The sequence below is a fragment of the Halichoerus grypus genome, chromosome 12, assembly GCF_964656455.1.
Source record: "Halichoerus grypus chromosome 12, mHalGry1.hap1.1, whole genome shotgun sequence".
Lineage (NCBI taxonomy): Eukaryota > Metazoa > Chordata > Mammalia > Carnivora > Phocidae > Halichoerus > Halichoerus grypus.
Genome location: NC_135723.1, coordinates 56,765,562 through 56,972,104, shown reverse-complemented (window position 1 = coordinate 56,972,104; position 206,543 = coordinate 56,765,562). Strand labels below are relative to the sequence as shown.

The 206,543-nt window shown below is 42.1% G+C and overlaps 1 protein-coding gene across 8 annotated transcripts; it reads left to right on the top strand.

Moving 5' to 3' along the window:
- Positions 1-32,709: 32,709 nt before the first annotated feature.
- OSBPL3 (oxysterol binding protein like 3) lies at positions 32,710-206,324 on the top strand. 8 transcript variants are annotated; one of them, XM_036097218.2, is made up of 23 exons: positions 32,710-33,038; positions 119,304-119,542; positions 138,852-138,968; positions 139,122-139,175; positions 139,982-140,095; positions 143,784-143,951; positions 144,522-144,645; positions 146,389-146,492; positions 146,702-146,794; positions 147,830-147,986; positions 158,201-158,289; positions 161,264-161,371; positions 167,854-167,988; positions 168,910-169,003; positions 173,595-173,845; positions 176,548-176,685; positions 185,920-185,983; positions 189,417-189,495; positions 190,918-191,062; positions 193,967-194,111; positions 197,889-198,015; positions 199,256-199,378; positions 202,509-206,324. In XM_036097218.2, exons 2-23 carry the CDS (start codon positions 119,447-119,449, stop codon positions 202,603-202,605), a joined length of 2,622 nt encoding a protein of 873 aa, XP_035953111.1. In that variant the 5' UTR covers positions 32,710-33,038; positions 119,304-119,446; the 3' UTR covers positions 202,606-206,324. The 8 variants fall into 8 exon arrangements, with proteins under 8 accessions (XP_035953111.1, XP_035953109.1, XP_077915506.1 ...); XM_036097216.2 differs by having other exon boundaries at positions 158,159-158,289; XM_078059378.1 differs by lacking the exon at positions 32,710-33,038 and adding an exon at positions 33,145-33,241 and having other exon boundaries at positions 158,159-158,289.
- The last annotated feature ends 219 nt before the right edge of the window (positions 206,325-206,543 follow it).

Here is a 206,543-nt window from a genome sequence, read left to right as displayed (position 1 = left end):
CCCACTTGCCTCCTGCTCACCCTCTGGGTTGTAGCTTAAATCTTAGATCCTTCAGGGAACATTTCCTGGCCCCTCAGGTCCCCGGGGCCCCCTGCCTGCCCTTCTCCTGCGCGGCATTGAACACATCTGTGAGTATTTGTTCAACATCTGGCATCCCCTGGAGACAGTGTGCTTCACGAGGGTGAGCTGTGTCTGGCTTGTTCACTGCTACCTGCCCACCGCCTAGCCCAGTGCCTGGCGTGGGAAGAGATGAACTAATATGTGTTGAATATTTGTTTGTTAAAACCCATCTTAGGGTTTAAAGTAGGTTTAAGAGAGATGATCTTTTTTTTTTAAGATTTTATTTATTCATTTGAGACAGAGAGATACAGAGAGGTAATGAGAGCGAGCATGAGCAAGGGGAGAGGCAGAGGCAGAGGGAGAAGCAGACTCCCCGCTGAGCCAGAAGCCCAACGCAGGACTCGATCCCAGGACCCTGAGATCATGACCTGACCAAAGGCAGACGCTTAACCATCTGAGCCACCCAGGTAGGCGCCCCTAAGAGAGATGATCTTATGTAGGGTTTTTAACAGAGATTCTCAATTCTGATGTTTGAACATGTCTGGGGGGCATTTCTTTTCTCACAATGACTCAGGGGTGCCTCGTTAACTTAGTGGTCTGAGACCAGACCTACCAGACATCCCTCAGTGCACAGGACAGCTCCCTGGAGAAACATTGTTTGCAAAGATCACTCTACCTGTGCTGGGAAAATGTGTGAAATATGGAGGAAGAGGAAGTGGAGGTTGAAATCAGAGTGACTCGCAGGAACACTATTGCAATCATCCCAAATCAGGAGCTGGCCAGGTGGCTGGGGAGGAAGCCTGAACTTAGAAGGAGACAGGTTGAGAGGTAACTAAGAAATAGAAGCAACGAACTCTGTGATCAGTGGGATGAGTCACCCTTCAAGGAAAGAGAAGGGATGTAAACACGAAGGTAGACAGATAGATATAAGTGGTGTGACCTTGGGCAAGTTACTTAACTTCTCTGTGTCTAATTTCCTCATCTGTAAAATGGAGATAAAAATAATACATCACAGGGACATGAATATTACGGGAACTAAGTTAATTCATATAAAGTGCGCTGCCTGACATAGGGGAAGCACTAGGGAAGTATTTGACATTGTAGCTGTAGATATATAAATAAATAGATATGTAGAAATATTAACAAATAAGTGGTGGGAAGGATAGATGAGTGGATAAATGAAGGGATGGAAGGATGGACAGATAGATGGGTGGTTGGATGGATGGTAAAGAAACTGATAAATGAATTTTGAATGTGGAGGATGAAAGAGAGAGTGTGATCCCTGCAATGTTTTTCCAGAAGTAGTTTTGAGCACAGATTTGACCCATTCTACCAACAGCCTCTCCCTTCTTCTTCCTTTATGTCTGGTGACCAGGGTACCAAGGGGGCTTTGGTTTATGGGACAGAGCCATGACGACTGACCCACATGGGACCACTGGAAGCATGCAGTAGGCAAGGGGCTGATTGACAGGAAGGGCCACAGGTGTCCCCTGCCTTGGGCTGTGTGCTACATGGAGGAGCAAAGTCAGACAATTCTTGCCACTTTGGTTGAGGGTATCACAGCCTCACTGTTCTGAGCTCTCTAGACATTTTGTCACTCACCCATTTCTTTATTCTGCTGTTTACAACATTCACCATTGAACAACACATTCAGGACTTCTCGTATATTACCTGGAAGGACACTGACCTGGGAGTCAGAACACCTGTGCTCTAGCATGGACAATGAAGTTAGTTTTTGGTCTTGAGCTGGTCGTGTCACCTTTCTAGCTTCAGTTTGGGGATATGTAAAATAAATGGAGTGCACTAGAACATGCCTAAGGTTTCCTGTAGCTCTAACACGTATGCACCTGCAACCTGACCAGTCCCTTCTTTCATTGTCCTTATCCCTCAACTCAACTCTCTAACTCAACTCTCTCATCGGTATCTTCACCACTTCTTTGTTGTGCAATGCCCTTCTCTTCTTGTGCTTCCACTAATCTCCTAGACATGTTTCATATGTCAGTGCTACCTTCCCTGTGAATCATTCCTTTGTACCCTCAAGTTTAGATATTTGCTCCTCTGTGTACCCAGAGTACTCTGTAAGCACCCGAAGTATAGCAATATCCTCTGGGACTTGTCCACATGCCTCCGCCCCAAAAGGCTGCATGCCTTTAATGCAGAAATTACATTTGTATCAGTCAGGGCTCAATTTCAGAGAACAGAATCCACTCCAACCAGTTCGAGCTGGAAAGGATTTACTGCAGATATTACAGGGCTTATCGAGTCATTGGGAGGGGAAAAGTAAGCTCAAGATTAGGCTTTCAGGAACCACTCACAAAGCCACACTGCAGATACGGAGCCCCTGCTACCTCCTCTGGTAGCAGGACATCTCCAGCTTCACAACAGTACCATCATTAGAACGGATTGGGAACTCAGTTTGCTCCACATATATCTCATAGGCAAATTCTCAGAAAGAGCCAAGAGTCTGTTAAGCCATCACCATCCCTGTTTGGACAATGTTTCTTGTACCAGGGCCACCCCCTAAACTTCTGACTGATTTGGAGATTGATTGCACTGGAGTCAGGAGCTGAGTGTGGTCCAAAGAACTGTAGTCAAAGGAAGTTATGCTCATTTGGCACAAATATGGCAAAGGGGGCTGCTGGGGAGGAGGGCGTGGCCACTACGTTTCCTCTTGCCTTTGGCTGAGAGCAATTTTCCCTCTGCCAGTAGGGTTCTTTAGTGATCCATGGCAAGTCAGTCACCTGGCAAGATATCAGTTACATTTAAATCTGCTCTTTTTTAAAAAAAATTTTTATTGTTATGTTAATCACCATACATTATATCATTAGTTTTTGATGTAGTGTTCCATGATTCATTGTCTGTGTATAACACCCAGTGCTCCATGCAGAACGTGCCCTCTTTAATACCCATCACCAGGCTAACCCATCCTCCCACTCCCCTCCCATCTAGAACCCACAGTTTGTTTTTCAAAGTCCATCATCTCTCATGGTTTGTCTCCCCCTCCGATTTCCCCCCTTCATTCTTCCCCTCCTGCTATCTTCTTCTTCTTTTTTTTTTTTTTAACATATGTTGTATTATTTGTTTCAGAGGTACAGATCTGTGATTCAACAGTCTTACACAGTTCACAGCGCTCACCTAGCACATACCCTCCCCAGTGTCCATCACCCAGCCACCCCATCCGTCCCACCCCCCACCACTCCAGCAACCCTCAGTCTGTTTCCTGAGATTAAGAATTCCTCATATCAGTGAGGTCATATGCTACATGTGCTCTTACCTCTAGCAATCTCTTCAGCTTGTGCCTCCTACAGAACACCAACTGCTGTCACAAAATAGGGCAGGATCATAGCATCTTGGGAATAGGAAGAGGTTCAGGGGCTCATAAAAATCCAGGAGTTACCAAATACCGCTTTGTAGCAGGAGAAAAATCAGACACTGTAATTAGCTTTATTTTATCTAAATGTATTCAATTTAAAGACCTGGCCTCATTCTAAGATTTTCTTTGTCTTCCTATTTCTTTAGTGATAGATGGTATTTGTAGTTCATAGCTTTTTTTTCTTTGCGCTTTTCTTGGCAAAATAACAATTAGGATGTCATTGTTAGTCATCCCTTTGAGTTGCCTGTTGATTTTTAATCTATTCTGCTCATGTCCCTAGAGGTCTATACCCCAGCTTCGCCATGACCCCTTGTGTTACTGTCTCTTTGTCCATTTCATCCTTTATTCCCGATCATCTATCAGGATACAGACTCTGGGGTCTCAAGACACTGAACATGCGTCTGGACAGGTAGTAGGACTTCAAGATAGAGAATCATACCTTGGGACAAGCGTCTATGACCTCATCTACCCATTTGCAAGCAATTTACTTATTGAAATACATGTTTTTTCACACAAGGCTGCTCTCCTGGGCCTGTGAGCCCTCTGAGCCACTTCTTGCCCTCCCTGAGTTCTGCTCTGTGTCCCTGGGGGTGGGTGCACCCTGCAGGCTGAGTGAGCTCTCAGACTCCTGTGTTGGCCCATTTCTAGGTGGACTTGTCCAGTGGGAGGTGGGAATGGGGGAGGGCCGGGGGGCCTCAGGCTCCAGCAGTAAGTGTCTCTCTTCTCAGCAGTCCCACCACTGCCAGACAGGTGCATCAGGGTCCCTACTTCCATCAGGTGACCCTAGACCCTGGTCCTCTCACCTCCCTCCCCTCAGCCTAGGGAGAGGCTTCTTGATGGTGCTCAGCTCTGGGGCACCCTCGCTGTAACCACTCAGAGAGATCTCTCTTTTCCAGGTTGTAATTTATCCTTATATATTCTTATATAAGGATAAATTCTCAGAAGCAGGGGCACCTGGGTGGCTAAGTCAGTTAAGCCTCTGCCTTTGGCTCAGGTCATGATCCCAGGCTCCTGGGATAGAGTCCCGCATCTGGCTCCCTGCTCAGCGGGAAGCCTGCTTCTCCCTCTCCCTCTGCCCCTTCCCCTGCTCCAGCTTGCCCTCTCTCACTCTCTTGCTTTCGCTCTATTTCAAATAAATAATATCTTTAAAAATAAAATTCCCAGAAGCAGAAAATTTCAGTGCAAGAAACTAGGATTTTTAAAAACAAAGTTTAAAGACATTTCTTCCTGCTGTCTTTCAGCCCTTTCCTCCACCTGTAGATCTCTGTATACAGCCAGGCCCTTCTCCTGTCACCCCATCTCTTTACATGTCTCAGCCTCTGGGCACTGGACTATTCCCTCTGGTCACATGGCACTTTTAAAAATTGATAAATCAAAGAGGTAAGGGGAGAAACCACCACTTCCTGGTGGTAATTGATATCTCTGCTTTCAGAACACACTCAGGCAATGGAAAGAATAAGCAATTATCTGGATCGTTCAAGCAAACATTAACTCCCCTTTATCTGGCATGAGCGAGTGGTGGAAGGGAGGGAAAAATTAGAATTAATTATTAATGTCTTTAAAATTGCCAGAGTTAGGTAGAGAGTAACTGAATTCACCACTTCATTTTGTACGAGAGTCTGGTGAGGGAATGATATCCGCTCGGCCATTGCAACACCAGGTTTTTCATTTGGGTAGGAATCAGTCAAGGAGCGAAGTGCCCTTTGCCATTTGTGAACTGAGCCAGTTGGTGACTTTGACTCCACACTGCTGGTTAAGAAGGCTTCAGCACTCCCTCCCAGGCAGTAGAGATGGGTGCTGGGAAGCTGAGCCTGCATCTTTTTATTGCATCAGCCTCGGCTCTCAGGAGAAACGAAGCTATCACCCAAACTTGGGGAAATGTCTGACTTCGGGTTGTAATTTACCAAATAAAAGCTATCAACTGTCTTTTATAGGCTGCTGATTTATCTTCAGCTTTCTCTGAATTTGTGGTCCTTAAAGACTCTGCTTACTTAGCAATACAATCTAGTTATGAAAAATAATTTTTCTAGCAAACCATTCTTTGAACATAAAGGTAGAGAGGCCATTGCAGGAGGGGAGAGCCCTGATCTTGGAGTCTAGAGGTCTGAGTTTGAATTCTGGCCTTGACACTAACTAGCTGAAGAACCAAAACCCACCATTTAATCATGGTGAGTTTCTGACCTATTAAGTGCTGTGAACATGAAGACATTAAGGTCATTAAGAGTAATATACAGGTGCAAACTAATCAATAGATTAAACAACATGTGTGTTTAATAAGTTAGGAGCCACCATTGACATTGGTATAGCTATGAGGGGTGGGGGACAGGATCTGGAAGCCATCGCCAGAGTGACTCCCCGTTTGATGGTGTGGTTTCATTATCAAACTATGGAAGAGCCTGGAGATGCTTAGATGAGAGCAGGACCCATGTCCTCTGCCTCCGCCCTCAGCTTCCAAGTGAGTCCCCATATAGCTGTAGGGACAGGGCACCCTCAGCAAGCCAGAGCCTCTCTCAGGCTGACAAGTGAGCTCAGGGGCAGTGAGCATGATAAACGCAAACAACCTTATGGAATGGCCCCAGAAAATAACATTATCCCAAGAGCAAAGTAGATGTCATTTGTAATTGAACATGTGGTACCACGGGAACAAGAGCCTTTTTACTATCATTGAAGCTTTGTTTTCCCAACCAGAAAACTAATTAGGAGAGAACAGCTAGAAATGAATTTACCAGGTTGCGGTTCGGTTCTTATAAATACTGGACCAGAGATGCTGCCTCAGCCTCCTGCATCCCTTCCATCCCTGCGAATAGCCAGCAGACCTCCCGCTTCCCTCCATGACAGTGAGCCGAATTTCACAGATGTCCTTCAGACAGCAGTTTCCTCCTTAATCCAGGAGGGTTTTTATGAGTGGTTCTAGAATTATATCATCCACTGAGACCATGAAAAGAGCATGGAAGTCAAAAACAGATTGGAGTTCAATGAACTGGTTAATTAAACGAATATTTGTTGGGTGCCTTCTATACGTCAATTACTCTTCTAGTTGGCGTCCTTAAAATACGGCAATGAACAAGAGAGTTGATCCTAGCCCTCGAGGAGCTTATAGTCTGGTGGGGGCAGATAAATAACCATGTCACATAAATTCAGGTAGTGATCAGTGTTACTAAAAAATCATAATTAGGCAGAGAAAGAGGTTGGAGAGTGACTATTTTAGGTGAGGTTGTTAGGGTAGGTATCTCTGAAAGACATTTGAATTGAGACAGGACTGAGATGAGGGAGTGGCTTTCCCGCCTGTTCCGGCAGGGGGGCCAGACCCCACTGGGCAGGGCGTGAGATTGTTGTGTTTGTCACCCGGCAGAGAGTGTGAGGGGGAGCACGCATTGGGGTCTGAACCCCACCTCCTACCACGAAGTAGCCTTAGAACTTTTCTCAACTAATTTAATCCCTAGGAACCCTGGATTCCTTGTAATTATTAAGAATTCTGGATACAGGGGCACGTGGGTGGCTCAGTTGGTTGGGCATCTGGATTCGGCTCAGGTCATGATCCTGAGTCCCAGGAGTGAGCCCCGCATCGGGCTCCCTGCTCAGCAGGGAGTCTGCTTCTCCCTCTGCCTGCAGCTCCCCCTGCTTGTGCTCTCTCTTTCTCTCTCTCTCTGTCAAATAAATAAATAAAATAAAAATAAATAAAATAAAATAAAATAAAAAATTCTGGTCACAACAGTACCCAACTTCGAGCTAGGCTGAACTAAAAAAGAGAATTTATAATAAGTACTCAGTATGTCACCCAGAAAGTAGGGGCAGGAAAGAACCAGAAGCAAGGCCTGGGAATAATAAAACACCACCACCAACAACCACAAAACAAGACTTGTACTCTGTCACTCACCTTGATTTCTCTGTCCGTGCCCAGATTTCCTCTCTCTGCAGCCCAGCTTTCCCTGCTCGCTCTCCACATGGACCTCCCCGAGCCCCGGAGCTTACCCACCCAGCCCAAATGCTGGCTGTCCCCCTGTCCACTCTCTGGTCCTGTCTCACCCCTGACACTGGACTCAGCACCCCTGGGAAACAGCCTGCTCTCTGGAAATCATGAGCGACTCAACCACGTTTACTGGGGAGTTCAAGGGAAGGACGGAGCAGGGGATGCCCTGCACACTGCCCAGCATGTTTTTCAAATCCCCCCTATGTTCCCAGAGCTTCCTGGCAGCACACTAATCCAGGGTTCTTCTCTTTTGTCCCTACACATCATCCAGTTTGCTCCCGGGTTTCCCATTCTCCACTCCACCTCACCTCCACCAGGCTTCTCCATCTCTCACCCTGTGTAAGCAGGAGCGCGGAACTTTCTCCCAGCTTCTAGAGCTGACTGTGAATTCTCAGCACCACCCATCCTACCATGGCAGTCCTCCAACAGAGATTTTCCAGACACCAGGACCTGCTCTCTGAGAGGGTTAATTGTCTTACTAGTTCCAGTTCTGTCTCTGAATTACAATTCCAAATTTCTGCGAAAGAATATCTGATCAGCCCGCCTTGTGTCATATGCTCACACCTCAGGTCCAATCAGCGCTGGCCAGAGATAATGTTCCTTTTGTGGACAGGGAATTTGACTTGACAGTTCCTAGAGAACACAGGGCACCTTCGGAGATAGATGGTCAGATACACCAAAGATGTCCGTTACCTACCTCACATATAAAACGGAGACAGTAATATATCGTTCTCAGGATGGTTGTGCCAGCTAAACAAAATAACACGCGATCGGGGCATTCCACGGTATCTTGCCCTCAGTAAACGTGACTTTCCTCCTCTTTGGTTTCTTTGTTTCTTGAAACAAACCAATAAACCACAAAAAAACCTCTCCCTTGATTTTCCAAAATAATCTCAGCTTCAATATGCTGCCCAGTTCTAGATTGTGCATATAAATTGTTCACCTGAAAAATATAGTCATGGTAGGTATATTTAACACATACAAATATATATATATATACACACACACACACACAACACATACAAATATATATATATTTGTATGTATATATATATTTATATGTATATATATATTATATATATTATATATATATATATATATATTAGGCAGAAGTATCTAGGTTTTGTCCCCTCTCTCATGTCTTCTCCCCTCCTGCTAGGTTTATTTTGGTGTTGTCTGATAGGATTGTGCCCTTTCTCATCTGCCCCTACTTCAGGGTTCTAAACTATATATTGGAGGCAATACATTGGGAAGAACAAAGAAGCAAGGATGAGGACTGGCTCTGAAAGGGAGAAATTAGAGAGCTACAGGAAGAAAGGCGTTTGGCCAGATTTTTGAGAAGGGTAGGGAATGTAGAAGACTAGGGAAAGAGCATTTGGAGAACTGTCACCATAGGCTATGATTTGGATCCACGTTAATGATATTTGAGAGATGCCAGTAAGATTGGAATTACTCCTAATTACTCTTGACTGCTGGAATCAGTCTGCAACTCCCTGTTGAGACAGAGCCAGGTGGGTGCCTGGGATTTATTTTGTCTGCATATAGATAAAAGAATCCTTTTCTCCAGGAATTTACCACATTTGGGGGACTCATGGCTTAAATATTTAAATGAAGGTATGATATGATTGAAACATAGAATAAGACAGTCTACCAAAACGTATGGAACTGAGTATAATCAAAGATTTAAGGTCTATCTAGGGTAGCAGAGGCAATAGTGAGTCACAAAATCTCCAACCAACTGCTGCTTTCTGGGCATGAAGAATATTTACAAAAATTATAGAGTCCTTTGACATTTAGACAAATAACCCATTCTGTGCAAAAAGCAAGTTTCCTCAAGGGAGTTTCTAAATAATAATTTTGCTTTTCCACTGTGCAAACAGGAGTCTTTGTTGATGTGGCATGCAGTATGAGAACACCTTCCAGATCACTGATGCACTCTTTCACAAACCGTCTTTGATGAAAAATTAAACAGAGACTAAAAGACTTCCTGCCTCATAGCTAATGAACTATGTGAGACAGGAACACATTCCAGAAACTTGAATCACATTGAAAATTTGCATCTAAACTCCTTTAAAATAAAATACGTGCTTTCCAAAATCTTGATTATAAAAATGATGTGTACTATGAAATACTACGTGGAAAACAATGAGGTAGATAATGTTGACATGCAGACATATTTATTATTTGGTGTTTTGTGTTTTTTTAAAAGACATTTTACAGAGCAATATGTTAAAGAGATCAGGGTGACATAGACAAAAACCTAGGAGGGCCAGGCAGGTATCAGAAGTGTGAAGGGCCAGGTCTGTGACAACAGGTGCCAAGCTGTTTGTGTTGTAGAAAAGTAGTATTTGTGTAGCTATGCAACCTTTTAAATCATTGTGTGGGTCAAACAAAACACTATACTGGGCATATCCAGCTCCCCTAAGACTGTTTGTAAGCAATAATTTGAAAAGCAAACTGATATGTGTATTCCCTTGTAGATGGGTGCATGTTTATAAATACAAAATAAAATACCTGGAAAGATACATATATAAATTTTTCTTAGTGCATATCTTTGAGAAACCAAACTTGGGGAAGGGGGATTGGTGAGAGAATATGTTAAAGGACACTTTTGACCTTTTATTTTGTCTCTCTATTGTTTGACTTGTGCAATGGGGATGTAGTCGCTCATATATTAATGAGTAATTATGCCTCACAGAAATAAAAGAGTCGGGGTGTTTGGCTGGCTCCATTGGAAGGGCATGTGACCCTTGATCTTGGGGTCATGAGTTTGAGCCCCACCCTACATATTAGAGATTACTTAAATAAAGAAATATTTAGGGGCACCTGGGTGGCTTAGTCAGTTAAGTGTCCAGCTCTTGGTTTTGGCTCAGGTCATGATCTCAGGATCGTGGGATCGAGCCATGTGCCAGGCTTCACCATCAGCAGAGTGTCTGCTTGAGATTCTCTGCCTCTCCCTCTCCCCCTCCCCCAGCTCTCTCTCTCTCTCTAAAAAATAATAAATAAATAAACAAAATCTTAAAAAAGAAGAAATATTACAAAAAAATGAAATAGAGTAATTCATAAAGGTTGTAGAAATTTTGGGAAAAAATGAATAGATAAGAAAAAATACTCATAGTCTCATAAAGTCAGATCTGACTACTGATCATTGTCCTTGCTTGTTTGGGCCCTGTCATAACAAAATACCAAAGACTGGGGTAGCTCAAACAGCAAACATTTATTTCTCACAGTTCTGGAGGTCGAGAGGTTTCATGATCAGGGTGCTAACATGGTCTGTTCTGGTGAGGTCTCTCTTCTTGGCTTGTCGATAGCTGCTTTCTTACTGTATCCTCACATGACGTAGAGAGAGAGCTCTCACATCTCTTCCTCTTCTTAAAAGGGTACTACTCGCTTTGTGAGAGCCCCACCCTCATGACCTCATAGAAACCTAAGCACCTCCCAAAGGCCCCACCTCCAAACACCATCACATTAGGGATTGGGCTGTGACACATGAACGTGTGTGTGTTGGGTGGGGGGACACAAACGTTCAGCATACAACAATCATATTTTGGTATCATTCCTTCCAGTCTTTTCTTTCTGTTCCAAATGTATTTAAAATAGTTGGGGTTGTATTGTATGGACATAGTTTTAGGCGTAGTTTTACATCCTGTTATAAATCTTCTTCCTTGTCAGCTTTTAGCATGGATTATCACCTTAAGATAGATTCATGTAGATGGAAATAATGGGTCAAAGAGCATAGACGTTAAAAAAATTTATGCACATTGTTAGAGTGTTTTCCAGAAAGGTAGAATCAATTTACAGTTCTGCCAACAGTATATGAAAGTACTCATTTTCTGTTCCCTTGCCAACACTGAGAATTATCAATTTAGAAATAATAAAAACTGCTATTTGATTATTATTTTTAAACCTTTTACTGAAGCATAAAGATATGTACAGAAAAGTGTCTGATTATCACAAGGCCAGCACACCTGAGCAATCAGCATCCACAACAAGAAAGAGACTGTATTTACCATCTTCAGAATCCCCCTCATCCCCCAACCCTGTTATTACGGTCACAAGAATAACTACTATTCTGACTTCTAACGACAATAGATTAGTCCCACTTGGTTTCTCATTTTGGTGTGGGATTCTGTTTTATAAATACAGTATATCACAATATACTTAACTATTCTGCTGTTAATGAACATCTGGTACTTTCTGGTTTGGGATTAAGAACACATTCTGTACATTTTTTTTGGTGACTACATATATGCATTTTTGAGAGGCATGCCCCTGGAAGCAGAATTCCTAGACCATAGGGTATGCCTATTCGGCTTCATTACATACTGGCAGAGAGCAATCTCCAGAATGGTTGTGTCTGTTTAGACTTCTACCATGTGTATATAAGAGTTCTAGCTTCTCCCAATTTTGGTTAATACTTGATATTACCAGTCTTTTTTCACTTTAGCTGCTTGGCTGGGCTGTGTAGTGATGCATCATTGTGGCTTTAATTTGCATTTCTTGGTGATTCAGCAGGTGGAACAACTTTTCGGTGTTTAGTGACCATTTGGAAATGCCCTCTTTTGTAAATAGTCTATTTGAGTATTTTGCCAATTTTTAAATTGTTAAATTGTATAAACTATTTTTATATTCTAGGTTATAATCCTTTGTCAGGTATTAAATATCTTCTACTCTTTGGGTTGTCTTCTTCCTCTTTAATGGTATTTTGTTGAACAAAGGATATACACTTTTTTCTTTCTTCTTTTTTTAAGTTAAAAAAAATTTTCCCCTTTCTGTGATTTGGGCTGCACTGCATGTATTCAGTTTTGATTTTTTTAAATTCCAGGATAGTTAACATACAGTATAATGTTAGTTTCAGATGTACAATACAGTGACTGAACAATTTTGTACATTACCGTGCTCATCATGACAAGTGTGCTCATAATCCCCATCTCCTATTTCACCCATCCCCCCACCTGCCTCCCCTCTGTGACCATCAGTTTGTTCTCTATAGTTAAGAGTCTGTTTCTTGGTTATTCTCTTTCTTTTGTTTGTCATTTTTTTCTTTTTTTTAATTGAAATATATTTGACATATAACATTGTAAATGTAAGGTGTAAAATATGTTAATTTGATACACATATATTGTAATATGATTGCCATTGTAGTAATAATTAACACCTCTAACATGTCACATAATTATCACTTTTTAATGGTTGGAATAATTATGATCTAGTGTCAGCATATTTAATGATTATAGTGCAATATTGTTGTCTATATTCACTTTGCATTAGCAAAAGATATACATTTAATAGACTCCATTTATAGTTAATGCTTGTTGTGTTCCTGTATAAGTGTTGAATCATTATATTAGTTTCAGGTGTACTGAAATAATATAATAATAATATATTCAGTACACCCGAAACTAATATTATATTGTATGTTAACTAACTGGAATTTAAATAAAAACTTTAAAAAAATGCTAGTTGTGTTTATTTAAAGAAAATTTGTACACTTCGAGGGCCTGAACATACTTTCCTCTTATTAAATTTGCATCCTTTGATGCTCAGTGAGATTGAATTTTCTTCTTTTAATAAAATTTCCTTTAGGGGCACCTGGCTGACTCAGTGGGTGGAGCATGAGACTCTTGGTCTCGGGGTTTTAAGTTCAAGCCCCAATTTGGGTGTGGAGATTACTTAAAAATAAAATCTTAAAAAAAATTTTTTTCTTTGGTCTTTTGTAATTAAATTGTCAGCCCTTATCTTTTGTTTATTGTTTTATAACTATATTACTGTTTCTTATTGATTTCTAGAAAACACTTACATATTAGAAAAAATTTGCATTTTTGATCCTAGATATTTTTCATAACTTGTTAGCCTTGTAATTATTTTTAATAGATTTTAATATAATCAAATCGTTTTTTCTTTTGTGATTATTTTCCATTTACTTTAGTTTTAAAAAGTCTTATCTGGGGGCACCTGGGTGGCTCAGATGGTTAAGTGTCTGCCTTCGGCTCAGGTCATGATCCCAGGGTCCTGGGATCGAGCCCCGCATCGGGCTCCCTGCTCAGTGGGGAGCCTGCTTCTCCCTCTCCTTCTCCTGCTCCCCCTGCTTGCGCTCTCTCGCTCTCTGTCAAATAAATAAATAAAATCTTTTTTTTAAAAAAAAGTCTTATCTGTTAGGAAAAATATTTTTCCTCTAATTTTGTGGTGTTTTGTTTTTATTTTGTTTTGTTTTTCTTTTATATCTAGTTCTTTGATTCATGTAGGACTTATTTGGATGATATTGTGAGGTGAGAATCTAAATTGATTTATTTCCCCCTAATAAGTCAATTTCCCTTTTATTAATGGGATGATTCTTCTTTATCTAATTGATTTGTAAGACTTCCTTTATAATAAATTGAGTTAGTTTATATACAGTAGTTTGCTTTTTAGCTATCTATTCTGATCCATTGATTTGTATGCCAGTTCTAATGCTGTGATAAAATATTTAAGTTTTAAAATATTTTGTGGGCTTTTGGCGGGGGCTAGGGATGTTTTCCCATCATTTTTCATCTTTTTCACACACGATTTTGGCTATACTAGTCTGTTTACTCTCCTGGATAAACTTTAGAATCTTTTTGTTTTGTTTTTTTGTTCCAAAACAGTCCTTTGAGATTCTAGATTATAATACTTTAAACCTATAAGTTCGATTGTAAAGAGCTGTTTCTTTTTCCCTTCAATATTTCGTCTTCTAAGTACATAATTTGAGAAGAAGTGCATAAAATTATTAAAGGGACTATTTTTACAAAATTTAATAAAGGGACTGTGGGTAAGGTGTGAGGAAGCCAGTGGGATAGTGCAGTACCTCAAGGCTAGAAATAATGAGGGCCATTTCACCCCTACACATAAGGAGAAGGGAGACAGGGTCAGTTACCTGGACACAGACGAAGCACATCTTGTTGAGGTCAACCCAACAACAGCTGCACCTTTTGTGGGGATTGATGTCACTGTGCAGGTGAGAAGCTGGGAGATCAAGTAACCTGTGCTCAGACACCTCCTCCCTCTCACCCGCTGCACGTGCTTCCCAGGTGATGAACCTAACCTGAGTCCAGAGGGCGAGAGGGCCTGTTGATGAAGTCCAGTGGTTTGGGGACTTGGGCCTGCATCAGAATCACCTGCAGGACCTGTTGAAAAGCAAACTTTGGATTCAATGGTGGTGGATGGGGGATGGATTTTAGGGTTCTAACAGGTTCCCAGGTGTTGCTGATCCAGCTCATCAGAGGCCCACACCTGGAGAACTGCCAATGACGTCTGGCACAAAGGAAGGTGGAGAATGGTGAGGAGTGGATCTGAAGAAGTCAACAGAATATACCAGGTACACTCTCTCTAGTGTTGTTAGGAGATTAAATAGGATGTATGTTTAGTGCTTGTCATGCTGTAGGTGATCAGTAAATGTCCCCTTCCCTTGACTTTGAACCCACAAATTGGGTCCAGAATGCTCTTAGATTCCTGATCCTTTTGGCTTCTACCAACTGCTTTGCTCAGACCTGAAATAGAGTATTCACCAGGAGCTTGACTCTTTTTTTTTTTTTTTTTAAGATTTATTCATTTGACAGAGAGAGACACAGTGAGAGAGGGAACACAAGCAGGGGGAGTGGGAGAGGGAGAAGCAGGCTTCCCGCCGAGCAGGGAGCCCGATGCGGGGCTTGATCCCAGGATCCCAGGATCATGACCCGAGCCGAAGGCAGACGCCCAACGACTGAGCCACCCAGGCGCCCCTAGGAGCTTGACTCTTAACATGGCCTCGGCATCTCGTTTTTACAGCTTCTCTCATGCTCGGACCATTCGTGTACTTGCCTCACGCTTGCCCAAATTCTGACCCTGGGGTGTGTTCTCTGTGGGTCACTCTGAGCCCAATGTGCCAACACTCCAGTGTTGCTGACTGATGCTGACTCTCTTTGGTTCTGTGAAAATTAGTAGAAGGGAACCTTGTTTAAAATGGAATTGGGAGGTCAGAAGGGGGAGCTCTCAGGCCCTACCACTCCTTGCCAATTGCAGACCCAACAGGAAGAGACATACCTTGTTAAGTCCCTAGTACTTTAACTATTACTTTACTATCCCCAGCAGGAGGAAGAAAGGTTCTTCTCCTCCCCTGGCAACAACCCAGCCAATGAAAGACTGTTACAATTCAGCCAGTGAAAAGCCACAATGCTTTTTTTTTTTTTTTAAACTGGGCTCCACACCCAGCATGGAGCCCAAGGCAGGGCTTGAATGCAGGACCCTTAGATTAAGAGTCCACCACTTTACCAACTGAGTCACCCAGGCACACCAAAAAAAAAAGCCACCATACTTTGAACTTCCAGTTTACTCCAATGGGCTTTTTGTTTATAACCACCCTCCCAACTTCTCCGTTTCCTCTCTAGAAGAGTGTTCCTCTCTTTTATCCTCTGAACTTGCCTATGGTTTTGCTGTTGCTTGCTTGTTCTGGATTGTAAGTGTTTGCTATTTCTGAATAAACCCATTTTTGCTGGTAAAATAATTGGTAGTTTTATTTTTAAGGTGAGTTCTCAAGCTTTTTTTTTTTTTAAGCATGTATGACCCAGCAGTTGCAAGACTTTTGGGAAAAAAAAAAAGCTTTCTATATGGATGTTTTCTTTTTTGTCTCCAAGTGGCTAAACAAATACTATGACTTCTTTGAAGACGTAGAAAATATTTTTGTATTTCAATGGAAAATACGCATTGTCTATAGCATACTATTTCAAGTTACCAGATTCTTGCCTTGTTCATTGTCTTTGAGCTATTTTGCAACTCTTTGTAAATTTGTAGGTAACTGATAGATATGTAAATTCCATCCTGTCAGGTAGTAATTTTAATTGACTTCCTCCCCTGAGTAGAAAAACCAGTTTGTATTTGCGATTATTATGTGAGATAATAAATGTTTCTCATTATTGTAAACTGGGTTTTCTATTACTTGCTGCTGAAATCCTCCTGGCAGACAGATCCCTCCTAAATTGAGGTCAGTAAGACTTCCTGCCTGTCCCACAGGGCTGTTCTTTGAAAGCACTTTGAAAGGCGTTTGACGATATTCTAGAGGATGACATACAGTATGCGGGAGGTATGACGCATAGGCCCTAAGGTGGCTGGATACTCAAATATCCACTTCTCTGAGTCCAAAAATTAGAAAAGAAATTAGTTTATATACATTCCCTCTAGGCTTTAACATTGTTGCGGTGTTTGCTTTTGATAATAAACTACAAAACCAGGTCTCGCGTATTTGCAGTAAATTGGAAAGCAGCTGTTGGAATTCAAGGACAAATGGTCAAGTAGAAAGGCCACCATGAAAAGCACAGTGATCAATATTCAAGGTTTAATTAACTCCCGCTGCATTTCATTACCAGTGTGTCATCTGTGTTTGATTATTTGCCTCAGTCCTGCAGGTGGTTGAGTTTCTAGCTCATTGCAGAATTGAGTGCTGGTTTCCAGCAAAATATCTAAGACACTTTTGTCATCTCTAAGGGGTATCACTTAGTTTGGGCAAGCTTTTAGCACACAAACAAGTGACTGTTTATTAAATCCCATTTGATGGTTAGAGTTACTATAGAACCAACCTCTCTTCCACGGCTCTTTCCCTCCAAAATAGTTGCAAGCACTTGGAAATTAGAGTCTAATTTTTTTTTTTCCTGTTTGTCTAAGCGTGTTCTGAAAATTGGGTCAGAGTTAGGCTTTATTAGCCCTTGGTCTTTCATCCCTAATGCCCTCAGTTTCATAGCAGTATCCATCCAATGGACAGAGAGGAGGAGACACCATTACGAAAAAAAATTTTCTTTAGGGTTTAAAATCTTGTGATCCAAGTCATAGAGCCAGTAGGTGCCAGGCTTAGTCTAGCTAATATTTGTTATGGTTTGGAATTGAATACTAAATCATTTTAAAAAGCCATTGCAGACTCCTCATCCCTTCTATTCCTGAGCACAAAGCTCTAACCAACCAACATATCTATGAATCTATCGTGCTGTGTTTTTTTAAGGTCTATTTTATTTATTTATTTTTTAAAGATTTTATTTTTCTGTTTGACAGAGAGAGACACAGCGAGAGAGGGAACACAAGCAGTGGTGTGGGAGAGGGAGAAGCCGGCTCCCCACTGAGCAGGGAGCCCGATGCGGGGCTCTATCCCAGGACCCTGGGATCATGACCTGAGCCAAAGGCAGACGCTTAATGACTGAGCCATCCAGGCGCCCCTTTAAGGTCTATTTTAAAAAAGTGAACGTGTGTTCACTGGTTTGTTCTGGTTTTCAGATAATGTAGGTATGTTTGCTATTGATAAGAACTTCTCATTTCCTCTTCCTCTTCTACTGTGTATTTTAAAGCCAGTAGTGGTTCTCAACCCTGACTGCACACCAGAATCAGAAATACAATCAAAATATAATCAGTATAAAAATTACTAACAATGTATCTCACTTTTTTCCATACTGAATCTTGAAATCCAGCGTGCATTTTAAACTCAAAGTGCATCTCAGTTCAGACCAGCCACATTTTAAGTGCTCAATAGCTCCAAGTGTCTAGTATGACCATATGGGACAGGCCAGATCTAGACCAAGAGAGTAAATGATTTTAAGAAAATAAAGACATCGGTGGGGAGTAAAAGCGTTCTGAGAGTCTTATCTTACTCTCAAGGTTGGGTAGGTAGTAAGATACAGATCCCGACAAAAGTATCAACCAGTCAACACAAATACAATGGGTAAGTTCCAAAAGACTGGAGAAAAAAGTAGAACCAATCAAATAAAAAGCAGGAAGTAAAAAGAAAATTCAAGAAAATAAACGAGAAATCATGATTGATCGTTTAAAAAAATCATAGTCTGTCCAAACTTTGGAATACTGTACTATAACTTAAAGCAATAAGGAAGGCAGCCTCTGAGGGCCCCTGATGATCCCTGCCTACTGGCATTCATGTCCTGTGTCATCCCTTGTCCCTGAGTGTGGCTAGACTTATTGATTCTCTCCTAATGAACAGAATAGGACAGAAGTGATGAGATGTCACTTCCAAGATTAGGTTATAAAAAGGATTTGGTTTCTGTCTTGGACACACTGTCTCTCACTCTCTTAGATCACTCACCCTGGGGCAAGCCAGCTGCCATGTCCTGAGGCAACCTTGCAGGGAGGCCAGGTGGCAAAGGGCTGAGGCCTGCCAACAACCACAGGAGTGAGGCTGGGGCTGGAGAAAGTTTTGTGATGTAGCATATTGGAGATCCCAGAATAGCCTGAAAAGTGTAATACATGCTGTGAATTAGGGCAACTTGAAGGGTTTTCAAGAAATGGGTACAAGGATTGGAAATGCTTCTTTTTTTTTTTTTTTGAGATTTTACTTATTTATTTGAGAGAAAGAGAAAGAGCATATGCACAGGGGAAAGGGCAGTGGGAGAGAGAGAGGGAGAATCTCAACCAGACTCCCCACTGAGCACAGAGCCCCACATGGGGCTCAGTCTCAGACAATGACCTGAGCTGAAATCAAGTTGGATGCTTAACCGACTGAGCCACCCAGGAGCCCCTTCCCTACTTTGCTTACTAACCACCCTTTGCCTCCTGCAAAGTAACCAAAATCCCATCCTAAAGATCATATGACTAACCCTAGTTCTGGAATTTTCTTTTCTTCTTTGAAGCTGTCATGGTAGGTCACTGTGTTTGCATCACACTTGTCATTGTGGGGGTGGAGGGGTAGGAGCATGATGTCAGGCTTCAGATTCAGAGAGCCCCAGTTTTAAATGCTCACTTTGTCATTTCCTATCTCTGTGACTAGGCAAGCCATTGTCAGGAAACTGAGTCTCAGTTTCCTCAACTGGAAAATGGGAATGATAGTACATGTCAAGCACACGGGATATCATACACATGTAATAATTGGCTGTGATTATCACTTCCAACTGAGAGTGTTATTTTCTATAAATCTGGATTAACTAAACCCAGGAAAATTGGGTAATATGTCCTGAGTTAGAGCCATATCTGATATCTAAATTAGAATTTTGAGGGGTGCCTCAGTTAAGAGGCTGCCTTCGACTCAGGTCATGATCTTGGGGTCCTGGGATGGAGCCCCGCGTTGGGCTCCCTGCTCAGCGGGCAGCCTGCTTCTGCCTGCTGTTCTCTCTCTCTCTCTCTCTCTCAAATAAGTAAAGTCTTTAAATAAATTAGAATTTAGTAACTTATGTTCACAACATCCTTCTCAGGATAAAAAATAAGTGTTGCAGTTTCGAAGACAGAAAAGCAATGGAAATATATATCCACCAAAGAAAAAGACAAGATCTTTGGTACTTACGTTTATAGAGCCATCATTTTCTGTCAAAGAAACTCATTTGGGTAAGAAGCTTCCAACTAAAGCACTTTAGCTATGGTTTGGCAGCAGTAAAGAGCATGGTGTTGGAAATCTTAAACACCCTAAGATTCTGAAAAGCTAGAGTCAGGGTTTTTGTTCCTGGAAAAGTGACGTTAGATTGTTTGTCTATTTACCTCCAGTAAGACTATTATCCACTGATGGCAACGCATCAGAACCCTCTGGAGATATTTGGGCATTCTTGGCTTCTGGCTACAACTTTTTTTTTTTTTTTTTGACACCTCAGCTTTATCCAGATGAACAAATTTTTGCCAATGGATGTATAGTATTCTGATCAGTTCTCAGGGAGGAAATGATGAGGTACAGCCGAATAGTCCAGGGAGCCCTATGCCCAAGGTGGAGGCTTGGAGGCACCTTGATGTAAGGGATGGTGTTTGATCCTGCTCATGCACTCACTAGCTATGCAACTTGACCTGGTCCCCAACCTCTCTGAAGGCCAACTTCTTTATCTTGGTTTCCTGGGCCTGGCCCAGAGTAGGCTCTTCTTAAGTGTTTTAGCTATTACTACTGTGCCATAGGTTTTATTCTCCCCATTTTTCATAGGGGAAGATTGAGTGAGGTTCAGAGGAGTTAATCTCAAGGCCATGATAGAACTAGTGTTTAAACCAGGGTTTCTCAACCTCAGCACTATTGACCACATAATTTTGGACCAGATAATTCTCTGCTGTAGCGGCTGTCTGGTGCATTTTGGATATTGAACAGCATTTCCAGAAGTCATTTTAAGGCTAATTGTGAAGTCAGAACATCTTGTCCTGAGTTTCCCTCTTTCGCTCTTAGGCCTTTTAATATATTAGTAGTTCCCTCTTTGACTTCTACCCCGCCCCCCTACCCCCACCCCGTGCCCACTGATTTCACGGTCCTTGTTCCTCCATCAGAAACCTCCTTCTACCTTCAGATGGCTTAAAGTTGTAGCTATTAAAAGATTGTTTGGCTGTTGTTTAGATTTGCCTTTTATTTTTTAAGACCGAGTTCAACATTTTGAATTAAGAGCATGGACACCCCAACAGCAGTTCTCAACTGCGGGGGGGGGGGGTCGTCCATTCAAATCACCTGTAGCATATTTAGAAAGGATTCCCTAGATCTGCTCCTGGGAACTCCGATTCAGGTGGGGAGGGGAGGTTGGGAGTTTTAGAAGCTACTCCATTGATTCTAACAGGCTAAGTGCAGAGAGGCTCTTCAAAGGCAGCAGAGTTCAGGGGCTGCATTAATAACGCTTATCAATCAGCATCACCAGGAGAATTTGTGTTAACAGACAAACAAGATTTTTCAGGAGCAAGCTTAATTAAGTCAGTAATTCTGGGACTGGGCCCCCAACTCTTCATCTTACAAAGTGACCGACGTGATTCTGATGTGGGGGGGGGCCACAGACCACCCGTGTTGAAACACGGGCAGGAGTTAAGTTTGTTGGAGGCGTGCTGGGTACTGCCACATGCAAAACGCAGGACCTGGGGTAAGAGGTGACACGTCTGAACCCTAGTTTCCTAGTTTGAGAAATGAGGATACATCGGGATCTATCTTGCAGAGTGTCCGTGAGATGAAATGAGACGTGACTCAGGTGGGAAGCCTCGCAAAATGTTTGTGGTCATTCATATTATGCATGGATTAGAACCTCAAGCAATTTTGATGATTAGTCTTACTAAGTGTTTTTTTTTAGTTAAACCTAACAGTATAAGCTATTTATAGATTACCATTTCTGGGGAGAGAGGGCTCCTTCTGAAAACCAGATATAACCAAGTTGGGAGTTGCCAGCCAGTGGGCGCCCTGTGTCTGCTGCCTCTCCTACCAGATGTGAGCTCCTCCACCACAGCACCTAATCCTCTTCTCGGCCTTTTCAGGGCTCTGCACACCTTTGCTGAATTGGATGACTGGTCCTATTAGTTTGCTAGAGCTACCGTAACAAAGTACCACCAACACAGTGGCTTAACCAACAGATATTTATTGTCTCACGGTTCTGCAGGCCAGAAGTCTGAGATCGATTTGTCAGCAGGGTTGGTCCCTGCTGAGAGCTGTGAAGGAGAAGTTGTGCCAAGTCTGTCTCCTAGCTTCTGGCAGCTTACTGGCAGTCTGCCATTCCTCCGAGGCACATCACCCCAATCTCTGCCTGGATTTGCTCCCTGTGTGTGTATCTGTGTTCAAATTCCCCTTTTTTTTATAAGGACACTGGTCATATTGGATTAGGACTCATCATAATGACTTCATTTTAACTTGATAAAGATCCTATCTCCAAATACGGCCACAGTCTGAGGTACTGGAGGTTAGGACTTCAACACATGAATTTTCTGGGATATGATTCAATCCGTAGCAATGGTCCACTCGGTTGGGAATTGAAGGCACCATGCAAAGCCAAGATACTGATTTTTCATTGCAGAGTGAAGAACGTTCTGTTCTTGTCACTCCCAACCTACAGCTTGAACAACACAAATCCATCATCATACTTGAGAAAATAAATCAAACCCACTACCACGTTGAAGGAAAGGCTCCATACGATCGCTACTAATCATCCTCTTCCTAAACCAGGGGCAACACCTTCTACATCGACTTAGCCAAAGTCCCTGCCATGACACTGTTGGATGTCCCTACATGTTTGCTGACATTATGAGGTCTTCATTTCTCTATTGTGAACATTGTTTGAAAATGTGATTTCTCCTTCTATAAGCAAAGGCAACAGTGGACTTATTTACTTGCTTGTTATTAAAATAAGGGTAAGTGCTTAAAAACGCATGACCACTTGGATTTATATTTCATGATGGCTAATGACACTGCTGGCAGACAAGAGGACAGAGAAGTTGGATGTGAAGATTATATATGCCATTGAAGGGTAAGGTTCTTAAAAAAATAAGATAGTGAAGACATGGACTCATAATTATCTGATTTGACCACAGCCTCACTAACATGCCTTGGGTATTCTGTGAACAGACCTAGAAGGGCTTTCACACCAGCTCCCTCAGTCTAACAACACACATTTCCCAGCAAAATGTTGCTTCATTTCCCTGAAAGCAGATGTGTGGGTCCTACCACGAATACGTAGCCAAGACAGGAAAGAGATCCTTGGAAATGCACCTGCTCAGTCAACTCTTGAGAAGCAAAGAATATAGCTCATTATTTTAAGGAAGTTTGTAGATAGGCAAGCCACGCTTCAAGTGTAGAGAAGATGTGAGGAAGAGTGAATGACAGGCCTCAGACTACTATTCTGTGAGAGTCCTGCTCACAAGACTGAGTGTTGGCTGGCATCTGGGGACTTCGATGTAAGCAAGGTTCCCATAATTCCTTAACTGCTGAGTGGCTCACTGTGCCTGAAGTGTTTGTGCAAACAATGTGGCTAATGGTGAACACCTGCTTGCCTCCTGGGAGTCTGGAAGGGTAGCATATGCTAGGCAGAGGGTGCCTATGGAACCGGCCCCCAGGAAAAACCCTGGACACTTAGCCTCCCTAGTTGGCAGCACTTCACTGGGTTGTCGCAACACTCATTGTTGGAAAACTTAAGCATGTCTTATCCTGTGTGACTCCATGGGGCAAGGGCTCTTAGAAGGTTGTGCCTGGTTTCCTCCAGACTTCACCCCACGTGTCTTTTCTTTTTGCCGGTTTTGCGTTGTATCCTTTTGCTGGAATAAACCATAGGCATGAGTATCACTGTGTGTGCTGAGTCCTGTGCGTCCTCCTAACGAATCTTCCAACGTGGAGGTGGTCTCGGGGGTCCTTGGTGCGGAAGGAGCAGCTGTTAGCCGAAGGAAAAGACTCTAAGCCAAATGCTTACAAAACTTGATGCTTGACATGGTTGGAACTTTTACATTATTAGTAATAGCACTCCAGCTGAGATAACTATAGAATGTAGTTTGCTATACAAAAAATAATTTTCTGGATTATGGGCAGGAAAAGGCAATCAAACAAGTGGGAGACTCTTTTTACCTTTTATGGAAAACAAGTCTAAGAAAACCATGAGGGAGCTGGAAGTAGGGACCAACCGACTGACATTAATTACAAACCATTTTTTCCCCCTCTCCTTAACCATTAATTGGCACCTAACCTCAGGTCATAACTTACTTGGAAAATTCAAGTTCGTTTTGAAGACTTAGACCAAGCTTTTTTATGCTGGAGAGATAGATACTGTAGAAATATATACAATCATTATCTGAAGCTTGAAGGCCATCCCTGGACAAAACTTCAGAAGAATGTCATTTTAGACAACCACAAAAAAAAAACACTCTAAGAAAGGGAAATAAAAATGAATAACGAACAATGAGCAGGCAGGAAGCTGAGGATGACTGTCCTCAGGGACTTATTTGCTGAAGCTTTGATTTCTACTATGTGGTTCTCAGAGATGCCTTTGAAGTGAGTCTCTCATCCAGCCTAGGTGTTTCAGAAGTTGGAACTTGGGGCCACACCCTGGAATCTCTCAGAGCACTTCTTTACCAACTGGATCGCTCTCAGGGGGCTCGGGACAGATCCAGGAGCCAAATGATCTGGGGTCAGATATGCTCCTGAGAGGTCCATGCTTCCCCTATTTCCTCTCATCTGTGGCAGAGCCCACCAGGCACAGAACCTGGCTGCTTCAGGCATCGAGAGGCAGCTCGCTGCCATCCAACTTTGGGAATGACAACTTCAGAAGGCTCCTGGCTTTTGTGTGACTTGTTTGTTCTCACTAAGGAACGGCCAGAGAGCTGGCTGCAGCTGTATTCACGGGGAGGGCAGATCCAGCTGCAGCTGCGGTGAATGGAAATGCGCGGCTGATGGCCTTTGATGTACACAGCATGGCCCCAGGCAGCAGGGGACCAGTGGAGACAGGGAGTCCATTCGGGGCCTTTAAAGGGTGTAACGTTGAAATATACGTACAAGAAATTTACCCAGAAGAAGGAACTGTGTATCCAAGGATTGGTTATCTAATAATCCCAACTTTCTGGAACCCAGGAAAAAAAAAAAAAACAAATGTAAAAATTAAGCACAGAGGTCCCTGTACAGTCAAAAGGGATGTCACGAAGTCCATATGCTTTCCTCATTGCTTAGAGTACATTTATTCTTGCTTTATATTTAAAAAAAAATCTATCTTTAGCCTCCACTAAACCTGCTCTCAATGGACATCAAAGCCTTCCTTGGGAAAATTACATTCTTTATTTTAGGATTTGTTTCTCTAGGCAGCATTTTTTTTTTAATTTTATTTATTTATTTGAGAGAGAGAGAAAGCGAGAGGGGGGCAAGCATGAGCTGGGGGAGGGGCAGAGGGAGAAGCCGACTCCCTGCTGCGCAGGAGCTAATGACCCAAGCGGACCTGACGGCATTTAACCACAGAGGTTAAACTGACTGAGCCACCCAGGAGCCCCTCTGGGCAGCATTTTTTAAATGTTGCCTCCTCTTTCCCTCTCCCTTGACTTTTTAAAAATTAAATAATTGATTGAGGTGAAATTCACATAACAAAAATCTAACCATTTTAAAGTGAGCAATTCAGTGGCATTTAGAATACTCACAGTGTTGTCCAACTACCACCTCTATCTACTTCCAAAACATTCCCATCACTCCAAAGTCAAAGCTCATACTCATTAGGCAGCTCCTCCCCAATCTGCCTTCCCCCTAGCCCCTCACAACCACAGATCTGCACCCTATGGATTTCTATGGATTGAGCTGTTCTGGACATTCCATAAAAATGAAATCTTAAAATTCTTTTGGTGGCCTTTTGTAAAAGGCTCCTTTCACTTAGCATAAGATTTCTTCAAGTTTCAACCACATTAGGCGTATTATCAGTACTTCACTCCGTTTTATGGTTAGGTAATATTCCATTGGATAGGTAGTCTAAATTTTGTATATCTATTCATCAACTGAAAGACATCTGGGTTGTTTCCACTTTTTGGCTATTATAAATAATGCTGCCAGGAACATTCATGTTTTCCCTGACTTTTGACACTCTCCACAATGACGATGAGAATAGTACCTATCTCATAGGACTCTTAGGATTAAATGAGAATTAAACATTTAGAATAGTGCTTGGAACATGGTCCAAGTTCAAGAAATCCTTGTTATTATTGTTTTATTATTTTTTGATACATGAGAACTCAAAAAGTATCAGGAGTCAGTTTGCATCAGGGTGGATAATCTTATAGACCTCAGTAATTCTTAAGGTCATCATTGTATCACTTCAATAATCAATGTAAGAAATAGTGACCCTGAATCATAAGCGAAAGTTTAACAGTGAAACTGTGGTATTTTCTGGGTAAGAGGGCAGGAATAATTATGATCCCACATTGATGCATTTCCATCAAAACTTAGCATTAGGTATTGGAAATAAGTATGGCCTTACAAGGACCTGCCACAGAGTATCTTTTTAAAAGTAATGAGCTATGAGTTTGCAGAGGATAAGTCAGCTAGTAAGGGCCTCTGAGGGCTATTTCTCACGCAGTAGAATCATGTGGGGATAGTGGTGGTGGGCGGGGGGCGGGGGGTGTGTGAACAAAGAAGAGCATGGCAGCATGTCTGAGCCCAGTAGATTTGCATGGAAGCAGGAAGACCAGAATGGATACTTGTGCTGGAATTGAGTTACCCTTGCGAGGTGGCTGGGCTGATGAAGAAGCAACAATGTACCTGCAAGTCCCCTGTATGAAAAATTGATAGCAAATTGGAAGAGATTGAAGATTCAGAACAAATGGTGTGAGCTCCGGTGAAGGGAAGGGTGGTGATGCCATGGCGGGTGATTGGAGAGCTGGGAAGGCAGCTGCCTGAGTGAGGGCGCAAGGGACTGCTTTGACACACCGAAGTCAGGTGTGTCGTGTCACTTCTATGTTCAGATGGGTTTTCTCTTCTATTAGGAAGGAAAGGAAATATGGCAACGCTCTAGGCTGCTTTCTCAATGTCTATTTCTCATTTTTTTCTGCTGTAAGAGTAGGAATGGGTTAAGATATGCTACAGTAACAATTCCAAAATCTCAGTGATATAACCACAAAAGTTTATATCTCATTTGTGCTAAGAGTGCACTTCTGCTCAGTTGGGTCCATACTCCTGCATCTTTATCTTTTCTCACCCCAGGAGGCAGGCAGATGGAGCCGTTTCTGACTGCAATGGTGCTGGTGCCTATGCTAGAGAGGATATTAGCAAAGCAAAGCAAGGACTGGCTCTTAAAGCCTCTACTATCATTTTATTGGCCCAAGTAAGTAGGTCATATGGCCAAGACTGACTTCAGTGGGTGGTGGGGATGGGGTTATGGGTGGGAGGAAGGGGAGTATAATTCTCTCTTGGTGAAGGAAAGCAGATACCGGGGAAAGATAACACAGTCTATAATATTTGCTAATTGAACTCCAGCTTTTTGTTTCGTTTCGTTTTTCTGGTATGAACCTGTAGTCTAAATCAATCATGGCCAACAGTTGGCTGGTAACAGCTTTAAGTGTGAATGGGCATCATGGGCATGTGTCCCAATTCTGGCCAACGAAACATGAAGATCCCCTGGCTGGGGGACTTGTAGGAGAAGTTTCTTCACTTACAGAATGTGACTCAAGGGAGGGATATTTTTTTCTGCCTCTGAACATGATATTGGTAGCTGCTGTATGTGCATCACATCCAGCCTGAGGAGGAAACCTCATGGTGAACTTGGCAGAGCAGACAGACAGAACCTAGGTCTATTGAGGACATGCTTGAACTACTGAATGAACCAACACCAAGGTCACGCTATCTGCAGACTTCCTGTTATATGAGATAATACATCTCCTTCTTGTTTAAGTGATTTTTAATTGGTTTTCTCTTACTTGAAGCCAAAGTTTTCTAGCAGACAAAAAGAACTTTTACTACCTTGCTAAACCAATTTAGATTGTAGTTTTGGGAAAAATATGTTTATGCATTTGTTCAATAAACAAGTGATAAAACAGCTTTTGTGTGAGGAACACTGTGCTATGTGAAAGGAAGACATGCAAGAAGAATAAGAAAAAGCGTTTATAATCCAGGAGGGAATATAAAATGAGCACCCAACTAAATATAGGCAAGAAACGATGGTGGTTTAGACTACAGTGCTGTCGCTGGTGGAGACTGAGATGGGGATTTAGGGGGATTGGTGAAGGACTAGGTCTTCTGGGTTACTCTGTAACTACTGAAACACATCAGAGAGGATGTAACATAAAAAGCTTTTTATCTGCCAACACACTTGTTGGAGCTTTGCAGGAAAAGGCATGGTGGATGCTGTGGCTCGGCTCACTCAAATTCTAACCCAACCTCCTTCTAACGTCCCTTACTGCCAAGACTAAAAGCCGAAAATCGCATTTCCCAGCCCTCCTTGCAGTTAGATTAGTGAAGGCGATTTGGAACGTACCGGTCGAATCCATTCACGCAAGGCATGAACTGGGAAATGAGGTAATAGAGGAGAAGCAGGATCCGAGGCATACGTTTTGCCGCTGTGGCCTGTGGCAGGAGGGGTGTGGTTCAGCCAGTCCTGCGGAGCCCTTCTTTTTTTTTTTTTTTTTTAAAGATTTTATTTATTTATTTGAGAGAGAGAGAGAGAGCACAAGAGGGGGGAGCGGGAGAGGGAGAAGCAGACTCCCTGCTGAGCAGGGAGCCCGATGCGGGACTCGATTCCGGGACTCCAGGATCATGACCTGAGCCGAAGGCAGTTGCTTAACCAACTGAGCCACCCAGGCGCCCCCTGTGGAGCCCTTCTGGTTTGACAGGCGGCCTCCTGATGGTGGCAGGAGTGACAGTAATCTTAGCAGCCCAGTTGGGCAATGGCTGCTACCTAAATGCTTCATACGTGTGGGCTGTAAATATTATACTTAATATTTACCAAAAAGAAGGCTACACGATGTCTGTGTGCTATGAAGAGAGTCCCTAAAGGATAATAGAACGATCAGCCTGACTTTCGAGCTAGTTTAGTCCAGAAGGAAATATGTTTCATGGTTCATCGTATGTGACATTAGTGTCCCTATACTCTTTTTATGTTCCTTTCTTACAAGTAGCCTGTGCTCCCACAGTATGATGTGCTAAAAAACTGGCTCTGTCAAATGCCTAAAGAAAGCTAGACTGTTGTCATTAAAGATGAGCATCTTCCTCTAGAACAACCCAGAAATTTTAAACATCTGATGAAAGATGCTATGTGAGAGTGAGAATGAACTGTGACCTTTCGTTGCACTGATAGTATCTGCTTACACTAAGCAGGAACTCTGTCTAAACCCGGAAGCCTAACAGCGGTGCAACTCCTGCGACAAGGATAACTTGACTGCGATAAGAACTTTTGATCAACAAGTTAAAACTGTCAACAAAGACATGCAGGAAGTGACTCTTTGCTCCCAATTCCCCAAATAATTTCACCCTTCTCTAAATACATTTTTGGTACCCCTCTCAGCACAATTTCTATTTTTTAGCTTGTATAGGAGTTATTTATATCCATTTCTGATCTGCCCAATATATGAAACTGTAAAAGTACTGAGGGCAGGGACACGCGCTGATTCATCTTTGGATCTCTTAAAGTGTCTGCTAAGAATGGATCCTTTTAAAAAGGAGCCCGTCAATCTATATTTAGTAGAGGAACTGGTGAATTCCTGTGCAGCCCTTAGTCATGAGGACTAATACTTTTGTGAAAGAATGCTGACAAGGTGTTCCTATGCGACTAAGCACTTTGATTCATATTCCAGATGAAGGGGAAAGAAAAATGGGTACAGGATGGGGAGGGTTTTATCATCGGTTCAGACAAGTGTTTCCTCCACCCCCCCATTCATAGTGGCAGTGGCAAAAAGAGGACACATTAAGAGGGTAGGAGGCCTGCGTCTAACCACTCAGGGGCTATATGATTACAGAGAAGATGCTGGAACGAACTCTCTCCACCTCCCTCATAAAAGGGATCGATGAGGTGATGAACTATAGTTCCTTCTCATTACATTTGTCTTGTAGCCACCGTTCTAGAAGATTGAAGCTCTAATCGTATGATTTAAGATCTTAATCTTAAAGTGGCTTTAAGTTCATATAGCCCCAGCATGGTAATTCTGTATCACCTACATGTGGATACCGATCTATCAGTAATAGCTTCCTTTTTTTTTTTTTTTAAGATTTTATTTATTTATTTGACGGAGAGAGAGAGAGAGCACAAGCAGGGGGAGCAGCAGAGGGAGAAGGAGAAGTAGGCTCCCCGCTGAGCAGGGGGTGCGATGTGGGGCTCGATCCCAGGATCCTGGGATCATGACCTGAGCTGAAGGCGGACGCTTAACCCACTGAGCCACCCAGGTGCCCCCAGTAATAGCTTCTTAAAACACTGTGTTGAGAAGGATTTTGAGGCCCTGTTTGGACTCAGTAGGAAAGACAGCCTTGACTTAATAGTGATGGCTGGCATGAGGCAGGGAGGGGAGCGGCAGCAAATAAGCCAAGCTATGTCACCCCTGATCTCGTCCAATGCCTTCACTTCACACGAAGAAAATGAGAAAATAGAGAAAGGTGCTCTCAGAATCAGGAAGTGGTCATGACGGGACAGGAACCCAGGTAGTCTGCTTCTAGAGGCCTCTGGAGTTCCCCACCGTGACATTCTATTACCATCAGCTTCCTTTACCATCAAAAACATGTACACTTGAGAAACATCTGCTTACCTATTATGAATTTCGGAAGCTTAGAACATTCAGCCAACTCTGAACAATTCCCACCGTGATGGGTATGTCTCCAAAGATAAAAAGTATTTGTTCAACAGTTCAAAGAGGGTTTTCAGAAACTCGTACTATAGAACCACTGATCTCCACCAGAGTAGACATTCAGGTCCTTGCTTTAAAATAAAACTCTGAGGAGAAAGCTAATTTAGGACATTAATGAGATTTTTCAAGAATAATGAGCTCTGCATGGGATTCAACTTTAATTTTTTTTTCCTTTTGTTTTTAGGAGCTGGTGAGCCTGGAAGCTTATTTAGGAGAAGAGGAAATGAAACTATGAAAAGGCACAGTACAATTCCTTTTTTTCTTGGAGGCAAGGCACAACATGCATATGAATTAACTCTCTCATCCTGTCAAATTAACTGCCTCAAGTACAGATAGAAAAAACAAATAGACACACTTGGTTATTTGGAAGAAACAGAAGAAAAAGCCAAGAACGGTTTGCTAGTTTCAACAATACAGTCCTATGCAAATAACTTCCTTTAGGATTTAAGGCTTGTCTCCTGCAGAAAAAAACAAAACAAAAACACAACAAACCAAACAACGCTAATGAAAGAGGGTGGAGAGTGGGAGGTGGAGAGTGGAAATGAAAAAAAGAAAGAAAAAAGGGCTTGTAGGAAGGCGAGGAAAGAGCGAGCTTCTCTCCCAGAGAGGAATTACCGAAACATGGAGGAAGGGTTGGGAAAACAAAGTCTGAGCTGCTCAGGCATTCCGGGCTGGGCGTGGGCAAGGTGCTTCCTTGAATTCATTATGAGCGGTCCGGGCGCCGGCCAGACATGTTCGTCCACCTGGCGTTCCTCGGGTGCGGGGCGATGACTGAGGCATTTCCGAGTCTTTAGATTTTAGATCTTCTCCACTAAGGTTCTCCGTGTGTACGACGCGGGCAGCATCCGGCGAGTTCATTCTGCAGCGTGTCCGCATCCCCCGGCCCTCGCTCGCCGCCGGCCGGATCCCAAACTGACAGTCCCAGACATTCCGCGACAGGGATGGTTCTAGAAAGCGGAAAACGGAGCGCAATGAATGAAATGTGAATAGTGGGGCTCCGGCAAGAGACTTAGAAACCTCAGTGTGGGGTCAGTTGGGAGACTGGAAATGCGTCCAGTGCCACAAGTGATATGTGGCGCTGAATTTAACATTTTGGAGCCTCTCTTCTGCGTGGGGCACCAAGTCCGGCGAGCCACACTTCGTTGTTCAGCTCGGTCAGGTAGGTTAGCTGGGTCTTCGGGGAGGTTAAATACCTTGCATTTTCCATTTCCTTTGCCTGGAACGCTCTTCCCGAGACTGAGGTGTGGCAGCTCCCTTCCCTGGTTCAGGAACCTGCATAAAAGCCACCTCCGCCAAGAGGCCGTCAGGGCAACTTCGCAGCTTCCGATGCCTACTTAAGAAACCTCCGCATAGCAATTACCCCGGTGTTCATAGATCATCCGTATTTACTCGTTTGTTTATATATTTGTATATGTTCTTGTTTATGGTGTGCTTCCCATTAAAACCTCAGCTCCTGGAGAGCAGGAACCTGGTGTGCCATTATCACTGAAGCGAGTCCACATCTGCTCCAGGCGCACACAGTAGGCGCTCAGTAAATGTTAATTCCCTTTCCACCCAGCCATCTGCGGCACTCGACACATCTGCAGTCTCCAAACTGGCCCAGGTGCTCAGTTGCTACGTTCTTGGTAGGATCAAAGGAGGCGGAGGAGCGAGTGGTCAGTTAAGTCGGGGACACTTCCTTGTCTATCAGGGAGCTCCGGCATGTTGTTAACTATGATGCTCTTTCTCCCTTCCCTCTTGCACATGAACAGCATAGAACAAAACGACCACACTCCCCTCAGTCTTCTCCTGGGACCCCGGCACGAATCTGAACCCACTCTCTCTGGATGTTAGGGTCACAGTCTTGGGCGGGTGTCCCACGCCGAATCTGTCCTTCGTCATCCGATGCCTGCAACCCTGCCTTCACTACGTTTTTTTCTCCTCCGTTCTCAATCCCTTTGCCTCTGACTTCCTCAAGAGGTCGAGTCCTCTGCCTGTTCGCACGTGTGTCTCCTGGAACCGTCTCCTTAAACCAGCCCCTCCCGCGCCGCCCTCACTTCTCCCTGTTCTCCCTCTCTTCCCTCCTTCCCCGGCCTGGAAACGCCACTCGAGGAACACTTATTGAGCCCCTTCGCGACGCTGCTGCAGCTCTCCTCTCCCTCCTCCCTTCCCACCTGCCGGGAACCCGGGTCCCAACAGCCCAGACTGCGTCATGGAATCCGCTCGCTCCTTGCAAGTACATCGCTCCACCTTCTTCCTCGGGGTCGACTCCTGATTGGTGGGAGTGTGGTCACTCAGCCGCCCTCCCCGCCCCGCTGGTGTGGCTCCGCCCCCAGGGCGGCCACAGGCTCCTCCTCCCCGTTCCGCCCCTTGCGCTGCTCCTCCCGCTAATCTACTGGCGGCGCGCGGAGAAGTTCTGGGCAAAGTACCGGGAACTGGCCGCGCGACTGCAGCGCCGGCGAGCCAGGCAGGGCAGTGCAGGGGACCCCAGCGCAAGGCGGCCAGTGCGCGGCGCGGGCTCGGGCCTCGCTGTCCTTCCTCGAGTGGCCGTGCCCACCTCGGGCTCCTGCGGCTGGCACGGGAACTGTCGGCTGCGCGTTGCGGGAGGACCGGAGAAGCGGGCTTTGCCGCCTCCCGGGTGTGTGGACGAAGCCCGGAGTCGCACACCGGAGAAGTAGGAGCGTGCAGGTAAGCGCTGGGACGCCCGCCAGAATGGTTCTGGGGTGGTGGGGGCCAGAGGCGGTGCGGGCTCGCAAGGGCTGCGGTTTGGGGCGCGCCACCAGTCACCGTAGGACCAGAGTCTGTCTCCTGCCGCCCAGGGAAGAACCGGCTGGTGGGGCAGCCCCGAGCAGGGGAGATTGCGGTCGCGGCCCGCGCCAGGCTCCGGGGAGGTAGGGCCGCGGTGCTGCTCTGAAGGGGACGGTTTGGCCGGGATTGACGGCGAGGAGGCGCCGAGCGCGGGGGCCTGGGTCCGGGCCCCGGAGGATTCGGCGCGGAGAGGCTGTCCTGGGCAGCCGAGAGGCGCGGCCCCGGGGCGGGAGGCACAGGAAACCTGTCTAAGTGGGCCGAGCGCGAGGCTTTACCACATCCGCGGGATGGGGCGTGCTGGGGGGACCTGGGCGACGCTGGCCGTGCAGGCGCCCGGCTCGCCTGCGTCCCCTGGCTCGGTTTGCCCCACTCCCGGTTTTCCCCGCCAGGGGCATACGCCCCTTGGGCGTCCCAGCGCCCTGGGAAACGTTTGCAGCTTCTAGAGTCCCTGAAGGGCATTATGGTAGATCGTCCAGATACTTATTTCTTACCGGAGCAAGCCGCCCTCCTTCGTTAATGCAACTTTCCGGCCACCTTCGGCACACTTGTACTCGTCTTCCTCCGTCTCACAAAGTACCAGTCTCAGTCGGGACCCTGAGCCGAGGGGGCTCTGAAGTCGTCGGTTTTGACGTGTCTGGGAACTGTGCTGAGGTGCATCAGGAGCCCCCTCCCCCCTCCCCCCTAGATGTTGCACTGACCCTCACAGTTTGAGAACTGGGTTGGGCGTTTATAAATATTTTAAGCTGCAGCTGCAGAAGAGATCCTAACACAGGTAAAAATGTAGGTCTGACTTCTGATCATCCACACTCTACGTCTGAGCATCTTACAGATGAGGTTTCCCCTTCTGGCCAAAGGACACCAGTCAGGCAGGCTTGGGCTGAAATACACCCTAGCTAAATGACCATTTCCGCCCCCCCCCCAACTTGCTGGCCCTCCACCCTGTTTGGTGTTCCTCATAGCACTCTCTCTCTGAAATTATCTCCTTGGGCTGTTTATTATCTGTCTTCCCCCACTAGAATGGAAGTTCCAGGAAAGCAGAGACCTTATCTGTCTTGTTCATCACTCCATCCCCAAAGTCAACAACAGTGCCTGACACACAGTAGGTCTGTAAGAAAAAATTATGGAATAAATGAATAAAAACTCTGTAAAATATGAAGAATGGTGGTTTCATACCTGGTTTTGATTTTCATGCTTATTTATCCGTTTTTTTTTTCTATTGGGAAAATTAACAAATACCAATAACTACTATAGATTGAGTACCTACTAAGAACAGGATATGTGCTAGAACTTTATATAGATTACCTCATTAAACATTATCATAGTCTTGTTATTAGCTAGGTATTTCTAAGCAGATGGGAAGTTGAGGCTCTAGCAGCTTAACCAATTTCCCCAAGATTATCCTGGCAGAACTAAAATTCTAGTTCATTTTCTGTTGTGCTGGACCACTTCCAAGAAACTAAAATGTGGTTTTCACTATTACAATCAATAGATGTTTAGCTTTATTTGTAATAAAAACTATTGCTTAGTCAAAAGAATATTTGGTGCTTTATCATTATTGAGATACAGTTTCAGTACTAGCTAATAGTTACATTGTAGGACAGATACTACCAGGCTGCCAAAGTTTGCATTATCTCATTTAATCTTCACCATCTTATAGGCAGTGTCTTGAGGTTCATTTTTCATATCAAGAAACTGCAGCCTAGGTTCAAGAACTTGCCCCCAGTCAATAATAAATTGCTGAGCTTGATTTTTGTTAATAGTTCTTTCTGACTCTGAATCTTTAGCTCCTTCCACGACATGGAAATCTCTCCTGCTCTCACTATTTAATTAGTTGTTAACTTATGATAGAGTCCAGTGATACAATACATTAAAAGCACATGAGGTTGGGCTGTAAACTTATCGCAGCTAATATCAAGCGTCTAGTTGTACTATTTTCTGAATTGTTGAGACTCTTTTTTTTTTAAAGGTTTTATTTATTTATTTGACAGAGAGAGACACAGCGAGAGAGGGAACACAAGCAGGGGGAGTGGGAGAGGGAGAAGCAGGCTTCCCGCAGAGCAGGGAGCCTGATGCGGGGCTCGATCCCTGGACCCCAGGATCCTGACGCGGGGCTCGATCCCTGGACCCCGGGATCAAGACCCGAGCTGAAGGCAGACGCTTAATGACTGAGCCACCCAGGCTCCCCTGTATTGTTGAGACTCTTACTGCCATTGATTTTTGTGGTTGAGTTTATGGTTTGTGGGCTTGGTAGATGGGGGACTTTTATTTATTTATTTTTATTTTTATTTTTTAAGATTTTTATTTATTCATTTGACAGAGAGAGAGACAGGAAAGAGGGAACACAAGCAGGTGGAATGGGAGAGGGAGAAGCAGGCTCCCCGCTGAGCAGGGAGCCTGATATGGGGCTCCATCCCAGGACCCTGGGATCATGACCTGAGCTGAAGACAGACGCTTAATGATTGAGCCACCCAGGCGCCCCGATGGGGGACTTTTAATAAGGAGCAAAGGAAATTCTTTCACTTAAATTGAAACTTTCACCTAAATCTAGAGAGAAATCGGATGGGTTTTACCCACTGTGGTAAATGAATTCTGAACACCGTAATGCTGTATGCCTCTTAAGGAAAGTGCTGGAAAGCCAGCTAGTTTCTGTTTCCATAAAAAAAAGAAAAGAAAAGAAAAGAAACCACGGCTAATTCTAAACACTTCTGCAGCAACCCTTTAGTAAAATAACTACATTTCAGCTCTTTGTATTCTTGTAGTGAAACTGAGGGCAAGGAGAAGTTAAATAAGCGTTTCATGGTTACCACCTAAAGGGCTAATAGCAAAATAGGAGTGGAAAGGAATTTGAGATCCTTTTTTTCTACTTCCATTCCAGTTTTAGGAGGTAGTATAAGGTTTTTCCCTTACTTGAGGGTCTGAATAATCCAGTTTTATTTATAACGTGCTTCTGGGAAGTACGATGTTTTCTTAATTGTTAATTCCATTTCAGGAGTACTCCAGGGAGGGTTGGGGAGCCCTCCAACCTAGAATACCCACAGAAGTAATGGGGGTGTGCACACAAAGGAAGATGGAAGCTGTTCAGTTGAAAGAGGCTTCCATGCATAATTGAGACTTGTTTGTAGTTCCCTGTGAATTTCTTTTCTGTCTACATCTTATTCATCAGCTTCTTAGCCCTCTCTTCTGGAAAATTCCCTCTTGAGTTCCAAATCACTAGTGTTCAGGCCATGTTCATGCTTACCCCAGCTCTTGGCTTTCTCCTCCTCAGCACCTTTCACATCAATTCTTTCCTGTTGCCCCTGCACCATGTTCGCTCAGGGGTCTTAGGGACTTCTGCACCCTGTCCTAACATTACTTATAGGTGGACATTCCTCCCTCAGGCTCTCCTGCATAGCACAGTCAGGTGAATTCTTTAAGTGCTGTCATGGTGTTGCTCAAAATTCCTGAGTGGCTTATATAGTTAATAATAATGAAATTAATAACAGCAGCAGCTGCTGAACTTCTTGTGCTGTACTGTCCTATGTGCTGTAGATGAGTTATTGCCTTTAATCCTCAGAGTGACTCCAGAGTAGGCACTGTTATTATTGTTTTTTAAAAGATTTTATTTATTTATGAGAGAGAGAGAGAGAGAGAGAAAGGAAGAAAGCATGTCCAACACATGGGAGGGCCAGAGGGAGAGGGACAAGCAGACTCCCCCGGCGAGCCTGATGTGAGACTCAATCCCAGGACCCCGGTATCATGACCTGAGCGGAAGGCAGGTGCTTAACCAACTGAGCCACCCAGGCGCCCTGAGTAGGCACTGTTTTTATACCTCCAGGTGAGGGTAGGAAAAGTTGTACTCCAGATGAGGCTGCTTTACAGCTAATACTAGATGGATCTGAGACTGAAACCCCGGGTCCTTTCTGTCCCCATTTAAGCCTAGAGTCCTTAGCCTAGAGTCAGGATCTGGCAGCCTGGGCTCAGAGCCCACCTTCACCCTTCATTCCCCAACCCTGTGCACAGGCAGCCTGAACTTTCTTCAGCAATGAAGCATTTTGCCTTTGCCCCTACACTCCTGTTGCCTAGAAAGCTCTTTCATTGTCTCTCACTGTGAAAAACCCAAGTTTTTCAAGGCTAAACTCATGAGCCACTTCTCACAGAATAATCTCTTTGAACTCAATCTCTTATAGCATTTAAAAAAAAAATGTGAGAGTCCCCAGTTCAGTTTCTGACCACTGAGTATGTGGGTTTCTTTCTTTCCTTTAGCACTTTGTTTCTTTCATTCCTCCCTCCATTCTCAACCAATTCCCCCACCCCAGTGCCTCCTGGCTTGTTATCTATTCAGATGTATTGTCTCCCTTACTAGATTGTAAATGCCTTGAAAGCAGGGCTAATATCCATTCCTCATGTTTCTATCCCTCAGACCACTAAGCGTGGTATATCCATAGTAGGATTCTCTTTTTAATCTCTCAATTAAAAAGAGAATTTGAAACAATTATATTTGGTTATATTCTGTTAAAATATTCTGTGAAAAAAGTCACTGGAATGTAGCATTTTGTTTCCCACTTTTTGATCCACAATACTGAAATGCCTTCATCAGTTTGGGATGAAGTAAAAGAAATCCCAGTTATTGAAATCCATGGAAAGTACCCATTCTGGTTGTTTTCACCGTGGATATATTGCAAGGAGATCTCAGACCCAGTCACAAAACAAACATTGTCTGTAGAATAAATGTCTTTTATATGCACTATTTTGTCATATATATGGTAATGCTGTTATTAAAAACGAATTAAAACTGTTAGGAATTTAAACTAAATTTTGTTCCCTATTTTATTGATAAATGAACATTTCATGTTTTGAACCTGATTTACTCGATCCTCTATGAATCAGCTCCGCTTCACAGTTCATCAGTCATCACTTTGTTCTGTGTTTTCCAGTCCCATTGAACTAAGTTCAGCCCCTGCCGGTATCCTCAGGGCTGTGCGTAATGTGCTTGCGCCTCCCAGCTTTGCATAAACTTCTGTCCTCTTTATAATCTCTTCCTCACCCACATTCACCTGGCTAATTCCCACTCATGCATCATGTTTCAGCATGGATGCCCCGTGCAGGAAGTCTTCCTCTGTTGCCTCCAAGTTGAAGTTGGAGAAAGAACCTCCTGGCACCCTGCGCCTATCCATTTTATAGGGAGCAGTTAACATACAGTTTTGTAACTGTCGACCACTGGACTGAATCTTTCCTGAAACCACTGATTCTTATTTGGTTTACATTCGAATCACTTAGGGATCTTTTAAAAAATTTCCCTACTTAGGCCCCACTCCCAAAGCTTCTGGATCCAGTGACTTGGGGTAAGGAGGGTTGGTCACTGGAGTTGTTTTGTTTTCTTTTAGAGGAGTTTTCTCATTCTGTATTATAGTTGGATAGTATTCCATTGTGTGAATGTAACATACTTCATCTACTTATTTAAATTTTTAAATTTTTATTTTATTTTTTTACTATTAACATATAATGTATTATTTGTTTCAGGCGTACAGGTCTGTGATTCATCAGTCTTACACAATTCACAGCGCTCACCATAGCACATACCCTCCCCAGTGTCCATCACCCAGCCACCCCATCCCTCCCACTCCCCACCACTCCAGCAGCCCTCAGTTTGTTTCCTGAGATTAAGAGTCTCTTATGGTTTGTCTCCTCTGGTTTCGTCTTGTTTCATTTTTTCCTCTCTTCCCCTATGATCCTCTGCCTTGTTTCTCAAATTCCACATATCAGTGAGATCATATGATAATTGTCTTTCTCTGATTGACTTACTTCGCTTAGTTACTTATTTTTCAATAACAGCTTTATGGAGATATAATTCATATTTTATACAGTTCACCCACTTAAAGTATACAATTCAATGATTTCTGGCATATTCATAGTTGTGTAACCATCATCATAATTAATTTTAGAACATTTCATCACCCCAGAAGAAATCACACCCATTAGCAGTCTTCTCTTTTACCCTGAAACCACTAACCTACTTTATGTCTGTGTGGATTTGCCTATCCGGGACATTTCATGTAATTGGAATCATACAGTATGTTGTCTTTCTCTGTTTAGCTTCTATCACGGAATTGTTGTATTCAGAGTTCATCTCTGTTATAGCTTGAATCAGCACTTCACTGTTTTTATTGCCTAATACCACCCCATTGTATGTAATACCATGTTTTATTTATCCATTTGCCCATTGATGGAACTGGTATTGCTTAGTAAAGCCTCTTTGAGTGGTCCTAACGGGCAGTCAGGAACTGAACCAGAAGTTCCTTTGAGTCTTGTTTATTGTTGTGTCTCGGGGCTAGAGCGGTGTTTCGCCTAAGATAGATGTGTGAGAAACATCTGAACGAAAGAAGCATTTTCCAAAAAGTACAACTCCTGTTACGTCGGTGTCATCAAAAAATGTCATTAAAAAGAGATCCTCATAGTTGATTGTTTAGATCCCAATTTGAGCAACTATACAACTGTTAAAAAAGAAGATAAGGAAATTTGGACATGGATGAAATGTTACAATTTTTTTAGCATTTGCTTCAGAATAATTTGAGGTTGGGCAGGGAGTTTAGAAGGAACAAGTTAATGATGACTGAAGCTGGGTGATGAATTCATGGAGTTTTTAATACTGTTCTCTGTATTTGCTGTTTACCAGGGCAGCCATTGGCCACGTGTGGCTACTGAGCCCTTGGAATGTGGCTAATCCATATTGGCATGTACTACAAGTGTAGCATATACCCTGAGTTTCCAAGAGTTAGTACGGAAAAGAATGTAAAATTATCTCAATAATTTTTGTTTATATGTTCAAATGATATTTTGGACATAGTACGGTAATATATAATTAAAATCAATTTCACCTGTTCCCTTTTACTTTTTTTAATTGGCTACTTGAAAATTAAAATTACATATATGGGTCATATTACATTTCTGTTGGGACAGTGCTGCTGTATACTTTTACATATATCTGAGATTTTTCATAAGTTAAAATCAAAGACATTTGATTTTTTTAAAAAGTCTGAAGTAAAATATTTTTCATAAATGATCCCTCTTATGTGAAAAGATTGAGAAATATTGATTTGCTCGAAGAAGATTTTTTTTTTAATTTTTTTTATTGTTATGTTAATCCCCATACATTACATCATTAGTTTTAGATATAGTGTTCCATGATTCATTGTGCATAACACCCAGTGCTCCATGCAGAACGTGCCCTCCTCAATACCCATCACCAGGCTACCCATCCTCCCACCCCCCTCCCCTCTAGAACCCTCAGTTTGTTTTTCAGAGTCCATCGTCTCTCGTGGTTCTTCTCCCCCTCCGATTTCCCCCCCTTCATTCTTCCCCTCCTGCTACATTCTTCTTCTCGAAGAAGATTCTTTGTAGAAGCTTATAGCAGGCAGGGTGTAGTCTTACAGTGTCATTCCTGGGCTTGCTTCACCTACGTGAAAATTCAAAACCTCTTTGATAATAAATAGAGTAGCAGCATGAGGGAGTTGTTCCTTTAGTTATTTCTCTGATGCTTTTGTTTTAAAAAGTTGATGACATATTTCCTTCATCTTGGAGAAATACAGAAAATGCAATGGTAATGTCATTGTTCTTAGTTACAGGGTTTATACCCTGAAATCGAATTTTTCTGGACTTGATTTATCATCACCCTGCCTCAATCTGTTTGTTTGTGAGTCAGAATTTGATTGTTTCTAGGCTCCCCAAGACCCCTGGAATATGAGTGGAATATGATTCTTAAATAATAATAAGTGGATTTATGGCTGAGAAGCACGTTGCTTTCATATAAAATTTCTTTAGATAAGCATTATGTCACTCTCTGGATGTCTGTGTTTACTCATAGAGAATGGACCCGAATTGAAAAATAGCTTTAATGTAAGCAGAACAGAATCAAATTGCTGTGAACGGCGCAAGAGATCATCAAAGGATCTGTGACTGTCAGTTTAAAATTGAATTTATTGTTTTGTTTACTCTCTACAGTTAACATATTAAAATCTGATTTTTAAAAAAAATGTGTGGGTAGGGGCGCCTGGGTGGCTCAGATGGTTAAGTATCTGCCTTCGGCTCAGGTCACAATCTCCAGGTCCTGGGATCGAGCCCCATGTCGGGTCCCCAGCTCAGAGGGGACTCTGCTTCTCCCTCTCCCTCTGCCTCTCCCCTTGCTGTGCTCTCTCTGTCTCTCTCCCTCTCAAATGAATAAATAAAATCTTAAAAAAAAAATGTGTGGGTCAAACACTTTTCTCAATATGACATTTCTCCACTTACGTATTAAAATGTAGTACCATTAAAGATTCCCATACTTGTTTTCTTTCTTGATATCAAACGCTGTAATACAAGAACTTTATAGTTTAACTTTTATAAAACAAATTTTTCTTCCCCAAATTGTTTGTGGTGGACAGTGATCTGAAATGTTACAAAGCAAAAGCTAATTAATATTATTTTTTAAATCTCACGAACATTATTAAACTTGAAGTAAATGCCTCCCTGGAATGAAAACACGGGAGTAGGCTTTCTGCTTATACACATAATAAGTACTTACTGAGGACACACACTGTGTGGGGTGCCAGCCTGTACAGGAGGTACGGTGAGGAATTAGGCAGATGTGGAAGTTCCCTTCAAGGAGCTTACAGTTTATTTATTTTTATTTTTATTTTATTTTATTTTTTTAAAGAAATGATTATTATTATTTTTTTAAGATTTTATTTATTTATTTGACAGAGAGAGACACAGTGGGAGAGGGAACACAAGCAGGGGGAGTGGGAGAGGGAGAAGCAGGCTTCCCGCGGAGCAGGGAGCCTGATGCAGGGCTCGATCCCAGGACCCTGGGATCATGATCTGAGCCACCCAGGCGCCCAAGGAGCTTACAGTTTAGATAGGGGATGGAGATATTAAACAGTCACAGAGAATTCGTCAGTTACGATGGGGATATGTGGCTCAAAGGGAATGAGTCTGGATTTTAATTGGGACTCTGGGGAAAAAAGTTCCATTTTTCTGTAGGTCATGATTCAGGCTGCTGATTTTCTAAAGAAGGAGGAGAAAGAGAATGGGGCTGGGAATCCTCAGAGGACGACCCAAGCAGAATCCTGCCCTGTTTGTGTCTTTTTGCTGCTTGCGGGAGGGGAGGTCAGGTGGAACTGAGTGGGAGGAGGGATTTAATGTCTCTTTTGAGCTTTTGAATTGCTTTCTATGATGCTACACAGTTTTGTTTATTTGCTACTGGGAATTGAATCCAAAGTTGAGTTTTTAGCGCCTTTGTAACTGAAATTGAATGAGATACAACCACCTATTCTCTAGCATGGCCATGAAAGTAGCTTAATCACTTGCTGGCTCTAATTCTAAAGTAGCTCATTGTCTAGCGTGTGAGATGCAGTGAGTTTGGGGTATTTGAAGGCCTCCGAGAATATAGGGAAGACCCAATTGGGTTTTTCTCACAGGTTCAGAGCTGCTTGAAGCCGATTTCTAGTGTATATAGAATTAACTGAGGTGTCCTTTGGAGCTTGTTGGTGTCATTAGGGAATGGGGAGCCATGCTGCCTTGAAAGGTGGTGATGATAATTACAGAGAGGAATGAAAACGGCAGTGGCAGCTAGTAACTGAAGCACTTAGTACGGTGTGCTAGCCCAAGTGCTTGGCTTCACGACCTCCTTCGATCTTCCGATAACCTGTGAGGTGGCTGTCATGGTCTCAGTTTACCAGTGACCAAACAGAGGCAGGGGAGCAATTACTGGTTCTTTGGTTGTCCAGAAGCCACTCACCCTTCCTGATTTCCATTTGAGGAATCACTTCTTTGCATCTAGTTTGCTGCGACCAGAACAAGGGCTCCATTCTCCCCGGCCCCGGGTGGCCCTGCGAGCCAGGCTGGACTCTGGGTCCAATGCCAAGGACCGTGGAGATTCTGCTGCTGAGGGTGTGTCCTGTCTGTACCACATTGTTGTGGTCTGGCTTCAGTTCTCATGAAGCTGTGCCAGGGCTTGCCTCTCAGCTCCTCTCAAGTCCTTAAACTGGTCGTGGAGAGCAAAATGGAGTCTTTCATGTCAAGGAGAAGCCTGGATCGAGCAACGATGCTAGCAGTTAAAGGTGCTGCAGCTAGGAGAGGCCGCCGGGACTGATGTCAGCTGACTCCCCAGAACTGGTCACGAGCAGACCCAGAGGAGGTCTGCGGGGGCCGAGACCCATAAATCCCGCTAAAAAGAGGAGGATTGGGGCGCCTGGGTGGCTCAGTCGATGGGGCGTCTGCCTTCGGCTCAGGGCCCTGGGTTCGAGCCCCACATCTGGCTCCCTGCTTAGCTGGGAGCCTGCTTCTCCCTCTCCCTCTGCTGCTCCTCCTGCTTGTGCGCCCTCCCTCGCTCTCTCTCTGTCAAATAAATGAAGTCTTAAAAAAACAAAGGGGAGGATTTGGGCAGCAAACTGTCACTTCAGACCTGAGTCCTCTATGTCTGACCACTTAAAAAAGGCAGCTGCCGCGGAAGGCTCTGCTGGATGGATCTCGCAACAGAATGGATCATTCCCTGCTTGAACATCGGAAGCAGTGAGTGCCTAGAGCTGACCCGCACCAGACCGGACGCAGGCCTTATCTCAACTGCACGCCCACACACTGACTTCATGTTTGGTTGCTTAACTTCCTACACCCCTCCGTTATCTGTTTGTTGTGTGGCCTGTTGTGTGTTCTGCTCTGGGTGCTGTGTAAGAAGCCAAGTTTAATCACGTGGTGAAATGTCACTGAGTTTGGAGTCCTGAACCTGCTTTATAATTATGATTAACTTGCTTTATGAGTGAATAAAGCCGGCATTAGAAAGACAACTTGTGTGTGCGACTTCATAGCATGCTCTCGATGCTGTTATTTTTCCAAGATAGTTTTTTTGCGTTTCATTTGCCAAGTTGGTTTCTTTGACTTCCACTCAAAGAAACCTTGGTTGTCAGAGGCCTGGAGAGGCTTAAGTAGTTTACTCCCAGTCACAAGGGGAACAAGTGGCCGAAGCAGGGTGCAATCTGGTCATTCTGCTTCTATTGCCAGGCCCTTGGCCAGAGGGGCCCTCGGTGCGGGGAGAGCACTGGACTGGGAGCCAGAGAATCAGAGGATGGACTCAATCCCTGCAGTGCCTCTGTCTCTGTGGCCCTGGGCCATTCACTGCCGTTTTAGGCCGAACTGGAAGGACAGGATGAAATCTACCCATATCTAAATGACACCCGGCTTGAGAAGATTTCCTCCTCCGTGAGATATTTGGGCCTACAGTGTCCCAGTTTCTAAAGGCTTTCAGTTTGAGGTTTGAGGTGTGGTCTGAGGCAGTGGTTTTCAAAGTGGGTTCCAGGAGTTGCTGTATCAGCATTCCCTCAGAGCTTGTTAGAAAAGCAGATTCTTGGGCCTTCGCCCAGACTGACTGAATCAGAAGCTCTGCAGGTGGGCCCGGCAATCTGCGTTTTTGCAAGCCCTTCGGGTGATTCTCATGCACACTGAAGGCATTTTCATTTCATTAAAAACAATTTATTGTGTATAACGTGCTACCTAGAAGCAGGGAGCTTGAAAAAATCGGTCCCAGCGCTGCTCTCAGGGAACATTCATTCCAGGAGGCAGATATAAAGGCACAGTTGTGAGAGACAAGGAGGGGTGGGTACTGGCTGGGAACAAGGTATTGCCCTATTGGAGGAGCACAGAGGCGCTTTTGCAGAGAAGTGGGCATTTGAGCCAACCCTCAAAGGATTCATAGGATGAAGGAAGGGAACAGAGGGCACGGTAGAAAGCACATCCTGCAGAAAATGCAGGATGAGTCAGGGCGTAGCATTTTAAGGAATGAGGAACCTTCCAGTTTGATGATAAGAACAGCTTTAAATGGAAAAAGTGACAGGATAGGAGAACAGAGAGGTAGGTTGGGGCCGAGCTGGAGTGGATCCTGAATCCCCTAGGAAGCGTTTGGACTTTATTCTGTAGACAGTGAAAAAGGAGGGGACATGGTGGGAGCCATCTTAGAGGAAGTATTCTAGTGCTGGTAGAGAAGGTAAGAGGCAGGGAATACAAGCACGGTGAGCCTGACCTGGGGTCGTAACAATGGGGAAGAAAGGAAAAAGACAACTCAGAAATACTGGAAGGTTAGAATGATAGTCCCTAGGTACTTTAGGGGTCTGGGGGACGGGGTTGAGGGAGAAGGCAAAGATGATTCTATGGGAGATAATAAGCAGTGTTGGTAAAATCAGGTAAAAAAAGTTTCAGCCTTACATCATACCTTCCAGAAAAATAAATTCCACATGGATCAAAACTTTAAAACAATTAGGCAACAAATCAGGGCTTTTGTTTTTGTTTTTCCAGAGAACTGGTTGATAAACATTTACTGGTACCCACTGTGTATCATAAATATAAAGTATCTTTTGAAGGATACACAAGAGGTTGGAAACATCAGATTCCCCAAGAAAGGGAGAACGGTGGCAAAAGGACAGGTGTGATCATGATAGAAATTGCACCTTTTGAATTTTGTTCCACATGAATGTATTATTGTGCAGTAAATATTAAAGCAAACAAAAAAAGCAACTTTAAAGTTTCAGGCCTATGTGACTGTGTTATTTAAGGTGCCATGAATACTATAAGGGAAAATAGGAAGATGGAATAGATTTTAGGGAACAAGAAAGCTTTTGGTTTTGAACATGCTAGGCTCGAAGCGTATGGGTGGCATCATTGGAGATGTCCAGCAGGTAACTCAGAAGAGAGGGCAAAGCTGGTAATCACCTCTGGGAGTCAGCGGTTTAGTTGAAATTATGACAGTTGAAGTTTCCAAGAGAGGCCCAACTTGTACAACCTTTCGGGCAGGTCCCCGGAGAGAAAGGGGGGAGAGATGCATGTGCTACCTTGGGGAATGCCAGCTACGAGGTAGGTTGGGGAAGGGTAACTTGTCATAAGATAGGAGGACCATTTAATGCTCATAATAGTAGCTTCCTTTAATGGATTGTCTACAAAAAGTGAGGCCCTCTTCTCAGTACTTTTTGAAAGAATATCACTTGATTTAATTCTTGCAGCCACTCAATGGTGGGGGCGGGGCGGTGTGTGTGTGAAGGGAAATGTTACTTCTGTGATTGCTGATGAATGCAGGAGAGTAATTCCGAAGAGTAAACCAGCAGAGAGCTCCTGGGGGGGGAGGGGGGCTGTGAACAAGAGCAAGACCTTGAAATGTGGTAAGATTTAAAGATCAAGACATTTTAGGCCAAGAGAGTGTTGAACAACGGCTGCAAGAGGTGCTATCTGATGTCGCTGGAGGGTAGCAATTCAGGGGAGCTTGAGGGCAGTGCACAGTTACTCTGTCCTCTGCAGCTGGGGAGCCACAGAGTGTTTCTAAATAAAGGAATATACTTTCATCCGTTTAAATGCTCTATTACTGGAGCAGTTACTTTGTGTGCATTGGTGGGGAGGAGGGATGGTAGGAGACAGGAGAAGTTACCGTAAAACTTTGAGCTAGATCGTGTAGATGGCCTCTGAAGACAGGTATTCAGGGTACCTGCAGACAGGAACTGTATGGCTAGGGCCAGTTCACTCTTAGTTGGTTTTCTGATTCACGGTAAATTTGCCTACGTGATGGCATATTGTTTATCTTTTTTCTCTTCGTCTGTCAGTAAATTATGGGCCACAGCCTATATTTTCCAGAAGGCTGTCAATGGGGAGTAAGGAAAGTGGAAGTGAATGAAAAAATGATTATTGGTTGACGTATATTTTTATGCCGATTATTTATGAGTTGTGCTGAGACGTCATATTCCTGTCTCAAGACCCAAGCAAGTTCTGCCTCTGTTCTTCACAGAGACTCTGTGTCAGCAGTTTTTTTTACCTTGTCAATATACATGTACACAAACAACGTCCAGTTTGCCCTAAGTAGGTGTTTAACTCTGTCTTTTTCTAGCCCAGGATTGTCTTACGTTTACTGTGTGTGTATCCCTTAGGAATAATGCTGATACTGAGTCGAAAAGGGGTAATAGCTGTGGCCTAAACGTGGTTCAGAGAAAGGATGGCATGGGCTTCGTGCAAACCTGCTAAGGAGCTGTACTCCTGACTTGTCATTCCTGTTTTTCTAGTAGCATTCCAGTTGGTTCGTTACTTTGAGTTCTGCATCATTTGTTCCTTGTTTAAGGGCCTGGAAGTGCCTTGGGCTCCCTGGCATCCCAAGGTTTTATTTTCATAGGTGTTTGCAGATAAGCGTGGATGGATGTTTATGCAAGGTATCTGCCTTTTCTGATCCACGGATTAAGACACCTTGTCTGACAAAGGCCTGGGACCAGAAGGACAGAATGTTGGAATTTGGGTGTTGGTGAACTGTTGGGTGTAATGGTCCGGAGAGGTGCCCTGATTTTCCTTCATTGCTAATAACTTGACACATTAGTTGGGCAAAATAAAGCCATGTTCTTGGGTCTTGCTCTAGCTGCTTAGCTCGTTCTGAAGCTTAGCCTATCACAGACTTGCCCACATCCCCGTGGATACTACTGTGTCTCCCTCCACTCTCTCAGAGGAGTTGTGTGCGAATTGGCTAAGTGTTAGTAGATGTGAAGGGGGCTCCGGAGGAGATGAGAGCCACGTGGTTGCTAATTGGGAAGGAAGCCAGCTGGAGGAATGTGGCCCGTGTGAATGGGCCTCACAGTTAGCCCCGTGACCTGGCATTTTCTCTGGGGCGGCGGTTCCGAGCTTCAGCAGCTCCAGAATGGCCCGCGGGGCCTGTTAAAACACAGAGTGCTGGCCCTGCCCCTAGAGTTTCAGAGTTAGTGGATCTGTGGTGGGGCCCGAGATTCTGCATTTCTAACAAGTTCTCAAGTGATGTTGATGCTGCTGGTCTGGGGACCACTTTGAAAATCCAAACATTGGTTCAGTAGGCAGAAGGCTGAGTCTCGACAGCCCTGAGTCTGCTCTGACTTGGGAAAGGACCAGAGGATTCTGGTTATCATCATGGTCAGGTTATCATAACCTCCATAATTTGTATGTATGTTCATGTTTCTAAATCACATTAATATACTTTGCTTCTCACAACAAAATAACGCTGTGAGGTAGGCAGGACAGGTATTAACGTTGTTGCACAGTTGGGGAAAATCTGACTGGGGACCTTGGGTAAAGTGAGTGACTTCCCTGAGGGGCAAATTGCAGAGCTGAGATTATGTCTAGATTTTCTCACCACAGCTGTAGTGTTCCTTCTAGTTTCACTAGCCTTTACAGCTAGCGAAAAGCTTAGAGATGAGCTGCTCTGTTAATGCTCAGACTTTGTTTTAATCACCTTCCCGACTCCAAAATAGCTTTTCATTTTAGAACAGTTTTAGATTTCCAGAAGAGTTGTGAAGATCCTAGAGTTCCTGTGTGCCTCACACTCAGTTTCCCCTGTGGTTACTGTCTTACGTGAGGAAGGTCCATTTGTCTCAGTTAATGAACCAACACTAATACATTATTATTAACCAAAGTCTATACTTCATCCCAATTTCCTTGGTTTTTACCTAATACACTTTTTCTCTTCCACGATTCCTCATTTTTGATGACCTTGACAATTTTGAGGCAGGCTGGTCAGGCATTTTGTAGAATGGCCCTCAATTGGGATTTGTCTGGTGTTTTTCTCATGATTTAGACTCGGGTTATGTGTTTTTGGGAGAAAGATAAGAGAGATGAAGTGCCATTCTCCTCACATCATATTGAGGGTATTGCCAACATGATTTGTCACTCTCCAAATGACCTTGATCAGCTGCTTGAGGTACTGTTTGTCAGGTTTCTCCACTGTAAAGTTACTCTTTCCCCAACCCACTATGTGCAGTCCACACCTAAGGAGTGGGGAGTTATGTTCACCTCCTTGACAGTGGAGTATCTACATACATTATTTGGTGTTTTTTGCATGTTAGGTTTGTCTAACCCTCATTTATTGATTTATTTAATCAGTATTTATATCCATGTGGATTCATGGATGTTTATTTTATATTTTGGGTTATAATCCAATAGTGCTTTATTTATTTTGTCGCTATAATTGTACTGGTTTTGGCTAGTAGGTGCACTTTCAGTTGGTTCCTCTGTTCTTTTGACATAAGCACATCACTGTCAATTTTTTTTTTAGCATGTTCTTACTTTCTGGAGCTACAAGTTGTTCTAGATTCATTGTGTATAATTCCTGTGTCAGCCCTAGAATAGTGTTTTTAATGTTGGTCTTGATCCACTAAATTGATTTCATCATCCAATACCTAAGCACCACCCAGAGTGAAAGCACTGATCCATTTCTACCCATCACATGTTAAAAATAAGGAAATCGGCATCTTAAAAGGTGAGATGGCTTAGCCAAGGTCAAGTGTAGTTGGTAGCAAAGCTGGTGCCAGGACCAGCTCCAGGTCCTCTAGACTTCTAGTCCTGGGTTTTTTCTACCATTTTATGTTGGCAACTTTTGCCAATCTGAACCTGGTTCAGCATTCTCCCACCTCACCCACACCCTTGTGCGTAGGCAATCAAATGTGAACTCACCTTGAGGTACTGCTGTCTACCCAGGACAGATACGAGAGAGTACTGGCCAGATGCCCTGTGGAGACTGCCATGGCATGTGTGTGCTTTCCTGTCAGAATGGGGTTTTGTAATGTGAACGACTAACAAACCCACAGAATGTGACCACTGATATCAGCGCTTGGCAACTGAGGTTCTCCATGACTGGTCTGTTTTGTGGAGAAGCGGGGACAGAAGAGAGGCTCGTTGAACTCATGCAGTCTTCGTTTGAGTTCTCCCCTTTCAGTGGGGAAGGCAAAAAGAAGTGAATTCAAGCAGCAGAACCTCCAAATTTTACTTCATCCTGTGAACTCCTGGGATGCACAAAGACAGAGCTGAACAAAAAGGGTTTTGGTGTTCTGAAGGCCCAAGCAACCTGTTATTAGGGTCTGGTGTGAATAATCAATTACACCACGAAGCTTATTTTCCTTTGTGGGAGGAAATAATCCAGTCACCAAAAGGTTCCTAAGATGCAGGGAATAATAAAAGACAAACTTATTTCATATCCATTTCTCAGAATGTTTCATTTCAAAAGACATTTTTTGAAAATTTTAATGATTGGGGGTGAGTGCTCTGGCTGAAAAATTATTCCTATAAAGGGGTTTAAAGGACTAGGGCAGTAGTGATGCATTAGGACATTTTGTTTGTAAGGAACAGAAACCTGTCGAGCTTAAAGACAATTTAAGAGAAAATTTGTAGGGTGCCTGTGTGGCTCAGTCGGTTAAGGGTCTGACTCTTGATTTCAGCTCAGGTCATGATTTCAGGGTTGTGAGATCGGGCCCTGTGTGGGGCTCTGCACTCATCAAAGAGTCTGCTTGAGATCCTCACTTTCCATCTCCCCCTGCCTCTGCCCCGACTTGTGCCCTCTAAACAAATAAATAAAATCTTAAAAAAAAAATAAAAGAAAATTTCGTGGTGTATATTGCTGAAAAGTCCATGAGTAGGGCTAGCTTCAGGCATGGCTGGATCTAGGGGCTCAAATCATGTCATCAGGGTCCTGTTTCTTGCCATCTCCTACCCTGTTTTTATCTGGCCTCATTCTCAGGCAGGCTTTCTCCGCTGTACCTCTTAGCAGGTATTGACTTATTTCCTGCAAGCCAAGCAACTGTATTCTGGAGATGCTTATTGCCTCTGGTTGTCCCTGCCTCTACTCATGCTCCTAACTCTGAACCAGTAATGGGGGCCAGAGTCATCAGGGCTGTCATTGGCCAGGTGTGGGTCTGGTGAGGTGCTGCTACCAGATAGATGAATTGGCTGGACAAACAAGAATAATGGATGTTCATTCTTTACAGTGTTGTGAACACTCAGGGTAAATGCTTGATGAATGACTAAATGCTCAGCTCTTATGCTCTTTATTCATTTGTTTATTTAGTCCCTTCCCAAGCTACTCATTTATTTTGTGGACTTTTGAGTTCTTTTAGTGAGACCTCCTAGTCATTCCTTGATTAATCTACTGACTTGACTGCTAGCCCTTGTTAGGCCTTCAGCAAATGCTCTTCTTGCTGTTAATGCTAATTGCAAGGCCAATTTCAGCTAGTCTTGGCTAGATGATGGTGATCCTCTCTTTGAACCTGTTTAACCATGTCAGTGTTCAACAATTTATGATTGTTTTTGGCTGAATGGTCAGCATAGATGCCTTTAATAAATCTTCTTTGCTACTGGAGGAAGGGAGGTAACTTTTGATCTTCTTTTTTCCCTTGATGCTATTTCTAGCTCAGATCATTAGTAGTTAGTTCTGATCCTTCCTTCTGTAAGGGGAAACCAATTTTTATTTTTTATCATTACATGAGCCAAGAATTAGGAGTTCTAAGTTTAAGAAAAAATTCACCTGCAAGTTTGATTATTCAGATCTCTTTCTTGTTTTCCTTGTTGCTACCTGCCTTCGGCAAATTTCACTGCTTATTAACACCTTTGCCTGAAGGTAGATAAGATAAGATCAAGGAGTCCATGTAATTAAAACTTTGACAGCATCCTGTCTTTTTTCTTGTTTCTTCCTGAGGGACTACCTCCTTGGCAATGTTTCTGTGCAAAACCAGTTTGTACATTGACCAACATGAACTGTGATGGATTATCTGTGAATTTCAGTTAATCATCTTTCTCCTGTTCCTTTTACAACAGGAATTTGAATGTTGGCTGCAAAGTCACCTCCCTCTGGTAGGTGCCTGGACTTCAGATCTTTTCCTTGGTCTTCTTCTTGAGTCCTGTTGAGATCAAGTTAAACATGAAAGTAATGTCAAGTTCAGAAGAGGATAAGTGTTTGGGTCTATTCATCAGTCTTGGAAGGCGTGTTAGTTTTATATTTCACAGCCAACTAGAAAAGATATTTTAAAAACATGTCTTTAGGGGCGCCTGGGTGGCTCAGTTGGTTAAGCATCCGACTCTTGGTTTCAGCTCAGGTCATGATCTCAGGGTCATGAGACCCAGCCCCACGTTGGGCTCCACACTCAGTGCAGAGTCTGCTTGAGATTCTCTCTCCCTGTCCCTCTGCCCCTACCCGCCCCTCAAATAAATAAATAAACCTTTACCAAAAAAATCTGTTTTCATTGCATAGATAATTGAGTTTACTATACATTTATTTTGTCTGTTTCTGTGTTTATTTGAAGCACTGCTTGACTAAAGCTCAGTGCCATCAGCTTTTTAGCTTCCATTTTGAATCTCTAAAGTATTTGTATCTGGGTTATGGTCAAGATTCACAAAAACCATTTTGATGAGGTTTCTCATTCATATATATATATATACACACACACACACACACACACACACGCTATATAAGCAGGGCGGCCTTTGTATTATGAGAATATTTTTAGAACACTAATGAAGTGGAAGAGTTTGTGTTTCATTTCCCTTGGCTTTCCTCTATTCAGACACCTGCATTTGCCATTAATTACTACTCCCATGGCACTCTCTCTTTCTTTGTCTGTTGTGCAGTGTTTTAAAATAATAGTGGGAGGGAAGCAAGGTTCTGAGGCACATATCTGCATTGGAATAAATAGTTGTTTTTTTCTTAGTAGCTCCACAGGAGGCTCATTTAAGAGTAATTGCTATTTTTGTACATTTTAAGGAGGTTCTGTTTCTTTTCATCTTTTCTGCAATCTTTGTTTGTTCCATATAGCTGATCTCCTTTGGTCACCTCATTTTTTTTTTTCCCCTCGATCAAACAAGTCTGAATACCATTTGTGGTTTCTGCATTGTTTCAGAAAAAGAAAATTGCTTTTGCTGGGATCTCTTTTTAGTAGTAGGCTCTTGGGTCAAACCAATGCATATTAGTTGGGCTTGCAAGTAGCAGATAATCACCATGACATTTAAAAAAACATTTATACATGAAGGGTATTTAAAAAGAAATATATTCCCTTTTGGCGGTTTAGCCTATTGCTTTTATTTTAGGTAAAGGTTTTTTATTGAAGTATAATATATGTGCAGAAAATTATACAAAGCACAAATGTATAGTTTAATGAGTTTTCATAAGATGAACACATCTGTGTAACCAGCATCCAGATTAAAAAAAAAACAGAATATTATTGGCTTCTTAAAAGTCCCCTCGTATATCCCCTCTCCCTAACCCTACCCCAAAGGGCTCTCTTAATTTGTAACAACATCAGATTAGCTTTGCCTGTTTTTGTAATTTACATAAATAGGATGTTATAGACTCTTTGGGTGTGTGAGATTCATTCATGTTTTGGTGCGAAGTTGTAGTTCATTCATTCCCATTGCTGTTAGAATTTCACTGTATGAATGTACCAAAACTTTGTTTATCTATCCTATTGATAAAATTTGGGTTTTTCCCATTTTAGACTGTTATGATTAATGCTGCTGTAAACATTCGTGTATCATAGCTTTTGGTGAATAGCATGTGTGCTTTTGCTGAGTATGTACCTAGAGCAGAATTTCTGGGTTACACGGTTGGCATATGTGTAGCTTTAGTTGATTTCTCCAAACAGTTTTCTAAAATAGTTGTACCAATTTACATTTCCTCCAGCAGTATATGAGAGTTCTAGTTGATCTACATCCACATTTGACACTTTCTGTCTTTTTCATTTTGGCCATTCTGATGGTTGTTTAATGGTATCTTGTGATTTTTAGATTACATTTCCTTGATTAGTAAAGAAGTCAATCCCCTTTCTGGGGGTTTATTGGGAATTAATATATTGCTTTAAAAAATACTTTGAGGGGCGCCTGGGTGGCTCAGTCGTTAAGTGTCTGCCTTCGGCTCAGGTCATGATCCCAGGGTCCTGGGATCGAGCCCCACATCGGGCCCCCTGCTCAGCCAGGAGCCTGCTTCTCCCTCTCCCGCTCCCCCTGCTTGTGTTCCCTCTCTCGCTGTGTCTCTCTCTGTGTCAAATAAATGAATAAAATCTTACAAAAAAAAATACTTTGATCTGACTTATTACATTCTTTGGTCATTTAAGTCACAGGATTTGGGTGTTAAAACAAACAAACATTAAACAAAAAATTTAGAAGGATTTTTTAGCATTTATTGTGATATGACCTTCTAGGCCAAAGAACAAGTTCCCAGATCTTTATTTTATTGTCCCCATCACTAGATTTTACAGTGTTGTTTTGGAAGGTTAAGGACACATATACAATTAGAAATCTAGTTTCTGAGGTGCCTGGGTGGCTCAGTCAGTTAAGCATCTGACTGTTTTGGCTCAGGTCATGATCTCAGGGTGGTGAGATCGAGCCCCTAGTTGGGCTCTGTGCTCAGTGGGAAGTTTGCTTCTCTCCCTCTACACCCCCCCCCCCCACCACTACTTACAAGCACTCTCTTTCTCTAAAATAAATCTTAAAAAAAAAAAAGAAATTCACAATTTCTATTTCTATTTTAGTCTTTTGTCCCATATTAATTGAGTGAACGTGTTGGATATCATAGGGGATGCTAAGATGGAGAATTTGGTTTTGAACTTTAAGAAGCTCCTATATGTACATTGCAGAGTGAAATGATGCTATTATGAAGCTCTAAAAATGTGCCCTGGGCTTCCTGAGGAAGGAGGGATTAGTCCCATGAGAAGAATATAGGAACATTTCATAAACATTGAAATGCCTTTGAATTTGACTGTCAAAAATTTTTTTTGTGAGTGGAGCTAGAAGGAATGAGTATTTCCCCAAATGTGGCCCATTTGGGGATAGCAAGCAGCTCAGAGTGGCTGGGTCTTAGCATGTGCAGAGGGATACAGAGAAAGAAAGTTAAAGGGAGCGAAATAAATTTCCTTAATATTCAAAGAGCAACTATTGATCAATAAAGGACCAAAACCAATTCATTAGAAAAAGCAAATTAAAACACGTGGAAATACCATTTTTCACTGCCCTGTTGGCTGAGATTTAACAATGTTTGACAAGAGATTTTTTTGACAAATATGTGGAGAAATAGTCTCCATTTATGGCTGGAAGGAGAATAAATTGTTATAAACTTTTATGGAAGGCAATATGGCAGTCTTTTTCAAAGGTGAAAATGTGTATACTTTTTGACTCAGCAATTCCCTTTTGGAAATGTATCTTATAAATATGTTTATACATGAGCAAAAGGCTATAACAGTAAAAGATGGGAAATAACCTATATGTGGGAGATGGGTAAATAAATCATGGTTCCTTCACTCGATGACTTCCCGTGCAGCTAGTGAAAAGAATGGGGGAACTCTCTCTATTGATACATGGAAATGAAACAGTCCCCAAGATGTATTGTTCAGTTGGAAAAAAAGGTGTGAAATGGTGAATAGTACGATAGCTTTTATATAAAAATTGGGGGGAAATGTACATGCACCTGAAAAAATAAATTGATTATATTAGTTGCTCCCTGACAGGCGAATTAGGTGGTTGGTGGGAAGGAATGGGAGACTTTTCACTGTATGCCCTTTGCCAACTTTAGGATTTTGAGCCATGTGAATATATTACCTGCTAAAAACAAGTAAAATTATTGCCCCGACCCCCTCCCCCAAATAGGGAGTGAGACCACACAGGACTTTAAATTTCAGTCTAACAACTGAAATTTTGTGCAGTTTGTTAGCATTTATAAATTTCTTTCAGATGTATTCCCTCTTTTAATCTTTATAATAATCAAGTGAAGAAACAGAATTTATTTTTGTCCTGCAAATGAGAAACATGAGGCTCAGGTATTTAAGCAATTTTCACAAAATCTTTTAGTGACTAATACTAGATTTGGGACCATCAGGTGTATTGTTTAAGAAATACATTTACTAGAATTTTAATAAACGGACAAAAGGCAAAATGTGAGAGTAGTTTTAGGCTGAATGAACATGTTCTGAATGATAGTAGTTGAAGCTGTGATTCGAGAAGTGTTTATTAGCAATTTTTATCTGTATCCACTGTTACCACTGTGATCCGATCTCAGCTGTTCAATCCAGATTAGAGCTGGGTTTCAAATTATCTCTGGGCGAAAAAGTTGAAATTCATTAAGAAAGAGGTGATTGAAGGCTTATAACACTTTGCTTAATGCAAGTGGATTTGTTTGTTTTGGGGGTCTGGAAGTGTAATCTTGTTTTATCTATGGGAAGGATTTGTTTCTCACAAACCTTAGCTGATGATGGTGAATTTTGTGTGCGTGTGTCTGTTCTGCCATGATCTTGGCAAAGACCACATGAGTGAATTATGTTGCTTCAGCTGGATTGGACCCCTTACTTTCAGAGTATTTTTTTTTTTTTTAAGATTTTATTTATTTATTAGAGAGAGAATGAGTGCACACAGCATGAGTAGGGGTAGGGGCGGAGGGAGAAGCAGACTCCCTGTGGAGCAAGGAGCCCGATGTGGGGACTCAATCGATGTGGGGACCCAATCCCAGGACGCTGGGATCATGACCTGAGCCAAAGGCAGACCCTTAACCCACTGAGCCACCCAGGTGCCCATTCAGAGTATTAAATTCCTCTTTTATCAGAAGCAAAGTGCCTATTCAAGGATAAAGACTGAAACTTTCTAGAATGGCTTGAGAAACAGTTCCTGCCCCATTAGTCTTACTTGACCTTCACAGCACCAGGTGAGGCAGATGGGACGTGACTCATTCCAGTCACACCGATAAGCAGTTAGAACATGCTGTTGAGTGGTTAATATTGGAGGCTTGGGTGGGGGGAGACATCGATGAGGAGAGAAAAATATGTGAAAGGACATGGCCAAGATCTCACTATTTCAATTAGTGGAGCCAACCATGAACCCAGGAACTAGAAATTCAGCAGAACAAAGAGAATCTATCTTAAAAAGCAATTTCGACACCAAAGAGGTGAAAGAATTTTTTTAAAGTAGAGGAACAAAACAATATATACTCATTGAAAAATAAAGTTTGATTATTAAAATGAAATAATGCAAGTAGATTAAAAACAATTGGGAAAACCAAAAAATGTAGAAAAAGGGCCAGATTCACAAGGAAGAATACAAAAAAGCCAGAAGTTTTAAGTCTAACAATAAGATCAACTTTATAAACAGAAACACCTTCTATGAGAAACATGCATTCTGTGCACAAAATAAAGATGCAAGAAGATGCTTATTTGATAGTTAAGGAAGACATGAAAAAGGCAACACATATCCTAGTGCTTTACTCTTTAGTTCTTCATAACAGCAAGTACATGGAATGGGCAGGTAGGAAAAAAAGCCAGAGTAAACTGATGAAGGATTTTTTTTAATTAGTTATAATCTAAATTCACAGATGAAATGCAACAGAGGTTTATACTAGCTATTACTGGATGGTAGAATTACAGGTGGTATCTGTGTGCTTTTCAGTATTTTTCCATATTTTCTAAAATTTCTAAATATGAGTAACATGTATTAGTTTTCTTAGTCATAGAAAAGAATGAGTTTAACCTGAAGCCTTACAGGTTTTGTTGAGATAAGACTTTCCTTTGTTGCAGACTTTGGGACTGGGGAAGATTATGGTCCCCACACCCTCTGCCCTCCCTCCTATTGCAGTGAATCCATTGTGTCTGCCCTGGTCTGCGGCCATCTACCTGTGCATGGGATCCCAAGCTCTCTTGCTTATTCAAAGGCTTTGCTTTGTGGATGGATCCCCTCTCTCCCGCATTATCAGTTTCTCTACCTCCTAGATTATTCCCATGAACCTCTAAATGTACAAAATATATCCTGAATCTAATTCCTTCTCACCAACTCCTCCCTGGCCTGAGCCATCATCACCTCACCTTTGGTCTACACTAGTGTCCTAACTGGCCTCTGTTTTTCCTTTCTACCCCGATAGCTCATCCTCCACACAGCAGCCCGTGAGAGTCACTAGGATGGAAGCCCCATGAGGCAGGAACTCCATGTCTTGTCCACCACTGTGTCCCCAGCACCAGAAAAGTTAACAGCATGTTGCAGGTGCTCAGTATATTTTTGTTGTTGGAATCAATGAATCCCTGAATGACATGGCAGCTCCCAGTCTTATGGTTTTTTGTTTTTTTGTTTTTTTTTTTCCCTTATTAGTCGGGAACTAACTGGTAAATTAATGTGCTACTGTCTTTAAGCAAATTCATGAGTAACTGCACTGGAACAATGTGTTAATTAAAAAATAATTTTTGGGGAGCCTCTTATGGGCCAGATACTGTTCAAGTGCTGGTGTTATGTATAGCAGTGAACAAAATAAAGTCCCTGTTCTCATGAAACTTCTGGTTATCAAAGGACACCATGGGTCTTTGAGGTCATGATTATGGAGGGCATAATTACATTGCCCTTATTTGCCCAATTGCTTTATCCTTGACTCCATCCCCTTTAGTACCACTGGCAAGAACCCTTGGCCAGAGGGACTACGTATCAGACCCAGTATGATATTTCTTTCTTTCTTTTTTTTTTAAAAGATTTTATTTATTTATTTGACAGAGAGAGACACAGCGAGAGAGGGAACACAAGCAGGGGGAGTGGGAGAGGGAGAAGCAGGCTTCCCGCTGAGCAGGGAGCCCAATGCGGGGCTCGATCCCAGGACCCTGGGATCATGACCTGAGCTGAAGGCAGACGCTTAACGACTGAGCCACTCAGGCGCCCCCAGTATGATATTTCTCATGCTTAAAAAAAAAAATCCTTTCAGAGTGTCTTCTACCCTTATACTTTTTAGGTAATATGGTTTGGTTACTATAGTCCTGCTAAAAATTTCTGGGTTTGAATTTAAAGAGAATGTGTCAGTGCAGAATGATTTTTGTTTGTTTATGGTCAAAGTTTTCAATTCTTTTTACTGTGCTATTTGGACAGAACCTAGGTTTATCTGTAGGAGGTGGGGTGAGAAGGATTGCAGGACTCTTCTTTTTGTGCCCCACTCCCCCCTACACATTTTTCCTGATTTGTGTGAGAAAACTGGCCAGGCAGCATTGAATGATAGGGTTGGAACAGTGAGAGTGCTGTTTGTCTAAATGCTTTCTTTGGAGTGGAAATGCCCATGTTAAATGGGTCTCTAGGGGATGTGTTTATATGAATTCAAGTGGTGTAACATGATTCTTGGCATAAGAGTAGCTGTAAAGATATTCATAATTGTATAGAACTTTTAAAGCTGTTTTGGTTTGATGCCTTACCTTGAGGTTGAAAGATTTTGACATCCTTATGGAGAAAGGATTAAAAAATAACAGTCTGTGTTGGAACAGAGAATAAAAACTTGATGAAAAAATCCAAAAATGTTTAACTAGAAAGACTTTTCGTCACTTAATAAAGCAACTAGTTTATTCCTGGGATTCAGGATGATGTTTTGGCTTGAGTGACTGTCTATTTGGACGTCATATCTCCTTTGTTTGCCTACATGAAAACTGTAGTTTTGGGGGAAGGTAGTAGAGTGGAATACAGTGAAAGAGAAAGAAAGGTCTTGAGTAGAAGAAGCTTCATGTGAAGCTTCAGCTACTATTCCCGGTGTTATTCAGATCCTTTCTCTGAGTGTTTTAAGGCCTGCCCCAATGATGGAGGATGTGTTTCAGGTTGTCTATCACTGTTGTTATATGGGTTAGCATGAAGATGATTTGCTTCATGAAGTGTTTTGCTTAACATTTTTAGCAAGAGTTGTCCTGGGCTACATGTGGTCTCCTTCTAGTTCATGCCGTTGAGCGTGTAATGCAGAGCCAGATGGCATTGACCATTTATGAAACGGAACCTCAGCTGTGCCTTTGGTCTAAAGTGATGTGGAGTTTTGTTTCCTTTCATTCATTCAGAATTTACCAAGTATCCGTTATGCCAGGTCCTAGAATAGGGAGTGGAGATAAGCCTGCAGCTTCTGTCCATGGCTCTGAAGTACTTAGTCAGGGACACAGTCTGACTGAACTTTATCATGCTTCATCCTTTCTCTGTTAGTCTACTTGGCTTTCATACGGAGACTAATAAGCCCTCAATTAATAAACTCCTATTTAAGATGATGATTGAAAATCTGGCCATAATTCAGCAGGCAGCCTATACTTTAATAAGAGACATTAAAACTCAAGCTCTGCGCAACCTTTCCTACCGGGATAGGAAATTAGAACTTGCGCGTGTAATTCTCCCTGAAAGAAACCCCAGGCAAGAGTTGCCCGGTTTGGAGAGATATGGGCTGACTCCCTGGCAGAGCTGACAAATGGTTGGGTATTGGGAATCGAGCTGTAGATGGGTCACTAGGACAATTAGAATGATGACGCAAAACTACTCCAGTGAGTGAAGGTTTTCACCTTTTAAGGTGGTATTATGTTTGAAATAGCCCAGAGTTATTTTGGGTGAGATGGAGGAGGGGAAAGGGAATTGGTTGGGGGGTGTGTGTGTGTGTTTTAGGTCTGGGAACCCTGACGTTACTCTTATTTATAGATTTAGTTAATGGTTTGCAGATTTTAAGGGCAGGGAATCCTGGAAATTACCTAACCATAACCTCTTTAGGGTTGATGTAATACATAGAATGAAGAATGTTGTAGAATTTTGTCTATGAATATATATCTGCTTGGCATGAATTATATTGAACTAGATGAAAAATTTTAATACCTAGTCTCTTGAGATGGCTCATGTGAGGCTTTCCTTATCAGTAGAGCAATACCAAAAATTTCACCCAATTTCACATATTAAGGATGTTAAAAATAATTTTTCAAACATGGAAGGTTAGAACTTAACCTTTTAAGTTTCATTCTGCTATAGTGCATTGTATTGAGTGTCAAAGCAGACACAGGATAGACCTAGATAAGCAGCTATATGGTTAGTGGTTACATGACATTGAGCAGATCATGAGTCTGTGTCTGTGGGCCTCAGTTTCCCTGGCCCTAAAATAAAAGGCTGACCTACTTATGTTTTACTTAGCTTCTTAAATTCTTTTCCTTAATTTTGTGATTATTGATCCTAACCCAATCAAATATTAGTCTTGTTCATAGAATTTTGTGCATCATTCTGGTACCTGGGTAGATCAAGTGCCTCTTGACTACTGCATTCTAGAACTATCCATGTCTGAGCTCTCTTTTCAAAGTATGAAAGAATGGCTGGGAGGAGACCCCTCCACATTCACTAATGTTCTTCCTTTTAGTTATTCGGTGATAGCCAGTTATTAGTATCCCCAAGAAGTGTTGCTATCAACAATACAAAAGCTCTCTACAGTCTCATTCGTGCTTGAGTAACACGATTCCCTTTTATGTTTTAAGAAAATAAAAACATTTGAGGTCTTGCTGGAAGTGTTTATTCGTTTAAGCCAGAAGACGTACTGTGGGTGTTATGTCTGATTTCTGAGAGCTTTTGCAGCAGGCTGATGTCTGGAGTGTTTTGTCTCTGTTTATTTGTATTTGTTTAGACACAGATTAATAAAGAGCTTTTCTCGAAAACCATGAGGATGATTAATACAGGTTTCTCCCCTGTGGTGCTTTTTGTCAGCCCTTACATGGAAGAAAGAAGTGAAAGAATATTGTTTCTTTCAGCTCAACTCTTACATCTTTACCAGTAAACTAGGGAATTTGGGGGAAAACAAAAACAGAACACATGCAATAATAAGGTTTAGGTCATAAACACTAATAGTCTTCTGGCTTTTGTAAACCAATTTTATTTCCCTGCCTCTAAAAGTGTTTTTTGTTTTTGTATCTGCATTTATAGTCATGGACTGTAGGTATTTATTTAATATTACTTGTGACCTTTTTGGTTTGCATTTACTTTTCATTTTTCCCTTCTTTTGACCAGAAGGCCTATGAAATTAAATGCAGATCCTCTGTGCACAATTGAAAAAATAATTATGATTTACTTTTTTACTTGGGCAAGGAGTTTCTTTTTCTTTCTTTCTTTCTTTCTTTCTTTCTTTCTTTCTTTCTTTCTTTCTTTCTCTCTCTCTCTCTTTCTTTTTTTTTTTTTAAAGGAGTTGCTTTTCTTTGAAAGCATTTTTATTTTTAAGAAGCCTGAAAAAAAAATCACCTAAGGGTCCACTTATGTCAGGCCATGGAAGATTTTTACATAAGATTTTGATTGATTTCTTTGACAGTCAATTTCCATAGTCCCAGATTTCTTCATTTCTCTCCTCTCCATTCTCTATTCCCTGATGCCGCAGTTATCAGTATTCAGTGTTAGGAAAGTCAGTCTCTCTCCCTCTCTCCCTCCCTCCCTTCCTTCCTAGAACTTTTAAGGTTTATTGTCTTAATAACTTCTTCTTTTTTAATTTTTTTAGAGAGAGCGAGCGAACACACGAGGGGGAAGGGGCAGAGGGAGAGGGAGAATCTTAAGCAGGCTCCAAATCCAGCGTGGAGCTGATGCGGGGCTCAATCTCAGGATCTTGCGATCATGACCTGAGCCAAAATCAAGAATAGGATGTTTAACCAACCAAGCCACCCAGGAGCACCCCGCTACCTAGCAACTTTTAAATATGCAATACAGTATTATTAATTATAGTCACCGCACTGTATATTTACATCCCCAGGACTTACTTATTTTATAACTGGAAGTTTGTATCTTTTGACTCCCTTCACTTATTTTGCCCACCTCCCACCCCACACCTTGGGCAACCACCAATCTGTTCGCTATGAGTTAAGTTTTTCTTTCTTTCTTTCTTTCCTTTCTTTCTTTTCTTTCCATTCTTTTTCTCTTTTCTTTTCTTCCTTCCTTCCTTCCTTCTTTCCTTCCTTCCTTTTTTTCTTGATTCCACATATAAGTGAGATCACATAGTATTTGTCTTTCTCTATCTGGCTTATTTCACTTGGCATAATACCCTCCAGGTCCATCTATGTTGTCACAAATGGCAAGATTTCCTTCTTTTTTTTTTTTTTTATGGCTGAATGATATTCCATTGTATATAAATACCACAACTTTTTAATCCATTCATCCAACAATGGACACTTAGGTTGTTTCCATATCTTTGCTATTGTAAATAATGCAGCAATCAACATGGGGATGAAGACAGCTTTTTGAGGTCATGTTTTCATTTTCTTTGGATAAATTCTGCAAGTAGAATTGCTGGATCATGTAGTAGTTCTATTTTTAATTTTTTGAGGAGCCTCCATATATTATCCACCGTGGCTGCACCAACTGACATTCCCACCAGTAGTGCACAGGCTTCCCTTTTCTTCATAGCCTTGCCAGTACATGTGTCTTGTCATTTTGGTGATAGCCATTCTAACAGGTGTGAGGTGCTATCTCATTGCGGTTATGATTTGCATTTCCCTGATGATGAGTGACATTGAGCATCTTTTCATGTACCTGGTGGCCATCGGTATGTTTTCTTTGGAAAAATGTCTGTCCAGATCCTGTGCCCATTTTTAATCAGATTGGTGTTTTTGCTATTGGGTTGCATGAGTTCTTTATATATTTTGGGTATTGACTCCTTATGAGATACATGATTTACAAGTATCAGGAGAGTCTTTTTATGATGATGGTGGTGGTGGTTGGTGGTTGATTAGATGTTAAATGAACGAATATTAATTGTAGGGCTTTGATATGATTTCATATAAATGCAATTTTGATCTATTAAGATTTAAGGCTTAACTTTAAAAAATATGAAACTAATTTTTTTAGCTTAGGTTTAGTCTCTTGTGATTTTTATAGCTTGGCTTTTAGCTGTTGGGCATTAACTTTAAACAGTCCTTTGTGGTGATCTGAGTTCCAAATTATATAACCACTTTACTTCTGAACATATTTGTTCTGAATGGCCCTCTTTGTTCCCTTTTACTCTTATCTTTGGCCAAGAAGTTTTACATGTTTTGTGTTGAACTTAATTGTCTCTGTTTTCACCTTTGAGAGCTATGGTGAGTTTAAGTTTTGTTCCTTACCTGGATTTCAAGACCAGTTATTATAAGGACTTAAGTAAACATGGTGTAGGCATTTTGATTCTTGAGAAATCCCCCTTCACCAGTATGTGTGTTTGTAGGTCTGTACGTTGGGTGGGGTGAATATTTGTTCTCGGAGTCTTGGTTGCATAACTAAGTATTTACGGTGGTTAGGAAATGCAGCGTGGTTAAGTTATGTGTTTCCTTAGGAACGTTTTTGCTGGTGCTTTTGCAGAATAAATACCTTTAATGGCCTGGCTTGGGAATCTAATCATTTATAGCATTTCTTTTTTTTTCTTTTTTTTTTATTATGTTAATCACCATACATTACATCATTAGTTTTTGGGATAGTGTTCCATGATTCATTGTTTACATCATTTATAGCATTTCTGTAGGGAAAGTAAATTGCAAATGCCACGTAGTTCATTTACAAACGTACTTTTGAAGCATAACGCTCTGGAAAACTGGAGGCTGCTTACTCTTATTTATTTATTTATCTATCTATTTATTTATTTATTTTAAAGATTTTATTTATTTGTCAGAGAGAGAGAGAGCACAAGCAGGGGGAGTGGCAGGCAGAGGGAGAAGCAGACTCCCTGCTGAGCAAGGAGCCTGATACAGGACTCGATCCCAGGACCCTGGGATCATGACCTGAGCTGAAGGCAGACGCTTAACCAACTGAGCCACCCAGGCGTCCCTGGAGGCAGTTTAAGTAGTGCAGTCAGGTCAGGCTCTCCAGTTGGGGCCGGATCTCTGTGTAAATGACTTGTCAGGTTAAGTTCATTAATGTGAATATCACCATTTTGAAGTAGATCACCCACCAACTGTGGCATCTCTGGGTGGTTCTTGCTTTCTCTTTATCTCACTTCAAAGGCCTGGTCCTATATTTACCAAAAAGTTTAATGACTTAGTTTTAGAATATCAGAGCTTATTGGTGTGATGGATCACTTGCTTCAGGAGGAAGAAAGAGGCAGTTGGCTCCTCTGGGTTCAAGAGGTCACCCTTATTATGATATATAGGAGAAGGAGATCCCTTGGAGTCTAAGAATTTGAGAGTTGGAAGGAATCTTAGTTCCATTTTCCCATTTTATAGATAAACTGAGACCTAGAAATAACTGAAATGACTAGTGCCTTAGTTTTGATTCCCCCCAAAGTATAGCCTAAGCAAGAAGTTGAGTGCACGTAGCTTATTTGGGGGGCAATTCCAAGAAGCAGGAATGAGGGAGCAGGGAAAGAGGCAAGGAGGAAGGAAAATAAGAATGTGTGATGAGGCTGATACTGTAGGCAACTAGGGCTTGGTTCTACCCCCAGATTCCTCCTTTGGAAAGGAAGGAGGCTAGAGAAGTTACACAGCCGGCCCTGTAGCCTCCTGGTTGAGGTTGTAACCTAGGCCATTAATGCTCCCACACGTTTGCCTTCAGACTTGAGACTGTCCAGTTTCAGAGAAGGCCCTGGAAAACCAAGGAGATCCCTGTGTTGCCTGTGGTGGGAGTCATCAGCCTATATCTACCCACTTGGAACCCCCTACCATGGCTATGGCTGAAATCAGAGCTGGGCTGGGGGAACATGATGAGGGGCATCAAGAGTGTCTGCTGCCAACACCAACACCAAAAGTGGATTCGTTATATAAAGTACAGCCAATCATATCATTGAATCAATGATATAGCTGTTAATGGTAAGATCCACCATTAAGTTATGTGCCACTAAAGAAGAAAAATATTCTGCCAAGTGAACTAGGATGGCCATTAACTATGAGGCACACCTAATATCAGGGATGTTAAAATGCAGGAAAAAGCATTTCCTAAAATGGATGAAGCACAGCATGTATGATGAACACTATGAAGCTGTGCAGTAGGTCTGTATGTCTTATCATGGAAAGATGTGGTGTTAAATGAAATCTGCAGAATACACATACAACAACATGTGAATATGATTCCATTAATGTAAATAAAGATCAATAAATTCTAGGTGGATTCACACCAAACTGCTAACATTAATTCTTCCCAGGGTCGTGAGATTACTTAATGATATTTTCCTGGGGAGAATATACATGGTACCAAGAAACTGACAAGGAAGAAATAGAGGCTCAGAGAAATCATGACTTGGTGGAATCTTTTGGTGAGTCATTGACAGATCATGACAGTCATGCCTAAAACTTTCTCCTGAATATTGTTCAGTTAATTACTGCTCTGTTGACTAGGGAGTACCAGCCACCACTAAGAACAACTGGTTTCCTTTGCTGAATCATATGCAACCATACGCTTTGTATATACAACTCAGAGAAGCTTTTTTCCAGAGAGCTCCCCCATATGCTCTCCCAATTAAGATGTGTTAATCAGAGTTTCCTAAGGTCTTTTTCTCTATTTTAATACATTTTTGGAAGGAGGATAGTGAATGTTAATATTTCACACATTTATGGGAATTCAATCTTGCTTTTATTTCATAAGTCCTAGATTATACAATTATGGAGGTCTTACTCAGAAAGACCTTTAGAATCTTTGAGTCCAACCTCCACGTGACATTTTGACCCTCTTTTAAACACCTCGAAGACTTGATCGTCGTCAGAAATGGGGAACTCCCATCTTTGTTTTAGACCGCTCTGAACCTCTCTGCAACTCAGCAGTCCAGCCTCTGTTATCCAGATTGTCCTGTTTCAGCGATTTAAAAGTATGAGTGGGGCAAGAATAATGAGCACTAAGACTCTGAGCACAAGTCAAGAACAAACCTTTTTTGGGTGCCTGCTGGCTGCTGTGGGAAAGAAAGAATTTAGGCAGTTCTTAGCGTCACAAAGCTAATGATAGAGACAGTGTCTCTGTCTCTCTGTCACTGCCTCCGCTCCCACCTGCTTCTACAACTCATCAGTCTGAAGTACATGATGAAGAGTGAAGGGAGCAGAGTAGAGAAGGGAGAAATCACTGCCATCTGGAGTGGGTGAGGTGGACCCAGAGCCTGTCCTTAAGTTCTTAAGACAAGGACTTTGTGCTCATGTGGCCTTTTGTTGCTTAAGGGCTCCAAAGTTTGAAAGACGTTCATGATCTTCTTGTTAGCTAATCAATTAGTTAAGTTTAACTTACTTAACAAAAGAAGATATTTGGACTGAGCAAAGTGGCAGATAATAATGACTCATATCTAGAATGCAGTATTTTACCTCCCCACATTTTAAAAGTAATTGAAACTTATCCTTTAAGAACTGTGGCGATTTTTAAAAAATGGCCAGAATTCTCCTGACATTGAAAGATGGGGTCTGTGTACCTTCCTTTTGAATATGAGTTGGCTTTTGACTGTTTCAACCAATAGAATATGGCAGAAATGACACTGTTTGACTTATAATACTAGGTCATAAAAGGCCATCCAACTTCCACCTGCTTCTCTTGGGATACTAGTTCTGGGGAAGCCAAGTGCGGTTTGGAAATAGGATGACTCTGAGGTTAACATGCTGGAGAGGCCATGTGGAGGAGCTCCCAGCCAGCAGCCAGCAACAGCTCCCAGCCTTGTGAGGGAGCCATCTTGAAATCCACCCAACTGGCCTTCAGAAGACTCCAGCCCCTCCTGGCATCTGAGACCCTGAACCAGAACTGCCCAGCCAAGACTTTCCTAAGTTCTTGACCCTTCCAAATTATGAGCCATGTAAAATAGTTGTTCAGAGTTGCCAGAGTAATTTGTTACATAGCAATAGTAATTGGAACAAGAACAAAGAAATAAAATATTTTAAATCAACTATGTCTTACATCTCTCTAAAAGTATTATCTATACTTTTTTTTTTTAAGATTTTATTTATCTGACAGAGACACAGCGAGAGAGGGAACACAAGCAGGGGGAGTGGGAGAGGGAGAAGCAGGCTCCTCACTGAGCAGGGAGTCCGATGTGGGACTCGATCCCAGGACCGTGGGATCATGACCCAAGTTGAAGGCAGATGCCTAACGACTGAGCCACCCAGGCGCCCCTGTATTAGCTATACCTTTGAACAGAGTGCAGACATAATTTGAACCTCATATGAACCATGAACATCTTCTGTCTTACACTGTGATTAATGTAGTTATGTCCTTGAGCTATAATAATGAGCTAGACTGCTCAGCTTTTCAAAGTCTTGCACGTACTTTTAGTTTTCTCTTTTCCCTAGCGGTCAGTAATCATTTCAACATATCCAAGTGTGCCATTTTCAAGACATTAAACCTCATGTTTGGAATATTGTGTTCAAATGCAGGCTACACATTTCAGGACAGATGTTTTAAAAAAAAAAAAAAATTAAGTGAGTGCTTGCTTTGTGTCGGGCATTGTTCTAGGTGCTAGGAGATGCTAAGCTTCCAGAGAGCAGTGAGTCTGCCAGAGGTGTATCCCTCATTGCTAGAATAACACTTGCTGCTCAGTAAGTCTCTGTTGAGTGAATAGATACAGGACACTAGGTCAGATGCTCAGAACACATACTCACAACAGACTTTGTCCTCAGGCGAGTGACCAGGATGGAGAAGGGGCAGGAGACTGTGTTGTGGGAGGATGAGTGAATGAAATGGAGTTGCTCAGCCTGGAAAAAGAAGACTTGCTTGAAGGAAGGAAAGCTTGCCATGGGGAAGAGAAATGGTGCTTGATTTGAAATAAAGTAGATTGTCTTTTGTCTCTTTATTATCAAATAGTGCCTTAGGTGGAGTTGATCAGATAACTTGGTAGTGGCTGTTCTGGCTGACGAATGTCGCTCGCTCAAATACAAGAAAAAAGCGAACCATGGAATTCATCAGGAAAAAAACAGAGGTCAGATGTTGACACTCATTGGGCCAGAATTATTGCTTCTGTTTTGTTTTATGGTTTCTAAAATATTTTTGACGATGACGTAGATGTAGGTTGTTCATTAATTTATATGTCACCCTTAAAGAAAATAAGAAAGGCCTCATGAAGGAGTTATGTACCTTGCCAGATGAGAAAAATACAAACATAAACACCATTTTGTGGTACAAACCTTTGGATAAAATAGGGGCTTACAGAGGAGCCCTTAGCATTTCTTGTCTTTTAGGAGGGAGAGACGGGTTGAGCTTTTTAATTCTTTTTTTTTTTTTTTAAAGATTTTATTTATTTATTTGACAGAGACATAGAGAGCGAGCACAGATAGGCAGAGCGGCAGGCAGAGGGAGAGGGAGAAGCAGGCTTCCCGCGGAGCAGGGAGCCCGACGCGGGGCTCGGTCCCAGGACCCTGGGATCATGACCTGAGCTGAAGGCAGACGCGTAATGACTGAGCCACCCAGGCGCCCCTGAGCTTTTTAATTCTTAAAGGCATTTTTTTTAACACCTGAAATTTCTTCTTGTTAGTGTTGCCACTGTGATCTCGGTAACCGAGTCAGATAAGCTTAATGCAAATAGGAAAATAGTAGCTCTTGCTCGAAGTTTCATCATAAGTTTAGGAGGTGTTAACAGCCACATTTGTAGCCCAGAAAGTTGTATTTTAGAATACAAAGAATGTGATCACCCCATCCCTCAAAGTCAGATCGCTCTTTAATCTTTGGTTTCTCCCCAATAAAATTATTTTCTTTAATTATTCTTGACTTCAGATTGACAGACTTTAATTTCTTCCTTGCTTTTCTTTTGCATTTGAAAGGAGATTATTGACTTCTTACGGTTTCCTATTCACGCGGGGAAGACTGGTTGAGTAAAGGAGTCTTAATTTGACTATTATCGCCTCTTCTAATTTGTGTTTAACCTGAAACAAAAGATAAGCGTCATAAACGGACTACCCTGGAGTACAATGATGTGTGTCAATGAAGATTCAGAATGGACCAGCCGAAGTCCCATCTGTTTATAATACTGACTGTGGGTGGTGACATTTTCAGTAGTCCATCCCAATTTAGCTGTGTCACTGTGGAGATACAGTCAGCATGAGGGAGCATGAAAGCTCTTCTTAGAGTCACATTTCCATTTGATTAAATTCTACTTGCCTGGTTTCTTTCAAAATTGAATCTGTTTCTTAGCATGGCTCTAATATTAGATGGGTTTCCTTGGAGATATGCATAGATATAGATTTATAGCGTTAACCCTGATCTTATCTAGTTTAATGGCCTTCTTAGAAAAATATGTTCTTATTTAGGTCGTTAAAATTTCCACAAAAGCAAATATAGAAGCTGCAGAGATGAGATTTGAGGTGATGCATTTCCCGTTGTGAATTTGGTGTTCTGTTGTAGGGGTGATTTTGAAGGTGGAGATGAGGATGGGAGGAATAATGGCATTTTTAGGTATCACAACAGACAGGTCTTCCAAAAGGGACAAATCATGTGGATCCATGTACCTGGCAAATCCCTTGCCCCATCCCAGCAATTTAAGGAATTCATATGACCATTGAAAGAGAGTGAGAATATAACTGATATTTTCTATTTATTGATAAGAGAAAAAGGATTCTTGCTTTCTCAGTTGTAAACTTTGAAGACTTTAGAGAAATGTAGAAGGAGCCTGGGAGGGAATTTGTGACATCTTGCTCAGAGAATTGAGGTTGGTTTTTGTTTTTGTTTTAATGTTAGGCAATGTTTCGTCCAAACTAAGCCAAATACAGGTGTACCTCTATGCGGAAGCCTAATCTATAGAGATGCAAATTGACATCGTACATAAATAATGAGACAAATCTGACCTTGATAACTATTTTTATAGCCCTCAGGCTGTTTTCTTTGGTCATGCATTTCAACAGATGTGTCCTCAAACTATTTACATCTCTGGGTATGCATATGCCCCATTTTTTTCTGGCTCATTTCTGTTCCTTTCCTGTTGTTTTTTAAACTTTCTGCTGATGAGCTTGCTGATTAATAAATACCGGTTGCCAAAGGGCCGGGAAGCGGAGTCGTGGGAAGTTGTACAGGGGCCTGTCCTGCTCAATAATCTTTGGCGGAGAGGGGCCGGTTTAGAAGCTAGGGACCTTTTTTGTGATTTTTGTTTTGGAATGAAATGGCCGAATGAGCAAACAGACCGAAATGTTTCCTCTCTTTTCCTTAAACTTGTAGGATGAATAAGCAGATACATAAAGCTGCCTCTGCGGCGGAAGCATTCCGGTGCTGCCCGCTGTGCGGTGATGTGCTGTGAGGTCTGACCCAGAGCACTGTGGAGGAGAGTCCGATTCTTCAGCATGAGGACTGCCACATAGCACTCACTGTGTGTGGTGCAGTTATGGAGGTGGCATAAGTTGGTTAAATGCTAAAACCCGGATAGATTAGATTAAAGTCTGGATAGATTAGAATAAGGAATTCGTGATATATAGCACTTGAAATAACCAATAAATTGGGGAAATTTGTAAGTTATGGGGGGAGAACCTCCTGAGCTTGCATCTGACCGGGACGATTCTTGTAGCCCTTGAGTCGGTGTTCTGTTGCAGCTGCAGAGAATATAGCCGCTTATCTTTGCAGAAGGGACGGCAGCAATGGTCACCTTCTTAAGCTCAGCATTGCACAGTGATTGGTTTTTGTTTTTTAAGATTTTATTTATTTATTTAATTGACAGAGAGAGAGACAGCGAGAGAGGGAACACAAGCAGGGGGAGTGGGAGAGGGAGAAGCAGGCTCCACACTGAGCAGGGAGCCCGATGTGGGGCTCGATCCCAGGACCCCGGGATCATGACCTGAGCCGAGGGCAGATGCTTAACGACTGAGCCACCCGGGCGCCCCTGCACAGTTATTTGTAACTCAGTCTCTTTTCACAGTTGTGAAATCTGAGTAGCAACAGGTTTTGATTCGGTTTGGTTTGGGGTTTTTTTGTAGCTCATTTGAAGGCCAAGTCTGACCTGAACTGACAGGAAGCTATTTATGGTTTTTGTTCCAGTTAAGAGGAAATGTTCATACATTTTGCTACAACGTGTTTGTCTATGAGATGCTTCTCCAGGTCCTGCTGGGCCTGTTATTACATGATATACATACGGTATTCTCTTTCTAAAACTAAAAACAGAAAGAAAAACAATTGTAAATGTTTCTGGCCTCAGAGATTTCAGCAAAGGGACTGAAGACTTGCACCTAACAGGGCGCAAAATGGCCATCGTCATAGAAACATGGAAACTTTTGTACTTTGCATTTGTCGTAATTTCACATTTCAGGGACTTTGAATTTTCTCTTGCTAACTAAATGAGACCTGATACCAGGACGTTCCTATTCTGCTGACCAGCAGCATGGAATGTGTGGATCGTCATGCGACTGAGAAGGGGCCTGTGAAGGAATCTAAATCCAGGAGACAAAAGAAGCAAAGTGTCTACATAGGAGCTGGACAGTCATGAATTTAGTCACCCACGGCTTCAAGTGGACTTAATGCTGTGTTGGGGGTGGGACGGGGGGACTCAGCTTTATTTTGAACTCTATTCATTATTGCTGTATATGAGACTATCAGTACCTCGACCAACTATCTCATAAATTTGGCATAGATTGTTCCATACTCTGCATGCTCTGTTTTTTTCAAGTAATCCATTTTTTTTTCTTTATAAAATTTTTCTTTTCAAGGTAAGTTTACTTGAGTCAGGTGGACTCAACATAGATTTCTGGTGGTGCCCAAAGTATGTGAAGCAGATAAGCAGTGGGCCTGCAGAACAGAGCTGCTTCCTACATGTTGTGTTATATGTGACATCGAGAAATGTGAGCAAGATGCAGCCTTGTGTCCTTAGAAAGATCAGTGTGGGTACAAATAACTGTGAAGCCAGTCCAGCTTGCTTTGCCTTTAGGGTAAGTGGACTAAAGTGTGAGAGGTAAGGTTGGAAAGGAAGGTTGGGTCAGAACTGGGGAGGGCCTCGAATACCACCTCTGTATCGGTGGACTTTATTTTGTATGTCATTTGTTCACAAGATTTGCACATAGAAAAATTCCACTAAATGATGTGTTATGCTTCAAGTAACTAAATATATTATGTTAGATCAGATACCTCTTCTATTAGATGGTAATGTGGACAAGACGGGGTCGGTGCCAAAAATTAAGAAAATATAAAAAGAGAGAAACTTAAAATGGAGGAAAAGTATCTGTTACATCTATTTTTTTTTCTTTCTGCAATTTGAGAACCAATTGCATCATTTGATTTTCATGGGGGGAGCACTTGCACCCCTCTGTGGGATGTAGGCGCTGTAAGAGCTCAACCTGAAAGCCAGTGCCCTGGACGATTATGAGTCACTGCAGACATTTGCACAGAGGAGCGATGGAACCAGGGAGATGCTCTAGGAGGATGGGTTTGGTAAGCGTGTATGGGATGGTTTGAGTGGGGAGCGCCCAGCGGTTGGCAAGCGAGGTAGGAGCTATTGTCGTCATCTAGGCAAGAAGTAATTTCTATCTGAGCCTGGCAGGTGGCAGTGGGAAGAGAAAAAAGAGAAATGCTGGAAGCAGAAACTTTAAGAAATCTTTTAAATGCAATTTTCTTATTTCATTCCTCAGGGGCATTTTAAATTGGTAGGAAGGAAGACCCAATTAGGAGGAGTTGTCTGATAACAGACTGAGTTTTCGAGGATTTTCCCAGGGCTCAGGGCCACATTCTTTATATATATGTAAAAGGTTGTCTGCCTGAAACTATTGCGTAGGCTAGTGGAGTTCTCTTTCTTAAGGAATCTTTGGATTCCACAAGTGTCCAGAAATGTGAAGAAGAGTGGTTTGGGTGGTGTCCGCTCCCAGTTTGTAGCTGTCTCCTGATTTCCTTTGATTTGAGCTCTTGGCTTGTACTGTGCCCTTTTGGGGGACTAATCTGACATCCCCATTTGCTGTGCCCCATCTCCTTGGTGTCAGGGACCTTCCTTTCTACGCCACCTCAGCAACCCACTCCGTGACCACACCCTAGGACTCTGGCTTCTGAGATACCCTTCCCTCTGTCCGAGCCCCCACCTTTCTCAACTGCTTTCTCGCACTAAACCTGTTCTTCAGACTCTGTGAATTTACTCCCTTGATATCCACCCTGTTTTCTGTCTGTCTGGCCTTTACTTCCCACACTCTTTCGCTTTCTCCCTGGTGTACCTGGACAACGCGGTCAACGATCTCGATTATCTGTCACTGGGACAGCGATTTCCTCATCATGGATCTTCCACAGAAGTACTCACCTCTTTTCCACCTCTGAATCAACACCACAGCCTCTTCTATCTCTGTACTCTCTCTGTAACTGATCGCGGGCTCCCTTACAAATGTATGGTTTTAAGGTTAACACAACCCTTGATGTTACTTGGAGATCTTTTTGCTGATCCAAAGTTTGTACTCTTTCCCTTTTTCTGGAGCAGCTATTCCAAACCTTTATGATTCTCTTCAAAGATGCAACTTTCTTCCACCACCTCATTCCCAGCATTTGAACTTGTCCTCGTTTTATCTAGAAACAGAGGTCACTAAGAAACAATTCTCCCAGCTTTATATACAGCCCCCAGAGTTATTGATGTTTTCCCCTCTCAGTGATGGAATGGTGTCATTCCATTCTAAATCCCATGTCCCAAGGCCTCCAGGTGCCATCATGCCTGTCTATAACTTTTGATACTGCTGACTATTCTATCAGTTGGGATGATTTTGGCCGAAGGGATAGAAAACCCAAACACAAGAGGTTTAAATAAGAGGCTACATAGGGGCGCCTTGGTGGCGCAGTTGGTTAAGCGAGGGCGGACTCTTGATTTCTGCTCAGATCATGACCTCAGGGTCGTGAGAGCCAGCCCTGCCTTGGGCTCTACCCGGGGTGTGGAACCTACTTAAGATTCTCTCTCTCCCTCTGCCCCTCCCTGCTTTTTTTCTCTCTCTCTCTTTCTCACGGCTACATAAAAGAAGTCTAGAAGTAGGACAGTTCCAGATTAACTTAATTTAATGACTTGACCGAGTCATTAGGACCCAGTTTCTTTCATCTTTCCTCCCTACCAATCACAGCGTGTTAGCTGTATTTCCTCTTCAAGCTGACCCTGGACTCCCATTGGCCAGGAGTGCACCACATTTCCTTGCCTAAGCCAATCAATGTCAAGGAAATGGGATTTCCCGATAGATTTAGAATTCTCTAGGTTTCTAGCCTGGGGTTGGAGAGGAGCTCAGGCTTCTCTCAAGTACATAACTTTTCAGTGTCTGAACAAAACTGGAATTCTATTAGCAAGGGAGAAGCCAGGGAGAATGGCTACTGGGGACACAGTTAGTAGTAGCTTCTACAGCTGCCTCCTCAGCGCTCAAATACTTTGCTCCTTTTGAATTATGAGCACTGATTTTCTTCCTTCTCTAAATATTCTCTTTATATATGTTGGTTTCCTTCATTAACTTTTCCTTTCTTCCTGTTAAATCTTGGCTTTCCTGGTGCCATCACCTCATCATGTCTTTTTCTTGATCAGCGGTGTTTTCCGGAGCCTAGTCATTCCTATGATTATATCTTATAGCTCCAAGCTGACAATTCTTAAATATGTATCTCTACATTGACCTCTGTCTTTTGAGCTCTATTTCCTTTCTTCTTGTCTGTTCTTGTGTTCTGTATCTTGATTAATCATATTACTTACTACTCATGGCAAAGAATTTTGCCTCCCATTGTACACTTTTTCATTAGTAACAGAATCTTGTTTTCTTCCTGGGCACCTTACCTAAAAAAAAAAAACCAAACAAACACAAACAATACAACAAAACTTCATTATCTAATCTTCCTGGCAGCTAAGTATGGCCATAGGCCTAAGATCTGGCTAGTGAATCTTACTAGAAGTCTCGTGTGGGACTTCTAGGAAGGCTAAAAAAAGAAGCTCTTTAGCTGGGAGATAATGGCCTTTTTGCCCAAATCTTTTTCCTTCTAATGGCCTTCCAATCTGAATTATGACTAGAGTTTCAGAAGCCATCTTTGACCCTCAGGTGATCTTGAAGATGGAATTCAGGATAAAAGGATGCTGGGCTCTTTGTGACCACAGAGCTGCCTGCCATATTAGCTTTGGAATGCCTTCTGGATTTTTTCATGGCACGTAAACCCTTATTTATTTAGGCCACCATTTGTGTGTGTGTGTGTGTGTGTGTGTGTGTGTGTGAGAATTGCAGCTAAATGTAATTCTACAGATATTTCTATGCTGTTACCCAAGCAGCACACCCAATAGTTTTTCTCCCTCTCCCTCACTACCCACAGTCTAATTCATGGATTATACTTTGGAAATAGCTCTAGGCCCTGGAAACAATAATATAAAACCAGGACAAGAATATCCATTCTACACTCACAGATTTGTTAAAATTAAATAGTTTAACTATACCAAGGGTGGACAAGGACAGGTAGAATGGAAACTCCACTTTTGTCTATGGGAATATCATTTGGAACAACCACTGTAGAGAATAATTTGACAAGAAATAGTTTGGTTTTAGATGTTCAAGCCTTATAACTCCATAAACCAGCAGTTCTATTTCCGAATATGGGAAAGTCTCATATACATGTACAAGGAAGTAGGTATGCTCTGTTCCCTACTCTGTTGTTTGTTAGAACAAAAAATTGGAACCGACTTCAATGTTCATGAACAACATATGGATGAACGATCGTGTATTCAATCAACTAAATTCTATAGAGCTTAAAATGAAAGAACTAGGACTACGTGGGTCATGATAGGTAAATTTCAAGAATAATGTTAAACAAAAAGAGTCAGGTTGTGGGGTATATACAGCATGATGCCATTTTGTAGTTGGAAAAAGTACAAATCAGATTTATTAATTCGTATCCTTCTCTGTTACAATTGCTGTTGCTGTCCCTATTCGGGTCTCATCATCTTTCACCTAGTACACTGGTAAGAGCTCAGTAATTTATCTTGTTTTTTTTTTACAATTCTCTCCATCCCAACTCACTTTAAACACTGCTACCAGTCCAGGCCCTTGCTTAAAAATCCTTGGGTTTTCTACCACATATAAGATAATGCAGTCCAGGGGCGTCTGGGTGGCTCAGTTTGTTAAGTGTCCAACTCTTGATCTTAGCTCAGGTCTTGATCTCAGAGTTGTGAGTTCAAGCCCCGTGTTGGGCTCCACGCTGGGCACAGAGCCTACTTAAAAAAAAAAAAGAAAAAAAAAAGATAATGCAGTCCAAAATTTTAACATGGTATTTAAGATTGTTTCTAGAATCATCTCTCTTCACATCCTCCCTATCCTCTAGGTACCTGTCCTTCAGCAGGTCCTCAAAGTTCCTGTGCCTAAAGCAGTCTCTCTGATTGGAATGACTCTCTCCTCTTTCCTCATTCCTTTTCACTTGGTCCAAATATAAGCTTTCAAGGCCCAGATCTGGAGTAATCCTTTGTCTAGCATACTTCCACCTTCCTGCTGCTAGACAAAATTGGTGGTTTACTCTGCTGTCTACTCCCAGGACTTTATTCTTGCTGGTGGTATAAGAACTTGGCATATTGTATTGCAATTTTGATCTTGTTAAGAGCAGGATATTTGTCTTCTGCATTTTGAGGTCCCTCGAACCCTTTTGCATATTTAGCCCACGGTCTGTGATCATTGAAGGCTGTATCAAAAGAATGTAATGGTATTTTTTTTTTTTTAATTGTGAGAGGAAAAGTTAGCCCTAAATACAATCTGTATTCAGTGTCTCCGCTTCCTTTGGAAAATTCACACATGGCCTTTTCAAGTTCATCTTTTACTAGAACTGAAAGCCTGAGGCCCGTTCATTATAAAGTTGATTGACATTGCATTTTAGGGGAGTGATAAAAAGGATTGCATTGGATATATAAAAGTTAATTTTTCAACCAGGAGAAACCTAAGAATGAATTAAATGGTGATAAAAAAAAAAAAGATTCCGTCCTTGAGAATATATGTATTTTTTTTGTTTTGGGATTTCTTTTTCTCAGTACATAGAGACATATAATTATACAAAAATGGGATCCTCTTATAAAGACTGTTTTGTAACATTTTTTAACATAATCTATCTGGAGTATTTGCCATGTTAATGACAATAGAGCTTTATCATCATTTTTAAAAAAATTCAGACATAAATTACATTCTAAATTGCATAAATGTTAAGTATACAGCATAACCATCACCCCGATTGAGATCTAGAACATGTACTAGTACTGCAAAAGGCTCTCTTAGTTCCTTTATGGTGATGGAACAGTTCTGTGTCTTAGTTGTGGTGGGTACACGAATATACTTGTGATAACATTTTATAGAACTATACACAATGCACAGACATGCACACAAAACGAGTGCATGTAAAAACTGGTGAAATCAGAGCAGACTCTAGTCTAGCTAATTGTATTGTGCCAACGGTAATTTCCTGATTTTGGCTACTTATATGTAAGGTATTACCATTGGTGGGAGTTAGGTGAAGGGTACATTGAACACTCTGCACTGTTCTGGCAACTTCTTGTGATGCTCTATATTGTTTTTAAGTTAAAAAATCTTCCTCGTGCTTGTTTTATTATTTTAATGGATGTCTTACAGGTTACTGTATAGATTTAAAATAGCTTGTATAACCAATTCTCTATTCATTTTCTGGAGTAAAAATGAATGTATTTTTCAAAGGGGTTTTATCTTAACAAGAAAAAGCTACTACGAGGTTCTTGAAATCATTTTTCAATGACTACATACAATTTTCAAGATCATGCATTACATAAAATGAGACAAACCTGTGCAGTGGGGAAAATCAACTCTCCCAGGAAGAAGGCACTTCAGCAAAATTGTAATTTCTGGCTTTTCCATCTGCCCAAAGCCCCAGGATATTGAACTCTGTACCAAGGAATAGAAGGTATGAATGGAAGTGCAGCCTAGCTGAAACATAGGTCATTACAATATTTCTCAAGGGTGAAATATTTCTAGAAGATTCACTCAAAGGTAAGCTGCATGGCAAACTCAATTTTACAGACTTTATTTAAAAGATAAAGCCATCTGAGTAGTTAACACTAAGTTTTCCTGGTGTTGTTCATCCTGATTTTTTTTAAAGTAAGCTCTATGCCCGCCGTGGGGCTTGAACTCATGACCCCAAGATCAAGAGTCGCATGCTTTACTGAGTGAGCCAGCCAGATGCCCCTGTTCATCCTGATTTTTAATCTGATTTTAAGAAGACCAGCCTGGACCCAGGCTTCTGGAAACCATAATGTACTTTATGCTCCTCCTCAATGGTTAGGGGGGAAAAATCGATATATTTTTGGCAAAGCGCCTGTTAAGTGAGGGTTGTTTTCCATTTTGGCTCAGCAGGTACCTTATATTCTAATAATTGATGAAGGTATTTTTTGTTGTTGCTGTTTTTTTGGCAATTGTTTTCATTTCACCTCTATTACTGGTAATTTGTCTTTGATCCCAGGAGCTCAGTTATTTGTCATTAACTCAGATACGTGAGAGGAATATAATGACAAGATTTCCGCTTCTCAGATGGCCAGCAAAGACTCACACTTGTCAGTGAGATTGGTGTTGAGCATGCTGTGATTACTGTTAATATTTGAATAAAAACAAGTTGAGGTCATTGATACCAATGTTTTTCACAAGGCCTTTGTTGAAGTGGTGAGAGATTTACCTTTTCACATGTGAAAAACTGCTCTCACGTGACCTTATTTCCCATCACTTCCAAACTCTTACTTTCGACTCCAGCTGAGAAAATTGACTTTCTCTCTGAGTTCCATTTTCGGGCAGTGACACACATGGCCTGCCTTTTCTCATCAGCTTCATCACATTCTGCCTCTTCCTTCTTTTAAACTTTGCTTTTCTTGTTTTATCCACGGAGCTATTTCTAGACAAAACCACCGACCGTAATGCCAACGAATCTTAGTGTTTATTGTCTTACCCTTTCTATTTATGCTGTATGTAACTCTTGTATGTATCTTTGCATAGGTATGTTTGATTCTTTGGCTGGAATACCAATTTTTTTTTTTAAAGATTTTATTTATTCATTTGAGACACAGAGATACAGAAAGAGAGAGAGAGAGAGAGAGAGCATGAGCAGGGAGAGAGGCAGAGGGAGAGGGAGAAGCAGGCTCCCCGCTGAGCCAGGAGCCCGTTGTGGGGCTCGATCCCAGGACCCTGGGATCATGACCTGAGCCAAAGGCAGACGCTTAACCATCTGAGCCACCCAGGCGCCCTGGAATACCAAATTTTGATAGCAAAAGCAGATAGTGATTAATTTTGTAAATTGCCCTTCTGTTTACTTGTCTAATAACTAATTATGTAAACGCTGACTTCAGAAGCGAACTGGGAGCATATCTGAATACTTGCCTCAGCTAGAATTTAAGATAGATTAATTATGAAAAAGCAAATTTTCTCTTCCTTTGCATAACATGCTTAAACTTTTGCTCAACTGTTAGTTTTCCTTGGGAACAGGAGTATAATCAGAAATATCATTAATGACCTAAGTGTTCTGTATTGTGGGGTTATTCAAATTTGGGTTTTTAGACTGGCCTATGATTGTTGGTCTCTTTGCAGTTGTCTGGGTATTTTTGTTCTGCTTCTTTTAAACCATTCGTAAACATAAGATACGGTTATGCACGTGAAATTTATTTGACAAACTTTGGGACTAAATCAGAGCCTTTGAGAGAGAAGACGTTCCAAAGGGCTTTTGTTTGCATGGTTGCTTTTTACCTTTATGGGTCTGTTGCTTTTGAACTCTAGGACAGTGTTAATAAATTGTCGAGCTGAATTACCTTATGTTTGACTTCCTTTTCGGGAGTTTGCAGGTGGTACTAATGCTCTTTCCCTCCTTGAAAACGTAATGAATGTCCTCTTTATTCTCCATTGTAACCTTGGGCCGTGCAACCCCCTCTCAGCTGGGCCCCCGTTCTGCAGGCATCTGCCTGCTTGGCCTGTTATTACTCCATGAATCATTGCTGGCCTTATTAAACTATTCTGGGCAGCAGCTTTTCCCTTCTCCTCCCGTGAACCGTGAAGACTGGAGTTGCCGCAGCAGTATAGGCCCCGGGTAGAACTGGAATGTGAAGGAAAGAGGTTTTGCCGGTTTGGAACACAGCATTCTCCCTCATAGAACAGTAGGGTGTCTGCCTTCTGAGGCCACTCTGTGTCTTGAAATGTTTCTTTTGTTTTAAAAAAGTGATCCTGGAAAGTTCATCCTTGAATGTCTAGCATTTAAAATGCTTGGATATAAGGCAATTTAGTCCCCCCTCCCCTGCCCCCCCCCCCCGATTTTCTTTCGTTTTCTCAAGCATATCTGTGATGCTGGTGATTAATTTCGGTGGTCTTGTCTAGCTCTTGTGTTCTAACCTGTCTCAGATCCGTAGACGCAGTGTCAGCCTTGGCTCGGAAAGGCAGCCTAGTACCGTGGAGAAGGTAGCCTCCCCTCAGACCTACATTCAGATCCCAAAGGTGGTGGGCAAATGATACAACTTTTTTAAGGTTAAAATAGGAAACGTGTGAGTTTCAGATAGGCTCTGTATCCAAAAAGAGGAAAGCAAACCTCTCCTAATCCAAATCCCCAATATAATACATGGTAGAATCTGGAGAATTTTTTTAAAGATTTTATTTATTTCTTTGAGAGAGTGAGAGAGGGAACACAAGCAGGGGCAGAGGGAGAGGGAGAAGCAGGCTCCCCACTGAGCAGGGAGCTCGATGTGGGGCTCAATCCCAGGACCCCGAGATCATGACCTGAGCCGAAGGCAGATGCTTAACTGACTGAGCCACCCAGGCGCCCCTGAAGATGTTTTTTTTTTTTAATTCTAAAAATTACTGAATATTCTCTTAAGAAGTATATGTTCAGAGGTAGAAAGTGAGCTGGAGGGATGCTCCCAGACATCCATTCCCCAGTCACGCCCCTCCAACTCAGAGTGAGCCAACAAGCATGAATAGTCATCGAGTGCGTGATGTCAGTACGTTCCATTTCTAGAACAGGTTTATTCTAAAAGGAGGAATTCATTATGGGGCACAGAGGAAGGAGAGGAAGTGGCTAGAAAAAGGTATGGGAGCAAACTGATGTGATTTAATTTTGAGACATTCAGAAATATAAGTGAAAAAGAAGGATGATTTGAGAATTCTGGCTTGTAAGGCAGATGTCTGTCTGTGGCAAGTAGAATAACAACCCCCAAATATATCCACAGCCTAATCCCTGGAACCAGTGAGTGTTACCTTATATGGCAAAATGGACTTTAGAGATACGATTAAAGAAAGGCCCTGGAGATGGGGAGGTTATCCAGGATTATCCATGTAGGGCCAACGCAAGCACAGGGCCCTTCTAAGAGAGAGGCAGGCGATCCGTTAGTAGACTGCAATGTGACGAGATGCGATGATGGAAAATGGGATGTGATGTGGGACCCTGGGCCAAAGGATGCAGGTAGTCTGGGAAAGTTGGAGAAAGCAAAGAAGCAGATTTTCCACAAGAGCCTCCAGAAGGAACACAGCCCTGCTGACAAGCTGATTTTAGACTTCTGACCTCCAGAACTGTAAGGGAATAAATTTGTATTGTTTGAGGCCACAAGACTCAACAAATTTGGTTTTGTTACAGCAGCAATAGGAAGCTAACACAGTCTCCATCTCTGTTTTTTTTAAGACGCTAAGGAAACAAAGGAACAGCGTATGAAACAAGTATTTTCTGATGAACAACAAATACCTCCATGAACAAGGCTAAGAATAGTTCACATGTGGCCCTGAGCCAGCAACACATGGGGAAGTTATGTGATATCATGGAAAACCATCGGACTAGGAGTTAGAAAATCTGGGTTCTCATCCTCGCTCTTCCACGTACAGCTATGTGTCATCAGGCAAGCACAGCCTCTTTGGGTCTCAGTGACTGGTCTTTAAAATGAAACATGTAGACTACACGAATTATAACATCTCCTTAACAAAGGCCAGAGAACTTTCTCTACTGACTGGTTCTAACCAGTGGCCAGTTTTCCCATTATCTAGTGCTTCCATGTCTCCTCTTAATCCTTATACCACTCTGTGAGGTTGGATTAGGAGAGGTTTGCTTTCCTCTTTTTGGATACAGAGCCTATTTGAATTATTGTCAGCAGAAATCACACTGATGAATTTATTTAATCATGGGCCCTTCATCTAAGCCTAGGGGTCCCTAAACCCTTAAAGGCTCCATGGAAGGCCTTCATGGAGCTGAACCTCTGGGGGCTGGGCAAAGCCATAGGATTGTTTTCCTGGAAAGACTGCATTCTAACTTTCATTAGACTTTTAAAGAGGTTAGTGACCCAGAGAGGTTAATGATCTACTGCCCTGATGGCAGGTGGATTATTTTCCTTTTCCCCTCATGGGTAAAAGGCCTTTGGAATTACACTGCATATATTTTTTTTTTAAATAAATGATGTGATCTTTTTTTAGCTGCAACTCAACTTCCCTCATTCATATTGAAATAGACCTCCCACTGAAGCCCATGTCTTTTTTGCTGTCAGCAATAAAAGGTTTATTCTGTGTCTGCTGGCATATTCTGAGATATCTTTAGAACAAACAAGATATGGGAAACCTTTGTTAAGTGTAATCTGAATCTTGGGTAGGCAATATTAATTTGCTTAGGCAGGAATTGAAGGTAAGAAGTGTTGTGTTCTTCCCCCCATATCTCTCTGAACACGGTGTTTTATTTGCAGGTTTTTTCTTTTAGTACATCTTTTTTTGGAACTGAAAACTCACTTCCTTTAGTGTTTTGCCAGGTATTCCCCCCTCGCCTTTGATCACTATTTACCCTTTCTTCCAACTCCTTAAGTTTCCTCATAAAGAATGTATGATATTTTCCTGCTTTTATCATTAACATTGTCTTCACCTTTACTTTACCTTGCCTTATGGGAACAAAAAGGATAAGGACTAACTTTTGAAATTTGCTTAATTCCCCAAGTTGCTAGATATATGAAGCTTAACAGTAGTAAAGAAATATCGTGTGTGCATAAGGCAGAATGGCCAGTGCAATCCAGCAATTTGCTAATTGAGTCATTACATGCAATTTAAAGCTTAGTGAGCAAAACTTAAATGACCAAAGGTGATTATTTGTGTTTTACGAGTCAGAAAGGTTTTTAAAAGCAATTTGGAAATTAAGCTCAGAGGACTATGAAAGGGAATTCAGGAAGGTTAACTAATTTAGCAAACCAGCTTTGTAGCACCAGGCAAAAGAGGGAGTCTTAAATTGAATGGAATCTCCTTTCTTGCTGGGTTCTTATTCCTTTTTTTTTTTTTTTTTAATGTGTGGTATTTTGGAGATAATTATTCCTTTGGCATTAAATAGGATAGATACAAATTCTCTTTGAAAACTGTGGGACATTATGCAAAAATAATGCTTAACTATTATGAAAGGAATATGTTGCTTTTGATAAAACTCATTTATGCTCATTTTTATTTAGAACAAGAATTTAAGTTTCATTTGGGCTGACTTAACCGTTTTATAGATAGGGGCAAAAATGAGGTCAGGGTAGATGGTTTTTACAGCATTATGCAACTATGTAGTGACAAAGTTGGTGATAAAATTCAAGATTCCAGAAACTAACCCAGTGATCTTTTATTACACCATATGGCCTGTGTTCTATAGAAGGAGGAGAAGGTTGAATGATGAAGGAAACACATTTCATACTTTGTAGATCAAACCACAGTGAGGTTCACCCAAACCCACCAGCATGGCTAAAATTTAAAAGACTGACAATACCAAGTGTTGACTAGGGTATGGAGCAACTGGAGAGGTCAGGAGGCATGGCTGGTGGGAGTAGAGAAAGATACAGCCACTCTGGAGAGCAGTTTGGCAGTTTCTCATGTTAAACACATTTACCCTAAGGTCTAAGAGTTCTGCTCCTGTGCTTCTACCCAAGAGAAAGCCCTATATATGAAAGTTCATTGCGGCTTTATTATCACAACTAAAAGCTAGAAATAGTTCATATGTTCCTCAACTGGTGAACAGATAACTTGCGGTATATTTATACAGTGGAACACTACTCAGCAACTGAGGGGAAGGGATTACTGATACACTGTGGCTGGAAGTAAAGAACATGTTGAAAGAAAGAAACAGGTACGAAAAGAGCATATTCTGCACGATTCCATTTATATGAAGCTCTAGAACAGACAAAACTAATTGGTAGGGTTGGAAATCAGAGGGGTGAGTGAGTGTGGGAGTTGACTGCAGAAGGGCACTTTTTGGTGAGGGCAGTGTTCTGTATGTTGCTTGAGGTGGCGTAGGTATACACATTTATCCAAACTCATCCAACTGTACACTTAACAGGGGTACATTTTCTCAGGATAGTTGAATTTTTTTTTTTTTTAAGATTTTATTTATTTGACAGAGAGAGACACAGCGAGAGAGGGAACACAAGCAGGGGGAGTGGGAGAGGGAGAAGCAGGCTTCCCGCGGAGCAGGGAGCCCGATGCGGGGCTCGATCCCAGGACCCTGGGACCATGACCTGAGCCGAAGGCAGATGCTTAATGACTGAGCCACCCAGGCGCCCTGTATAGTTGAATTTTTAAAAAATAAGAAATAGGATCATGAGAAGCTAAGGTGTCAAAGAGCAAAGCACACTTGGTATAAGGCAAAAATATTTTTACCAGGCCTTTGAATTTTCTGTGGTTCCATTTTGTCTTCTCAAACTTGTGGTCCTTCTGTTATTGTCCCCTTGGCACTTGTCTGAGAACACAGATATAACTACAAGCGAGCATACCATTGTGAAAAAAACTGAACAGTCCGCCCATGCACACTTCCATGAGCAAGTTTCTTCTTTGCTTGAGGATATTTTGCCAACTTAAGCAGTAATCATGGGAATCATTTAGAACTTCAGTTATTAATTCTTCTTTAGTTACCAAATTTTACCAGCATCACTATATATGCAAATAAAATAATACCCGGAGAAATGCCAAGTGCTTTTCTGTTCTCGAGGAGGAAGTTTAGAGGATTTGTAGACTGAGTAGGTTGAATTTATAGCCATCTCCTCTGCTAAAAAATCTAAAAATAAAAATGTTGGCATCATAGTTAGTGTTCTGAGTCATATTTTAAATCCTATAATATAGCCTGTAGCTTAGCAAAATGCTATTCAGAAAACCCTAAACTGCATATGTAATGTAATCTTTGTCTTACCAATTCTCCTGCAAGCTTCTTTCAGAGATTTCTTTCAGCAGTGTCTAAGACTAGAATTGAAGTCATATGAGTCCCCTTGAAATGAGTTCTAGACATAAGATGAAAGCAGCGTTGCTTCTAACTGAGTCAGAGATTCTCAAGAGCTTTCCCTTTAGGGTGCTTGAGGATTATTAAGTAACTTTTAGAACCCAAGGCACATTATGAAGAATCTAATTGAATAAAAATTCGATTTTTGTTTATTCAGGTTTTCTTTTGCTCAACAAAATAATGCCAATAGTATTATTTATCACACTTTTGACTATATTGCTTTCACATGTGCATTTATTAATTCATTCACCAAAAATTGATTGAGTACCTATCAGATGATAGGTATTTTGCTTGACAGCAGGATATAAAGAAGAAAAAGAATGATGTCTATCCTCCAGGAGCTTACAGTTCAGTAAGGAGACATGCAAACAAATACTTTATTGTGATAAATGTGATTGTCAGAATAAGGTGTGTGCAGGGCAGTCTGGTGCGCGCCCGCCTGGGAATGTTAAGTCCATCTAGTCTAACTTGTCATTTAAGGCCAGTGTTTCCTTATTGATTTTCTGTCTGGATGATCTAGCCATTGAGGAGAGGGGGCATTAAAATCCCCTGTTAGTATTGTATTGCTGCCTCAGAGAAGAAATAGGCAGCAATACAATAATAATTGTTAATATTTGCTCTCTGTATTTCGGTGCTCCTATGCTGGGTATGTAACTATTTACACGTATTATATCTCTTGTTAGGTTGACCTCTTTATCATTATATAATGACCTTCCTTGTCTCTTATTATAGTCTTTGTCTAGTCTGTTTTGTCTGATGTAAGTATAGCTGCTAAGTTTTCATTTCCATTTGCATGGAATATCTTTTTCCATTCCTTCACTTTCTGCCTGTGTGTGTCTTTACTTCTGAAGTGAGTCTTTTTTTTTTTTTTTTAATCCATTCAGACACTCTGTGTCTTTGGAGAATTTAGTTCATTTACCTTTAAAGTGATTATTGATAGGTATGCACTTATTGCCATTTTGCTAATTATTTTCTGGCTGTTTTGTATTTCCTTTGTTCCTCTATTCTTCTCTTGTTCTCTTCCTTTGCGGATTTGATGATTTTCTGTAGCAGTCTGTTTAGACTCCTTTCTCTGTATCTATTGTGTATCTGGAAATGTCAGGGAAGAATGGACAGAAAGCCTCATTGGAGCCACACCCTGGATGGTGGCTAATCTGCCAAACTCTCAATGAGGGCAAGGGTGGCTGGCTCAAAGGCTCAGAGATGGTTTGTGGGGAGCCGCAAGTGGATGGGTGTTGTTGGAAGATGAAATGTGAGGCTTGTGTGTAGTACTGAAGGCTCGAGACCTCCTCTCGTAAATTGGTGGTCCTCAATCTTGCGCATTTTAATCATCTGGAAAGTTTGTTTTAAAAACGTTCATACTCAGATCCCAGAACCATTGAATGAGAATCTTTGGGAAGAGGCCTGGAGCATGTTTGGTTTTTCAAATGTCCACAGATGATTCTCATTTGCAGATTATCTATTATTTATAGGTAATGAGTATCTACCGGAGAAATGTGAACAGGGGCATGACATGTTCAAACCAAGGACTGGAGAGCTTTTTATGAACTGGTGTCCATCTTGTAAACACTGTTTCTGTAGCTGCAAATAGATTACTATCATTTCCCTCAACTCAGAACACCCAGAGGGTCATTGTTCTAGACATACAGAAATAATAGGGCTAGTTACCACTGCACACCAAGCCCTCTGATAGGAGTCCACCTAGTCATTGGGTCTGCGTCTTCACCGCACCAGGGCAAAACGGAAGGCTGATGAGGTTTTACTCTACAGCTATTTAAGGATCGTTTCAATGTAACAGAATAAGTGTTATGTCTCTTTAACTCCAGGTGTTCCAGCCTGTCTTAAAAGTGATCCATGGAAGCCAAGACAGTTATTCTACCCAACCTTTTCCGTGTCACAAATATGGGTCAGATAATGGCTGTGGGGTTGCACATGTCAAACCGACCAGCTCTCTGAACTCTAACCACACTGAAGTGTAAAAGAGAAAGCCTGATTTAAACAGTAGACCCCACCTCTCTGCCTGCTTTTCTCCTCTTCTGTGTAACCCAGTGATGCCCTTTGCTACAACAGTGACAGAGAAAGACAGTGAAATGTTCCCATGTGAATAGGAGCTGCTGAATGCAGTTTTAGCCCTAAGAAGCTAGAGATTGCTCCTGAGGGGAAGTTTTCCTTCCTCAGGAATTGAACCTGAAAGAAAAGCCATCCTTGTAGAAATCATCTGAGACCTTTCAGTACTTCTCACTTCAAGCAGGCCTGCCTACTGACTTCCTGGGAAAAAGACAGTTTTTGTTATTAATTGAGAGGCCCAGCAAGGAGAAGTGTGGAAAATGTCTTGGGTTTTGGAATATTTGGGCTGGGATTGGGATATTACTTCTACTCTTGAAAGGGCATCTGGCCACATATTATAATTGGTGGGCATCCTTTCCTTTCTTGTGTCCCAAGACCTAGACAGCAAATAAGAAAGTCAGGTAAGTATATTGACCTCAGCACCCTCCATCTACACATGCTTCTGGGATGCATGTTGAAAGAGGTGACGGAGGGGGGTTTGTTATTGTAGCTATAGGTCAGTGAAGAGCCTACCAGGAGAATTTTTCTTTCATCTCTTGGCTCCTTTTAATAAGACCTCATGCTCATATATATGGTATTTAAAACATTCAACTCTGTGGTCATACCATTTATTTAGCAATCTTTAATAACGTTTTTTGAATGTTATATGTATAGGTCTATAGTGCTCTTATGTTGTAAGGACCCGAAGACGTATATAAAAATGATAAATTGCTATGCCTCCTCCCTTGTCCCCTTTGCATATATGTATGCATGCACATAAAGAAAGGAAAAAAAGAGGACATTAATGACAGCCAAATAGAGCTGATTTGTGTTATCCCTAAAGAAGGGAAAACAAGCAACCAACCTGAGACAGGACAAATCTGATTCCTGGGCAGAACCTTGAGTAGCACTGCTATAGGTCTAAATATTCGGGGGGTTGGGGTGGGGACCTTGTTGGACATGGAACGGTCTCCTGACCACTGGTGCATTGGCGAGCCTCTCACATAGGCCTCGGGGCTGCAGATTAAGCTGGAGATCATTGACATCGTCAAAACGTTTAAAAATGGAATAGCTGGGGTGCCTGGGTGGCACCGTTGGTTGAGTGCCCAACTCTTGATTTTGGCTGGGGTCGTGATCTTGGGTCGTGGGATTCAGCCCCGCCTTGGGCTCCACTATCCCCGTGGGGTCTACTTGGGATTCTCTCTCTCCCTCTGCCCCTCCTCCCGCTTGCATGCTCTCTCTCTCTCAATAAATAAATAAAATCTTTAAAAAATAACAATAAAAAAAATGGAATGGCTGCCTCAGAAAGTGAGAAGCTGCCCATCAGTGTGTCTGTACCAGTTAAGCCCAGCCTCATCCAAGGTGGGCAGGCACTGTGGAAGTGTGTAGTAAGTAAGTGTCCATGTGACAGCACTGGCAAGAAGCTTCACCTGGTTATTGGAGTCGGTAGTTCTATGCACGAATCCAGAGTGCGACCATAGCAATAGGATAAGTCAAAGCTTGAGAAAAACACGTGTCAAAGTGTGAGGGGATAGACTCTCACTATTCCCCCCCCCCCCGTATTTTAAGTGATTAAACATATCATCTTGAATATAGTCTCATAAAAGTATTGAAAATATATTAATAAAGAGAGGGGGGAAAACCCCTTTGATCTGATATCCAAATGTAACCCCCATTGTCTCTTTGAGTGTTAACTATGATCTTTATTTTCAGTATACATTTTTACATAGTTTTCTGCACTTTTATATTTAGCATGTTTCTTTTAACATGAACGGGTTACAGATTACGTTCTTTGCAAATGATTTTAAAGGCAATATTATTCCTGATATGAAGTAATATATTCTAGTCTTAACTTGCTTAACTTTTCCCCTACCGTTGGGCATGAAGGTTGTATTGACTTTTTCCCTATTATAAATATTGAGTAAAAGGGTAAGTATTTTATAACATTTGAATAACAATTGCTCAGTAGGTTTCCCAAATATTTTTACTTATTTATACTGTAATCAACAATATGTGTCAAAATTTGCCAGTCCTTCCTCTTCTTGGGTATTGATATTTAAAATTACTTTTCTAACTGCATACGTGAAAAATAGAAGGTGCAACTGGATCAGCTAAAGGAGGGTTTCTTTTTAAGATTTTTTTAAATTTATTTATTTCACAGAAAGAGAGAGCGCACAAGCAGGGGGAGTGGCAGGCAGAGGGAGAAGCAGGCTCCCCGCCAAGCAGGGAGCCCGACGTGGGGCTTGATCCCAGGACCCTGGGATCATGACCTGAGCCGAAGGCAGACGCTTAACCAACTGAGCCCCCCAAGCACCCTAAAGGAGGGTTTTGTTGGATCGCCGCAGGGGTTGTCGTGCCCAGGGCAGGTGCCTCAGACATGGCAGCAATCCCCCAAAATCTGTGTACCCCCACCAGTTCACCCACTCCACGTGGCCTCTCTGTCTGATTTGTCCCTTTATGTGCCTCTTACGTTGCCTTTGGCTGTGCCTTATGGCACGTATGTGTTGTCTGTCTTTCTGTGTCTCATTCTGCATTTCTGTGGTCGGCCTGTCTCTCTTTGTCTTCCAGCCCCTCTCTGTCTGCCTACCCTGCTGTCCCATCCTCTCTGCTTTCCCTGCACCTGGTTCAAAATAGCACCCCCAGCAGTCCCACGTTCTCCCAAGTTCAGTGTCATTAGATCAGCCTCGCTCCCTGTGTCTACCTTCCAAATTCTGGACAAAGAGAATCATGTTGGCTCAGGTTAGTCAGTATGGTGGTTGCCCTTGGTTTGGGTCACTCCAATGGCCAGGGAGGGGCTGATTCCCAGAGAGAAGGGCGCTGAGGAGAGGAGCCACTCTTATAGGTGCCGATAATAAGACTGTGGATAGTCCTGACACCACCTGCCCCCATCAACCCCATCACGATGAGCTCCTCTCTGCAGAGAGAATTCAATAAGCATGCCTTGTATTCTTTGTGGGCTTATTAAAGAAAGAGGTTTAGTGCAGACCCTTTCTTGATAGTTTCCACCAATTGTGATAGATTACCTGTCTTTTAGGATGAGATTTGCTGTCCCTGAAGTAAAGAAGAATTTGCTGGGTTGGCCCCATCTCCGACATTGTATGTGTGCAGGGTGGGCGGGTGACGTATACCGCGGGGTATCCCTGATGGCCATACTTACAGGTTTGCCTTTTCTTTTTCTTTTTTTCTGCTCCTAAAACTAACTCATCCTGCCTTTTCATTCATTTTTCTTTCCTTTTTTTTTTTTTTTCCTTACTGTATTGACCCTAAGGTAAGCTCACTTCGTATTCAGAACTAACGCTGGGGTTTTCCACAAGGAGGACGGTTCATCACTCTCACCCTGGAAGCTCCAGGTCATCGCCAGCACTGGCAGGTCATGGCGGGTGTGGAGGAGACAGATCCCTGACCTGAAAACCTGATGCAGGGCTGAGGGGATTAGCACTGATAGCAGGGTTAACGGCAAGGCTGTGAGTCAGAACCAGGTGGTCAGGCTAGAATGAGGTCAGACTGAAGAATGGGGGCTGAGCCGGCCGGGCAGCGTAAGTCAGAGGAGAGCCAGGAGGTGGTGGGAGAAGAGCCAGCAGGGTGGCCTGAGGCATCACACGCTTCCCAGTTCTCCTTTGGGGTTGCTGGAATGATCATCCCGTAAGACATCCTGTTTCTTCAGTTGTTCAATGAGTGATACCTATTTGTGAAACGACATTCTAAAGGCATCAAGGGCATTCACTGAAAACTTAATTTCCCTCCCATCCTGGCCACTCAACCACCCAATTCCCTGAGTGAGAACAGCTCTGTGGTTGAGGAAATTGAGGCACCAAGAGGCAGATTTCTCAAGGTCACACTGTGGCAAGGGCAAGCCTGTCTTTCTACCACCCACGTTTGTGCTGTCCCCGCTGCATCCCACTGCTTCCCATCGGGATTCTTTATAACACATTTCAGACACTGCAGCATTTGAGGATAGTGATTACTATTTTTATAATTATCTATTTTCCATTTTTCACCTATATGATATCTTTTCTGGGGCCAGGCCATTCCTGTTAGTCCCTACTGCAGTGTATATAAGTTATTCTAGGGTAGTTTCAAAATAAATTACATGCACAATACTAATGACGTCAAAGGTGCGGAGATCCCGTAGATGTCTTTGAGGTGCTTGCTATGCGCAGCCTCTCTGCTAGGTGTAGGACATAGTAGTAATGGAGAATGGAATCTGCATTGACTGTAGAGACATTTGAGAAGTTGCTGAAATTCACTACTTTCCATGCATCTTCTCTACAAAACTACATTTTTAAAAAATTCAGCAATATAGGGGTGCCCGGGTACCTCAGTCATTTAAACCTCTGACTCTTGATTTCAGCTCAAGTCATGATCTCAGGGTCGTGAGATGGAGCCCCACATTCGTCTCCACACTCAGGGCAGAGTCTGCTTGTCCCTCTCCCTCCCCTTACTTGCGGGCCCTCTCTCTCTCTCAAATAAATAAATAAATAAATAAATAAATAAATAAATAAATAAAATCTTTTAAAAAAATTCAGCAATATGACTTTTATATGAATGTTATAATTCAACAAAGGTTTAAAAAATCTTGTAATGTGAATTCTTTGGTTTGCTTTCATTTCCAGATAAGCAGACATTTACTGAAAATAGAACTTTGGGGGGGACACCTGGGTGGCTCAGTTGGTTAAGTGTCCAACTCTTGATGTCTGCTCAAGTCATAATCTCAGGGTCATGAGATCGAACTCTGTGTTGGGTTCCTCGATGCATGTGGAGTCGGCTTAAGATTCTCTCCCTCTCCGTCTGCCCTCCCGCCCTCCCCCCACTTACATGCGTGCTTTCTCTCTCTCTCTCAAAAAAAAATCCAAAAAACAAAACAACAAAAAACAAACCAACTTCAGGAGAGTAGCAAAAAAACACAGACTCTCCCATCCTTAGAGGTCCTTGTGAAGAAGTATTCTTATGTCTGAATGGGAGTAGGGAGGGATTCCCACTGTCGACCATGGCCTGTATTTGTGCACCGGTTTAGAATACCTGGGGAATGATGGGATTAGAGTGTTCCCATCCTATTTCCTGATGCTGCAGTTGGGCTGCTGCCGCTCTGAACTACATTCCGGAGTTGACTTGGAAGGCATCTTCCTCCTATAAGAAGTGCCATTGTCTCTCTACTTTAAGGGCATTGAGTAGGTCTCTCTGGGCTAGCTTGAGTACGTGATCACAAGCTAACAGATTTCTATGGAAAAATGTTTTGAGTTTGAAACAGCTGATTTATAATACCTTCTAGAACATAACCTCTCAAAAGTTGGAATTACCTGTGCTTGCCCAGTTTTATCCTGTTCTTTTATTGCAGACAATGAAATTCAGGCTTTTCATTAGCTTGGAGTGTTCTTTTGACTAGTGATGGGTTGGCTTGTGTGAATATGCATGTACACACAGCTATTTTAACCTACATGGTGGTTAAAGTCTTAGTAAACTTTTTTTTTTTTTAATGTGGGTCTGAGTCTTTGCTAAATGTAAAGCAGGAGTACAGATCAAGGATCAACCAACTGTTTCAGAGCTTAAGAGTAATTTTAACATCACATCCAGATTTGGCTTTCAATCGTTGTGTAAGGGTTTTAATTAGACCTGATTGCTTGTAACTAGGCCCTCGGTGATGGAAGCTGTTACTGCTACCCACATAGAAGAATGCCTCTGAGATCTTGGAGGGAGGACCCAGTGTTTCATTTCTGGGTATGATTGTCAGCAACCTCTCAAATGAGGAGGAGTGTCCACCATCTATTCATGATTTCTAGGATGACTAATGTGGCAGGCAGGTTGACAAGTCTTGTGATTTGTATTGTTATTTCCATGTGTTGAGGTTGCCCTTGACCTTTGACTTGGCTATTTCATTCTTTCCTTTCCATGAGTTCACTAGAGCATATAGATTCAGAGGCTTTATGTAGACTGATTTGAAATGATAGGCTTCCATGTTGATACTATATTGCTCATTTGTTTTTTTTTTAAGACTTATTTATTTATTTGTGACCGAGAGAAAGAGAGAATGAGTGGGAGGGGCAGAGGGAGAGAGAATTTCAAGCAGACTCCACGCTGAGCATGGATCCCCACTCTGGGCTCAATCCCATGATTGAGATCATGACCTGAGCCAAAGTCAAGAATCAGTCACTCAACCAACTGTGCCACCCAGGTGCCCCTGCTCATTTATTTTTAATTGAATATGCTGTTTTAAAACACTTTGAGAACACAGAATAGGTCTTTTTTGAATCTTAGGGCTAAATTCCAGTGTCACATCCGGTGTCACATTTGACTCAGCAAAAGTGGATTTACCTCATGCCAGTGGTTTTTGTGGGAGAAGATGGATAACTATATATCTGATTCTATTTGATTCAAAGGTTATTTTTAGGAAGGGAAGATTTTTTTAATTGATATGTAATTTCACAAACCATAAAATTTACCCTTTTAAAATGTATGTCAGTGATTTTTTTTTTAAGTACATTTACAAAATTGTGTGACCATCATCGTCATCGAATTATGGTACATTTCTATCACCCCAAAAGGAATCCCATTCTTCCCCATTTTGCCTATCTTCAGGCCCTGGCAAACATAATCTACTTTCTGTCTCTATAGATTTGCTTATTCTGGACATTTCATATAAATGGAATGATATAATGTGTGGCCTTTTTTATCTCTCTTCCTTCACTTAGCATGTTTTCAAGGTTCATCGATATTGTAGCATGACTCAATGTTTTATTCCTTTTTATAGGTGAATAATATTCCACTGTATGGTCTCTAAGTCAGTTTGGGCTGCTATAACAAATTACCATAGACTGGTTGGCTTAAATAGTAAGCAAACATTTATTTCTTTTAGTTCTGGAGTCTGGGAAATCCAAGATCATGGTGCTGGCAGATCTAGTGTCTGATGAGAGCCCACTTCCTGGCTGTCATCTTGCTGTATCTTCACATGGCTGAAACAGAGGAAGCAAGGTTTTGTTTCTTGTTTTTTTTATAAGGGCACTAATCTCACTCCTGAAGGCTCCACCCTCATACCATCACATTGGGGATTAGGCGTCAATTTATGAATTTTGGGATGACAACATAAACATTCAATCCATAATGTATAGATACTCCACTTTTTGTTTATCCATTCAGCAGTTGATAGACATTTGAGTTTTTCCACTTTTTAACTTTTATGAATTATGCTGCTATGAACATTCTTGTGCAAGTTTTTCTGTGAACATGTTTTCAAGTCTCTTGGGTATATACCTAGGAGTGGAATTGCTGCCTCATATGGTAACTATGTTTAACATTTTGAGGAATCATTGGACTGTTTTCCAATGTATACATTCCCACCAAAATGTATGAGGGCTCCAGTTTCTCTACATCCTTGCTTATCTGCCTGTTTGTTTGCTTGTTGGTTTCTTTATTTATTATCATAGCTATCCTAGGGGGTGTGAAGTGGTATTTTTTTGTATTTTTATTTTCATTTCTCTCGTGATTAATGATGTTGAGTATTTTTTCATGTGCTTATTGACCATTTGTGTGTCTTCTTTGGAGAAGTATCTCTTCAGGTCCTTTGCCTATTTAAAAAATTGGGTTGTTTTTCATTGCTGAGTTGTAAGAATTCTTTATATATTCTGGATACTAGACCCATATCAGGTATATGATTTTCAAATATTTTCTCCCATTCTTGGGAGACATGGGGCTCAATCACATGACCCTGAGATCATGACCTGAGCCAAAATCAGGAGTCGGACGCTCAACAGACTAAACCACCCAGGTGCACCCAAAAGTTTTTCAATTTTGATGAAGTCCAGCTTACTATATTTTTTTCTTTTATTGATTTTGCTTTAGGTGTCATATCTAATAGACTATGATGTAATTCAAGGTCAGGAAATTTTATCCCTGTGGTTTCCTTTAAGGATTTTATAGTTTCAGCTTTTACATTACAACAAAGACATAGGTCTTTGGTTTATTTGGAGTAAATTTTTGTGTGTGGTACGAAGTTAGGGTCCAACTTTATCCTTTTGCATGTGAATATCCACCTTTTTCAACACCATTTATAGAAAAGACTTTTCTTTCCCCATTGAATTGTCCCGGAACCTTTGTTCAAAATGAATTGACCATATATGTGAGTTTAATTTCTGCATTCTCAATTCTATTCCCTTCATCTATATGTCTCTGTTTATGCTAGTATGCACTATTTTGATTCCTATAGCTTTGTAGTATGTTTTAAAATTGAGAATGTGATTCTTACAAATCTGTGAGGATTATTTTTTGTTGTGATGTTGATGTCCACTCTTTTACCTCATATGTTTTGACCTATCTTTCCTCCGCCATCATAAAGTCATATTAGAAATGTTGCTTTGAAGCGACCATGAATTCCATTTCAGGTTGAACCTCACTATTCTTGTATAAAAGGTGTAGATTTTGAATCAGGCATATTACAAAAGTTGGACCACTAGCTCTGTCTGGGTTTCTTAATGTCGAATGAAGCTTAAAACCTAAGTCAAAGGATAATTCTGGAAATTAAATAACATAACGTATGTAGAATCATCTAGCATGGTGTCTGGGAAATGACAGGTACAAAATAAATGTCTCTTGCCTTTCCCTTACCTTCTCACAGATGCAAGAAAACTTTCTTTGTGCCATATATGATCGTTTTATTTTTTTTTAAAGATTTTATTTATTTATTTGAGAGAGAGAGAGAGAGAGAACGAGCCAGGGGAGGGGCAGAGAAGCGGGCTCCCCACTGAGCAGGGAGCCCAATGAGTTTTCTAGTCTATTGTATAGTTTTGTTTGTAGTGCAGTGTTTCAGATTTTGCTCACTACATTATCCCCACTGTCTAGAGTTGTCCCTGACCAATAGTAAGTGATCAATAAACATTTAAGTAAATACTAAATGCCGATCCCATTTTCTTGTTTACTTGAGTGAATATGTGCAAATTGCTTGAGCTATGTTTTTAAGTAAGCTTGCCTAACGGTTGTGTGAGTACTTAAATCCTGAGATAATTTCCACAAGATTTCTTTTAGCATTTTGTCCAGTTAATTAAGAGTGCCTCTCTCTGGAGTGCTACTTCTTTTTTCCAAATGATACTTTACTTCCCATTCTGATGTTTCCTCTTCGGGGCAATTTCAGACTGAGGTAGAAAGGATTGAGTCCGAGTATAAATTTTAGAAAGCAAGAGGGGAACGGGAGTGGGGAAGTTGGGTTTGGGGGAAGATATGTGATAATGAGAGACCAGGGAGGGACTTTTAGGGGAAGGTTGGGTCAAACAGGGAAGCATGTTCCCAGTTTCTGAAACTTGCTTTTGGTTTTTATGTGATTATCATGGTTTCTCGTGGTTTCTCTAGACCAAGTCTAGACATAAAAGTGTAAGCAAAGAATATCTAAGTGTTATTTACCGGCTGTTGTGAGCCTAATTTATAACCAAGAAGTGGTGCCTGTGCATGTTAAGCTACTATCTACATGATGGAAAAACCAACCTTTAAAGATAAGAGTTCAAATACTTTCATGGACTCAGGATAATTGAGCTTTAAAGCTAGATAGGATTGTCAGACTGAAGGACAATTGTTAAGTGTCACCTCCAAGAAGACATTCCATGGTTACATAGGTTTGGAATGGGTTCAACAAAATTAACAGATTTGGCATTTGTTTTAACTGCAGGACTTCTCAGAGTGTATAATGTGCCAACGTGCATTACACTGTGTCTTCAATAGGGAAGGTAGGATCAGCAATCCCCAAGGTGACTGGTATGTGGGGACTTATATTTCACTGCCACAGAGAACGCTGTGTGACTGGTATTTAGCAGAGCACTTTTTTTTTTTTTTTAAGATTTTATTTATTTATTTGTCAGAGAGAGAGAACGAGAGAGCACAACAGGGGGGAGCGGCAGGCAGAGGGAGAAGCAGACTCCCTGCTGAGCAAGGAGCCCATGCAGGACTCGATCCTAGGACCCCGGGATCATGACCTGAGCTGAAGGCAGACACTTAGCCGACTGAGCCAGCCAGGTGTCCCTAGCAGAGCACATTTTGAGTAATTATGATCTGGTAGCACCGTAATTTTTCAGACATGAGCTCTGATTTTTAGATCTCTCTGAGTTGCTGTTTCTGGGATGTCATGCCTGCCGGTACACAGAAGCTGATTGCGTCTCTCTGTTGTGCTACTAAGAGACCTGTCCAAAAAGTAAGCGCTTAAACTAGGAGCTATAATCAAACTCCTGAAACGCCCCGTATATGTATATATAGCTTACAAGATACTTTATCTTGCAAGAGCTACATATTTATTTATTTTTAATCTGTTAGGTGTATAGCTTGGTTTATGTAGCGCCTAATAATCCCTGATCTAATGAGTTTGTAAAATTTGATTCCTGCAGCTTTTGCTCTGATGCGTACTCCTTAAGATAAAGGACGGAAAGAGGCAGGAGAAGGCCACTGACTTCCATGGAGTAAACAAAGCCGCACGGCTACCGTGTTCTGAGTTGTCAGATAAGCGTGTTACGGCCGGAATGCATTCCTGGAGCCCTGGGCTGGAGCACACTGTACCCAGCTACCAGTGTGGATACAGGCTAATCTGTTCCCTCATAGTTCTTCCAGCTTCCCTGCCTCCACCCAAACACTCCTTGCTTCCGAGTCTGATAGGGTTTATTTCTTTACCTTTCTTTAAAAGAGAGGGGGCGAAGGGTGGGGGGGTGGGGGGGTAGAGAGAGTCAGAAGGGGACTTAGTGGTAGGGCTGCCTTCACTTCTGGGAAGCCCAGTGGGTCGGTGTGTCACCACTGTGCTGGGGCAGATGGGATGCTCAGTGTCCGTAGGTCCCACTCATACCTCTAGTTTCCGGGCCCAAGCACCACTGCTGGCCTGATCCCCGGTCTTGGGGGTGGCTGCCTCACCCTGCTTGACGCCTGTGGGGAGGCGGATGCAGGCAGGTTCTCTCTCTGGGAGCCTAGCGTGTTTCCAACGACGGAGACAAAAGCCAGAGAGGAAGAAGGATCAGAGAATGCAGAGGGGACCTGCTGAGGGTATTTTGAGTCACAATCTGAGGTTGGTGAGGTTGGGGAAATAAGCGAAGCATGGATCAGGTGACCATATGAGGAAAATGGACCGTTCAAGTCAGCAAAGTAATTGCTTTTTCATTTTTTTGTATCAGTGATACGTGTTCCTTATGTTTAAAAATCAAGCAAAACAAAAAAAGTTCAAAAGAGAAATTAAAATATTACCCCAAAATCTCACCCAGAAAATAATCAGTGTTGACATTTCAGGTTTGCCTCTGTACCTCTAGTGAGAGAGACGGACAGACAGATGGACAGATAAATAACAGGCAGAAGTAATTGTGTAAGATTGAGCTCAAACTAAACGGAGTTTTTTCTAAAGATTTTATTTATTTATTTGACAGAGAGAGACACAGCGAGAGAGGGAACACAAGCAGGGGGAGTGGGAGAGGGAGAAACAGGCTTCCCGCCGAGCACGGAGCCTGATGCGGGGCTCGATCCCAGGACCCTGGGTCATGACCTGAGCCGAAGGCAGACGCTTAACAACTGAGCCACCCAGGCACCCCATACTAAACGGAGTTTTATTTTTTTAAAAAGATTTTATTTATTTATTTGACAGAGAGAGAGCACAAGCGGGGGAGGAGTAGAGGGAGAGGGAGAAGCAGGCTCCCCGCTGACCAGGGAGCCTGATGCAGGGCTCCATCCTCGGACTCTGGGATCATGACCTGAGCTGAAGGCAGGCGCTTAACCGACTGAGGCACCCAGGCGCCCCTAAATGGAGTTTTAAAAGTAAAATATTCTAGTTGATCTTACTTGAATTTAACAAAAGGAAAATAAATTGCCAGTCTTCTGAAAAGTCATCTTTTATCTGAAGAGGGGTAGTTCTCTTAGTTGAGAAGAGAGATGAACACGTCCAACAGTTTGGGATTCAGAATGAGTTGCGCATGCTGTAACAATATGATAATCTGATGCTTTTGCCCAGCATCCCTCCCCTGGTTTTAGATGGTTGTCACTTGTTTTATTTTTATTTTGTTAGGACTTATACTTTTAACCCTCACTAGCTATAATTCCCCTGGTTATTCCCCGACTGCTTCAGTCATAATCAATGCACTGTTAACCATTGGTCTTTCTTCATGGCTTGGCCATTCTTGGTCATTTAATGTTTGGGGGGCTTCATTGTCATTCAGATTTTTTGGAAAAGGGCTTTTGGAAGCCATGTTTTCTGAGTGGTTTTATCTTTGGAAGCTGTTGCCTATTGCTTTTATTTTTGAAAGACAGCCTTGCTATTGCCACATTGTCTTCTAAAGAGGTGCCGATTTATAGTCTACTAGCAATTTATGAGGACGCCTGTCATGAATTGGGAACTTTTAGGAATTTTTGGCAAGCAGACATTGGTTCAGGCAAGCAGAAGAGGTTATTAAACTGGGCAGTGGCTGAAATATAAGTTGGTAACACTTGCTCAGTATGGAAACACTTGAATATTGGGAGACTGGGAGACTGGCTGTTTTCTCAGTAAACTTCTAATTTCCTTGCCACATTTACAGCTTTCCTGCAGGCCAAATGATAGTTACTGGGCAGCTTTGTGGAGCTGTTTCTAGGACTTTGTAAATTGTGCAGGAACCCTCTTAAAAGGCTTCTCGCCTTCCCTCCCCACTCTGTGAAAAGGCACCTGGCTGGCCGAGAGTGGATTTTGTTGCCTTCTGAAGGGAGTGGAAAGTGGTAAATATTTTCATCTACCAAAAAAATTGACATCTGATAATTATGTGAGCTAACATCTTTTTGTTCCAAAATATGATCTTTCCTATCACCGATTATTGCCTTAAAACTAAGCAGCCATTATAAGCCTTTCCTAAATGACACATGACGTGTACACATCTTTTTGTAACGTTCTTAATGGATTATGAGTTGGAGGATCTGATCCTTTTAAAGAAGCTCATCTCCGTACTGACATAGTTTGAGGTACCTATTAGTTTAGGTTGGGCTTATTACTAGAATTCCCCACTGACCTAATGTAGAAAACTAATAACCTGTCTCACCCTTTAATTCATTCTCAAACAATGGAGGGGATGGGAAAGAAAATTGCCCAGATGAGTTACTACATTTAAATTTTGGCCATCATCCTTTATGGCGACGCAGCTGTACGCCAGCCGCTGACTCTTACTAGTTGGGAGGGGTGAGCACACAGCTGGAAGATTTCAGAAGGCAGGTATGTCCTGAAGGTGTTCTCACTTTGTGCCAAAGGAAAGCTGGGAGGAAATCAGGAGTTTAGAATGGTGTGGTAAAGCTGTGTCGTCTAATATGGCAGCCACCAGCCACATGGGACTATGTACATTTAAATTATTCAAAGTTAGTTAAAAAAAATAAAGTTAAATAAAATTTAAAATTCAGTTTCTTAGTTGCACCAGCCATCTTTCAAGTGCTCACCGGCCACCACATGTGATGAAGAGGCCTTGGAATCAGGCAGCACTGAAGATTCTATTGGACAGCTCCGGTCTCCATGCTGGTCATGAAGTCATGATTATCCAGGGCTCATTACAGCCCAAATGAGTTGGTCTCCTGGCTTTTTTCCCTCCCTCCCTCTGCTTTCAGTCATTCTTCGGCTCCAACTTAGATGATGAGGCACTGTTCTCCTTATTGCCTTGTTGGCACCTTCTGGTCTCTGAGCACAAATAGCCTCCTGGGGGCCCTGTGTGTGGCCCAGATTAGATCTTTGCATGGCAAGGTCAACTAGACAATGGTCTGGCCAAGGCCCAAGAGCTAGTCAGTGTTCTTACCAAAGGATTCAATGGGGTTTGGGATTTTGACTCTTTTTTTTTTTTTTTTTAAGATTTATTTACCCATTAGAGAGAGAGAGAGGAGGGGCCGAGAGAGAGGGAGAGAGAATCTCAAGTAGACTCCCTGCTGAGCATGGAGCCTAATGCAGGACTCAGTCCCACGACTCAGAGACCACGACCTGAGCCAAAACCATGAGTCAGACACTAAACCAACTGAGCCACCCAGGTGCCACTTTAATTTAACAACAAAACTGCTCTTTAGAAATATTTAAATATATGTGCTTAGGACTTTTACTTCAATTCCCTCTTTGTCTCTGGATGTATATTCTTGATGGAGAGTACAGTCCTGGGTTCTGTCCTAGTTGTACTTGGGTGACTGACCCTGTGACCTCAGTAGGAATTTCTCTGGCTCCTTTGCAAGCTGAGAACTCACTCCCAGCCACAGCTTAAGCAATTGATAAATGCTAAGTGATGAGTGAGAAATTCTGTGGTCTGTGCTAAAAGGTATGTTGAAAGGGTTCTTAGGGGTTTGTCTGTCTTCTCATCTTTCCCGTTTTAGATTCCATTGTCCCATTTGTAGTCTGTGACTATCAGATACATACCCACCTTGATCAGCTAATTGACCCATATGCTCTCCCCTGTGCTTCATATACGTGACTTTCTGGAAAGGTCTGGGTCTGTTGACCGAGGAGCCCGCTTCCAAGTCTGACTTATGTGACAGGAGCGGGATGCTCTGGTAGGAGGAGCCTGCTGGCCTGAGGGTCAGGAGAAGGGGGCATTACTGCTGATTGAACTGTCTTTATGACCCCATGTTCTCATGCTTCCCACCTGGAGGGGGGTCTGCCAAGTGTTCCTGCCTAGTGTTGCAGTTACGTGATGCTGTGTAACAAACAACCCCAAAACTCGGTGTGCTAAGACATTAACACTTTATTTAACCCTCAAGTCTGTGATGCAAACAGGATTTGGGGGGAAAGCTGGAGTCTGCTCTACTCAGTGTTGGCTGGGATGGTAAGAAGGCAGGGGCCGGCAACCTCTGAAGACTCACATGCCTGAGAGTTAGTGGTGGCGGTCGGCTGGTGTGCGGGTGTGTCCTCAGTTCTTTTTGAAATGAGCCCCTCCAAGTGTTCCCTCCGCATTGCCGAGTTCGGGCTTCCTCACATCATGATGGCTAAGTTGAAGACGGAGCATCCTGAGAGAGACACAGCATCAGGTGGAAGCTGTGTTACCATTTCTAACGTAGCCTTGGAAGTCACACAGTGGGGTGGCTTTGGCCATAATGACAAGCCCACTCAGGTTTGAGGGAAGGAAACAGAGACCCCACCAATCCGTGGAGAGTGTTTGGGCGATGAGATGTATATTGGTGTCGTCATCTTTGAAAAATATGTCTTCTACACCCAGTAATGATGAATCAGAATTGGCATCAGCTCTCTCTAAGCCATAAATAAGCCTTGAGATCTGACCTGTGTCTAGAAACTGGGGCACGTCTCCTTTTCAGGAAAGGATTGTCTTGCTCTGTACTGGAGCGCCTCTGCCTTGGGTATGGGGGGGGGTGGCCATTTGCACAGCACTGGGACTTCTTTGATGAGAGATGCTGTCTGAATACAAAATAGGGTATTGAAACCCCCTCCGTGTGCTCACCTCCCTGACTCAGCCTAGGTCTGCAGTGAATACACACCACCGGGGAATTCAGAGTGAAGAACAGGGTTCTGGCTGCTGACCATCATTTCTAAAATTCCTCTGATGGAATCCAGCTAGAGTTTTGATACATGATTTACATCTCACGTTCTGACTTTGGTTTTCTTGTAATTTCTATTACTTATTACTTTTATAGTGCTCTCAGAAGATGCAAGCTTCTAAACAGGATCCGTCCAGACTTACATTTTTACATTTGATAAATGGGGATAGTTGAGAATATTTCTTTTTCTATTTCTAGATTAAAATAAGTTCTAGTAAAAATCTAGTAACTAGTGTAAGGGGGAGGGGACACACAGGTCATCCATTTGATAAATAACCTGCCACATGCCAGGTTCTGTGCCCGTTGTAGGCAACTTAAAAAACAGAACCAAAAAAGAATAAGATGCAGCCTTCAAATTGCTTCTGATGTATACCCTACTGGAGAGAAAAAATAACCACAGCATTGACATCAGTTACAGAGGTACTTTCACGTTTTTCTTCCCTTTTTAGCTCTAGTCTCCTGATATCCACCCCAGTTTTTAAAATCTCTTCTTGCTACCTTTTCCATCCAATTCTCCTTATAATTTTGTTCTGCTTGCACAGTTTAAAAGTGTTGTGTGTTCATTTTCTTGCAACAGTCCTTCCCGTAGGAGTGAGTAAAACTTCCTGTATCGCTTTCTCTCCCCACCTACATTCACTAAATTAGTGAATTCTTGCTTTCTTTCGAGCCTCTTAAAACGCCTTGTTTATTACTGCCCCTGCAATTCTGGAAGGACACCCCCAAACTGTATCTCGAGAAATTCATTTGATAGAATTTTTTTTTCAGCTTCGATTCTCCGTCCTTGGGTTTTTTTTAGTTAGATGCCCAAGGGAACTTCAAGTGTGCACATCTGATACATTAGCCACTGGGTATTTAGTTTCTTGTTATTTGAGAAGGTTCAGGTAGCTCTTCTCGAGCATCGTTCATGTTTACATTTAGCTTCCTGTTTACATTTCTGAAAAGACAATTAGTAGATTTTTACAGAAGATAGAGAAGTTTTTAAAATTTGCATTCACATTTCACAGTGTCTCGGTTGATAGCCTTTTTATATAAGTACTGAAACACAGCCTGTGGTTGCCACTTGTTAAAACTCTACCCTGCTTCCGCCAGCAGTTGTCAGTTAAGGATGGATAACAACACCCACTGATAAAATTCAAACCACAAGATGTTATTTTAAGTTCTTGGGTGGCGCGCTCTCTTCTTACCCTTTAAACCGCTAAGTCACATCCTGCTTTGCATTTTAATTTGCTATAAATTAGATGCAGTAGACGTAGGTCTGGTGTTAGATACTAAAAGGAAATTTAGTGCCAAAATAAAAGAAGGCCGTTTTCTGTGGGGTAAATCTTGCTATAATTTCTGGAGGCCAGATTTAGGGCAGTGGTTCTCAACCCTTATGGTGCATCAGAATAACCTGGGGAGCTTGTCCAGTGCCTTGCCCCGGGGGCCTGGGCCTCATCCCAGAGCGCCTGGATGAATGGGTTTTGGAGTGGGGCCAGACTGGTATTTTATAGAAGCTCCCCAGGGTGACCCTGTCCTGCAGCCAGGTGCCCTCATGCAATATTTCTCAAGCCTGGCTGGATGATGGGATCACCCTGGGAAGCTTCTCCCCACAGGCCACCTCTTTCAAGCTTTTGCTCACAACTCCAGCCCCATTGAGCTCTTCCCTGTGACTGCCCACAACCCCAACTAGCTATCCCACCATGACCTGGGTTCTGGCTTGTTTCATCTACACACTGTTTATCTTCTTGATCAGAGTGGTTTCCTCCTTGCATTAAGCTTTGGTCACTTAGTTTCCATCCTTTGGGGGTTAGCACTGGATGCTTAGTAGGTACTTTATAGATGTGTATTGACTTGAATTTTCATCAGTGTAGCCATTCTCCTTTGGCTACTTGCGTTTTCATTATCACTTTCTTTCTTAGCCCACATTTATCCGTAAGTGTTTCTCCCTCTTGAGAAACTGCAGGGCAAGTCAGAGTGGCTAAACGGCAGGAAGAGGAAATCCACCAGCCCGTTGCTGGTTTTGCGGTTCAGGCCTGGAGGGATTGACCTGTGGACTCCTCCTTCTCCAATCAGAACACTCAGTCATCCTGTTCCCCAGTGGCTCTCGGGACCACGTGTGTGGCAAAGGCAACGTGAAGGGGGCTGTCCTGCTGGAGAGAGTGAACATGCTCAGAGGAACGGATCTCTACAGAAAGCCTACTGAAGAATATGGGATTGTTCCAGGAGAATATGCCCCGAGAACTGGAAAACAGTAGCTTTCTGCACTTTGTCGAACCACGAGGATTCTCGCTGCCAGTGTTTCAGGGGCTCCGGTTTCTGGCCCAGGAAGCTGACCAGGGGAGGGGTGATTGACACCGTCCTGTTGAGGGGTACGGTGGTTACCAGGATTCCTAATTGTAAGGGACGCTGCCTTCTTAGGGCATACATTATTGGCACTACAGCTCCATAACTGACAGACCCCCAAATTAAGTGGTTTTTTAACAAGATTGAAGTTTATTTCTCTCTCACGTAACTGTCCAGACACGGTTATTCCTGAGCTAGCACAGTAACACTACTCTCTTCAACCAATGGCTTTCATTTCTGGACCCACTTGTCAGCGTCTCTCAGCCCTCAGGAAAGGACAGAGTTACACGTGTGCATCTCTTGTTAGTACAGCATCCACGGCACCTCACTGGCAGAACTTAGTCATCCCCCACCCCCACACCCCCACAAAGCTGTAAGGATGGCTGGAAATGTAGCTTCTGATTAGATGACCTTGTGCCCAACTATAACTTGAGAGTTCTCTTATGAAAGAAAAGAAGACTGGATATTGGTGAACCATAAGCCAAGGGATACGTAATAATCTGCCAAAATATGAGATCTACCGACTATCACCCCTGTTCATTGGTTTGGTTAAAAATACATTAATCTGTCAAAAGGAACCCCAAATGTATTTCTAGTGCTATAAAATCGTGGTAGGACACCAAAGGTCTCCAGCGGACCATGTCGTGTTTCTACCTTTCAGGGGAAGGGAGCCATGAGTTGGAAGAGGATGTGGAAAGTGGACATATAACCATAGCACAGGTGGTGTTGACAGATGGGTTTGGTTTGCGGGGCAGCCTCTTGGCATCTTTGCGAACAAGCATGTTGGCAAGAAATTCACCAACCTGGTCAAGAGAGTTCAACTGAAATTTAATGGCAAGGAAGAAACCTTAGGACCTGATTGGATGGAGAAGAGTAGGCATCATGGAGGGAAGAGCGCTAACAGAGGAGAACTTTAGTAATTCACATGGACACCTGGGAAGCAGTGTGGTTATGTGTGATCTGCCATAGTGCAGCCTATGAGGGTGAAGCAAAGTAGACACGAAACGTGAAAACTTGGGCATAGATAGGATCGTCTGATCATCTCATCTAGAAGGTGAGGGTGGTTCTCATGGCTGAAATATGACTCTAGAAGGGCATATTTTGCCTTAAAGAAGCAAACCTACAAAAATCCAGACCTTAAGGGTGAATTGCTGGGTAAGGGGGAAGTAGCCACGGAAAGGTTGTTGTTAGTAGGTTCAATATTATAGATTGTTGGACAGAGGTTATGGATGATGCTTTCTCCCCAGAGACTATAGATCTAGGGTGGCTGCCAAACGTGCTGATAAAAGCACCACAAGTCTCGTTCTGCTAATATCTGATAAACTCTTGGCTTGTTTTGCTGATCATTTAATTTTTAAGACTGAGAAAATAATGCAGGGATTGACATCTCTGGATTTCTTTCTGATCCAACAAAGAAGCATTGGCCAGTGATATAAAGTGACAGGAACCAGGTGGTGAAATCCCTAAAGAAGCATGCTTTGGGCCTAGCCATGTACTCTAGAAACATTTCAACAGTTGGGACAAAAGAGAGAAATGATCTCTTTTGGGGCCAAAGACAGAATGGTAAGGAGACCTCAAAAAGAAGGGATAGCTAGAATGTTCTGAAACTCATATCAGTCTGGCTCAACAATCACAATTATTATTGCTGCCAGTCTTCATAAGTTTGCTTTCCCACAGAATATAAAGATGAGACAAGTGCCGTCCCCCAGTTAGATGTAGACCTAACATCAGTGGTCAGTGTATGAAGAGTGAGTCAATTACAGGAAACAGAAGACAGACTTTCAGAGAGCACAGAAGTAAAGCAGGGGTTCAAAGGAGACATAAAACCGGGGGTGGGGGTGGTTTCCGAAAAGGTTTAATGGAGAAGATGACATTTGAAGTGCTTTTTGAAGGGTGGAGGACATTTCCACAGATGGAGGAGAGAACGTGGGTTCCTGGGTGCTTCACAGAGAGAAACCAGCAAAGATCAATGCAGAGTGGGGTAATTGCAGGTATATTCTATCCCCTAGAATATAGGGTGTGCTATGTGAGCTTTTGGAGATGAGGTGTGAGTGATAACAGCTAAAGTATAATGGAGTGATGTCTGCCGGGTACAGTGTCGAGTGCTTTCCATGCCTTATTTCAGTCTGTCTTCACAAAAGCTTAATACTATCATTCATTCTCTTTTCGGATGAGGCACGACTCAGAAATTTAGTAACACACAGTGAGTGGTAGGTAGAGCTGGAGTCCAAAGCCAGCTAAATTTAACTGAAATGGGAAGGGCTTAGGACTTTTAACCTAGTTCCATGACCAGTGGGAATTTTGAGCTGAGGAGAGACACTGGAATCTTTCGGGGAAGGTGAGTTGGGCAAGGGGAAAGTAAGGTAGATTGAAGTGATGGGAGAAACCCTCAGTGGGGGTCTGGGGTGGACTGGTGCTTGTGAGAACAGAAGAATGGAAAACTAGTTGGGGGTGCTGAGGTGAGGGTCAGGTCAGAGCTGGAATCTACAGTATTGAGAGATCTGGGAGAGGGGGTTGGGGTGGGCTAGGAAATGGTGGGTGTCCTGGAGTCAGGGAACTCAGCCCAGGTGTCAGCATGAGAGAGTGATGAGTTTACACTTGAAGTAAGCAGTAGGCTTCATGTTCCAGTGATAAATCCAGGCTGTGGTCTGGAGGAGGGTAAAGATTGTAGAATGGGTAGACACCTGCCTTACTAAAGTCAGGGGCATGGGTGAGATGATCAACAGCTAAAGCTCATAGAAAAAAGTGGATGAAGGACAAGACTTTAGTAAATGCCTGTGTGCCTGGGAGAGAAAAAGAGGAGCCAGCAAGCCACACATGGAAGAGGAATGAATTAAGAATGTTATACATGCTAGAATAAAGTCTGCAGACCTCATGTCAGGAATGAGCTGACGCTTTCAAAAAATGTTGCAAAGCTACAGAACAGCTTTTCAAACATATATCCAGAGCCAGATGAACAAATGAAAGTAAACTTCTGGGTGTGGAAACTTTCTCTTCACAAAACATCAGGAGTGAAAAGAATTATTCCAATTCCACTTTTTTCCCCCGTCTAAATCTATTTTCTAAAGGAGAAGTACTAACTGAAAAGAATTGAATACACACAAGAGAAGGGGAAATTGGAACCCAGGACAGGGGAAGGGATAGGAAACCTGTACCTAGCTCTGTGAAATGGGTTCTGGGTGTCCGTTCAGACCAAAACACACCAGGAGACTGAGTTACTTCGGTCTTCACAGAGCCTTTGAGAGTGGACTGTGCTGGATAAAAGAGAAGGCGATGGGTTCTCAGTGGTAGATGCTGTCAAGATTAGTATCTCAATCCTGGCTGCACACTGGAATCTACTGGGGAGCTTTTACCAAGCTATTGCTGCCCACGTCCTGTCCCCAAATTTCTGATAAATGGCTGTAAGGACATTATGCCACCCCTTAGGACATTCCGACAAGCACCCAGGGGTAAGAGTCACAACTGCATACCAGTGAGTTTCGTCCATCCACTGCAGAATTCTTTAATGCAGTATTACAAATCAGGTGAACAGTATACATTTAGAGAAGACGAGACAGGCTGGATTATTCTAGTTTGCCCTTGTGATTAGGTTAGTGGATCGTAAAAATGAATCAAGAATTAAGAATGAATCAAGAATTAAGAACATCACTGATAGAGTAGATCTTATTTCTACCAGCTGGCACTGGAGGATTGGGTCGTCCTCGGCTCAGGAACTTGTCCTGGGAGAGGTAGAATGGAAAGATAGGTGACATCTACAACCTTGGGAGCCACGGGGAGGGAGAATGGTGAGAATATGGTACTGCTGAGGAGGACACAGCCTGATGAAGTCGCACCGGCAGCAAAAGCCTTTATCCTGAGGGAAGTCGGCAGTTAGGAGCAGGGGGGTAAGTGCCAAGAGTGGAGCCCATGTGACCAGGAGTAGGGGCTCTGCACGGGTGCAAAGCCCTGGGCATCAGGGCGGCCAGCTGGTATTGCCAGACAAGAGAGTTTTTGGATAGCAAGCTCCTTTCCCATTTTTTTAAGGAGGATGTCAGACTTCTCAAAGTGTATTTGAAGTACTCACTAAAGTATCTATCGTATGATATCCTTGTGAACAAGGTGGAAAACTAAGGTCTGAGTCAAGAACTTCTTTTCTGGTAAAGGATAGGACTCATCTAGGTGTGTGACGTGGAATTTTCGTAATAATCATTTGGACAAAAAATCATAATCATTAGGAAATTACCTCTACCTCCTTCCCCATATCCGTGTGCAAGTGCTCTGTCCTAGAAAGCCTGCCATCTGGAGCCGTCCATCTGTACCCTCAGAAAGACTAGTGTGAGCAGCAATGGCCACTGGGACCTCCCCCAATTGTCCCGTCCTTTTCCTTTCTTCACCGACAGGTACCTTGATAGGCTACTTTCCTATTCTGTGAGCTGTTTGTGTGGCTGGCCCTCCCTCCCCCTCTCACTTTTCCAAGCATCTCTGAGGCATGTAGATAGTCAGGCTGAGGCTGGGGCTCCCCCACAGGATAACATGGGGGTGTCCTGGGGGGCTGAGGAGAAAACTGCCCACTATCAGGACAGCTTGCCAACAGCAGTTCATATAACTTTCTAGCTAAAAAACAAACATTTTTTTTAAATTTAAATGTCTTATTTCATAAAGTATTTGAAGTGGTTCCTAAGAATACACACACTCTCCAGGCAAATAGGTGGGTAGTTGAGAGAATTAGAACACAGTGACAATAAGGTAAGCCAGGCACACGGAAAGGCTCATCTTCACCCCGGTGGTTCTCTGTCCCTCCTGGCACCCCAGACAAAGAGGGACACATTCTCATATATAAATTCCTGGGTCCAAAACTGAGAACACGCCAGTCATTTAGGAGTGGCACTCCAATCCTGAGACCTGGCTATTTTCCTATCAAGGTCCTTTAAAGAAACCCTTGTGCACATTGTTATGGCCATTTTGAGGAGCAATTTGGAATACCCAGCAAAACTAGAACTAGTTCTACCTTAAGCTACAGTCGTTCCATGTGTTTTAGAAAACCACACCGCAGCCTCACAAGGAGCAGACCTTGCAGCTCTGTTTTTAAGAGCAAAGAATCAGAGATGACCTAAAGGAAGAATAAGTTAAACAAGGCATAGTCATACCACGGAACTGTGTGACACGAATGAACTAGAGTGTATGTGTAATGATTGCGAGTGAAAATCAGCCAGCTGCAGAAAGAAATGTATGGTATGGTCCTATTTATTGGGCACAAGTTTTTAAAAGCCAGAAGAGTAGATACAGAATATTGTATAAATAAGGATGGAGACCTATTAATGCTGGGTGGTAGGAATGTGGATATTTGCAAATATCCTTTTGATTTTTCTGATTCCAAGAGAAAAGCAGCCTCTGTGATGTTGTGTGCGAGAGTGACCTCAGCACCATACACTGGCTAGCTCACCGAGAGGTGACTGCCCTGTCACCTTTCGTAGCTTTTGTATGCATTAACTCACCTAATCACCTCAACAACCCCTTTGGGGAGATCCTTTCATTATTTCCATTTGTCACACGGAACACTGAGGATCTAGAGAGGCTAAAAATTTGCTGAAAGCCACTTAGTAAGGCTGGCTTTGGACCCAGGCAGTTTGAATCCAGAGCTCATGGCTTTAATTACTACACCACTCTGTAAAACCTCCCAATATCACCGGGTGGGTTGGTTGTTTATTTTTGTGTATATGATCTCTCTCATTGTAGGTGAAGGGCATGGCCTAGAGGGCAGTGCAGGCAAAGTCATTCTTCAGAGGTGAGAACAGTCCAGTTTGACCGACTTCTCCATCTGATGGTCTGGCTTGAGCTACGTTGCACGCATTATGTTACCTTTCTAGATCATTACTGATGCCCCTCTACCCTGGATCCGCATCAGAATCACCTGTGGAGGTTTTAGGAATTTCAAAGCCTGGCCCCACCACGAATTCCACCATACTAGATCATGGGTAGGGCCTGGTCATCAGCATTTTTAAAAGCTCCCCACATAAATCTAATGTGTAGTCAGAGTTGAGATCCACTGCTCTCCAGAGTCTGGACAGTACAACATTCAGGATTATGATATTTGGCAAGAGCCTGCAGGGTAGATATTTTGTGTTGAGGATCAAGGACAGATCCGTATATGGTGACTCTTGTGATCAGGCTGCAGTTAATGTCTCAAGAAATTCAGGAAAAGGGAATGCATGGACCTCCACAGACCCCACCACATCCACTTGGGCCTTTGCAAGATAGGATCTGTCTGTCCCACTAATGTCTTCTAGTTTTCTGGAGGGTGGAGAAAATTTGCCATGGTGATTAAGCATGGGAGTGGGGACTGGAAGCACATGGATCTGGTATTTGCCATCCCTGGCTTAAAGGAATCGTTAGGCAACAGGACAGAATCTTCCTCAGAGGAGAGCTCAGGGTCTATTCTAGTCCTGGACAAATATGTACCAGAAGCCTCAAGATTCCATGGGGAGAAGAATATTAACCTAGGGCAGTGGTTCTTGTGTATCAAAATCACCTAGAGAACTTACTAAAAACAGGTTGTTGGGTCCCACCCACCTGCTCTGCAGGTCTTTGGTAAGATCTGGGAACTTGCATTTCTAGCAAGCATTTCTCACAAAGTGATGTTGATGCTGCTGGTCTGAGGGCCACTTTTTGAAAAGCACAGGCCTAGGATAATAAGAGAGAGTTTTGGCTTCCTGTCTACTCTGCTACATCACAGATACACAAATAGCAGGACTGGCTCCAGGTAAGATAAGAGGGGTTAAGAATGACTGGCCCAGGGACACCTGTGTGGCTCAGTCGGTTAAGCGTCTGCCTTTGGCTCAGGTCATGATCCCAGGGTACTGGGATCGAGTCCCGCATCAGACTCCTTGCTCAGCGGGGAGCCTGCTTCTCCCTCTACCTGCTGCTCCCCCTGTTTGTGCTCTCTCTTTCTCTCTCTGTCTCCCTCTCTCTGACAAATAAATAAAATCTTAAAAAAAAAAAAAAAGAATGACTGGCTCCATCATGCACAAAATCCCGTGGGGAATGTGTCACATGTACAGGATTATCAGGCCCATTCCCAGATATTCTGATTCAATCCATCTAAAGTGCAGCTTCCAAAATCTGCATTTTAAACAAGAATCTGGGAGACTTTGAAGAAGGTGGATCTGGACACTTTGAGAAATTGGCCATGACTGTACAGTTAGGGGGATTACTGTGCGTGGGTTGGCAAATGTGAACCCAGAAATGCCAATGAAGGGATAAGTTAGCATCAAGCTGTGGAGAGGATTTCTGTGCCCTTGTGCTCTTCTTAGTAAATCTTCCGGTATAATTTGTTAGATGAGGACAGAATTCACAGGCCTAGGCAATCTGAATGCATCCACAAAGGAAAAGCCGGCCAAGGCCACTGAATGGCAATTGGTCCCCAGAAATGTATCGACAGACTGGAATCAGGGGTGAAAACTGATGTGAGGAAATACAATAATAGAAAAAAAAACAGGCAAGTCATGAATTTCAGCTAAAGGAAGGAAAGGAGTCCTGTTGCGAGAGAAAAGCCCAGCTTCTCCACAGTTCCTACCGCATCAGAGTCCTGGAGAATGGCAAGGACAGCAAGTGCTAGAGAGAGGTGTGGGTGTCCCCAAAGCTCAGACACATCAGCCGGGGTTACAGTTGTGGTGTGTACGTGGCCAGGGAGGCCAGAGCTCCCCTCCCTCCTGCTCTAACCAGACCACACCTGGAGCTTTCTCGAGATCTGGGCACCCTTTTCGGGGAAGCACAGACAAATTGAAGTGTAATCAGAGCTGGATGGCTATGATCATAAGGATCACATAAGACACGGGTGATGAAAAAGTGACTGTTTGGTCTGGAGAAGAAAAGATTTGCTGGGTGGGATGGGGGAGTGGTGGTGGTTCCAGGACAGGGGTTGAGGAAAAAGAAATTGTCATGTCAGAGGGCAGGTCTGGGAGCAGTGTCTCCTAGTGAGACAGATTTCAACTCTAAATGAAAACCCGTCTAGAACAGACTTCTGTGGAGACAGTTTGGCTGTGAGCCTTGGTACTCATCCCTCCAGGAACAGTCAGCAGTGTCTCTGGATCAAGCCAGCCGTCCAGGAAGTTAAGGCAGATGGGCTGGCATGACACACAGAGGTCCAGGATCAGCTATCTGAGGGCGTCATGGTTAGAACTTGCTTCCAGAAACCTCTGATCAATTTATGGATCTTAGAGGCAAATGACCAAAGCCCTACTGTTGATCATGTAATATCTTGGAGATCAGGGTGTTTCAGCAGGCATCATTTCTAAAAAGATGCACATCTGGGATTTGAATAATTTTCTTTTACCAAAGACGACTGGAAGACCAGAAATGGATATTCCATTATGAATTTTTGTGTGTGTATGTGTGTTGATTGGGGGACATAATTCTTCTATATATTTTACTGGGAAAATTTAAATTAACTGGAACTATATGCCATCTGGCCTTAATGCAAGTTGTTTTCAAGGATGGAAGGAAAACCTGTTTCTCAGCCGAACATGACCAAGTGTGTGAGTGCAGGCCGCCAGGCCTAATAGAATAATAAATAGCTATGTTATATGCCACTGTTTCAAACCCACTAGTTAATATTAAGTTGCTTTCTTGGACAGCCAATGGTGACGAATAATGTGGCTTTTATCTTTTTGCATTTATGTCTTATTCAAAGTAAGCATGCTGCTTTGATGGTTTAAAAATCTGTTCACGCTTGTGCTACAGATTTGGGGAAATGTTAATATGTTTTAAAATTCTGTAGAGTCCGTATTTGGTTTTGGTTGCAAGAGGAGTATAGGATCTTATCTGGTGCTGTACGTGCCACTTCCAGGAAGCCAGGAGAGGAAGAAATGGAACTAACATCTGTTGAGTGTCTATTCTATCCACACCACACATCTTGTCCTCATTTTTCATTTAATCCTCATGATGCCCCATTTCCTACATAAAAACCCTAAAGACCAGAGACGTCACTCCATCTGTCAAGGTGCACAGAGTTTGTAATGAGGGAGCACCAAAATCAAACAGGTCTGGCTCCTTCCGAGTCACATACATCTTGGTCTGTGCATCTCCTTTACATCTTTTCCCAAACTCTGTATTCTTTTTTTAAGTGAAAATGGCCAAAATAAGTCTTAAGATCAGTCTTTGTGGCCAAAATGCTCGGCAGTGCCTTGATCATTTGTTCTTCCCCATTCTTGGTAGAAATCAGAGTTCTCTTTTCCCTAATGGAAGCCCCATGCACGCATGTCTCATGCGTTGGACTTTTAGTTAGAACACCATCTTCACCTGGGCCATCAGCTTCCAAGGTGAGTAGCAATGGTGAGAAAGGACCTAGCTCATTTCAGAAGCACAAGAAGGGCATTTTTTATTATTTATTCCTTTATTTTTAAAGATTTTATTTATTTGACAGAGAGAGTCACAGTGAGAGAGGGAACACAAGCAGGGGGAGCGGGAGAGGGAGAAGCAGGCTTCCCGCAGAGCAGGGAGCCCGATGCGGGGCTCGATCCCAGAACCCTGGGATCATGACCTGAGCCGAAGGCAGACGCTTAACGACTGAGCCACCCAGGCGCCCCAAGAAGGGCATTTTTTAATTGACCTAACTACATTAAGCTTCTCATACCTGTTGGATTTGGCTACCAGGTGGTTCGTTGAAATGAAAGCGGGTCCCGCACTGACTTCTGTCATGCATCAAACACTTGTCTTAGGTAGAAGGCACAAGAGCAGTCATTCAGCCTGTTCCTGTGAGTTTGGGAAGTCCCAGCCGTCTGTCTATAGGGCACGACAGGTACCGCCAGACAGGTTTACTTGGGGCAGGTACCCCAGCATTCAGCAGGATTGACCCCCTTACCTGTCAGATCAATGGCCAAGGGATGGAAGAACCTTCTGAGGAGGCGGCAAATGTTCTATTTCTTGATCTGGGTGGTGATTATTTCAGTATTTGCAAATGTAAAATTTCATAGAGCTGTCTGGGTGCTTAAGACTTGTTCACTTTACTATACGGAAGTTATGCCTCAATAAAAAAGATAAGGGGGGAAATGAATTATTGGCCTTAGGTTGTTCACAGCGTCTGAGCAGGGAAACTGTTATATTTTATAGAAGCCCCCTGAGTTAGAGGTTTTCCATGGAAGGGTCACTGGGAGAGGAGAAAGCACCACAGCTCTTTCAGAGGTACCCTCATCATCATCATCCATATACCCCTGAATCAGCGGCCCTGGCCCCTGGCCAGTATCTGTCATCCCTAAGGGCTTTGTCTTCCCCATTTTACTAGGTCAGCACTGTGAAGTCAGCTAGTTGGAGTAGGAGACACCAGTCTTCTGTATGACTCCTCCTTGTTAAGGTCCTCTGTCTTGGGACTCCTGTCAGGGTCTTCCCTCTGAGGACCCGCAGGCCAGCCCTTAGGGCCCCCTAGGTTGACACAATAAGTACCTCATTCCACACGACCACCTCATTCCTGGGCCACCTTAGTCTCAGGCCTCTGTTGCCTTCGTGCTCTATTCTGCCCTGTTTTAAGTATTTCCTTTTCCCAGAATTTGATCTCTTTTGCCCTTTAAGCAGTAAGTGGACTGAATTTTAACTGATGATTTTAACTGAATTTCTGATGAGGCTAGGCTGGAAGGTTCTGGGGGATGGAACAAGATCTGTTTCCCTAGGTGATAATCCCAGACTCACTCGGGGATGGATGTGGGAGCGGCTGGAGTCGCACCCTTTCTTTTCCCTGGAGGAGAAAAAGAGGCACTGTGGTACTTCCGGAGGCCTTACCTCAAAGTACCAACTTAAATTATGGGGTTTTGGCCTGCGCCCAGCCCTGGCTCTGGTAGCTCACTCCTCCAAGGTGAACTTTGGCAGAGCTAAGTGATAAAGATGACCCTTTGTACCAGTTGCCTCTGGGACAGGGTTATTGTGTTTCTAATTTGGCAGTTTCAGAATTGCTGTGACTCTGTGTTGCCCGAGTATTCCTTTCTGCCCCTTCTGCACACGTTACAGACCGCCCGGGGTCCCGCACTCTCCCTGTCAGAGCCTCCGCTTCTAAAGACATGACAAAAACACTGGCGCGCACACACACAGAAACCCTTTGTTGGTGTTCCCGATCCACTGTGGAATCGTTGTCATGGCAACGGCTGCCCCCGCACACAGTTCATCCTTTGGGGTTCCCGTCATGTTTTCTTTTCCCTCTCTTTCTTCAAGGGCAACAGCCAACGTGCTATTAAACCGACTATTAATATATCCGTACAGCCTTTCTTGGCAGTTTTGAACTCGACTACATTGACTTCTAACTTCGGGTCCAATTAGTCACGCCCCATAAGGGAAGCTAACTTTGCGAAGAGGCTGGTGTTGGTTTGGTTTTAGTCTTAGTTATTGTTGGATCCAATATGTATGCATACAGAGATTTGGGGGGTTTCTATGAAAGCAGCACGTGAATTGAGTTCTCCAGCTACATGTACCTTAATTTTATTTTCTGACATGATATTTCTCGTTGTCCTGGTTTTAGCTGATGGCTTTAGCATACTCATTTTTTTTGTTTTTATTTAAATTCCAGTTAGCATACTGTGTAATATTAGTTTCAGGTGTACAATGTAGTGATTCAACACTTCCAATACAGCACCTGGTGCTCATTAGCATACTCGTTTTTAAAGAACTAAGTGTTAATGAAAGGCATAGGAGATTGAGTACTTATAATTAACCAAAGGTTTAAAATAATATCTAACTACCTGGGTCCTGGACAATTATATAACATGCTTCTTTTAAAATTAAGACTATGTGAGCACTAAGAACCAAATAGAATGAATATATATATATTTTTATTGTTGTTAACATGTTTGAGAAAGTTACAGAGTTTATTTGAACTTAGTGTGTCAAATAAAAGGCTGGCCTTGGGAAGCCAAAACCAAACATGTTAGTCACCCTTAACTCAGGGCTGTGGATGAAGGCAGTGGTTGAAGGAATGGGGCAGGGCCTCTGCAAAGCTGGCTTACGAGGTGCTCCCTCCTAGTCTTTCTAGGCAGCTCCTCAGTTCTGCTGGGTCCCAGAGTCGGGCAGTAACTGTTATCACCAGGCCTGGCTATTAAAGCGTGCTCATTTCCAACACCAAGGTTAAAGGCCTGGCATCTGGCCTGAAATCAGTCTCTTGCCAGCTGCGTGATTGGGCAAGTTACCTAACTTCTCAGAGACTCCATTGTTTCCTCTGTAAAAGAGAGATAATCTCCTCCCATCAGACTGTCGATTAAATGAGATCATACACTATGTATGGGAAACTCTTACTATAGGACCTGGCGGTAGGTAGCGTGGACTCAAAGATGATTATTGTTTCAATTACTAGGATACTCTAGATGATGTGGGAACTTCTGTTTTCCTTCATAATTTTGTCACACTTTGTAATAGTGTTTTTAGAAGATGTCTCCAAAACCTTTGGTAGAACAAATCTTCCACCCCATCCCTCTAAAAAAGTTTTTTTAAATTACACTATAATACATATAAAATAAAATCAATTTTCACACATACAATTTAGTGACATTTAGTCACAGTGTTGTACAACTATCACCAGTATCTAGTTCTAGAACATTAATCACCCTAAAAGGAAACCTCATAGCCATACCCTATTTCCCAATTCCCCCAGCCCTTGGCAATCACTGCTTGGCCTTGTGCCTCTATGGATTTGCCCACTGTGGTTATTTCATATAAATAGTAACATACATATGTGGTCTTTTCTGTATGGCTGCTTTCACTTAGCATAATGTTTTCAAGGTTTATCCTTGTTGTATCATGTATCACTATTTCATTACTTTTAATTCCTGAACAATATTCCATTGCATGGATATGCAGTCTTAGTCCATTTGGGCTGCTCTAACAAAGTGCCACAGACTGGGTGGCTTAGAGGTGACAGGAATTTATTCCTCACAGTTCTGGAGCCCGGGAGCCCAAAATGAGGATGCCAGCACGGGCAGAGGGCCCTCTTCAGCTTGTAGACTTATTGTATCCTCACGGGGCAGAAGAGGCTAGGGAGCTCTGGGTCATCTTCTTTATAATTAATTCCATTCATAAGGGCTGTGCCCGCAGGACCTAAGTACCTGTCAGAGGCTGCACCTCCTATTGCTATCACATTGGGTTTAGGATTTTTAACACATGAATTTTAGGGGGACACAAACATTCAGATGGTGTATGCTATCTGTTCATCAGTTGATGGATGCTGGGTTGTTCCTACCTTTGGCTACTGCCAGTAGCTTTACTATGAACCTTCTTGTACAAGTTTTTGTTTGAACACCTGTTTTCAGTTCTTTGGGGTATGTACCTAGGAGTGGAATTGCTGGATCAGATGATAATTCTGCTTAGCTTTTTAAAAAACTACCAAACTCTTTCTAACTATGCTGTACCATTTAATATTCCTACCAGCAATGCCTGAGGGTTCCAGTTTCTTCCAATACTTGTTATTTTCCATTTTTTAAAAAAATTATACTTATCATTTAGCAGGTATGAAGTGGTATCTCATTGTGGTTCGGGATGGTTTTTTATAGTACTGATTTTGTATGTGTCTGGACTCAAATTTTCTTACTACTGTTCTTAATTCTGGCAAAACTACATGAAAAACCACCTATACATAATTTCCAAGAAAAGATGGGTGTAAAGCATCTTTTCCTTCACAGCTCCTGATATAACTATGCATCATGGCTCTGTAATCTGTACTGTAGACAAACCACTTGCAGACAGTCAGGGGCTAATTACAGATGGTGTCTGAGGCCTCTGACCTTCTCTGTAATCCTTTTCTTTTGCTTTTAGAGATTTCCTCTGGGTCATCCAAAATGCCTTTAAACGTATTGGATAAGAACTGAGCCACCTGCCCGTGTGCGACTTCCGTACTCTCAGCTCCACTGTCTTCTGATGGCATTTTGACTGCATCGAGACCAAGTGACCCACTGCTCATGATGAGTGACGAGAAGAACCTTGGGGTGTCCCAAAAACTGGTCTCACCTTCAAGGAGCATAAGTAGCTGCTCCTCCAAGCAAGGAAGTCGACAGGTAAACTTTAACCAATGCAAATTTTAAGATGCAAATTTATACTAGGAAATTGGCAGATTAAGATGTGTGCATTTACTTGGGACCTCCTGCTTCTCAGTGGAAGAGCGATGGCTTTCAGCCATATCTTAATTGTATGAGAAGAGTAAACTTTAGGTGCTTTTCATAATGCAGCTTGAGTGCTTACCCGATGGGAAGGAACTGTATTTGGCTCTTTGCATTATTTTATCTGATCCTTGCCACTGTCTTCCAACACAGATAGGAATATCCCTATTTTCTCCATGAGGAAGCTGAGTCAGACCAACTGAGTTCTTTGCCCAAGGATACACTGCTAGTAAGTGGCAGAACAAGAAGTCAAAACTCAGTCCAACTCCAGAGCCCACACTTTCCTTTGTACCCTACTAACCAAAACAAAGGAACAGTCACTGTTCCAATAAGTTTAGTATCCTCCTGCCCTCTTCTTCCTTCCCCTTCCCAAGCCTTTTATGACCGCTTCCCCCACAGATTGCCATGTGGGTGACTTTGAGTCTCCCCTGCTTGCTTTCTCCACTGGATAAGGGAGTCAAAGCCACAGAGAAGCGGGCAAAAGGAATTCAGTAGGAAGAAGAGAGAAGTGAAGCAAAGACCTGGATAATTAACTCCTATCTAAGCACCAGCCGTAATGATATGTTGTTTTTTGTTTCTCTTTCTGATACATCTCCGTTGGCAGAATTTGCTGGCTTTAGGTCAGTGGTGGTAAATGCATGTTAATCATTCTAATTCTCTCACCTTCAGTGACATAGAGAGTGGGCTGTCAGGAAGCTGTGGGTTCCCGACCACAGTGGTCTCTGAGCCTTTTCAGCATCTGCCGGCTTTGCTGGCATTGCCTTTCCCCCACCAGAAGCGCTCGCCCAAGAATTGGCCCCGAGTCCTTGGTTCCATATTTGGAAGCAACAGTCCGGCAACCTCCCACCTCAGGCACGCCTGCATATTTCTGACGCATTGTCATGCGTCTCTCCATGTGAACATCGCCTGGGACAGGGAGCTTGTTCCTTCACAAGGCCGCTTCGTGTCATTAGAATCTACGATTCTAGACAGATCAGATTTTGCCCCAGCCTGGACATTTGGGGCGCCCTCCAAGATCTCCTGTGAGGGGTTAGGAAGAAAAAAATTTTTAGCACTGTAATCACTTCTGTCTGGGATTTTTAAAAATGACTAAAACTAGTCCTTGGCTAATGCATCATGGTCCCTTTGGAGTCCTGGCTTCAGAAGGGTGACTATACACTCACCCTCCTTGTCAGCTTTCCACGGGGGTGTTTCTCTCCCTAAGCCGAGATTCTGGTTGGGATTAGAGCCTGAATGTGTGAGCTTTCCCTCACCCTTTGTACCTAGTAGCATCTCTTGCTATGTACTTCTTGGATAAAGAGAAGGAACATGATTCATTTAAACTGCCAGTGCTTATAACACCATAGGAATTGGAGCAGTGCTGTGGCATTCTACAACTGAATACTACAGAAACTCTTTTGGTATGTTATTTGAATTGATTAATTTGGTTTTCACAGAGCTTCTTTTGAGCTTGTCATGAAGAGTGAAAGGAATGTGTGTGATGCCTCCATTTTTTTCTCACTTAGAATGGTTGGCCATTCAGCTATTCATTCATCAAATGGTCATCTTTTATATTTAGGATCTCCCACTTTAAGGGACATGTAATGTAGCTTTGTAAACATAAACACTTCTGTGGCAGAGCAGGTGGAGAATTTAATAACTTTATTCCAATCCTAGACTGAATCTAGTTATAAAGGCCATGTTTAATTTCAGGGACCATTTTCTTACTCTGCCCACTTTCCCATCCTTCTGTCAAAGAGAGGTGTTCTGTTGCAGGAGTGGCTTAGGTTTTCCATCCATATGGTCCACCTTGGCAAGCTGTGTCCGTTCTGCCATCACAAGCTGTCCCAGGATTGTCTTTCATTCTCTAAAGGTGCTGGGGAGGTACAGGAACCTTGGAAGTTCAACCTTCATGGCTCCGAGGGAACAGAGCCGTACCCCGTGGTCTTGTAGATGCTAAAGATAGTGACGCTGTGTTTCCAGTCACTTCGCTGGAAAGTACAAGTTCAACACTTAAAACTTCAAGATTTATGGAATAATAAATTTAATGTGAGGAATGTTGAACTCTAACTGATAAAGATAATCTGTTCAACAACCTACTCGTTTTTAAAGCTCCAGTTTAAAGTCACTATTAGGCTGTTTTCTTCATTTCATGGTGGGGGTGGGGGGTGGATAGGCCTGATGTTGACTGTATTGGACCCTCTTTAATGCTGGTTTTTCTTCTGTGCTTTGGAATTTTGCTTTAGAGTATCATCTTGAGTTTGTTTCCCCATGTTCTTTCCTTGCACTCACCCTGCCCCATTTAGGGATTTGCTATTACCTGCTTCTTACCTCCGAGGACCCCAACCCAGAGTCAGGGGTTATATTTGCTCTTGGGGGCTTCTGTTCCATGTCAGTGATAGAACATCCAAGATCCACCACCAGGTCAGCACACATGGCCCAAGTCTGGTTGTGAGGCTGTGTCTGCCTTCTGCCACCTCCCTGGATAAGGCAAGTTTTAAAGCCCCCTTTCATTGTGTGGAGCTCCTCCTCAGCATTTGCTTATTTCCAGCAGTGAGGCTAGCTCAGGTCTCATCCTTTTCCTGTGGACATTTTTAGCCCCAATAGCCCACAGAAGTAGGACTCCTGGACACTTCTGTCTATAGTTTCTTTTGCATTTCTATTTTGTGTTTGATCCATGGAGATATTTAATTTTTTTTTTTTTTTTTAAATCACACAGACACACACGCAAAAGCCCCTACATCTTTGTAACTTTGTGTATTTTTGCTGTTTTGGAGCTGGGGCGGTTATAAGAGAGGGACACTGAGTGCACAAACTTTTAATATAGTTTTGGCTGAAAGACCCGGTCATCTTAAGTCATTTTACTTAAATTCTCCTCCAGCATCACTAAGTGACATTGAGAGTCTGTGTACTCCAGCCACACTAGCTTTTTTTCAGTTCTTTGCAATGAACTTGCCCTTGTCCTTGTTTCTTGAACTGAATTTGAACTTGTCCTTCCTATCCCAGAGCCTCCCCTCATGAAATCACAAGGAGCTATGCATTTATGTAGAGGTATTCCCTATCTATAGTCTTGTTAGAAGAGCTTGCTTCCTTGAAGGACAGAATGATCAAGAATTGTGATCTGTATCTTTGTTTTTACTTCTGACCTAAGGCAGAGTTTACAATTTAGGACCACGAATACCCAAGAAGGGTTCTGTCATCTTTTAGCTTAAATACTAGGGCTTTTGAAATTTAAATATAGCATGCCTCATTTTGTCAGTATGGAAACAACCTGCAAATATAATCTTATCAAGGTAATTTTGAGAGGAATGTATGCATTAGTGATTAGAACTTGAACTCTCCAGCCTTGGTTCCACCCATTCATTGGTTCTCTGACCTTAAACTCTTAACCTTAAGCCTCTGTTTTCTCATCAGTAAAATTGAAATAATAATAGTTCTTTTCACATAGGATTATTGTGAGGATGAAAACTGAAGCATCTAATCCAGGGTCAGACTCATAGTAGGTCCTGAGTTAATATTAACATTCATTTTTGTTATTATAGTTAACATTAATTTGAACTTCATTCTTATTTATGGAAAATATAAATGCTCATAGAGAATAGTTCTGCTTTTTGCCCCTAGAAAATTCTACAGGCATTATACATGTATCTACTCCTGTATCTACCCAGTACTCGTTAGTATTGTACAAAGGCCCACAAAGTATACAATGCATATATGAATATATACTTTTTTTTTTTTAAGATTTTATTTATTTATTTGACAGAGAGATAGAGAGCACAAGTAGAAGGAGTGGCAGGCAGAGGGAGTGGGAGAAGCAGGCTCCCCGCCGAGCAGGGAGCCCGATGCGGGGCTTAATCCCAGGACCCTGAGATCATGACCTGAGCCAAAGGCAGATGCTTAACTGACTGAGCCACCCAGGCGCCCCTGAATATATACTTTTAAAATAAAAAGTGCCTTCCTTTATACACATTAACAAAATGCTTTTATTTATTTATTTATTTATTTATTTATTTTGAGAGAGAGAGAGAGAGCATGCATGGGTCGTGACAGAGGAGAGAGAGAGAGGATCTTAAGCAGGCTTCATGCCCAGTGCAGAGCCGAGCACATGGGCTTGATCTCACGACCTTGAGACCCTGATGTGAGCCAAAATCAGGAGTAGGACGCTTAACTGACTGAGCCACCCAGGCGCCCCCAAAATGCTTTTAGAGAAGAATGGAGTAGAATATTTAATGTTTGGGCTGTATTTGGTACCTTCACTACCTGGCGTGATCCATACCTAAAACAGGTGAAACGAGTTGATGAATCCTTACCCTTTTCTGTTCTGCCAGGCCTTGTCCTCTCAAGGGTATACATTTTTTTTTCTCTTCCCATGCCAGCACCTATCTGTTGGTAGTAGCTGCTTAGAGCCTTGTGCTGAGAAGGATTCTGCAGCTGAGTGTGACTGTTGTGAGAAAGAGTGCCCTGTTTGCCGCTGTGGCTCATGGGCACAGGCGGGATGCATGGCAGCAAGGGTCGTCCCGTAGTGATACTGGAGGGTTGAAATCAAGCCATCTCTGCTATAGTCTTTATATTATGTTACTGAGGAACTTTAGGCAAGTGAAGTTTGCCTCAGTTCTTGATCCATGAAATGGAGACAAAACTCACCTCCTGCTTCCTTTCCAGGGTTGTTTTGAGAGAAAGTTGAATGTTTTTACTGGCTAAAAGATGTTGAATCTATTTGGAGAAAGATTCTCTGTAAATTTAAGAAACTCTTAACAATTACAGATGAGCTTCCTTTGAACTCAGGCCAGTTCCAGAGCCAGAACTGAAAATGGTCTTGTTTCAAGAACCCTGAGAGTCGGCGGATGAAATGGATCTCTTTGAAGAAGAGCAGAGTATCCTTCAGATATAGTGCCTTTATCTGTAGGATAGGAACCTGTTCTCCCTGAGGAAATGCCCAGTTAAAGGAACCAGCCAGGAGCAGGCTGTCGGTCCCTTCTGACTGTCTTACTCATACCCTAATTTTTGTAGTGCGCTAGGTCCATCTTTGCTTTAGTGTTCTTCCCCGTCTCAGGCATTGGTTCAGCTACCCCTTCAGCTGGAATGATCCATATGAAACTGTTCTGTCCTTTTGAATTTTGTGATTTTTCTGGAAAAGAATCTTCATTTATCACTGTAGTATTTTAAAAGTAACTTTTATAAAAATAATATATGCTCACTGCAAATCATTTCCAAGGTACATGCAAATCTATGTTGAATTGCAACACTTTAATTCATTTACTTTTAATGAACGAAGCTGATAAGTCAAATAGATTGAAGCCTGGGAATGACCATTGGTTGTGGAGGTCATTGCTGGCATTGTCTAGTGGGAGAGGTAGATGTGAAAGGCTGGTTAGAGCTCATTCTCATAGAGAGAAGAGGAGCAGAGAAAGAGGGCACCCCAATTCTACCAGGCCCCAGACAGGTTTTGAGATAGGCCTTCACATGTTCCATTTGGGAACCTTGAGCTTGACTGATGCCGTGCTGAACACTGCCCTTTTCTCTGCTCATGTGGATAACCTCTTTTGATTAATACAGTTCTCAGAGTCCTGGGTTTCTATTTACACATTTTTTTAGTCCTCACAGCACCTAGCACAGGGCTTTGCACATGGCAGATGCAAATTAGTGGACTAAATTTACTGAATGCCATCAGGGTCGCTTAGAATGTATGGCCAGGTGGACATGGGGAATGGCAGCAACATGCCCACAAATTCCTGAGCTCCCTCATTCCAGTGATGTATTGTGAGGATCTTCAAAAATCAACAAAGGCCTCTCCACTGAGTTTCATCTGGCAAATGATGAAATTCCTAACTGCTTTCTATACCTGTGGTCTCTGAACAAACCCTCTGTCGAAAAGTATGGAACAGACGTAAAGGCGTCTTGTTGCAACTGACCTGTATTCACACAGGCTCTGCTTTTTGCTAGCTGGGTGACCTTGCCACGTTACATAAAACCTCTGAGTCTCAGTTCTTCAGCTGTGAAATTGGGATTATTGTGCTTACTTTGGAGAACTAAGTGAAATAATAAATATGAAGTACCTAGGCTAGCACATGGTAGACATTAGGTAAGTGTATTAATGAATGAATAAGCATGCAGTTGCTAGGTTGAAAGATGACTATTCACAAAGCTCTGTGGATATATTAAGTAGGTTAAGGGATAACTAAGTGGGAGAGAGAATTGCTATTTCCGAACTTGTAAAATATGAGTAATTTCCTCTCGCCTTCTTCCCACTGCCCCCTTACATTTCTTTCCTAGAACTTTCAAAGTAACACATTTTGGAAGCCAGACTGAGCCAGATAAAGATGAGTAAGTTTTGTCTTTAGTGAAACAGTCCTGTATGCTCAAGTTTTAATTCTTTAGCCAATATCTATTAAGAAGCTATCATTAAAAGACCGTGGACAGGGATATGTGAAGCTACCAAGGACAGGACAGCTGAACAGACCACTACAATTAGGAAATTGACTCTGTTGGGGAGACTGCTTTGTAAAGAGAGCACGCTTCCTTTCTTTCCTAATATGTTGTTAGTATTTGCTATATAATAAGTTAGAAATCAGAAAGTGAATCCTTTTAAAATAATTGGCAAGTGTTTCACTCTTGAGTGTAGGGGATTTGAAATGGAGAGAGCCATTGCTGGGTAAGTCTCCATACAATTATGCAATTTGCTCTTGTCACTCTCCTGCCCCTGGGCTAATCTGAGATGGTGTTTGAGCTCTCCCAGGGTCGCCTGATGAGGGTTTATTTATGCAGTCTATTAGATTATGCTGTTCTTTAGGGAGCCCAGGCTGTCTGGGTTTGGTGCCAGAACCCGTAAGACATGAGGCTGAATGGGAGAGACTGTGCCAAGGAGTGAAACGTGAATTAAAGCTATAATGCTCAGGTGTTTATTGAACATGCTTAGTCTTCAGGTATTGAACATACTTAGTCCTACTTATTTCTTTTAAATAATCATATTTTTAGAGACTCTGAGATTTAACATCTGCCTTTTTTAAGTATAAGCTGTATAAATACCACAAGGAAGACCAACCAGTCAAGGAGGAGATACTTGAGAATGTAGTGATTCTATCAGTTATTCTGTGATGGTCACAAAAGATGACAGGTGAGAAGCATGAACTCCCTTGGTAGTTGGATGGCCTGAGTTTAAACCTTGGACTGTTTATAAACAGATTGACCTTGCACAAGTTACTGAACTCTTCTTTGCCTTGGTTTCTTATAAGGCTGTGCAAATTAGAAGAAAGGCTGCATGCAGTAGGTGCTGCATAAGTGTTGGATACATAAACCATTCACCTTCCATAAGCAGGAGTCCCAAGAGCCCTCACGCAGTACCACCTGGTGACCGCTTCCCCACTACCTCCTTTCGGCTACCAGCTGGGTGGCACAGTGCAGTCACATGGCTGGGCTTCTTCTGTCTGGGCTGGTCTGAAAGGAAGCGTTAGCGAGGGACATTAGAAATTAACAAGTATCCGTTAGCATTTTTACAGCTCATAGTATCCTTTCATACTATCCCTTGGAGTCTCAAAACAACCCAGCGAGGTCTGTATTATTTTCTACACTTTAGAAAGAAAATATGGCTCAGAGACATTAACTGACTTGTTCTGAGTCACACAGCTTGTAAGTGGTAGGAGACCAGGCAACCATCTATTTGGAGAACACTGGATTTCGTTAGGTACTAGAAAGCTGCTTTAGAAGTTCATTCAAGTCCTATGTGCCTTATGTACAAATGATTGTTATTGAAACAAACCTCCTTCAGCTGACACCTCTGTGAATGCAGGGACAAGAATAATGCAGAAGCGGTCTTAGGATCCCTTAGGTCTCTCTGGAGCTGCTGTTTTGTTTTGTTTTTGTTTTTTGTTTTCTGGTGGGCCCAACAGAGAAAAATAATTAATTATATGTTTCTGTGTTAGTTTTCCAGATTCTCACTTTCTGGGACTTTTATTTATTCTTATTGCCTACCTTTTATTTATTCTTATTGCATACCTAAGCAAGTCACGCTGGACCTGATATACTGAAAGTAGGAAGGGCAAAGATACAAGGCTCAATTCTCAATGTATTCCCGCTGTAAGTCTTGGAAAGAAAAAATGAACAAACATTTGATAGAAGAGGTGAAGACTTCAGCTAAAATGACCTATTTGAGTTGTTGGGGCTTTTTTGTTACTCTCCATGTCCACAAATGATAAACTGTCAGCTATATTCCACACTGTAAGGAGCAGGAGAAATCGGATAACACTTCTGGAAATTGCTGAATTGTTCATGCTGTTGTGCATGCAATTGCAGGATGACAAGCACAACAACTATATTCTGGTGGGTTTTAGAAATACTACCTTGGGGGGCGCCTGGGTGGCTCAGTCAGTTAAGCGTCTGCCTTCGGCTCAGGTCATGATCCCAGGTCCTGGGATCGAGTCCTGCATCGGGCTCCCTGCTCAGCGGGGAGCCTGCTTCTTCCTCTCTCTCTGCCACTCCCCCCTGCTTGTGCTCTCTCTGCCTCTCTAATAAATAAATAATACCTTAAAAAAAAAATACTACTTTGATAGAGACTACACAGGGTGCCTTAAGAAATTCAATTTATTTATCTACGGTTGGTTTCGGCCATAGCGCAGGATACACAAAAGCAGAACAGTGACCCCAAAGCTTTTGTTGAGAGCACAGCTTACTGGCTATGCAGTTACTGGAATTTTCTCTAGAAGCTATCCATGCAAATACGAACTGAACTGACTCAACAGTTCTTTCCTAAGGAGGGGAGAGTCTGAATCTACCTCAGTGATATGATGATACTAAAATGCTGAAGGCCTAGGGAAATGACAGTATAAGAAGTAGGACAGTGGCAAAACAGAAGCCTTCTCTAGAATAATCTGACATCCTTCCTAAGTCCTCTACGTGCCGGCCCTACCGTCAAGAGCAGTTGTGTCTCCCTTCGCATCTGTACACAAGCCCGCATCACAACTCAATTCCCCTTCTCTCTGTCCCACGCCAGAGCGGGCACATCCCTGGCACGTCTCTGGCTTGGTGGTTCCTTTTGCCGAGTTAGCGGGCTGAAGGTGTCCCCACGTCCCAAATGGTACGTCCACAGCCTAATCCTTGACCTTGTGAATGTTACCTTATTTGGAAAGAGGACCTTTGCAGATGTAATTAATTTAAGGATCTTGAGATGAGGAGATCATCCTGGGTTATCCAGGTTGGCCCTAAATTCAGGGATCAATGTCCTTGTAAGAAGCACACAGAGGAGACTATCGACATGGATGTGAAGACAGAGGCAGAGATTGGAGTGATGTGGCTACAAGCTAACGATGCTGGTAGCCACCGGAAACTGGAAGAGGCAAGTAATGCTCTCGTGGACTGAATGTTTATGTCCCCCCACCCCCACCCCATTCATATGCTGAAGCCCTAACCCTCCTGATGGTATTCAGAGGCAGGCCTTCAGGAGGTAATTAGGTTTAGATGAGGTCGTGAGAGGTGGTGCCTTCATGGTGGGATTAGTACCCTTCTATGAAGAGGAAAGACACCAGCACTCACTCTTACACACGGGAGAAGGGCCATGGGAGTGCATGGCAAGTAGGCAGCCGTCTACAGGCCAGGAAGCAGGTTCTTACCAGGAACCAAATCTAGCAGCGCCTTGATCTCAGACTTCCCAGCCTCTACCAAGTCTGTGGTATTTTGTTATAGCAACCTTAGCTGATACAAACACTTTCTCCCTTAGAGCCTCCAGAGCGAATGTGGTTCTGCTGACACCTTGATTTTGGACTTGGGGCTCCAGAACTGTGAAAGAATAAAGTGCTTTTGTGTTAAGCCACCTAGCTGTCAAGGCAGCTTCAGAAACCCTCCTTCTCACCCTGTGTCTATATTCCTTTGAGTCCCAGCTCAAGCCCTCTTCCTGAGGTGGGTCTAGCTCGTGTGGTTGTGCTCAAGAACTCCGGTAGCATGTTTCTTTCAGCATTTCCAAGTCTTCAGCCTCGTGGTATGTCTTGATTTTTAATATATGCTAACTTCTTGGAAGCCAGACCTTGGTTTTCCATCTTTCCATCTCTAGCACCTAGTGCTAAGCTTCAGACCTTTGAGTAGAGACTGCCTTATTAAATAGAAGGTCAGCTATGAACCAGAGTCTAACTTACTTAGCACCTAAATCATTCCTTCTTTGATTCAGAAGGCTCTCCAGGATCTTATCCTGTCACTAGGTTCTCATTATGAGAACCAGTTATTCTTACACAGACTGAGGAAGAAATCACAGATGATTTGGATCAGAGGCCGGAAGAGTCTATTCGGGTACCTACTCCTGTGATTCTAAATTATATGCACATTAGTTAGCCGGAATGTGTCTCTGCTTTGATTGCAAATTTCAATTAGCTCTGAAAAAAAAAAAAAAAAACAGTTTTGAGCACACTTGTCAGAGAGAACACTGTTATCAGCTTGCGCCATCCAGCAACGAAGTGGGTTTTCTGCAGGAGTTGTGTGCCCCGTAATTGGAGTGCAAAAGTGTGATGTCTGAATGCAGAGAGTCTGCGATTCTCTCCAGGCTAGACACCAAAGGGCAGAGCTCTATGATGCCAAAGACAGTATGATTTTTTTTTTTAAGATTTTATTTATTTATTTGTCAGAGAGAGAGAGCACAGGCAGGGGGAGTGGCACGCAGAGGGAGAAGCAGGCTCCTGGCTGAGCAGGGAGCCCGACTCGGGACTTGATCCCAGAACCCTGGGATTATGACCTGAGCCGAAGGCAGATGCTTAACCAACTGAGCCACCCAGGCATCCCTACAGTATGATTTTTTTTTTTTTAATGAAAGGTAGTAAAGATAAAATATTAAAATTGTGCTGGAAGGTATACAACAAAGAGCACAAGAGAGTCTCCCCCAATTTGTGCCTCTGGCTGAGTTCTGTTCACGTAGGAGTCTGTATGGGAGAATTTCCCTGGCATCACATGCACCTGCCCCTGTGTGAGGAGTGAGCCCAGGGGCTCTTCGGTGAGGCTGTCTGCCACTGTGACAGTGAGGGAATTCTTAGAAAGGGGTAGTGGGAAGGGCACTAGGTTGGAGTCGAAAGATTGGTCCTGGCCCTCAGAAGCCCTTCACTCCTTTTTGTGGTCCTACACAAATCATTTATCTTAGATTCCTCATCTCTAAAATGAAAGAGCTGGGTAGATGACTTCACATTCTCTTTCAAACTCTGAGGTTTAAAAGAACTACTCCACGAGGGCAAACAAACCATTACTTCTGTACCCTGAAAAAATAAATAAACCCGGAAGAGACTCTTGAGTCCCTTGCGTGCACAGAGTTATCCCGTCATCACTGGCTAACACACATGCCTGTTACGTGCAGGAACGTGCTGCCAGGCAGACTGACTGCCTGGGGAGAGAGCGGGGCTGGGGGTGAGGAGCCGGACTGGCAGGGCAGCAGGCAGCCTTCGGGGGACTCCAGTATACTCGTAGGTGATCTTGAGCAGAGAGGTGTGTGTGTGGTCTGCAGCCCACAGATGGGGCCCACCGCTTCATAGCGGGTGATGTTGGGCGGACTACGTACACCTTCATTACAGAGTCACTGGGGGCACGTAGAAGATCGTCAGGAGGTACTACTTGTCACTTGTATTGCTGTTGTCGCCTCCACGGTAGCAGCTATAACCACCCTGCCCCCACCCCTCTAATGGGCTGCATGGCCCGGGCATGGTGGCATTTATAGGTTTGGTGTAACAATTACACCTCTCAGTGACTAAATATAAGTACAGAATTGGTATGGCATCAGTTAAAGCTGTCATTATATTAACTGGAAATCTACTGACAAGTATTTCCATATGTTCATAGTATAATCATAAAAGATGATATTGATGATTCTGAGGCTTTAGAAAATCAGAAGTGCTGGGGTGCCTGGGTGGCTCAGTCAGTTAAGCATCTGCCTTCTGCCCAGGTCATGATCCCAGGGGTCTGGGATTGAGCCCTACATTGGGCCCTATGCTCAGCAGGGAGGTCTGCTTGTCCCTCTGCCCACCCCCCCCATCATGCTCTCTCGCTCTCAAATAAATAAAATCTTTAAAAAAAATCAGAAATGCCTTTAAAGTCATTAAAGGCATGTTAAATTATGCTCCATGTGATTTAATGCTAGGTATTATTGTCTTGTGAATTTTAAAAACCTGAGAAGCAGATTAAATAAATAATCAGAGCAACCCACTCCACATTCATGCCAGATAGAGGCAATCACAACACTCTTCAGCTGCAGGAAGAATGGAAGTCCTTTTCTATTTCTGACATCACTGCAGGGGACAGCGCTGAGAATCCAGCATTTGAAAGTTGCAGAGGAGACGTTCACTGTGGAAACAGCTGTGCTGGGGGGTGGGATGCTTTCAACTTGTGCACTCAGCAATATGGAAATGAACTGTGCCAGCTCATGAGCACAGATAAATGCTTAGTTGCCTTTCCAACCACAAAGCAGCTTTCTATATTTGGCCCTCTTTTGACATTCAGTAGAACAGACTGAATTTAATGCCGGACGACAGTGCCAGACTGTGTTCAGTTAAAACTGAAGCGAAGACCTTAAGAAGCCACTTTCCCCAGATGCTGTCACATTTCTCTCTCCATCTTATATTCGCGGTGAGCTTTCAGCCTGACAGCCTCGGGGCAGCATATCAGCCCGGCCAGCCGTGTTGGGCTAAGTCAGCAGGGCCTTGATCTTCCCCGGGGGCCCAAGTCCACCCTGTACTGTATCTTAGAACATTCAGCTCAAGGTGCATGTCCTGCTCCCTGGTCACCAGGTGTATGGAACACAAACAGCTATTTCAGGACCCCTGGTCCCTTGAGCCAAGAGAAGGCGGCATCTTTGGTTTTTTCTGTCCTGAGTACCAGTTCACCCCATTCCAGCACACATGATTAAAATCCCTCACCCTGAGGACTCTTGGGCCCTTTTCATACCCCCTTGCTCCTCAGAGTAGTTCATTCAGTGCGTATTTTATTCAGGGCCCCTAAGTCCGAAGTAGTGAGATTACTACATAGAGGACCCTGTCTCTGGCCTCACAGAACCACGTTCTGACTCAGAGAGAGACTCATTTGAGTGAGGCTTGTGGAAGCGCTGATGAGGGAGAGAATTTGTGCCCCAAGGAGAAGGTTTGGGGCAAATGAGAATTCACAGGTTGAGAAGTAGATGGGGCAGACATTCCAAATATAAAAAAGCGAATGAGCAAAGAATTGGGCAGTGTTAAAATGCACAGGCTGATTTCCTGCCCTAGTTCAGTGGGACTACAGGATAGGAAACATGGTAGCTCTGAGCAGGACCCTAGACCTTGCGTGTCTCTACCCATAGGGCAATGTTCCCTAACTCCTTCAAACTGCTTCAGGATCTTGGCCACTGCTTGGCATTTACTCTGGTTTATCATCAGAATTTATATATTTAAATTATAGCAGAATATGCATTATATTATAATATGTAGCAGAATGAATAAAAATGCAGGTTCCGAAGTCAGGTGGCTTTACTTCTTGGTAGCTTTATGGCATTGGGGAAGTTATCTAATGCTCTCGTCCTCATTCCAAAAATTCCCAGAAGTTTCCACATTCCAAAAATAAGGATACTAATCCAACCTCACAGGATGGTGCAAGGATTAAGTGCCATATTGTAAGTAGTGTTTAATCAGCACACTATCTGGCAGATAGTGCATGCTTAATAAATTTAGTTATTGTGTTTCATTTATTTGTTCAACATATTTATTCATACCTACTGTGCCCTATTAAGTAATGAGCAAGGCAGAAAAGATTCGTGCTTTCATGGAGCTAGAAACTGTTCTCCAATTATTTTATGTTATTATTGTTTATATTGTTCTATTTGTAGGCTCTTTCAGCAGGCCCCCTTGGATAGTATTTCCTGAGGCACTACCCTTTTGTGTTTTAAATTGCAGACTCTATAGAAGTATGGATATGACTTAATACTTCCTTGTTAACCATCTACCTAGCACCATTTATTGGGTTTGAGAACTTAATCCATTCTCTTGGGTTGAAACCCCAACAGTTAATAAACCTGGGAAAATTCTTTTATTTGATATTTATATCTGTATCTATATCTAGTGTATAGCATATATATCATATGTATAACAAATATAAAAATAATATATATATATAGTTCATTGCTGGGGTTCTAAGCAAGTTGAAAAGATGATCCCTACAACTGTTTTGGGGAGAAAAGACCAAAGTCCTGGGGATAAAAGTGGGAAAAATTCATGAATTAATTAAATACTAAGTTATTTGATAATAGACAGTAATACTACTATAAATTTTTTAATGATTTTATTTATTTAAGAGAGAGAAAGAGCGAGTGCACGAGCAGAGGGAGAGGGAGAAGCAGACTCCCCGCTAAGCAGGAAGCCCGATGCGGGGCTTGATCCCAGGACCCTGGGATCATGACCCAAGCCGAAGGCAGATGCTTCACCGAGTGAGCCACCCAGCTGCCCCGACAGTAATACTGCTATATTTATAGGAATACACAATTGATGTGGTTTAGATAATTTAGGAAAATTTCAGAAACTGAACTAAAATTTTGAAGGGTTTGCATGGGTGGAAAAGATTAAGAGAAGATTCTGGGAGGCTCGAACAATATAAATAAACTACAGAAGTGGAAATGCAGACAAGTATTACATTATATTCATTTGTATACTGCATGGAGGGTAAGGCATAATGGGGCCCCATAAATGATTATGGAAGTGGAGAGTCTTGGGAAACCAGGTTGGATGAGAGCTTGGGTCAAGATAGTGGCTGGGGAACAGAGAGGAAGAGACATAGATGATAAACATTTTGAGGATGAAACCAACAGTACTTACTTATGAGAAATTAATTAATTAATTAAGCCCTCACAGTTCCAAAGTGATCTCACTACACCATGAAGACATAACATTCCTTCTCATAGAATTTGTGTCAGGTACAGCAGTGGTTCTTAATCCCACCAAAACAATATCCCTTTATTGTGACCAATATTTTAATGACCCCTTTACTCTCCTCAAATGAAATTCATTAATAATTTATAATGAATAATAATTTTGAAAATATCACCATAATGCTTTCCTGTAATGTAAAGGAAAACTCAAAGAAAGTGGTTAATATTAAAATATTTATTTTAATGTGTAGAAGCCCACATATGATTATACCAGAAGATATAATGATGTGGTCAGATACACCTATATGTAAAATGTGACAGCTACTAATGCAGACCCGCATGGGTTGTTGTGCTAATAACTCAAATACCACAAGTGACACGGCCTTCAGCGACACGATTCTCCAGAATGGCGGGTGATGCTTGTTAAGGTCCCAAACAGAAGGAAATATAGCCTTCCCTCAGTTATCCAAGAGCTGCAATACCAAGAATTCGACGTGTGTAAAAACCATGCAGAAAAACTTTGGTATGGATGTGAAAGAGTCAAATTCTGTGCTCAAGAAATTATAAACAGGTTTCACCTACAAAAAAGTCCACTGGAACTTTGGAAAGTCTCATGGGAAGTGGGACAACTTTTCATTGTCTAAGACGGAGGCATTGGGGGACATTTACCATCCCTGGATCCCAGCCATTAGATCGCAGGAACCGTGACAACTAAAAGTACCCCCACCATTTCGCAGCCCCGGAGGGAGAGTACTGCCCCCGCAGAGAACGCTGGCTCTCAGGTTTCAGCCGAGTGACTCAAGGACAGTGACAGACAGGGAAGTTGGAAGGGGAGGATTTGGATGGCAAGCCCAGAAAAGGAGTTGGCTGCGGAGATTTCTTCCTCAGTGAAGCAGAGTCTTCACTTTCTTAAATACTTCAAATCTGGCTTTTCCAACCTGGTAAGAGTTTTAAGTTCTGAGCCCAGGTAGAAAATAAAGTGAGGAAAAAAGACGATATTTTGTTTGGCATAAATGCAAACCCTTTCTGGCTTATTTCCTTTAAATGCCAACAAATGAGCCCTCCACGTTGGCTCATTGGCAGGAATGTATTGTGTCTCAAAAATTCAGGAGAGATCTAGTTCCAACATGAATCCTTGAAACATTTTTGAAATTTAATTCTTGTTTTTCTTTAAACTACAGATATGATCTCATTCCGTTTTTTTTTTTTTCAGTTTTGTGAAGTATGCAATTAACATCTAATCCCTCTTGGCATTTGCATTCTGCACAATTGAATGTATTGAGCAGACACACGTGATTGTCTAGTATTATCACTGCATGTTGCCTTCTGCTTGGGTATCTTAAATTGAAAGGACTTGATCCCCTTAGGTACTTTCCAAAAGACTTTGAGCCATAGATTTCCATTTAACAATGATAATACACACATATACCCTCTTTCACAAATACGAATGTGCCGTATTTAACTTGTAAATAGTCATTTGGCCCAAAGACACGGGGCACATTTCAAATGCATGCTGATTTATAATATTCCGAGAACATAAATCTGTTTGCAGTCTTATTCTAAGACCAAGTTTATTTGTTAGCCAATCAGATGTATAGTATTCACAGGACAGCAGGTTAAGCATTGTGAAGAAATCAGAAGTGAACTAGACACTTTACACCCTCAAGGAGTCTGTTGTCTAGTAGGGATGATAAAATCTCACATATAATATCATAAGTAAGTGGTAAACCATTGGAAATGTAAGATGGAGTGCTGATGGAGTTTCTAGGATGAAATAGTACTTTCCTTTGAAGAAGGCTTCCTGGAGGAGGTGGAATTTTTAACTTGACCTTAAGAATTCATAAAAATTGTGACAGGTAGGACACGTTAAATTTTGCGGAATGGCTCTCTAAGCTGAAGTACATGTGGACAGAGGTCATGAGTGTGTGTGCCTGTGCGTGTGGCTTCCCATCACTTAATAATATGCATTCTCCAGGTATTGTCTGGGTGTAATTAAGTGCTTCTGAATAATTGATAGTGCTATAAAGAAATCTCATTTGACATTGTTGCCTTTCTGAAAAAGTCCTCCAGTTTAAGAGCTAAATATAATCTTTGCTTTTTTCCATTGAAGAATTCCCTTTTACAACTCCAGATCTTGGGATACTACTATAGCATTTCAAAAGTCTGGAATGTACTTTTAACTATATTCATAGTAAAGTGCAATCGGACATAAGACAGGTCTGTCAGGATTGTCACATAAAGAGTTCAGTGGCTAAAGTAGAGAGTTCTTGTTACCACGTGTTTCCCATGTATTGGACTTGACAACACAGAAACTGAGCCAGAGCACCCATGACCCCTGTGGTTCCATGCCCTTCCTTGAGACTGTTCCCTGGGGCTTGAATCAAACTGCTTCTGCTCCCTGGTGCTGGCCCAGACTTACTGTCCATCTCCCAATTCCTCTGGCCTCTACCTGTAATCCTCGCCTGCAGTCTGGAGATTTAACTAAGAGCAAGTTAGTCAACATAAAATCTTGGCCAAAAGGACACATTTGTCTCTTGGAGAGATATTTGCACCCCACGTTCATTGCAACTTTATTCACAGTAGCCAAGACAAGGAAACAACCTAAGTGTCCATCAGTGGATGAATGGGTAAAGAGAACGTGATACACACAGAGGGGACTATCATTCAGCCACAAAAAAGAAGGAAATCCTGCCTTTTGCAACAACATGGATAGACATTGAGGGCATTAGGCTAAGTGAAATAAATCAGAGAAAGACAAATACCATATGTTGTGACTTATATGCAGAATCTAAAAAAGCTGAACTCAAGGAAAGAGAGAGTAGAATGGTGTCTCCTGGGGGTGGGAATGGGTGGGAATGGTGAAATGCTAGTCAAATTATACAAACTCCCAGCTATAAGAAAAGTAAGTTCTGGGGGAGCTAATGTACAGCATGGTGACTATATGCCATATTATATTCTTGGAAAGTTGTTAAGAAAGTAGATCTTAAGTGTTATCACCACACACAAAAAAAAGCGGTAGTGATGGCAGGGAGGCATGCAGAATGGAGGGGTATCAAATCATCACATTGTATACCTTAAACTTATATATGTTATATGCCAGTAATATCTCAAAAAAGCCAGAGGGGGTGGGGAAGGACATGTTTGTCAAAACTTAATTATCCTATGTTGGAAATGTTTCTCTCTAATCTGGATGGTAGTTACTGATGGGATAGATGTATAAATTCATCAGGTTGTACTTTTAAGGTTTGTGCATTTCATGTATATTAATCCATTAGTAAAATAAAAATCCATTATCTCAGCCTCTAAAATGGGTATTGCCAATTTTGGTCTATCTTGGGGTAATTTTGCAATGCTTTGTGCATTTTCAAGCACTTAAAAATAAATTTTCAGAATTTTTAGTGTTTTTCTTTTGTATTCCCTTTTAAATCCTTTTTCAATCAATGAGTTAACACTACTAGATAGCCAACAACAGAGGATTAATCGTAATAACAGTTTGTACCTCCTCAAAATTACAAACAGCTCAGTACAGCAATAATTGTCTTCCCCCCAAAAGTTTTTGAAACAAAAGAAGGGTGTGGCGGACAACATTTCTGGAAAAAGAGGAAGAAAATACTTGTTTCAAAAGCACCTTTTTAATGCTTCAGGATTTCCAATATTTAAATATCTAGAATTTAAAGAGATTAGCTTGCAACTGAATCATTATTTTGACCATGTTGTCATGTTTACCAGCTTGCATTCAGTCTCATAGTTTTCAGCCAGTTCTTAAGAATTTTCCCATATTCTCACCTGATGGCTGTAGGTTTTGGTTAAAATTCAGATTGAAGTCTAGTGGTGAGCAAACAGTAACTCTGTGATGATGTCAAAGGGGACAAAAATAGAACTGACAGTAAAAGCTTTACCATTAGCCATGTTTAAGCACTAAAGAGAGAGAAACACTCCCTTCTAGGAGAGGCATTTTGAAGAAAAAAAAAAAAAGTCAAATTTGATGCCATTAAATTACAGCATTAAATCCATGAAGTCCAGGACCTGTATGAAAATTAAATTTTAGGGACGCCTGGGTGGCTCTGTCGGTTAGGCATCTGACTTCTGCTCAGGTTATGATCCCGGAGTCTTGGGATCGAGTCCCACATCGGGTACCTTGCTCGGCAGGGAGCCTGCTTCTCCCTCTGCCTCTGCTCACTGCTCATGCTCTCTCTCTCTCTGACAAATGAATAAATAAAATCTTTTTTTAAAAAAAAGAAAATTAAATTTTAACTTCTTCTCGCCAACAAACCTAGCCAAGCTCACCATCTTGGATGGATTTACCAGTAGGATGAAGTGTTTCTGACTGTTGTTATTATTTGTGAAGGTAGCCATTTAGCACGAACTGTTTTATTGGCACAGGACAGCTGGGAAGTGGTGGAAGGGCTGAGAGGAGAGATGAGTTACACCCAGGAGCCTCCCATTCAGAAAGGATTTTTGCTGAAAAAGAGGAAATGGCCCTTAAAAGGCTGGCACAAGGTAAGACGCTGGTCTTTGCTTCACCTTTATTTGCACCCACTCAGTACACGGTTTGTAGGCACGTATATTTAATTTGAAGTTGAAAATTGGGACTGAGGGAAGGGAAGATGTCTAAATGGGGTGTCTTAGTGAATTATACTTTCTTCCCTACAGAGATTTTTCTATCTGGACAAAGGAATCTTGAAATATGCCAAGAGCCAAACCGATGTAAGTCTTCTTCTTAATCAAATATGTTACTAAAGAATTCTGAAGGGCTAATTGTTGTCAGCTCCTGGAAGAGATTGTACACATTTGGGGATTGTATTTCTCTGAACTGGAAACCGAAGGGGGTAATAGTTCCTTCACATGGACCAGAGGTGCCTACTCCACACTGTCCCAGACCTGGGTTCTGGGTGGGCTCAGTTCGCTACTGAGTATCCAGGGGTCTCTTCAGGTCTTAGGGTTGGGCTGACATTTTCTGAGCAAGATAACAGGGATAAAACATAGGACAGGTATCACTCCCACCGTTACAGTGACTGAGGGGTTTGGTGGGGAAGGCCCTTGATGGTGATAGAAAATTCTCTATTGCATTAACACTAGGGAGACAGCCCATAAGGGCTGGAATGACTGTTCGTCCTGCCCCTTGTACGGGTCCTCCTCTCACCCAGCGCTTCCCTCTTCCTTTCTTGCTTCCGTTGACTCGTAGAGTGCTCATCTCGTCGGGTTGCATGTAGAAAACCTGGCATAATGCCTGAACCACGGTGGCTTGTCTTAGCTTCCTGCCCTTACGCCTCTTTTTAAATCACTTCTGATTGCCTTAACCCCTTGTTACTTAACCCCTCTTAGACCAAAACAGATAATGGGTGGACATCACTTAATTCAGTACCCTTTCACACTAAATGCTTGGTAAGTCATAGTTCCTCTGTTTGTATTCGTGGATGTTGGAGGGGAGGTTACAGGAGAGGAGCGTCAGGGATGTTACTACTGTTTTTAACACCCTGACCTTAAGCGGCCCTCTTCTGATGCCTCTGCAGATCGAGAGAGAGAAGCTGCATGGCTGCATTGACGTTGGGCTCTCGGTGATGTCCGTAAAGAAGTCATCAAAATGCATAGATCTGGATACCGAGGAGCACATCTACCATCTGAAGGTGAGGCTGCTTCCCGGGCGCCATCTCCTGTCGCACGGTTTCTTTAGGTTGCAAAGGGATTGCTGATGCCCTTTGATTATCTCAAAAGATCCAACCAATGTGTAGAAGATCTTCCTTATGAAAGTATTTCTAACAGATGCTATTGATATTTGGATGGACCATCTCACACACTGCTAAAGGTTTAGCATCCTTGTCGCCCACCCCCTAAGGACCACCCCTCCCACATACCGTGATTGTGACAACAGTCAATGATAAAAAAAATCTTCATGTTTCCAAATAACCCCTCCTTCCCCTAGACTGTGCCACCTTTAGTGAAGAACCATTTACCATAGGTTAAAATAGGTTCCCTGAAATACAATATTTAATATTTAGTCTTAACCTTTTAGCTAATTTTATAGGGATTCCATTAAAATTCTCATACTACAGTGAATGTCAAGAACTTTTCTCCTAAAATATGGGCCTCCAAATCTACCTCTGAAAGCGGCTTACTCCTCCTTTCTGCCCTCTCCCCTGCAGATGGTATAGATGGTTAAAAGCATGATATAGGAGCTTCAGAGGTCCAGATCTGCTTCAAATCTTGACCTGGCTACTTACTAGCTACTGGCCTTTGGCAAATTTTTTTTTTTTTAAGTTTTATTTATTTATTTGACAGAGAGAGACACAGCGAGAGAGGGAACACAAGCAGGGGGAGCAGGAGAGGGAGAAGCAGGCTTCCCGCCGAGCAGGGAGCCCAATGTGGGGCTCGATCCCAGGACCCTAGGATCATGACCTGAGCCGAAGGCAGACGCTTAACTGACTGAGCCACCCAGGTGCCCCTTTTGGCAAATTTTTTAATCCCTGAAAGTCTCTGTTTTCTCACCACCCTTCCCCAGAATAGGAATTATTATAGTGCCCGTGTTGTACTGCTGCATGGAAGAAACTTGGCATGATGCCCAGACTGCTGTAAGCTCAATAAGTTTAGTTTTTGTGTATAATTATTAGGTGGTACCTAAATGTGAGGAATTAATTGAGAGGATGTTAAGACTCTTTTCTTACTTAGGCAAATTACTTGGAATATTGAGAATGGGGGCTGGGAGTTGGGAAAATGGGAGCATGAGATGATGAGCTCCGTGTCTTAAGATGCCCCATGCTCTCCTCATAGTATCTGTGTGGTGCTTCCACAAATCTATGCATAACACATACGTGTGCTTGACTGACTGCACAAGATGGTCAAATCCATACTGTTTCCTAGCCTAAGCCCCAAGCAAAGCAGGGTTTTTCATCCTCAACACTATTGACATAGTGAACTGGAGAATTCTTTGCTGTGGGGCTGTCCTGTACATTATAGGATGTTGAGGGGCATCCCTGGCCTCTGCCCACTAGATATTGGTAACAAACTCCCTTCACTTATAACAGCCAAAAAATGTCTCCCATTGCCAAATGTTCCTTGTTTGACAATAACAACAACAACAAAAAAAATTAGGAAAGAATAGCCCACCCACCCCGTTTCAAAGGTCAGTCTCCTCTAGAATAGTTTCAGTCGTGTCTCCATGTACTTCCAATGACTCTTACTTAGTTCTGTTTTTTTTTTTAATTAAGATTTTATTTATTTATTTGACAGAGAGAGAGTACAAGCAGGGGAAGTGGCAGGCAGAGGGAGAGGGAGAAGCAGGCTCCCCGCCAACAGGGAGCCTGATGCGGGGCTCGATCCCGGGGTCCTGGGATCATGACGTGAGCCGAAGACCAATGCTTAACCAACTGAGCCACCCAGGTGCCCCACTTAGTTCTGTTTTGACATGGTCAGGAAATAATAGTTTCTTGTTCATCTGCTATTGTAGTTAATAGAATAAAAGTAATTATTAATTCCTAATTTTTGAAGAACCATAGTGCCTTAAAATAACACTATGTACTAATATCATGATAAACAACAGTTTAATATTTCCGTGTGTTGATTTACTTTAAGTTCTGTTCATGTTTCCTGTTCATTCATTTGAATGTCAGCTGTGAGTATTAGTGTAGGTATGAGCAGTTGTCTGCGGGTCCTCGTTAATAGCCTCAGAGTCAGGCAGTTTTTAAATGGCAGCCATCCAGTCCCATTGTCTTATTTTATAGATGAGGAATCTGGGCAGCCAAGGGGTTAAGTGGCTGTCCACCCACGGTCCTATATCAACTTGTGGGGTTGGAACAGAATGCTGGACAGTTATTTAATAAAGTGCTTTTATTCTTCTACCTCATTTAACCAATAAAAAAATGAGTCAAGAGGAATGTTTTGGGCGCCGATTTTTAAGGGCCTCTGAGAGCAGATCAGTGCAAAGGGTGATGTAAGATTCCTGTGAAGTTCCCGCCATAAGCGCATCTGGGAAGTGAAATACATTTCGAGGACATAATTTAGGGGGAGATAAGTAGATATAAGTCAGTTTGTATTGCTTTTTCCTGTAAATGATGTATTCAGTAGCACCTGGAGGGGTTTTAAGTCCTGAATGTACTTCTAATCAACACAACAGACCTAAGAGCCGACCTAATGTTTCCTAAATGAGTGATGGCTATAGACATCCTTGCTTTCAGCAGTGGTGGTAGTAAAGATTTTAACAGATTGACCTGGAGTTTTCTTCTCGGAAGGTAACCTACCATGCATCCTGTTGGGTGATTTTAAGCTGTCACTTCATGAGTCTCTGTTCTAATATATAGGTATCTATTGTTTTTCACTTTGAAAGTATTAATACACCCTCGTACATACAAAACCTGGACTGTAAAGAAAGATCTAGTGCATAGGTGCTTGTTATATTCTTTTTAGTACTTTTATGAACATTTGAAATACTTTATAATAAAAGTTGCTAGTTATAAACATTATTCTTCATGGAAAGTAGACACTGATAGATACTCATTTATGGTGGTGTAGGTGTGTTTGAAAAATCTTGGAAATCTCCAATAATAGTTTTTCACATTTTTTTTCTATTTCCAAGTGCAGGAGAAAAGTTTTTTAAAATAACCTTCACAGGGGCGCCTGGGTGGCTCAGTTGGTTAAGCAACTGCCTTTGGCTCAGGTCATGATCCTGGAGTCCCGGGATCGAGTCCCACATCAGGCTCCCTGCTCAGCAGGGGGTCTGCTTCTCCCTCTGACCCTCCCCCCTCTCATGCTCTCTCTCTCTCAAATAAATAAATAAAATCTTTATAAAAAAATAAATAAATAAAATAACCTTCACATTACTCAGCAATGTGTTCTTTGTCAGAGAAAATTAAGAAGGTTAAATATTTTGGGAAGAATTTACAAATTTGTTCCAGTTCAGAGAAGATTGATCTGAAAAGTCTGAATTATAAAAGAGTTTAAAAAGAAACATGGTGCTAATATTTTCAGTAAGAATAGGAAAAGTGGGGACAAGTGAATTTGGGAATGTTTTGAGGCAGGTAAATATGAATTCTAGTTTATTTGTTGTTCAATATGAGTGGTAATGTTTTGCTTTCTTAATAATAGCATGACAATTGGACCCTTTCATTGAGAGCCTAAATGAAGTTTATGAAGACCATTTTTATTCTCCATTTCCTCCTCAAACTTGTTCCTGTAGATCGCAAATGTAAACTAAGTCAATAAACTTGTATTTCTACATTTCTCCATGTGCCAACATGTGAAGAGGGTGTGTCTCAATTGAATGAAGAAATTGCTCCTTTCAGTGAGGGATGCTCTTGTTTCCCTCTTTTTAATATAATTTAGGTCAAGTCAGAAGAAGTCTTTGATGAGTGGGTATCCAAACTCCGCCACCACAGAATGTATCGTCAGAATGAAATCGCCATGTTTCCACACGAGGTTAACCACTATTTCCCAGGATCCACTGTCACAGACTCCACATCTGGGGTCTTGGACTCCCTTTCAAGTAGGAAGGTAAGAGCTTGCCAATTATGAGTCTAAAAGAAGGGGGTGGCTTTGTGCGGGGGTGTCCCAACCGGGGGGCTCCGTGTGAAGGAAGAAGGGCTCGTGGGAGGAATCTCTTTGTGCAGTTGGTCAGAACCAGGACCAGAGGAACATCTGCTGTCCCTGGGACAGTAACTGATGAACGGCCCATACGGGGGAATTTAATGGCCCTGAATGCTGCAGCCTCCCTTGACTATTTTGACTTTGGTTTTCTTTTCTGGTTGTAAATGCAGTATGCATGTTTATAGCCATAGAGGATTGCGAAATTTCCCAACATTTCTATCATGATTTTGGTATGATTATCATTTGACCGAAGAAGAAATTCAGGACAGCAGCCCCAGGCATGAGAGCATGGTATGGCCAGGCTGAGGTGACAGCCAGAGCTTAGGGTCTCTAGTAGAGTGCTCTGTAGAAGCTTCTTCCCCATTACAGGCAGACGGCTTCCATTAGCGACTGGCTCACTTTGTTGTCCTTTACCCTAACGTGTTCCCACTGGGCTCTGTTTTCATTTATAATGTGCTTTTGTCATCTGTGGAACAGCGTAGCAGTATATCAAAGCAGAGTTCGATTCAAACCGGAAGCAATTTATCATTTTCTTGTGCTGGTGAGACACGAGTTCCATTATGGTTACAATCTTCAGAGGACATGGAGAAATGCTCGAAAGGTAAAATGACTTGAAACCTCTGCTTCTTTCTGTCATGGCTCTTAGATGGCACTCGTTGAGTATTTACACCTCAGGTGAATTTCCCCGTCACTGGTCCACATTTCCACTCAGAGTTTGCTTACTGAGTTTGCAGTGGTGATGAACAAAATACGCTCTCCCTGCAGAGCTTCACGTCTTCACCTGGGTGTGCATGCAGACAGGTTTCCTTTCATATTCTTTAAGTACCCAGGTCTGAATTCCATGAGGACCTACTAAATTGCAGTCTCCATGGGTGGACTCTACACAGCTCTCTAGTTTTTTTTTTAAGTGCTAAAACTGACTCCGGTGTACATATAAGATCGGGAGTCATTGCTCACAGTGAGTGGGTGAACCAAATGGAGCTCCCCACAAAATAGGAGTTCTCTACCCTATCTGCACACTAGAATCACCAGAAGAGCATTTAAAAGGCAAGAATACCCACTCTCCACAAGAATTTCTTTAAATTGGTCTGCACTTGGGCCCCGGCATCACTGATTTTCTACAGTTTCCCAAATGACTCTGATAAGGAGTCAGGATTGAGAACTCTTCCATAAAGAAGCTCAGTGTTCTCAACTCTAATTAGCTAAGAACCACCCAGGGAACTAAAAAACAAAACAAGTCACCAGTGGGATTGGGGATGTTCTGATTTAATTATCTCAAGATGGGACTTGGACATATGGAATTTAAAGAATTTCCCCAGTTGATTTTAAAGCAGAGCCATGATTGAGAACCATGATGAGAGAAAGATGCCAGAAAGATGCCAGGTCTTGAAAAGCACATTTTCTCCTGTTGAATGCAAATACTATCACACTTGGGGCCATATAGGATTTGCCCTCCCAGTAAATGTCACGAGGGAGCTTCACTGAGCTCACACAGCTTTGGCACAGCTAGTCCTCGAAGTGCCATCTCTGGGCCAGCAGCATTGGCCTGGCCTGCAAACTTATTTGAAACGCAAGTTCTCAGATAGACCAAATCAGAAACTGTGGGTGGATCTCAATGATCTGTGGTTTAACAAGTTCTCCAGTTGATTCTAATGATGTCAAAGTTTGAGAGCCATTTGGGTCTTGCTTTCTTAGTGGAAACAGCCACCATCATCCAGTGAACAACAAATTAAGGACTATCTTCTGAGTTAGCGACCAAGGAACTGGTATGAGAACTCTTAGGTCCTCTTGGGTCAATGTGCAGATGATCATCACGATCTCATGTGGGTCCCTGATCGACAGGTATCCTTAGAGACCAATGCATCCTTCAGCTTTGTTTCATTCATTTACTTGTCTGGAGTCCTTGTAAGCAGAGAATGACACCCTGTTATTACAGTATTAGAAATAATGATGATAATGATGATAGCTGATTTACTTACTGCTGACAGAGTACCAGCACTCTAAAAGCATGCTGCCTCTGTCAACTCACAACTGTCCTATGAAGGCAGGTGTATGATTCTCTCCCTTCCCAGATGAGGAAACTAAGGCACAGAGAAGTGATATAATTGGCCCAAGATTCAGAGTTCAGGAAGGGTTCAAACAGAGGCAGTCTTATTCTCCAAATCCATGCCCTTCACCGTGACAACGTACTGCCTCTTCTGTAAAAAAGAAAGTAAAATTTCATCTCCGTACAGATGTAAATCAGGTAGTATAGATAAATTTACAAAGTAGCTGGCACTTGCCGAGGGCAAGCTGGATGCCAAGATGAGGGCTTATGAATCTTCCTTTTGCTTTTCTCCCACAGACCTGGCACACTGTCATGCCTACCTGGTGGAAATGAGCCATCTCCTACAAAGTATGGATGTCCTGCATCGGACATATTCGGCGCCTGCAATCAACGCCATCCAGGTCAGCCAGATCCCTCTGCTGTTTGCACTCCGGTGTTTTTCTGGCTTCCCTCTCTCCTCCCCAGCCTCGCACTAACAGTGGACATTGTCCGGTCTTGGTTGCTTCAGCCACATTCGAGGGGATGGAGGTGGTCACTTTGCTGTGCAGTTTTCCCCAATTGGTCTGGTAGGCCTTACTTTCTGTGCTCTCTTTCCTGTTTTGAAACAAAGGGTGGAGCTTTTGAAAGTCCCAAAAAGGAAAAAAGATCACACAGGAGGTGGCGGTCCAGAGCTATTGGCAAAGATGCTAAAGGAACGCTGCAGGTAACCATTGCTTCCTCTGCTCTCCGTGCCACGTGCTGGGGGCTGCTGGGACTCCCGATAGGATTTTCTACAGTCGTTCTCGCAAATACCCTGTGCAGAGAGAAATTCAGTCACTTGGATTTTCTGGATACTACAGTAAGCATGTAATGGAATTGGGTAAGGGGAAAATGGCATGAGGATGGAGGGAGTGCAGCCGTTTCTCGGACTTCGGTGTCCCCTTCTTTAATGCTGAGCCCACCTGCCCTCTTCCTTGCTTGTGTGTGTGCTCTGACCCACCTCTTCTGCTGCCAGTCAGTGGATTCATCATCCCTCTGAGCCCACTGGAGTCTCTGGAAACGGGACATTGTGCAGACTCTCTTTTGCCTCTTGTGTCCAACCTCCCAAACCCCCATCAGAGTTTCACTGAGCTACATTAGCCACTGACTTCCCCGGTGCACAGCTAAGCCAGAGGCTAAGATTTGCAGCTCGGCCATTGCATATTAAATTAGGACATTGTTAGGGTCAAATAAATCAGAGACTTAATGGGTAAGTCATCTGTGATACTCTTGCATACTCTTTGGTTCAAAGCACTTTATGGGTTGAATGGAAGTACTTTCCAAGTAAAGAGTGATTTGTGTACAAACATGTGAGAAGTTAGTTTTGTAGAAGCACCAGAGGCAAATTAAGGAAACGTTTTAAAACCTATCCACTGTTAACAACCTAGATGCTGGATGATTATTGCCAGGAGGAAGGAATTGAGTAGAAATGAGAAAGAGCCTGGCAGCTTTAGCTGTCATTTTCAACCTAGAGCTTTAATGCTTCTATCATTTGCAAAAGAATATGTGATTTCTCACCCATTTTTATTTCGCAAGAAGCCAGAGCAAGTTGCTGGAGAAAGTGCTTTCCTGGGGTTTCATTTATTTTCTTTTAAGTCATCACTCAGTAGAAAGATTTACCTATAAAATGTTCTTCTACAACTTTCTAATCTTAGTAACAAGTAAATAGTCTAAGCAATTTGCATCTGAAAAGAAATGTCTCCCTTTGGTGTCACTTCAGGTCCCTAAACCTTTCTCTGGCCCAATAAGACTGCATTCCTCCAATCCTAATTTGTCAACGTTAGATTTTGGAGAAGAGAAAAATTACTCTGATGGCTCTGAAACCTCGTCAGAGTTTTCTAAAATGCAAGAAGACCTGTGTCATATTGCCCATAAAGGTAAATGAGTTTTCTTTCTTCCTGATGTGTTTGATGAAAATGTCAGATGCATGTCTGGGTATGGGATGCCCTTGGAGAGGGGATCTTAGTTGGTTCATTTTCTGCTCTATTAGGATTTGGTGCAATCTAATTTTTATTTTATTTCCCTGGTAGTAGGGAGGGTATTGACAAGAAGTTTCTTTTTTAAGCCCTTAGGGGAGATGGTGAGAGCATTAGGTATTCTTTAACTCACATGCTGCTGGTGGCGGTATAGATTGGTGCTTTTCTGGAGAGCAATATGACATTATGTTTTGAGTTTAAAAAAAGAAATCTGCCTATCCAGCAATTCCACTTTGAAGAATTCATTTGTAGAAATTAATTTAAAATTTATCCAAATAAAGATATCTCTTGCAGCATTGTTTATCATATCAAAAACTAGTCATAGATGTGCAACATCATTAGCCATTAGGGAACTGCAAGTTAAAGCCAGGATGAGGTATTACTGTACCCCTATTATAGCTCCACAAAGATACAAATGCTGGTGAGGACATGGAGAAACTGGGTGCCTCATATATTGCTGGTGGCAATGCAAGACGGTACAGGCACTCTGGACAATGGTTTGGCAGTTTTATAGAAAACTAAACATCACTTACCATAGAACTCAACATTCACATTCCTGGCCATTTATCCCAGAGAAATGTGAACTTAAGTCTACACAGAAACCTATACATACATGTTCAGAGCAGCTTTATTTGTATTAGCCAAAAATTGGAACAAACCAAATGTCTTTCAACAGGTGCATGATTAAACAAACTGTGGGACATCCCTACAATGGAGTACAGCTCAACAATAAAAAGGAACAAATACTCATATGCATAGCTGCTTGGGTGGATCTCAAGGACATTATGATGAGTGAAAATAGCCAGTTTCAAAAGGTTGCGTAGTGTATGATTCCACTTATTAATACTTTTGAAGTGATAAATGATAGAAATAGAGAAGAGATTAGTGGTTGCCAGGGCTTAGGGAAAGGGGAAAAATATGGGTGTGATTATGAAGCGGTAGCAGGAGGGATCTTGATGGTAATGGAAAGTTCTGTATCCTGATTATGGTGGTGGTCCCATGAATCTACACATGTGATAAAATTGCAAATAAAATATATTTACACACATACACACAAATGAGAGCACATAAAACTGGTGACATCTGCAGGAGCGCTGTGGATTAGGCCAATGTCAGTTTCCTGGTTTTGATACTGTAGCATAGGTCTATAAGATGTTACCGCTGTGGGAAACTGGGTGTAGGGTACCCAGGTCTTCTCTGTACTGTTTTTGCAACTTCTTGTGAATCTATAATGATTTCGAAATAGAAAGTTGTTTTTTTTTTTAAATGGACATAACCTAAATGCCCAACAATAGGGAAATTGGATTTTTTAATGCAATATAATTATGTGATAGAATAATCAACAGCACAATAATAAAAATATGGAGCACATAGCTATGAGGTCAGGTATTCACTAAGCACTTTATATGCACTGTTCCATTTCATTCTAGCAGCAACGTGTGGAGCAGATATTATTGTAATCTTCATTGCACAGATAAGAAAGCTGAGGCTTGAAGAAGCTGAAGAGCTTCCTGAATAAGAAAGTGGTAGAAAGTGGCCCACCTGAGACTTGAATCCCAACCTGCCCGGCCCAGTCTGGTGTCTCACCACCCTTACCGAGGGGATGGCCAGGGCTACTTTTCTAGACACAGAAAGATGTTCACAACATACCACTGAGTAAAAATACAGGTCTCAAAACAATGTATAGGTATGATCCTGTCTGTTCAGAAAAAATAAACTATATAAATCTGGCAGATATAGGTGTACTAAAAAGTCTGGAAGGATCTACACCAGCATTTTAGTGATGGAGGCTGGAGTTGTAAGTGCTTATTATCTTCTTACTGCTTGTCTTTTTAAAAAAATGTGGTATATTTATCATTTTTTTAAAAGGGCAAATGGGTTTAAAAGTTTTAAATGGGAGGGCAGTGGGGTGCCTCAGTGGCTTAGTCGGTTAAGTGGCAGACTCTTGATTTCGGCTCAGGTCATGATTTTGGGATCATGAGATCGAGCCCCGCGTCGGGCTCCAAGTTGGGTGTGGAGCCTGCTTAAAACTTTCCCTCTCCCTCTGCCGCTCCCCTCCTTAAAATTTTTTTTAAAAATGGGAGGGCAATGCTTGAAGTGAGAGGAAGGAAGATACTGGCTCTGCTGCTTTATTCTCCTGGCCCCGTGTTTTTCTCCCATGACATTATTGATTCTTTCAGCTCCCGTTTCCCTTACACCCCGCAAACATAAAACATGTTGGTTATGAGGAAACCATTTCATGTTCTTTACAAATCCCAACCTCAATCAAACTCGTGTTCTAGTTGCTGTCAGAACTTTGTCAGTGTTTGCAATGCGGTTGTAGGATGAGTCTGTAAGAGGGGAAGGATTACCTGCCCCGCCCAAAGCTCTTCACGCAGGCCCTTGTGTGTTCTCTAGTATTAAAGGATCGGTTGCAATCAGGGCATTGCATTTTAGGCTTTGTGGGAGGAAATCCCTGAAAAAGAGACCAACTTTTTAATAACACGAGCTGTCGGGGCACCTGGGTGGCCCAGTCAGTTAAGCGTCTGACTCTTGGTGTCAGCTCAGGTGGTGAGGCTGCGTTGGGCTTGCACTCGGCGTGGAGTCTGCTGGAGATTCTCTCTCCCTCTGCCCCTCCCGCTCGTGCTCTCTCTCGCTCAAATAAATAAATAGATCTTTAAAAAAAAACAAAAACAAAAACCCACGAACTGTCTTTTTACGAATGAGAAGATAATGCATCCCCGCAGCAGGGCTGTCCTGAATTTTGTCACTGAAGAAGCTGCTCCCTCAGCAGAGAGAGGTTGCCGTGAGGAGTCAGGCCACGGATACCGTCCTTCCGCAGAGGGCTCAGCCTCGTGGCCCGTCTGAAGTGGGCTGCGGCCAGCTGTTTTGCCTTTCAGGCTTTGTTACACCAAGCTGGCTGCAGAGACTGCCACATGCCTAGACGAGGTCTCGATTTGTGCTCCGGGAAAGGTCCAGGTGCACTTATTCAACAACAACAGCTTTTGCCCCGTGGGCTTAGGGCCTCGAATCGCACAGGGAGCCTAACCGTCTGTGTTTCACTGCTGTGGATTTCAAGTACACTCGTGCAGACTGACAGATCTCTGGGAGTCCCTTTCACACAGGCTGTGACTCAGAGGCCTCGTGGAATGGAGACACTTCCCAGGTTTGTCCTCAGTCCTGCGAGCTTGCACGCTTTCTCACTTCCATACAGTCAAACTCAAAGCATCTTGACCTTTCCTTTCTTCCCGTGTGGGCCTGACCTGGTCACGGACAGTTTGTATGGTACTTTCTTGACTGTATGACTAATCTATCAACTGTGATTCCAGGGCAGGCGAACTAAATGTAGGAATTCCACTAATGTTGTAACATAGTCTGTGTTACCTGCTTTTTCTTTAATTTGTTAAATGCATCTCAGTGCTCTCTGTTTTGTAGAAGATTAGATCAAAGGGTGGACCACCAATATATACCCATCATAGGTGAAAAAGTCCTTCTTATATATTATAAATGGAATTTGATTTTTATGGCATATCATTGAAATAATTTTCATTGGTTCGTGTGTCTGGCTTTGAGCATATGTTGACACACATATAAGTAAGCAGAGAACAAAATGTACTAAAACTTAAAAGCCATTAAGGAATTTACATTGCATATATTAACTTTTACATTTCTCCAAATATATTCACGGAACACTTTGCCCATAAAATGCTTTTAAAAACAAAAGAATTCCATGGTTAAAAATGTTTGGAAAACACTGCTGACTATGGTCCCCTTTGAACTTACACAAGAATAGTAAATATTAAAGGCCCTGAGAAGTCCTGCAGCAGAGAAGTCTGTTAGTTTTGTTTAAGTCAGTGATTTTCAATGTATTTGGAAATCTTTCCCTCACTTCCCCAGTAGCTGTTGACACCCAGGAACTAAAGTTCTTGAGAAACATAATGCAGGAAACACAGTAAATAATAAGCCTTTATGGAGCTAACCCTCTATACCATCTGAATCAGAAGATAGGCATTCATTCTAAGCCACTCTGTTATGACTAGCTGTGGAATTTTCATCTCAGCCAGTTAACTTCTCTGGGCCTCAGTTGCCTCATCTGTTAAATGGCCTAAAGTAGTTCTCCTGACTTTTGGGTCTCAAATTCTGTAACTATTTTCTATGATTGGTTATTTTGTTCTGAATAGAATTCATGCTGTTGCTTACTGTTACAAGAAGGTTTTATGAGACAGTGTTCTATTCTTAGCTGAAATAGAAATGACTGATTATGGTGAGCAGTTGTAGGATAGGAGAGCAAGGACTAGGATAGGACCAGGGTCCTCTGGAAGTGGGGCATTTATGTTCTACTTTGGAAAGAAAACAAGGTTAGGTTTAATGATACTTTCCTAAAAGTATTTTCAGAGAGGGAAAGCCTCATTTACAAATGAAGAGATTAAAAGTAGAACAAAATTAAACTGTATTCCATTATTTAGCATTCTTTTGTTTTTGATTCTTTTCCTGTGTTGAGTCTTAATTGTTGAAGGATCATTTTCTGAACTCTTTTGAGTTTCTGGAAGCATTGGATAAAAAACCAAGCATGTCACGGTGCCATCATTTTCATAGATTAAAAGCTAGAAGATATACAGAATTTAAAGAAAAGCCAGATCATTTATCAAGCATAATTTCGAATTCAGCATAAGAATAGGCTGAGCACTTACATTTATGTAAATTATCTGGAAATAAGTAGGACCATTTAATCAAATTACCTAATGTATCTAAGTGAAAGAACCATTTGGATAGAGTATCAGAAAGTATTTTAAAACCATGGATATCTTGTGAGGTTTGAAAATTAGAGGAAGCAGATTACAGAAGATCAAACCACCCGAGATATTTTAGATATGTTATCATTTCAAAGAAAATTCACCAAAATATGCTTTTCATTAAAAAGAGGGAAAGAAAGGGATGCCTGGGTGGCTCAGTCAGTTAAGCATCTGCCTTCAGCTCAGGTCATGATCCCAGGGTCCTGGGATCGAGCCCCACTTCGGGCTTCTTGCTCAGCAGGGAGCCTGCTTCTCCCTCTGCCTGCCGCTCCCCTGCTTGTGCTCTCTCTCTCTCTGACAAATAAATAAAATCTTAAAAAAAAAAAAAAAAGAGGGAAAGAAAAATAATGAGTCCTACAGTGGGTTGGGCACTATACGGTAGTATGTTTTCTCACTGTTTCCTTAAAGCACTCACGAGATACAGGCATTATCCACACATACAGATGTGGAAACCGAGGATTTGTCCAAAATCTAAATGGCAACCAAGTGGTAGAAGTAGGATTTTGGTTCACATTTGCCTTATTACAAAATGTCTTTCCCTTCTACCAGACTGCCTCCGTAGAAGTGATGTCTTTGGTATTCATAACTGTCTTCCCCCCGACCTTATTCTTTCGTGATGCCGAGATACTGCTAGAAAAGGAGCGCATTAAACAGTAGAGCTAAGGTAGATTAAGAGTACAGGTGTCCTTCAGTACCAAACGTGCTAACTATACTCTCACCATCTAACTCAATAGAAGAATACCGCAGAAGCCTGTGGAAACGGGAAAGGTAGTGGTCCAAGAGTCAGTTGTATGAGGCGTATGGCATTCCATTCTGCCAGAACTCAACCTGCATCCTGCTGTCTTAGTACAGTGGGAGGGTTTGAGAAATGGCTGAGGACAGTCTGGGAAAGATGAGTAAACAGAGATGCCATGATTGCCTTTCCATATTTGAACACCGCATGAACGGAGAGGTAGTTCTGTTTGCCAGTGAAGAGACACTGAGGGAAATTTCCACTTGGGAACAGGAGGTCTTCCTTCCCTGCAGCAGAGTCTAGGGGCAGAGCGGACTGCTTTAGGAGACAGCAAATGCTCTGAGAAACATGGTCCAAAAACCACAGGCAAGGAAGTTTAGAGGCAGAGAAGAGTTGGTCATTCTGTATGGTGGGTGGCTAGGTGATCTTTGGAGTTCTTTGTAGCTCTGAGCATTGAAGACTTTCTATGTGGTTTTATTTGTTTTCAGATACCCATAGATGTGATACATTCACTTGGATCTTTCTATTTTTGTAAGTTTTTTTTTTTTTTTTCCCCTAGCATCAGGTTAGAAATTAGTAAGAAAACATTCTGTCACAAAGAATATTCCTCACCTCTGGGATCCTGTGTCTTTTTTTTTTTTTTTTTTTTAAGATTTTATTTATTTATTTGAGAGAGAGAGAATGAGAGACAGAGAGCATGAGAGGGAGGAGGGTCAGAGGGAGGAGCAGACTCCCTGCAGAGCAGTGAGCCTGATGCGGGACTCGATCCCGGGACTACAGGATCATGACCTGAGCCGAAGGCAGTCGCTTAACCAACTGAGCCACCCAGGCGCCCTGGGATCCTGTGTCTTTAACAGTTAATATAAATATAGTCTCCCACGAGCAGCCCCTAACAATCGTTCTGTGTGTGCTGGGTCACTAGGCCGCTGTGAATGACTATTTTAATGTCCTCTGAGTGGGCCTCACCAGTCATTTAAGAAATTCAGTGCATGGCGGGCACCTGGGTGGCTCAGTCATCAAGCGTCTGCCTTCGGCTCAGGTCATGATCCCAGGGTCCTGGGATCGAGTCCCACATCGGGCTCCCTGCTCGGCAGGAAGCCTGCTTCTCCCTCTCCCACTCGCCCTGCTTGTGTTCCTGCTCTCGCTATCTCTCTCTCTGTCAAATAAATAAATAAAATCTTTAAAAAAAAAAAAAAATTCAGTGCATGGCGATCTTTTGTCAGATGGTTTAGGAAGCACTTTACAGATGAAAAATAAATATAGTGACTATATGAGTTTCTTTCTGCTTATTTTATGCCCACCGCAGCATTGTCAGTTCTCCATTTTGAACCAAGGAATGTATATTCTGCCAATTTTAAATGGAATCTTCCCATCAGGTTGAAGGCCTTGCTTTACTGCAGGCTGTCTGAAGGCCAGAGGAATTGATCTGGTCAAGTGGCAGCCAGCTGAGCACCACATTTACTTAATCTAAAGCAATAAACTAACAGTGAAAAAAATTTTTTTTCTTTTGTAACAGTGTAAAGTGACAGATGTTCACTAGACTTATTGTGGTGATCATTTTGCAGTGGATACAGATACCAAATCATTACGGTAGACACCAAAACTCATGTAAGGTTAATGTCAATTATACCTCCATTTAAAAAAGAGAAAAAATTGAATTGTAATAGCAAATTAAGGAAACTTATACCAAAAGACCAAAAAACCCCAAAAAACCCATGGCAGTGAAGAGGTATTCCTCCCAGGACCCACTCAGATGGGTATCCGACCAAGTGTGTGTTTTAGGGGGGGTGCCTATCTAATAGGATGTAAAATGTTAATTGTGGGGCTCGTTGCCCCCCAGCTGAGGCTGTTCTTCCACTGTTGAACAGATTCCGGTCAGTCCCTCACTCATAGACCCTGTACCCTGCACGCAGTTATTAACAAGTGCTGTTCTGGCAAGAGACCAAAGTACTCTCCTGAAACTGGTGCCCGGATTTCAAGTCCCCACCACTTTCACCCTCTTGTGTTGCTTTTATCACCATCACTATTATTATGGCAGCAACACTTACTATTTATTATATGCTATCCATGGGGTTAAGTGCTATCCCCGCATTACTGTCTTTAATCCCCATCACCATCTTATAAAGTAAACGCTATCATGACCGCCATTTACAAATGAGGAAAGGGGAGTTCAGGTACAGCATGTGTTTGTCAGGGTCATGCAGTGACTGAGTGATAGAGCTGGAAAGAATCCAGGGCTAGGTCGGAGTCCACACTGTTGGTCACTCTGTTGTGCTGCCCATTATTTTGCTCGATGGAATTGTTTAAATCAAAGAGCTAAGTGCGTTCCATAGATATTGTTAGAAAATTTTTAGTACCTGTTTGCCTTTAGTACCTATTTACCCTGTCTTCTGTTGACAGAAGGGAAGAAATGAATTGTACTTAATAAACTAAGGAAACTGTGTGTGTGTGTGTGTGTGTGTGTGTTGTGTTTAAACAAATTGCTTATTTATATGATGACTTTACAAAGATGGTCTAAATCCATCACGGAACACCACGACCTCAGACAAGTTCAGCAACAACTTATGGCGAGGTGCAGTTGTCCTTGTGACTGTGGAAATGAGGGAAGTGAGTCGATTATGCGTATTTAGTTTCTGCGATACTAAATCGGCCAACCTTGAATGACAGCGCCTCCAAAAATGCAGCCTTGTGGAATTCAGTAATATGCCAGGCCATCTGAGAAGAAGTATGTCTCTGCCTCTTCCTTCTTCCTACCTTTCTAAAACAAAATGTAATAAAGGAGACTGGAAAGATAATGTTCAAATGTGATATCCATGATCAGTAAGTTAGATGGCATTTCCCCATTCTTAGGAGATAACTCATACAAATGTGATCCAAATTTGATGAATTTTTTGCCGTATGTGTTAGCGGGCTTTAAAAACTTTAATTCTGGCATCTGAATGCCTAGCAGTGCTAAGCTCTCATGTACCTGAGGGCTCACTAAAGTGAACAGAGTAGCTGAATGCCAAGTTTAGAGCTTGGGGATTCTGGATCAAGCAGCTGCAAGACTAACAAGAGTGTAGGCAACACCCTAAAATAATTTCAAATTTACAGAGAAGTTGCAAGAATAATACAAAGAACAGCCATATATCCTTTACCCAAATTCATCATTTTTAATATCTTGCTACATATATCTTACCTCTTTCTCCACATACGCTGTATGTGCGCACACACACGTGTTTATTTTTCTGAACCGTGTGAGAGTAGGGATCATACATCATGTCTTTTTTTTATGCCTTTATACTGTAGTATCTATTTCCTAAGAATAGGGATAGTCTGTTACTTAACCATAGTGTAGTTATGAAATTCAAGAAATTTAACGTTGAAGCATGGCTTTCATCTCTCCTGTTTTCCATTTTTAGATGTTGTCAGTAGTTCCAATAATGTCCTTTGATAGCACTTTTCCCCTTCAGTCCAGGATCGAGCCTATGATCACATTTTAATTGTCATATCTCTTCAGTTTCTTGCAATTGGGAGCAGTTCCTCAGCCTTTCTTTTTCTTTGATGAAATTGATGCTTTTGAAGGATACAGGTCAATTTTTAAATAGAAGATGTTCCTCACTTTGCAGTGACCTATCCCTGGCTGGTGTACAACACAAGGGAAGGTGTATCTTTTTCAGGATATTACACCTGGAGGCACACAAAGTCCATCTGAGCCTCACTGGTGATTAATTTTGGTCACCTGGTTAAGGTGCTATCTAGTTTCTTGGTTTCGAGTTTCATGACTCCCCAGCAACCATTGAGCTTTGTTTTCAAGCAGTTTCAGTCTTTGGGGATACAAACAAAACTAAATGTTGATAATTGAGAAATCAGAAGTATCTTTTCAAGTGTCAAAATATCTTGACAAGTCATAAATTCCTAGAATTGTATAGTGGATAGGGCGTTTAGAATTGAAAAATGTGTATGCTAGGGGCGCCTGGGTGGCTCAGTCGTTAAGCGCCTGCCTTCGGCTCAGGTCATGATCCCAGGGTCCTGGGATCGAGCCCCGCATTGGGCTCCCTGCTCCACGGGAAGCCTGCTTCTCCCTCTCCCACTCCCCCTGCTTGTGTTCCCTCTCTCACTTTGTCTCTCTCTGTCAAATAAATAAATAAAATCTTAAAAAAAAAAAGGAAAAAAATGTGTATGCTGTTAAATTTTGTAATAGACTTTTTCAGAGCAGTTTTAGGTTTATAGCAAAATGGAGCAGAAAGTACAGAGTTCCATATAACCCTACCCCACCCACACACACACAACATCCCCCACTGTCAACATCCCACCAGCGTGGTCCATTTGTTTTAATCAGTGAACCTACAACAAAGCATCATTATCATCCAGAGTCCATAGTTTCAGTTAGGGTTCACTCTTGGTGTTGTACCTTCCAGATGTGTTTTTTAGAAGTCAATTTAGAGTGTCCATTTGCTGTACTCTTCAGTTCACTATTCAGGGCTGTTACTTTTCTAAATTCCTTTATAAGAAATACGTGTCTCTGTATCTTGTGTTTAATTATGCCTCTTCCTTTACTCGTTTTTATAATGATTATATCTTTCTAGTTTACTTCACTTTAAGGTCAGCTTTTAATACCATATCAACAGAGCGAGAGAAGCTGAAGGAGCTGATGGAACAGGATGTCTCCTCCTCCCCCTCTGCCCAGGTCATCGGCCTGAAACACGCCCTGTCATCCGTAAGTTGCATGTCTGTGTCACAGAAATGCCCGACCACCTGGCCATGCTCATGAATTTTTTATATTTTCCGACTCCATGGTTGTGTTGAAAATTCATGAGAAAACCCAACAAATTATCCAAATTCTATTTTAACCTTGTATCGGATCTGCTAATTCTGAACAGCAAAACTGAGCCTACCTCCAATCTTAGTAACTCGTATTTCATGGAGCATTAGATACCTTAAGTTTGGTTTCCTACCATTTATCTTGATTTTTCTGTTTCTGTAAAGCGTTTATTGTGTGTTTGTGTGGGTCTTCCAGATATTTGTTTCTCATTACAAAATCCAAGGTTTGGAGGTTCCTGTACTTCTCGAGCTTAGAGTGACTTTGCAAGTGACAGGTAGCAGAAGGCAACTTTAAATTCACTCATCTTCTCTGCTGCCCAGCAGTGATCCTGCTTACCACTCTTTCAAAGTTATTTGGAAGTGATTTGATTTGGTAAGATAAAACTTTTAGCTGCCTTTTCCTGCATGGGCACAGAGAGGTGAGTCATAAGGAATGTCAGATAATCATTGCGTTTTCATCACAACAGAAACATCAGGCTCCAGCCTCAAGTCAGCCCTTCTGTTATTCACTCTCTCTCTACATTTTCCCCTTGATTTCAGTTGGGCTCCATTCAGGCGCAGTGTCCTAGGACTCTACCTTGAACGGCTGGTGTTGTCTGGTTACTCACTCTGTATCTATCGAAAAGCTGGCGGGTTTTAAAAATAACATACTTATTATGTCATTTGTATTTATTTTACTTATTTATATATTTCTTTTATTTTTATTTTATTATGTTATTTCATTATGCCCCTAGTCTTTGCTTGTCCTTTCGAATCCCTAGTACAAATAGAGAGTGTGCGCACATGGGAAATTACCAGCTGAAGCAATACCAAACTTTTTGTTTAGGGTTAAGTTGGGGAGATGAATTTTAGGATCTTGTTTTCAGGAGCTAATTCAGGCTTTGAGAGAACTAGAAAATATCTGTTCATCTTTCCGATTCCTCATGTTACTGAGAAAAGTAAAGTAATGATTTTGGTGTGACCGTAATGGGAAACACATTACCAGTCGTGCATAGTTGTTGTTGAAGAATACTTAGGAATATTTCCTCACTTGGCGTTCCAAGTATGTTATCTTTGAAAGAAATAAAAAATAATGTGGACTTACTCCACGGAAAGGGTCTTAATGTCATTCACCCTGAGGAACTCTGGGTTTTCTAAGGTCAGAGAGAGAAACACCCCTTTTGGATTGCAGTGGACAGCCAGCTGCACACTGGGAGCTATTTGGGTTTGAGAGAAGAGAGGTGTGGTTTTGTTTTGTTGTGTTTTGTTTTTAAGTTTATTTTTTAGTGCTACAGAGCATTTCTTTGTTCCCAGTAGGTTGACTTTTAGTACTTTCAGAAGGTACCTCTGATGGGCTTCCCCAGCCCCTCTCAGAGCGGTCTTCCTGTCTCCCGCCCTCCTCCCTTGGGAGGTCTGGCCTCATCTTCTTAGTCGGCTTGTCTGGTAGAGGACATGGTATCCTAGGCCAGAGCTGTTACCCTTCTAAGGAATTTACTTTCTCCCATGTTCAGGATTTTGGAAACTTAAGATATAACAAAATGATCCTTTCTTTCCTCTTTTTGGCTTGGATTCTGGATTAGATTCAAAGCTTGTTTTTTAAAAATAACATTTTTAGTGTCCTCCCAGGGCTATCAGAATGCATATGTTTGTGCTGTATATGCAGTCTTGGCATTCTTCTTTCTTCTGCCTGTGGCTTACAAAGGAAAGAGAAGCTGCTAAAATAACACATTTTTTTAGGCCATACTAAGAGTCTAACACTGGTATAGATTCTAGCCACTGACTGATGCTAAGATGCCAGCAAAATGTTGGTCAGAAAAAAGTGAGTACCCCATAGAGATTGTTACATGTACTTGTGTGTATTAAGAACATTTACTCAGTGTTTCCTAAATGATCCTCAAGAATTTCCAAATAACCCATTCCATTCCTGGGTATTAAAAAATAAAACCAACATCCTGTTTGAGATCCAGGCAGTAGATCCTTCAGTGCCACATCCTTCTATGATCTCAGCAGGTAGGCCCTGGGGCACTAATGGATGGGAAAGGCTCTGAGCTTCTTGGAAGAGAGCCTGATAGACAGACAGGACAGATCTGTGTGCAAGCACCTGGAGAGCTGACTGTGGGAGTGTCTGGGGGGACAATCAGGCACACTTGTCCTTTTCCAAAGACAGATCATTTGGAAACATCTTCCTTTACCTTCAATCTGGTTCCTTCCCATTTGGGAGGTTGGGATAGGGAATCTGACCTGCCCGGGGGTGGGTTTACATGTGTCCAGTTCCCTCCCCCCAATTCCCAGGGCCCTAGTCCTTAGCCTTTATCCAGGTAAGTGAAAGTATGTCGTTGTTGTTTTCAATTAAATGTCTTAGTCATGAAGAATGAATAAAACAATCATCACCTATATTGGGAAATAATAAAATTAATCCTCCACAAAATCCTAATTCTAAGCACACTTCCTAAGATCCAGTTCAACTGGTATGAAAATTAAATAACATTAAAAGATGTCCAATCATAAGGGGTGGGAGAAGCATCCTCTTTAAAGATGAGAGAAGCATGGGGTCATAGGGAGGGAGCTGGGGAGGGAGGGCCATGAAACCACTAGCCTAGTAAGAGCTGAAGGTGTTGGTGATTTCCTTCCCCACTGAAAGGAAATCCTCGCCAGCCCCTTCTTCCATCCCCAGAAGTGAGACCAGAGAAGGGACATCACTTCCAAAGTTCGGTGTCTTTGATCTCCCTGGCATCTCAGAACCATATCCTGTCGGATAACATTCAAGAAAAAAGGTCCAGGAAGTGCCCTCCTCAGGCACTTCCCACAGGACCGTCCCCCTGGGCCCACTGCTGTGCTTTTCTGATACATCCATTTATTAACAGAGCCCCACTATTTTTAACATGTTCCAGGCCCTAGCACAAAACACAGACCTTAAAGAACGCTTACGCAGAATCCATGCTGAGTCTCTGCTCCTCGATTCCCCCGCTGCTGCCAAGTCGGGTGACAGTCTGGCAGAGGTGGGTAAGGCTTCTCGTCTGGGAATGTTTCCACGACCGCCACCCCCTCACCTGACACCCTCTGTCCAGTCCCTCTGCCCCTGTTTCCCCCTCGGGAGTGGGGAGTGGTGCTCACAAGTCTGCCCGCCCCCCCCCCCCAGCTGCTGCAGGGTCTGAGCCGCCTGCCAGCCCCCCAAAGCTTTCCTGAGTATGCGCTAACTGCATTGGTAAACTGCTCCCCCCCTCAGAAGTCTTCTTCCCTTTGTATTTCTTTACCCCCTTTCCTCCTAAGTATCACCTTTTCACTAGTTATTACTAGAGTCGGAATGCAGAGAGACAAACATTTTCTCCTGTTACTTCTGAAGAGGCCTCATTTTCTCTGCCCTGTGGTATCCCAAGTTGCCCCCTCTGTGACATCCCCTTCCCCCTTTCTTTGTGACCGGTACCTTCTTCTCCTGTGATTTTTTTTTTTCTCTTTTAAAAAGCACAGCTGTACCCTGTGAAGGAAAAAATACTGTATTACAATTGAAGTGTCTTGGTCAACTAATAATATGTTAAAATGTCTTTTCTCAAAACTCAGGATGTTTATACAAAATGTTCCTTGCGTGTGTTTAAAATGAGAAACTGCAGAAAAGATACAAGTGGATTACTCAGAAAATAAGTAGAAAAGAATAATAAAGAATAATAAGGCTTCAAACCTGTTTTTAGCTATCGTATGTCTCAGATATGCTATATTTTTCATTAACGAACTTATTAGACTGAGAGCACTTAAAATAAAAAGAAGGAAGGTACTATACAAGGGGTGTGTGTGTGTGTGTGTGTGTGTGTGTGTGAATTTTATTAAAAGGAGTTTCTAATATTGAAGCTGAATCCCTCTTCCTCCTTCTCCTGTCCTCAAAGAAAACAAACCCCCCACACAGTACTTCAGTCCGTGGGAAGCCACGTGTTCAGGCAAAGAGGAGGCTAGCGGCTGAAATCGATCAGCACCCGGGGCGAGGCCTGGGCATCTGCAGCCACGGGGACCACGGGCTCGGCCACATGCCAAGGGGACCCTGTTCTCCTGACGAGGGACCTACGCTGTCTCTGCAGAGGCTCCCAGGCTGCTGTTACTTCTGAGACGTGTCGGAAGTTGAGCATGACATTTCTCCACACACTCACTCCCCACCACGAGATCTTTTCAGTCATTTTAGCCCAGACCTAAACTGAATCATCTTTAAAGCTGAGCACCTGAACATTACCAGGGTGACCTTCATTTTAGGCCTGGGCAGGGAAGTGTGCAAGGTTGCTGGAGCAGGGCGCAGGCACTCCGCGCCATCACTCAGTGTTGGTGGCTGCCAGACGCCGTGGCGTTCCGTGGGGTTTCTTGTCTCTTGTGAGGCAGTGCTTACCTTCTAAGTAGTACTGCCACCTGATTATATCTATCTGTTTAAGCAAGCTGACCCCTCATTTATGGTTCTGTGTATTGATGCTTAGTGTGTATACTTGGGGCTATTTGCATTTTGGAAAGGAAGCCAGAATCACAAGTCTTTACAATGTATGCTTTTATTTTATTTTTTTTTAAAGATTTTATTTATTTATTTGACAGAGATCACAAGAGTGGCAGGCAGAGGGAGAGGGAGAAGCAGACTCCCCGCTGAGCAGGGAGCCCGATGCGGGGCTCGATCCCAGGACCCTGGGATCATGACCGGCGCCGAAGGCAGACGCTTAACCGACTGAACCCCCCAGGCGCCCCTTAACAATGCATGTTTTCAAACCGATCTCACAAGGAATGTACCTGAAGGCTCAAATGTCCTTGAGGAGGGGCAAGTAGTATCCCCCACATTCACACTTTCCAAAACAACCTTCTGGAGTCCTGCTGATGGAGTGTTCTCCTTGCTGTTTCCTCTTTCAGTGATTTTCTGTTCTCCTTGTCTTATCCTGCTTTTCACTGAGTGACTCAGGCTCCCTTTCCCAGAAAGGGAAAAGCCATTCTTGTCTTCAGGAAACCAGAGAGTGAGTGGAAGTGGCCGCCCCAGAGCCTAAAAATTCCATTCCCGTTTATTTTTCTTGGGTGGCTCACAGACACCCCAGGCATTCTGTCAGGGAATGACAGTCCCCACAGTGGGGTCAGCCCAGGGCGCTCTGTTCTCTGTGTTTCTGTCTCATCCCTTACCTCTGGGTTGTGCAGATTACCCATCTTTGGCATCGAGCCTGGCTCCTAGATTCTAAAATCCCCCCTCTCCTATCAGGAATTACTCTCACATTCTATTAAGTTCTCCTGCTTTGTGTTTCTGAATGTGAACATTTAATATTATCAGCTTATTAGTTCTTATATTATTTTAGGTTTCAAATGAAAGGCTAAGTGACCTTGGGTGATAACATTCTACTAAACCTATGGTCCACTTAAGAGACTGATAAGGCAGGGCGCCTGGGTGCCTCAGATGGTTAAGCATCTGCCTTCAGCTCAGGTCATGATCCCGGGGTCCTGGGATGGAGTTCTGCATCGGGCTCCCTGCTAGCTGGGGAGCCTGATTTTCCCTCTGCCTCTGCCTCTCTCTTTCTCTCTCTGACTCTCATGAATAAATAAATAAAACATTAAAAAAAGAGAGAGAGGGACTGATGAGGCAAGAACTTTTAAAGCAATGTCTGAAAGAGAAGAACAGAACTTTTTTAATTGCCTCTCTGCTATATTCCATATGCAGTTGAGTGCATTAACTCACAAAATCCTAGCTACAGTTCTTTGAGGTAGGTGATGGTAGTTTCATTTTAGAGACAAGGAAACCAGAGAGGTTAAGTAGCTTCCCCCAGGGCACACAGCTAGTAAGAGTCCTAGCTGGGATTTCAGTCCACATCTGGCGAGTCGGAAGTGTTTTCTCAGTAGCATCATTGCTATATATTGAGGAATGTGCCAGGCCAGAAAATACGACAGAGTGAAGCTCCAGTAGTGAAAATATGCTGGGGATGGTGTGAGAATGGACCGAATCACTATCTCAGGCATAAACACCATTTCATATGAAAGAGACAAATATATGATAGAAGAGACTCAAAAACCAATGGGGAAGAGATGGATTTTTCAATAAATTCGGTTGGCACAGCTCCAAAGCAATTTGGAAAGCAGTTTAAATCTTTCCATTGCCACTAAAATGAATCGCTAGTGAATTAGAGTTAAATATAAGAACTAAAATTGAAATAGATTGATTTAAGTATTTATCAAATGGCCAGAGTAGGGAGGACTTCCTAAACTTGGAAACAATAGAAAAATTACAAAAGAAATGTTGACTAGATCTGACGGGACTTTTTTGGGGAAAAAATGGTGTGTGTGAAAAAATGAGGCAAATAATAAACGAAAAATATTTTCAGTGAAAATGATAGACTCAGATAATGCAAAATAGGTGATAATGTCTTTAATGTGTAAGTAATTAATAGGTAGTAACAAACAACTGAAGACCTCAACAAATGAATGAGAAAAGGGACACAATTCACCAGAAAAACCCAAATACACTGGGTTTTTTTAAAACTTTGGACGTTGTAATGCTTATAAATTCACAAGAAGGTGCAAAGAAATGCAAAGAGTTCCCATGCACCCTGACCTAGTCTCCCCCAACGTTAACATCTCTACAGCTAGTTTTTTAAAAAGAAAAAACTGTTGACCTAATTCTTAACAAAGAAATGCAAATTAAAACGATTAGATTTACAAAATTTTTCGAAATTATAGTATTTTATGCCCTTAAAGATATAGAGAAAACGGAGGTTCTCTTATTTGTTAATATAATTAGGTAATATATATATTACTATAAACATTTTTAATAATTCTGGGAACTGATTCTAAAAAATAATGATAATGTCTCATTATTTACAGAAGACATTTGCAAACGTGTTCACCATCTTTACAAATTTGGAAACACTCTTAGCTTCCAATACATAAAAGGGTTACTCTGTAACACCCATATATAATAAAGTATTATCTATCAACTAAAGTTAATGTCTCAAAAAACTAACAGCCTGGGGAAAAGTTCACAGTATAATGTTAAATGAATATATCAGACTATATAAAGACTATGTACAGTGTGATCCCAGTATTTCAAACTTAAATCTATATATCTATATATAACTTATACACATATACATACACACCATATCTATATACACATATATATATATACACACACAAATATTTTAATATTAAAAAATATACCAACAGGTTAATAGGGGCCACATCTGGGTGATGAAGCTTTAAATAATATGTATTTTATTTACATTTTTCTGTATTTTCTATTTTGAACACATACTAATTTTATCCTCAGGATACATGTTAATTTTTTTAAAAAATGATTATGGTACAGTGTTTGGGGAAAGTACATATATATATATGTATCTGAGTACATATATATATGAGTACATATAGATATGAGTATAATTATTTTAAAACAGAGCAAGACCATATGTATAAAAAGGATGGGAGAGAAATGTATCAAAATGCTTATAGTGGTTTTAGTGTGATAGGATTATGAGTGTTCCTCTCCTTCCCTTTTCTCTGTTTATCTTTTTTCAATGTAAAAACTAGATAAACAACCATTCAGGCCTTCTAAACTTGTGGGGAAATCATTGAACTGAACTGACCAAGTTGATACTTAACAAGTGCAGTCCTGTGTGTGTAAGGTAGTATGCTGGGGCTTGGAGCTGCTGCAGTCCCATTGAGTTTTCAGTGGGTATTAATAGGAAGTTTCTGGAGGGGTGGAACACCAGGAGGGGCTCGGGCTAGGTGTATAATTTTCACCGTTTGTCAGCCAACCCTGATCCACCAGTCTAGAAGGAGGAAGATAGAGAGGAAGAATGACTAGTAATGAATTAATGACTATAACAAGTAAATAAATCATTAGAGTCTTATATGGCCGTGGCACACCAAGACCCAGGAAGATTCTGTTGTTTCGGTGAGCATTGAAGGAGCTCAGTTATTCCCTATGGTGTCTCCTCTTTTGAGGAGACCGGTCTTCCCCTTGAAGGTGACAACTGTGGTACTTGTTTGTAGATCCTAAAGTGGTCTCTTTGTCAGGGCAGAGAGGAAGCATGCTTTTCACAAGGCTATATGGATATTAAATGGGTAAGACCTTTGAATGACCAGGTGTCTTATTTAGGAAAAATCCAGGAGGAAAGGATAGCCATTTAAATGTGTTCCTGAAGTAAACATTTCATAAAGGGACCACTCTGAAAATCTGCTGTGGCCCTCCTGTTATCACATTCCCATCTTGGATATAAGTTGTTTATGAGACTGAAGAGTGTATCCTGAACTCATGAAAAAACTTCTTGAAAATACATAATCCGCTTTTACTTTTGTTTCCCAAATTATTCTGGGACTCATTTATCAGATACACAATGACACAGAAGCAGTTCCCTTATCAGCCCCATGAGAAATGTGAGTGGTAGGGAAGTTCAGGGCAACAGTCTTCTCCTCTGGTTTGAAGGAATCGAATCATCTTGTCCTGAATTTGTTCTCATTCCTCAAGGTCTAGTCAGGTGTCACCTCTTCTGTGAAGCCCTCCCTAAACCAAAGCCTGAAATAGAATCAATCAATCTCACCTTCCTCTTCCCTTCTGTAGTACTTTTCTCTCCCGCAGTCTTGGTCTCCTGTGTTGGGTGCATTCTCTGTGCCACTCATTCAGGCCAGAAACCTTGTCTTATTCATCCTTTTATCTCCCCAAAGCCAGCATAGAGCAGTTGTTCAATTTGTTGAGATGTATTGAATTTGCACTTGCAAATTGAATAGAAAGCACATTCTCAAACAAAGTATTTCGGTCCTTCCCAGAGGGGAAGTTTAGACCCAGCAAAGTAGGGAAGGGAGGGCCATGCAAGATGAGAAAATCATGATATGCCATGGTGTTGTTTGTAAGGAGGCTTACAAAGGGGATTGGGAGTTTCCTTCCCTCTTGGAGTCACTGTGGTTAGAGAGAGACTGACAAAGAGAATTTATCTCATTCATCCATGAATAATGAATGATCTGCCACCAGGGGCACTTTTGGGCCAAAACACACTGTGTGTTTGTCAAGGGATGCCTCAAAAGCAGCATGTTGGCCTCTGGGAGAGCGTGGGGGCAGAAGAAAGCAATGTTGCTCTGAATCAGCCATGCAAGGACATATACTGAGTATAATTCCGAAGAAATTTTAGGATGAAAAGAAACATCCTGCAGTGGTAGAGAATAAGAGGATATGAATCAGAGAGTGTTGGAATTTTCCCCCTCTTAAATGGAAACGAAGACTGACCTGGACAGTCTGTTTTGAGATTTGTTGCATGTACCTAAACAGTGATGGTACCTATGAAGTGAGGTGCCCATTTGGGGGAGACCTTTGTTTTTCATTTTGTTTCGTGTGAGGTTGCTTCTCCTCAACTTGGGAGCTGACCTCTGCCTTGAGCTGCTTGTTTGCATGCGCCTGTGACCTTGTGTATCGTGCAATGAAATCAATTGTTTATTTTGCTTCTCTTGAGACTGTTTCTAATTATATGCAATTTTGTGTTTGTGTTTCAAATAGGAAAACTCCAGAGATGACAGCCGAGCTCTGGTCCATCAGCTTTCCAACGAGAGTAGACTCTCCATCACTGACTCCCTTTCGGAGTTTTTTGATGCACAGGAAGTTCTGTTATCTCCAAGCTCTTCAGAAAATGAGGTTTGAGCACTGTTTTCAGTTAGGTGCCTCAAAATCTCTTTTGTTGCTTTACTCGCTTTACTCGTTCAGTAAATACCCATCTTTAGAAATGCTTAACTAAGTGGCCTCTCTCTACCATTACATTCTGAGGATCTTCTTGTAACACCTACCCCCAAAAGCACAAAAAGATACAAGACCTTAGGGAAAAGGTTGCAAAAGTAGAAGGTGTTGGGTACTTCCTCATTTCTGTTACTTGATTTGTTGTACCTCTTTTCAATTACTTGTTAATCATTTTAACTATTAACTAATCATTTCTACCACAGGGCCAGAAAATAGCATCTTGTTTTTTTTTTTAATGAGTGAATTTACCAATATTAATTTATAACATGCCATTATTATATTATTATAATTCTTATAATATGGCTATTATAATTCATTTATAATATATAATAATACTGTTTTATATTGATGCATAAAAATCGTACTTTGCTGAATAAGCAAGTATCATAGTTGGCATTACTTGTGAAAATGCAAATTGATAATTTTACCCCTTTAGTATAGAAGTACTAATCTTATTTAATTTCCATAGAAGATTCTTTTCTTTCACAAATGGTTAAAAGACAAATTATAACTCATTCTATGCAAACACTAACAAATTCTGAAAATGCAGTCTGAATTAATAAGAATTTCTGTAATAACTATAGTCTTGAGTTTATTTATGTTTCCTTTGGGATAACTGGTCAAGAAAGTATAAAAATTTTAATAACAGGTGTTTATCATGAACACCTTCTAGGCAGACTGGTGTATGGGCCTCTATGAAAACAACCCTATTTCTGTAGGTTTGTAATGGTGGGATTCAAGACGTTTGATGATTTGGATTAAAGGTTTGATGAAAATCTGGTTTGTTTACTCTTTCTCTAATGTATGTTTTTTTCCCCATAGATTTCTGAAGATGACTCCTATGTCAGTGACATAAGTGATAACCTTTCCTTAGACAATCTCAGTAATGACTTAGATAATGAGAGACAGACCTTGGGTAAGATGTGAATTATATGATATCTGAAAGCTTGCATCTTCACACAATACTAACAAGCATATATAGAGTATCTGCTGCAGGCATTGAACTGTAACACATACTATATAAGAGAAGATATGCTCCCTACCCTTGAGGTTTATATAATCTAGGTGGGGAGATAGCACTCACGTGTGAAAAATGTATTCATTCAAATAAATTTGTCTGCTCATGAAAACTTCTATTTTATAAAGTGAATGTATACTAATTATCATATAAATAACAAAAATTAATCCAACAGAGACCCCTGATATGGTCAAATATTCTCTCTGCAAACATATTACAATATAGGCTTTTGCCTTTAGGTACCTAGTAGTTTTCATGATTTAGGAATTTTATAGGGATCATGTAATAAAAAAGTCTGGTCTAACTGGTTATTTTTATTTTTTTAAGATTTTAAAGATTTTATTTTTTTAAGATTTATTTATTTGAGAGAGAGAAAGAGAGAGAGAGCACGAGCAGAGTGAAGGGCAGAGGGAGAAGCAGGCTCCCCACTGTGGGGCTTAATCCCAGGACTCCAGGATCATGACCTGAGCTGAAGGCAGATACTTAACTGGCTGAGCCACCCAAGCGCCCCGCTAAGTGGTAATTTAGCCTTAGATTCTTCAAGATAACACATTTAAAAGTAACCAAAAAAAAAAGTAACTGCTACCTCCTAGAAGGGAGGATGGGATTGTCAAGTCTTTATTACTGGTTAATCCCAAGAGCAAAATGATGCCCAGGAAATGTTAGTTTGAACCGTGGGGTATCCGGAGTGTCTCCCCAAACAGCCTTGATTTAGGAAGTCTGTTTAGGAAGAATCAGCCCATTGGACAGTTCTCTGCATGGATCCTGTACCATCAAATATTCCCAGTCCTGGTACTCAGTACGTCTCTGGTCTTGAGGTTTGTCTGTGTCACGTACTGGATACCCAGGGCACTACCTATTTTCATATCTACCCAGAGGAGAGGGACCATGTCAGTGCTTTTTCTATTTTGGTGCTTCTCAGGTTAGTAAGTATGTGTGAAATATGAGTTGTTATCTGAATGCCAAAGAGCCTACTCTCTGGGGACCACAAAAAAGGCAAGTAATTTTACCATTCTCTGGCAGAATATCCTTTCAGCATCAGACCTGCTAAAAGTCCAATGCTCATTACATTCTATCTTGCTTGAAATGTTTCTGGAGAGATGAACTCTTTGGTGAAAAAGTCTGCAAACTTCATAATGGTTCAAAGGAGAAAGCCAATAATATAGGAGCTACTTGTTTTTCTAGAAAAACAAGGAGGTGAATTGAAAGAGAAATGAAGAAACATCACATCCCCTTGACAAACAGCACACACACTAAAATGGCACTCTGGCCATGCATGAGGAAGTCAGACAAACGCTGAAGTCCTCATTCTCTTTGAGGCCTTAGCTAGGGGCCAAGGGGAATGCAGGGAAAGAGGGTTTAGAGGTCATAGTTGGAAACAGAAGACTTGCCCCAGAACCTAAGACCAGAGCTGTGCTGAGTTGACATCAGCCAGGAAAAGCACTGAAGCTAAGGCTGGTTCTCTCTATCTTATTCCACAGCCATTTTGCTGGAATGCTGACCAACACATTTTCTTGGCTTGAACAAACACTAGGCCAAACCCAGCTTTCTTTTTCAGCAGTATTTAGAAGTAAAAATAGGTGTCCTCCAGTTTAACTGTCTCTGTTGAAGATGAGACTTCTAAACCTCAGTACTCTACTGAAAAGATTGGATGTAGAAATAATGTTTGCACATTATGACACACTTTTGCCTACAAAAGGAAATAGGGATTAAATCAAGTTCTTGATAATTAATGATACGAGAATTTTTCTGAGCCCGTAGTAAAGGCTAGATATTTAGAGTGCTTCCTATTGATTTTTTCCTCCCCAAATCAGGAGGCAAATACTAGGATCTGTCACTGTAATGGGTGCTATGGGAGGTTCAGGGCTTAGGAATATAGATTCATGACCAGGTTTCCTTGGTTAACCTCAGCTCTGCCATTCACTGGTACTGTGTTCTAGGTCAAGTTACTTAAGAGATGATATATGTAAAGTATATGTAAAAATATATAAGGTAATATACGTAAAATTCTTTTTTTTTTTTTTAAAGATTTTATTTATTTATTTGACAGAGAGAGACACAGCGAGAGAGGGAACACAAGCAGTGGGAGTGGGAGAGGGAGAAGCAGGCTTCCCACTGAGCAGGGAGCCCGATGCGGGGCTCGATCCCAGGACCCTGGGATCATGACCTGAGCCGAAGGCAGACGCTTAACGACTGAGTCACCCAGGCGCCCCAATATACGTGAAATTCTTGAAGACCTGCTGCTCCAGAGCAAAAACTAGATAGATATTGGTCATTAATTGATAGTAGTCATCATATACTGTTGTTTCAAAATCTAGATTAGTGTAATCAGAGAAAATATTTTGAGATTACATAGGGAACTGTTTTTAAAAACTACTTTCATTTGCAGCTGTTCGGTTGGGTAAATCAGATTTTTGCTCATGTCAAACAATTAAAATAAATTCAACAATTAATTGGATGCTTGGGTTAACATAAGACTGCAAAGTGTGACCCCAGTTTCATACTTTTCTGTTTATTAAAACAGCCTCTTTATTCAGAGCGATTGGCTTTACAATGAGTAAATGTTAAATATTTCTTTTTAATAGATAAATATATGCAAATAAAATGCCCCTTTCTCATATGTTGATGAGATTTCGTTTGAAAATAGGCTCAGTTGGGATGGGAAAAGAATGTCAGAGCCTGAGCCAAAGGAAGTGTCACAAAGAAAAAGACTGGTAGATGTAAATGTTTTATTCATCAATGAACCACATGGACCAGATTTAAAGATAAATGCCAAATAGGGATTTGATTGTAAAATGAATATGAAAACAAAAAAAAATACATCTTAGTATATAAATAAGAAAGCAGAAAATTCAGAAAAGAAGAAGTGTTTATGAAAGCATTCCAAATCACACTAGGAATTTTTTTTTTTTAAAGGTTTTATTTATTTATTTGACAGAGGGAGACACAGTGAGAGAGGGAACACAAGCAGGGGGAGTGGGAGAGGGAGAAGCAGGCTTTCTGCCGAGCAGGGAGCCTGATGCGGGACTCGATCCCAGGACCTTGGGATCATGACCTGAGCCGCAGGCAGATGCCTAACAACTGAGCCACCCAGGTGCCCCTAGGAATTTTTTTAATGGAAGTTAAAACAAGGAAATAATACTGTCCACCTAACAATTTGCCAAAAATTGAAAAAAAATTATGATAAGCCCAGAAAGATCTCAGGAGATGGACACACGTATGCTGCTGATAAATAGGAAATTGATACAGCTTTTTTGAGGAGCCATCTGATCATATGACTCAAATGTCTAAAAATGTTTATAGTCTTTGACATAGTAATTCCATGTCTATATATCCTAAGCAAATACTCAGAGATATAATCAAATCTTAAGAATATAAATATTCAGTACTTGGGGTTTTTTTTGCATCATAGCAAAACATAGAAACAAATCTAAAAGTCCAACAATAGAGGAATGATTTAGTAGATTACGGCATATCCATAGCATGGAATTTTTTTACAGTCATTATACATGATGTTTTAGAAGAATATTGAATAGCATGGAAAAACAGTTAAGGGAATAAGCAGAACATAAAACTAGATGTGCTATATGAGCTCTGGATGGAGAAAATACTACATGAAAATACTCCAGAATACAAACAGCTATTATTTGTGGGTAGTGGGATAATGGAAGACTTTTATTTCCCTTTCCATTTTTCTGTAATAAACATAATTGTTTTTATCAGAATTTGAAGTGATTTTTAAAAAGGGTTTAAAAGTTTTTAATCAGGGGCGCCTAGGTGGCCCAGTCGGTTAAGCGACTGCCTTCGGCGGGTGTCCTGGGATCAAGTCCTGCTTTGGGCTCCCTGCTCAGCAGGGAGCTACTTCTCCCTCTGTTGCCCCCCTGCTTGTGTGCTTGCTCTGTCTCTCTCTGTCAAATAAATAAATAGAATCTTAAAAAAAAAAAAGATTGTCTTTAAAAAAAAAAGTTTTCAATCAGAGCTTGAAGTGCTTTTTAAAAAATCTAAAGAGTTTAGGGGTGTCTGGGTGGCCCAAACTGTTAAGCTCTGACTCTTGATTTCCGCTCAGGTCTTGATCTCTGGGTCAGGAATTCAAGCCCCACGTTGGGCTCCACGCTGGGCATGGAGCCTACTCAAAAAAAATTTTTTAAATAAATAAAAATCTAAAGAGTTTAAAGGTATAAACAGTAACTGCTCCGAGCATAGAAATCCAGTTTCCAGGTTTATCCTAAGTGTGTTTAAACTATGAGGCACTAGCTTCTGAGTAGGAACTTGAAGACCTCCCTGTGAATAAAGTCCACCAGTTTTAGCGCGTGTAATTTTGGGTGCTCAATTGGGCTGCACGGAACTCTTTATTTTCTGACTTTCAGTCCTAGATAACTGAGACTAACAGTAGAATCGAGTACTTGCTGGGTCAGGTTTTATTTCTGTATTTTTTTAAGTAATAAAATAAAAAGTCTTCTGGAAACCACGAGGCTGATTTCCCTTTCAGGGCCTTTGCTCGAAAGTGGTGGGGAAGCCAAGTCCAAACGAAGAACTTGCTTGCCGGCCCCGTGCCCCAGCGCCAGTACCATCAGCTTGTGGAACATCCTGCGGAATAACATCGGGAAGGATCTGTCCAAAGTGGCCATGCCGGTGGAACTGAACGAGCCCCTGAACACACTGCAGCGGCTCTGCGAGGAGCTGGAGTACAGCGAGCTTCTGGACAAGGCCGCACAGATCCCCAGCGCCTTGGAAAGGATGGTGAGGAGTTCACCTTCCAGCGGGGCGGTCCTGCCCCTGCGCCCGAGCCGCCAGCAGGCCATTCCCGGGGGCCCAGCGGTGCTAAGCCGAGCAGAGCCAAGCTCTCGGCTCTGCCTTGTGTCTTCTGGATTCTTGTGCAGACATGTTCATTTCTCACCAGCGTCTAGTTCCCCTGTGCCCAGCGGTTTTCCATCATGTGTCAGGATTTGCCATTTCGGGGGAGCTTCTCTGTGACAGTTGGTGCCTCTGGGTAGTTCTGCTCTGTGGTTTTATGCTTCCTTTTTCTCCAGAACCTTACAAGTGATTGTTCTGATATGCCTGACTGGGCAACATGTCTTGAGGGCTGTCTGCATGTTTATTTTTTATTATCCCGGGTAGACAGAACTTAATTTCTCAAGTGGTCTTTCTTGTCCAGGGTGAATTTCCCCTGAGAATGTTTTTGTTTATTTTGGGGTCCCACAAGCAACTAGATTTTTGAAAATAACGTTTGTAGTCGAGGTTTTTACATAAGAAAGATGATTGCTCCCCCCCCACTTTTATTCTATAGAGTAAGTAAACAAAACAAAACAAAACAAAAACTCTCTTAGAAAAATTCACCTTCTGTTCGCTACTCAGTATTACTTCTGATCACGTGATGGGTCGTCCAGCGAAGGCGCCCCCAGGTGTTTCTCATCTTTCCCCTGTCTTGTAGGGTGGTGATAAGGGACCCTGGTGGTCAGATGACAGTCAAATTGGCCCTTTCTGTGACTAGCTGAGTGTCCCTCTCTCTCTTGGCTCCCTCCTATGTTACCTGCTCCACAGTAAGGCCATTGTTTGTATGGGCGGCTGGGACCTCAGTGTCTTGCCCCAAATGCAGTCTCTGTCCTGGGCATTTGCTGATGGGCTAAATTGGAGTCGGTGCAGCCCCTGGGCTTCAGGGACCTGACCCTAAGTCATCCTCTCAGTGATGGAGGACACCATTCTTTTTTAAATTCTAAGCGTTCCATAGTTTTGACCCTTATTAAAACTTCATTACGTTAGTAATTTGAAGATGAAGGGGAAATCTGGCTGTGGATGGGAGAGGCATCCCATGTTGTTCCACAGTCTCCGGGGACTTCTCCGTCAGAGACTTTCTTGATACTAATGATAATAAGAGTAGGAGAGCAGAAACAAGCTCTGTGTGTTTTTTTTATCTTCTTTGTTACTCTTTCCTAGAGAATTTCTGCTGAACAAAGGGAGGCAAATAGCTTCTAAAGCAAGGGTGGAAAGTCAACATTTGTGGACAGCTCTTTTCTTAAAAAATTGACTTTGAAGATGAAAATATTCTTCATGGTGTTTCATTCTTGTGGCGATTTAGACACCCTTAGGATGTCAGCTGATAGATTGGTGGACTTGACCTGGAGAAGGAGTTTGAGGGAAGGCTTTGCATTCCAGTACAATGCACCTGGAAGGGAAAGGACAGGAAGGCATTGCACAAGAACCACAGCTGTGGGTTGTTCACTGCCCTGCAGGTCAGCTCATGCCCCTGCATAGGATCCCTCTCAGGCTGCCTCATTGTGCCTGCTCCCTCCCTCCCTTCTGCCCCCAGCGTTATGAATGACACCAGATTCTGTTCTATTTTAAATTGTGAAGGTGATTCAGGCTTGATTCAACATTCCGTAGAGGCAATGTGAGCTTACTGTTTAACCGGTAACCAACATATGGGGAAGCAAAGAGAGGAACAGACCCCAGATTTCCAGAACAAAGACAGAATTGAGCATACTGAATTGGTTTTTATAAGCCATCCAGATGTTCTACAGTATTCTGTAGTGTGAGTGGAAAGGTGGGTCCTATTTGCAAAAGGCTTAAGAAAAGTTGTGTGACTAGTGAACATTCATGAAAGGTGCTCAGCTTTTTTCCCCCCCCAGTATAAGAAACCTCATGAAATGTGCTGGGAAGGGGAGGCATTGAGATTGTTACTCACTGGTAGAAAGGGGAAGTTGCCATCACTACCTAGGTTCAATGTTTTGTACCCGCTCCCCAAAAAAGACAAGAAAAATAATGGGTCTTTTTGGTGCCCTGAAAGGGGAACTGATAAAAATGCTGAGAGCCTCACAGCGAGTGCTTATATCATGTTTATCTGTAGTCTTTCCTTCCTTTGCCTTTTGATTTTTCATTTTTTCCCCCAGAAAAGCCAAGACTCTTTCAAAGGCACCGTGCCCTGTCCTGTGGCTTGTTACAGGAAACTCAGGAAATTACTATCACAGATTTTCTTTTGTCAAAATGAGCTTGTAGGTTTCCACGGCATCCAGCTAGGAATGGTTGCTTTTCCTGAATTTTGAGGGAAGTTTGGCCTTTTTTTTTTTAAATTTTTTTTTAATGCTCTTCTTCTCTCTCCTTCCTGATTCTCAGGGTTAGAGGTACTGGACTTAGCTTAACAGCTCAAAGAAAACAGGGTAGCTCACTTGATAAATATCATCCTCTTGAAAGCCTCTCCCAACTGGCATCAGAGCAGACGGGCCATTTGCAAATGTTTGCTTCATTTGTCTCTGGGCCAAACTGAACTTTATTTAAACCTGCCGCTTTGAATCAAAGTTGGTTTGGTTGTCTCTAAACCCGAGACAGATTGTTGGCTTTCCAAAATAATCCATAAAGAGAGAAATAAAGGTTTTATTTTGTTCATGACTTTGTAAAAAAATGTCTTGGTGACAGAAAAATAATCAAGTTCTTTCCTCCCTCCTCAGGTGTACGTGGCAGCTTTTGCCGTATCGGCATATGCATCTAGCTACTTCCGAGCTGGGAGCAAGCCCTTTAATCCTCTTCTTGGAGAAACATATGAGTGTATCCGTGAGGACAAAGGCTTCCGGTTCTTTTCAGAACAGGTGGATATATACCCTTTTTGTTTGTTGCATACACCCTTTTTATCCACCTGCCCTGGAGGAGTCGCTTACGCCTTCCATTACATGTGCTTTTGAAATTTTTATTGTCCACCTTTCACTGGCTTTAAAGCAGCTGAGATAATTATAGTGCTTTTACACATAAAGAGAAGGAACGATTTCCCTTGCACTGGAACCTGACCAGCCGCATGAGCGTGAGGGCACTAGCAGGGTGGAGCAGGCCTTTGACCGTAGGCATCGACGGAGCCCTCTTGTGTGGAGCCATAGCGAGACAAATGTGCAAAGGATGAAGCATTTGCCCAAACTGATTTAAAGGTTTCAAGTGTGCACCCTTACTCATTGATCTTGTCCTTCTAGAATATGAATGCTCCCATCAAAATGGGTAGCACCAACTACAGACATTATTCTTGAATTCATTCATGTATTTATTCATTCAATCAATAAATATTTCTTGAGAATGTAACTCATACCCAGCATTGTTCCGGGTGCGGGGAGACTGCGGTGGGATGGGAGCTGGGGTCAGACAATGCCTGTCTTCATCTGATGGAGGGGCATCCTTTATACTTACGTAGCCTGCATTCCTTGAAGTTCCATGAGCCTTTCCCACCTAAGCATTAGCCGATAATAATACTCGAGAAGAAAGAGCAGGGTCTCTGGAGCCAGCGTAGGTTCAGATCTGAGCTCTACCTCTCACCAGGTTTGTAACCCCGGGCAAGTTACTTAACCTCTCTGCGCCTCAGTTTCCTCTTTAAGGTGGAAATAATGACAGTGGTACAGACCTCAGATGGCTTTGTGATGATTAAATGAGATACTCTCTACCACACGCTCGGCGTGGTGTCTGGTACATGGAGGATGAAGTGTTATATGAGTGTTTGCAGTCATGATTAATGCATGACACCAGTTTGTAAAGGTGGGATATTGGGAACATCCCAAGTATCTGTCAATAAGGAATTGTTCAGCTAAGATAGGATGCACTGATACCGAAAATAAAAAAGAATCCTCTCACCCCTAGTTAAAACAACGACCGAACATGTCCACCCTCCGCATATCCTTAAATGTCAGCCTAGGAACATTAAACACATTTGCTTTGATACATTTCTCTCCTCACAGTTCTTAGAAAACTGAGGAAAAATGGGTGGGATGCTAGCATATTATTTTCCTTCCTCTTATCTTGCTGCCCCCTTTATCAATGGATTTGCATTTTGGGGGTAGGAAAGGAAAGGCGGTGTAGCTGAGAGACTTAGGAGGATGGTGCTGGTCTTCACTGTCAAGGACAAGCAGTGTTCTTTGAAACTCAAAGGGAAAGGAATATATAATAATCCCAAAGCACATTTTTAGTAGATTTCCATTTAGAAGCTAAAACAAATTAAATACTGATATTGAGGAAGTGAGAGTTAAATCAGTAGTTAAAAGGAAAAGATAATTCTATTCAAATTCAACTGGGTTATTTAAATACTAAAGCTAAAATGGAATGGGAATAAATGAAAATATAATTTGGTTACCATGGCGTTATATGCACTCATGTGAAAAAATAACGGCCCAAAATAGCCCAGACTACAGCAGACAATCCGGAGAGGATGAATGGTGTAAGAAAAGAGTAGTAACATGAGCTTGCGTGTAAAGCTGAGCTTCCATCCCATGAGCCCCTGACAGGGCAGGGCCAAATACAGGATCTGCTTGCGCACCTCCAATGGTGGCCGAGAGAAAGCAGAGCTCCTAGACACGTGTGCACAAAGACAGAAAGAGCATTACATAACTCAGTCTTTGGTTCCGTGAAATGGATCCCCAGGAAATAGGCAAGAAAGAGATCTGGTCATTATTAGTAGTATAGGGTGTGCTGGGTGTAATGGAGACCCACTCTCACACCCTAACCCCATCACTTCCTCTCTGTGTGGCCTTGTATAAGCTACTTAAACTTTCTGAGCCTCAATAGTGTCTTTATCTCTAAAACAGGAATGATAATGCTTAACTCCTAGGTTGCAATAAGGCTCAAGTGAAATACTACACTAAGATATAAAATACTTGCACTGAAGACAGTAAACATTCTGTACATGGTTACTGCTCTCATCTTCAGAGGCAACTCTTAAAATTCTTTTTACTATGCAGTGTTAAGAATAGTAAATAAGATATATCTATTCTACTAATTCAAGTGGTTTGAAGGGCAGACTGTCCCTACTGAGTCTCTGACAGAAAGCCAGCCATGTGGTACCACCAGTCCTGATCGTGATGGAGCCACTTCATCTGCCTGGAATTTAGCCTTATGGCCTCAGATAGTTGGTTCTTTGACTACACCCAAGAATGGATGAGTCTCCCAAGGACAGAGTCACCCTAGCTAAGCCTTTAAGAAACTGACGTATAAACTAGGATGCTATTCTATGCATTTATTATAAAAAATAGACCTGTCCTGGGGACCAGAAGGCCTTGATCACATGGCCAGGCATCCTTTCTCCATAAACAGATTACTTGGGAAACCAGAATTTCATCACCAGGTGAGTGTAGAATGAGAAGGAGAGGCGGCTGTTGAATTCGAGGTGCTCAGCTGCCCACTGCCCCAGGAGTGGAAGGGGTTTGGACCAGGGCTCTCCCTCTCCGGGCCACCAGGAGACACATCAGCTCAGCCGCCTGCACTCCCTCTCCCAGCCTTGCTTATGCTGACCTGCTGACTCATTGTGCACGAAAACCTTCTAATTTCACACACTGACAGAGCGCGCTGGGCTGTTTAGTATGTTGCATGCTGGTACCTGCCAGTGTGGCTCTTTCTGCTTCTGGCCCAGGAGGCGTCCTGCCTTTATGGAGCAGCATGACTCTAGCAGCATGCATTAGGTGCAGGTGATACACTTCAGCTTTCAGAGTTTGAGGCTTGCTTTGGTTTCTTGTACCTCTCTACAGTGAGTCAAGTTTACTGAATAACTAATGTGATAAGCTGGGTGGGACTCCCAAACTAGTATTTTTGGGTGGGATTTTACTCTAACGAGGATGTTGATGGAACTCATATATCCAAGTGAAAGGACCTGGAAGGAAACTAGGGTAACTCGGCTCTTCTACGGAGTTCTTGAGATTTGAAAATCTACATCTATCCTTTACTCCAAGGCTCTGGATGTTGTTTTGTGGTTTGGGTGGAGATGTGGTTGTTTGAAGTGGTCAGTGGCCAAAGACATTGAAGTAATCGCTTCTTCACAGAGTTTGGCTCCATCACAGCTCACTCCTCTGTATTGTCTCTCACCTAAAAGACCCCAAAATGCACCATCAAAATGACTCATGCAGTCAGAGACCAGCGAAGGCATTTGCTGTTCAAATTTTCCTCACAACAATAACTGTTAGGTTTGCAGAGTCCTTTGTGCTTTTCAAACTTGCTCAGGATCTTATTTGATCTTCAAAATACCGCTGTGTGGCAGGTGAGGTGAGGATCAGTTAGAGGCAGGGAAACTGAGGCCTAGAGCATTAACTTTTCTCAGTGCCCACTGTTTGACTCCAGTGGCCTCCCTCCCTCACCTTTCTTGGGGTCTCTTGTAGGTGTAGTTACTGTGCTCAGAGCTGCCAGGGTCATTGGCTGCCAATGGGAAAATAGTGCTATGTATGCTGATTGGATGGGACTTGGCCTGCCATTGTCACTTAGACCAAACTCGGGTAGGACTTTGTTCCCAGCTCCCATTATTGTCTGGGGTGTGGCCTTTGTGAATAAGCAACATTCAGGAGTAAATCATAAACATTCCTCTCCTGTGTTCTACCCTCTGTCTCTTCCACCTTCTCCAGGGAGGAGTTTGCTTTGTGCCAAGAACTGTGATTCAGCCTTGGCTGTCTAAGCTCATAAAAAGGGGAATTCAGAAAGGGCTTCCTTTTTCTCCTCAGGGACTGGGTGTCCTGCTGAAAGGTTCTTCCTTACTTGGTTCTCCTGCCCCCTGGCAGGCAGCTGACCAACTGGTTTGGAGCTTCATTGGAGACTGGGTGGTTCAGAAAACTGATTTCAGTTAGCTTTGCTTCTCTTTTTATACCTTTGGGAAAGGTTTTATATATAAAGGCTATGCAGTTAAGCTGTTACCTAGAAGAGATCATTCCTGATGGGGCTCTGGAACTTCAGTTGTCAGATCATTGTTGGAGTCGTTCTAACCATTTATGCCCCCCTGGGTCCCCCTCCCTCAGCCATGTACTGTTGAGAGTTCACGACAGAAAAGCTAAATGGAGTTATTGGAAGTTACTAACCTATAAAAGATGCAAATGAAGTCTTTTTTTTTTTCCTTTGCTCCCTGGCCTCAGCCCTCCTTGCTTTTCTGTTACTCATCACGAGAACTCTGAACATACATTCTTGGACAGACTTATAAATACCATACCTATCACTTCTCTCCCTGCATGCTCACTCACGATAAGACAGCTCTTTTATCTACTAGTAGGCAGAGTTTGTCACTACTGATTAAAGTGGCATCTTATTTAAAGAGGTTATCAGAAGGGAAATGCAGGCCGTTCAAATAGAACTAGCAATTGATCAAATACAAGGCAGCTAAACCAGTTCTCCACTTCTGGGTCAAGTCATCACTTAATGTGTGTTTTTGTTTCTGGTTTTGGCGAGAAGCCATGGGTTTGTCAAACCAAGTGATGAACTCTGAACATGGGGGAAGAGAAAATAATTGGTGCAACTGCATTCTCCCCCCAAATCAGCCAGCATCCTTGGCATCATCCTTAATAGCTTTTTCTTAGAATCCATATCCTATTGATCAGCAGCTAGCCATTTTTCACTGCCTCCCCCACTGGTGCTGGCCTCCAAGCCCAAGCCAATGTAATCAATGATTAGGATCATTGCAGTAGAATCATTAGCTGGCCTCTTGTTTCCATAACCAATTCCTCACCCAACAGCCAGAACGATTGCTTCAAAACAGGAGCAACACCTGCTCTACAACCTCCAATGATTTCCCCCGTCACTTGGAATAAAATCCAAAGTCCTGGCCATGGCCGCACAAAGTCCCTGAGATGCTAGCCCTGGAGAGCAGGCCTCTCCCACCTCTGCTCATTTAGCGTCAGCCACACTGGCCTTCTGCCTCTCTTAAAACATTCGGAGCATTGGCCAGCCCTGAGCAGTGCCCGTGTCCTCTGCCTGGGATGCGCTTCTCCCAGTTTTCCACGTGGTGAAAACTTCCTTATTTCTTCTAGCCCCAGACGATTCCATTGTAGAGAGTCCTGCCCCTACCACCCTGTCTGGAATAGCACTCCCACTTACCATCCCCCCATCCTCATGCCTTGCATTCTGCTCCTTAACACCTGTCACTACCAACAAATTATGTCCTTATTTCTTTATCTATCTCGCCCACTTCTGCACCAAAATGTATTGTATCCCCAGTGATTAGGACAGTACCGGACACATCAGAGGCAGTCAGTAAATGATGAGCGCCATGGGATTTCTCACCTGGCTCCTGCACCTGCATGATTTCTCAACCTGCGCTCGTCCTCTTTTCTATAAGCTGCCCTTTGAGGTTGGAGGCGAGTCAGGAACTAGGTAGAATCTATAGTTAGGTCTTTGGACAGCTGCAGAAATGATGTATTTAAGGGATATTTTTCTAAATCTGAAAAAGATATACTCACACAAATACGCAAATATTAAAATGTACTCTTTCCCTATCTGCTTCTCCCCATACCATTCACCTCTTACATTAAGTACATTTAAAGCATAAATAAAAAATGATCAGGTCAGGGTGAAGAAAGTCTTGAGATATACAAATAAATGACAGGAATTCTCAACTAGTAGGGGAACTCACTGACTTTGGGCTTACAGAAAGAAAGATACATATAAATACCTGCACAGTAAGAACCATATATACTAAATTCCTGAATGTTTGGGAATCTTTACCACTTGGAAATTGCTCTTATTTGGGATGGAGAGGAAGAGGCAGAGAGGGATGCTAAAAACCCATCTAAATTGGATTTATCCAGTAAGCTGACAGACAGTGTCTGGTTCAGGGCTGGGTCAGTTCAGACTCAAAATCAAATACCTTTCTGGGTTACATCTGGGTTAAGATGTAACGAGAATAGAAACTCAACTAAATCCAACACTAAGACAGGTTAGATTGTGCTCATCATTCTCTATTCCAGTAGATTTTAAAAAGATTGCCATCAACAAAAATTAGATTATGAACTTTGAATTACCCCCTTTCAATGGACCTTTGAGTTAGTCAAAGCCTTAGTATAATCTTTTTCCAATTGGCTGATGCTAGGATTTGAAGAGACATTGAGAATTAGATATTAGATTTAGAGCATTTTGAAGTCAGAGGGACCCTCAGACCTCATTTTACAATGACATAAATGAGACTCAGAGAAATTGGAAGTTCAGACTCAAAAGATTCTTTGTCTAAATATCCGTGAGATGAGATCTTAATGGCGTGTAGAGGCTTTGGGGGAGGACCAGAGCCCAGCTTTGAGAGCAGCCATAGAGAGACAACTGGGACATAAAGAAAAAAGCACTGGATTTGAGATCAGAGGACCTTAGTTTAAAGCACCCCCACCATCCTAATTAACTGTGTAGCATTGGACAGGTTCTTTGTTTCCTAATTTATAGAATAAGGCTAATGAAGACACAAGGTTACCATGGTAACTCAATGGAAATACTACTCATGAGAAATGGCTAAAATTTAGTCTCTGCCCACTTCATACCGGCATAAGGTCCTGTAATTTTATATGTGTCATCTTTTTGTTTGCAAAGCCGGTGGGATTAGCCCTATTTTATAGATGAGGTAACTCAGGCCCAAAGACTTAAAAACTTGCTCAAGGCCCTTCAGCCATTAGATGATGTTGCCGAGTTAAGACCCACATCTCTGGGACTCCAGAAGCACCCCTTTGTTCCCTGATGCTAGTTCAGCACACGGTAGATGCTCTAGAAATGTTTCATGAATAAATACCTGTTGTGAGGAAATATATCAAAGAAAAATAAGACTTCACTTTAATTTTCCTGGGAAGCTTTGTAAACTTCTTAAAAGCAATGTGCACCAAATAAATCACTCCCAAAGGCCCTTTTAAGCCAGGAAGAAAAAAAAAAAAAACCAAAATCACTGATATTTGAATGTTGAGATTTATTCATCCAGAAAACAGCTTTTGAACCCACGTAAAGGTATTCTAAGCACTGATTCATGTATCTGACACAATAGTTTTAAAAGGTCAAAGTTGCCTTTTTATGGGATGTATATATATTTTATGGTATAATAGGGCTTCTTTTTATAATTCATGTGGGTAGTATATTTATCCCAGTTTTATGGGATTTAAAGTTATTACAGAAGAGGTTTATAGTTTGTATATACTGTGTTTTGCTTTGATGTTTGATGTTTGTAGCCAGATTTGGCCACACCTATAAAATGCCAAATTCTTGATCAAGGCTGTGAACCCTACATTTTTTACTACAATTGTTTCTGTGGGAATGAATATGATCTACTTTTAATAATCCACTTTAAAATATGCCTACGTTCTGGGGGAAGGGGCACATTCCATAGCTCCTCACCGGCTGCACTGAGGGGTGGGGGAGAGAAGGAAGAAGTAGGGTGTAGGTGTTGTCTTCCCTGGTTTTGTTTTATATGATCCCAAGGTTTAATAGTTAACTCCACTGTTTTCATTGAGAGCTGGTGGGGGAGGAAGGGGGAACCGGGATGCAGCATTTTGTGATATAAAGTATCTCCAAGGAGTTCAATGAAAAAAAGACAATGAAGGCCAGCAGAGAGTTGCATTTTAGGACTTAGGCTTCTAAACCATGCTGGAAGTGAAAATTGCTCTGGAAAATCCCATAGGCACAGAGAGAGGGGCCACATTCCTAAGAGGCTGTGGGAACTAAAATCATCCAAGGGGTAGCAAATTCGCATCTTCCACCTCATATCAGATCTGGCATTTATGTTCATTGAGACCTGAAAGATACATGGACTATTGAAATCTTTGTCTCTACTTTTCTTCGGGTCAAACTGGTACAGTTGAAATTCCATCAGTTAAATGTGTATGTGGGATGACTCTCCTAGCCTAGCCTAGCCTAGCCTAGCCTAGAGTTCTCCACCTAAAGTGACAGGCACATACAAGTGGTTTTCACACCATGTTCCTCATTACAGCTGAGGGTCCAGAGCAAGGTGAGTGATTGGAGATGTGTCACCTCCCCACTGAATGAAAACCACTGATGTAAACCGAAAATGCTGGGTTTGACCTCTGTTTCTTCCCTGTCGGTGTGTTTGGGGAACATTACTGAATTTTTCTGGTTCTGGTCTCCTCATGTGTAATGGAGGCATTAGTTAGGCTGGATGCTCTAAATGTAAGATACTTGCTAAGAACCAGCGAAGTCAGAGAAACTGTGAAATGCTGCTGGCTGCATTAGTCCGGTTTCACTGGTCCTGACTTATAATCATGGTACGTACACTGCTCACTTGCCTCGCGTTACTGAGATAAGAGGAAACCCAGCTCAGGAGCCATTTTCTCTTTAGCTTCTTCATTAGTGAACAGAACAGAAGTAATGACCCCAGTGACAAAACTCAGGGAAATGTGCAACAGTCTCCATTACAGGGGATTCTCTTTCCGGGAACAAAATTACATATTTACTCAAGATTTTTTTATCTTGACAGAAAATGAATAAAATGTTTTTCTTAGTAGTTGACTAACATTTCTTCAATAATTGCTTGGCTCTTTTTTTATAGAAACATTATTCTTTTAAAAAAATTGTCTTAGACCAGTCTTATAGAGGATTTGAAAAGAGGCTGAGTTTTGTGATGCAGAGTTTTCAAAACAACAAAAACTGCTGAGCCAAGAATATTTTTGTGTTTCTCGGAGGTAGCATTTTAAAATATTTATTATCTGATATCTTAATTAAAGCATTTGCAGGTACTTTCTCAACAGCTAATAGAGATTTTGACATGGGTAGCCAGTGTCGGATTATATGGTTTAAGAGCGGGCAGCCCTTGCTTGACCCTGCTTTTGTTTTTACATCTTTCAAAACGTGTCTCTGTCCCCAACATTTGCCTCTTGGCTGTTTTTCCTGTACTTCAAGAGGCTTCCATGCACCTGATTTCTTCTCACGCCTGACAAACCTGAGCGACTTGGGGCTGACTGTATAGGAGCGCCCTCTTGAGGACCAGTTTGTTGAAGGAAAATGAAAGTTTTGATTCACTTAGACACTGCACACTGTGTTACCTCTCAAGGCAAGGGCGAAGGAATGGATTTCACGAGACACAAAAGTGAATTAAGTTTTCGTTTTCTGGCCTTTGTTCCCATCAGGTCAGCCACCATCCACCTATCTCTGCTTGTCACGCTGAGTCTGGAAATTTTGTTTTCTGGCAAGGTAATGTGCTCATATATTTGTCCTCTGTCATTTTTTGTAATGTTATAGATCTATTTTATTCAGGAACTACTGCAAGTGCTTATTAAGATCACAAGTAGGACCCTGGACTTGGGCCTTGTTGCATGGATCTGCTCCACTTGGTATTCTTGCCTCTCATCCCTGAACAATTACCGATACTTGTCTACTTCATAATTAAGGATTCAGGAGGATAATTTAGTTGTGCCTTTAAAAAAAAAAAAATTCTTCATCTGTGTCTGGGCCACCACCATTTATTCCTGTAACTTTTTCTCTAATTCCACAGCCACTTGAAATGCCTTGTGTATTTCAAGAGACACTAAATATTTACAGGTATTTATCAGAGTCTAGACAACAGGGTTCTTTTTGCTTTTGAAAAGTTTTAATTTTATTTCTAAACAGCACGTTTTAGATTGCTGAGTTTTTTTAGTTTGGGGGTTGTTGTCTCTCCCTTCAGTTTGTATTTTGGATTTTGGAAGAGGGTGGGTTGTTCCGAAGAATAAATAAGACTGCAAATATTTTCTAAATGGATTAATTAATTTTATTAACTTATATATTTATTCAAAAGGCACAGTGTACAATTTGAGGAAAACTTGAGCATCTTGGCTTTTCAAACAATGAGCACACATCAGTTTTTAAAGCATTTTTCTCTGTTAACAGTGATGACACTTGATTTACCCCTTTGCCTTAAAAAAAAAAATCTATGTAATTTAAGAGTTTTGAAAATACACTTTGTTAAAAAAAAAAAAAAAAAAAGCTCCTTCCCCCACCTTAGTCCCCAGCCACCCAGTTCCTCTCTCTGGAGGCAAAATTCCGGTTTAGGTTACAAGTACCTGAGTACTTTTTCTGAATCTTTGCCATTAAAGGTTAGAATTGAAGCTTGATTAAAAAAATCTCTAACTTTCACTGAAATCCCCTGGGAATGATTCTTATAAAATCTGTAACCTTCTAATTGCTAAATGTTATTGACCCTGTAAGCACTTTATTATTATTTTTAAGTAATGGATTAGGCAACGAGAAGGACTTTCTCCAAGTAGTTTCTATGTGCTCCTTACCTTACACAACAGTTTTCTCCTCAGTCCCCTTCTTTTCTTCCTCATCAGCCTTTTTCCTGGGCAGTCCCACGTATTCCCATAGGCTCACAACTCCCAAATCTTGCTTTTTAATCCAATCTGACATTTCTCTGCCTTTTAATCATGTTGCTTAGGCCATTTACATTTATTATGATTATTAATATAGTTGGATTTAAATGTGGCCTCTTAGGATTTGTTGTCTTTTTGTTGCATCTGTTCTTTGTTTCCCTTTTTTTCTTTTTCTGCCTTCTTTTGGACTGAGTACTTTCTATCATTCCATCATATCTCCCTTGTAGACTTATTAGCTATACCTCCTTGTTTCATTTTTTAGTTATTACTTTAGGTTTTATGTTATGTATCTTTATCATAAGTCTGTCTTCAAGTAATATTATGCCACTTCACATATTGTGGACATGTTTTATTTATGTGTGTTATAAACCCGACAATACATCATTACTGCTTTTGCTTTAAACAGTTATCTTTTTTTTTTGTAAAAACTTTATTGAGCTATAATTTGTATATCATACAATTCACCTAATTAAAAGGTATAATTGGATGATTTTTAGGATATTCACAAAGATGTCCAATTATCATCACAATTTAAGAACATCTTCATCACTCCAGAGGTACCTGGGTGGCTCAGTCAGTTGAGCATCTGGCTCTTGATTTTGGCTCATATCATGATCTCAGGGTCGTGGGACTGAGCCCTGCATTGGGCTCTGTGCTCAGTGTGGCATATGCTTGAGATTCTCTCTCTTCCTCTCCCTCTGCCCCTCCCCCCACTTGAGCTCAATAAATAAATAAATAAATAAATAAATAAATAAATAAATAAAATCTTTTTAAAAAGGACATTTTTATTATCACTCCAAAAAACAAAAAAACCAACAACAGCAACCCCTTTAGCTAATACCTACCCCTACCCCAACTTCCATCAACCTCTTCCATCCTCCGGCAATCCCTTACCTACTTTCTATCTCTATAGATTTGCCTATTCTGGATATTTTATATAAGTGGAATCATGTATATGTGGCCAGGGGCTGCCTGGTCCCAGCCCTATCACTCTCCTGGATCATGGCCATGGCCCCCTCCTGGCCTCCCTGCTTTCACATTTGCTCCCTCATGGTCTCTGTATTGTCATGCAGCAGTCAGAGGGATCACCTGTCTCTGCCATCCTTTTTCTATCCCTTTTTTAAATTCTATTTCTAGTCTCTCTTTTTTTAAGATTTTATTTATTTATTTGACAGAGAGAGAGACAGCGAGAGAGGGAACACAAGCAGGGGGAGTGGGAGAGGGAGAAGCAGGCATCCCGCTGAGCAGGAGCCCGATGCGGGGCTCCATCCTAGGACTCTGGGATCATGACCTGAGCCCAAGGCAGACACTTAACTGACTGAGCCACCCAGGCGCCCTCTACCCTATTCTTTTTCTATTTCTCTCCCTATTGGTGCCACCATTTATGCAAGTGAGAAAAATATGAAATCATCTACAAATTCTCCCTGTCTTTCAGAATCTGCATCTAATTTGCCAACTAGTTCTATTTCTACTTCTTTCATGGTTCTGGAATCATTCCCTTCTACTCTATCCACTACTGTCTTAGTTCACTTCATCCTCACTTATCTCTTGATCAGTTACAGCAGCCTTGTAACTTGTCATCTTGCTTCTCATCTCTTGTGCTCCTGGTCCATTCTTTGTATTACTCCCAATTGTCTTTGCAAAGTCTGTATCTAATCACGTGTGTTTTCTCTCTAAACAAACATCTTATTTCCTCCCAGCGCATACGTACCAAACTTCTTTGCCTGGCTCCTAGAGCCCACTGTTTTTGTACTCAATCTGTCTCTCTGCTTTTCTCTCTAAACAATCCAAGACCCATAGGACAGAAGCACACCCTGTTCTCTTATACCTCTCTCCCTTTGAACAAGCTGTCTTATGCCTTCTATCCCTTTTTCTCTGCCTGGTGAACTCCTGCTTATTCTTCAAAGCCTGATCTAAGTGGCCTCTTCTAATGCTTTCCCAAGAGTGTTGGTCATTCCTGCTTCTCTGGCTCCATCTCGTCTTACAGTATACTCAGTTATAACCCGTGCCTCTCTGTTTGAGCATTACTTGTTTTCACTTTTGTCTGCCTTTCATACCATGAGTCCCAAGAGAGGGACTTTATCTTATAATTTTAATTTTCCGATTCTGTTCCAGATACTCAGTTGGTACTTAGATTGAATGAAAAGTTATCCTATAATGTAATGGATTTTATTATGAAGAGATTGTTCTATATAGGGATTATTTATCCAGCCTAAGAATTCTTTGATCTGTGTAGCTCTCCTGCTAAATATGTGCTAATTGGTATTTCATTTCAGATGTGAGATGGAAAAACAAATTCTGGGGCAAATCCATGGAAATTGTTCCCATTGGCACAACCCATGTGACTCTGCCAGCGTAAGTTCTTCTGTGGTTGGGAACTGCACAGAACTTAGGGCCAAGATACAGCTTTAGGAATGGGATTCCCATTATACCCCATGGTGCTGAGTATATGGTTGGTTTTTTTTTCTTTTAATTGGTTTGACAGTAAGTTCAAGTGTAGCTCATTTTGACAAGCTCACATTTTCTTTCCTTCAAATGGGAATGCTACCTGGAAACCAAAGTTCCCTGAACAGAAGCTTTTTAAAAACTCATTTTCACTTTCTAACAAAATCAAGAATGGTAGTTTTGCTTTAACATTGTTGTCCTACCTCACTGTCAAAATTCCTTTTAAGAAAAATATGATCTTGATCCTACAGGGTTTATTGATCCTCATTTATAAAGCAAAATGGCTTCGAGGGTGGCTTCTAGGGTGGGGCCAACAGGACTCGGGTGCTCACTTACTAACTGCAAATCCTTGGGCAGGTTACTTAACCTTCCTGATCACTAGTTCCCTCATCTATAAAATGGGAATAATAAACCACCTACTTTGCAGGACTGTTGTGAAGATTAAACAGGTAATATATGTAAAGCACTGAAAAAAGTACTTGGCCCAGAGCCTATGCCATGTTAAGTGTTTGGTCTTATTACCATTATCCTCATAACTGTTATAGGACTCTGTAAGTAGTACCTGAATACTTACTCATCATAAAAAGGTTTAAGACATGTGTGTCTTTTTTTTTTTTTTAAGATTTTATTTATTTATTTGACAGAGAAGGAGACAGCAAGAGAGGGAACACAAGCAGGGGGAGTGGGAGTGGGAGAAGCAGGCTTCCCACAGAGCCCGGAGCCCGATGCGGGGCTCGATCCCAGGACCCTGGGATCATGACCTGAGCCGAAGGCAGACACTTAACCCACTGAGCCACCCAGGCGCCCCAAGACATGTGTATCTTAAGATTTATATATAAGATAGATGTGTGTCTCTGCATATATATACATACACACGTGTATACATATGTACACATATAGATGTGTGTATTCATGTATGTGTGTGTGTAGAGAGAGCAGATTGTGAGATCACCACACCTTCCCCATTGCCTCTTCCCTTTTCTAGTCTGGTAACTTAGACAAATCACCTCTGGCTCTCAGTTTTCTCCTCTGTCAAAAGAGAGAGTGGGTTTTTCCAGGAGATCACCAGCTTCTAGTGAAATCCCTGGCAGCTTCCGGAGTGCCCGACCCTGCCCGCTGTGGCCTGCTGTGGCCCGCTGTGCCTTCATGTCTCCTCAGAGAGCGGAAGCTCACAAGGCCCAGCACGGCTTTGGCCCTCAGTCAGTGTTGGTTCCATAAATGAAGAAATGAGTAATTCATCCTGTGACTTATTTTTTTTAAATAGCTATATTTGTTTGCATTTGCTGCTGGCTCTTCTGGGAATTGTTAATGTCACTGTTTCCTCCTTTTCAGCTTCGGAGATCATTTTGAGTGGAACAAAGTGACCTCTTGCATCCATAACATCTTAAGTGGGCAGAGATGGATTGAGCACTACGGAGAGATTGTCATCAAGAACCTGAATGATGACTCTTGCCACTGCAAAGTGAATTTTATAAAGGTAACCCAGGTGGCCCCGTGAGCTCGACCCTGGAAAGGCCTTGGCAGAGCTGGGGCCCGAGGGCACAGGATATCTCAGGGAACGTCTCACCTTCCCCTTTGTGCCATCAGACAAACAACGCCAAGAGCTCCCTGGTGTCCCCCCTCCCAACCTCTCTCACCTGGATCAGGGCCATGGCCCCTCTGGCCTCTCTCCTTCCACTCGTATTCCGCTATGGTCTATCCTCAAGGCAGTAGCCAGAGGGACCCTTTTAAAACATAATTCATCATGCTACAATATGGATGAACCTTGAAGACATTATGCTCAGTGTAATAAGCCAGACATGAAAGGACAAATACTGTATGACCCCACTTGTGAGGTACCTAGAGCAGTCAGACTCATAGAGACAAAAAGTAGAATGGTGATACCAGGGGCTGGGGGGTTGGGGAATGGGAGTTGGTGTTTAATGGACACACAGTTTCAGTTTGGGAAGATGAAAAAAGTTCTGGAAATATATAATGATAATGGTTGCACAACACTGTGAATGTGCTTAATGTCACTGAATTGTATGCTTAGAAATGGTTAAAGGGGTACATTTTGTTAAGTATATTTTACTAGAATTTAAAAAAAGAAAGTCATGCTGTATATCACAGAAGGCCCCCCCACAACTTCCATCTTTCCCAGTACGAAAGCCTGCCTCCTGACAATGCCCACAAGGCCCTGTGTGGTATGCGCTGCCCACCCCCCCCTTATGTTCACACACGCGCACGCACACGCACACCTATGTGAACACACAAGCCTACACGTGGCTGTAGGCACACACCCCTGCCGATATGTGCGTAGGTCTGTGTGCGTGCACGCACACACCCACTCCTTTCTCTCCAGTCTCAGCTCCCACCACCCCCTCCTCCCCTTCCTTCCCCACCATCCTCTGACCACATTGGCTCTTCTCTCTCCCCCTCCTTCTGCTTGGACCCCTTTCCCCAGATCCTTCCATCATCAGCCCTGCCTTTTTAGTCACTTTCTGTCACATCCCATTTTCTTCACAGTGTTTCTTCCCACCCAGAGTTAACTTGCTCACTGTTGGTTTACTTGGGTATTTTCATTTTCTGTTCCGCATACCCTCCTCACCGTCCCTGAGTCTGGAAAAGCAAAAGCCTGATCTAATCTTGCTCACTGCTGGAGGCTGATGTGTGGAAAGGCTCATGAACATTCGTAGGGTAAATGAACAGATTGGCCAAAGGCAAAAGCATGGAAGAGTCTGCTTAACTTTCCAAGTGCTTTGAGTCCCTTAGATTCCTCTTGCCCTTAAAAATTTCATGTATTTAAAATGGTCTTAAAGGAGTATTTGCATTTAATTAAGGTCAAAATCCTAAGCAGAGAGATGAGGCTCTAATTGTGGAATTTCACGCAGTACCTCTCCACACCACCTCTAGCTGCTGGGGGACATTATGGAGAGGTGGACTGGGGTCGTTCTTATATCCTATAATTCAGACTGGGATGTAGACAGATAAAAAGCTAGTAGTGTTTGGGGTGAAATAAAAATGAACCTGCCTCGAAAACTTCATGGAGTCTCTCTGCAAAAAGAAGAAAAGGCAACCTGGAGTAGGGATATATGCCCCCGTCCAGGTGAGCGCACCTGCTTCTCAGCAGCTCCCTCAAGAAAATGTGCTCGAGTCCCCTTTCTACCATCCACCTGGTACTCACACACTTAGGGCCAGAGGATCGATTTCTGTGGCTATGAGGGAGGAGGGAATTAGAACATTGGGCGTGCCCCCGGTGTTGAAAGAGAATCGGAAAGCAGATGTAGCCCTTCCCAGATGCACCACCTTCCTCTGTGGCGTCCCACCGTATTGCCAGCATTGGATTTGTCAGCATATCTGTAACAGAAAATCTGACTCCTGCTTCCGAATAAACTTAAGAGCCGAGACAGCATTTGTTTCCCTTTTCCTCCATTTTTACGTGAGTAGAGACCTCAGGTTTATGTTTCTGATGCAGCTCTGTGATGTTGCTGTCCTCTGTCCTTCCTCCCATCTTCCCCACAGACATAAAATGGGGAAACCAAACCACCAGAATATGGCCCCAAAATGCTGCTCAACTTTATTGGCTTCCAAATATGGATTCTGTTTTGGATGAAAATAGCACTAGGAGTTTTGATTTATGAAGTAATGCCTTCCATTCTTTCCTAGAGATTTTTTAGGGCAGGCAGGTAGTTGGGAGACTCGGCAGGGAAACATCCACTCTAGGGAGTTCGACCCCCCTCTGCTGGCCAGCTTGCGGTACTGTATAAAACCCACAAGGCTGAGCTGGACTGAGCTGCTCTCAGATCAGGACCAATCCACAGGGTAAATATGGGTCGCATCACGTTCCAGTGGATTGGATGAACAAATCTAGTTTGGGGGAGAAATGATGGGAGAAACAGAAAATTGGTTGCTTTACAAAGGAGCCTCCTTTATTGGTTTACAAAAGACTGTCTAGTTCCTGTCGAGAAAAAATATATATGAGTTACTTTTCTCTGAAATTGCAATAGTCAGAGCCATGGTGACATCCACAGAACAGCTATTCTGGGGGCGGAGGGGCGCGGGGGAGGGGGCTTAAGAGCCAACCGCATTACTTGGCCGATGTGTGAGACCTGAGCCTTTCCTTCTGATGTTGTATGTAACAAAAGTAGGGGGAAAAACCTGTATCTCTCACAAATGTTGATTGTTGTGTTGCAAACTATAAATAAATAAAGGGTTAGATGTTAATTTTTATTAAGTAATTAAAAGTATGATTTTAAAAAAAGCCAGAACCCAGAACTGGCAAATTATATGCAATGTAGAATCATTCCTATGGTTTTTTTTTTCTTTACTTTTGTTTCTCTCTTAATATCTGTAATAAGTTGACTCCAAAGTACTAAACCGCTAACTCTCATTTGAATCCTAGGCGAAATACTGGAGCACTAATGCCCGTGAGATTGAAGGGACAGTATTTGACAAGAATGGAAAAGCGGTGCATCGGCTCTTTGGGAAATGGCACGAAAGCATCTACTGCGGTGGCTCCTCTTCGTCCACTTGTGTCTGGAGAGCGAGTCAGTACCCCGGTTAATCAGTCTCGGGCCAGGGGTCTGGGGGCATGGCCAGAGGAACTGCGGGTGGGCTGGCATCAATGTCCGCCATCCAGGGTCTCCAGCCTCTACCAGCTTTGAACTCTGTTCGAGCCACCAGCCCCTCTTTCATTCACCAGGCCTATCTCAAACTCATCCTCATGCTTATCACCAACACCTCAGGTGGTCTGCTAGGTCCTGGCTTCTTCATCCCAGAACAAAGCCATTGCTCATCCACGGTTACTCTGTCCGAGGAGGTCTTTCGGGCTACACACATCACCCCTGTGCCTCTCCTGGGCGCTGAGAAGCAGTGGCAGTGAAGTACAAGAGGTCATTCTAGAGTAAGAATGAATAAAGAGAAAACTGTTACTAGACAAGTAGAGTGACCTGGGGCTTCTATAAAGTTAGGGGTCTCCCAGATTCACCCAATACCATTAGCCACTCTGATCTCTCCTGTAATTCTAGAAAATACTGAGCCCTTGAAGCAGCTATGGGGAGGCTAGGGAAGCCAAACCTTCATAACATGTCCCCCAAAACATTTTAAGACTTTTGTCCATCTTCTAATCTGATAAGTGTATTTCCAAGTCTTGGCCATATTATAAATGATTGTTCTGAGATACCACCATTAGTATGCTTTAGGCTGATCAAAATAAGACAAAAAAACCATTCTAATAGTAACTTAAACCATTAGGATGTGTGCTATTACTTAACAAGTAAGGGGTTGGATGGCCCCACAGTTGTTATACAGGCAACGTTACCTTTGTCAAGAGCACAGACCACTGACGACACAATCCTCCAGTCCCAATATGGCAGTGATGTGTCCCCTCATGGATGTAAAACATTTATCATGATTCAATATCATATCCCCATGTGACAGGTCACTAAGCAGGAGAGAAGCGAGAACAAAAGAGTTGTCTTCTCTTGTGTCTCTCTTTTTTTCAGGAAATATTTACTAGGATTCCCCAGCAAATGTATCATTAAGTCTTGTCAGCCTCAAGTGGGTCCAAACCCATCCTTGAGCCACTCAGGGGCAACTGGGTAGACAGAAGAGATTCAGATGGGCTTAGATTCACCCCCAAGGGAGGACACAATGCCACATGAACAGATCAGTTTCCCATTAGCAAATAAGAAAGGGAAATAACTGTAGGGTAAGCAACCAACAGTGTCTCTTTCGCTGGGTAGCAACCATATATGGTCACACGGGTGGCCATGAAGCCAGCATGAATTGGCACCAGTGGCCACCTTCCAAGCTTTAGAAGTTCAGAGAGACACTCACTGTCCTTTGCTTAAAGTATGTATCAGAGATGAAAATTGCCTTCCTCTTTGGGATGTTATAGTAGCACCTTGACAAAGCACACGGTGGGTGTGAGCTGTTATGCTTGTTGTTGTTGCTCACTGACTTTGTGTTTCTGCCTTGGCCATGAGCATCTCTGGCCCATCTTCAAGAAGAACCACTGTCTTTACTCCGGTGGTTGGGAGACTGGGCTGGATTTTTGAAGGCACAGTAGGAAGCTTTGCTACGATTTTCATGACTAGGATACATGGAGGATTAGAGTTAAAATTAGACAGAAAGGACTCCTGAAGCTTGGAAAACTGGGTTTGCAGAATAGTTCATGGAAAGTGTTTGTATTTGTACATGAGAGTAACTCCTGCTAGGCTAGGAGTGGATTTTATTAGCCTGCATTTGGTTTACTCAATATGTAAACTTGGTATTTTTAGCTTGATTTTTAGTTGGGATTCAAGTTAGAGCAATACACTTGGATTAGACCACTTGGGCTGCTATAAAAAATACCACAGATCGGGTGATTTAAACAACAGAAATGTGTTTTCTTACAGTTCTAGAGGCTGGGAAATCAAAGACCAAGGTGCTGGCAAATTTGGGTTCTGGTGAGAGCGTGTTCTTGGCTTGCAGTCAGCCGCTAGATCAGGGCTGCACCCGTTCGACCTTATTTAACCTCAATTCCTTTCTTAGGCTCCTTCTCCAAATACAGCCATACGAAGGGGTAGGGCTTCAACATATGAATTTTGGAAAGATACAAACATTCAGCCCATGACACTGCCCCTGGCCCCCGCAAACCACACCCTTCTTACATGTAAAATATTTATTCCATCCTAACAGCCCCCTAAATCTTAACTCGTTCCAGCATCAACTCTAAAGTCTAAAATCCAAAGTCTCAGCTAAATATCATCTAAATCAGGTTATGGGTAAGACTTGAGGTATAATTCATCTCCTCCGCTGTGAACCCGTGAAGCCAAAATGTGCTTCTAAATACAATGGCAGGACACACGTAGGATAATTCCCATTCCAAAAAGGAGAAATAGGAAAGAAGAAAGGGGTGATGGCTACCAGATAAGTCCAAAACCCAGTAAGAAAAATGCCATTAGGGGTGCCTGGGTGGCTCAGTCGGTTAAGCGTCTGCCTTCGGCTCAGGTTATGATCTCAGGGTCCTGGGATCGAGCCCCGCATCGGGCTCCCTGCTCGGCAGGAAGCCTGCTTCTCCCTCTCCCACTCCTCTTGCTTGTGTTCCCTCTCTCGCTGTCTCTCTATGTCAAATAAATAAATAAAATCTTTAAAAAAAAAAAAAGAAAAATGCCATTAGATCCTAAGACAGCAGATGATAATTTTTGGCTCAATGCCCCGCCCTCTGGATCCGCTGGGGCAGTGGCCCTGCTCCCAAGGCCCCCAAGGCTCTGGGTGGTGGCAGCACAGCAGGTCAAAACTGCAGCAGTGACCCCACCCTTTGAAAGGTGGAGGCAGCCTCCCGCCCCCGCCCCTGGCCTGTATAGTCTGGGCCTGTGGTGGGAAGGGCAGCCCTGATGATCTCTGAATCACCTTCACTCGTTCTTCCCTTTACTTGAAAGATAACAACATGTTCGCAGCTGGAGAGCTGGATGGTCCCATCCTGTAGAATGGCAGTAGTCCAACAGCCTTACTTCATTCGGTCCCATTTTCTCTGTCCCCTTCACATCAGGCAGCATTTCTGCTGGTATAATCCCATGTTTACTCCTGGCTTCAGCTGAACTAGATTTAAATTTAAATATGTAAGATTTGGAGGGACAAGCGTTGGTTAAAAAGAAGGGCAGGCATGGAAGAAAAGAATAACCTTGACCACTTGCTATGGGTTCCACACTACTCTAGGAACTAGGCAGAGTTCCAGGAGGATTTGACATCTCTTAAATGAAAAATGGATTCTCCAGAGTGAGAGTCTTGTTCGTCCGGAAAAAATGGACCCAGAGTTCTTTTTAACGTGTTTATTTTTTTTTTTTTAAGATTTTATTTATTTGACAGAGACACAGCGAGAGAGGGAACACAAGCAGGGGGAGTGGGAGAGGGAGAAGCAGGCTTCCCGCAGAGCAGGGAGCCCGATGCGGGGCTCGATCCCAGGACACTGGGATCATGACCTGAGCCGAAGGCAGACGCTTAATGACTGAGCCCCCCAGGCACCCCTTAACGTGTTTGTTTTTGTAACAAATTATTTTTATAGCTTACACAGTATAAAAACTAAATGGCATTACATGAATTCCCTATATGGCCACACAAAAGAGGTCTGATCCTTGTAGGTAGAAGAAAACTTCTAGAGAAAAAGATTTATAGAGGAACATTCACCACCAGTTTGTTAGCCAGAATACTTTACTAGAAATGGGAGGATTTAGAGCTGAGAGAGAAAAATTATAGCTGATCTGAGATGAAAAAGGTGAAGGAATTAAAATGTAATGTAAATGGAAGGCAAGTTAGAGATGAATGATTTCTTTTTCTTTTAGATCCCATGCCAAAGGGCTATGAGCAATATTATGGCTTCACACAGTTTGCCCTGGAATTAAATGAAATGGACCCATTGTCAAAGTCTTTATTACCACCTACTGACACTCGATTTAGACCAGACCAAAGGTAAGCACTTTTTAAAAGATCTTTATCTCCAGAGATGTAAAACTCCTTATGAAAAGTCTTACTAACAACTCCCAGACCACCAGAGGTGCCCAAGAGAGACAGTGTCATCAGGAGTAGAGGCCTCGGGGGCCTTGCAGCAATCATGTCCTGGAAGGAAGGGAGCCCAGCTTAATTCTACGTGTGGCCTGACCTTTATTCATCAGTAGAGCCTTATTTCTATCGAAATATCCGGAAAAGTATTTATTTTTAAGAGTTTTATTGCATCCAATAATACAGAACTTATTGTGTATCTGAAAGAGTGAAAAGCACCCAGCTCCCTTACCCCTCAGATTTAAATTATTTTGGTGCATAAAAATCTAACTTCTGATCCTACGTTTGCTGGCAATAAGCTGTGTAAACTTTCTTAGTCCTGGTTTCCTATTCTGTAAAATGGACATAATTATCTCTGCCCTTGGACCTAATTTAAGACTCCAAACCCAGAAAGGAAAAAAAATATACATATATTTGACTTTATTTAAGGAAAAAAAACCCTTCTTCATGGCAAAGTAAAAAAATATATATAATACATTTATATATATTTTTATATTTTTAATATATTTTTTATATTTTTATGTGTGTGTGTGTATGTGTATATATACATATGTGTATACATACACATATACATAAGTGTATATATACATATATATACATACCCAGAATTAAATAGATAAATGACAAACTAAGAAATCTATATTTGCAACTCATTTCATGAATTGGTTCCAGAAATCAAGATGAACTCATTAAAAAAATGGACATAGGAAAATGAACTGTTCACAAAATAGGAACTGCAGCTCTCTCATAAACATATGAAAAGATGCTCAGTCTCACTGAAAGAAATGCATATGTTTAAAAACATGTTGACATACCAGTTCTTCACCTACCAGCCAGCAAAGATTCAACAGTCTGATGTGTTCTGAGGCTCCCGGGAAAGGGCGTGGTGAGGAAGCAGGTGGGATGAGAGATGGGGACGAAAGGGACAAATTCCTTTTTATAGATACAATTTTTTGAACCACGTATGTATCACCAATTCCACAAAGAATATCTTCCCTAAGTACCGCAAAATACCATTTTTAGGGTTGGAGAGGGTTCTTATGGATAGGGAAGCATATTGAATCTCCAGTTCTAGACACAATTCGAGTAGTCACAATGACAGTATTTTCTTGGAATTTGTGTTCTGTTATTTTCCCCCTCACTGCCCCAGGTTCCTCGAAGAAGGGAACATAGAAGAGGCTGAAATACAAAAGCAGAGGATCGAACAGCTGCAGAGAGAAAGGCGGCGGGTCTTAGAAGAAAACTGCGTGGAGCACCAGCCCCGGTTTTTCAGGTGCGCGCGCCCATCACGTGGGTGCTGGGCTGACAGGGACTGGCGACACCTGAGGCTTCTGGACGAAGGGAGGGGACGCCCCCATCCCCTCCCCAAATGCGAGCGTTCTTGGCGTCTTTCTTGCTCCGGAGTGCTAAAACCTCTCCTCTGGAAAAATGGCACGTGCAAGGGGTCTAATGCTTGGTTTGCAGAAGTTCCAGAACACTTCAGTTTGGATGTGGAACATTTACTATTCATTTTAAAATAACTTGCCATTCAAGGTCTTGTTAAAAGTAGACGTAAGGATTTAGAAGGGGCATCAGAGACCATCGGCGCTCCACCCCCTTTCACAGTAACTGAGAAGAAATCTCCAGAAGGCCCCAGTGAAATGTCCTGGACTGGGGCCTGGCCCTCCTGCCTACACGCCAGGGCTCTGTACGGTTTGGGGGGCTTTTTTGTTTGTTCCTTAAAAAAATAAATAAACAAATGAGGCCCACAGAGGAAAGCAGCCGATTCTTGCCCTGCCGGTTCCACCCCTCTCTTACTTTTCAGAGCAGCCAGAGCTTTGTTGTTTGGGGTTTTTTTTTGTTTTTGGTTGTCATTGTGTTTTAATGGACCACAGGAATTAGCTCCTCATCTTGCAGCAGCAGCAATAAAGTATGTATTCCAAAACGGCAAAATAGCAACAAGTGATGTTTATCCCCAAAATATAATGCTTTTTTCCCCTAGAGTCATTGTGGATTTTGTCAGGTCCCTTCTGATCATTTCCACAAACTCCGGTTACACGCAAATGAAGATTATTCAACTGGCCAGAGTTTCATCCCCAAATATTCATAACTTTGTTTAAATATTCTATTTATTTTTATTTTTCTATTTATATTCAATTAGCCAACATATAGTACATCATTAACTTTTGATACAGTGTTCAATGATTCATTGGTTGTGTTTAAATATTTTAAAAACAAGACACCTTAAACTATTTTTTTAAAAGGCAAGAGATAGATAAATGGATAGATGAACAGACTGATCCGTTGATTTACTGATCAATTGATAGACATACACATATACCCTTAAGTAGGCCAATTCTTTTTTTTTCTTTCATAGATCATCTAGTGTCATTTTTAAACAAGGGAAATTAGATTTATAAAGATGTTCACTGCAGTATTTTTTAGGATCATTAAAACTTGCGGGTAACTAAGCTGTCTCAAGAACTAGGGAGAGAGATTCATCAATTCGACCTAATGTGAAAGCATCAAAAATGACTTCACAAAGTCTGTGGAGCTCTATGGAAAAGGAATTGACATTTAAATACAAACTTATAAAACGTTACGTAGGCTGTTGTGGCAGCCGTCTAGAATGGAATGGAAAAGGACCAAACACGGCTACAGCCAGGTGGCCTTAGCTATTTTTCCTCTGGATTGTCTGTGAAATTATCAGAGTATCGGATGGGGCAAAGAGCTGGAGAAAAGGCAAGAATCCTCAGCAGTAGTGGTCCTGGCAGAGAGGTGACCGAGAGGCCCGTCAGCGGGAATTCCAAGTGGAAACTAGAGTTGGGACAGAGCCGGGCTCCTCTGGGTCATAGTAAAGTGTCTGATAGGCAGACCGGCTCCTTTTAGACACATCCCTTTATTAGAAGAGGGAAACCAGTGTGACAAAAATCTGTGTCCCCGAGAGCATGGGAAAACAGGCACTGTCCGCTTTTGCTTCTAAAACATGAAATATCAGACAAAATTACAAATGAATGCGCTCTTTGACATCGCAGTTCTGCTTACAGGAATTTTTAACGTAACTATACTCACGTGCATACAAAATTACATATGGGTATATATGTCTATCATATTATTATTAACATATGTCTCTGATAGCTAGAGATTAAAAACAATCTCCTAAAGGCTCACCAGTAAGGTACCTGTTAAATTGTGGTCCATTTCTACAATGGAATATCATGCAACTGTTTAAAAAGAAATCAGGATTCCCTACTGCCAGAGTCACCAAACTTGTCCTATAAAAGACAAATGGTAAATATTGTTAGCTCTGCAGGCTGTAAGGTCTTAGTGGTAATTACCCAAGCCCACTGTGCAACATAACGGCAGCCATAGACAATAGTGAAGCGAATGGGCATGGTGGTGTTCCAGTAAAAAGGGATTAAGGTTAAAGGGGGATCTACCTATAAATAAGTCACAGAGATGAACAACACAGCACAGGGAATGTAGTCAATAATATTATAATAATGTATGGTGGCAGATGGTGACTACACTTACTGTGGTGACCACTGATATAATGACATATATAGAACTGTTGAATCAATATGTTGTATACCTAAAACTAATATAACATTGTATGTTAATTATACTTCAATAAAAAAAACACAATAATACGAAGATAGGCAGAAGGCTGGATGTGGCCCTTGGGCTATAGTTTGCTGACCTTATTGTGACAGTGGAAAATGATCTCCAGTAGATATTGTTATGTCAAAAACTCAAGGGGTAGGACGCCATACAGGGCTGTCATTGTGTAAAAAATGGGAGAGGGGTGGAGTGTGGATGTGTATGCATGCATGCTCATACATGCATGAAATTTCTCTGAAAGAGTGAAGCTTCTAAGGTCGTTGCCTCTGAAGAAAAAGGACTGGAGTCTGGGAGATAGGAATAGAAAGAAGACTTTTACTATCCACGCTTTTGGACCTTTTGAATTTTTATCTATTTAATATATTATCTATTCAAAGAATAGTGAACCAAGGCTATTCTCTCCTGACTCTTATGTCTTCTAATTCCTTCTGTTTTTAATGCTAACTTATAACTTGATATGAACAACCTGGTTGATTTGTAGCTTTTACATAGTCACACCCAAGCTGGTGGCTGTCATCCCAGCCATGTTTTATGTATGACAGACTCTTCCCTTATCCATGCTTCTTTCAGAAGCACCATTTTTCTCAGCCTCTAAGTTTGAGAAGCTGAAGTCAGAAGTAACAAAATCGTTTCCGGGCTTCCTGTTCCCTCACAGTCCCCGTATGAGACTGTCAGGGATATTGTATATGCACGTGGAATGACAGCCAGGCCCAGGGTGGGGGGGGAAGAAAAGAGGGAAAGGGAAAGAGGGGATATGACAGTATTTTCAATAGCCTTCAAGAAATTCTTTTTATCTTTCACAGGAAATCCAACGATGACTCCTGGGTGAGCAACGGCACCTATTTGGAACTTAGAAAAGATCTTGGTTTTTCCAAACTGGACCATCCCGTCTTATGGTGAAAAAGGAAAGAAGAATGATACGCCTTCTACTTCTGTGTTTGCTTTCCGAAGCCACACAGCTGTGTCTGTGTATTTAAAAGAAATTACTTAGAATGATCACCTGTGCTTAGCTTAGCATTGTAAGTATTTATGTATTTTCTTCAGTAGGTTTCTTTACAATTTCAAATGTTATCACGATTGTTTATATGGACGTAGAACACCTTGATATTTCATTTTATATATAAAGTATTTAATAAAAATGAGAGATTGAATGTTAACGTGTGGGTTAAAAAAGAAGCTTTAACACTAATTTTCCAAAGGTTAGGAAAATTCAAATTAAATTTATGCCTTATAAAATTGTGTTGGAGAAAAAAATTTCTCTCTCCCAGGTGCATTAAGAAATACGGATACCCAGGGTTACTCACTCATGCATAAGCTACCCAGGTTTAATTTGGTAGCTCAGATATCTTTTTGCCTCCGACAGCTCTTGAATTGCTCATACAGAACAATTCTGCTGGTGCTGGAGTCTGAAGAATATTTGCATTTGCATTTTGGTGGTTGGGAGGATGGTATAAGATTAGTGGAATGTGTGTTTTTCTATCAGATAGATATGGCACCTTCCTGAAGAGGAGAAAGCATTTGAGCTCATCCCTCCCTAGAGGAGTATTGCCTTATGTGCAAAAGTGTACCCTGTTACGCAGAGAAATTGTCATCAGTCTGAGAAATTCCCATTAATTAAATGCTATAGGGGCATCCCAGAGACACAGTAGGAGATTTCTCCTTAGTGAGAACGGAACTCTTGACAAGTTAAACTGTTTTTCGCATCTCACTCCCACCCCCGGTTTCCCCACACTTTACCACAGCTCTGTTGAGTATGGAATGTTCCAGTTTAGTCTAAAACGTACAGTGCATTCCACACAACAGTTTGACTTTCTAAAAGTTTAGCAAAATAACTGATTATTTTAAATAACTCAACAAGTTTTTCTTAAATACTGTTTTGGTGTTTTCTACCTCTTAATAACACCATATTTTAGATCTTGTATAAAAAGTTTGACCATCTGCCTTATAGACAAATGTAGAGAATTGATGTTCTTCCTTTGTGTTGTGTTCTGATAAAGCTTTGTCTTATCTCTTTCCTATACTTCTTACTCATTTCACTCTTGTGAGTTTTGCAGCAGTCTTAAATAATACAGATTATAACTACTAAAAGGGGAAATTTTGTCATTTTAAGTGTTAAAGTACAATAATACAATTTGTGCAGTAGTTGAAGTGTGTTATCAAAGCAATGCCAACTTCTGCCCAGATTACATTAAAACCAAAGCCTAATTTTTAAGCCTTTTACTCTAATGTCCATAATAATCCTATGGAATATCAAGTATAATGGTGTAGTAAAAAGATTTCTCCAGAAAACACTTACGGGTATTTAAAACATTTCAGAGCATGTAGAATTCTATGAATGAAAAGTAGAATAATAATGGTAAAAAAGAATGCATGATTTTTTCAGTGTCACACCAAATAACCAAGTAGTTGGACAGCATTGCATTTTCAAAATGGAGAGTTTTAAAGTGGGTCAGTAGCCTTTTGGAATCTGCAAGTGATTAGCATTTAAAAACAATACATGGCTCATTAAATATTACATTCATTCCTTCCAAATCAAGAAGTCAAGATGAATACAATGTGAATATCATTTCCATTTCTAAGCAGTTTCGATGACACAATCAAATTCTTTGGTATATGTGCTTTGTTCTTTTCTTTTCAAGCATGTATCCAAATTCTCCTCACAGACAGGAAAAAGCAGGCTGTAGATTTAAGGATACTCAAGGGAAAACCAAATCTAGTTTTCAAATTATGAAGGAAAATGTAGACTTTTAGCAATACTGACTACTAAATAGGCCTCCTCTAGAAGCTGGCTCCAAAAAGACAAACAAACAAACAAACAAACAAAAACCTAGCACAACAAAAACAAGACATACAGCCTGAATGGATGTAGCTCTGTCATACAGTATCTGGAAATTTTTTAATTGTCCCACTGCTGTTATTTCAATTGACTTTATGCTTTATTTTGGAATCACAAGGATAAATGGACCAAATACCACCATTGTAGTCATCTTATTTGAGATGGAAGTGGTGATAAATTAGAATATGATACGGAACTATATGCAAATTTAAAAAGCTACGAGTCAGTACCAGCCCTATAAAGGGCGTTTCTGAAATTTGAACAGCTTAGTGATGCATCCTGTTATTATAGTCTTAAAACTACCTTGAGGGGGAAATGGCTTCTTTCTTCCTTCAGTCCCTATCCTCAATAGCACCTTCCCATCTCATTTGTATTTCTGGGGCATTTTCTACTTTTAAGACAAAGAAAACCGAAACGTGGCATTCTTTGGGAAGAATGGAGGTTGAGTTTAACTTTCTGGACTTTGAAAACCCCAATTCAATCATTGCAATCACTACACCATCTGAGATACATGCTTAAACCTCCCTTTTCTTCCTGATTATTCCATCCCAAATTGATGGCGAATTAACATATATATTCTTGGAAACGGGACTGTGGGCAGTCGACTACCTTGTACTTCATATGTGCCCGTGGCCTCTATCGATTACCCCAAGCTGCAGATCATTCTGGAAGAGTCCAGCAGCCTCCTGCGTAGCCTGGCAGCAGATCCCTTCCAGCTGCAGGCGCCAGAGCCTCGGCTTGTATTTCCCAGAGTCACGTGTAATCATCAGAATCCCAGCACGACTCTCCCTGCTCTTCACCTCCCAGAAGTCAGGCTGCTTCCGGGACTAACTAAACAGCCAGAGTGCACTTTAGGCCAACAGTCCAATCCTCCATCAAGTCCCTAGAGTGCCCCCATAGCCCACAGTCTTTGTGTGCTTCCTGTGGGGCTCTCTGGAAGAGAAAAATATACAAGCTAAAAAAAAAAACAGAACAAAAAATCTCTTCATGTTTACTTCATTTGAACTGCTGCTTTTCTCATATTCTACCTTTAATTACTTCCAGTAAATCACTTGCTTGGGCTTCAAGGACTGTCCCTCATCTGTATTTTCCAGATTTATGATGAGTGGTCTTGTTCTACTATAAACAGTGTCACCCTAAAAGAAAAAGAATAAAGTTTTTATTTGGCTATTGAACCTTGTTGTAGGCCTACCACATAGTCCATGAGTTAGTTATATTATGCCCTCAAGCTATCATAGAATTTTCTCCGGCCTTTTAGTTACGAATAGGAGCAATAAAGTTGTTCTTATGATGTTAGGAATAATAGTTCCAATGTATTGGCATAATTCATTTGAATGTCTTTCATTTTGATATTAACATTGGCATAAATCTATTTTTGCTACCAGATGATAGCTATTTTCATGCGCTCAACTTCCCTCTGCGTTGTATAAATCTGTTACTTGGTGTTAGTCTTTATTTTTCTGTGTTGGAAATATTTATCACAAGAGTATCTGTAAATCATGACAGAAAATGCAAACCATTTTCTGAGACTTTTGTTTTGGGTTATGCAATGATAAGTTGCTAATGATGATTTTATCTTCCTCCATTACCCTCAGAGGATACTTTTTTTTTTTAGAAAAAAAAAAGGATACCTGTTAATCTTCTATCTAGCTGTGTGTAAGATTATTTTCTGTTTAAATCCCACCCTTCCGCCTATATACCCCATTCTCCCCAAAAAGTTCGTACTCATTTGTTTATCCCCCTCATGTAGCTAGTTGACGGTGAATAAACAACATGGAAAAAGGGCCGCCTTTGTCTTTGTTTTTCCAGGTTAATGGGTATTAGTGGCTGCTGAAGGGGAACAAGACGCTAAGCTAGGCTCTTTTGAGGAAGAAACATGCCTGGTTATCTAAAGTGATAGAGATTTGAAATAAGAATACCCTGGGACATAAACTGGGAAACCATAAAGTTGCCATACTACAAATGTAGGTCCCTCAGCCCTTAGGAGGGGGACCTGAGGCAG

Coding starts and splice junctions, on each gene's coding strand:
- OSBPL3 (XM_036097216.2), top strand. CDS start 119,447: ATGATGAGTGACGAGAAGAACCTTGGGGTGTCCCAAAAACTGGTCTCA. Junction 119,543..138,851: donor CCAAGCAAGGAAGTCGACAG/GTAAACTTTAAC, acceptor TTATTGGCACAG/GACAGCTGGGAAGTGGTGGA. Junction 169,004..173,594: donor TAATGAGAGACAGACCTTGG/GTAAGATGTGAA, acceptor TTTCCCTTTCAG/GGCCTTTGCTCGAAAGTGGT.